Raw genomic sequence first — 285,305 nt, 5'->3', positions numbered from 1 at the left:
TGTGTGTCACAAGATACTTTACAAGCTATACTGAACAGATTTACCGTAGATTGTTTGTACGGCAAAGAAAGTGAGAAAAAAAATCATAAAGCAACAAAATTCAAATTTAGAGCAAAAAGTTATTACTTGATCAGGTAAGTCCTTGTTAAAGAACTGTTGTTTTAATCATGAAGAAAGTTGGAGGTACTTTTTCGAGTGTAGAATTGGTGTGCAGATTCTTACTTGGATGTTTCATCCCCACAGACTGACAGACAGGACAGTGGTAGAATTCCTGGGATGGCCATGGCTTCAATCATTTTGACCAGTTTCCCATGCTCAAAACTGAACCTCTTCATATGGAGAACTAGAACACTACACCCAGAAACAGACATGGTCGACAGAAGCCAGCACTGAATGAATGCAATCAATTACCAGTCACCATTACACCAATCAGTAAATAAATCATTTACACCTTGAGGTCTGGTTTTGGACTAAGTACGAATGCAATAGTGTTGTGCTGAGAGGATCTTACCGGGGAAGGGAGAGGAGTTTGCTGACCACGGACGCCTGCTCACCCAGACACAGCTGACATCTGCACTCAACATCTGCTGCCTAGAAGTACACACCACAGCGGGAACATTTTGGAGCCTTGTTATCTAGATGAAAACTAATAACTTAACCCAGTGCTAGATGTTCTAAGTTCAAAGTATGGGAATCATGGTGAGTTGATAGAACATGCATCATTAGATTCAAATTCCATCTGAGTAAACTATAAATACTCTTACCTTGAAGTACAGACGCAAACTTTTCTTAAGGCATGGAGTCAACTCCAGGGACAGGAAGTTGAAAGGTTCTTCTCTGTAAACCTTCTCTTCACACCTTAGGGAGGGGGGGGGGGATATGGAGAAGACCAATATCAATCCTAAACCACTTATTGTCTTCTACTCCTGATGCTTTGATATTTTGATGTCAACGTCAGCAGGGCCTCAGGGCCCCAGAGGAGTGAGCTGTTTACCTGCAGCAGGTGCGTTCGATCTGCATCTTAAACTCCAGGCTGGCCACTGGGCAGATGTATTGCCGCAGAGACTCCCCCTCAGCCTTAAGTTGGCACAGGACAAATATAAGGAGCTCGTGTGCGTCCTTGGAGCAAGAAAGAGAAGACAAAACAAACAACGGTACATGTAAATATGACGGTAACATTTTGAGGAACAACATCAAGTTTTCCTGCTAATGCAATAGCGATTTATTCTGCATTTGTTACCTGCTCGTAATTTCCGAGGTAACTGTCGTTGTATTGTGCTAGACAGCATTTGACCCTGTACAGAATCTTCTTTTTGATATTTTTGGAAGTTCTCCTGCCCGTGCTGGTGTAGTTTCTGGCTGCCTGGAGTTCATGGAAGCATCTGTGCACGGATAGAGCAGGTAGCATAGTATCAGTGCTAGGTTGGAGGTCTTAAAGGATACTAGTGTAGAGATAGAGAGATGGGTAGGGTAGCATGGTATCAGTGATGAAGTAGAGGTATCATATTAGTGCACAGAGAGCCTTTTTCCCAGTGTTTTTCCCTGTTCTCAATGCTTGTGGATGGATGAGCATGTGTCCGAAGCAGTGGCTAAAAACTGCTATCAATTTTGGGGGGGAACAATTATATGACATTTTCTCAAGAGCAATTCCTGAGGGGGACACCAAAATTACCGCTGTAACACATAGCCTACATTGTAATATGTTAAATGTATATTATTAATATTATTATAGAAATTTCCTTATGTTTACAGCGATTTATTGGGGGGGACAAATCATATTTTTCTCAGGGTGTCCCCCTTCGGACCACAGGCAGAAATCCCGGGGGGGGCTGCAGCTGTACCTCAGTAAAACTGAAGAAGAAGAAGGCCCCCAGATCTCTTCCTGCTTCGTGATGTTGGCGGAGAATTCCGGAAGTGCAAACAAGCACTGCAGGGTTGCATTAAGAAAGCATGTGTTTCCGATATTAGGCAACCTGTGTGAAAAGATATCCAGAGTTACTTACTGTAACAATTCCTATGTAACTACAGTACAATGTTGTTTCTATGGGTATTGCTGTGGGGGTTATGTAGTAGTTAATGTAACCTCAATGTAAACCATAGATTCAAGCAATTCACTCATTAGGGGTTACTTTGATTCTAGGACCACAAAATACATCAATCTAGGAAACACAATGTTTTCAAAGTTCAGTATTTAGAGTATTTCACCCCAGCAGCTTGATCCTGTCTTTTCCTTCTCCCTGGCCACTCTGAACCTCCAGAAAGCTGAGTAGACTCTTGAGGGTTGACATGAGATCTGCTTGTTGCTTTGTTGTGGCGGACAAGTCCTGGACAGCCACAGCGCTGAAGGAGCGGGAAAAGAGTAGAGACAGAGAGGTGGATGAGAGTTGAAAAAGAAAGAAGCGGTTAGGTCCATCGCAAACAATGTTTTGTTTCATTCTTCTGGGTTTTCTGATGAGAACGTGAACTACTTTGATTTGAGCCCACTGACATGCAGGAAGTTGTTGAACCTACCTGTCGAGAGACACAGAGGACTGTTGGAGGGTCATATTGCCTTCTGAGGAGAGACAGAGGAAATGACATGGTTATGAGGGGACCGTGTGGGTGAGGAGGAATACAGAAATGTGTGCCTTTGTAAGCCTCTCTTGTCACACACCTCCAGTCGCTGCCAAACTCTGGATCGGCCTGTCCTCCACCAGAGCGCTGAAAACAAACAGACTCGATGAGCTCAATACATTCCAATTACTAAATAATTCTTTAGGACTTTGTCAAAATGATAAAAAGGACGGGTATCCAGTGGCATGAGACTGAATGTCAGAATCTACCTCTCTGAACTTGCACTGCTGCTTTGGTCCTGGCTAACAGAGGACCAGGCGGAGCTGGGGGAGCTGCCGGCAGGTGTGGGGAGCTCCAGGAGGCTAGGAGCAGGGAGAGGGACCGGGGAGGGGCTGGGGGTAAGAAGGCAATGGATGGGAGACAGAGGCAGTGGTGAGGGCGTGAGAGGGGACGGGGAGGCTGGATGGGAGGGAATAGGAGACTCGGCTATCCCTGCCGTGAGGAAATGGACTGGAGATGGGGTGGGGTTAGGATGGGAGATGGGGGACTTGGGGAGGACATTAATCAGTTTAGGGGTTGGGATGGGAAAGGGGGTAGGACTGGAAGGTGGAGTGGGGCAGTCAGCTAAAAGACTGGCCTGAGAAGGGAAGAGAGAGGAGAGGTGGAGTGAGGTGAGGCTGGATGCCCCAGAGAACAAGGAAAGCGAGTCTGGCGCAAGGAAATCTAGGGAGTTCGAGGAAGAAAGGGAATGGAGAGAGGGGGGCGGGCTAGAGGAAGGAGAGAGGGAACTGCAGGATTGATGCTCCAGTCCCATCTTCTTCTCCTGCTTTGCCGAGGTGGAGCAAGTTGGCAGGAGGCTATCAGCGTTTGATGGAGCATGGTGGATGGAGATGGATGGAGGAGTTGAGCTCTGCACATCTACCTTGATCCTGTCTTCATCCACAGCTGATTGAGCTTTGTGCTTTTTTAGCTTTTTGTGCTTTTTGTGCTTTTTGGGCTGTTTGGAGAAACAGCAGAGTTTATTTTAACTGATGTATTTGTGAAAGAAACTTCTACCACAGTTGTACTGTCTTGAAAGAAAATAACTTTCAGGCCAAGTGTTCTGCTGGTGTGAAAATGTGTACACAGATCATTTTACCTAAACTCTTAGAAGACAGCAGTAGTGCAGTTTCAATGATTATGTAAATCAAACGTACTTAATCAAAAAAGCACCCATGGCTTTCTTCCATTTTAATCAGTGATCAGAAGTAGGTTTGTGTGATTTTACTATTTTGATCAAATAATTAATTGTGATTTAAGTTATTATAGTATAATATTCTTATTCCTATATACTTATATCTATCAAAATGAATTCAACACGATCTGATATTAGATTCTAAAATAAACATACCTTTAAACAAGAGAAGCATGATCCCATTTTGCATGTTAGTTGTACAATGACAAGTTTGACACAGAACACCTGGCTGTATCTACTTGGGCATTGTGATGTCATAATGTTTCCAACAACTAATAGGTGTGTTCGAATTCATGCAGCGCCGGCTGCAGCCGGCTGACTTGAAGCGGAGAATGCCATTGGCTGCTGAGAATGCCATTGGCTGCTGAGAATGCCATTGGCTGCTTCAAGTCAGCCGGGCTGCAGGCGGTTGCAGGCGACGCCGGCGCTGCATGAAGTCGAACGTACCTAATGATGATAAAAGTTGTCATGCACTACACACAAGCCACGTTGATCTCATGTTGCCCTATTCTTATTTTTATACATATATTATATTTTATATTTACATTAATTGGTTCTTGGAATTAGACTATTGTACATTTCTACTTTTTTTATTTAAGATCCGTATATGTTTATTGTATGCACCTTCCTGCCACAGTAAATTCATTAGTTTGTGTAAACTTACATGGCGAATAAACCTGATTCTGACTCTGTTTATTTACAGTTAAACAAGATGTATATTTCAATCCTATTACCTTGACCTATGAAAATAACACAATCACATGAAATATGAAATGTATTTACATTCAACTTTAACCGTGAAGACTCAGTCCTAAACAGCTAATCTAAACTGGAGAAAAGTTATTCCAGTGCCATAGGTGGCAGTAATGAACCAGTAGCGTTTATACCTACCGACGTTTCACAACACTGAACGAGAAAAAGAAAGACTTGTAGTTCTTGCTCTACTCGTGAAGAACAGATTCAGAACAGAGGACAAGCCATTCAAGTAGGTACGATACGATAAGTAGACTATTTAATCGTCATAAAGTGTAATAACACTACTACTTACCTTACAGTGTAAATCAACACATATAGCTGACGTTTACCACATATTCGAATCCAAATGTTTTGCAACTACGTACTGTCGTATTCGGCTGTTTGTTGTGCTATTTTGTAAATAATCAGTTGTAGCATTACTATTACTCTAGCTAGCAAGTTATCCGTTTGACAACCGGACTAGAATGGAAAACACACAGTCCACAAACATAATTAAGTCGTTATACTTGTTATCAAGATATATTATATCAAACATCTAGCTACATGTCTTACCAAGTACGTTTGATTTGCAGGATAGCAATGTCTGCTGCTGTTAGCTAGCTTGTTAACAAGCTAACCAATTCTCCTAACAAACTCCGCACATGACCCCCACATTGGCACACCACGTGCAATTCTGTTTATTTTTTTGTTTTTTAGGTTGAGAGGTTCATAGCATTGACCCCGATGCTGTCCACTGTTATCCGCAGTGCTCGTCAAATTTCGACCACCTCTACCTTTACGAGGACCTTAGCCCACTTCAAACCCCACATGGACGTAAACCCCAACCGGCCTGTCGAAGGGATCATACGGACCAAGCTCACCCAGGCTCTTGAGCCTGAACACTTAGAAGTTCACAATGAAAGCCACATGCACGCCGTGCCCTCTGGCTCCGAGTCCCATTTCAGAGTCCTTGTGGTCAGTCCACGCTTTGATGGCCTCTCCTTAATAAAGCGCCACCGCTTGGTCAACGAAGCTCTAAGTGAGGAGCTCCGAACCTGTGTCCATGCTCTGGCTATCCAAGCTAAGACCCCTCAGCAGTGGGGCAGCAACCCCAGTCTGGCCAAGAGCCCTCCCTGCATGGGAGGCTCAAGGGGGGATCACACAGTCGAGGAGAAACTCAAGGCTGGGCAGGAGTGAGCTCAATGGAAGTGTCAATTTTACATTTAATATATGGCTAATGTGATCAGTTAAATACCCTGTTGTTAAATAAACCTTTTTTTCTTATTGAAATCATAGTCTGACTAACCACAACCACACTTCTGCCTTTGAAAATGGGATGTTTGCAAAGATGGTTACCTATTAAAGTACAGTGGTTTCTGAGCTGACATAAGTTCTCCTTTGTCTAATTATAAATATTACATATTTTAAAAGTGTAACTAAACTCCAAAATCGTATTTTTTTTATTTTACCAGAACGCAGCTTTTGAAAATATGTAGTGTTAGCCTAAGGCTGAGGCAAGTTCTGTTACAAGACAGTTTGCAGAGAATTGGCGTCACTGCCAGTTCCTCAGTTTGCCCACTTGAGGGCAGCATAACGTAAAGCTACAGTTTGTTGAATATGATGGAGACAGGCCTTCGGTCATTATGTCTAGTTTGTTGTCTGAATAAAAAGAACAGTATGCGGAAAATCTAGATAAAAAATATTCGTTTATTTTCAGCAAACTCAGGTGGTGAAGTGGAATTAGGGCCGACTCGCTTAGGCGGAAAGAGAAGGGTTGATAACGGTGGTCTAACAGTGCCTTGAATTAACATTACTTAGAGCAGATCAGGTATCCTTGCTCGATTAGAGTTAAATACCGACTTAACGTGCCTAAGACTTTTCACTCTCGAGTGAGACAAGAGGTTGTCTCGTGTTTGATATATTCTTACATTTTCTGTGTGCATGTGTTGCTATTTCTGTCTCTAGAGGCTGCATGTGTGTCAGTGTGAAGGCCTTCTTGCCCTTCTCTCAATGCCGATGAGTAGCCTATAAGAACACTGTTATTACAAAAACATGGAAGAGTAATGGTAAAAAAGGAACATGACTGAAACCAAAACAATAAACAACCCATGATTTTCTTCATGTCCTTTATATAATTGAGAAATGACTTTGTAATATTTTGACAGTTTTGTTTTGCTGTAGGCTAAATCAACATACAACTAGAAATCAACACGTTGCGAAGACTATAACACATTTTTAATCGGATTGCTTTAAACAATGCAATAAATCTGTGGGGAATGCACCATTGCTACAATTCCGAAGTCCAAAGCTTTCAAAAGCTCATAAAGGTGCTTCGTCGGTGGAATGCAGAGTCAACTGAAGGTAAAGCTTGTTGACTTCTGCAGTTGTTCTCCGGCTGGAACAGACAACCTGTCAGGCCTCACAAAAGGGCCCTGTGAGGAGAAGGAACAACTGGTGTCACTGGTTTGTAAAAAGAAAACAGTAACCACAACCAGTTTATGACCCTCCCCTGTCCACTTGTGTCAGACCTTAAGGAAGACTTACTCACAGGGCAGACCTTCAACAGAGAGCAAAGGAATTGCAAAACAGGTCTTGTGTTTGGAGATGCACAGAATATATCAGTGTCACAATACCAGCTGCTCTTTTGATGGAGAGACATGTCAAGTACTCAAAAGTGATGAAGAAGAGTGCTTGGACTTGCCTTACAATTACATTTAAACTTTTTAAGACATTTAGGTAGTACATCACCCAGCTAGCCTTTACATATCTTCCACAGAGAAAATTACCAGGTTGGTTTGAATGTCTTAATAGGCTATGACTTGTTATGACATGTATACAGCTGTCTAGTGTAGTGAAATAGACTTAATGTAAAATTAAAAGGCATTCCTTGATTTAGAGAACTAAAGTAATAGTAAAGGTTCTAAGTAATTTGAGTTAAATTGATAACATTATGTATAAATACATAATATATTTTACAATATGGAAAATCAACATTTAAAATCAACACAGTTTACCATTGTGAATTGACTGTACCGAAGAAGAACTGAGCGCAACCCTGCTAGGTAGTCTGCCTCTGTTCTATCCCACGGCCATGATGGATCAGTAGGCCAGTAGGTCTCAAGGCTGCCTGAGTAGCCCGGTCTGGGTCCTCCATCAGTGGGAACCCACCTCGGCGGCAGGCAGGCTGGTCCTGCGTCAGAGCCCCAGGACGGATGGTGCCAGGACGGACCGGGGTCGGCTGGGACCCTGGGCAGGGCATGGTTCCCGCGATTGGATGCCCCCCCTGATTTACGCTCCGGCTCCGGACCAGAGGGCTGCCTCTGCACAGCTGACCCCTCCAGGTTGGGGGTCAGAGAGTGGGCTGGAGGGAGGGGGGGGGGGGTGATTGGGGTATTAGCCACCACCAAATGGGTGTCTGAGAAAGGCTGGTATGACCGTCTCAGGGGACTGGCCTCCTTCACGTCTCCGCTGGTCAGCTGCAGTGTCTGTGCAGCATGTGTGCGTGCAGGGGGAGAAGGCCTGTTAAACACGTTTAATTAAAGCCCACTAATAACAATAATCGTCAAACATTTATGTGTTTTGAATGATAAACCAGATATTGTTACTGGACAGAAAGGATTTATGGGAAAATGCCACTGATAATAAATATCAAAGGTTTATTCCTACAATCATAGTTTTTTTCAATCAATAGATACATAGATAAATAGATACATAGATAAAAACCTTTAACGTAAGACACTGATGACGAAAACAAAAACTATTAGTATGAGTTCGCAAAACAAATCTGATAAATACACATTGCTGGGTTTACTGATGAGAAAAAAAAACAAAGTTGGATTTAAGGTGCTGGTAATAGCCTATTAAGCCCTTTAATTGGAAAGTTTTCTCACTCTCGCACTACACTGCTCACTAATGAAATCAGTGAATAGGCGTCTTGAAAGAGAGGAACAAAAGGAGAGATAGGGGGAAGACAATATCCTTGTGTGGGAGAATTAGTTACACTCAGTAGTCTAAGTATTCAAAGCAGATAGAAAAAGGGGCTAGTGTGTGTGTGTGTGTGTGGGGGGGGGGGGGAGGGGGATTAAGAGAAAAGTCCACACAGGTGGGCTGCTGTGAGGAGGGGGTCACATGACAGGACGTTACCTCGTTTGATAAACAACAGCCGGGTCCACTGGAGGAAGGAAGGTAGTTATTTTATAGGGGGAATTAACCGGCCCTCCACATCAGGCATTTATTAGCGTAAATCTCCCAGGTGTGCCAAGTAAGTAAAACATCTAGGAGCTTCACGTTGATGTGGAACAGCCTGGATCAATACTTTTTCATGACAAACAGTAAATAGTCCCACTGCCCATATTTGTATTTGAACAGTAGTAATTCTAAACTATCCAAACAGATTGACAAGAACGAGGTTAACATATCTACAACTTCTTCGTAATTATATTTTGTGGAAATCTAATTACCCAGTATAATCGTTTCACTACTCCATGTAAAACTAGGTTTTTCTCCGACGGTTCGAAATGAGATGTCAAGTTAAGTGAACATCTGCATCTTCACAGATGTGTCTGCCTTTGTGTCAATGGTTTTTCCATGACAGCCGTAAGTCATGAGAGTTCAAGCGAGGCTGGTTAGGCGTGTTTTTGGGCCAGAGTGCACAGGCCAAGGCCTTATCCCTAAGCCCTACACACTCAGTCAATGACACGTATGCTTTTCCTTCTCACCCCTCGAGGGCACTAACCAGGGGAGTGTACATGTCAAGACAGATGGGACAGAGATAAGACTCCCTCTTTCAACCCCTCTCGCTGTCCTCCCTCTGCCCTCTCTCTCGGCTCCCTCTCAACTTTTGCGCAACCCTCTGTGATCTTCACTCTCACTTGCTATCTTTGAACCCTGTTCTCATTCCTCCCTCAACCTTCGCTCAACTCTGTCAATCAGCTTTCTTTTACTTTCCCCCCCCCCCCATCTCTCTATCGATCTTTGCGTTGCCTCCCACACCGAGCCTTGTTCAACTCTCCCTTCAACCTTTCTCCAGCGCCTTATCAACTTTCCCCTCAACTGTGTCTCATGTCAACCCCCCCAATCTACCCACACACATATCTACCCCCCATACACTGTACATCCTTTTTCAACATTTTCTAGACCTTTCCTCAGTCTTTTTTTTCCTAACTTCCATCTCCGAGTCACTTGGCTCACCTCTTAATTCCCCTGTGCTCACTGCTGATGCAGGAAGATTAGCATGGTTGAGCCCCTTGGAGAGCGGACAGGCTTTTTGATTATGTTTCTATTTAACGCGCAGCTTGAAACTATTATCATATCATCGTATTATGTTATTGCTCAGCCCCCCTGAGAATGACTAAACAATGATGTTTTTTTGCCAAGAGGTAGTATGTTATTCAAACAACAATGTTGAAAAAATATTTCTGGGTGTTTGAGTGACAGCCGTGCAGCGCACATGCATGGACGACGGGCTGTGTGGTGGAATGATGTTCAGCCACAAAAGCAGCCATGATCCATGATCAGCCATGAGCCATAATCTTTGAGTTTTATGGTTCTTGTGGAATGTGGAGGTTTATGGTTAGTAAGATGCATTCACAATGATGGCCACTCATAAAGCGTATCCTCAGTGTAAAATGTATCCCCTTTTAAAATACGGCAGAAAAACACTTAGTTGGGATTGAGCAGCTGAATACTTCAGACAAACACCAAATATGCGTAATCACTTGAGAAAGACTGGAGTAATGATGTTTCTCAACCTCAGCATGATCGTGTTTTGGTGACAAGGTTTATTTATGTGATGATACATTCATACCAAACCACAGCTATTCTTTCGCCTATTCACAAACGCAGACACCTGGCAAGAGTGATGTAGCCAACATCAACCTATGGAATAGATTGGTGGGCCCAATGTAGCAGGCACAAAGGTCCTTCATCTGTGAGGTCAGTGAATGGGGGGGGGTTAATCTCTGCTACTCCAGATGTACAGATGACTCAAAAGAACTGCGAACGCTTTGCCGTGAGACGAACGCCGACAAAACGTGATCTATTGTTCATGTGTCGGGCCGCCAGTGATATACTCTATCCTACTCTCTCGGACAAAACATACCCAGCGATTATACAAGCGGGGCTGTTTTGCCTGCAAAACGCCAGCTCGGGGACTTTGGCCACCAGGCTGCTTGACCCTGGGGTCTCACTCTCCTTTGTCTCCACTGACCCCTGTTTCTTTTACCCCCCCTCTGAACCTAAAACCCCTGACCCCCCCCCCCCCCTTCTCCCACACACCCTTCACACACAAATAAAGAAATGGGGCCCTGCAGTTTATTTTATTAGCACTTTGAAACCCCAGCCTTTAAACGGAGAGGAGAGAAAAAAAAATAGAAGTCTTTAATTTGTGGAGTTATTAGGGAGCACATAAAACAACAGGGCTGAGTGTGAAGGGCTGGGTCAACTCCAGGTTTGCTGTATGTGGAAAACAACATCTTTTAATCTTTAAGGGCCCATCTCAATTTCTTCTTTGAAATTAATGGTATTAGCGACTTAAGTGTGTATGTCGGCTCTAAGGGATGTGTATTTGTGCTTTGGGGACTGTATGTTGGAATGTGTGAAAACATGTGTGTGTTAGTGTGTGTGTGTGTTTTAGTAGAAGTCAGTGGAGACTGCACATTTACACGTCTTTCTCAGTCCACGAAGACAACGATTCTTCCAAATCAAGTTAATTCACTCACTCTGTGCCACTCCAAAAGATGATAACATAATTGAGTGACAAGCATTCGATATGGACTGAAGAGGAGGAGGGGGAAGCTAACTTTCGAATCGTGGATGATAATGGCTGGCCAGTCTGCTCAAGAGAACCCTCCAAATGAGGGTGTGAAAGGGAGGTCTAAGGGCATGACATCACTAACTCTACCCCTCATTCTGAACATTGGAATGACCCTGAGGGTACGGGTGTTGACTCTGGCCTCAATTTAGGGTTTGCCGGGGAAAAGAAACACCGGGAAGAGTGAACCGAGCAGACGTTTTCCAGAATTGCACTACTTCCAGTTCTGTATTGATCCTTCTCAGTGTGACTCTAGCTTGCGGAAGAGGATATGTGTTGGGAGGAAGCCCCTACAACTTCCTGTGTTTGCGTTACTGCACGGTAAACACATCCTCTGATTGGGCCACGCTCCAGCGCTTCTGAAGGGTCTCCTCCTGTCCCGGTCTCTCTTTCCTTTCTCCAGTTCCACTTCCCCTCTTCGTCTTCTTTCTCTGGATGGCTCTCGTCGGCTCTCCGACTGTTTAGTAAACACCCTGACAGACCCTCTCTCCCCAAACCTTTCCCCCTCTCTCCCACAAGCTTGCGTTTCTTTGTCTGTGTCCATCTAGGTAGAAAATGGTTGACATCCACTGGTAGGCCTCGGTGGTGTTAGGCTGTGTGCGAGATAGGAGATCCTAAGTGCTCGTTCTGGGAGAGGGGTTCAGTGTTGAGTGCTGGTATCTGGTAGCTGGTATACCTTGCCTGAGGGAGAGGGAGGCCATAAGGCACAACACTGGACAGTTTCCTTTTTCAGAAAGAAAGGTGGTTACTGTTGCTTGAGTCTAAACTCCACACTATTTCATAGAATACCAAAAGTTTAAGTAAAAAAGGAAGCAACTGCCAAATGTATTGTTTTATTTAAAAAAATTCTCATCAAAATACTAAACACAAAATCATGGTAGGGAGGTCGTTTAAAGCCCTGGAGCCGGGCTCAACCCAGACAATCGGACAGAAAGTCAACTTATTTCCAGGCAGACAGACAGACAGACAGACAGACAGACAGACAGACAGGCAGACCAACAGAGAGGCAAAAAAACAGACAGGCCGCCTGACAGATGTACGTCCGTGCTGTAGGCTAAGATTCGTGTATTATAAGTGGCTTGCTCCGGGATGACCAAGTAGGTCAAGAGAACCAGCGCAGGGGTAAAAGGGCTCACAAAGGCGTGAGGAGAAGGTCAACCGTGAAACAGCCCCCTCCTCTTGCCACTGTGACCCCCCAGGGAGGAGGCCATGCGAGGGGACTCCATGGCAAGGTGTGTGCGTGCAATTGTGTGCACATGCATGGATTTGTCAGCGCTGTCATGTGTATGTTCCATAGTGACTTTGTGTGTGTGTATTGTGCAAGTATGTATTAATGAGAGAGAGAGAGTGTGTGTGTGATGCGCATGCACGTGCTCTTTTATGTGTGTGTGAGTGTGTGTGTTGGTGGGTGAGTCCTTGTTATCCACCCTGTAGTCAAACTACCCATCCTTGTCGCACCCTGTCGCCCGCATGTCGCCGCGGTGAGTAGTTTTCTCGCCCTCTCTCCAGATCATCGCCCCGCTGCAACACCACCACTACTTCTGATCTACAATCACCCAAGATTACTTTTGGAGCAATTGAACTCTTTTCTATTTAATTTGATTCATAATTATTTATTATTACTATGAGAATATTGAAACATATTTTAAGGGGTTATTTAGAAAACGTTTTTGGAGAGTATCTATATATATTAAAATAAAATCATGGTATTTTTAAGCAGACAGTTCTGATTATTGGAGACTTCAAGCAGCAACAAGTCTCATCCCCATAAAGAATTACAGAAACATAAAATGGATTCATAACTTCACATGAAATAGGGGACACTTTTATGTCTTGCCTGTTCGGACAAACTTTTGATTCATTCCTCTTCTGTATACAAATGACTGTGATGACATGAGAAAAGGGATTCGCTTCGGTGATTCTAGCTTCCAAACTAGATAAATTGTTAAACTACTCAGAGTGTGTTGCCCTCTGGAACACAATCGATCATCCCTGAGATGGACGTTACATAAGAGCACAGAGGGTGATTTCCCCTGTGAGCTAATAGAAGGCGCCTCTTTCGGCAAATATCTGCATTATGAATGGAGTGACCATTTAACCTAGAGTGACCAGTGACAGCTTGCAAGTGACAATACAGGAATTTACAGTAAATGACTGTCAAAGAATGGGGTGGAGAGGCAGGGTGAGGGGTGGGGGTGGGGGTGAGGGGTGGGGGTGTTAGAATGTGAGATTTAAGAAACAGTGTGTGTGAGTGAATGTGGATGTGAATGGGGAATGTCTGCATTGGTATGTTCTAGGTATGGGAGTTTGTGTGTGTGTGTGAGTGTATGTGAGTCAGGTGGCTGAGTGGTTAGGGAATCGGGCTAGTAATCAGAAGGTTGCTGGTTCGATCCCCGGCTCTGCCAAATGACGTTGTGTCCTTGGGCAAGGCACTTCACCCTACTTGCCTCGGGGGAATGTCCCTGTACTTGCTGTAAGTCGCTCTGGATAAGAGTGTCTGCTAAATGACTAAATGTAAATGTACTGTATGTATGTGTGTGTTTGTGCAAACACAATCATGTTGTTGGAGTTCTGTACTTGAGTTTTACAACAGTTAGCGGCACTTTACAGTTTGTTCACAGTATTACGTGAGTGAGTTAGTAAGTGAGAAAGTGATGGATGGAGGAAGCAGCAAGCGAGGGAGAGAGCAACAGAGTGAGAAAGTGAGAGTGGCCGGGTGTTTGTGTGTGTGTATTAGAACTGGTAGGCGTACTAGCGGGCCAGCGGGTTAGCAGGGAGAAAGGTGGAGGGCCAGCCCAGGGACCTCCACCCCCTACCCCCACCCCCCTGGAGGTCAGGGAGTAGAGGATGAAACCTGTCATTAGGGAGGTGAGGGGAAGAAAGACCCTGGCAGGGGGGCCATTGTCCTGGGGGCGGGCGGGAGGGCCGGCCCTTTAGTGCCTCAAATAACACAGGCCCAGGCCGCCATTGTGCCAGGGTGAAAGGACCCAAAGGGCGGTGGGGGAGAGGTGGAGAGGGGGAGGGCGGTGGTCAGCAGGAGAAAGGACTCACTGGTGTTGGAGTTGGGGGGGTGTTGGGTATTTTTTGGAGATGTTCCTCTTTTTTGTTGGCTCATCACAAGAAAATATCTAGTATTTTCCCCCCAAAAAGAGAGACCAGAGTCCTGTTTTCTTTTTGTGTTATGCTTTTTTGTTTTTACCTTTCATATGCATCAGCGTATGTGTGTGTGTGAGAGAGAGAGTAGAGAGAGAGTGACTGTGTGTGTGTGCACATTGGCTGGGGAGGATTTTGCTTTATTGTCTTAGATTGTGTGTGCGTGTGTGTGTGTGTGTGTGGACATTGAAAGCCATAGTTGACATCTAAGCTGGGTCTCAATGCAGAGTCAGGACCTTTAAGTCATCCAACTGTTTTAAGAGGATGGGTCACACAGATAATGGGAGAGAAAGGCTAAAGACCAAAGCTTTCCTCTTTAGGGGGGCAGTGAAGAGATTCCTTGACGAGCTGTCAGTGCTCAGGACACCCCACAGCAAATAGAGCTGCCTTCAGGAAATATACTTAATTGACAAGTAGACTATAGTAGCTATTCCTACCAGAGAATACCCACATGGTCTGGCAATTTGCAGAAAAAAGAAAATAAATTACAGTGCATACAGAAGACGAAGACATCACTTTCGATGCAGATAATACACCCTAACACTTGATGACAGTACATTACAATTAATTTTTTATTGAACCATTTACCTGTTTATACATAACATACCACTGTTTAGCTAGTTGTGTATACTTTACTTAATACCTTAAAGCTGTTCCCCACCACCAGAACACCTAATAAACAGATTGGACCAATTACTGACTCCATTAGAAGACTTTCACCCAATCCCAAAGTACTGATGACTTTAGAGGGCCAATAAAACTGCTGGGCTGTAACCTTAATGTTAGGGGACCTTTAGACCAGGAGGAACACGCACAGGTCAACACCATCCCACACTTACAACTCCTTGATTAACAGTCAATTGGTTACATTTACATTTACATTTTTGTCATTTAGCAGACGCTCTTATCCAGAGCGACTTACAGTAAGTACAGGGACATTCCCCCGAGGCAAGTAGGGTGAAATGCCTTGCCCAAGGACACAACGTCATTTGGTTGGCATAGCCGGGAATCGAACTAGCAACCTTCTGATTACTAGCCCGCTTCCCTAACCACTCAGCCATCTGACTCCCTGTGGTTCAAACTCTTCTGGATTGAGGAACTCAACCAAATCCAATCTCACCTTAAAAAAACAAGTGAGTCAAAGTTTTGTAGCCTAGAGGAAGTATTCACCTCTTTATCCGTACCAAAGTGCAACACAATGGTCAAAATGAAAGTGCTGAGTCTTGGTTCACACTGGCTTGGTTTGCACTTCTAATCAATGGCCATCACTGATAGATGGAGAATCTGCCATTGATGGGTACCTGGAGTTTGTGAGGCAACTCATTCTTCTGAATAGTGAAACAAAAATAAATGCCATACCATCAAAATGTATCAGACAGCTAATACACCCAATGCCTCAGTTTGAGACAAAGGGAGAGAAAGACAGAGAGAAAGGGTGGGGGGGGGCTGACTAGAGACTTTTAAGCAAAAACTTCTGTACACATTGGCATGAGTTAGGATGTATATTGGAAGTTGCCTAACACAACTTGAATCCATTGAAATGCGAAGAAAATTACAACAAACTTCCATGAAAGGTGAGATCTGTCGCAACTTGTAATGAAGGGAGGAAAAGGAGGGAAGGAGGAGGAGAGACTGCTTGGCCTAATCACTTTCCCTGCTGACTTCACAGGAGGGAGGGAGCAAAAGATCACAGTCCCGCAAGCACCTCACTAGTAGTGGCCCCTGCCCCTCTCTCTACTATCTCCTCTCCACCTTTTCTCCTCCCTCTACCCTCCCAGCCCCATTGAGCCAACGCCTGGGGTGCCTGGTTCTCCACTTCTGCCTACTGAGCTATTGAGGAAGTGATGGATGGCTTCATAAAGAAGACTCCCTCTTTCTTTCTTTCTTTCTTTCTTTCTTTCCTTCTTTCTTTCTTTCTTTTTCTTTCTTTCTTTCTTTCTTTCCTTCCTTTTTTCTTTCTCTTTCTGTACCCCTCTATCTTATTTTTGAACCCCCCCCCGTCTCTCTATCTCACTTTTTTGGTCAATCTTCCCCCCCTCGATCCTCCAATTCCTCATCTTTCCTTGTGTTTTATCCCTTTCCTTGTCTTTCCATCTCTCCAGCTCTCTCTCTGTCTTTAGGGATGGGGGTGGGCGGGTGGGTGCCGGTGAAGGAATCTCTCTCTTTTCCCCCGAGGCTGAGGACAGATGCAGAGGCCTTCCTTTCCCAGCATTCCCAGGGGAGCAAGTAGGGACCGTTCTTAACACCCTATTGGAGAGAAGAGGGAGAGGGGGAAGCCTGGTTTGTTGTCCTGGGGGTCACGTATTAAGAGTCAAGTGATGCATAAGTAATTTTTTGTTTGGGGTGATTTGGGAAAGAGTTTCTTATCGGCTTTGCCTGTAATTGTGCGTCTTTCCTTTCGAGTACCCCATGACATGGGGATTTTCTTAAATGTCAAATTCCTTTCGTCACGCTGACCAACATCTGAATGAATAGAAGTTAAATACAGTTGTCAGTGTCAAAATATTTGGAGATTTTTGGGACCTTTTGACTCTTTCTCACGACAACTTTATCTTATTTTTGTTTGTGACTCTTATTTTGACATTTGTAATTCTCTTGTATGCACTGCATTTGTTGGCTGGCCTTAAAGCTCCAGAGGACATGTTCATACTGAGTGTGGACAGTCACCTCTTACCAGTCTGGTGGTTATTTGTTCCTTTATCCTCAGGCTATTGAATTGACAGCACACGATAGCTACTCTGTCAGGACCCCATTCAGGCCTCATGGCCTCCATAGCAAAGGCGTAAAAATCAGCTACATTTAATCGGACACGGCGGAGGGTTTAAAGAAAAAGATCAAGGGATCTTTCCGTTAATGGATTGGCTACAGTTTAGAGATCCACCACACTGAGTTACCTTAGTTGAAGGCACACCACTCACTAACAAACTAACTCAAACCACATGGCGTTTCCTGGAATTTCTCATCTCTCTTTTGAGCTTCAAACTCAACAAGTTTCCATTTCTACTTTCAAATGTTATTTTAATGTTTGACTCGGGGCCAGCAGGATTTGTTAGACGAACTCAAATGTGTTTTAAATGGATAATAAGTCAATTACTCCAAAATGATACAGAAAAAGAAAAGTCTACAAACGCGCCGTTTGAGAGACCACGTGCTGGTCCTCCAGTCTGTACGTTACAATTTCAAGCTTAAGGCCATGGCAATTCTTAGAAACACACAGAAAGAGACCATGTTCAGAAGGGTCCACCGCAGTCAAACAAAGCAGTAAATCAAGTCGTTTGACACATGTTCGCCAGACAGTTTGTCGTTTGTCGCCGGGCCTGAATGGAACTTTAAGCGAAGTGCGGACGCATCGGTCTGATCGGCATGGTTCGGACACAGCACAAGAGGCCTTTTGAGACAGCTGTAACACTGATTACATTGTGCGAGGGTCCAATCAAAGAGGAAAATGACGGGAGCAGTCACGCCGGACACACACAATGCACAAATGGCAGTGGTCAGATGGTGAGGGAAGAAGAGGTGGTGCTCCAGGGTTTTACAGACGCACTGGGGGCCCTCTGGGGCAGCCTTATGGGAACGGAGGACTCACACCCTCTGGAACACACACACACTTACACACTTTGATACACGTGTAGCTAGACACTGTGACCGACATACACTGACATAGACATGTCGAGACTGATGCACATGCAGATACTCAGATGCACACATGTGTACACGTATTACTGGGATATACGCGCACCCGAGCAAGCGTGCATGCAAGTGCTGCCTCTTATGTGACTGACACACACTTACGTTACACACTGTTACCCACGTATCAAGAGTCATTATGTCTGTGTGCCTCACGGGAACCAATGAGTGTTAGTTAGACTAGTGGTGTCCCAAATGGCAATCAGTATGTGTGTGTGTGTGTGTGTGTGTGTGTGTGGGAGGACTGCTAGAACAGGGGATTTTTTGTGTTAGGGGGAAAAGAGAGGCTTGGACACTTTATCTTCTCTTCTGTGTGCTGCCAAAAAGGTCAGAGGTCAAAAGTCAGGGCGATTGGAGAATTCCGTGCTGCATGCCGACAGATCGGGTTTCAAGGGTGGGGGAGGGTTGTGGACTGCCCTAAAGGGATAGGTGCCTCTATATGTTTGTGTGTGTATGTGTGTGTGTGTGTGTGCTTCTGTGTGTGTGTATGTATGTGATTGTGTTTATGTGTGAGCTTGTCTGGGCAGCTTTCTTTTAAAACGTCTCTCTACAGCTTTAGTGCTCATAGCTTTTGAAAACTTCCTCTTGATGTTTACTACTTTAAGGGAACCTTTTGGTAACGCAACGCAATTGAACCTTTTGGTAACGTAACACAAACAAACGCACACACACATACTCACACACTGAGTCCTAGCCATAGTTTTAACTGCCTCATCATTCTGCGTGTGTGAATAGCCTTGTCTTATGTGGCGTAAGCCTTCCCAGATAAGTTAGACCAGTGTAAAGAGGTAAAGAACCAATTCTGAGCCAAATTCTCATCTAAACACCAATGACTTAAGCGCAATTCAAAAGACTTAAGAACAGTGAGGGGATATACAGTGGGGTTTCCTAATCCCCAGGAAAACCCAAATAAATGTTTTAACCCATTCACTGACAAACATCATTGTGTTTGAAAAGGTCTTCATTTTCAATGAGAAAGTAAAATAATTGCTGAAACGTGACTATATAACATTTTCTCAATGTCTCAGACAAGAAAAAGTTAACCCCTCATCCTTAAAACGATTGACTCATCATGATCAATTAAGGCTTAGAACACATCTTAGGTTACTCATTCGGCAAAAGGTTTGGTCATTCAAATGATTTGAAAGCAAAAAGAAACACCTCGGTGACCAACTCTCCCATTGTGGCTTTTGTAATTGATCATTAACGAACACGTGCTCCTGGTCTCCAGTGGCTCCCTGAGACCCCGAATAGAACCAGGAATAGAACAGGACAGCTGTTTCTCTATTGTACTTACCCGCAGAGCCGCAAAATAACACAACATTCCGTGCCTTGGCTATGTGCTGGAATTTATAGTGTTTACTCTCTAAGCTGTGAAAAGGCGACACAAAAAAGACTTTGACTCGTAGGAAACGTTAGGAGTATGTGCGCTTTTATAAATCTGAAAAGAGTGAGTGATTTATGAATGTGAGGTGCAAAGTTACTCTCAGCACTGAGGGGAAAGTTTTGAGGGAAATTGAGGTCAAACCTTGAAGATAATAACTTGTAAGAATGTATTACAGAGGTAACGTAGTCCCAGATAATCAATGATTCAACTATGACCTCGTCTTAAGGCTATGTCTTTGTGGATGACACTGTGTGTGAATAAGGACATTTCATGGAAATGTAACCTAAATCATGTTTTAAGATGTAAGGAACATAAAAAAAATATGAGGAGAGGTATGAAATGGGGAAGAGGAGAGGATAAATGGCAGAGCAGTATTGGCCCACTTCACTAGTTTCTAGAAATAAACCAAGCTGTGTCTCGAAAAGGTTTTGTGAAATGTTGCCTATCTGCTGTTCTGGGGTCATTGTGGTTTGGTGGTTAGTTGGGGAAATGTCAGATTCAAGCCGTGGTCTCCTGAACAAGTGCTCCTCTCACTGTCCACTTCCCAGCTTTCACTGTACAACCCCAGGGCAGGAGAACAGCTAATACACAGTCAGGTCAAGGCCCCTCCCCAATATCCTCTTTCCATAATCAAAGAAACCCTCTGACACACACAACTGCACACACGCACACATACACACACGCAACACATATGCATGCAGACACACGCGCGCACACACACCCCTGTACCCTTTCCCACATACAGAGTCTACCATCCCAACACAGCCCATACACTGAAGCTCTTTTACAGTATTAGATCCTTTACTACCCTCTTTCACGCTCCACTTTTCTTCTTCTTTCCTTCTTTCTTTTCTTTTACACGGCCAGAGGATCATGAAATGGTCCAAACGAGTCATTGATGGATCGGACAGGGGGTCTAAACTCAGGAGGGCCAGAGGGCAATCTCTGAGCCCCCCTCCCATCCCGGTCCTTGGGCACTATGAAGGGTTGTGTTCGGATCAGGTCCACGTCTCAGTCCCTAATGGGGAGACTGGTTGGAGGGGGCTCTCTTCTTTGATGCTGGGGTCTTTAACAATGTATCCTTTCTATGATTGGGGTGAGAATTTGCCAGCAGGGTTCCAGAGAGAAGGGAAAATGTAAACGGGGGATTAATGGGACTAATGGCCCCTTGGCTTGTCGTTGACGTTAATTAGCGTTAATTAGGAGCCTCTTTCGTTTCACCGTGGCAAGGTGAGGCGGAATTTTGTACAATGGAGGTTTACGTCCGTACGTACACAGACACACCACCCGTGCAGGCACAAATAAAAATGTTCAGTTTCTTTCCGTCTCACACACGTGTGCACACACACACACACACACACACACACAGGCACACAAGCACACACATACAGGCACATGCGCACACACAAAGCGAAACCTCTCTAGTTTCAGATTCGCAGCTCAGTGGCATTGGTTCGCTGACGGCTTCCCTCTGTTTCCTCTACGCTGGTTGTCATAGGCCATTTGCTCTCACCACAGTGACTCCACTTCACTGGGGTTTGATGTTCACAGCCATTCAGGGATTTGTCTTCCATAGGGTTCCAAGGCACAAGATCCCCCTTCACCTTTGCACGCTTTTTACTATAACTACAACAGTACTCTGTTACTTCACACCTCATATCTACTTTGTGCTTGTGTCTCCACTGATCCAGTATAATGGCTGCCTGTTGGAGGATTTAGGATTCGGATCTCTCTTATCCATGGCACGTACACACACACTAACGCACGTACACACATGCACACACACGCACATATCCTCTCACACAGTCTCTCTCACACACACATACACACATCTCAGCAACTGCTTGCTACCTGAACAGTGTCTTTCTTTTGACATACACGGCCACCCTTCTAGACAAGCTGACTGTTCAGCTTGATCCCTCAGCAGGATTCAGCAGTGTTAAATGAGGGCCCCCAGTACGATGGGAGTTTTTAAATAAAAAAAGAAGGAGAAAAAAAACCCGTCTCTCTGGCCAACACCTGGCATCACTTTATTAACCCTCGGCTGTCGACCCCTGAGAGCCAGAGAACAGCGGGGCCAAAGGGGGCCACGGGAGGGGGGGGGGGTTATGGGTGAGGGAGGGTTGTGTGTCTGTGTGTGTGCATGTGTGTATGTGTGTGTGGGAGGGGAGAGGAGGCCTTGCAAAGTACGTCACCACCCTTCCTTTGAAGGGAGAAGCGGTGCCCCGCACCGTAGTCCCGGCGATGACTTTACCAGTACCATGACCCCCGGTGACCCCAACCCCCCCACACACACACCTTCCCTCCCTCCCTCATTCCCTCCCTCACTCCCTCCCTCCCCACAGCTGCTGCCTCTCATTGGCCCGTTGTGGTGCCACAAGTAACAGGGAAAGAGGGAGAGAAGAAGAGGAAGGGTATGGAGGCATGGAAGAGGGGAACGGGGGGGGGGGCAAACGTAAAAGGTCAACTGTTGGTCAGGGTTTTTTATTGGGAGTGAAGGGAGGGAGCTGGGGGGAGGGGGAGGGGGGCAGAATGCGTTAAAGACCACCGTCTAAGATTTTAACTGCAGGGAGGGGAATTCTGCTTTTTTTCCACCCCTGCACACGTTAAGCAGTTGGACGACGACCGCGTCTGGAATGACCTGGCCTGATGGCCCAATCAGACACTGTTCCAGGGTCTGTTTTCTATTTTCACCCCTCAATGATTAAGGAGGAGGTTTGAGGCAGGCTAGCTGATTCTAGGTCAGACTCCAAAATCACCTCAGAGTTAAGTATCAAGCACAAATGAGACCTTATGACAATGTTGTGTTCTTCTAGTGGCTATCCCAGCTTCTGCTGGTAATGGCCTGTGTGTGGAGGACTTGAGGAGCTTCCATCACAGGGAAATCACATGGAGAAGAAGGCTGATCGAATCAAAGATTACAGGTCTGGGGTCAATCCTAAACTTTTCCAAGGGTCTCTTGATTGTCCCTCAACCTGCTCAGCGATGACTACAAAATACATTTTACAGGAACTTTGATACCGAAGATCACAATCATAAGTATGATTACTGTGCTGAAGAAATTGCTTCTGTTAGCGTTGGTGATTCCCTATAGGAAACATGCCGCAAGGTAGAGGAGTGACCTCAAACCTCTTTCTCTTTCCATGATCCCAAAACGGGCTTGTGATGAGGCATGACGAGAGGCGCATTACATCGGTCGCCTGTCTACTTTAGGAGCAGACAGGACTCTATACAGTAACTAGCCATTCAGCCGTCATCTGCTGATAAATCACACAGGTATCTTCACTCACAATCTTAGCACATTGTCTGAAGATGCTGCCTCATTTCCTAGTGTCCTCCTTATCGCAGGCAGAACACAAAGATGACATTTGGCCAAACAGGCGCTCGTCTTTTCCGAGACGCACGCTCCAAACCCCATGTCAAGGTTCCAGTTCACAATGGATTAGAGGACCTTTCTGTAGAGCTTCTCTCAAACGGATGTGATTTGCGCCCGGAACAAAAAATCTGCAACGCAAGGTTATCTACTAAAACGCCCATGCCACGCATTGTCAATGCCGTCCTGCTTCCTAGACTGAAGCTCTTTGGCTAGCCAGTCACAAGGGCCGGGCCCTCAGTGGGGGCAGAGGGGTTAATTTATTGCCCGATCGCATGACCACAGTTTCGGGGGGTGAAAACGGCTGTAAACATTGCATTATGGAGGTGGAAAACAAGGAGGAGGCAGAGATAGCATAGGGGTTGGGGCGGAGGGGTGGGGGGTGGGGGGGCAAAATCCCTGATACACTGCCTTGTTAAGCTCATTGGTCACAGTCTCAGTACTTGATGATTTCTAATCGAGGATGTTGGGCCAAAAGGCTTTCACAAGGTTCTCTTACATAGTTTAATGTCTAAATTTGCACGGGGTTACATTGGGTTTCTTTAGGGATTTTTTGGGGGTGTAAAAACACACGCATCCTCATAACAAACATCCTCAGAAAAGCCATGATGAAAGGATCAATACAAATCTGGGAAATACTGGTAAGATCAGTGAAATGCATAAAGCACACAGTGGAGTAGCTCTCTCTCTCTCTCTCTCTCTCTCTCTCTCTCTCTCTCTCTCTCTCTCTCTCTCTCTCTTTCTCTCAGTAGGCATCTTTTTATGGAACTAACATTCCTGAAGTGGTCAAAACAGAAGCCCTTGTTTAGAGGTGAACCCTCCCACCCTGTCCCCTTTTTTCATCTTCCCAGTTTTGGAGCTGGGGGTCAAAGGTCAAGACCCCCTCCAGCTTCAGAGACATGTCAGGTCGTGCTAGCCACATAGCATTCCCTGTATAGCACCCCCTCTCCCTCCCTCCCTCCCTCCCTCCCTGAAAAGGCCCACTGAACCTAGGCTTCTACAAGCATCCTTACACAAGAGGTGTTACTGAGTGCATGTGGTTTGAGTAAGTGTGGAGAGATAGCTGCAATTGCTTTGAAACAGTGTGTGTTTTGACTTTGTAAAATGTGTCCAAATCCGTCTTTAATAATAGTTTGGTAAGAAACTACACACCAACAAACCAAAGTTTATTATGTATGTGTTTGTTTGTTTATTTGTTAGAGAGGTGTGGGTAAAGTTGTGTGTTGGCACCCATTGTCATGTTGATGAACCATTCAATGTTTATTCGGATGTGTCTGATTGGAGAGGGTGAGGTTTGTATTTCAACTTAAAATACAATTATTATACACATTGAATAATGTTGCATTAATATACGTGTGTTCAAGGGTTCTCTTCAAGTTCAGGTTAACAAAAACATACCACACTTTGGGAAAGAAAAATAGGAACAATAATATGAACAGTCTAAAAATAAAATATAGCCAAATCAGGACTGGGAGGCAACATTACAAAAACAGTACAATTCCTCCAAGGGCCAAAGTTGAACTGATAACAAAATAATGTGTTAAAGAAAAATACTTTTTTTGTGAGAATCTCATTGCTGAAGGTCATCGGACTTACTGAGACCTCTGTTGGTGTCATAGCTAAGTCAGCAAATGGCACCAACGTCATAATCCCACATGAGAAATTACATTTCAATGGACAAACAGGGAAAAATGGATAGGGGGAAATGAGTGACCCCTTCCAGCAGATAAACAAAAAACTGAATAAATCGTAGGGAACACTGGGGTGAGGGAAGCGACCCTCAAGGGGTCAAAGCAGGAACAGATAAATCTCCTTTAAGACGCCATGCTTCTCCCTGGTTAACCTCTTAATCAACCCCAATCGACCAGAGGAAACAGCAGCAGACTAGAAACCGTCATTTTGGAACCACTACATAAAGTGCAAACACTCCTATGTTTACTCTTGAACAACTGTCTCTCTTTCTATCTCTCTCTTACACACACTTTCTTTCTCTCTCTCTCTCTCTCTCTCTCTCTCTCTCTCTCTCTCTCTCTCTCTCTCTCTCTCTCTCTCTCTCTCTCTCTCTCTCTCTCTCTCTCTCTCTCTCTCTCTCTATTTCCCACGCTCACCTGATTCTAAGTGCTATCAAAAACCTGTGGGCTATTGTTCAAATGTTCTTTCCAGCAGTCCTTACGTGTTCAGTAAGCATTCACTGCAAATTACAACTTTTATCTTGATCTGAAAAATCTGCCACTTAGCAATTTTCTTTGACCGGCTTCATTTTTTCTGGGTCAGCATTGACATGAGCACTCATCAGATTGGTAAACGTTGCTCTAAAACCCTCAAGTTTATATGTGAGCCTAGACCTCCTACAACAACCATGTCATCAATTGCTCTGTCTATATCCGTTCCTCTCTCAGGTTACCTACCTGATTGCTTTATGGACACCTTTTCTCAAATGGGTCATATTTAGCCTGGAGAACAGAGAGCATTGCATTGTGGGCCTGGTGTTGTCAGAGTCTCCATAAATTACCCTGTAAACCAGTGGCCTCTGCATTTCCTAGGCCATCCACTGTGGTCATGTTTACCACTGCTTGCCCCCAACCCCGACACCCCCTGGGTCAAACATCACTGCACCAGTTGTTCAGGTCATCTATCACTTAGCATTTGTGTTCATTCATTCAGATGGCATATAACTAGATATTGTATGTCTGTGCGGAATGAAATAAATAATTACTTAACATTGTGAAATAACCCTTAAATTGTCATAGACCTGTCAAAGATACCCCGTGCTGACTAAATGTGTTTTAATAAATAACATATTAGGGGGGAAATTATATGCATTGTAATAATCCCAAAGTGGACCTCATTAAAAGTGCTTTGCTCAATGAAATGTACTGCAACTCATCCACATTTCCTCATAAGCCTTCTTTGTATAGAATTACACCCTAATTATTGGGCCTCCAACCCCGAAAATGCCCTTGGTCACTACCCTACAGCCGGTGGAATGCACTAATAGCAAGTCAAGGGGCTAATTGGAAGACAGGTAAGGTTACATGTGACAACAATTAAGTCGAGCGCGAGGCCAACTTATTCGCCTGCGGCAAGTCAAGCCCTGCACTCAAGATGGCTACAAGTCTTCGAGCTTTTTCTCCATCAGTGAAATTGTTCATTACGTTCTTGTCCCAGAATAATTTGGCACTACAGAGAATATGTGAAACTTGGTAAATATTTAATTGATTATGCATTACCTGTTTTTAATTAACAAGCACTTGCTTTACTCTTCTCTTAATAACCCATAGCCTTAGATAGGCTATATGTTGTGTCATTTCTGAAAACGCACACGGCTCATTCTAACCACACCTTGGTTTGTGCTGCAGTTGAAACAGCATGATAGCATACAAATATTATTTTCTTAATGGCACAGGTTTAAATTGAAAACACATGGTCAGAACTTTCTGCAACAATTTTTGGTCCATATGAGGGCGCACACTAAACAAAACCTTTGTGTGTTAGCATTGATGAAAATGTTTTCCAAATCTGTAGCCTAAAAGATTAAAATAGTCGGACAGACAGGCAGACAGCAGGTCGATGCTTGACAAAAATCTGAATAATCACCAGCAATATAGCCTATCATTCTAACAATTGTAATCACAATAGTTTGACAAGATTACAAGTCTGATTTAAAGTTTAACAATTAAAATTACGAACTCTCAATCGACTGCTGCCGTAGGACGAATCTTCCTTTCGTATAGTCTATAATCAGCAACTGTGGCATTCCCCAAAATTAGGTTTGATGATGCGCGTAAATTTAGTTTTGTAATATGGCCTACGGGCATGGATTCATATTCCTTGTATTCAAAGAATAACATGTTAAGGCAATGGTTAAACTCAATAGGATATCAATTGAGTTCGTCACATAGGATTGGGATACTATTTTCGGCCACGGTGATGTTGAATTTCCTTCACATGACAAATCAAGACTCATCTGGGAAAATAATGATGTTCCTGCTGTTTTTAGCGTAAAAAAACATTACAGAAAAACACTGTCACTGCTAATTACAACAAGGGCCTTTTGTGTAGACTACTGAAATCCAGCTGGTAAAGCTATACAAAACCTGACAAAATCAACACACCTAAAGTGGTAAACGATTTAGGAGAGTTTGTCTTTGGGTGAGAATTTGGTCACATTACGAGCAATTAGGCCAATCAATAGCCTGGAGTGTTTAATGTGGACTAGTGAAGACTTTAGATTAATCAATATATTATGACACTGGACTACAAAGAGGCTATTCGTATAAATCTTAAATGCCCTCCCCTAAAAATGACATGGATACATTATTGCGCTCTGAAGAAGTTCTGTCGCATTTCATGGACCTTCTATTTCTTATGCCAGGATAGCCTACATTTTCTCTGTAGGGTACATTCATTTTGAATTTGCAATTAGAAATAAAAGGAAGCATATAGCTAGCTACTTTAAGCGATGTATCTGTGATTCCCCGCGACATATCGTGCTCTCAGAACTGGATGTCTGTTAGAATTTACTTCACACACATTACAGTGCCAACAGCCACTCTGTCAATCAGAGGCAAGCTAATCGGCTTCAGGCCAATTGAGCGTCCTCTTGCTTCTCTGTAGTCCCCTGGCCAATTGAGATGGTCCATTCGTGTACAGCCTCTCTCAACGAGGGAGGGGGCCATGTCCAAATATGGTGGTTATGGCCATATATGGTGCGCGGCTGGAGGGCACCAGTACAAGCACGGCTGTTTGGTGTCACTTTCACCAAATTCTAACTATGATTCTCAGAGATGAGACCGACAGCCGACGGGTGAAGTACAGTTGATTGGCAAATCTATCTCCCTGTAAACATCCTGCATCTACCACAGAGTGCACCATTCGGGACGTTTCTATTCAAACCTTTTCGCGGCGCGTAAGAACAGAGCAACGAGAACAACTTTTCGGGATTGCGTTTAAACGTTCCGGATAGTTGGAACGAAAACTTAAATCCCAGAACAGCGTAAAGGGTCAGTGTTGTTTAGTATGACGGTCAATCGAGCCTCAAGTTTTTCAAGAGAACTTTTATTTGTATGCAGCAAAAAGTAGACCACATATCAGCAAGAGAAGAGCTCTTCATGCGCGACTGATAAGACAAATATCCTTGTTTCCAGAAAAAGACAAGGTCATTTGTGTATTTTGCGGGCGTATGGAAAGAGCCATGCAAACAACTTTCAAAGAGACCGTATTTCTTCTTCAGTCAGGACGCGGCACACTTTATTGATTGTCGACTCTAAGAGACATTAACTTTAAGAGAGCTTGTTTATGGATTTCTGTGTAGAGAGGTACACTACAAGGTTCCATTCTTACGTAATGGTCATGTTGTTGACATACTGTCTTAGTAAACTTTGTTAGGAGTTTACAGAAAAAAAGGCTACATCCACCACGGGTGACTTCATGTAAAGAGATTAGCCTATATATTAAAAAAATATACAACATAGTTTCATTTCTGGAGGAAGTGGGAAGCGCCTTTTCGCCCTGCCTTGTTTTCCCAAGACGTCAGAACGGATCTTTATCTCCTCCCCGCGTTACGGAGTCGGACTCTATCTGTGGGTTAACCAAAGTGTTTAGGATAGCATGGCAATGGTAGTAAACCAGTGGCAAGAGAACATTTCGGCGGATCCCGGATCCCAGCTCCAGATTTGCAGTCAGGAGCAAGGTGGGACACCGGGAACCCCCAATGGTTCCACCCCGGGAAACGATACTCTTTCCGGGGACAAGATCCCCAACGTGGACTGCATGGTGTGCGGAGATAAGTCCAGTGGCAAGCACTATGGCCAGTTCACTTGCGAGGGCTGCAAAAGCTTTTTCAAGCGATCTGTGAGAAGAAACCTCAGTTACACCTGCCGTGGAAACCGCGACTGCCCCATCGACCAACATCATCGGAACCAGTGCCAGTACTGCCGACTCAAGAAGTGCCTAAAAGTCGGCATGAGAAGAGAAGGTAAAAGGCATTGAGGCTCACTCTGTGTGTGTGAGTGCGTGTGCACGCTCGTGCATGTGTGTTGATTTTGTTCAGTAGACTGTCCAACAACATACTAATTTTATCAGACTGTACGTGGCTGATTATGGGCTATTTGATCGAATATCCAAAACACCATACATCTCATGTTGCGCCATAGGCCTACTGCTGTCCGTTTCGGATCGCTCACTTGCATGTCCTGTTCAGTCCATCAGAATGAGGTTATTTTGCCTCTCTGAAAAAGAGCCCTCTTTGTCTCCTCATTAATTATGGTGTTTGCTCCCCGACACCCTAGCCGCTGCAAGAGGGTCCTGCTATATTTATTGTATTGTGCATGATTAAGAACGGGTCAATTAGTGCAAAAGAGGAACAGTGACAACGTGTTCGCAGAGCAGAGCGTTTCACTTCTAATCAGTCAACTACAACCTCGCCGCGTCGCGTTCAATCAGACGAGTTGTGGTACAGTAATTATAACACGCGAACCAAAGGCATTCGAAATCTGCCAGTTTCAAAAGCAGTAGGCTTGTGTGTCAGCACTTTAAGTCGTTATTGCTTAAAATCAATTTTCAAGATTTTGTAGCATACCCAATTTTTCCTTGCAAAGTAACATGTAAGACAGATGCTTTATAAATACGGAGGATAATTATTCCTTATTGAATTACATAACCGCGATTTCAATAGTCCTTTTGTAGAGATGATACCAGTCATTAAACACCAGTAAATAAATAGGCTATTGCTTTCAAATGTTTTACTTGACACCAACTTTCAGCTCCACAGTTGTGTTCTGTCTTGAGTCAGTTAGTTAGTTAGTTAGTTAGTTAGTTAGTTAGTTAGATAGGCCTCCCATAAAGTTGTTTGTAGGAGTTAAGATAAGATGAAGGATATCTCGTCAGCGCACTGATGCACACAATGTGCTGTATAGCTACACTAGTACTCCTGTCAAAACACTGATGGGCAAATGTAGCCTACTCAGTCTTTCTGTCTAAATGAACCCGAGGGAATGCCCGGATGCACCGGTCTTTTAAAGTTTCATCTGACTACAATAACAAAAGGCTATATCCTCATTAGATATTAGTTATCAATACAAATTAAGAGTGGCCATTTCAAAAGTAATTGCTGGTGGTTCCTGTTAAGAAGGATGACGTAGATCGTTGTAGAAAAGCGTTGTGAACTGCACATAGGCCGACCCACTTAAACGTTTTGTTTTGGAAGTCAGAAAGTTATTTAAGTCGTCCTGCAGTAGCTACTTTGGGGAAAGTTGAGCAACTACATAGCACGATGAATAACCTCGTTTTCTATTCATTGAAGGTAGTTTTTTTGCTGATGCCTGGTCTGGTTTGATCATTGTTTTACCTTAGCTGCCTGAGACAGAACAAATATTTTGAAAAAAATGTTGTTTTGAGTATTAGGTTAGGACTACTTTAGCATATCTCAGGTGGACGATGCAGACCAACGTGAAATAAATGAATAGAAAAAGATCGATAGCCTACGCATCAAGAATAATGTGCATAGGCCTATTTTGCTTTGCATCCTAGCAAACTCGAAGCGACGGTGTCGAAAGCACGTGATGTAGTGGCAATTACTTAAATAGCCTATGAACCTAACATGGAATCCTTTTTTAAGAAGTCTAGACACATTTCAAATCCCCAAATAATACTTTAAAATATTTTCTTAATACAATGTAATTACCTATCTGGGTTGTAGCCGTTTCTAAATAAACTGACATTCTGTAATTTTTGTAAATTTCATATAGGCTAAATGAAGTTAGGCAATGGAACATTGTGACAGTAGCCTCGTCTCGAGTCTTAAGTTCGTAGTACGTGCAAATAGTAATGCATTGCACTGATAATAGGCTTACACACCTCAAAACTAAATGTAGTCATACCCAGAAATCATCATGTATCTTTTACATTATACACTGGGGTTGCCTGAGACTGACAGAAAGAAGTGCAATGTGCTTTCCATATAATCGCTCTGGATAAGAGCGTCTGCTAAATGACTAAATGTAATCCATTCAAAAGAAAGCATTAAAAGCTTTACTTTATACCAACATTTGTTTTTAAATAAAGAGATGTGAAATTAAAAGGCTTTAATTCATATATTTTGTGCATTCTAACGTAAGAATGATATTCAATTATCTTGAAGGCCATACAAATCCATTGTTAAAACTTCACTTATTCAGAACACGTTATGTGTGTAAAATGTGTCAAGGAATCACCTTTTCTGATGAAGTAAAAAAATCTTCTTGAAACACCAAGTATGCCTGATGTAAAAGCAAAAAAACAAACACCTGGATTGTTAAGCTTGTTGATGTTCCTTGTGCACCTATTCCTGTTTAGTCACTTCTTCTGTGGTGAAAATAAATCCATAAGACAAAACAAATTTCTATGCATATAGCATAAACAGATATACCACCCACATTCCTGCCTAACTACACAACATACGCATATGAGTATCTAACCAGAGAGGCTGCCTGTGAAATAGTCTTACAGTTCTTTAGGTTACACTCACTGGCAAAGTTTGTGTTCTAACATCACCATGATAGCTTTTTATAGTTTTAACACAAACTCGTTCACAGCCACGTATGTAATTTTCTGTGAATATGTTAAAAAAAAATCTGTGGTATGGTAACGCACAACACATACTCTGAGATCACTTCCATAAGACATAGTCTGTGATGGTGTCATAGTAAATTGTTGATGATCTTAATAAAAAATACCTTCTTCTGAGGTGTCCCCTGCCCTCTACTCTTATAGTGCCTTACCGATCACCCCTTTACAAAGCCTCCTAGATATTAAATGACAAATGCTGTCCACACAGAGTTATTAAACACAAACAGCAGAACTGTTGATATGTGGCCTTTCACACATTGACCCTTAGTTCACACCATCTAAGATAAGATAACACTTTATTAATCACCAGGTGGCGAAATTTGGGTGTTACAGCTGAAGAAAGAAAGATAGAGATTATAAAGTCATGAATGAAAGTAATGGGGAAAAAAGTCGAAACCTTAGAAGTGGAAAATATAGGTCAGTGGAAACACAAACACTAAGAAGAAAAAGGTTCAAGGCAAAGTCCAAACATGAGGGCTCTCTAGTGAGTAAATACTACAATGGGTTTCTGATACATTCATCTGATGTTGAGCTATGTAGTAGTATTACCAGGAAATCAGATTTTAACAGCTCTGCTTTTGCTAAAACCGTTGGTTGCTGAAACCTTCACCTATGTCACTATAAGGATGCTGGTGTATGGTGTAGCATAATGACATTTTCACATACTTAATCTTGATTTAAAGGATAGCTAACCTAGTGAACTAATTCACCTTCCAGATTTTCTCTCAAAAGAAAATGGCTTCCATTGACAAAGACCTTGCCATATTTCAATGTCCTTGCAGTCTGTTGAAGTAGTAGGCAATGAAGACACAATGGCAGCTAGTTGCTAGGTTCCCCCAATACAATATCCTCAAGGCTAGCTTTAATATTTATAAGGTGAGGGGAAATGTGTGGAAAAATGGAACTTGGTGTTCATAAATGTTCTTCATTGTCTCAAGGTGAAAATGATTTAGCAGAAGCAATGTTGCCTTCCAACATATTTACATATTGAACATTACATTCCTCACGCAACCAATGTCTTATTTTATGTGCCTTGTATTATTGTAAAAATGGAGCTTATCTAGGTACATTGTGTGAAGTCATTATTTAGTCAGTGGGCATTGATTGAAAACCATTCAGCAGATGAAATGTGTCTTAAGTGTGACATTTATTTTACATTTACATTTTACATTTATTCATTTAGCAGACGCTTTTATCCAAAGCGACTTCCAAGAGAGAGCTTTACAAAGTGCATAGGTCACTGATCATAACAACAAGATAGCCAAAAAACATCGCAAGTAGCCAAAACATGAAGCACACATTGTGAACAACCAAAGTAAGTGCCAAAGGGAAGAACCATAAGAGCATGTAGTTAAACAAGTTACAATTAAACAACATGAACCGCTATAACGCTTTTATTCTATTTTAACCACAAAGCCATGTTTATAAGAAACAGGTGACATCGCCTCCAGTTGGCTGTCCTTTCTTGCTTTGTCAAGATACATAGAGATGAGAGATGAAGAGAAGACTAGATGGATAGAACTCCAGCGCTACAGTGTAGGGTCATTTTTAGAAAATTAATTCAAGCAGTGTCCGCTTCATCGAAGACGGCGTGACAGCCGAGATATTAAAGGGGCTGTAGCCAGTGCTCTTCAACCTACTTCCACTGTACTCACTCAATTCTCAACAGCTTTTTTGGCTCAAGCGCTGTCATTTATCATTTAATTTTCGAACCTGACTATTCTGTCTCACACACGACATGGCTTCCATTTTCTGCTTTCACAAATCTCTCCCTAAACGGACCTCTGTCCTGCTAACTTATTATTTATCTTTCACAACAATCTTTCTCTGTCACTGCTAGCTCTTCTCTATGGGTTTATCTAACAACATTCTGAAACAAAAATGTGGGCCTTTGGCTCTTTGCTGTAGGCCTGGCGTGTAGCGTGTGAGAGCAGTGACCCCTAGGGGTCAGGAGTCCAGACCAAGCTTAATGAGTCACTTTGTGAAGCACAGAAATAACACCTGAATGTGACATCACACACAGCTCTGAAAGATCGGTTGCACACACACAAATGGACTGTTTTACGTTTGTGGGTGGAGTTTAAGAGTTGAGAAGTGCTTTATCCTACTTGGATAGGATAAAGCATGGGGGGTCAGATGGCCGAGCGGTTAGGGAATTGGGCTACCTATCAGAAGATTGCCGGTTCGATTCCCAGCTTTGCAAAATGACGTTGTGTCCTTGGGCAAGGCAATTCACCCTACTTGCCTCGGGGGGAATGTCCCTGCACTTACTGTAAGTCGCTCTGGATAAGAGCGTCTGCTAAATGACTAAATGTAAATGTACTTGCCAAACGTATCTGATTTGGCAATTAGATCCTCTCAAATCCTCTCTCTCTACTGAAGGCTGGGGACCTTTAAGACTGACCCTACACAGCCTCATGACCTGTAGATCAGCTTTCATTGCATTAAACAATTAAATAATTCTACTGGAGACCAAATAAGGACATAATTGCATGGAGCTGTCCAGTCTCTCACTCGATACAGATTACAACAGTGCGTTGAGAAGTCACTGCTAGAATCTGCTTTACTGCCTAACACCCTCATGTGCTAGGCGTGGATTGTTTCTCTATTTGAGGGTGTGACTTTGGTTCCGTTGTTGTTTTGTTTGTCCTATTAGTATGTATATACTAGTATGGAAATACAGATACAAAAAAAAACAACCAAAAAGGAAATAGACTACGGCAGTCGAGTATTCAGAAATATTTTCACACTTCTCCTACTTCAATAGTCGTTCACATTTACATTTAGTCATTTAGCAGACGCTCTTATCCAGAGCGACTTACAGTAAGTACAGGGACATTCCCCCTGAGGCAAGTAGGGTGAAGTGCCTTGCCCAAGGACACAACGTCAATTGACACGGCCAGAATCGAACTGGCAACCTTGAAATTACTAGCCCGATTCTCTAACCACTCAGCCACCTGACTCCCGTTCACTGTACTGTATTTCTCTATTGGGCCACATCATTTGATCTCATGTGACTATAGTTTAGCATGTCAATAGGTCATGCCATTAGGTTCAGAGTGGATGCTTGTTCTGTTTGTTTTGAGTATGAGCGACATAGAACATCCGATTGCGCAACACTGCCACTGCAAAGACATACTTTAGCGGAATGTCTTCATAGTTTTCTACCGTTGTGTTGTTTGCCAAAGGTGAGTACATTCTTTACCTGGGTCATGAGATGATAAAGTTGACAGGCAAATGTAATATTTTGAGGTCACATACTCTTGCGTACATGTCTACGCAGTCGACAATCCACGAGCAATGGTATCTTGACAATGTGCCTGAGTGATTTGACCTGCCACATTTCGAGGTGCCGTGGTGTGTTTGATTGACACAGCTGCTGTGTCCTAAGGACAGATGACGCTGAGTTTAAAGCATTTTCCAAATCTCAGCCCTCCACCCTCTTTCCCCTCTCATTCCCTCTCTCTCTTTCTTATGTTGCCCCTGCACCCCCACCCCCACTCCCCCTCCACCTGTCCTTCTTTGTAAACTAGTTCTCCCTCTAACTCCTTTAGAGATCTTACAGTGTCAAAGACGGGCCTATTCACCTCATCTACTCACTCTCTTCTTCTTCTTTCCCTCCCTCTTGCCTCACCCCCTCCTCCCAGCTCATTCCCTCCCTCATTCCCTCCCTCTCCATGTGTAACTGTAGATGGAGTTATTAGTCGGACAGTGGGGATGACTGAACAGGTGTTTTCTAAATGGGCCTTTGAGTCTTCCGACATCATAGCTGCTGCTGGATGTAGGAATGCGCAAGTGTGTGTGTGCGCGTGTGTTAGGGGGTTGCTTGGCCCCTGTGTGCCGTGTTTGCCTCCGGCTTAGCCATTTGGCAATTTTGAGGGGTGAGGGTGTAGGATGAGTTGAGTTAGAGTGGAGGTGTGAAAAAGCGTAAGGCCTTTACCGATTCCCGGTTGTCATTACTCATCGACGCACGTCACTTGGGGTCCACCGGCCGGTCAGGAGACGGGAAACGTTGACACATTTAGAGCCAAGGAAAATTCCCCTACAATTTCTCCACACTTCACACCCCCACGCTACTCCCTTTTTGGTCTCTTCACACCCCCGCCCCCCCTCACCCCTCCCCCTCACCACCACTACCCCCCCCCCCCCCCCCCCCCCCCCGTCTTCTCAGATATGACATGTCTTTTAGCTGCCAGTGCTGGAGATTTAGCCCTGGTGTATTTCCCGATGAGAAAGAGCAGAGTCCTTCCGAGTGCTCTAGATTCCGCTTTCACGGTCTGGTGTAATAGCACGCATACTAAATCAAGATGGTAAACGCTGGCCTGGGTAACAATCATGTGACGACAGAGAAGCTTCAGGTGACCGTGCTGCCGTGGCCCCAGCAGCCTCCATGGGAAGCCTCTTGGGAGATGAATAGAAAAGTGTATATTGAGTGAATGCATGAATAAATGAATGAATAAACACTGCTATATGAGCTCCCAGTGTGCCTTCCCCCCAGTCAAACCATTAGTCTCTAGCACTCTACGGTTTGAGCATACACACCCTGCAGCTTTTGAAAATGAAATGCTAACAGTGTCAGAGTGTGAATTTCCTTTCAACAGTTTATCTTTTTTGTTAACCGAGTGATAACGAGTTAAGTTATAGTGTGTGTTTATATAGTCTTCATATCTAAGGTTTTTTTCTGCACTTTTTTTTACTCTCTTAGCTGTCCAGAGAGGCCGCATGTCCAACTCTCAGTCCAGCCCGGGTCAGTATTTGACCAATGGCAGCGACCCATACAACAGCCAGCCCTACCTATCAGGTTTCATCTCTTTGCTCCTGCGTGCCGAGCCCTACCCTACGTCCCGTTATGGAGCCCAGTGCATGCAAGGAAACAACCTGATGGGCATTGAGAACATCTGTGAGCTGGCGGCCCGGTTGCTCTTCAGCGCGGTGGAGTGGGCCAAGAACATCCCCTTCTTCCCCGACCTTCAGCTCATGGACCAGGTGAGGAGCGCCGCTGGGATGCACGTAGAGAAATAACGCGTGGTTTAGCTTCATTGTTACCGTCCGCGTACGGAGCTAGCGAGTCTACCGTTGCGCCATGTCTCCTGAAACTGACCTTCCCGGCCCGTTCTCCCTCCCGCGTCGTAGGTGGCGCTGCTGCGCATGTCGTGGAGCGAGCTCTTTGTGCTGAACGCCGCGCAGTGCTCCATGCCCCTGCACGTGGCGCCCCTGCTGGCGGCGGCCGGCCTGCACGCCTCGCCCATGTCCGCGGAGCGCGTGGTCGCCTTCATGGACCACATCCGTGTGTTCCAGGAGCAGGTGGAGAAGCTCAAGGCCCTGCAGGTGGACACGGCCGAGTACTCCTGCCTCAAGTCCATTGTGCTCTTCACTTCCGGTGAGTTCCGTTTCTACATTAACTCCACATTTATGGAGACGTTAGGTATCTCACATGACTACGCATTTGTTTTAACCTGTCGTAATTCTCATGGACGTCCCAAAAGATGTTATTGTTGGTACGCTACAGCCTTATAAAAGATGGTACGATTCACAGTAGGACTGTCAGGTTTGGAGATTGTTCATGAAGTGTTTATTGTTCATGACCACGGGGAAGTGGGTGGGAATGCACCCGACCAGGAGGTGTCTCGCACCCTTGTTTTTGTTGCCGTCATCTGCATCTCCCTCGCACAGCTTGTCAGATCCACTTTACCCTGGCTACCTGGCTCTGGCCCCAGCCCCTTTCGGAGGGTGCGGATGGCTGGAGATCCACCTCTCCTTTCTCATTTCTTTCATCACCCACTTCTCTTCTGTGCTCCCATTTATTATTGAGACCAGTCAGGCGCCCCCCCACCCCACCCATTTTCCTCACCCCAACCACAACCCTCTCACCCCTGCCCCCACCACAGTGGGTGAATTATGCATGGTGGATTGGCTCGATGAGGAGGATTCTCTACAACCCTGGCCCTGACCTACATAACCCCTCTAGCCCTGAGCATCCCTGTGATACATGCATACACACAGAGTCTGAAACCGAGACGGACACACACACACTCATTCACATAGACAGACGGATAGACAGACCCCTGTGGACTGGACCCCCCCCGTCGAGTCCAGGCTCGCATGATCTAACAGGGACAGACAAACTCCCAATGCCCCTGCTCACCTCCGCCCCTGTGACCCTCCCCACAGACCCCAGTTCCATCACCACGAATCAGGCAGCGGGCATCTTACCACTTGCCCTCACCTCCCTTACCCCCAGCTTCCCACTGTGTGAGTGCCCGGGCAGTCAGACAAAGGGAGGTCGGGCCTTACGTGAAAGACCTGGAAGTGGAAGTGCCTGCGGAGGTGCCACTTCGGCACTCTGGCACGCGAGAGGAGTGCAGTTACTAGTCCCCCGACAGTCCTGCCATCTCAGCAACCTGCTTCTCGAGCGTACGGCACAAAATGGCCATCTCCAGAAAAGTACAAAAAATGGATGAGACGCCTTACAAAAGGGCAACTGAGAAAGACAGAAAAAGACATGCTGAAGTGCACAGTTTAGACCCCACCTAGGGGGGGAGAATGAAGGGGGTGGGGGTAATATAACCCCCTCCCTAAAAATATGAAGCATATTAATCCTTTGTTGCGTGTAACTGAAGCACAACGGGGCAGAGTTTGAGTTTGGGGGGAGGGGAGGGGCATAACGTGACAAAGGGGGACCTAGCGTGCAGGGTGGCGGTTTGAAACCCTGGCTCGATGCTTCCGCACACTACAGTAACTACAGTAAAGCACTTGGGATGACATTTGCCCGCGCTGAGCAAAGCCAGCCTCTAAATGAGGGTTCACCCAGGGGTCAGGAGAGGAGCAGCAGCCAGGCCGTGTGTCATCTAAAATGTGCCTTTGTTTTGAGTTCACACTTCCAGTTCCACCCAGACCTCCCCAGTCACTCTCTTCTGCGTAGGGAAAGAGAGAGAGCATAGAGGATGCATTGCCACTCAGCACACATGAACACACTCTCTGAGCGTTGAACACTGTTACTGTACACACACCCCTCGGCGGACCAGACTCACACCAGGGACTGGTGTACAGGGAGGTGTGAGGACAGGAGGGAAGTACTGAGGGTTGAGTGAGTGGTGTTCCAGTATGTGTGACAAAGTTAGGAAACAGGTTAGGTTAGATAGGTTAATCTCCAGCCCACTCCTTCTGCACTAGAACACTCAACATGAAAATACCAAACACAATTTAAAGCAGGTCTCATTTTGTTAGTGGACAAAATAATTCACAGTGTGCCCCCAATTATTTCCAAAACCCTGATCAAGACCCTCCTTCTCTCTGACCCTTGTCTGTCAAACGCAAAAGCTGTTTGCAACCGCTTGACTTCCAGCTCAGTTTTGGATGCAAAGTGAAACCGTGCCTACTCTAGGGACCTCATTAAAAAACCATAGGTAGCGGGATCAGTGCTGTATGTCGGTAACCTCACCTTAAACATGATGCTAATCTTTGCCCCCTCCCCCCCAGATGCCATGGGTCTGTCAGACGTGGCTCACGTGGAGAGCATCCAGGAGAAGTCCCAGTGTGCCCTGGAGGAGTATGTCCGGAACCAGTACCCCAGCCAGCCCAATCGCTTCGGCCGCCTCCTCCTCCGCCTGCCCTCGCTGCGCATCGTCTCGTCGCCTGTCATCGAGCAGCTCTTCTTCGTGCGCCTGGTGGGCAAGACCCCCATCGAGACGCTGCTGCGCGACATGCTGCTGTCCGGCTCCAGCTACAACTGGCCCTACATGCCCGCGGTGCAGCGCGACCGGCCCATCTCCCTCCACTACAACGAGAACGGTCCCTGAGAAGGGAAGAGGAAGGAGTAGTCGCGGGAATCAGGCCCAAACCGTGTTTTCGGTCATCCGTCTCTTGCTCCCTCTGGCCTCCTTGTCCGGCTCCTCAGTATTTCCCAATCCACTAACCTCACTTCCCCTTCTGAAACCTAGTCTTGACCAGCTGACCACCACCACGATACTCCTGGCCAGCCACAGTTAACCCATCCAGCCAATCACATGCCTCTTCTTGGAGGAGGGGGCCACGGCCTAATAGAGAAAGTGCCGGCGACACATGACATGAGACAGACTGAGTGGTGAACGGAAGTTATTGAGCTGTTTGCTAGTCGGTCTGTTGGACTCAAGATGGTTGTCACTAGATCTGAAATGTTGCTAGCTACTCTTTTGTCAATCTCGCATTTAAAGGGATTGTGTCCAAGAATCCTCCACAGTATGGCGAGACAGCAAGACCTTTGCCTGATTGAACTTCTCAACCCACCGTGTCAGGCCCAAGATTTGCTATTAACATTTTTTGGACGAAAACCAGAAGCCATTAAAAAAAAAACAGATGCCAAATTTCCTTGGACTTCTCCGAAGACATTATTGTGTGTGTATTAGCACTGTTTGTATTGAGAAAAAAACTCATGATTGTGTTCAAATGTATGTCATGGAATTATACAGTAGGCATCCACAGAGAAGGTGTTTGATGGGGAAAAGCTCAGGTTTGAGGGTTGGGGGATAGACGAACGTGCCAATATTAGTAGGACAAACAGACATGCCTCACCAGAGGCAGAACACACTTATAAGCAGCCCGTGCCAAAGCTGAAAAATCAACATTGTTTGGAATATTTTTTTGGTTGTGTTGGTGACAAAAGAAACTTTTGGTTTGTCTATGATTGACTTTTGACTTCTATTTAGATCTCTGAGGAAGTAAGAGTTTGTAAAAAAATAAAAATAAATAGGCACTTGCATTGTGAAATTAGCCCGACCTCACACTCCAGCCAAAACACAGCACTGGTAGATTGTCACTCAGATGCCATTTTGGAAGGATGGGAAACTTACAGGACCACAAGCATGTCGTTCCAGTGTTACCTTTGTCTGTTAATGTTTATAACCGAGAAGAGTAACACTCAGGGTACTAAAATGCCCACAAAGTGCTGTCATAGGAATGATATAACACATTTTTAGATTGTTTTCAGTCCTAATTGTCAGCCCACTGCAGCTGCCATTGTTACCAGTCCAATTCTGAGCATTTTAAAACTGAAAATTAGCTGGACTTGCCTTAGAACAAAGATTTTGTCACTGAGCATTTATTTTATGACTGTGCCATAATCTGTTGTTACCTGTTATAACAGGCATTAGGACCTCCTTATGACACTGTCATGGTAGGCCACCCACTGCAACTTCAGTGTCACTCGAGAAAGCAGGACACAGTACTATAGCAAAACGTATCATTAACCTCCAAACCTCTAGTAAAGTACACCCCCCCCCCCCCTCACCCCTCCGCAGTGGTGGATTTTTACTGTGACTTGTATCTTATTTTTTTATTTTTTTTTACAGTCAGGCTACAAGGCATATTTGATTGTTTGGAGTGTAATCTCAATCTTTGAACATGGCACTCTGGTAACAGCAACAATAGTTTTGGGATTTGAAAGCCATTTGGGACCTTAGAGAGCAGGACAGTCTGTTGATAAAGTTAGTTCACATAATATTTCTATGAGAGTATGTTGTTTTTTTTCTCTATTTTTGTTTGGAAAAATGGATACATTAATTGAAATAAAAAATCAGTTGTTCACAGTGGTTTCTCTGGTCTCACTTTACTTGATCACATTATTTGATCACATGATCATCTCAATTTTATTTTAATTACTAAAGCTAATCTTTTGTGAGGATGTATCTGTACTATATAAACTGAAGTACTACTCTCTGAAGATTGATTTATTAAAGGCCAGTCTAACTGGCACCTAAATTGAAACCAAAGTGTATTCTCTGACCCCTTGTCCATTGAACCACTGGCAGTCTGTGGCCAAGGCCTTGAATGTTGCTATTTTTGTGTACATTCTCTGCTATCCATTAAAGACTATTTGGGCAGTGTGTTTCTTTTAAGTGTAATTTGATGTGATGGCCTACAGAGGCATAAAATTCATCAATACAGTCTGTCAACGATGATAAATACAGTTGGGGATTCCCCAGTCGTCACGGCAGGGTAGCTGTTGCGTTAGTAGCCCAAATGTTGATTGTTGCCTGCTGTTAGGGAGTGTGAGAGTGTAAGCAAAGACTCTGACCCGTCACTACATGATGTGTATCGTGTGTGTGAGCGAGAGAGGTGAAGAAGAGAGAAAGCTCATGCTCTTCAATGTCAAAGTGTCTGTGTGTGTTTCCAGACTCGAAGTTGTGAGTGAGTGTATGCAAACTTGTTGGCCCTTCACTCGGAGTGACGTCTTCAGACAGACACCAAACAGGATAGAGTGAGAGCAAAGGTCCTCCGACTTTTCCCAGAAAGATACTTCATATTAACAGTCCTTACAACTCCCCCTACCCCGTCAAACACACAAACACGCACACACACCCCATAACCTTGTGCCCTTTTTCCGCCTTCCCCCAAGTGCTTTTCCTTACACTCCCCAACCCCCACCTCTCCACAGCCTTGTAACCCCCCTGCCTCCGCCCCACCACCAGTGGTGCATGTGGTGAGTAGGAGAGTGACTTATGCCTTCATTTCAGAGCTGTCACTCCTGACCAAACACCATGACCCCTCAACCCCTATTTTGGAAGCATGCATTTTTTACTCCCAGCTCTCTTCGTATGAATATAAAAAAACACATGTGGCCAAAAGGTGTGTGTGTGTGTGTGTGAGGGTACAAGTGTGTGTGTACGTGTTGATAAGTTAAGGTATATCATGGTGACATAGAAGCTTTAAATGGCAGTTGAATTATTTGCACATGCATTCTGCACACATGTTTTCCCAGTGAACATATACATGTTTCATCAACACAGGACCACATCTATTGGTGTACCAAAACCAACATCCAACATATAGCTGTAAAGCTACCCGACTATTCTTTTTTTGTCACTACAGGTGTAAAGCATTGTATTCACTAGTAATACACGGTATATGTACAATTTGGGCTATGCAGTGTGTTGGATGTCTCTATATCAATGTTAGTCTCCAAACCAATCAAGTCCAAGTCAGAGGTTGGAATGACAAACACAATAAGCCCGGAGATACATCACCCAGTGTCCTGACAGTAATTGTCCATGCTTCTCAAAGCCTCCCCCCCTCCCCCCCCCTCCCCCCCCCTCCTCCTCCTCCTCCTCCTCCTCTCCCCCATGGTGGCTTCAACAGGGATGACATGGGCGCCAGTCGGATGCATTTAAACCAGACACTCTCTGTATCTGTTATGACACACTTTCAATTTAGCATGGGGGGGGGGGGGGGGGGGTACCTGTAAAAGGAGACCTGGGAGGCCAAGTATTTTTCGCCAGAGAACGTAATTTATATTTCGTTGATGGGGATTGCGAGGGCGAGTCATGGTTTGGCTTGATAAACAGGCTAATTTTTTCTCTCCAAATGTTTCCCCCCCTTATCCGAACACTAACATCATCCGCACAAGGACGGGCCACTTGGTCTGTCTCTGTCTCTGGGGAATACTTCAGGGGGATGGGGGGGCGCCAGCGAAGGGGAGATCGATAGGTGAGACGTCAGATTGAATTGAGGTCACTATTTGTTCCTGCCTAAGAGGACCCACTTACCAGCTTGCCGTCCAAGCTAGTGTGGTCTGAAGCGAGGTACGGGGGAGGCGGGGGGAGGGGAGGCAGGGGTGGTAACTGGACAGCTGTATGGGTGATCGTTGTGGGAGGAGTTTAGCCTTTTTTCTGTCTGGGTTGCGTTGAGCCGGCGTTGTCCTGGGGTTTAAAAGGGACGTGGTTTCAATGTTGACGGGTTCTGATGGATCGATAAGTTAGGCCCACTATTGCTGCCTAAGCACCATCTATATGTAAAACATGTGACTTGAGACCCTTGTTGCTCCCTTGTTGCCTTGTGAGAAAAAGTGTGTACTTGATGAATACAGATTTATATCTGCTGCTACAAGTAACTTGAAACAAGTGACATACTTTATTAGAAACAGACGACTTTTTAAAGGAGTAAGTCTTTTTACTTCCTTTATTTTGCATAAAATGTACTTATGTGTTATTGGATGAAGCATCTGGGCTCACCTTGCTATAATTAGAAAGGCCTCATAAAGTCTCAGTTATAATTGGGTTGAAGTTAGGCTGACATTTCAGTTGATCTCAGATCAATTTCCACTGGGCTTTCCATCACAGAACAGCACAACAAACAACTGGCCCTAAAAACCATCAACCAGAGCCCATTTGATATTCAGAGCAATCCATCTCCAATGCTAATATTATAATGAAAGGATCACTCCATGTCTGTGTGTGGTTAAACAGTGGACTGTTTGTGAGGATGTCCCAAAAGCAATAGCCCCATTTCCAGAATCAACACACCCCATTTGGCATTCCCAGATCCTTTTGAAATGGAAACGCTTGTTTTTTCCATAACTATCATCCCCTGCCAGCATCGAAAAAGGAAATTGCGATCTGCCTTCACATCTCCCCCTTCGCTCTCTCCTCCGATCTCATCAAGGCATGGCTGAAGTCACCCCTCTTCTGTGGAAAATTGCTCCGGACCGACCGAAAGGGCTCCCATCACCCCCCACCATCATCATTGAGGAGCAGACCCAAACCATCATTGCCCCCTTCTTCCACCCTCGCACAGATCCTATCTCCAGTGTTCCTATTATAAATCGTTAAAGAGGGCCCCAACTCCAATATATCGCAACAGCATCAATATTGATGTGGGAGAAAGTTCTTCCCAAGCTTCTTCAGCCACTGAACATTAATATTGATGGTGTTGTGCCGCATCCCTGCTGCTGGGTTGAAACTCTAAAATGGTCGTAACAACCGGGTGTTGAGGGTTATAGGCCAAGCTTGCAGCTCAATACTTGGCATGGACATTTACCAGACGCAACGGAGGACCATGCCAATCATGGCTTCCTCGCTGACACCTTTACTTTATGAAAGGACAGTTCTTGGCCTTGACTTTCTGTTCCTTGTAAAGTCTTTTGTAGTGTGTGACTGCGACAAGCATATGAATGTATCGTTCTATTGTCTTTCATTGTAAAGGGTCAGAGACTGAAGTTGAATCATATAGGCTAATATACCTAATTACCCAGTGACACAGTGACTGTTTGCCAATGTTTACATGTCAACTCTTTCTCCACGGAAGTGACCATACATTTGATATTACAGTTATTTTCTGATGATCGGATCAAGACACACGTTCTTCACTTGCATAGCATTTGTTGTGTATTTTTCACCGCGAGACATGAACCACTGGCGTTTTATAATGGTTTCAATTCATCTCAATGAGATCATGGCTTTGCCATTGCTGTCTTCTCTGTTTGTAGAAATATATGATTACGCTAGGGCTGTTTCTGGGTCAGTAAGTTAAATATTTCAGAGGGTTTATTTTTAGTTCCGTCTGTTCCCACTTTCTGTAAGTCCTCCTCTCTCCTCCCCTCCCTTTCTCTCTCTCTCTCTCTCTCTCTCTCTCTCTCTGTCTCTCTCTCTCTCTCTCTCTGTCTGGGTACATCAGTAGACCCCCTCCCCCCTCTGTCAACCATGTCTGCTGCAGGCCCCGGTTGACCCACTAAGTCATCTTCATGTGGCTGCGAGGCATATCAATTGTGCATTGTGCTCAGAAGGGGTCTTCTGTAATTGGTTAGGAGCTGAACAAAAAAAGATCGACCCCAGACAGCAAGATTACACTCACTGGCAGTTCAATCTTAACCATCGTCATCAACAGCTATGAGCTACATTTCAGGAGTCTATTCTACACATAGTTGCAGTCAGTTACCGACTGTGAAACATCAGAATACAGATCAATATGCCACTAAGAGTGGTTGTAGAACCTGGGGGCATTTCATAACAAGGCTCCTCTGTATAAGATATTGTACACTTATATTCATGTATTCATTTTATTGCTTAATTAAGTCATATCTGTGCATTCACATTCCACCAGGTTATGTTTCCCTATTCAGTCCAGTTTGAGGATACAGTACTTTGCATCCTCTGGTTACAGTCAGCCCCTGGTGGTGCTGTATCTCTGGCCTTACAGTGTTCATCATCTTAACCCCTGACTGGGACTTGCTTGGTATAGAGACCAACATTGAGATGCAGTGCACTGGCGATAGATGGGGTGGAGTTGGATCCGGTCTATTAGATCACAGGCGCATCGCATCGAGCGAGCAGAATGTGACGAGGCAGGGGTAATTGTTGCAGAGACGAGCGAGCACTGAACTGAAAAAAGTGGAGCAAATTTTCCACAGCTTCTATAGAGACAGAATCACTGGAAACGGCCCTGGGGGCAAAGAGTCCCTGAGCGCTCTTTGACCCTGCCACATATGCAGGATCAATGGATCAAGTGTTGTTGCCCACAGATGCAGGGTGTGACCTCTGCTTTCCTGTCCATGACCCTGACCCTTTAGACAAATAGACTGAAGTACTGCATCTCAATTGAAAACGATACTAAAGATGAAATTAAAGTTGTAGGTGCACCAGTTGCACAACCTTAAGCAGGTATAGGCTCAGGACTTGGAAAGCCCATTTTCTGCCCTTGCAGTTGTCACTCAGCCTTATCTCATAGATAAATGTGAGCTAATATGTTTCTCTTCCGAGTTTCAGAAGATTTGATTTCAGACGACCCACAGCCATGACAACATGGGACAATGATCTCACCTGTAACATAAACGCCGCAAACAACCATTTCATGCATAGGCTATACAAAACAAAATATTCGAGCAAAAAATAAGAATACAACCTAATCCCTGCTTGCTTCAAAATGAGACCTTTCCTAGATTCGGTTTTCTCCAACAAGCAGAGAGGAGTCCCAGCCGATGTCACAGTGTCCCATTGTGCCCCTGCCAAGCCCCGACAGAAAGGCCCCATCCAACTTCTCACCTGCAGCATTGTCCTACAGGGGGAAACTCAGTGCAGAGTAATTAGGGACTGGGATTCCAGGACTAGCTTGCTTTTTGTCCTTGTTGTGGAAATCACTGACCCGGATGTGTGAGGTCACAGCCGTGGTAATTGGCGATGGGCGATGCAGCTGTGTGATTCTGAGTGTTTCATCGAGTGTGATTAGTGAATGGGAGTTTATGTGTGTGTGAGCATGCGAACGGGTCTGTGTGTGTATTCGGGCAAGGTCGTCGTGAGGCTGTGCTTGCTTTTGAGAGCAATGCTTTTTGAGTCTCTTGAAGCAATGTTGTGTTTGAAAACGTTTGGACAATGTGAGTTTTTAAGAAAGGTTTTGTGAGTGTGTTTGTGTGTGTGAGAGAGAGAGAGAGAGAGAGAGAGAGAGAGAGAGAGAGAGAGAGAGAGAGAGAGAGAGAGAGAGAATATCATGTTTGATAGGAAAAGCTATATCTATTACAATTACTTTGATAAGACGTGGATGTCTCTCCACAGGGGACAGAATGAAAACCATTATCATCAAAGCTGCAAATGACATGTTAGGAGCTTGAAAGCTGCCAATAAATTTCAGCCCATACACACATATAGCCCAACTCTGGGTTAATGAAAATCACCAAGTGACCACTCAAGTCACCTGTAAAAACCAGTGTTGTACCAGACCGAAAGGCAAGTATAGGAGAAAAATCTCTTTCCATCTCTCCCTCAACATGTACAAAATGTAAATATTTCTATATATAAATATATGTATAGAAATAGTACATATATACAGTATATACTGTATATATATGTGTCTGTATATATATATATAAATACAGAGAGAGAGGGAGAGAGAGAGAGATAACAGAGGACTACAGTATACTGTATATGTAACAAAAGAGCCTCTTGAGTAGCCTTGAAAGTGAAAGTGCCGCTGCTAGGGATGATGACAGTTCCTGCCTGTCCACAAGCTGACTGTCTCCGCTGGGTGTCCTCAGGAGTCCACGGCCTGCTCTCTGTGACAGCTGTCCCCACAGAAGTTTCACAGAGAAACCAACACCTTTCATGACCTTGCTGAGGCCTGGATCTCAGTTGCTGTTTCAGTCAATTACAAGATGGGCGGAATTCTGAAACTGTGCCACACAAGGGATAAAAGCTGGTTCATGGTTATGATCATTATATTTGTGTTTGTGTGTGGTATAATTTAAGTGGTCAAGAGAAGACTTGAAATTACATCATATCTTGTTACTTTTTGGACATCTTATCATCTTTAGACTGTTAAGATCTCCTTTTGTTTGTGCTTGGTGGGTATTTTATCCTACTTAAATGCACGCTGTACTGCATAACAGAAACAAGTTATACCCATAAAGTCTGGGTCTATTGTCCTGGAGTGAAAAGTAATTAAAAAAAGATGGTTTCCATTGAATACTGTTTTTAACTTCAAATGTAATCTGTCTAGAACAAAGCCCCTTTGATTTAAATCTAGTTGCTGTCACAATCCCAAACCACAAAACTACAGACTACAGACTAAACTACTGAAAGTAGTTCCGTGATCTGCTCATGAGAACCACAGATTGCAGCACAACGTCCAGACTGAAAAGCTCAGACCTCACTATTCCGGTAGAGGGGGAAGACACACTGACCTTTTCCACACACAGCGTGTGATATCACAAGTAAACCACAGTGTTGTGTTCCGTGAGGACTCCAAATGCGATGCCTCCTGCCCTAGAGATCAGACACACGCAGACACGCACGCACACAGCCTGTGTGGAATAATCTGTGATCTGCGGTTGACTTACTCACTGACCTTAGATGACCGCTCTGTTAATCTCAAATTGTGAAACAATAGAAATTCAACAATCCTCTCTCCAGCCCTCATGGCTGAATTGCAGCAATAACCCCAACCATTCGTCTTCAAACCTTTGCCATTCCTGATGTCATCACACAGGTCATTTCTTTAATCAAATAATTACCTTGAATTTGAGTGCTAGAATTGCACTATTGTGTTACCTTGTTGTCTCTGTCAGTTAATCCATTACTAGAAGTTCTTTATTCAACCCAAATCAAATATTTAGATATTCAAGTAGCTGCCACAGGGTAGTGAAAACACTTTATTGTGTAATTAAATCCATTTAGTTTACCAAGTGATGGTAATGGTTACAGTACAAAAGTTTGTAGTCTGTGTAAGCATATTTGTCAATGGAGTTGTAGTACGCCTTTGCATATTTATGTAATATTGGATTCAGTTTGGAATGTGTCGCATTTTAAAGCGACACACAAAAGGCATGAAAAATAAATATTTTACTAGTGTGTTCCTTATCATGATGCATACCACTTAATTTAGAATTAAGCAGATTGTACCTACATTGAATAATTTACTTTATTCAAATGTCATTGAAGGGCCTTCATGAGGAGTGGTCATCAGTATTTGGTGGCCATAATGCCTGTCAGAGTGTAGGTGTGTGTTTCAGGGGGAATTCAGTGTGTGTAAAGTCAATGTTTTTGTGTCTGACAGCCCACGTTGACCAGACAAGGGAGGGGGTTCAAATTCAGGGGGTATATAGATTTGTTTGGTCCCCACAAAAAAAAGGTAGGGTGTACCTAATAGGGTTTTATTTTTGACATTCAATTTCACAAAAATTTGACATAAAACGTATCGTCAACATGGAAACTTGTTTGAACTATCTATATCTCCCCCTGTCTCTCTCTCTCTCTCTCTTTCTCTCTCTCTCTCTCTCTCTCTCTCTCTCTCTCTCTCTCTGTCTCTCTCTCTCTCTCTTTCTCTCTCACTCTATCTCTCTCTCTCACTCACTCTCTCTCTCTCTCTGTCTCCCCCTTCTCACACACACACTTACTCCCTCTCTCTCTTGCTCCCTCATCCCCCCCTTCTCTCCTGCCCTCTCTCTGTCTGACATTTGGAGCTGAATGCCACAGGGACAGGGACATGGTTGGTATGCTTGGGCTGACCTGTCCGTGACCCCGCAGTGCATTCTGTCGTGTCCTCATGTGAGTCACGTGTCACAGTGGGGTGGTTAAAGGGCTACAGCCATATCTGATGTGTCTGGTAGAGTGTTAGCTGTTAGCGTAATTGTGTGTGTGTGTTTGTGTTTGTGTGTTTGTATGCGAGTTGTGGACATACAGTACAGTAGGTGTGTGTCGTGGTGTATCGCGTGCATCAATGGTACAAACCCACGCTTTGCGTGTTGTTCTTGTGCACGCACACCTCTGTAGACTATCAGAACATGTGCTTGTGAAAGGGCAGGCAGGGTCAACTTGCATGTCAGCGGATAATAGCGTTTGTGTGTTTGCCTGTGTGCGAGTACAGTATTACGTCGCTGTAAGTGTATGTGAGTGGATTTGGGCACAAAGTAGAGGATGTCTGCGTATTATGTGTGTATTATGGGCCAGTGTGTGTGTGTGTCTATGCCAACATGGAACTGTGTGCTTGTTCGCCTGAGTGGAGAGCAAGTGTGTGTTATGTTTGTGTGTGTGCGTGTGTGTGTCAGTCCCAGGGCTGGCTGCCCTTGCTTGTAGCTCCCAGGGAGATCTGTGACTGACGCTCCTCAAGTTGAGGGTTCATCCTCAGTTCAGCGAAAGGTTCAACTAGCGGTCAGCCCGCCACTACCAGGGCACTCTCTGTCTCTTATACTCTCGCACTTCTCTCTCTCTCTCTCTCTCTCTCTCTCTCTCTCTCTCTCTCTCTCTCTCTCTCTCCTCCATATTTCCAACTTGCTTCGTCCCTCTCCATCCTTCTCTCTTTTTCTAAAATGGTATTATTTGCTTCTGTATCCTCTCTCTCTTTCTTTCTCTCTCTCTCTCTTTCTTTCCCTTTTTCTCTCCATCTCTATCTTTGACAGAGGTTGTAAAGCAATCAGGCGGCACTAACCGGATGTATTATAAACCGAAGCTTCTGTTATTTTGACTGTGGTAGCCAACTCAATAGCCGTGTTGTTTGTTTTATTTATGTTCAATAGGGCGGGTCAAAGTAGTTCTGTTTTATTGCCTCCTGCATATGTCTATTAGTGCATGTTTTTCATATTTTACTGTACTTGTATCCTAATTAGTCGGGGACATTTGAAGCAGTTTGGATGCATTGCTCTTATAGATGCTTATGTATTCCTACGTTTTTCTAATCCTCAGTCTGATACGATTTACACAAATGAATCATATGGAAGCATCTGGAAGCTTTTTATTCAGTATACATGATTTTGTCCTCAACAGCGATACACTGTGTTTTTGTATGACTGGCTTGTGCTGTGATCCGCACAAATCTGAATGTCGGCGAACACATGGTCCCAAATTTAATCAGAGATCCTTTGTCTCTCACTTAAAAAAAGATGACCTATTTTTGCAGCCCACATTAAAAGCGTTGTGCGGTACACTAGTGGGGTTAATCCCACTGAGAGCTCAGGACCTATGGGACACATAGGTGAAGAATATGTGTACTTTTGCCATCTCTGCACGGTTGTTATACTGTTGTTACACTGTCATTACATTGTCATTACAGTGTCATTACACTGTTGTTACACTGTCATTGTGTTATTACACTGTGATTACACTGTTGTTACACTGTTGCAGAGACTGCAAGTTTGAAAAGGTTTAGTCAGTACTTCAACTTTGACCAGTGTATTTTTGAACATGAGTATCTGTACTTTTACTTGAATGAAGGATGTGTGTACTTTTGCCATCTCTGATAGACGAACATCATAACATTATAGTCCAATGTTAAGGTTAACGGAGCGATGTGGTCTAATGTGATGAAGGCATCTGGATTTCAGGCTTGCTGTCTCGACTGATTGCCCCGCTTGCCACCATGTCGTATTGCTGAGTCTCATTTTGCGTGAGAAATCGAAGAGCGTCCTTTCTTTATGGGGAGTGCCCCCGACCTTTGTCAACCTGGCGAATTAGCCTAGAAGCGTATCAGCTGCGCTGGCCCTTTTCTCCTGGCTGTCCTATTAACTGAGTGAATCCAAGGTGCGGGTCACACTTAAGTAACCTTATCTTGTAATTGGGTTCAAGGTTAAGTGACCCTGGAGCAGGGAGGTCCAGGGACGGGGGTTAAGGTCGTCGTGTCAGCCAGAAGGGGCTGCCTTTAATCACAGATGGGGGTTAGAAATCAAGGCCCAGGCTTGGGCTGTCTGGTTAGGCCAGGACCCCCCCCCCCCCCCTACCCCCCCCACCCCCATCACCCCCAACTCCCTTCTGTTGAAGCTGACAGTTTCGGGGGGGATGGGAGTGGGGACTGGGGTCTGAGGAGAGTGGTTGCCAGGCAACTCATATTCAAGCCAAGGTCTTTTAAGCTTTTAACCTTAGCACTAATCGATATGGACAGCAGTTGAGCTAATATTCATCTAGCAGATGGTAAAATTAAGCGGGAGAGGGAGATGTGGAGAAAGCATGTGGCTACAGTATGTTGCAATAGCATCGAGAACGCTCCCCTAATTGATATGTCTGTGGAGGGAAAGGAGGAAGGGAAGAATGAAGGAAAGATGAATAAAAAATGTTACACTTTCAGTGGAGACTCTTTCACTGGCTCTATTCCCTGGCGCTCTCTCTCTCTCTCTCTCTCTCTCACATCCTGTACCCTTCTTCCCTACACCCCCCCCCCAACCCCCCCGACCCCACCCCAACCCACACCCCCCTGTGCCTTTTTCTCCATGGGAGATGGATGACCAACAGTGAAAGAGTTCAGCTAGCGTGACCCATAGACCTGTCCATTGCCAAGGGCGAGGAAATAGCCCAGATTAAAGAGCTTGTAAATAATGGCCCATAAACATCTGCCTGTTAGCAGAGCCTATCCATCTTCGTCTTCCCATCTGGTGCACTCCCGCTTTTGATTTCCTCATTGTGCTATGGGGCAAATGTTTCACCATTCGAAAGTTAGTCATATTCCAAGACAAACAAGCGCTGGTTTGACCTTGCGGTCGTGCACAGTTCAGAGAATGACCCATCTCAGGCGCCGTCCAAAGACAACAATGAAGTGAATTAGCTTTGTTGACTTTGGACTTCCTCTCCTCTGACATTATAAATAGCATAGTTGAAATACTCTTAATAGATAGAGCAGTGAGTAAGCAACAGGTACACATGAATAGTTTCCCTATGATAACCCTGGGTTTTTTCTGTATGTACATTTGTTGTCCTTCCACTGTCTGGTGCTCCTCCCATAAATGGGTTCTGATTTGTATTCTTCTTCCACCGCTCTCAAATCAGTAATAAGGGCTTGTTACTGGTGAGCTTCTGACATCTGCTTCAGGTTCTGGTTACTTGCCCACTACAAAACCTCTCAGACGGCAATGAAATGTCCAGCAGTGTGACCCTATCAAACAGCCCGGCACGGGCGTGAGTCACCTCATTTGTGCCCAAACTGCAGGTGACAAATCACAGTGGGACAATAAAAGGCTAGTTGTCGGCAGAATGAATAAATGTTTGACAAACAGTTTCGTGTCCAGTTTATGGCTCTCTGTGTTGGGCATTAGGTTGAATTCAAGAATGTTATGGTTGGATTTGGCTGAATGTTTTGCGAAGATTCTGAAATGTGTCTGTCTGAAACGGTTGAACGGTAATGTAAATGACCTGGCTTTCCGGAACCAAAGCATTCATTATCAAAACAAAAAATCAACTTTAAAATTTTCCTCAATGATCAAAATGCCAGTCTGGCTGACAGATTTTATGATAAAAAACGTACTAACAATAACATCTCTGTTTATATATTTGCATGTGGTATGCTTACTTTGTCAACGCAGCTACCTGCCAGCTCAAAATGGGGGGGAAGGTGTACTTGTCACCTGCAACGCATGCAAAACAGTCAATAAAAGCTGATGCAATCTAAGCGGATCTCAAAACAATATTGATCTCATGGTAATTTCTAAACTGCAAGGAACAATCCCTTTCTTTATTAAATGACATGAGCTCAAGCATGTAAGATATGATGATCTTGTACATTTGTATTTTTTGTAATATTTGTATTTTTATATTGTAATTTACGGCAATTTATATTTTATTTTATTGCATATTTAATTCTATTCTAATCCCACTTAGTACTGTTAGTTTATGTACCCTTAGTATAGATAGTCCACATATTTAAATTGTAGGTATATGTTTATTGTATGCACCTTCCTGCCAAAGCAAATTCCTTGTCTGTGCAAACTTTCATGGCGAATAAATCCCATTCTGATTCTGATTCTGATCCTGTAAGTGTTGTGAGTACTGGTAAATGCCCTAGCGCTGGAATGCAAGGTTATACAAAGTACAATTATTTAATAACGGAAATGTAACTTTATGCACTTGTGCAAGTTTTGTCAAAGTCTTTAGAAGCAAAGTTATGTAATTTATGATGAAAATACCTCCATGCAGAAGGGCTTTCAGGCTAAATGTGAGGGAGGTGGGTTGTTTTGCAGACAGCAGGTGAGCTGTAACTAAATGCACCTAGAGTGCTTGAAGGGACACTGCCCTTCACTCCTTATATGAGCCCTCTAACCTCAAACTGTCAGAGTGAGTGATACGCCATCTTAACACCAAACCTCACTCAAGGTGAGGTCTCGCATGACGCAGGTTGAAATGTTTTAGCATTTTATGCTTCTATCAAGCACACCCATCTCCTGTTTGAATTTCCATTTTTCACCAAATTGTAAAGTGTTATCTTCTGGAGCCCTCCCCCCATTCTCCCGCCCCCTCCTCAGCCTCACCTTCAATTTATTAGCCGCCATCTTTGACCCGATGAGTGACCCCCACCTTAAACACATTTCAATGGAGCCGACAAATTTATTTTGGCAGATAAATCACCACTTACCAAATCCTTGTGGTGAGGGGAAGGTCAAAGGCGTGAATGGGGATAAAAATGAAATTACTGAAGCAGTGGGCTTAGATGAGAGGTCCAAACATCTATGTAGCATGTAATGCAAACACCTCCCCATCCTCATGGCCAGTGGTTGTGTTGTGACATGACCAGCACAGTTAAACAATTAAATATTAACCATTCAATGTGATTAAATGGTACGTAATTGAGGTAGATCTATCACATATCATTGTTGCAGTTCACAATCCACAAGCAATGCCAGATTAAACTCAGAAACTTGTGATGAGAAACAAACATGACTATCCCCATTGAAAATCATCCAGGTGAACTAAAAGGTGGCAATTCCAGTGGAGAAATGTTTCAAGCGTACATAAGCACATTCTGTCAATGCTTTTTACACCAAAAAAGGAAAGGTCTGTGGCATTTAAATAACTTGCCCTCAGCTGTACAATTATTACACAGTTTGAATACAAAGCATATTGAAGAATGAAGCTGCCTTACAAACCCAAAACTTTGCATTTCATTACCAGTTAAATCCCAGTAAGATAACTTTCTAATTAAACTTATCAATAAAAGCAGTCGGATGAATGAAATGACATGTGCAGATAGCTCATCTAATTCTTCATGGACAGTGATTTAAGAGGGGATGGTGGGGGGATGTTCATTTGATTTGTCTGACCAATCAGCCAATAGGGCTGCTTATCCATGACCTCTGAACCCTGGAGTTTTCCAGTTGGCTAGTTGGGGATGGCACCTTTATTTGACCCCTCGGCCTGTATGGTAATATCCTGTGGGGGGAGGTGCCCCACACCAGGAAGGACCTGGGACATGAAGCACAAGCTCAAGGCCAGTGTTCTACTCAGACTGCTATGTGTCCAGCTACGTATCCACTTTCTGTATATCTGTGCATGTATGTGTTTGTAATTCGTCTGTCTGTCTATCCATATAATTTGTCCGTATATTTGCCTGTCTGCCAGCATGGGCATCTGATCTCCGTATGCATGCATGTGCATCTATCTCTTGAGTTTTGTCATTTGCCCATCTGTATCAACTTTCCTAACTTCTTACAGCACCTTCACTGAGGGAATACTCATTATGATTCCAATGACATGCACCCTATGCCGATAACACCCATGATGGCGAGAGCAGTAAAAGGGATTTCCAGGCTGTGCGCTAAAGCCTGTGTGTCTTTATATGGAAGCACTGTGATCAGAGAGGGCTCAATTAGCTACTGTTGTGGGTGGGAGCCCTGGCTGAGGGAGAGCGAAATCCTCTCATCCTGGCTCTGCTGGGGGATTAAGAGGGTTTCCTGTCCCGTGGCTGACCCCTTCAGAGCTTGCACAGATGTCCTGAACCCCCTCTGAACTCCCTCTTGACCCTCTTCCAAGACAAAGCACTCAGGTGACACCTCTTATCTCAAGAGCGCCCTCGCCTCGGACTCTCTCTTTCTCTGATTCTCTGATTCTTTTTTTTGCCGTCTTTTTTTCACTTTGTGTCAGGGATTCGCTCTCTCTTTGTCCTCTCTCTTTTTTGTCTTTGTTTTTAGTTTTTATTCTTTCGCTTTTTTTCCATGTCTGCTCATCTTTTCCTCTCCCTCTTATTCTCTCCGTTGTACTCTGTCTCCTTCTCCTTCTCCTTCAGTAGCTATCTTTCTCTGCCCTCTGGTCTTGAGAGGTTGCCCTCAGAGTATCAGCTATCCCCTGGTTTTACTCAGTAGACACTCTGAATGACTGTAGGATGGAAATGAGTCTCCCAGTCTCAATTCTCCATTGCGCTTAGGTATCTATGTTTTTTTAAATAGAACTCCCAAGGTCAAGAGCCATTGACAAAGACATTGACCAAAAGTGCAGTTTGAAAACATTCCCTATCAGACCAAATCATGGTTTATGTTGAACAAATACAATATTCTCCCTTAACCCTGGTCCTGTACTGTATGTATTTTTGAAAAGGATATACAATACTTCTGTCTTATAGTTCTGTTCAGGAATGCATCCTTGGATTTCGGACCACCATATGTGAGGAGTCTATGGTGGTCATTATGAGAGTTAAGGGGGTCAAACTGTTCTAAGGAACACAAGACTGGGCAGGATTTTGGCCACCCAAACAGAACCCTATTGAAGGCTAAGAGGGCATGGAGAGATGGACGGATTAAGTCACTCCAGGTCACAATCAGGATTTATCTGCCTTTATGTCAAAAGGCTATCACTTGTTGCCAATACTGGAGAGGACCAAATAGAACATTTTGCATATCGCTGGGTAGGATATATGCCGCTCGTTTGGAGAGATAGCTCTCTAAGTTGTTTGAATGGGCAAAGTCTAGGTAGACTGTGGGTAACAACATCAATTATGCTCACTCATCTATTTCACTTATTCTCAAGGCTTTTTCATTTACCACTCACCTTCATGTTCACCATCGCTGTTCCTGCCCTCCTTCCTCCCACCTCCTCTCCCTCTCTCAGTGCAACGCTGTCAGAGTTTTTGGGACCCAGTGAGCTGTGAAATCGCACAAATTGCTGTTGCTTTACGTCTGGCCCAGTGACAGAGGGAGGGAAAGAGAAAGGGAGTGAGAGAAAAGAGGAGGGGGAAGGCAGGGAGAGCGATTTTCCGCTCCAACACTTCTGAACCTTCTCTGCCCTCCTTATTCACACACACAGACACACAAGCACACGCACAGCTGCATTACTACATACCCCTCAATTCCCACCCCTCCAACACCACCATCACCTCCTCTCAACATACAAGCCACCCTCTCCCCCTCACATTACCCCTACCGTGGTAAGACACCTCCACCACTTTGCTTTAGTATCCGGGTCACTTGACAGGGCAACTCAGTGAAGCAGCCCTCAAGTGATCAAAACCCCTGTAGGCCAGAGAGCTATTTCAGCCACAATCTAATGACAAATACACATCCCTCATAACACCCCAAAATGTGAAGCCAGTCACCAAGGGTCAAAATTGGACGTCCTGAGACAGTGTTTGCTCTTGTGATTTACTCATTTGTTCCCTCCGTAGTTCAGACAGACAGACTTACAAACTTACATGCAATGTCTGTGTTATATACAGTTTTGATATCACAAACTCACCTAACGCTTTCTCTCTCTCTCTGTCTCTCTCTCTCTTTCTCTCTATCTCGTTCTCTCTCTTTCTGTCTCTCTTTTTCTCTCGCTATTTCTTTCTATCAGTGGACATGCAATATGTTCAAAGCAATTACATTGAATTATACTCTACTTGATTCCGTCCACATGGCCTACGAATTTAGCATATTTATACAAAAATGTTGATCCTTTTTACATTAAAAACATGTATTACCGTTTTAAGGGGAACACTTGACAAGCAGGGCAACTCAACTTGTCATCTTTTTAACTGTATACTGCCCTCTAGTGGTGCGTTTCTTCATCTTCACCCACGGGCTTTGTTGCTGTTTCTCATGTACTTTTGAAAAACCAACTAGAAACATTGAGGTCACGAGGTTAAAGGGGAAACTAGTGTCCTACCAAATAATGTATTTTTCATGTTTACCGATCTGAAATGTAGTGAAAGATCAACAATAAAATCGTAGCTAATTTGAAATCAACGGCATTACACATTTTTATACTTAGCACTGACAACAAACCTCAACCTAGCAAAACATTAGCAATTGTATCAAACCCTGGACCTGGGAAAAAAGACTGAGTGTGTGTAATATGTCATTAGCATGTGAAATTACATTCCACACCACTAGGCGGTGATGTAGGCCTTCTGATGAAAACCAGAAAAAATGATATTCGAGGAACAGGAAATGAAACTCAAGCATAAAGAAGAGGAAGGAAAACAACTAAAGGGAGAATTTGTTAGCATCCCAGCCATTATACAGTGAGTTTACATCTTTACGAGTTAAATTTCTAAAATATTTACCATGCAGTTTGTTAAATATTGGAAATTAAGAGTGAATGCCCGTTAAAGATAATTAATATGTGCTTTTTTTCTCAGGTTTTACACTTACAACGCTGCTAATGCTAAACAGCTTACATCATCTGCTGGTCTTTAACTAGTCAGTTAGCCTAGTTCAACACATTTTAAATAAAACTATGACTTCTCTGGCCTTAAACCAGAAGGACTCTCATGCAATTGAATCAGCTGTCAGAAGTGCCATTGAAATGGTAGTGAATGTGCTATATAGAGTGAATAGTGAAAAAATGCAAGAATATCACAAACATATGACAGAGAAGCACAAAGAAAACCAAAAACTCCGGAATGAGGTGAAAGTAGCGGAAAAGGAGTTGGAAATAATACGAAGACATGCCAAGAATCTAGAAGACTTATTTAGACATTCTGATCGTCCTTATGACAATCAAAACCCCAGTGGAAGTTCGAGAAGTACAAGTACTCCTCAGAGGCTTGTAGTTGATGGCAATGAGTCAACCAGCATGGCTAACTGGCAATCGCAAGGGTTCAACGGTGAGTGACAAGCTTGATTACTACTTTTTAAACAATATTGCATATATTTAGTACCATCACTAAATCAAAATGACATCAGCTAAGTACTTGAGACACATTCTGTGCACATTTAGACAGGATTAGACTGTGCAGTACATCAAGATTAGAATCTATTGTCTTAACATAAACCCAGACATGACACCCATTGCATCAATAACAGAGCTCCAGGGAGGTTCCAGCGATTACCAGAACCCTTCCACCAATGTCACAGAGGCCCCAGGCTTTTCAAAGAGTGTCCGAGGTTCCCTGTCCCCATCATCTGTCCCTCTCCCTACCGTGGTGGTAAAAGAAGAACCGTCTGACATGGATGCCGTTTACATCAAATGGGAGATGAGTGAGCAGAGTCTTGAGAGCCAACATGAGGACCTAGCACTCATTGAGGACTCTCTTGAAGGAGAGTGTGGCCACAGCAAGGAGAATGGCTCTTTATCACAGCTCAGTGTGGCGTCTGTGGACATGGGGAACCCTAGGAGATACTACTGGAACTCTTCTACACGGCAGATACAGGATGAGATGTCTCCTGCGATAAAAAAACAGATTATGGATCAGAGAAGTAAGTGTCTCCTTTACATTCCCTTACATTCCACAAGGAGGTCTGGATCCTTTAATTAGCATCTGTATTTTATATTTATATCATTGTATACGTGTAACGAATGGTGACCGTTGTGTTGTGTTACAAATGATGACAGGTCCAAACCACTGTTCTTACAGTACCGTATTAGCTAAATATGATGTCTCAAATGTGTCCTTGTTGTAGAGAAAAAGGTACGACAACAGTATAGTAAAAGGATGAAAGAGAAAATCTACACAGACCCCGAGAGACTGCAGGCCTACAGGGAGAGAGAGAGACGCAGGTACAGATCACTGCACTGAGGGTTGTCACCTACTCTTTGAATTTCTGATACTCACCTTGACATCCATTATCTCAAACTTGCCTTTTTTTAATAATAAATAATAAACTCTCAGTATAACCTTGCTGTTGTTCTCAGGTATCATCAGCGCAAGAAGCTGATAGCAGATTTACCTGAGGAGACTCAGAGACTGAGGAGGGAGGCTTGGAGGGCGGCTGCCTCTCGCTACCGTGCCCGGAAAACATCTCATGGTTTCCAGACAGACCCCACTCATCCTTGCAACCTCCCCCAGAATACAGAGCCCCCTGAGGGGACCTGGGGAGGCGGCAGGGCGGGGCCACCGGAGGAGCAGTGGAGGACGGCGTATGTCGATCATTTGCAAGATCATGAAACACACTGCAGTTGACCGTGTGTTATGTACTGAACATATTGACCTGTGAATGCTTGTTGTTTGTCAAGCTGTGTAAACAATCGCTGCCAACCGTTGACTAATCGGGGACATGTATAATTGTTGAAACAAATAGTTGTTACTTTTAACCTCAGAAACTTCAGTACACACTGGAAGCAGATAATACAGTAGTACCATTAAGCACAAGTACATATAGCATGTTTTTAATGTTTAAATAATAGTGTAAATACCTTTGATATTCCTGCACATCCAACTGTCATAAAGTCTCATCTAGAGCTATCCATAATGATTAAATAATGTTTATGAAAGTGTATGAAGTTTATGTACTGAAGTTCATGGAAAACCTATTACCAGATGCACACATCATATTCTACCATACCCTGAAACATACTGTACCACAACATTAGGTATTGTGATATAATATAATTTTTTTGTGACTTATTATTTATTAATTTAGGATTGCTGTTACCAATAAAGCATTTTCTATACTCTTAAGTGCATGATGTTTGCCACACAAAATCTGTGTTTCAGTTTCAGCAACAATGAGAATGTGTATGCAATGAGCAATAACCCATTCACTGCTATAGAAAAGCTTTACTTGAACTCACTTGAAGTGAAAATGTTTTTGGCCTGGGGCATAACAGATCATCTCTGAATCAATGTGACTTACTCAATTGGGGCATTTCAACAATAGTTTGTCTTGTGTTAGCAAAAAATATTAATTTACCTCAATATCTAGAACTACAACAAAGACAAGCAGTACAGTACATAGTATGCAATTCATTTTTAAATAGAAACAATCGTGTGCTACAAAAACATTTGACATGAATTTATTAGACAATAAGTACATTTGCACACAGTTGATTGGACATGGACCTGGTCAAATTGTGCTGTGTGGGGTGGTATTTACAGTAGGCCTATGCGCACATTTATGCGCATAATGCAAGACACTGTTCTGGATATGTATAGGCGTTACTTCTGTCTGCGTATTCTACAATACGATATCATTGAAAAGCATTTTGGTAGTATTGCGTCTCAAGCTCCATTTACAATTTAGCTTGAGCCCGCATGCAGTGTGTAGCCTAAACACGCAGCAAAATGTTGATTTTTATTGTGGGCGTCTAAAAAAATACGCAATACAACCACGGAATTGAAACGATATGACTGCTGTGGACGCTTATTGGCACAAATAACAATTTCATTTATTTGGATCAGATTCCAGTTTGAAATGTGATATGTGTGACAGCTGATGCCGTTTGAACAATAGCGACTGCAGCAGGCGCGCGCCAGCAGCTGCCATCTCCACACAAGTGCTGTGCGTTGTAGGTCATGCTATCTCTCAGTCCTTGAAACAGTTTGCCTTTATCTTTGTTATCAACATATTCTAAGGACTCAAGGTGGATTTTTTGTTTGTGATGACCAACTGACCACCCCGTGGCGACATAGAAGAAGGTGTGACGACCTAAAACGCTGGACGCCGTCAGTTTCTGGTTTGTTGTTAGGGTTTACCATGTATGATGCCTTTAAAACATTCTTGTTGTACATTGTTGTTGACATGGCTGTTACTGGGAGCTGGTCGTCGAGTGGACGGATTCGGGGTCTTGCCACAGCCCCAGGCACAGCCATGGATGGTTCAAGCCTGGACACGCAGAAGAGCAAACACATGACCTGTTCTTGAGTAGCCTATACCATCCAAACAAAGTAAAACAAGACCTTTTTGTGTCCTTTTTCTGGACGTGCGCTGTGTGAAAACACTGGACTCTTCTATGGGATAAATAGACAGTGATGCTTTGAAAGATGTTACAGGAGGAGCTAGAAAAGGCCTGTTCGCAGTGCTGACATTTGGTTGCATTCAAATTGCTTGGTCGACTTAATCATTTATCACTAGTCATTTATCACCTATATTAGTTACATTGGTTACTTATCACTTATGTCGACGACAAATATATTTTACATGGATTATTCGAATATTTCTAAGTAGCTATCGAGTTAGTTTCAACTTCAGGACTGCAATCTGGTGGTCAGCTATTTAAATGGGATGCATGATAAGTAAACTGATATTGGGAGCTAAATACTGTAAGTTAGTGTAAAGTCAATGTGCATATGTTTAGTTTAACATTGTAAATATAAATTAAAACATATATAAAATGTAAATTTAAAGAATTATTGTTAAAGAAATACAGACATTGAACAGAGCAATTGACTTACCCAAAGCACTGCAGTGAGTCTTGACACCCTTGAGCCTAAGTCAGCACATTTTCAGCCAAATTTAAAGTGATAGTTGTATGAATAAAATACAAAGACAAACATAGTTAGAGATACATTTATAAACATTCAGAAGCCTTTTTACCCAGTCCTGGTAATGCTGGAGAGCCTTTGGTTTAAATGGATACACCTGAGCACTTTTGGAGAGGACACTTGGAGACGTTGCACGTACTGTGTCTGTTCCTGTCATATTACAAATATATAATTTTCCTCCAAGTTTCAGTGGTCTATTCCAATCAAAAAGAGTATCTGTTTGTCCAGAATGCATATTGAATCATTTTGGACCTCTCCAATAGGCTCCAGGGCTTGCACATAACCCTGTGGAAACTCTTTTGAGTGCTCAGCTGCGCACTGAGCAACAATTGCTCTACAGTATAGGCAGTATGACTACTGGGTGGACCATAATATGTTGAAAGCCTTGGGGGTGTCCAGTATGTTTTTGAAGAGGGGGTTTAGTGTCTATGGCCACTGACACACCATTTGAAAAGAGCATGTTGGAGCTTGTCTGCGTATATGGTCAAATAGGTTCATTTGGAGAGTTTGGTGGGCTCACTGCTAGAAAGTAATGGTTTAGTCCAATATGAGCACCCCTACACATTCAAATTACATGGAAGTGTCCTTTAGCAGGGATTGCTGGGAAGAAGAAGGAGGCAATCGAGATTGGAACTTTGGAGAGGGAGATAGAGGAAAAAGACCTCTGTAAAGGTAAGAAAATCTCTATTACCTTATGGCCAATGGTGTCCAAGTATGGATAGGGGATACATAGGGACTCTAAATGTTAAGATTAGCCTGATAAATAGATGTTTCCAGTGACTAGGTGGTGTCTGTGTAGTCTGATAGAGAAGGGAGGGACAGGACATTATACTGTGCATGAACAAGGAAATATGGCGACGGCTAGGGGGAGCCATAGCTGGGTAGAGAATGGAGATTGCTGGCTCTGTACTGTTGGAGAGGGGAAGAAGTCTTTATATGGTACTCACACACAAAGTAGACCTCCGGAAGAGAGTGCATTGTTGTGCGTTTGTGTGGATTTGTTAGTTTTGTTCTATATTTGTCTCAAAGCTGTGCTGTAAAGGAAGTGCCCAAATGAAACTGTAAAGAAAGAGAGGAAATTGTCATTGTACACAGAAGGGAAAACACACAATCATTCAAATGACAAGTAAACATGCAAACCATTTACTTAGTGGATATTTTAATGACTTTTGTATGGAATTTGATCAAGCTTTCCCAATGCTATGAGCAAAGTAGAACTTTTAAGATGGCCGCTCCCCTACAAGCAGAGCATTGAAAGCAACTGCCCACTTCCTGATTGAAGCTGTCGCAGCTGTATTGTTTACAGTCCTAGCCATGTACAGAATGTCAATTTTATAAATGAAGCAAAAAAAAAACATATCATTAAGGTAGAATGTACAGTAGAGTGTCATTACAAGGGCCTAGAGTAACTGATATAATGTATATCAGTGGGTATCATGGCCTAGCTGTGGCCCAGCTGCAGCAGAGTGCTAGCCAGTTAACTTACAGACGTTAGTATAATAATAGTCTGGGCCTGATTCCTCCGTAATGACAATTCAATACCATTAATAGTTGCATGCCATCATTTATGCACAAGTTTTTTTGCTCCCACTGGACTTTTATTTTAACCTTATTTTATATGGGATTGATAGACTTAAATTTGTTGTATTAATCCAACATAACTGTTAATGGGAGTCAGGTGGCTGAGCGGTTAGAGAATCGGGCTAGTAATCAGAAGGTTGCTGGTTCGTCTCCCGGCCGTGCATAATGACGTTGTGTCCTTGGGCACGGCACTTCACCCTACTTGCCTCGGGGCAAGTAGACTTACAGTAAGTACAGGGAATGTCCCTGTACTTACTGTAAGTCGCTCTGGATAAGAGCGTCTGCTAAATGACTAAATGTAAATGTTAATGTCAGAATGTGTATGTAGAAAAGTAAAGTTGCATCTAACTTCAGTGTTATGTTCTGTACTGTGGAAGGTGTGTTGACGTGTGTTTGATTGGGAAATATACTTTTGATCGGTCAGTGTGTATTTCCATCATTCCAGTCTTTGTCATGTTATGAAATATCATTTTCATAAAGTGGAAAATAGTTATTAACCCTTTCATTACCTGCTCTTAAACACTGCATTCCAGAACCACAGTGACCAGTGATGCAAGTTTCTGTTTCAGTTGTGATCTGTGAGGAGGTGAACATATAAAAGAGAAAGAACTTGTTAAATATCATCAAACATGTATCAATCCTGCTGGTTATCAAGAACACAAATGAGCAAAACCCTTCATAGAACATTCCAGAAGTTACAATAGTACATGTGTTATGTGAATAACTTACGAATGTACATGTAGACTTTGATATATAAATCCATATTATAATCAAAACGTTATTCATACAGTCCTCTGTCTCAGGAGCCAAACATGAAAAGTGTTATGTCTGCGGATGTTATCTACGCTGTAAATAACCAGCATCCAAACCCACAAACTAATATTAACCTGAAGTTAAAGGGTTAAACCAGTGTCTATGAGCGACAATAGCTCGGTCCATGTTGTGGTGCTGAAATCTGTCATTTAATTACTGCTGGCGTATTTACTGCCCCCTCTGGTAGACTTGGGGATCATAGACTGAACGCAGACTGAAGACAACCCGGGTGTTCCACACACTGAGTGTTGGCATCTAACCTCTGAGAAACCTTTGCTGAACCTTGTATGTGGGTCATCTTCTATCGAGGCTACAGCTGTTTAAATCCTCACAACCCCAGAGCTGTTGGTGTTCGTAGTGACTGTGATCACAGACAGACTTGTCTGTTCTGATATTAGCAGTCACTGAGGTGTGTGAGACATGAAGAGGCACTGTGAGAGATTAGAAGCAGTTATACTTCACATCCTCTATGCACTCTGATTGCCCTCTGTCTATTCTCTGTCAAGTTCTGCTTTTCTGATCATATAAACTTCTGTATTTGGAAAAAAAACTAACTTAACTAAAACAGTAGTCATTCATGCTAACACTAGATCAAGCTCAGAACACAAGTTCTGTGTAAAACATCCATTCTAGTGAGTTTCACTCAGAGGTCATACTCAAAAACCAAACCAGTTATTTTCAGCACCACAATCAAGCTATCAGTTCCCCTCCTTGAATCACCTTCAAACTAGCCTGGTGCTGAAGTGCCGAATGAATGTGGCTGTGGAGGCAGCGACAGACTTAACGTTAACTCATTCAGTCCTAAATGTTCCAGCAAGTCAGCTGCACAAACTTCTGCTCACATCCTGTGATTCTCATCAGACAGCCACCCTATACAAACTTTCAAGCTGATTTCAGTTTCAGGAATAACATGCTCGTAATATAAATATATATTTTTTATCTTTTCTGACAGAACAGAACAAGAACTACAATCCAAGAGCTTGTCAACATTGAAAAGCCTCAAGCACCTGGCCATCCATTAAGACGAGAAGTCAATGTAAGTGATTCAAATAGTCACCAGTATAAATACGCTAAATGGCACCTTGTAGAGCCACTGAATAATGTATTAACAATTTTACACCTAATGAAGACCATTGTAGACAAACAAAACATCTACTTACAGTATATTACAGTGCAGGCACACGCCAATAAGTAATTATGTAAAATATTAATTTCTTATTCCATCGATTCCATTTAGCGTTGCAAGTGCAAGTTTGAAGCCTTCCAGGCAGTTGTGTTCATACATCTTATTTTATAGTTTGGTTGACCTTTTATTGTTTGCATCACTTAGTTCTTGGCAGAGATCAAGTTTGGCATCGCATCACTTACAACAGGAAGTAAAAGCATGGTTTTGATAGTTGTGAACATCGTTTGCCAGATCATAACCTTTGTTCTTTCATTGTACTTCCCTCCTAGAGCATCAAATCCCATTTAACCAGCCTGACCGTTTTCATAGTTGCAGCCAGAAACATCAGTGCCACAGCTGTCCCTTGTTGTCCTTCCAGAAGTCCTGATCCTAGGACAATAAAACATCTCTCTCTGTTCCTCAAAGACCATTAGGTTGTGACGCCTGCCCCTTCGCCCCTGACTGCCATCATGTCCGAGGAGATAGTCGAGGACCGGGCCAAGCTGAAGCAGGGTCTGATAAAGGTGCTGGAGTGCGTGGCCACCATCTCGTCTGCGGCAGCCGTGGTGAACCCTATCTTCGGCGTGGCCGGCTCGCTCATCCGGGTGGTGCTGCACCACGTGGACGATGAGGACATCCGCACGCTGAAGCGAGAGTTCGGCTCGGTCAACCGCTCCCTGGACGAGCTGTCTCAGCAGAACCGCAACACTCTGATGCAGATCAAGAAGGAGACCCTGGACGGCCAGTACTGCCACGTCGAGGAGAACCTGCGCCACCAGTTCCGCAAGTTCATGGAGATGGTGGAGGCGCGGCCGGGGAATTCCGAACGCAAGAAGGAAGACTTCGAGGAGAGCTACGCCAACGACCTGGGCGACCAGAACCTGCACACGCTCTATGAAGGCGTGGTGGGCAAGCCCAAGCTCTTCAGCCGCCCCATCCTGGAGGTGTACCTGAAGCACTCGCAGGGTGACCGGCGCACCATGGAGCGCCTGTGCACGCGCCTCACGTACCTCTTCTGCATCGGCCTCATCGCCCTGATGGGCTACTCTGCCATCATTGGCGACGACGAGGAGGGCCTGACCGAGGAGTGGAGCGAGAAGATGGAGCACGTGCAGGAGAAGATGCAAGAGGCGCTGCTCAGGTGCAAGTGAATGGAAAAGGAGGTGCAGAGGATCACCCCTCTGGGTCTTAGCCCTCCATATATAGGACTCGGGCCACATTCCCCCGACAACCTCTGATTCTCCCTACTTCCTTTCACGTTTCTGTTACTCTCCAGTCAGTGAATTCTAAAATCGAAAAAACCTGCAACGTTTATTTCCTTGAGGTGATGGTTGGTATGTTTAGGATTGATTATGTTAAATCAGTGATTTAACTTTGTATGGAGCTGTGTGTAAACAGTAGTTCACGAGGACCAACACTAGGTGAGACAATTGGGTTGAATTGAGGCATACTTGCATGCTATTGTAAAAGTATAAAGTTGCCTTTGGAATGAGCACTTTTGATGAATGTCTCCAAGGATGTCACACGGTTCAGTTTAGGGAGTGCATTATTGCATTACAAAGAATGGCCTATAATCTTATGTTTTATTTGTATTATTCTGCTGGAGTGTATGGAAGTGATAACAGGCTAGGCTGTTGCAAATGTAAACCACCACTAGAAATGTTGAGAGTATAATTTCTCCTTTTAAACATCTCTCTACTTTTTTGTAGATTTCAGGTTTCAGAAAAGTGACTGAAGGATAATACCGATTTATAGTGGATTAATTAGAATCAAATACTGTGTAGGTCACTGATACAGTAAGCAGTAGTAATTACACTAATGATAAATGATCTACTGTAAGCAAAAAGAAGACTAGAAACTTGAATGTAGGCCTAATGTAGGCATGAAATCCATAGCTGATGCTACACACTACACCTCCATTGTCACCCCTCTATACACTGTACAGGACCACACTGTACTACTTAACTAGCTTTATAAGATACATTTACTGAGCTTATAATATTATCAGCTTATAATATTGCTCCTTAACACAGAAACCATTTGACCCAATTAGGGTGAAATATGATGTGTGTTTGTGAGGCCCGAGACTAACAAAAAACTTGTATCATCAAAATAGTTCTTTACCAAACATGTCTACTTCCTGACAGCTTGAAAACACTAAACGTATAAAAACACTATGTTACTCTATGCATTCATACTCTGTATGTTGTGTCAGTTTGATTAAAAGTCAACCAGACTAATTTGATTAAAAGTCAACCAAATTGCTGCAACCAGTGCAGACATAGTACACATAAAGCTGGAGCATATGTAAACAATACAGAAGGTCAAAGTCTACCGTTGCAGTCAGTCAGTTTCCTCTTGTGCATCCATTTGAATTAATTGATATGACAATTTGTTTTGTATGAAATTGTATGACTATCTGGATGAAGTCACTATATTTGTTATCTGTATTTGCATGATGAAATTATCACAATCAAAAGTCAAGTGAAGCGCTCTAGCCATGGGTTATATGCACATATGTAACTGACAATGCTCTTATTATATTTGTTTTTTTATTAGCATTATTATTATATTTGTTTACGCCTCATATTTGTTGGAAGAGCCCAAGATGTAAAGAAGGTTTTCAGTGCATCCAGCTGTATGTCATCTAACCAACAGTGCCTCTCCCTATATAGTACGGTGCCCCATGTTTTGTGCTTTGATCAAATAAAATTACATTACGTCTTTGAACTTGTTCATTTGATTGTTTCCAAATCATAACTGTCTGTAAACCTGGTCTATATTGCTCATCAATGAAAAGACCTACTATCCATGTTGATAATATATAACTAGAACTAACGCAATGGGGATTCTCTGGTCTCAGTCTTCATCTCTTATTGTATAGAGGTGGTTTATACAGGACGACCTGTAACTAGATGGTCTATGGTTGACTAGACGTTCTGCTGCTTGATTGTACTATACAGCTCGATCAATAAAGATGTATCAGATGAATATGATGTCGGCATTTTATCATTTATCAAGTCAAAACAAGACATATGACTGTTCAAAGTGGCCAACTGCATGGAATAACACTATTTTCTCGTACATATGCTCACAACAGGGATTTTTTCTAAAACATGCTCTTTAAAACATGCTTGTGGAGGTGATGTCCATGTTGATAAAATAGCATTCACTGAGGTGGGAAATACAAGACAAGTTATGATTTGCTGATTGATCACATTATATGCTACACCAATCCTCAGCTTTTGAATAAAAAAAAACACACCCAGGTTTACAGTGACAGGCGTGTCTGTGGCAGGACAGCTGTGAGACTGTTGTTACCGGCTGTCTCAAAACAGCAACCAAAGAAACTCAGGGCATAGTGGCTCTTTGTATATCCCTCATTTGGCTTTGCATTGTCACTTTCTAGACAATTTCTTCAACCAATTTTATGAATGCCATTGACAACAACCTAGCAGATAACGTTCATTTAATATTTTTTTCCATCAATATATTAATCGGATTACACCCGTATGTTAAAAGGTTGTATATCAAAAGTATATACAAAAAAGCAATATACCACCTCTAATCCAATCAGAATTGTTATGCATGACTCACACCAGTGCCTTGGCCTTATATGGCACAGAAAACTGGTCAGTGTCCAGATGGGAAGTTCTGTTCAGTTTTCAGACAACTGCGCCAGAAGAAGGGAACAAGCTAGCGACTTCATTCAGGTAAGACATGACATATTTTGTAATAAAAACAATTTGGCCATGGTTCGACTGGATAAAACAAGTTCTATTTGGAGAGTATCATTGTTCCAGAAACAAAGACTTACTGTATCTCATGGACTTTGTCACATCTGAACTTGTATTTTCCTTTCTATGAACCAAAGTAAATAACTCAGTTGTCAGTATATCCACATTGATAAATCATATTGTAAGATACAAAACACAAACATTAAGATCTGTTGATCAAACTGCCAACACCAAAGCCAGGCTAAGATCATTTATTTAAAGAGTTTCAGAGATCTTACTGAGACATTACAATGAATCAACTTTTACATACTTTTTTCAGGAGTAGTGATCAACTGAGGTCAAATTGTAGCAACAACCATTGAAGACAAGGACCATCTGAAAGAGACAGCAGTCAGCCTGCTCAGGGGGAATTGTCAAGGTCACATCTTTTGCCTCCACCATCAACCCACCAACATCGTCGCCTCCATGTTGAAGGTGGCAAAAAATTGCTTGGTCACTGAGGATGCTGAAAAGCTGGACAAAGACTTTTGTGCAATCCAAACCAAGCTGAACAGCATCTACCAGGTCAATCAGCAGACCCTGAAGCAAATACACCTTGACGAAGACAATGAGACCTGCAGCAAGTATGCCAAACACATAAACCACCAATACAACGCTCTCAACACTATGATGGAACAGGTAAAGAAGGATCCGGAATGTTCCCAGGACTACATGAAGGAGTTCCAAATAGTCTACGAGGGGGACAAGAGTGAAATTAGTCTGAACGTCTTCTACTCTGGCGTTTTAGGGAAAAACACTTTTGCGTCAAGGCCACTGCTCGAGGTTTACTTTGAGCACTGCAATGGAAACCGAAGCATCATGAAATCAAAATGCTTCTTCCTGGCCAATCTCTTTCATACTGGAATGATAACTCTGATGGCATACACAATCATAACTGAGGATGATGAGGATCATGTTATGGAGAGATGGTTGCCTAGAGTAGCAGAGATCCAGGCAAAGATGGAGGAAGTTCTGGAACGATGTGATGGGAACTGATTATTACCTTGCACCACCAAACCTTTGTGAATGCAGGGTTTTAAAGCCTTTAATAAAGCAAACATTTTGAGGTTACAATATGACAAAAACAAATGTCACAACCATCTTTATTTACATCCATGTATCCCAGTGTAGCCTATATCCACAAATTCTTTGGAAGGATTCAGTTGAGATAAATTGTCACAATTAGAAATTGTTATTAGTATAGTTTCAAAGCCTCAAAATTGTTGCCATATTCTATTGTTTCCATTGTGCTTCCAGGTACAATCACTTAATTAACTTAATCTAAACTAATCAATGAACACTGAATGCATCATGTCTCTCTGGAGGTAAACCTTGTGAAAATTCCCTGGCCCTTATTGTATTGCTCCAAGACTGGGAATTCAGTGGCCAACTGTGAGAAGACGTCATTAATACTCTACGCATGACCACAAGGGGGCGCAATTGTCCTATATCTACATCAAACACACAAACCAGGAAAATCACGTTCCGAATGATTTACCACTAACTATGGAAAAACTGCCACTGTAACAATAGCTTCCATATAAAATCCTTTCTGGATCAAAAATAACAATGTATGTCATAAATCATTTGCTTACGACAAGGAGTTCTAGGATGTGTGTTCATATTTGTGGGGTAATTTCTTTTAATGATTCCATAAAGTAGGCTACCGTTTTGTGTAGACCTAGGCTACTGACATGTCACTGTCACATGTGAATTAACTGACAAGGCTAATCATACTACAACGTTATAACATGCAACATTAAACAACGTTTGTGAACCTAATTTAAAAAAAGATCAAAAGAGAACTATTCCATGAGTCAGAAAGAAATCTCATTCAACTGGGCCGCTAATACACTTCAAATGCGGTCAAGGAAGACAAACGTTAGCCAGACACAAGCCTCTGTGGTATGCCCCCACAAGATCAAGAAAAACTGGTTTTAAACCAAGTCTTCTACGAGTGGACCAAAACTTGAAATAATGTTGCTTGAAACTTTAGTAGCCTAAGTATGTTAATAGGTGCGTCATACCAGGTTATTTGTTGTCTGGTTCCTTTTTTCGGTAGCCCGCCATGGCAACATCAATGTTGGTACAGGATGGCAATTCATGGCACTCAGCTGAATCAGAGACAATAATAAAAAAAATAATATAGGCCTACTCTTATAATATGTAAGTTGTCAGGGTATGGCTGTACTAGATCCATTTGTCAGATCATTTTGGCGCAATGACGATGAGATATGCCTTGCGCACGCAGAGGGTGAGAAATGGACAGAGACAGACAAACAGACACACAACAAACTAATAGACAGGCACACAAACACACACACACACACATTCACAAATGATATATGTGAGAAGGTGAGATGGTGGGTTATTAGTATGGAAGGGGATTTGGAGTTAAGGAAACACAATTAATTTGGTTACATTCAGAAAATATTAAATTCATAGCTAAAAGGGTTTGCAGAGGATGTTTTTTTTTTAGGTCACGACTGAAAAGCATAAAAAGCAAAGCGTAGCCTACATAAAAAATTCGAATAACAAATCCAGGTGATCCTCAGAATTACGCGTTTAGGCTGAACGACCTAATCTACCTAAATATATTAAAAAAATATTATGGAGTCAATTACACGAAGCTTTCCATACAGCCCTGACATGCGCTCCATGAATATAAATCTTAAATATATGATGACTCACCTTCCAACGTTTTGTAGATATTTAAGTCCGCAATGGAAGCGCATACCAGGAGGCAACGTTTTGGCGTTTAGTCACAATATGTCCTTTTGAAATAATCTGATAATAATATCTAATACTACAAACAAAAGTCGACCAACTGTACTTAAGTATTTCTTTCCGAAAAGAATGTGAATCTTTTCAATGAATGTCGAAGGAAGAGGGAAAGAAACTGGTCCACCGCATACAGTGCGCTCTCTCTCTCTCTCTCTCTCTCTCTCTCTCTCTCTCTCCCTCTCTCTCTCTATGTTTCTCTCTCGTTGTTCTGTGCCCTTTTCCCATGCCCACATAGCAAATACTGAGTGCGTATCTCCTATCCATCAGTGAGACCAATCTGGACTCTTCAGCACACTGTGAAAGGAGAACCGTGGGAATTGGTGAAATCTTTCCTGCAGCTGTTGGAGCTGAATAGGCGTGAAGGACACGTCTAGCTACTGCATACAGGTAAAATTAACTAGTTATTATTGTAGACATTAGGGGAATACATTTACGAACAATCAAGATGCGTATATGGCAGCAAGGTGTGTCCAGTGCCACTAAAGGAATTAGAGAGTGTGCGTGCGTAAATGTAGCCGCCAAGCGGCCCTTGTCCCAATGAACAATCGTTAGCAACTACATTTGATGAGAAAAACATTATAAATGGTCTCTAAAGCCTTTATAGTCCACATTCTCCTGGCTAAAAATACATGGATGATAAACTGAAATTCGTTTATATGGTCCATTAGTCGGTTGCGCACATCAGAGATGACGCAGTGTCCTCCACACGCAACATCTCGCCAGTGAGGATTTGTGGCATGTTTAGACAGACTTTAGACAGAACGGTATTTGTAAACATATTCCCTTGGTCTGTTCTCATCAGAAATGATGTAGGGCATTTATTCTTCACAAGTGACAGATGTTTAATTTCTTTCAGAAATGTGTTAGGAAATCTTTTTATCAGCATTTCTTGTGAAACATAGTATGTACTCTATACACAGGCATCCCCTTTTGCTTTAAGTAAGGGTTAGAGATAGGATCAAATGTAACAATAGAAAGTGAATTAATAATATATAAACATATAAACAGTTTGTCCAAATAGAAATCTGTGCCTGGTCTCCCTCAGAACATGGCTAGTGCTCTGGAGAAGGTGGTGGCCCAGAAGAAAGAGGTAATCGAGAATGTGATGGAGCTGTTCGAGAAGGGGGCAGAGGTGTTGGCCAGCGCTGTGGGGGAACTCTTTCCTCTCTGTGAGGTTGCTGCACCCGTCTTACGACTAGCCCTAAACAATGTCCAGAGCAAAGAGGTCTACTATGTCAAAGAGCAGTTCTTGACAGTAAAGAATAAGCTGGACCTTGTGTCTTCCCAACTAGAAGACATCGACTGTGAGATTAAGAAGGGGCAAGTAGACATTCGGTACTTCTCTGTTGAGGAGAACATAAGGAATCAGTTCCGGAAGTACATGAACGTTTTAGAGGCCAAGCCACAGTTTCAAGACGTCAAAATTAAACTCTTTCAGGAGCACTTTGCAAAGACTGGGGGAGACAAAAATATTTTTGTCCTGTATGATGCTGTAATGGGGACAAACAACTTTGGGGATTCCATCTTGGAGGTTGTAGAAAGGTAACGTATTGTTAAATTACATTTTTAAGTTATAATTTAAGAAAACTAGGATGTTTACGTTTAATCTTAAAACACATAGCAACAGGGTTAAAACATAGCATCTCATTCTTACAATGTTGTGCCATAGCTTGCAGGCAAATTGAGTTTTTAGTGGAAGGTTTGATTTGTTGCAGGTATGAAGCAAAGAACCGACGCCTTTTGGAGGATTATTGTGTACGGATGAAAGAGCTCTTCTGCCTCGGTCTTATTGCCCTGCTGGGCCACTGTGCCCTGAACCAAGATACCGATGAGGAACAGGAACAAATCCAAGTCTGGAGTGCAAAAATAGAAGAAGTGGAGTCCAAGATGAAGACCACCATTGAGGCCTGCGTAGCATCTTTTGCGGATCAAGCCCATCAAGATGTTAAACGTCTGGTTCAAGAGAAGGGAGACCAGAATCTCCAAGATACAGCCCAGGAACTACTGCAATTCCTGGCCAAGAAGTATGACTGGGTGAGATGGTCCGTCCGAGTGGTGAAGCACTCAGGAAGCAACTACCGAAACTGGCGTGCAGGAGAGCACTTCCAGCATGTGACTGGTCAGAGCTACTTTGAGGTTCCACAGGTGAATGACACTGACCTGGTTGTTTCGTACAGCTCCAGAGCTCAGCCCGTGCCCTGTGATAGCATTCAGCAGCTGCTTGAAGGCCTAGGGAAGAAGGGCAATGCTCAGTTTGTGGTAGAAGTCCTGGAGGAGCAGTTGGATGGCTTTGTGGTGCACGCCGTTAGTCGCCATAAGGAGAGTGCGGCAGCGTGGAACTTTCCAGAAGACTGCCACTACTGGAAGAGGCACAAAAATGTGGCACTGTGTGTGCACTCTGGTTAGGCTAATGGCCATTAAAAAAAAGAAGTATTGCACTGTTTAAAACCAAATACTATACCACTGTTTTTTTTTGTGCACATTTTAAACTGAGTTGTGAGGGAGGATTGGACAGGTTAGCCTGATACTGTAAGATGCATTAACTTTATTGTTATACACCCTTATGAATATATATATATATATGTACAATACAAAAGAAAGACATAATATATTGAATCATGATGCTATGCTTAGTACTATGCTAAATGTAGACAAATCGTTTAATATGAATAGGTAGCTACAGCTAGATTAAAAATGGATGTGCAGAAACTGTGTATAGTCTAACCCTAACCCTAACCACTGTGTATAGTCTACTACTATAGCCTGCTCCTCATTGCCAACAAATAGCAGTTTCTCAGTGCAGTAACCTTGCTACCCAAGGTTCTAAAGAGATAATGTTGCTGACGACGCTACTGCTGAGCTGTGCGCCCATTTTGTCTCCCCAAGACAGGCTGACCTACATAATGATGAAAGAGGCCATGGACGCTGCTTTTTCAACCATAAAGTAGAACTTGGAACTTGGCAAACAACATAGTGCTTTGTATTCTAACGCAAACCCTTGCCATTGAACCAAAAACAAGTCATTTACAAACTTATGAACATACATTTTTTTACAGCTTTACTGAAAAGTGATGTGAAGCCATCAGAGCAGATTCGTAGTAATACAGCTATACTCAGACATTGAATGTAAAATATTTGACACTTGCACGTTATGAAACAATTAACAACCACCCCTGTGTGTTATTGGATGGTTCAACAAATTTAATTATGTGTTCCTCAAGTGTTGATGTATGTTGCCATTAAAACAAGCTTGTGCACATGTACTCACCAGGGCTCCTGCTAAGTGAATTGAAATTTGCACATAAGTCAGCACTTCCTGACCATGGCTTTAGTCTGATAGACTATGAATAACACTAATATCCTCAGGACGAGCTCCGCAGTGCTTGGCTCAGCATTATGGAATCACTCATTACTACACTGGAATTGGCGAGCATCGGAGATAGCCATCATTTCTGGGCGGGCTGGAGCAGCGTTTGAGCACAGTCAGGGCTTTAGCCTCGGTGCTACACTATCGTGAATCAAGCCTGTCAACGTTACTTGTGAGGCATCCCTGATCCACAGCACAGGGGGAAATTTACTTGGTTGAGTTATTCCATTGTCTTTCCTGTCTTCTACTGGAAATATGTGTAGGGTGTGAATATATACAATAAGGAGTTGGGATTTTGGGATTATTTGTTTTGGAGAATAGGATGATGAAGTGTTGTTATCCTCTTTGTTTAGCTATTCGTATATTAGGAAAGATGAAGTTACAAATCACAGTTGAAAAATATGGTTAAGTAAACATGAGTGCTGAAAATTAGTGTTAGATAATTATTGTATATTTTTACTTTCCAAAAAGTGACCACAAGCTAACCAATTTTCTCAATTTATACAGACAGACCTACATGTATAGTTGAAGGGTATGTATCTTCCCATTTAACAAATGCAGAATGCAGGTACACAGACTTGGGTGTGTCAAACTGTAGAAAAGAAAAAGGTAATCTTGTCACACCACCGAACCTGTCCCACAGACCACTGTGATGTTGTGACACACAAGCAAAACCACTCTGAAAACCAGAAATCTAATACTTGAGATTTTCTGAGGAAAAAGAATTAGCCCAATAGGTGGCGCTTAAACAAAGATGATGTAGTCCGATCAATTAAAAGTAATTTAACTCTAACCTTTGTCGAACAGTAATTAGGAATAAATTAGTTTGTACTGTTATATGTTATATTGTATTATGTAGAACACTCAATGTAAGAGTATATCATTTATAATTACCATAATATGCTATATTAAATTGTCACTAATTTGGCTTTACTGTGGGATGCTTAGCTCCTGTAACAATGGCCTGCCCTGTAGTAAACTGGGGGGAACTCTTGAATTCATTAGTGGTTCTGTGGGCTTTGCCTTGGTAACGTCTATTGATCCAGCAAGCTCTTCCCCTGTTTAAAAGGCTTTGCCTGTGGTAGCGCATCAATCAACAGTCTCTGTGGAAGTACTGAAGCATCTGGTTTCTAGCAGGTCAGGATCCACCTAGAGCATTGAAATCGTGGTTTAGGTGACCATTTTTGTGGTGAAAGATATTATGGGGGTTTCCTTTTCAGATGACACAGAGCTGAAGCTACTTAGCAGACAGGGGGCGCTAACAACAAACAGAAGAAGAGTCACGCACAGTTTTTCTTGGGACTCCCTCACAATGACGTATCTGACATGGCCATTTTCAAAAAGTCATCTCTGGCTGTGTATAACATCACATTTTAGAGCATTTGCCTAGCTATTTGACCATTTGTGATATACGTGTATCTATGTTGCTTGTTATAAGACATTCATTAAGACTTTGCAAAAATTCCAACAAAAGCTTTTTATATTTCAGTGCTACATATCCTTTTCAACTTTATAATTCACTTTCTCATTGAGGACATTTTCAGAAACCAACTGCCACTTGCATTAAGTGCAAAAGCGGAGGCCCATCTTAACATCCTAATGTCCGAGTATTGATTGTCTCTATTCCTAGTCTACACCATCACACCTTTTGAAAAGGGGAGACAAAGCAATATTTTACCATGGATTGTAAGCTGGGAATTATATTAAAACATGCATGAAAACAGGGACCATTTGGGATTGTTTACCCTCCAAATGATTTAAAACTATTCCCATCCATCTTGAAGTTAAGACAAGGACATGTATTACTCCCCTCCAAGCCAATCTCTCTATCTCCAGGAAGAGATGCAGCAGCCAATATCAATATTTCATAAACAAATGAGAGATTTGATGGAGGGGAGCATCAGAGTGCCTCTGGAGAGCGTCGATCAATGGGAGCATCTCTCTGTCCGCCAGGCTTTGCCAATCCCAGCCCAGGATAATGCTATTACCCATCAGTCAGAGTGGACCATCGACCAGGCCTCTGCTCTTTAAGTGGGCTAATCCAATAAAAAGCATTAAAACATTTGTTCTGTGACACAGAGAGGTAGGTCTAGCCCTGAAGTCAGAATCCACACTTAAGAAAGATTCCCGACTGGTTGTAGGATTTGGCCGTTTAAGGTGGGGACTTTGGTCATTTGTTTGCTCACCTCTGGATGGTTAGTGGTGTTCGGGGATGTGTGCAGAAGTGCGTCTGCGTGGTAGCCAAGGAATAACAGTGTTTACTGGCACCAGAGAACAGTTTTGCCATCTGTAGTGCCTTAAAACTTGCCCTTGTGTTTCCCAACACTGCTTGTCTCCTCTGTTGCTCCTGGTGCCCTCCCCCTCATGACCCCATGAAGTCATGGTTTGTGTCTTTTCCTCCCTTCAGATTCTCTCTCTCCCTCTCCCTCTCCCTCTCCCTCTCTGTCTTTCTCTATCTCTCTCTCTCGCTCTCTTTTTTCTCTCTCCCCATAACAGCAGGTCATACACAGACTACGTCAGCACCCAGGAATTTCAGTACATTTATCAGTGTCATTGCTTGCTGCACCATCTCTCTTTCTTTCGACCTCAATCTGTTTTGAGCCAGAACCCATATGTTCTCTGATCCCCTAAATTTACCTACTTCCCCTCTCCCATCAGGGGGGAGGGGGGAGGGGGTGAGAGCTGTAATTTGTATCAGGGTACTACAGGGGCCTCGTCTCATGGGATAGCACATTTAAGCGTGAGAACAGGATATCTCCAAGTAAACAGTCCATGTCATAACTAGCACTGTGGCTTTCTCATTTGGCAGAAAAATAAAATTTGATGCAGTAGCAGCCTTAAGCTTCATTTCTCAATGCAGTCTGAGGGTTCCTTTTGTAAGACTATAAATAGTCCCCCAGGGCTTGCTCTTATTTGTCTGTCCACAAAACCATTAGCGAATCAAAGTTGTAATCGGCATATTGATCTCAGCTCTGGCTCATCCTGTAAAACGTGCTGTGTCCCCTCCCTCCTTTCCCCATCCCCCTTATTGCCTTTTATTTCCTACAAATACACGAATACTAACCATTCCCACAGATGTACACAATGGCAAAATACAAAATCTGCGATTTATCTAACTGATTATTTGAATGACTTACCCATGTCTTTGGATTCTGAGCGTATAGTTTACAATAAGAGAAGTATTTCTTCTAAGATGACATACAGTGGGCATAGAAATTAAATAAGTTTCAACTAAAAAGTTGTCAGTCCTGTATGCCATTGTTCCTTTTAGCACTGTGGAACTACACTCTTAGTGAAAGGCAGGGTTGTTGGGCCAGACTAGAGTGGGCCTCTACGTGGGAGACTGGGGTCCACAATAGGGGATCATGGTGAGAACAATAAAGACTGAAGTCACATGACACAGAGCAAGCCACACACACTTCCCTAAACCTGCAGCATCGACTTGGTTGTGCTGATCTCAGTGATCTAAGAACACTGTGATTTATAAGAAGAACAAGGGCTGTATGATGCTAACTCAAATATGTAATTGAAATATAAATGCAGATCTATAGCCTAACCGCAAACAAATCACAACGATTGAGGCACTTTGCTAAGAACCAACAGTAAAATCCCATTCTTGAAATTTGGAGTAAACCAATAAGCTTAAACAAGATACACGACAGTCAGAGTAATTTCATTTGCAATTTGCATGAAATCTGAAAGGTTGTTGGCTTGATTTCACAAGGGCAAAGTTGGAGTCTGACAGGAATGTTTCTGCAATCAATAAGTTGACCTATTCCAGCCTCTGAACCTTTATCTGTTTCCTCTGATCTAGCCAGAGTTTGTATTGATCTGTTGGAGTGACAGATGGGTCTGTATCTGGGCTTGTATCTGCAGCGTCTCTCATTACCAAAGAGATTGTTGTGCATACAGACCAGGGCCATGTGACTCAGACACGTCAACATGTAAGTTTGGTTTCTCGAGATTAGCAGACAACTGAACAGTACATAGCAACATAATTCAAAGACAGGGGTAGATGGTACTATAATCAAATATTTACTCTGATAAGCAAATGCATTGTGGATTTCCATGGAAACAATTCAAATGAACCTTCCTCCTTCCCTCCTGCTCATTGTGGTATGGTAAACAGTAGAGATAAAAAAGACTGGAATTTTGTCACTCAACTTTATTTTCCTGTGGGACCTCCCTTCTTCACCATAGGAAGTCATTCGGTTTGTTAGTTGGTGGTCCTTATTTTGGTTTATCCGCCTGAAATGTCTTAAATCAACATAGTGGTGTTAAATCTCCAGAACTGTCGTCTGACCTATTTGTCACGTTGACTGTGGCCTGGAAACATCTGCAGAGGGAAAGGAAGTCGGTCCTATGTTACGAAAGTGCCATTTATTTTTACTTCCAGCGTAGACACTAACATGACCTGAACATTGAATCAATCAGCTTTCCAACCAGAACATGTATTTTGTACAGTCCTTTTTACAAGTAATGTCACAGAGGGCTTCACATAAACCTACCTAAACCCTCAACCCCCTTCTTTGTGACTGCAAAAATTCCCTCTACAAACATTTTCATGGCAAGAAACAGCTATCTCTGAGCATATTTTTACCATTACAGAAAATTATGCAAAGTTGTGACGGTTTCATGATAGTAGTGTGGCACTCCTTAATTTATAGTGGAGGGATACACCTGATCTGGCTCTGACTCAATTATTTGCCTGCTGTTGAGAGCCTTAAGCGGTATCCCACGTCTCATAGCACCTATTATTTCTGACAATTTAATTTTTGCGGCTCAGCCCCCTTTACAAATAACTGTCGTTCCGATCCACATTTATTATCTCATGGGAGTTGGGAGTAAATCCAGGCCGAAGGGAGCTATGTCTTCCCTTTACCAGTAACTACTTTCTATTTGTGTAGCAATCCCTCACTCCAAGTGACTCAATGTTCAACTGTAGTCATGCAAAGTAGAGGTTGTTTCTGTCAAAACTGTACATAGTTTGTATACAGTGTACAGGCAGTTGTCATTCATGACTGTTTTAGGATTATCACATATTTGTTCAAGGAAAGATTTCAATTTTATGAGGCCTTTGAACCATCTGTTTACCGACTTAACTGTATCCTGCTTACCCACAGTGAAAGCCATAGATAGGTGGAAAATAATTCATCAGCAATGTTACAAATGGGAAAATGGATTACTCACATAATTCTCCCACAGGTTCTAAAATCCCCAGTCATTCACTTCAACACTTTCCCACAGTCAATATAGGGGGTTATGCTTCTCTCCATTTAGTATACCTCACCAAGTATAGGCCCAAATCAACTGAACACCCCTTTAGAAAGAGTGGTATGTTCTGCCTGGGATGAGACACTGGGGGCCTTTCTTGTGAACTAAAGTGACATCTTGTGGCAAAAAGGAAACACGATAACCTGGGGCCAAGGTCACAAAGATCCAACATGGTCAATAGCTTGGCTGGACAGTGAAGTGATTTATCCTTTCAACAGTCCTAGGCAACACACAAAAACGAGACAAGTCCTTTCTGATAACCTTTAATTTCATGATGTAACCAGTCATGAATTACAATGTCTCACATTGGCCCACTTGCTACACATGTAGAATACAAAGCATGTCTTTGTCTGTGCACCATTCAGGATCATCAATTAAATGGTCCAAGGAGGACAATGTCAAATGAATGTGTGACATTGTGTTAATGTCATATGAGTTAATGGCATATGATTTTAATGAATGAATCTCTCGTAGGGATACAATGTGTACCACCTCGCAAACTAGACATCTTCCTGGATGTTAGTCAGGTCAAAATGTCTTTGCAAACATTATGCAGTTATATATAGAGAAATGTGTTTTTGTACTTACTTGCTGACACAAGGTGGAGTGGAAAATGTGTTGTGTTTATGGAACATACTGATGTGTAGGGCAGACTTTACTCACCTGGAAATAATTAGCCAAATAACTTACCTTTTTGTTCCACTGAGTAAAACTGAAAGCACCACACAACAAAGACTAATTTTTACAATGGAGAATTCCTTTTCATGGATGCCATTATCTAAAATGTCTTTGAAGTCGATTGCATGGAACTGTTTGTGCTTTTACCTAACCCTTACCAAACAACAAAAGCAGGTCTTTGGATGGTGGCAATGAGAAGGCAAAACCGCTCATTGACATTGATAGAAAGGGAACTGAAATTCACATTCAAACAGTGCTCTAGCTGACAGGAAGCAGGGCTGCTGCAGCTCAGCTCCACCGCAATCTCGATCAGTGTGTTTACCAGCTGCTGCCAATCCCACCACCCCATCACGCCACATACCGTTGAGTCCCTGCGATACGTATTCGCCTCTTTCTGATGCTAATGAGTTAGCATAGTGCAAGATCTGACAGCAGGACGACACAGGACGACCTTGCAGACGCGTGGGAGGGATGAGGCGTGCTCGCCAACTCCTCTCCTCAGACCAGCTGACCATCAGGAATTTCCTGCAAGCGTACCCCTCCTCTTCCTCTTTCTGTTTCTCCTCCTCTGTGTGGTCTCCATGATGCAGGGTTGATTCGTCATATCAGGCCGTGTGTGCCACAGTCACAGCTGAAACACTGGGGCAGGGAGGGAGTGCTGTCTGCCATGGCGTGGATGTAATCAGAGACACAGAGTCCCTTTCACTTCTCTCCTCAGCCCTGTGAATGAGTGGCTCTGAAAGCACAGAAGCCCAAAGGGCTGATTTCATCCCTTGTTACTATGCTTGATGTCCAGTATCCATTGGATAGGGTCTAGGTTAAAGCAGTTTATAATGCTACATAGTAGCTCATGAGTCAATGTCTGTGAGTCAATGTCTATGTCCATGAGTCAAAGTACTCACGGCAGATTAAAAATGGCTTATGTTGGAAATATTAAGAAGGTGGTATCTGTTATAAATGATGCAAATTTTGGAGACTGGACTACGGAGGGCAAATTGAAAGATGCATTATCTTTTCAAGCCCACACTGCTCCACGAATCAACTCCCAGTGGCCATAGCAACGCTATTGGAGACACAACAAGCGGGGTTTTGTGCAGTGGTGAAGGACTGCTTGTCTTCCCCAACTGTGTCTGCCTTTGGTTTAACCTCCCTTCCTTTCACCCTGTCTGCATCTATCTATCTCTCCCTCTCTCTGTTTCTTTCACTTTGTATCTATCTCTCTCTCCCTCTCCGTTTCTCTCACTGTGTATCTTTTTTTTCTCTTTTTTTCTGTCAGGGTGTCCTTGCATGGGGAGTGTTGACAGGATGTTATCTGTCCCAGCGCCTGCCCCTCATCCCTCCGAGTGGGTTCCCGTGGAATGCACAGAGGGGATGGAGGAGTTCCAAAGGGGGAGTGACAAGACAGACAAGAGAGAGAGAGAGAGAGAGAGAGAGAGAGAGAGAGAGAGAGAGAGAGAGAGACAGACAGACAGACAGACAGACAGACAGACAGACAGACAGACAGAGAAAAAAGAGAAAGAGAGAGAGACAGAGAGAGCGAGAGAGGCAGAGAGACAGAGAGAGAGAGAGAGAGAGAGAGAGAGAGAGAGAGAGAGAGAGAGAGAGAGAGAGAGAGAGAGAGAGAGAGAGAGAGAGAGAGAGAGAGACTGAGAGACTGACAGAGAAAGAGAGAGACAGAGAGAGAGAGGCAGAGAGAGAGAGGCAGAGAGAGAGAGAGAGAGAGAGAGAGAGAGAGAGAGAGAGAGAGAGAGAGAGAGAGAGAGAGAGAGAGAGAGAGAGAGAGAGAGAGAGAGAGAGTCTATATACATCTAAACCCTGGGAGCCTGGTGCTCACAGACACAGCTGGACTAGTGGGTAACTGGACTACACCCTCCACTCTATACTTTTGTACATTAGAGGTAAGTTCATTCCTTTGGTTCCTTCCACTTGGTTTTGACTACTTATACTTAAATATAATAACTTTTGGCAGTTTCAAACGTGTTCCATTTTCTTATGATAATGGACCTTGAGATAAAAATAAGGGACTTCTTAGAAAAAAAATTCTAAACATGGCTTTGGAAAACTGAGGAACGGGTTTTAAATTAGATCACTATCTGATCTTTCCATGTTGGAGCACTTGAGAGTAAATAACTGGTGAAAATCAAATGTTATTTGAAGTTTCAGGTGCTTTTCTGTTATTTTAACGGATGTGATCTTGTTGATGTCGTAAGAATCAAGGATGTGGTCTCTAAATTAGCTCTATGAGACTGTTTTTGTGGAATCTGAAACATGGGTGGCAATATGTTTTATCTTGTACAGTATGTTAAAAACATGACGTTGATGTACAGTAAAGAGACACATTTTTCCTCTTGATGGGATTTGCAGCATGTTTGATGCTCTGCTTAATACCCTCCCAAATGTAACTTTGGAGAGCAAATTTAAAAGACAACCTTTTTCAGTGAGGCAAGGGAATATTTTACATATCTAAATATAAGCCAGGACATTAAATTTGATAGTATTGTTCCTTCACTCCTTTTGAAATGTCTTCTTTAATGAACTGCAAATTAAATATACAGAAGAATGACAAATTCCAGTACATTTTACTTTAATCACAGTCAACAGCATCTCCTGACATACATTTTGCTGCAAAAATGTATGAAAACATTTCACTGGTTATGTTAACAGGATTTAACAGAGCTAACTAACCTAATTAATAAAGTAGTCCTTCGGAAAACATGTAAAATGACACCATTGATCTTAACACTGCAGCAATTACTGGTAAGCACATGGTCTATATGTGTGTATATAATATGCAATAATAATGTGTGATTCATAAACATACAAAAACAATATGGATGTATTGTAATGTGCAGGCCCAGCTGGCTCTCACTCAGGGCCATTTCAGTCAGAGGTGAAAAAAAAACTGTTTTCCAGTGCAGAACAAGTGCAGTGGTGACGATTGCTTTTCTCAGATCTGGGTGTGCCTTTTTATGTAGTGGATATGGGGAGAAGGGAATGAGATATGTGTGTGAGCTCATCTCCCTTGTGTAGTTTTCATAGAAAACCATAATGTGTTAATGAAAAAAACAAGAAAAAAAAAAATACTTTTCCCAGGTTGTTAACATCTGTGTTTGCTTTAGGTCTTGGCTAATGTTAGAGCAGTAAATTACATCCCTGAAGACCAACTCATAATGTTGCGCAAACGTCCAGGTCACAATGCAAAAGCACACACTATGTTTGATGTTTACTTTTCTGTAATTGTTTAGTATATTTATTTTCATCCATGGTTTGACGTGTGTCGATGCCAAAGAGTCCTGGATAGAGTCCTGTCACACAATCAAGATTCCCAGGGTGTGGTGTGAAACTAGACTCCTGCATGTTCAGACACGACCTGCAGTTTGTCTTATGGTGTTTCGGTTCCATTTTACAAGATCAGTCCTGTGTAACTCATGTTGAATACTGTTTGTTCATCTCTTTTGGGAATGTCCTATTGTAGTTACACAGCTTCAAACTCATCCAGCAAACACCTCATCAGAAAAATACAAAGAAAACAAAACAGACATTTGTACAAAAAATCTTTCAAAATAATTTACAAGGTTATTATGTTTCTTCCCCTGTTTCAGACATCAGCATAGTCTCTGGCACTGGTAAGACTCACTTTGGACCTGTTAGTCTGTGACATAACCTCCAACGATGACCAGTGTGGCAGAATGGCTCTTGCAGAACCGGGGCAAGATCGAAAAAGGTGTGGAGATCATGGGGCAAGCCTCGGAGGTTCTAGCAGCCACTGTGGGCCAGATCCACCCAATCCTGGAGGCCGTGTTTGTGGCCTCTGCTGAGATCCTCAGCAACCCAGATGGTAAAGAGGCACGTTACTTAACCGAGCAGTTTGACTTGGTCAACAAGAAATTGGAGGGCATTCAGGATGACATTGATAAAATCGCCCTGGAGCTCCAGAGAACCTCAATGAACAAGCAAAATTTTGATCGTGAGGCCCAGATGATCAGCCAGTACGAGAAGTTCCAAGATTTTGTCAATGCCAAGCCTAAGTTCAAGGAGAAAAAGATGGAGAAGTTCCTAATACAGTTTGAGAACACAGACGGGGACCTGAACCTGGACGCCCTCTACAACGCTGTCACTGGAGAGAACACCGCAGGTGATCCAATGCTGGAGACGGTGGTAGCAACAGACCAGAGAAGCAGGAGAGCCGTGGAGGATTTCTGTGCCAGGCTGAAAAAGCTCTTTGTCGTGGGCATTATTGCTGTCATGGGTTATGCTGCCCTCAAGGAAGGGGAAGTTGGAAATGACATGGTTAAGAAGTGGCAAGACCGAATGGAAGATGTGGAGAAACGCATGAAAGCTGCCGTGGACGACTGCACTGAAAACTTCGCAGACCAAGCCAAACTAGACATGGAGCACCAGGTTAAGGAGACACCTGCCAGTGTTGACTTTGACTTCACCAAATCTCTTTTAGAGTCCCTTGTCAAGAAATATGACTGGGTGCGATGGTCCATAAGAGTGTTCAATGACAAAGAGCGCATTTTCTTCTTCAATTGGCTGGCTGGAAAGAAGTACCATGGCAGTGGAGGCGGCGCCAACTACTTTGACATTCTGACCAATAACAAAATCAAAGTTATGGTTTCTTTTTGTGTTGATCCCAAGCCCATTAACAAGAGTCAGATTCAGGAGCTTATTGAGACCCAAAAGCTAAAGGGGAATATGATGAATGTGGCACAGTGCCTCAGCAAAAGCTTCCCCAACTGCCTGGTGCATGCTGTCAGCCACTACAAGGAAGTGGTGGAGACCAACAATTTCCATGAGGATTGTTATTACTATGGAAAACACAAAAGGGCCTACCTATGCATTCATTCTGAGTAGATTAATGTGACAAGGTATGATAGAGATAAGAGGGAAGTTAGGGGAGAAAATACATTTCAAATGCAATCATACATTGATCTACGAGTTTGAGACATGTCTAAATCTATATCTTATATAACTACTGAGCGAATGTCAGAAATGTGTGCTTTTATTGTGACTTGGCCTGCCAATCATTTCTTTACTGGCTATCTGTATCTTGTGACTTTTCATTGTTGATAATATACTGCACAACAGCACTCAACTATGAGACTTGTCTACTTCCTTTCAGCAGTGGTTGGTAAAATTACCTTTTTTCACCTTGATCCTGTATTCACAAATCTAGTCATACATGTCAGAAAGCAGTAAACTGTTTAGCACTAGGCAATATATTTGACACATTGCACTGATGTGTTCTCTTCAGTTTTGAGAAAATAACATGGGGTAATGACTAGGTGTAAGGCTACTCCAGAAATCCATTGCAGTTGTTTAGCTCACCAAAGTATCAAACATAATACAGACTTTTATAAAGGTGTATCTTATAATCAATATTCTTTTCATACTAAAGCTAGGCCATCAATATTTTATTTTATTTCTTGGATATGTTGTCTTTGTTCAAAATAAATCACAAAATAAAGGAATTTGTCTTTCTTGGTCATACTTACACAGAAGAATCTAACTTTCTGTAGAAACTGTAATTTGTCCGCTGAAAAGTAACACTCAAGTTGAGAAAGCAGTAGGTATACCTTCTCCAAAGACTTATATTCTGATAAATAATAGCCTAGTTATCTATGTAAGGGGCGTTAGTTTTCATTTTGTTCAAGATAGGCCTATCATTTTCTCAAGTTGTCTAACTACCACCCTAGTTGAGCTGTCTGTAATGGGTGTGTCTTCTGTAATTTGAGAACCATATGACCAATAGGAAGGGAAAAACAGACGACGGTACTTTTCTTCCGTCAATTTTTGCTTATTAAAAGGTGAGTTAACTGTTCTAAAAGTAATGTAGGCCCTATAATTTATAATGTACCAAAGTGTTACTTGACAATTACGATTCGCATATTTGCCTCTTAGGCTAGGCTACTTCAGTCAACAGGTTGCGTTGCATTTATTGTTTGTGTTCTTTATGTAGTTCCCACAACTTACTGCTACATGTATGTACCTATATTGAACAATGATCTTTCTTATGTTCAATAATGTGGTACATTTTATGGCGATCCGCTCACCTTGTGGGGACTTGAAACAGTGTTAGATGGGCGTTGGTTAACAACGCAGCAGACCCTTTACTTCAGGAAGTGCACGCAATTGTATTATTCGTACTCTGATGAGACGTGCCGAAGCTCTTTCGTAGGCCTACATTAGAACTTCTCAAAGTGTAACCAGATACGATCATGTTAACTCTCGACACGTTATTGTGGGGAATCAATGATATGCTGAAATGATGCAATTAGAGCCCTTGTTGAACTAACTAATCAATACATTTTCCATTTAGAGGCCACATTATCTCCACAGTGCTTTGACATGACGCAGTTACAAGCAGGAGTTTAGTCGAACGGGTTATTACATAGTTGTCAGTCACAGGTCACCTTTTTCAGAGTAATACTGTATCCCCACAGTCTTATGAAGTTGTTGATACTATGACACAACTCATACCAAAGTCCATGTTGTTTGTTTACATGTGAAATACTTCTGGGTTAGATGGTCTTTACTGTCTTCATCTAAATGTAGTCCTATTCTTGATATGCAATCATCTGCAAAGCCTAACTCGAGTCTGGATCCTTTGTGTCCTGAAATGAGAGATCAGTTTAAAGTGGATTTGTTGTAATAGTATCTCTGGGTTTTATTATAGTCAGCCTTATATGCCTGACTACACCAGGCCGCCCTGGAAGGATAGGAATACAGGAGAGAGCTGAAATCCTTCATTTTTAGCATTAGTAAATGAAATTAGATGGATGCTTTTGTACAATAATGTGTGCCATTCCCTGTACCGGCTCCTGATGCATTTCAGACTTAGTGAGAGTGAATTTTCTGGTTTTATATCATCAATACTTTGGCCTCGACGTCTGTGCATGTTGCACATGAATATGTTGTTGTTGACAAATCAGATAAAATGCAGCACGGGTTTCTTCTGTGTTTGTAGTCTCTGGCGTCTGCCTTCTCTGACAGCTGTAGAAGTAAGTGATGTATCAAGTTGAGCAACGAAGGCTATCTTTCCGATCTTCAGCAGTTTGAATCCTCCTGGGAAAGAGCTGGGCAGTGAGAAGGAGCTGACAGAATAGTTTCCTTTTGTCTCGTTGCCTAGGTTACGTGCTGAGTTGCAATGGAAAATGCACCCTTGCCCAGCAAGTTTAACCTCCGACAGTTAATCTCTCCCCACGCCTGCAGTGGCATTAACTGGTGCAGTTGTACAACTGAAGTAGGCTAGAATTGACTGGAAATCTATGAATATTGCATGGTTATGAGATATGTATGCCCTTAACTCAAAGAAAAAAAGCCTAATGTATGCCTTGATCTCTTATGCTGATTTTGAAATAAATGTAGTACCAAAGGTCTTCTCATACTTCTCAGTGCAACATTTTTACTTGAGTACAGGTTTGAAACTCCTCTGTGGAATTCTTGTCTTCCCTCACTGGTGAATTCCCTTTGCATTGTTGCCTCATTGCTCAATGGGTGTGTCCAGCTGTAGAGTGTGTAATGCTTGTAAGCTGAAACTCACCCAGTCTGTCTTTCTCTATCAGGTCACGGTGTAAACAGAGCAACCCTCACAATCCAACCATCAGGCCGAAGTTCAACAGATCATAAACAACACTAGGTAAGTTTAAAGCTCATACTGTATGACATGAAAAAAGCTAGTCAGCCATATGGGTCTAACTCTAATTGCCGTTGTTTTTTCTGACCATTTGAATTTGAATATCTCTGTAATTTATCAGGCTGCTCTAATACTCTCTTAATCATGTTCTCTTCTCAGATCTTTTACCTATATTTTGTGAGACACATCAGCAAAGATGGCTGAGCAGTTACAGAAGCTTGTAGCAGACAAGAAGAATGTGGTTGAGACGGTGATGGAGGTGTTTGAACACGGTGCTGAGGTCGTAGCCAGCATAGCAGGTGACCTTTTCCCTGTTTTTGCCATCGCAGCACCACTTGTGAAGTTGGCCCTGGACAATGTGGAGAGCAAAGAGGCTGAGTTCATGAAACAGCAATTCCAGAAAGTTCGTGAACGTCTGGAGGTGATGTCTGAGGAGATCCAGCGAATCAACGAGGAGATCAAGAAAAGTGGTGCAGATGCTGCCTACTTCTCAGTAGAGGAGAACATCTCCAACCAGTTCCGTAAGTACATGGACATCCTTAATGCCAAACCCAAGTTTCGCGAGGTCAAGAAGAAGACTTTCCTGGAGCATTTCGTCAAGACAGGAGGTGACAAAAACTTGCATACGCTTTACAGTGCTGTTACCGGTGACAACTTCTCTGGGGAGTCGGTGCTGGAAATCACTCTGAACTATGAGAACAAAAGTCGAAGAGCAATGGAAGACTTCTGTGCCCGGCTGAAAAAGCTTTTCTGTATTGGCCTTATTGCTCTAATGGGCTACACTGCTCTCAAGGGAGGCGATGATGAGCAGGAACTTCTTCTTGACTGGGGCGAGAGGATGAAGACAGTTCAGACGAAAATGAACTCTGTCATTGAGGATTGTATCGTCAGTTACCCGAAGCAGGCCGAAATTGATTCCCGCCGGCTGGTTAGGGACAAATCTGACCTCACCAACCAGCAACTGGCAGATGCCATTGTGGACATGCTAAAGACAAAGTATGACTGGGTGCGCTGGTCAGTTCGCATATTCAACACCCCCACAGGTCTGTTCGCAAACAAGAAGGATTTCCATTGCCCAACAGGGAAGAGCCGTTTTCAAGTGCCTACGTCGGACGAGAAGCTTATCGTCATGGTGTCCTACAGTGCTTCCCCAGAGCCTCTGGACAAAGCCTGCATTCAAAAGCTGATCGAGAGTCAGAAGAAACCCACTGTAGTGGGTATAGCAGAGCTCCTGTTTGAGCAGTTGCCAGGTCAGTGTGTCGTCCACACTGTAAAGACCTCGAAAGACTTGGCCTATGCTTGGAGCTTTGATGAGGAGCTGCACTACTGGGAGGAACTCAAAAACTTTTATGTTTGTGCTCACTCAGCTTGAGGTTCTCAAAACATAACCCATAGCCAAGGTTATTCTCAGTAGACATTACAAAAATTTCCTCTTTCTTTGAGTTCTATTCTTCAATATGTAACTTGATGGTTGGTAGTTTTAATGATTTATCAGATGTTATTGTGGATGCTTTGACAATTTATGTACAATGAAAACGTAAATGAATGAAAATGATTGTATTATCAGTTAAATCAAAAAGGTTTGTCAACACCAACTCACTACCCAAAATAATGTAACTGCTATTCCCATGATAGAAGAATAGTCTTTCATAAAGCAGTAGCATAGGTAAGAAAACATCAGAATGAATATAATAAAAATATTTTAATCGCGGCCCAGGGACACAAAATCTACAATAGAAATAAAATCAGGCAGTGCCTGGTTATTTCCATTTTCCATTTTATTCATTTATGAGACACTTCTATTCAAAGTGACATGCAAATCGTTTTTTCCTTGTCGTTTTCTCAAATTCTTGCTCTGAACCTGCGCCTGTCCTACAACTTGTCATCTATCGACCACACAGGCAAGTTGAGACACATGCACAGTGTCAGGGTAGCAGAAGGGCTTGTTTACTTTTGAACTCCTTACATAGACACTACCCTGTCACACCTTGTCTTTAGAAATTGATGCATCCCAGAGGTGCCTAATACAAAATGTCGGATATATCACCACTTCTTTTTACAAAGAAGAATTTTAGAATGTCAATACTATTGTTATAAGGTGTCTTTTAACGGTGTCTTTAATAACAAACAATGGATATTATGTCTTTGCAATATTGCACAGCTCAAGGATACAAACCAAGGATAACGTTGGAAAAAAGTTAATACCAGCTCATGTTATACTAATATTGGTGTCAACTTTGCTCATCATCTTACTTTGATGTATTTGTTACTCAAGATCAACACTTTTATACACTATCTCTTTGGGGATTTCTTTCTAAAAATATTTAAGGTGTCTCATAGGTGCTGTAACCTGTGATTATTAGATTTTATAACAAAATATCTTGGTTGTTTGATTTCAAATTAATCAATTAATAAGCATTGTTTGAATAAAAGCATTTTGAAACTCAGTTGCACCACATTGGCTATCATTTTCTCTTTGTTTAGTAGTAAAGTAAAAAGTACATTTATAAAACATGTGGATGGGAATCTTTGTCACCAAAGGCTTTATCAGTTGATACATGATGTTTTCTTTTTTTGTGTACGTAATCAGGAGAATGACTCTTTTTTTTTTTTTTATGAATTTGAGTCCTGGCCAAGACAGGATTAGAAAAAAAAGAATATTTCTTCCACCCAATTGCTAACATGTTAGCCATATAAAAGTTAATAATTTTGCTACCGGTATATAATCTAAAAAAATGTACCTGTATATATAACCTGCTGATGTGTAGGGCACATCTCTCAACCCCATGGTCTTGCATAAATCTCACTTATGGTCCAAACATAGCTCAAAGCCAGCCCCGGGAAACACCCACTGTGGTCTGTAATTTTGTGGCTGTAGATTTTCTATATTTGTCTTAAAAGTTCCACAGATTCTCTTTGGTCACAACAGAATCAAGAATCAACAAAGACTTAAATCTCAGATGACTTCAGACTTCACTTGGCCGACAATAATTTACTTTATTTACACGCAGGGTGCGAATTACGGTGGCGCTTGGGGAGTTTGACCCCCCTAATTAAGACTTGGACCCCCCCCCCCCCCCCGATTGTCATTGTATAATTCGCACTCTGTTTACACGTACATGTTTACACATTTGTATTCATTTAGCAGAAACGCTTATCCAAAACTGTACAAAATGTGCATGTAGAAAGTTCTTCAGAAGATCAAGGATCAGAAGGGTTCAGCATTTCGGTGGTCAGTATTTTGGTGAACATTATTTCACTCTTGATTTAGACATCAACACCTTTGACCCTAGGCTTAACATCACTTAAGCATAGTGACTCCATAGATATTTCTTCAGATTAGTGGCGTAATCTAGAATGATGTACATATAGTGCAAATACTGTCAATTGAATAAACTCCCCCCTACCTCCTCTTGTACTATAATATACTTGAATCCCATTAGCTAAAGTTCAATAATGACTCACAGTCTTCAGGTCTCTGTCAAGGGTAAATGTGGGCAGGATTATGTTTACTAAATTAACTGAAGCATTTCGTCCCCCTATTTTCTTGACAGATGACTCAGGTTTTGTATACAGTACACATGTAAAAATGTGTTGCCCAACACTAAAGTTAGCCCTTAAAATATTTGTTTTTCATCTCAATGACAAAAAGGTGGTAGTTAATGAAAGGGTAACATTTGTGATAAACATGTGTTTCCCAGAAGAGAAAGTAGATAACACGAGGGTCATTCAAGACATTCCAACCTTATGTTGTCTGGACTGAAAAGCATCACATTACTTGTGTCCCTTCTCCAATATATTTCACGCTCTAGCCAAGGTCAAAGCATGGTTCACAGCTTTCAGACATCCTTCAAAGTTAAATATTTACACAATCATTGTTATGGAATAATTTTTACTATTTCAAACCCCCTCTTACATTGTCCGCCTCCTAGAGGCCAATCAAGGTCATGACATTAACTGTGATTCCCTGCCAGATTCTTATTGCTGTACTCTACTCCTGAGCTCTAGACCTGCCCTGTCATCAATGGGGAACTAGCACAAATTCAACAGTCTCAAAGTACAATTACATTTTTAGTACAGAAGTGTGGTCACTATCATTTGAATATACTATATGTGAAAGTCATCCAATATGGATGTGACTAAGTAGATTTCACAGGAATGGACTGATAGGAATCATGAAAATATCAGTGATTTTGTCCTGATCCATTTTTCCCATTTTATTTTCACAGATTTCACAACTCAGGGTTTTCTACCCCAAAAATCTCATTTCTGGATGAGAAATTAACTGACTTCATCTGGTCAATACAACATGTGGATTTACTTTCCTCAATTGACTAATAACGATGCATGCTACATACAATAGATAAATCACCTTACAAATAATCTTACTTTAAAGATGTTCAAATGAATTCCACATTATAGTGGCTAATTCTCTGACTCAACAAAGTGTCCTTCATTTGCTTGGCTTGGTTGCTCCAATGGAAGCCATATGGGGCTGATACTGTCTGAGGGAGCTGGCCATGCAGGACTAGTGAATAGGTGAAGAGATGCTTTTAATCAGACCAAACTTAGTCTTCCATAAATATGATTTGGCCACACAGTCCTGCATTGAGGCCGGCCCATCAGGTGACCTCAGGAACGCAGGAAAAACATCACGAGGCCACGAAAAGATGCATCCGACATGGAGGGTTACAATGTCTTACCAGTTATCGCCTAAACGTAACCCTGTCTCTTTCTTAATTCTATCTCAATGGAAATAAATTGTCCTTAAAAAAATTACCCATGAATGTTGATCAGATGGTGGACCCAAGCCATTCTCTGGCAGAATCACAAGACTATCACACAGAGTCAATGCTAAAATGCAATGGGATTGTATGTTTTTTTGTTTGTTTTCATGTATCATGTACTGAAGACACAGAAAGTGGCAAGGGTTAAACTCTGCCAGAGAATATATTGAGTTTCCACTATGGGGAACATGACAGAATCCATTACTGTTAGGGGATCCTGATAACCCAATATTGGAGAAGCTTCAAAGAGCATTACAGCTAACAAGTGTGTACCACTACTCCCCCACTGTCCTTTGAACATAAAACATTCATGAAAATGATGTTGTAGTAATTTTAATTAAAGCCTTCCCTGTATAGCTCTCTTGTTGGGTTAGGGTTAGGGTTAGAGAATTCCCCCATAGCCTACATGACTCGTAGTCTGGCGGAATCTTACACAATTTCACTCCGTTACACAAGAAGGCAGAAAAATAAGTGGTTACAATCTTGGTCGACTTGTTTGACAGGTTTATTGTTGCAATCGAACGTTGTTCTCTCCCTGTCTTACATGGAAACCATTATTTACACCTTAGAAATTCAAGTGTAACACTAACAATGCCTAACCATTTGAATGTCAATTTAAATACAGCCACAGGTCTGTCTATGTTTCCATTAGATTTCCCAATAAATGGCTAGTCATCATCTGTCTTGAAACTATTAAGTGCAGGGATTACCTTCATCAGACATTGTAAAACAGTTGTCTCTATAACATTTCTGTTTATGTTACACGTGTTGTTCAAAGCAAGAGTATGGGAAAATAAATTGTTTTGAACACGTATGTTTACCTTGACAAAAACACTGTGTTGTTAGTAACTTTTATACATGCCATATTTCTTTAGTGGGGATTTCTTTGACGTGCAGTCAGATAGCATTTTGGGCAAATCAACATGTTGGGTCTTGTAGGCTCTACTGTAGGCCTAGTTCTTTAAAAGTTGGTATGCAAGTAGGGTGCACATCTTGAGTTGTGTAAGTTCTAGGCGACTTCATCCGACAGGCAAAGCAGCTGTCCTTTCCTTTCCCAAAAAAACAGAAAAAAACATTCATCAAGTTAAAAAATGTTTTATAAATATGTGTTTTTAATATTTTGCTCCTGTTTCTGTAAAATTGCTGAACTACTGAACTGACTTCCGTATATACTGAAATCCCTACCGAATATACTGAACTGACTTCCGGATATACTGAAATTCCTTCCGAATATACTGAACTGACTTCCGGATATACTGAAAGGCCTTCCGGATATAGTGAAAATGTTCTCATACTCTTACATTCTCAAAGCTTCTTACTCATCCTTATAAGACTTAAGTGTTTCATACATGAGTCTGTGCGAGCATTTCACTTATGTGGATTATATTTTTCAGTAGTATGAATGTGTGTGAACGTTTCATATGTGAATGTGTTTCATATGTGTTTGTGTAAGGACAGTCTGAATTATTTCCTAAACGGCCCCTCATAGATTTCTGTTCAACACCAGGTAAGGGTTAGAGTAAGGGTTAGGGCTCGAACATTTGCTGAACAGTATGGCAAGCCATTAGCACAGCGGCCTCTGGTCACAGTTTTCGATAGGTTACTGATTTCCTTACCTGTTCCTCACCTGTTGCACCGGTGCCGTGCGATGTGCAACAGATAACAGGTGATTTGGAGGTTTGTCAAATGATATCTAGAAGTCCCTGGTCTGAGTTTACGTGTGCTTGACTGCCACCTGATGGCAAGATTTTACAAAGATGGCGACCTAAATGAAACATAAAAAACTATAGGCAACTAAACCTCAGACGGCAGATGGCAAGTTGATCCAAATTATTTTTGTATTTGCTTGAATTACGAACACAAATAGAACAGCATGCAGGATTAAAAAAATGTTGTGTCAAATTTGTAATCCAAATGGTGGTAAGTGTTGTCTGGTTCTCATCCCCCTTGATTGTGTGTTAGTTTGTGTCACCAACATGTCTGAGGGTATGGACTCCATCAGCTGGGACTGCCTGGATCTACTGAAGGATCTGATGACTGCTTTCTGTGGACACCACTATTGTGTGGGCTTTAGTAAAGATTACTGGGATCAGGATGATCAGAAGGGAATACACCCCTGCCTCATTTAATCAAAGCTATATCCAAAAGCCAGATCTTAAGAAAGACACTTTTGGGGGGACAGAATTGGTCTGTCCCCCCAAAAGAACACTCTGATGCCTCTTGCCTTTTCATCCTTCCTTCGTGATTTATATGTAATTTATTACTAATTATAATATGGTTAGTGCACTATAGGTGTTGTGTAAAATAAAACAAATATTTAACTGTTCTGTCCTTTAGTCTAATTCTCATTCCACAACCTTTTATTTATTTAACATTAGTTAATGACAAAAGACAGATACATATACAATAGATAGTGTTTTCTTTAATCATGTAAACTGGAAATGTGAAGTAGAAAAGTAATTCTCAGTATATTTAAGCAGCACATTCACAACCCGTTTTGCAGATACATACTTTTTAAATGGCCTCAAAAGTGTTGATTTGCAACCGACTCACATTCAACCATAAAGACCCCTGTGCTACACAAAAGGAAAAAAACAGTCATAGAAGTTAAACATTTAAATCTATGTGTCTACAATAAGGTATTGCGTGAGATTTGGTTAGGATAAGCAATATATTGTGTCAAACTGAAGGCTTTGTTTAGGCGGTCACATCCTCCAGCAGTGGACTGTATTTCTCTGGGTCTTCGGTCTGGCTCTAGAAAAATGAAGTTTAAAAGTTAAAAATTACTGTAAAAATAGGGAATGTTGAGCAAAACCCTCGCAACCACTTTGACGTTACCTTGTGCTGCTCCTTTCTGTTCTTGTGCAAGGCCTTCATACCCAGCACTGCAGAGCTGATGGTGACACATAACTGAAGGACAGCAAGGACGATCATCACGATTTCCAAGGAATTCGTAAGCACCTAACGGCAGAAAGGAAAATCACATGGAGGATGTTAAAACATTGGTGATGTTAGGAAAAAAGACTTGTAGTCAATAACTCTTTCAACCGACAGTTTTTTTGGTGTTTCCCGCACTGTAACACTGTTATACAGTTCTAATCCTAGATTTCTTGCTGCACTTCTATGCACCTTTGTACGTCGCTTTGGATAATAGCATCTGCTATATCTTAAATATACAGTAAATGCAATGATATAAACATGAGATGATACGTAATCATATGCAGTATTACTGTTTTTAATATATTTGTTGATACATATATGTTTTTCTGATGGATATGGATATGTATCTACAAAATGACTGGTTCTGAAAGAAGTAGCAAACAGGTATATATGTTAGATGCAACTGCCTTCATTGACTTATAATTCAAAGTAAATTGTACTTGAAAGTATTCTCACCACTGCAATATGTTTGGCATCCAAGCATCTCTCCAAGTATTGATCTTTTGTCTCAGTGGATGGACGCGCGGTGCTATACCAGTCGTCATTGCCAAAGTAGCACATCCAGTTCAGTTTACCAGATCCCAGGTCTATGGCGTACAACACAATGCCAGTAATAGCAAGTGCAGCACCACCCAGATTTATCATCACATTGATGCCCACCTATAAGACATGTGCAGTCAGATTACAGATTCAACAACTTTCATAAACATTTAATAATGTGTTTTATGTATAAGTAGTATCTCACCAAACATGGACTCGGAAACTTTTCAGCTAGAACACACATTAGGCCAACTGCAATGAACTGGAACAAGGAGAAATCATCATAAAACACTGGGCGTTAACATGATATTAGATTAAGATAGAGAAATTACACAGGCCTAATTGTGCTTTAGAATTGTTATACAAGTGTGCCATGCAATAATTGTGCCATGCAAACATGATTTCAATAGAAGTTTAGACTTACCACACCGCCAAGCCAATAAGGAACTCCCTTAAACAACAGCGGCCCATCAGTTGCATTTAAAAGGATTGGTCCAAGGCCTAGGTTGAGAATCCCTACCAGGATTTGTATAGCCTGTGAAATACAAATGTAAGGGAACATGACATCTTTTGTCATGTTCAAGTACCCAAATGTATTATGAAATATATGAAATAATATTTCAAAGAAATGTAAAAGCCACACACATTGTTATTCCAAAACTCTTAGATGTTAGCTGTCTTGGAAATAAGAGAATGTATGCATCCATTAGGATTTGGCTTGACTTTTCTATCATCAGCTGTTCTACATTTACATTTAGTCATTTAGCAGACGCTCTTATCCAGAGCGACTTACAGTAAGTACAGGGACATTCCCCCGAGGCAAGTAGGGTGAAGTGCCTTGCCCAAGGACACAACGTCAGTTGGCATGACCGGGAATCGAACTGGCAACCTTCGGATTACTAGCCCGATTCCCTCACCGCTCAGCCACCTGACTCCCAAAATAATTTTAAATTATTTCGATTTTGTTAATAATTTCAACAAAAAAGCAGGTGCATTTTTTGTTGTTTCCCAATTGTAGGTTTAATAAAGTAGGCCTATACATTTTATCACAAAATCACAATTCCTGCTGTTTGAAACATACATATCTTTCTTCTGGACATCAATTTGCACTAGGCCTACCTGTAAAACATAACATAAAGATGAATAACATACCCCCAGAGCTGACAGAGAACTGCCTTGGAGCTTTCTCAGTCTTTGAGACAATGCGCATATTGGACTGCAGCACAGGGTCCCGAATATCTGGAACACCATTGGCCAATCGCTTTTGGGGTTAGAGGCCAAAGTGAACACGGTCACCCCCTCACCTTTGGTCATGGTCACTGACATCCTGACGACTCTAAACTGAAAGTAAAGGGGAACATTATAGCAAGAAACTATAAATAATTAAATGACACAGTCGGTTTGTGTAAACAGTCTATGACAATGAGGCAACAATTGTGATATCCTGGCTGCACACCATTTTGATTCTGTACCTTGATTCTTTGGATATCGCCTATTTGAGAGCAAAAGGCTTGGTCATACAGTACAAAAGGAAAACACGCAGTAGAAATAGGGAACAAATCCTTGAGGTAATGTATACAAAAACCTCTACAAACCGTGTAGGCATCTAATTGTTGATCAATGCGGTTGTTGTAGGCGATATTGAATTAGACTATAAGCGCACATAATTCTGAAATATAGGCCTAAAATAGTTTTTCTTGACATGTTCGACAAAGCGTTTTAGGCTTTTCAGGACGCTACAGCTCAGTTTAAAATTATCCCTTGTACCAAAGTTACTTCTGATACCTTAAGTAAAGGACAGATTATTGTTTTAGTCTCACCTGACTATTAGATAGGAACTTCTTGAAATCGTGTAGTAGTCTCAATGTTGGGACAAGGAAGTATCCTGAAAAGATTATTGGGAAGGGCTCGGTATTTATTTCCCAGCAGTACCTCCCACTGCTTACATAAAATGGCAGTTTAACTATTTCATAAATTCAACGGATGATAATAAATATTCAGTTTCTGGAAATGTTTCTATTGTTTTGCTGTCTTTGTAGATAACATGGTGACACTTACTTGGTTCAATGTTGATAATCAGTCACCTTTGTATTACACGTCAAACAACCGTGTGGTATTAAATGATAAATGTGCTGCAACCTGCCACTCTGAGTACAAGTATAACAGGTATTGTCTGATGACGTTGACTTTTTGTTTATCAAGGTATTTACTGTACATTTGTAAGTGTTTCTTCTGCAATCCCTTGGATAATTGTAAAATAATCAGTCATAGAATAGGTATTTTCCTTTATTTTTATGATTATGCTGTAGCCATACTCTGTATTGCACTTTAAGCTAAGAAATATTACTTGAAGCAATCAGAGAAATCAGACTAGATTCCATCACTTATTAAACTTTATGACTTCTTGAATGAGGTCTATACCAGGGAAGTCCATTGCAATAACACCTAAACATGACCCTGGGTGGTCGTTAAAGAACCTCCTCAGGTACTGATACAACCAGGGGTCAATCTTTTCAGACACCTTTTTGGGAGTTAGAAACATGCCCAAGAATGTACCAACACCAGTGCCACTTGAGTAGGTGAGAACAATCTTATCCCGTCCAGTGTCTTCAGCTGCTTGGGTCAAACACTTATCAATTGTATTTTCTTTGTCTGCAATATGAGTGACTTCATAATCACCCTTTGTGTCAGTTTCCAGGAGAGGAACACCCAGTTTAAAGCTGGACTTCTGCACAAAGACTATCTTTCCTCGAGCCATACCCATGGTTGGCATTACAGACCTCACCCAAACATCTTTGTCATTACTAACCATTTTTTCTACCATCTTCTCAACGTTGTCTTTATCAAACAAATCAGGCTTCACTCTAACGAGAACCATCTCACTGGGGAACTCTGACAGAAATGCTCTGATTGTGTCAAAAACATCAAGGAAAGAAGTGTGCTGGTAGACAACGCCATGCATAACATAGAGATTGTTTTCTAGTGCAAAAATGCGGAGGTCCAGGTAGCGTATGCCGGCTCTCAGCTGGTCATTCAGATTCCATGTCTGACACTCAGCCAACGGACCACCGTAGAGAGCCATGGTGTCATGGGTACCAGGGATGGTGATGTTGGATACGAATGTATCATCCTCAATGGCCCCCATCCAGCCTATGTTGTAGGAGTCTGGGAGTTGTAAATTTCCATTATCGTTGAAGAGATCCTTTCCATGGCTAAAAGCCCTGCAAGTAAACCATAAAAGCTGTAACGGAGAAGCAATGATTTCATGTGGATGTGGAAATTATGTGCTGCACTCTTTCGGTGTGATTGGACTGTCATTTTGTTATTCTTTCAAAATATTTTTTTACATTTGTATCTACATTGAGAATTCGGGCTATCTATTATTGAAAGATGTTCGAACATCAAAATTACAACCACTTTAGTAGCCTATATATTGAGAGTACAGAGTGGGACACAACAACTTATTTCAACACATCTGAGTATGATGTTGCCATACTTACATGAAAAGTAGCAATGCATAGAAACGATAAAGCACACTTTTTGCAGTGGTCTTCATGGATACAGCAACCTACTGAAAAGATAAATAGTGTTCAGCTAATCAAATTCATTAACAGGTCAGCGCCCAGTGAGAAACTGGGTAAAAATCTTGACGTAACAATTACATTTGTAATATAGGCCAATTAGGCTACCAAAATGAAAAATACTTACGTTGCCCAGTTTTCACATCCATATGGTCTGACTTCAGCTAATTTGGCAGTTAATATAACCTGCCACTGTTTAAAATAGGTGTGGTCTGATCATATATAGGCTACGGTAGCCTACCTTTATTTGTCCTTTGTTCTTAAGAAAGGTCACATTCACATTTGAGATTGTGGAGTTCAACGCATCTGAGTAACATGTTGGCATGCTTAGCCTGTAGACATTAAAAGTAGGTACTGGCAATGTATAAAAACGGCAAAGCACACTTTTTCAGGGGTCCTCATGGTCACGGATACCAATAATCTACTGAAAAGAATGTAGGGTAGGGTAGGCCAATTGAACAAGACTTTGTTCAGGTCCTCAAATTCATTCTCACTCAGGTCAGCGTCCACTTGGCGCAAAAAAATATATAAAATACAGGGAACTAATTTAGGCTACCAAAATGCGTCTGTAAATGCCTTTGTTACTTAAAAAGTAGAGTACCATTGGCAGTTTTTCACAAAAGTGTGGTCTGACCTCAGCTAATTTGGCAGCCTGCCACATCAATGAAAATGTTAGGTGTGGCTTGATCATATTTACCTTTAATTTGTACTTTGTTCTTAAGGAATGTTATCACATTTGAGATTGTGGTGTGAGACAGGAAGGGTGAAAGCCCTCAATGTAATTCTTGATTAACCATACATGCTTTCAACAATTTCTCTCTTGAAACCCTTTTTAGGATTGGGCCTAAATGTAGTAGGACCCCCACACCACTAGGTATCGTCGTCACTGCTGTATTCAGGTAATGTTTCTTATCTCACGTTTGAGAATGTTGTCAGTTGGGGATGTTGAGGAGGAGTAAAGATGGCGGAGAATAGCGGCACAGACCCCACGGTGGATTCTATCGTTGATAAAAATGATACCACTGAAGGGACCATGATTGTGGTCACGGTAAAAACCCCTAAAGATAAAGAGGAAATAGCAATCTCGGAGGATTCGTCTGTCGCACAGGTACACACACTTATTGTACAGTTATGCAAGTCATGCTCTGTGGCTATAGCTAGCAATGTTAGCTACCACTTAATAGCTAACCGCTAGCTAAACTGGCACCATCCAGTTGTCATGGTATGAGTTGCAACGCGACCACACTGTGCTAACTCGGTTAATCCAGCTAGCTAAATGGCTAACGTTTTGAGTGAACTGTGCAACGGTAGCTCGCTAGCCATCTTAAATAACCTGTGCACCGTAGCACGTGAGTTTACTACTAGCTGACTTCATAGCTAGTGTGAGTCACTGAGTTGTCTAGTTGTTTTCTAGTTAGCACTAGTCTAGGTTGATTTGTTTTGAACTGTCAGCAGTTACAGTAACATTAGAGATAGATCTAACTGGCTATCTAGCTAGGCTACTACACTGCCAGCCAAGTAGCCAACCAATCTTTGGCTCTCCCTCGTCGAACGACATCAAACCAACTGGTCTATCTAGCTTAGCTATGTTTGGACATTTGCTGTCCCTTCACAAGTCAGCCACAGTAGGTACTAGAAAGGATGAGGTAACATGAGTGTATTATAGCTAGCGATTAAACAAATGCCCAAACTACACGATGGTGATGGTATAGGGACTGGGCGGGGTATCTTCAAGGCCATTGCAATGATTATGATTGGACCGTCATCAATCCCAGTTTAAACACTCACTCTTTCTCATTCAACCAGTTCAAAGAAGAAATATCAAAGAGGTTTAAGGCCAAGCAGGATCAACTAGTGCTGATATTTGCTGGTAAAATCCTTAAGGATGGAGATACATTGAACCAACATGGCATCAAAGATGGACTCACTGTTCATCTGGTCATCAAGACCCCTCCAAAGTAAGACATGTTTTCCACAGTGTCATTTGCTTGTCGGATTTTCCTTTCAATAAAACTTTCCATCTGTGGTGTTTTCTTGATGATGACCCCCATGTCCCTGCAGGTCCACAGGTGGTGGCACCTCCCAACCGTCTGGTTCCAGCTCTGGGACTCCTCAGACAAACAACAGCAATGCCTCCCTCCCCAATCCTGGACCAACATCCAATGCCAGTACGACGACAGGCACTGGACCTGCCCCAGCCCCAGCACAGCCTGCCAATTTGCTCAGTAAGTAGCAACCACAGTTCCTTACAAAACTAATCTCACAAAGAAGAACACTGACGAAATCTGCTCTTGTGTGTACATTTGACTATTTGTGATGTATTTACACGCTGGATCTTTATTAACTCGTCAACCAGTTCCCGTTATTGGTTTTAACCTGCAAATAATTCTCCCCCCCCCCCTTTTAATGTGTCCCTTGAGGTGGGTTTGGTGACCTGTCCAGTCTTGGAGGCCTGGGCATGGGTTCAGCCAATTTCATGGAGCTACAGCAGCAGATGCAGACACAACTGATGTCGAACCCGGAAATGCTGTCCCAGATCATGGAGAACCCTCTGGTACAGAACATGATGTCCAACCCTGACCTGATGAGGCAAATGATTGTCACCAACCCCCAGATGCAGCAGCTGATGGAACGCAATCCAGAGATCTCCCACATGCTCAACAACCCAGAGCTCATGAGACAGGTGAGACCGGAAAGGTCCAGTTGTAGAGGTGTTGTGGGAGAAAGAAAATACTTTGTCGCTTGATTAAAAAGGTGTGCCACCCCCTTGAGTTGATACTCGTGTCTCTATAATCGAAATCCCCCTTCTCCCGACAGACCATGGAGTTGGCAAGGAACCCGGCCATGATGCAAGAAATGATGCGTAACCAAGACAGGGCGCTTAGCAACCTAGAAAGCATCCCAGGAGGTTACAACGCCCTCCGGAGGATGTACACAGACATCCAGGAGCCCATGTTCAGCGCTGCTAGGGAGCAGGTAGCTATTACTATTGGCTGGATGTTAATGTATATTAAATATATACATATATCTATATAAAGATATTATAGAAAAAAAATATATATATTTTTGGCTGTGCTTGTGTCTTTTACATAGTTTGGAAACAATCCCTTTTCGGCTTTGGGGGGTAACTTGGAGAACTCAGGGGTGCAGCCCTCCAGAACAGAAAATAGGGAGCCTTTACCTAACCCCTGGGGGCCCCCTGGAACAGGCTCATCTGAGAGAGGGGGGACAGGAACTTCCACCACCTCCACTGGGGGTACTGCCCCCAGCGTCTCCAACCCCCTGGGCATCAATGCTGCAGGCCTGGGCAACGGTATGAGCTCCTGTCCATCAACAACATAAAGGAGTGCACAGCATTATGACTGAATTCACAGTCTGCACTGTATTTATCCATGTGTTTTTTTTTTTCAGGTGTGTTTAGTAGCCCTGGTATGCAGAGTGTGATGCAGCAGATCTCTGAGAACCCCCAGCTGATGCAGAACATGCTCTCTGCACCCTACATGCGCAGTATGATGCAGTCACTGGCCCAGAACCCAGACCTCGCGTCACAGGTCTGTAAACAAGCTAGAGAGGGGTCAAAACAAGACAAGGCCATTTTTATTTTCTTCAATCGGTTAAGTATTTTAACATATTGATTATTAAGTTCGTAAGATGATGCCTTGGTCTAAACAGTTGCGTCATTTCAAATTAAGCTGAGAAAAAAGAATATATACACAATGTTTGTGTATTTTCCCCAGGCACTGATGAACAACCCTCTATTTGCTGGAAATCCCCAGTTACAGGAGCAGATGAGACATCAGCTGCCTGTGTTTCTCCAGCAGGTCAGATTGCTGTTCTATGGTGTTACAAACACTGTGTGTTAGTAAATATCAATGTACGTGTCTGATACCTTAAGTTGGGTGTAGGTGCTTGACATAATATGCTGTTGTTGACTTGTCACACAGATGCAGAATCCTGAGGCAATGTCAGTTATGACCAATCCTCGAGCCATGCAAGCTCTCATGCAGATCCAGCAAGGCTTACAGACCCTACAGACGGAAGCACCCGGACTCATGCCAAGGTCTGTGTCTCAACTAGATTCTGTAGAATTCTAAATTCTGGCAATTTTTATGTTTTTTATTTTTTTATTTTGCTTTTTGTGTTTGTTTTTAGCATAATTCCTGGAGGGATCCCAGTCATTCCTCCAACCACAGGAGGAAGTGTGGCCCCAGAGAATCCCCCTCCTGCCCCAGAACCTGCCCCTGCCCCAGTACCAGGCCCAAACCCCACTGCTGCCACCAACCCCAACCAACAACAGCAGCAACTCATGCAGCAGATGTTACAAATGTTTGCTGGTGGAGGCACAGCGGTATGTGTAAAAGATCTTGGCTAGTTAAACTCTTAGCTAGTCTGTCCACATGTTCTTTAGGTATTTGCACACTCAAGAACTCAACCCAATGTATTGCTGATGAGAAATGTATTATTAGCTTTACTTGCTGCTACTACTGTTCTTTCCCCCTACCTATAGGCTAATGTAATGCTAATCCGGGTTACCCTCTTTCAGACCCAGAGCCCAGAGGTACGGTTTCAGCAGCAGCTGGACCAACTCAGTGCAATGGGTTTTATCAACCGAGAGGCCAATCTCCAGGCCCTCATCGCAACAGGGGGAGACATCAACGCTGCCATTGAGAGACTGCTGGGTTCTCAGCCCTCCTAACTCCCCTAGCCCCCCTGAGCAAACCCAGTGGGTGGCAGACCATGTCATTTGGGGGAGTTGGGGAGGGGGTGGGGGTGGGTTGGGAGGTAGGGGAGCAAAGGCTGGTAGGGGTTGAGGGCTGGAAAGGGAGATTCCAAATGAACACAGTCCATCACACCGTCTGCCAAGCCCTTCAGACAATGGAGTTCAAATTGCTATTCATCTCTGGCTGATCTGTGAATCATAAGAAAGATGAATTGGATGTGAGCTGGGGGTGGTGGGGGTGGGGGTGGGGGTGGGGGGGGGGGGGGTCATATTGTAGAGTGAGTGCTGGTTTCAGTTGCTAGTGAAAATGTCCCCACCCCAGCGCCTGTGGAATGATGACAGCTCAGTGAAAAGACGCCACATCTAACACCACAACCGCTGCCACTTCCGTTACTGATATACCCGGAGATTCTTTCTGAAATGACAGTTGCTCATTCACTGGACATGCATGAGGTTACCCAAATAGCCCTTAATGGATTGTGTGTAGTTGGTAATGTGGGACTTGGAAGTGTGGGAGCTTGTCAGTCATACAACCAATCACTATTCTTTGTTCTGTCATAAGACCCTGCTTGTTTTGACTTCATTTCTCTCTATCCTTAATTATGCCTGATCATCTACTATTTATTGCAAGACCTGTAGAAATTACTCTCCTTCCTTGCCGCTCTCCATCAACTAAATTTTCCCCTGTTGATGTTTTCAAAAACCTGACTGAGTGTACACAAGGCTGCTGGAACCTGAACACCATAGTGGCACTGCCTCGGATATTTGCTTACATATTCAGTATGTTTTTGATAAAGGAGGGGTTTCAGAATACAACAATATCCAGTCTACTGATGGCAATTCTATATCAAATTGATGTTATATTGAGTTTAGTCTAAATGTTCCTATTGTTTAAGCTCTGATTATGGGTTATGAGATGTCATAAAATGTTTTAAAGCTCATAAATGATAAGCAGACACCTTTTACATTAACCATATTGTGTATTTTCATACAAGCAGTGGTGTAGTGCCTAAGAAATAACTTATGTATTGGGTTCAGCAATATATATATATATATAAAAAAACGTGTGAAATATATAGCAATGATAAGTGTACTAATGACATTAATTGTTTTTGTTCAACCCATGGATTATTCGTAGTATCTAAAGTTAAATGAAAATTTGTTCAGCTCTGCCTTTCTCCTGGACTCCATCCAATCTGCAATCTTCTAATAATACATTTCGATAAACTTTATCAAGTCTGTTTCGGTGGTTTATTTAAATATGACTAGTTGGACCCTACAGTTGGGATTGGCAGGTCTACACAGGTTGATAGAGGTGGATTTGCTTACACAGTCGTTATACATTTTCATGATATGAACCTGATATAATTGATTTGTTTGACAGAGGACAGAAGTGTATTCTCGGAGGAGGTTGCCTGTATGAGTTGAATTTGTATTTTTTAATTATATTATTAACGCTAAATGTAAACTGGACAAGGTTCCATCAAACTTCCCACCCCCACTGATTTGTGGTCTAACGTGTTCGTACAGCCATCAGTCATTGCGTGACTGTAAATAAAGTAATACAAACATGCCATTCGTATCCACAAACCCTAGGTATTTAAAAAGATTTGTCTGGATTCTACAGAGCCTTCACACCACTCGGCTCGGCACTGTGGTATTTGACTACTTCCGGCTTACGGTACGTTTTTCCCAGGATACATTGCGGCGTTTATAAGGAAGTCCCAAAGAGTCAGCTGATTTTGAACGTGGATTTGGAGAAGGTGGATGTTTGTTGAAAATACCCTTAATTTACTACAATAGTTAGATTTCCAAGCCAATTTTGAGATATAGCAGTTATGTTGAGACCAAAAGCGTTAACGCAAGTTCTCAGCCAGGCGAACACGGGCGGAGTACAAAGCACACTGTAAGTAAAGTAGTATTTTCAACATGGATACATCAGACAATAACAAATCTAAAGCTAAAGTTTGTTAAAGTTTACAAGGCAAATGTTGTCGTGTTGCAAGTGTTACGTAATGTTAGGACAATGTTCGCAGCACTAACGTACGTAGTCATAGTTCTGTGTTTCATGTAACCAAATAAATCTATTAGATTTACCTGCATTTTTAAAAGGCGTACAGATGCACACCTAAAACATGGCCACAGTGTTTTGTGGTGACCTAAAGGCCTCTCTCGACTAATCTTGCTGTTGACTCCCCAGATTACTAAATAATGAAGGGTCCCTGCTGGCTTACTCCGGTTATGGGGACACAGACGCTCGAGTGACAGCCGCCATTGCAAACAGCATATGGGCAGCCTATGACAAGAATGGACATCAAGCCTTCAATGAAGACAAACTCAAATTCATTCTGATGGATTGTATGGTTAGATGACTTTGTAAACGCAATGGGATTACTGTCTCACATTATGAACTGCATTAATTGTTTATGCATTAATTGTCTATTAACTGTATATTATCTTTCGTATAAACTGAAATCTTTGTCTACCTGGTCTGGTTCTACAGTTCGGACAAGACGGCATTACATGAATTAACCACAATCTATTAAAATTCCATATTTCAAATAAATCTATGCTGACTTTTAATGTTCTATCTTTCTAGGAAGGAAGAGTGGCCATAACACGAGTAGCCAACTTGCTGCTCTGCATGTATGCCAAAGAGACTGTGGGGTTCGGCATGCTGAAAGCCAAGGTAAAATAAATCTTACATTTTGGAAAACTACACAGTTGTATTTGTGTTGACCCACTGGTGACATGAGTCTCAGACTGATTAGTAAAAAAGAATGTACCCACTTACCTTTTAGTTTGAGTGGGACAATGCAAATATACCAAACAAGCATATTGATGTCTTTACACATGTTTTATTTTGTGTATGTTTTTGTTTTAGGCTGAGGCCCTTGTGCTTTACCTGGAGGAACCATTAACCCAAGTTGCAGCATCCTAGGGGAGAATTTGTTTGCGACACCACTGGTAGATTTATTTTGAAAAAACTATTTGATCCAGCTAAGAGAATTTTGGAGCTATTGTTGCATAATATTTGTACACTTTGCCTGTTCTCCTTGAACCATCAGTGTGAATATGTGTTGGGGAACTGTTTGTTTATATGCTGAATATTGTATTTTTGACTCAATGCTCCAATAGGCCTAAATGCAAGCTTCATACACATGTATGAAATATTTTGGCTGTGACTGCTTTCATAAGCATGGTTGTGTGCCAGGAAACACTGCTCTACTGTTGATACATTAACTTTGGTAGATATATCTTAACTTTGTATGCTAGCTAAAATCGTAATTTTGGTGTCCATTATCCCTAATGCATGTCCTATTGAAAGAGGGTTACAGTATTGGTAATGATTAGTTATGTGATAAAGGATTGTGTATATTTAAATTTCATCTCAAAACTATCAAATTATATCATGAATATTGTATGCATTTTGGTTTTGCTGTTGAGTAAAAACAAAAACAAGTGTGCAGTTGTGGTACTGTCTGCAGTGATTTCAACTGTCCAGTAGATGGCACTGTCTCTCACTGGGCTACACCTGCCATAACATTTACCTGTTTAACCTGCCCCCACCTGCCCAAACCCAACCCCCATCTGAACTACTTTGCTACACAGAGCAAGCTCAGTTCCTTGTTCAAATAAGCTAACTTTCTATTCAAGGGAGCGAGGGAGAGTGACAACCTAGCAACTGGCACTGGCGTGTGAAATTTATTTTAGTCATTTATTTACTTTTAAACCTAAATATTTGGATTAGGTGTGCGCCGCTTTTGTCGTGCATCCTGTTCCCCTCCCTAAACTTTGAATGCTTGAGTTGGACACGAGACTCAACGTTGTGTGGTGGCACCATTGATGGGCCATAGAATGAAGTCAAACGAGGCTTACAACTTTGTATTTAAAGGTAAGCTTTTAGTTTTTTATTCCAATATCACATTACAAATATATCTCCTGTAAAAAATATTTCAGTGTTGCATTGTATTCTAATTGATCCTAGATAGTTTTATTGGGAATTTTAAGTAGCGTATGTGCAACTTGTGAATGTTTGCTCCCCGTGTCAATAGTGCCACCAACACCATAGGCTGCTAATGGTTTGCAAGTACCTTGAACGGCTTATATATATTTATCCACACACAAAAACAGTATACTTGATTATATCACTCATTCATTCTATAACTGGAGAGGCATGTGGAATATAACACTACACCACTGACACACTACAGGCTCAGCTATAGCTCCAAAAGGAATGAAGGTAAAGGAATGTGATGAAAGGAGTTTAAATGACAGATGACCGTATGAAGGGTTTTCCATTTATTGTTTCCAGGTACCACCTGCAACCAGATGTGCATTAGAATGCATAAGCTTACAAATACATATTACAAATAATATACAGTCAATCCCATTAGCTATGATTGGCTGATATTGAGAGGAGAAACCTAGTAGCTGTAAGCACTCTGCTTAAGGTCACAAAGAAAGAAAAAATAGATGTAACTTCTCTCAGTTTACTAATCAGGCCACAGGAGTGCTGGAAGTTTCCTCTCCCCTTTGTCATGGAAACCAAGGGAAATGTTTGAATAAGAAGTTACTGAGTAAAGGCGAAGAGGAAAAATAAGGATTCCTTTAGCCAATCTGGTAAAACTAAACAGCAGAACAATGATCTGCCAGTGGAGTAAACAATTACCCTAAACAAACCAGCTTAACAGCTTGTCAACTTTACTTTCAGCTGCCAGTTGCTGCCTCAGGAATGTAACCTTGTGCTTCAACATGTAATAGTTGAAAGATGACCATTGTGCAAATGTAGGGCTAAAATGCCGCATATCTTGTAGTCCGTATGTCTGGTCTTTAACGCCATTGTGACATGATCTCCATTGAGACAATAGCATGTTCAGTAAATACAGTATTATAAATTATTTGGGCTCTGTATTATGACAGCCAATTGCATTATGACAATCAGTCCTAATGGTGCCTTGCCGTGCTGTACGTTGAAGGTGTGGTACAATTGAGGTCACATTTTCTTATTCTTGTGTATTTTCAGTCAGTCATGTGTTAAATCTTGAAACACAAACATGAGTCACTAAATAAATGCAGGAGATCTGCTCAGTTCCTTTGTACTCCTGTTTGAAAGGTACACTGGTTAATCAAAGATAACAGGAAGTAATTGCATAACCTGCACCACCTGATTTATAAGGCCTTCCTATTTTGGGGGAATGTAACTGATTACAGGAGGGCACATAAGTTTACTTGTCAAAGTTAACAGTATGAAGTTGGACAAGAATGGTTAGTATTACTGGGCCATTGGACTGAGTCTCAAACCACCTGAAATTACACAAACTTACATTTATAATGAATTGCATGAGTATTTAAAGGATGTCTCTCAAAACTTAAATTACTCTCCATTATTTGAACATAACGTATTCTAAAACCATTTATTTGGATGTGATGGTGTCTAAATACAGAACCACATTGTCGGGGACATCTAATAGTGGTAATTGAAATAATGAGTCACAGCAACAGACAGCTAAGACTAAAAGGTTTATGTGAAGGTTGGTGAAATAGAGTGGGTGTCTAAGGACACACCTAGACTAACTTTAGGCAATACTAATACTAAGCAACACTGAAGGTGGGGAGACATTCAGGGTGTGCCAAATTTTAGAAGTTGCTTTGTCCATAGCAAGACAAGGGTGTGGAATTGTAATGTTAAATACATGGTAATGTCAATAGTAGGTACAAGTTTCAATGGATTTATTGTAAATTCCATGTATTCTGAAATGTACCTTAATATAATTCTTGAACTATTACATTCTAGCTGATAATAAAAAAGCTAAGTGCTGTATATTTGGGATGAACCACACCTGGGAAACAGTTTATATAAATCACACTTAAAGGAATGAGTGTGTGAAAAATGATTATCACACAAGGTTATTATCTACAGTTAAACAATGACAGTGATGCATGTTATGGCAATGACGTTTTTGAGGTACTCATGTTTTCTTCTTCCTATCTATCCTCTCAAGTGGTTCTGATTGGAGAGTCTGGCGTAGGCAAGAGTAACCTGCTTTCCCGTTTCGCCAAGAACGAGTTTAACCATGACAGTCGTACCACAATTGGGGTAGAGTTCAGTACACGTACAGTCCAGCTGAACGGTCTCACCATCAAGGCCCAGATATGGGATACAGCAGGCCTGGAGCGTTACAGAGCCATCACTTCTGCGTGAGTATATCCACCACTGGCTTACGAAGTTCCCGATATATATTTTTTAAAGCCACCATAAGATAGGATCACACTTTAAGTACAAGGGAGCTCTGCTCTACAGTAAATATTAGATTATTGTAACTCCCTCCTTTATGGCCTCCGTCACAAATCCCTCCATAAACTTCAACTGGTCCAGAATTCAGCTGGCCGCATCATAAATCGCACCCCCTCTATCCACCACATCACTCCTGTCCTTCAACAGCTCCACTGGCTCCGGGTCCAGTTTTGCATACAATTCAAGATCCTCCTGTTTACATTCAAGGCCATCCACAACCTCACCCCCCCATATTTGTCTGATCTCCTCCAGGGTCCCACTACCTCCCGCTCCCTCAGATCCTCTTCCTCCATTCACCTGTCTGTCCCCTCTGCCCGTCTCACCACCATGGGGAATAGAGCATTCAGCCGCTCTGCTCCCCGTCTCTGGAACTCATTACCACCCCAAATTAGAAATATCGATTCATTCATCACAACTCAAAACATATCTCTTTAATACTGCTTATTCCACTTAATGGCATTTGCACTGCTTCTTTCTGTTGTTTTTAATGTTGTTGTATTCTTTATTTTTCTTCTGCTTTTAATGTTTTTTTGTACCTCTGTACAGTGTCCTTGAGTGTCGAGAAAGGCGCCTTGGAAAATAAAATGTATTATTATTTTATTTTTTATTGGTAACAGGGATTATTGAAAATAGTTTCAGAGCAGTAGAGCCTTATTCTTACCAATTTGTTTTCATTCTGCAGTAAATTATATAAATACTGGACTAAATACTAAAAATATGCCTCCCCTCCCATGCTTTTCCTACCAGCTATTACAGAGGTGCAGTTGGGGCACTTTTGGTCTATGACGTTACCAAGCACCTGACCTATGAGAGCGTGGAGCGCTGGCTAAAGGAGCTGTACGACCATGCGGACCCCCACATTGTAGTCATGCTAGTTGGCAACAAGTCTGACCTGGTGTCAGAGCGTTCAGTGCCCACAGAGGAAGCCAAGGACTTTGCAGGTACTAATCATCATGTCATATGATAAACAATGCATGTCACTGCAGTAAACAAAACACACCAATCATAGATTAATGATTTAAAGATTATTTCCTTTTGAAATAGATTTTCCAGTGGCTTTCACAATTTTATTTTGGATTAACAACTAATGGGAGACCTTATACACCGTAACATTTTCTATGTATTGGAACTAGTATTAACACATTTCTAACTCTATAGAGAAGAAAGGCCTGCTATTCCTCGAGACTTCAGCCTTGGAGTCTACAAATGTTGAGGCCGCTTTCAATGACGTTCTTTCAGGTAATTTATTACATATTCACTAACTTCTTTTCAAATGCTTCAAAATAGTATACTTTTAGTAGTACTAACAAGTAACATGCCAATTACAGTAAACCTATCCCAGGGGGTTCATATTGCATGATGAGTAAAATAATTATGGTCCCGGATGATGGAGCAAATGTGCAGAGGTAAGAAGATAGGTCTTATAGTAACTGCTATCCGTGGTGTACAAGCACAACAATTATAAATTCAGTCAAATTTACTCACAATAAATACATGTGGCCCAATATCATGGTAGTTGACAATTTAGCAATAATCTGCAAGCTGAAATGAGAAGAAACGTGTTCTGACATGAATTTACATTGCCAAACACTGGTTGTGTCACTAGTTCAGTTGTGTCAGTAGCTTTTTGTGCTGCAACCATTTTGATTACATGTCTGAGAAGTTTGTAGAGTAATCACTAATCAGTTTATCTTTTCCCCTTCCCTCAGAAATCCACAGGAAAGTAAGCAGTAAAAAGGTCATTCAGGGGTCCATCAGTGCTGTGTCTTTGGCCGGCCATGTTCCTTCCAACCCAGAAGAGAATAAACCATGCTGTAAAAACATCTAACAGATTAAACACCCAATAAGGGGGCCAGTTATAGCTGAAAAGTTATCTTCTCTTTAGGTTACAGGAAACTGTTTCACCCTGTTCTACAGTGCTAAGACAGTATTTGACTGTTATTATCACTCTGATGATTGATGTATTATGTGCTCTTAAAAGATGGTTGGTATTTGAGAAATAAAGAAATAAAATATGTATCTACCTGGAATCCTGGATGGATGTCCATACTTTTGGGTAACACTGGTTGTCTTATTTAATAAACTTTTAAGTGTTATAAGGTAAAGTTGGTGGGTCAAGTGATATATCATTGGCAAACTTGAAATGATTGTGAAAGTCACCTGTTAAATAAAGAAAATGTTCCCATGAGTATGAATTTGTTTTCTGAGTGTTCTAAATCTTGAGACTGTAACAACACCTGCTTATACAGTCAAATTATAGGCCTACCAAAATGAGTGTAAAATAGGTTATTTTATAAGACCACTCATTTAAAACACAATTTAACCTTCGTTTGAAGCCATCTCTTCTTTTTGTCAAACACATAAGCGAAAGAAAACCGGGCCAATAGGCCTCCATTATGTTGTTGCGCCGCACCTGCTTCGATAAGGTCATTTTACTGTTCCATGGATTCAGTAAACCTGAGGCTCAACAAACTACCTGCTGCAAAGAGACTAAAGACGTCACCAAGAAGCGATGAACAGGCTCGATGGAAGGAAATCATGACTGACAGCAAAGTAGACGAATCACACATGAGTTAGTGACAGGTGTCTTGCGTCCATTGACCAGTCTAAGCAGAGCAAGAGGCGGTCCTAGGCACTCGACGTTACGTCGTTCGGAAATGGCAAATGCCAGAACGTAGTCAGAAAGAGACGAAACTTTTCGGAAGATAGTTTAGTTTTCCTTGATAAATTATGATTCATAAAGAAGGACTGATGTTAGAAATATCTATGATTTAAGCTATATTGTCACATCAGTTGCCGAATATAATAGGCTTCCTGTTTCTCAGTTGTAGCCTAATTGGTTGTTCGTTTCAGGGAAGCAGCGATCTGTCGCAAGATAAATGACCAAGAAGTTGTTTGTTGAACAGAGAAACGAGATCGGGAGGAATTTGAACATTTGCGTTGATAGAAACAAACTGAAAAGATGACGAACAGAGAAGACGAATATGACTATCTTTTCAAAGGTAAGCTACGTAGACTATGAACTAACATAGCATTACCATTTTTGACCATGTAATCGTGTTGACCTTACTATGTCGACTTAATTTCGTGTTGTTGCTACGTACAGCTCAAAGTCAGTTGAACAATTTTACGACGAGAATGTCGCAAACGCTTAATGTTGTTCAACGAAGTAATTTATTTTTGTTACTGACATTAACGACATCCGACAAATATTTGACGGCATATACCTTGTATAAATTTCATTGGAGGATTGGCGGCATTAATTTGTGCGGATGATATTGATCTAAATTATTATAGCCTACAATAGGCCTACTGATTTGTACGTTGCGACAGTTCTAACATCCGAGTACACGACGAATGGCATTAAGTGGCATCTGTTGTGCAGGCATCATCTTACAGGCCAATGATGCAATCATCGAGGGAGGCAGTTGGACTATTGGCCAACAAAGTGTCATATACTGTAGACTACAAGGATAATGACACATCAAAATACTTAAAGTTGCTTCATCACATAGGCTACTTGATAGATAATGAACCAAAATACAATCCCCTCTGTGTGGTCACTCACTTGTAGCCTTGTAGTAACCTAAACTTTTACTGTTGGATACAAAAACCAGTGCCCATTTTGAAACCTTATGTTATTTGAGGAAATGGGTTAGGCCTCCATCAAACAGCGGAACTCTGACACTGTCATGATGAGCCACATTTAGGAGACAAGTAACCGTCAAATAATATTTGAGAGAAATCATCCTGTCTGTCTTCTCTCGCGTTCTGTCCTGAACAATGGTAAATGATTTGCACAGGGTCTTTTGTTCACACTAAACAAGCATGTGTCGTCAAACTGGAAAGACCTGCATGAAGAGACAGACTGTGACGTGTCGGTCACCGATGCAGAGAAAAGATTTACCGTGTCACATTGAGATAAAATGCCATGGCTTGGGCGTAATGGCAAAAGTTGATCTGAAATTAGTGCAACATGTCAAGAACATGCTCGGCCAAAGGGACAAAAATAAAGAGCTATACTTCTTATCTGCCACATTACCAGAGACATCTGGAGTCTCTGACTTGCTGTTTTCTTGTTCTGTGAATCGTTTTAATTGCTAATTTACTGCACCCCTCACGGTTAGAATGAGTCAGTCAGGTGAGTGGTTGAATCACTATCGACTGCTCCCAAACAGACTGCTAGGGTAAGTGTTGCATGGCCAGTTGACCAAGTTCCTCATTGAAGTCCTACCCATCCCATTCATGTGCCCCAAACTGCTCTGGAACTTAGCCTCCTCTTGATGTGTCAGCTACAAGTATGATTTTATCTTGACACATGCATGTGTTTTACCTGGACTTGATTTGTACATGGGTTGTAGTTTGTCTTGCAGCCTAAATAGGACCTTGAGCATTGGGTGTGTAATCAGTGGTTATCATGTTTATCGTTATGGTGATTTAAATGCATCTGATGATGTTTTTTTAATGCTATTGTTCCACAGCAAACAAGTACAGAAAGGAAGAACTTCTTGGTTATCTTTTGTTATAAGATCCAATCTGTGGGAAATGTAGTTCCTGGTTTACTTTTTGTTTTTCCACTTCCAAAAAACTCTTTCTAGTATTTCAAATTTAAACAGACGCTGCTAGTGTCCAATACTTCCTTATACAGATTCTCTCATGTTGAGTCAGCCCAGTCATTTGGTTGACATCAACATTACTTGACAAGTTTCTACCTGCCTGTCTTGCACAAGTGTATTCCTTCATGTTGGTGTGTCACTGGATAAACACTGTTTGGTCAAGTAGAGTGGATGATTAGTCAACAACCTTCAACAATTAACAACCAACTCTTATTTCCTCAAATTGTGTGGTTGTGAGCTGGGGCATAAGCTTTATATACTGAGGATGCGGCCGTTAATGACTTTCTAAATAAAAAGTATGTGGAATGTATTCCTATGCCCCAGGCTCAGTTTTTTTTGCGGTGGTGTACAATGAAGAATTGAATATATGAAAGCCTAAGTTACGACCATAAAGTAAATCGGAAAGGTTGGGACCAACATTTTGAATAAAGTTCCACTATTATCGTTGCATAGAATATCATCTTCTTCTTTGTGACTCGACTTATGCTTACTTTGTGTCTCTGTTCTCCAGTGGTGCTCATCGGTGACTCAGGTGTAGGGAAGAGTAACCTGCTGTCCCGATTCACCCGGAACGAGTTCAACCTGGAGAGCAAGAGCACCATCGGGGTGGAGTTTGCCACGCGCAGCATCCAGGTGGAGAGCAAGACCGTCAAGGCCCAGATCTGGGACACGGCCGGCCAGGAGCGCTACAGAGCCATCACCTCCGCGTGAGCACACTCGCATAGATTAAACCCAATGACCGACAAAGGGTTATAGAAGCTGGATTTTAATATCCAAAACGACCTCTAATGACCTGACTGGAGGTCTAAGCCTCCTGTCCCCACAGGGTACTCTCTCATGTCCGTACTTCCTCTCTGTTTTGATCCTGTTTGTCATGTAGATACTACCGTGGGGCAGTCGGGGCTCTTCTGGTCTATGACATTGCCAAGCACCTGACGTATGAAAATGCTGAGCGCTGGCTGAAGGAGCTGCAGGACCACGCAGACAGCAACATTGTCATCATGTTAGTGGGGAACAAGAGCGACCTCCGCCACCTTCGGGCCGTACCGACGGATGAGGCCAAGGCATTTGCAGGTATGCGCTACTGGAGCACTCTGTGGCTTTTGTGTTCTGTCGATGACCCAGCCCTTGCTTGGTATTTTGGCGGACAATGTTTGGGGTTTTTAAACCATAAATGATCAAATTCATTGAATAAGAAGTTATTGGAATATGTTTTACACTGCTCTTTTCCGTTCTCATTTTCTCACCATGCTAGACGATTATGCCTAAACCGTAGCCTAGTAGTTTTGCATTTAGAAATTTACATTTACATTTATTTACATTTATTCATTTAGCAGACGCTTTTATCCAAAGCGACTTCCAAGAGAGAGCTTTACAAAGTGCATAGGTCACTGATCATAACAACAAGATAGCCAAAAAACATCGCGAGTAGCCAAAACATGAAGCACACATTGTGAACAACCAAAGTAAGTGCCAAAGGGAAGAACCATAAGAGCATGTAGTTAAACAAGTCACAACCAAACAACATGAACAGCTATAAGTGCAAGTGTACCTGTGGGAAAAAGCAAGCAACAGTAATAAAACAATATATCACAGCGAGAACCAAAAATTTTAATCAGTTACCACTAACCACAAGAGCAACAAGTCTCTAAGCAAGAGTCATTGTGATCCTTGAGGAAACTAACATCGGGTCAAGCGAACCGTTCCTAAGTACCGTTGTACTCCCGGAACAAGTGCGTCTTGAGCCTTTTCTTGAAGGTGGAGAGACAGTCAGTGTCTCTGATGGAGGTGGGGAGTTGATTCCACCACTGGGGGGCCAGACAGGAGAAGAGCTTGTGTTGGGACCGGGCGGTCTTGAGCGGTGGGACCACCAGGCGGTTGTCTGAAGAAGACCGTAGGTGGCGGGTGGGGGTGTAAGGCTGCAGGAGAGACTTGATGTAGACGGGTGCAGTCCCGTTCACTGCTCGGAAGGTCAATACCAGGGTCTTGAATCTGATACGGGCCATGATAGGTAGCCAGTGGAGAGAGATGAGGAGCGGGGTAACATGGGAGCGTCTGGGTAGATTGTAGACCAGGCGGGCCGCCGCGTTCTGAATCCTCTGAAGAGGGCGGGTTGCACATGCTGGGAGACCAGCGAGCAGAGAGTTGCAATAGTCCAACTTGGAGAGGACGAGTGCTTGGACTAGCAGCTGGGTGGAGTGCTCAGACAGGTATCTCCTGATCTTCCGGATGTGGCTTATGCTGAGTAGCAAACTTGGAAGTGTAGTGTAGATTTAGTTTTAGGACTAGTTGGACCACAACACCAATACAGCATGATCATAATCGTATTTAAAATCGTTTTTTCTCCTGACTCCTGTGTTTCAGAGAGAATCTAGTCTTGTGGATGTAAGACTAGGCCCTTGTTCTCAGCACAGAACCAAGCAACATGTATATACTTTGTTATAACCTTGGGGGGGGGTCTTTGATATATCTTTTATATAAGGCTTCTATCTCAGTCACTGACTGACATGACGTGGTTGTGAAAGCCATAGCAACCCCCTCGACACCACTGTAGATCAGCTGTCTCAACTGCTACAGAAGTAATCACAGCCACAACGCTGGCTTATCGGTTGGGATGGGATCAGTGTGCAGACTTCACATCAGTCCTAAAATCTTACTCTGTGTTAGTGAGTTAAAACTGTTGTAACAGTTACAACTGTTCTTGTTGATAGTTTCGAATGAAGTAAATTTGCGTGAGATGGTTAATTGTAAAAGGGCTGATGCTTGTATGTCCAGCATTGACAAGTGTCTTGGCTCATTTTTACATACTGGCAATAGCTTTGCTTAACACGTTTGCTTTTGATATTGAGCCCCACATGACCCTTGTTTTTCTGATCGTTTTAATTGGTTGAATTAACGTCCCGCTGAGACATGACTGTCGTCCCATATAACAAGCCAGCAAACTGTGGTTCAGTGTACAGTGCACTCTATGTAAACAGGCATTATCTTACGAATAAATCATAGTGATTAGTTACAGTCAGGAGGAGACAATGACATTGTGGCGTGCAACAGCCACCAGAGTAAGGTACTCAAGTATAGTCACCTATTTGTTATGAAGTGGTTAGAAATGACACACAACAGTCATAATACGGCAAAATAATCGGACATATTCTAACACTTGTGTGCATTTCACAGAGAAACATGGGCTGTCGTTCCTAGAAACCTCAGCGCTAGACTCTTCTAATGTGGAACTGGCTTTTCAGACCATCCTCACAGGTATAGTGTGCACCCTCATTACAACCATGCCACAACACTTTTGTTGCAGTGCAGTGCACAAACCAAACCAACAAACTGCATGTTGGTGCCTATATCAGTTCATTTTGTGTTATTTAATGATTTCAGTTTAAAAGAGAATCAATGCTCCCAGAGAGGAAACTGTCTGTTCCTTTGAACACCAGTAATCCCTCAACCACCAGTAGATGGCGGCAAAATCCATTTTATCAGCCAGAAGCTATAATTACTGTTCAATAAAAAAAAAGAAGAAAAAAAATAAACCTAATAACTGGTCAATCTGGCATGGACAGAGCTTCCATCAAGTTGTGTATTGGCATTGGCATTTTCCATGCACTCAAAAATGTGCCCTGGATAGTTAATCTGTACTGGTGTAAATTACATAAGAATAACCTAGTAGCCTATAGCTCATTATCTGAGAAGGCGACATGCATTGGATGGACATTTCCTTAAGAGTTGTTAAATAGAGTCTTCTTCCAGACCATAGATTAACTTTTCAATTCATAGAAGTTGCCTGCCAGAGCCGTATCTCATTTAATCCAGTCCTGGGCTTGGCCAAATATCCTCAACTATCATTTGTACAATTATCTAATAAGCCCACGCCTTGTTTTTGGTGTTAATTTTAAATTCACTAAAAAGTCAAACCAGCCTAGCCCACTGAGTCAACGATACTGCTAATTTCTAATTAAGGGAATAGAACAGGGCAGGCGCTCAGACATCTAGGAATTGTGTTTGAGACCCTGTGACCTGCTAGACATGGTGAGTGCAGACAATGGTCCCAGTGGATGACCCAAAGTCAGTTCTGGTATGGTTATGTTGAAGGACTACAGGTAAGCTCACCATGTATTTCTAATTTGGGATCAGGAGGAGGGAGTGAGTATTGTTCTCTCTCTCTACACCTAGTCAGCAACCTGCATGAGTCAGTCCGTTGTCTGAGCTGTTGTTCCATTTCCAAACCGCATACCCATTCACAATACAGCTCATTTCCCCATGTTTATTTGTAAATGTATAAACAGAAAGAGGACTTGTAGGACTGGAGGCATTACAGTTCCATCAGCATACAGGTAGACAGTTCAGGTTCTTCCAGACTGGAGCTTTGCCAGAACTCCGTATCACATCTCTCACTCTCTCCTCCACAGCCATCTACAACATTGTGTCACAGAGGCAGATGTCAGGGCGCAGCGATGCAGATTTCTCACCCAGCTCCAACGTGGTGCCCATCACTGTGCAACCCACACAGAACGCCTCGAAACAGGGTGCGTGCTGCCAGAACAACTGAGGCCCTGCCACCACAGAAACAACACGGACAACACAGGCTAGGGACAAAGAGGTAGACAGGGGGAGCAGTAAGGTAGAGGAGGAGGGAGAAGATAGAACATTTGAAACCGGTATGGATGTTGTATTTACCCTCCAAAAGAACCAGAGACAAAGAAAGCAGGCAGAGGAAATGACCTGGAAGGCACAGACAGATAGACATAGAGGCTATAAAAGACGGCCGACTCAGACATGGACTACCAAGACTCTCCGACTTCTAGTTGTATTGTTTTAATGACCATAGAATGTTTTAGCCTCTTTAGCCTCTAATGGCTCTGCCTTTACTTGATCAGCTTTAAAAAAAGAAGAAAAAAAAAGAAAAAGGGATGGAGTTTAAGGTATCTTTTATTGGCGAGAGAGGGGAAGACAATTGACCCGAGATGGAATCGAACCCGGGCCGATGGTAAGCACTCTACATTGGGGCGCCCCTTGATCAGCTTTAAAGCTGAAGGACATGAACTGAATAGAATAAAATAAGAAAGTTTGCATATTACAAGAATCATCCCACCAAGAGTCATTTTTCCACATTTGTATGCTTAAGGCATAGTCAACTGATCTCTTATTAAGGTATAATTTCATAAGCGCAGTCCCATTGCACAGACGAAAGCATTAACTTTCAGCAGTACAAGAAAGGACCAACTTCGCAGAATTGCGACCGCCCTTTTTCCATGATCAGTCTCCTTTTCTTGAATGTATTAGGGTCAATGTACCAATGATATTTATTTAACACTATGTTTGATCTGAGGGTTTGTGCAAAAGTGCAACACTGTCTTGCTCTAATCAGATGCTGCTTACTCAATATGAAGGGTGTTTTCCTGTCTTTTTGGTTCTCTTGTTTTCACTGGTAATTCAATCATTTTAAGATCAAGTTATTAGATGTAACTACCCTTGGCTAGTGGTGGAATAAAGCCATGTTATCCTCTGTACCTGGTAAAATATGTTAGTCCAATTAAATTTACAGGACAATCTTGTCAGATTTGCAATCAGATAAATTTTTCTTTCACACAACTCTGCTCACCACTGAGAAAGAAAAACCTGTGCTTGTGTTTCAAACCCATCCGTACGGTCCAGACCGGAATTGCCTTTACCATTTTATTGTTTCTTTTCTTTCAATGTAGTCTGATGGGGCATCTAGATTTCAATTGCATCTAGCCATTTCAACAGCCCACACCCCTCCCCCCTACTGTGGCTAGGAAGACATTAAGGGTTAGGGTTAGCGTGGGTGGCAGTAGCCTATACCATAGTTTCTGAATGGAGCCTGTTGCGCTGGCCCCTGCTTGGCAAGACGGATGGGCCAATCATGTTACAGAGGTCACAGGTCGTAGGGCCACTCAGTCCAGTAGTCTCTGATGATCCGAGGACTCCTTGTTTTACTGTAAAGGAAATCATCCACTGGCCACCTGCCCTATCTATTGTATGTAACTGGAACAGGATCATGCCTTTTGGGATCATCTCTCATCAGTGGTCCAGGTCTTTTTATATGTGGTTCTTTTTTTCTGGGCCAGTGTAGTTTTGTTAGTGGCTATAGGTTTGCAAGGGTATGGCAGTGGGTAGTATCTATAGGTCTACATGTTTTGGAGAAGGGCTAGGCATTCAGAGATGGGTTTTTCACAGTAAAGGGGAAACGTGTAGACTGACATTCTGCGTAAGTTTTCCACAATGTTGTGTTTTCTGGTCACTTCCTCAATGCTTAATTGAATGGTTTGAAGGTATGTTTTTAAATAGTAATTCTTATATCTGTATATTTGGATCACAATGGTATAAATAAATTACATTTATGAAGTCTGGATGTTTTCTTATTGTAAATATTAGTTATTGAAATGATTGTCCAAGCTGTATTTTGTCACCACACAAATACAAAAATAATGTCTGTTTAAGATGATTTCATTTTGTTTTATTAGAAACATTTACAATACATCTTGAATTTTGAAGAAAAAAAAAATATCAAAGAAAAAAACGAATATGGCGCATATACACTAATAAAATATTTAAAAAAATGTCATTCACAAAAGTCATGTTCTAAGAAATAAACCTGTGGTATCACATGCCACTTGTGGGCATGGTGCACTGTAACAGAGTTCAAAGAAGACATTTTTTTTTTCTTTTTTCTTTTTCTTCAAAGTGATGGCCAGCCATAGATGGCCTTATGGCAAACCCTCTTTTTACTGATCACAGAGAAACCAGGAACTAAAGCCAGGGGACGCTGGCCCAAAACTAATGCACTAAGACCACTATAAGACCGGTATGAAACACATCTACTGTGCTGGAAGAATCTGAAACACTATCAAAGACGAATTGTTTTGACATGACTGTATTGGCCCCTTTGGATGACGTCAGAGTTTGAACCCAAAGGTCATTTCAGCTCCCTTCTCTATTACAGAGAACAGTAAATCAGCCAATTTAACATAAATATGAATCAATTGAGATTTATTTTATTGTTGCTTTGAGAATTGTAGGTAGTGTTATCAATTAGTGAAATGAACTGCCAGGTCTTCCTCATGTTGAAGAATCTGACATGCCCAAAAAATAAAAATAAGGGAATGTCCGGGGACTGAAATGTTCTCTTTGCTTTAACTCAAATCCCTATCGTCATTTCTGATTGCAAAGGGGCTTCAACTATGAAAATCTACATGGGGAAAACAGTCCATGAACTCTTATGTTAAATCCATAACACAAAAGATCTGTGCTGCTCAGCCAATCTACTGTATGTGACCATACACAATACATGCAAACTATTACGGATATGAATGTGTCAGAGTGTGCTGGTGTGTGTGTACGTGACCATTAACCATAGATCAACTATGCAGTATGCCTATGTGCCCAACTGTTGATGTCTTATTCCATTCATTCATTAAGGCTTTGATTCTTCTCTCTTCAATCTAATTAGTTTCTGTTCCTACTCATCACAAAGGGTCCCAAGTTGTTTACATGTGACTCTATACTATGAATGTGTTACATGTGGCCCTCTGTTAAGGAAAATAACTGACCATTCATTCTTCATGTAGCAATCTAAACAAACGCAGTAATAGCAGAAAAAATCTTGAGATTGATGGAAGCGAGTTAAGAGGAAACGTGTAATGGGTTCAGTCAGTTAAATGGGTTTAGTCTAAGGGCAATGGTTAGCTATTAGCACATGACAGTGCCAACTCAAAACAGAAGTTGAGGCACAAAATTGACGCTGTGAGTAAAATACCTCCAATCTGAAAAATATTATATTACTTTGTCATAATCCTGCTGGTAAATGCACTGCTGTTTGAAATTGTGCATATTTGAAGTTAAAATATAAATTATGGGGAATTTGCATCACCTTTAATTTCATTTACACTGAAATATATGGTGGTGATTTTTTTCCATACCTTTTATAAATAAAACTTCTTAACTCCTTAATTTTTTTATTCTTAGTAGAAACTGACTTGTGTTTAGAAATATATTAAGTTCTTGTACTTTTAATTAAAAAACAAAACAAACTGTATTGAGGTTACTCATAAATATGTTGTTTCATTTTACAATTTTCATAAATAACATCCAGATACTGACTTTTCCTCCTTTCTCTATGAAATAATAACCCATGTTAGCAAAATAGATTTTCAAGAAACTGTAATACGATTTTTTTTATTCGTTTTAAGTTACTTTCTATAAATGTGGAAGAACTTAAATATACTTGTGAAAACTTCTTGCCAAGCTCTTGCCAAAACAAACTAAAACTTAAAGCTCACTTAGAAACTGATGAAACACAATAGGCAAAAGGAGTGCATTAGTTTAGTGGTCATCATATACATTCAAATGCATTACTCACTCATCTTGTGAATTTGATAGGTTGGAAGAATTGCTTAAGTGCATTGATTTAAGTAAGGATTTCCTATCACCACTTAAAAAGGGGCACAACAGTTTTTTTGCTTTACATGAATGCATAAGGATTTTTATAGTTTGTTTTTATAGAAGGAAGGTGATACGGGTTTCTATAGTTAATATAATAGGCTTAAAAAATATTTCGCATAAGTATGTGAATACTTTAAGAACTTAGTTTTGAAGTAGGTATCACCTTAAGAGTCATACTATTTCTTTGTTTACTTACTGAATGAAAGAGTATACTATATTGGTGGAGTTGGTGAGAATATGCATCACAAGCCATGATTTTGAATCAATCTGTTACACAACAAGGTAGATGTAATCAATCTTAATTATTTAAAGCTTTTTATACACCTTGTTCAATGTTGATGCAATATTCTTATCAAATGAATATTACTTTTTACATCTTATGTACTGTTCTACACTAATACCATGCACTGAAACTCAACACGGTGATCACATTTCCTCCAGAAACTATAATGTTAACAATACATGAAACCAATGGTTTTACGTTCATTAAACTTAACAAGGATAGGGCTTTTATTACACACTGGCAACTTATCACACATATTAGATACTGTTTACAGTGGCATCTTTGAAATCAGGCAAGTACATGAATGGAAATTAACGTTGGACTATCAAACATCTGTTACTTTGGCTGCTTGTATTAAAGGAACATACATTTCCTTAGACAGTCAAGATTTTTCACATTAAGTACTGGGATTATAAAAGTTCCATGGTGGACACGTTTATTCTTTCTTGGCAATAAAACCAACTGAGATTGAGTAATTACACCTCATAAGGTCTAAATGCAATGATTGTTGATTTTTGGACAGTGATTGATTAATTGGCTACTGATGCCTCTAATACTGTAAAATAAATATTATTGAGAACAAATATGAAATGCCTATAATCACAGCTATTGATTGACTGAAGCTCGTGAGACTTTTTGACCTACTATGATTTAAGTAAATCGGAATATTATTTTGTTGGACTGGACTATGCTGAACGAAACATATTCACTCTATTACAAGGAGAGTATGTTTACATGTTATATTTTAAGCATAAGAATGGTTATGAACCTATAAGTCTGTTCTTTGGCTTTTTTGGAACTTAGAACTTTCTCTTTAAGTTGCTAACATGTTTATGATGAGTACTTCAAAATGATTGGGTTGTGCCATCAAGTCAGCCACTATACATTTATCAACAACTTAAACACTAAAATATATTTTTCATGATATGCTTATGTTAAGTATAGATGTTTCTCCCTAAACTTAAGTACATACAAAGTAATAATATTAGATAAATGCTACTTAAAAAAAAAAGAAAAAATGTGCATTGTTCATGAGCACCAAAATCATTACAGTAATAAAAACTTTGTTGGATACAGTCCACTTATGGACGCAGTTCAACCATGTCTTTATCTCACAAACCGTCACAACAGGGGTTACCAACTCTGCCTTTTTTCAAAAAGGAAATGCCTCAAGAGTTCATATTATGCTTTTGAGCACTGCAAGTTAAGATTAAAATGCTTACTTACACAGTGTACTGGGTTTTCTTCTAAATAATAGATATTGTATTCAAACAAATGTTGCTTCCTAGAACTGAAGTTTGTGTTTGCACAGCCTGTATACCGATAATTTAATTCAAGACATATGTTGAGTTTAAAGTGGGAAAAGCTGTAAGAAATGACTGAAAGGAAGAAGTTATTTTCTTATCCTTTACAAACATTAACATTTTAAGAGATAGGAGACAGAAATTGGCTAATATTCTTGTGAATCAATGTCTTGTTCTGGATGGCATAAAATAGTTTGAAATTACTTTATTGTATTTTGTGAAAATGGTTTCAGTACTATAGTAGTATTATTGCTTTTTGTAGTATTATTTATTTTCTTAATAAACATAAAACCTGATTAATAAAAAAATCTGAACAATTTAGAACTCAGACCATCAGTCCCTGCATAATTAAGGGAGGGATTCATATATATAGATTCACATATGCAAGACACAACTGTATAATTACAGTATATATTATTGTGTAGGTCATTTCCTTTTTGAATTTTGACTTGATGAAATACTTAAGTTAATTAATTTACTTACAATCTTATGTATGGCTCAAGCTAATATACATCTTTAAAGGATGATGAAGATTTATATAAATCCTTGCTCCTAAAACCTTAATATTTTTTTTTTCGAATTCTATACCATAAGATAGTCAAAAGGACACAACCTTGTAAAAAAAAGACCCCACTTACAGTGGGTATTAAACTGGATGTATTGATATACGTATATACATAGATGCTCAGAATTCTATCTCATAAAGTACAATGCTTCATTCTTCATTCTTCTACCAGCCTCCAACGCAGGGAGACACTCAAAGCCGTCTTTTACTGTAACCAGTGCAAACTCAAACACATTGTCAGAATTGACTTTATGGATGAGACATCTCCCATACATCACCACTACTAGGAATAGCAATAATCAATAATGTCATAATAGGGAAACCTTATGTGCATGTCTGTCAAACTCTATGGACAAAAATTAACCATCAGCGGTCGGTTTGGTATTGTTTTTTTTGTATTAAGGTGCTTTACTTTATAATAAGTAAAGTGTTACAACGCCTAATTTGTCATAACCTTTTAATCCTACTCACTCACACTGAACTGGTTTATTCACATTCTTTCTCTGAACAAAAACTTTCTCTAATGTTTGTTTTCAAGGGGCAATACTATTAAAGGCCTTTGTTGCTACATTTTTAGCGAAAGTGTAGGCATTATTTATATAAGTCTCAACACAAAACAATATAAAACAAAAATATTTATTCAAATAATAGCATTACTCTGCCTTAAAATTGTCATGAAAAGTTTAGGCCAAAATGCTGTGCAATGTTCCTATTTATAAATAGTGAACTTTGATTCATCACTAAACAAAACGTAATACAATGTAGGTACTCTTCTTGGGAGTACAGTGCTATTTCATCACAGTCCACAGACAAATCTGTTATGGGTTTGGAGGGGTTCTCTTGCCATCTTGCATTAGAAGCAATCATCTACTGTAACTATTTAGATGAACAGAAGCTTAGCAAAAGTATCCCAAAAAAGCAATGGATCAATCTGGTGCATTGACTTCTAGGCAGATCGGCCACACCTTCAACATGTGTTTTGTTACCACAAGCATGTTTAGAAGCAGTTCTCCAAAAATCTAATAAATGACCGCAATGCGACTTCTCTTTTTGTCGAAATGGCTCTCCTCCCCCACCCTCCAAAAAGCCCTCTCTTATCCCTCAACAGCTTTAATCCCCCCCACCACCCTCTAAAATCCCAGAGTTGGGGCTAAGGCAGAGACAGAGGGTGTGTAATTTGATTCGGCATGAGTGGTGGCTAAATGGGGCGTTTCCTCTGCTTTCCTGTCAATTACGATCATCTGATTTCATTCTGAAGGCCTGGAGCTGGCCCATCATTGGCTGTGGCCCATGTCAGACGTGAGGGGGCAGCTGCAGGATGTCCCATACAGTAAGGTAGAGCGAGAAAGGGGGTGGGGGAGGGGGTTGAAGAAGAGCAAGGGTCTCTGGAAACTATGATCTTCCCTAGCACTCTGTCACACAAACAGGTATTCCCGCAGAAGTATTTGATTTGGTGCATTGGGTAATGCTAATCAGACTGTTACAGTTACTTGAACAGGCATTTTCAGTTTTTTTCATTTTTGACAAGGGGCAATTACTATATTTACTGATATGGCTGATGATATTTCTTGGTCTGAAGTCCACTTGCTCCAGTAAGCTGGCAACCTGTTCAGTTGGTCTCTTTAAGATGCTGCTTTTTTTGTGGTAGGACAAAGGAGGCCCCTCTACCCAGTAGGGGTAGCTTAGAGAAGCAGAGAAGGAAAGGAAAGAGGGAGGGTGGGCAGGGCGGAGGGAGGGATCCAATAAGGAGGGGTCCCCTTCGCCCAGCTGCACCCAAACTAGCCCCTTCTTTGCTTGAAACAGTGGGGTGGGGCGGTCAGCAGCCTGTCCCGGCACCCCCACACACTGCACCAGGGTCCCCACACGGTCCGCACCTGGACCAGCCCATTTGCCTAATTATGAATGTGTCGCTCCAGGCCGTGTCCGAGCACTCTGGGGCCTACACCACTGCTGGGTCCAGACAATACGGCCCACTCTGGGAGGCAATGCTTTGTGGGTCGGCTGCGGTCGTTACCACCCTCAACAGCTCGCGATTGAACAGTAAGCAGAGGAGGGAAAAAGCCACTCCCATGGAAAGACAGGAGGAGAAGGGTCCCAAAATGATGTTCACCTTCACATCCCCACTGCACTATTAAACACCTGCTCCTCTGGTAATTAATTGGAGTGTAACAGCCCGTTCTGAGTTCATAGACACCATACTTTTGTATTAGAGGTACGCTATTGATACTTTTCATACTATACCAAAGGTTTTCTTCAGCTTCTGTCCACATTAATACCTAATTTTGTCTTGTTTACTCTGAATATAAAATAAATGCCAGTCAAATGTTGCATTATGTATCCTTCAGTGACAATAGCCAACTTAATTAGTGTGGGAATGGTGGTTTCTCAGGAAGACAGATCTCCTGTACTATCCAAATTGATTATTTCCATAACTTTTGGCATAAAAAATTAAGTCAGTGCTTTACACTAACTAGAAACCACATGCTTGCCCAAGTGCCACACAGAGCAAAGTTACAGAAACTTTGCATCAAACTCCAGATATGAACTTCAAAATATAACTGCAATGAAAAATAAATCATATCCTAACTGTCCACATGTATTATTAACATATTGGAGGTGACAGCTAGTAGGAATATGGTTGTCAAAGATGCAGTATTGTAACCAAAATAGGCTTTTGTTCAATAAAATAACGACAGTTTGTTCAATTAGTTTCATGCCATATTTTCCATGAAAAGAATAGGGTGAAATAACCTTTTCTTTAGCAACCAAATTTTTTGTAGATTACTGACAATCATATTTCTGAATCTAAGACATATGTAAGGTGCGCTGAAAGATTTAATCTTTTTCCTTCTTCTGTTTTGACATCCCAGATCCTTCTGGCACATATTGAGTACTAGGAAGCAAATTTGAACCTAGCAGAACCACTTAATGGTAAAATAAATGTTTGAATAAAATGTTCACATTACTATTTACGTCTGACCACTGTAATTCATACATGAAAAGAATGAAAAAAATAACTGCAGCAGTAAAAAACAAAACTGGAAAATGCTAGGTACTATACTTCTCTTATAAACAAAACTTTTATAAAATATATATGCATATATATATATAAAAGAAAATTAAAAATATTTCTTATAGTTTTTAGTAAAGCAAGCAGTGCCTTCTAAAATATCTGCTTGTTGTTTTTAGATTTTTTGAGAAAGAAGTACATAGAATAATAATAATAATAATCATATTAATAACAGTAAATAATTCTTGAACACTGTGACAAAACGAATGATAAAAACTGATGTTTTCTCCTTAAGAGAATATTCGGATGGCCTGCGTAACCAAGGTGTGGCAAACAGGGCACTCCGGGTGGTTGAGCTCACAAATGCGGATGGCACACTCCATGCAGAAGAGGTTGTGGCCACAGGGCACCAGGGCAGCCGTTACTTTACTTTCAAAGCAGGTCATGCAGTCCCGCATGGTGGCCGGTGGAGAGTCCGGCACAGGGAGGCGCCCAGGGAAGCCAACACTTGCCGAGGTGGGCTCGCTGTGGGCCCGCCGGGCCTGGGCATGGGGCGAGCCGGCCACAGCGGCGATGCTGGTAACTGAAGAGTTGGCTGTGCTTCCTCCACCGCAGGGCTCGGGCAGGCCAGGGGAGAGTCTGGTCAGGGGAAGGGGAAGACCGCCGAAGCTCTTGGACCGCTGCTGGGCATAGAAAGCCACCTGTTTGGGGTAGTCAGGGTCACCCCAGCTCTGGGTACCCTCCGAACCAAAGTAAGAGCATGGTTTCTCTCCAGAGCTGGAGAAGTTGCCCTTACTGTAGATTCCCCCTACTTCCCCTCCCCCTCCGACCATGGCATCTGAGAAGTTCTGGCGGTAGCTGCTGGTGAGCGGCTTGCGCTGGCCCCCCTGCAGCCCCCACACCTGCTGCAGGCGGCTCTCCAGACCCCCGGAGCCTGCTGGCCCAGTGCTGCCGTCCGGCCCTAGGCAGTCGTTCTCGTTGTTGTGGTCGTGCAGGCCTCCCGTTCGGAAGGCGATGTGCGCCTCGATCTCCTCGCGGGCCCTTTCAGCGTTGCCTGGTGACCCTGTGATCTCAAAGACGGGGTCACGGTCTCGGCTCGGGGTGACGATGTAGGTGCATGTCTGCTGCTGGATGCGTTTGATGGTGGAACCTTTAGGTCCTACAACCAGACCCACAACTCGATATGGCACTCTTACTTGAATGGTCGTCTGCCCTGGGAGAGGTGTGGGCGGCGAGCCACTGAAGGATACACCCAGCTTGTTGCGGGACGCCCGTAGCATGGAGAAGTGCTCGGCAGCAGATATGATCTCGCGTCGTGCCAGGGCCACGTCCTCCTTCCGGCCCGTGATCAGGAACACAGGCTCCTCACCTCTAACAGGAGTTTTGATGTAGGTATTGGTTTTGGCCCGCAAAGCTTTGATCTTGCAACCTGAAAACACAGCGGCGTTAGTTTGAATGAAGTCAAATAAAAATGTACAACTATTTTATATTTCTTATAACAGCATACCAAGTAAGAGGACATTTGAACTGAGACTACTCACACATACATACGTAACACATACGTATGTATGTGTTAAAATTGTTTTAATGGCAACTAATACAGAGCAAGCACTGACAGAATTGCTGTTCTTAGCCCCAGTCCCTTGTATATTTATCCAGATTAATTTACATGTTTTCCTATGGCACAAACACCTAGGTCGATTTTAGAGAGTATAATCTACACCAATGCACTAGTTTACAAATAAGTCAAAGAACAAACAATATTTTCATAAATAAATCTTGTTTTGGACCGGTTTCCAATGGTCATCTGAGAGATAATTGTTTGGCGCACGATTGAATTCTTTCTATAACTTAGATTATACATAATTAATCTGGTGAACAACACTTTTAGGATTTACAAGCCTAACATCCAGCACTGATCTATAAATATATGATTACTGTTTACATCCGTTTGTGCCTATTGATGATGGTGTAAAGGCATACTATAGTCAGTTCTTCTAGAAGAGAGCATTGTGGGAAAGAATGCAGGATAATGCTATTTCATGTCAAATTACCTTAAGCAGAAACACTAAAGGTCTTCATAAGTATAAATCATAGAATACAACATAAGTGAGTCATTTTGGAGAGGACTATGCAGTAGGTAAGGACCTAGGCATGCTGTGTGTACATTACACCCAATAGTTAAAACATACAACCCACTCCACTAAAGAGCTCATCAACAGATCTGGTGTGTGGAGCCTTTTAATTCAGAATTTCATGTTTATATTACCTCACAAAACAAACACCGTTGTTAGAAAGCAGATTCCGCCTTTACCACATCGGCAGGCTCTATATCTGGCCTCTTAACAATCCCCAACCATTAATTCAATATGATGATCTCACTAAACGTCACCGCTATACTACAACCGGTCACAAAGCATCATTACATCAGAAGCATAAAATAAAATATGTGAGCAGTGTGGAGTAATGGATAAAACACCAGTCAGCTAGCCTTTAACTGAATATCATGTGACTTCCTAATGCTCCTAAAAAGCCACACTTACTACCAACTTCACAAACATGGATAGTACTGACCAGGGGACAGAGCGCTCTAAAGCAGAATCTGTTCAAATGTAAGATATCCCCTGTAAAGTAGTATTTAAGAGCATTGCATACAATAATTTATCGCACATTCTTTCCACATAAACAAATATAAAAATAGAGATGAAAGTCTTAATTTATTAATTAAGTGAGACAAGTGGTTGAGGAGAATTGTTCAAAGAAATTTGCTTGAACCCACATCTACTGCCACTATATAAAAAATGCTAAAACACTTCTAGATTATTCCTCAATGTTATGCCATGTCTGTCGTTTGAAGAGCATGCAGTGGTGCATGTCTTGAACTGTGTAAAAAGGACCTACACTGGAGTAGTAACGTTGTATCTCCGGACACAAACACTACACCCGTAATCAATTCCAATGACTTTGATAGAGGAGAAAACGATCATTTTGCCACTCGACAATGGGATGCTCCATTAGCCAGATTTACCAGGTAGGCAGTAGTCAACCCTGTGAATCGGAGGTGTTCAACATGAGCTAACTAACGAGAATCAAAAGCCCTGAATCAAAAGAAGCTCATCTCAAATCCATCCAAATCAGCATTTATTCTCAGTCAAGGCAAAAGCCCCTTTGCTGCACTTGTGCTCACTGAGTCCACCCTGCGGCTGCAGCCAGTTACCCTATTACAATTCAAAGCTTACATTCCGAGTGACAAACATGAGCCACACAGGGAGGGGAGGGGCACTTAGTGGCATAACAAAATCCTCATTGCCACATCTGGGGGTGTGTGTGTGTGTGTGTGGGGGGGGGGGGTTGATTGCTTTCGACCAATTTGAGACAGTGGGGGCATGTTCATCTGTGTATCCCCACAAAAAAAAAAAAAAAAAGGTTTACTGTTGACTAAAGGGGGTGGATGGCCAGCAGTAAGGTCTCCTGCCCATCCACATACTTCACCTTTCACAATTCCTTGCCTGTGCTTCTATCCATCCCTGCTCATTGCCCCCTCTTCTTTTCAGACTCATCACAACAGCCTGTCAACAATGGGTGCAGTCCAACCACTATTCAGATACAGAGTATGCTAATGTTCTTTTGAGAAGCTGTAAACGTATTTCCCCCGTTGTGGGATGGTCACTTAAATTGACTGTGTGAAGAAAATGGATTAGTTGATCATAACTGTAAGAGTATTAAAGTGCATGGCTGAGGAGAAGCACTTACACCTTGAAACAAAGAACAAAAGAAAAACCAACAAAGAACTGGATATGTTGGTCCAACTTCTCGCTGAGTCACGCCTCAATTCCTTGGATCATCCCGTATGGCAACTGGTAACACTGCCTAATAAGGTACCCCCTACCCCCCTACCCCACCACTTTCACACCTTTGTTTGATAACTGCTGTCATTCAAGTCCAGGTCTACAAAAGTCACTCAAATTACACAGCAACAACCGACCGACATTTTTTATACAACTTTTGAATTTGAGAATTAAATTAGAATAATTTAGGACATATTGGCATTGTCCAATTAACTGGGTCAGTTCGCAATAAACATGACTAAATACGGCAAAAGGCATGCAAGGAAAGAAAATAGAAAATGCTTTTTTTTTTTTACATTATATCTATGCTATACACATTTTGCAATACATTATTTCAAAACATTTCGGGGAGAACAACATTCCCCTACTCGTAGACTAGCACGTTGCGTTTTTGAACTGTCTCGCGCGTTTCAGACGACAAAGGAAGCAAGTGCTATCCCTGCCTGAAGTGTGCGTCTGTGAGCTGACATTGATGGCGTGGATGTATAATAATGCGCCCATGAGGTAACGGTTACTCTCAGGCTTTGTGTCTCCCCATGTTCAAAATTCGCTTAATAGACAATAAGAGAGAACCCGATGGCAACATTGTTAGAGTTCTTGTTACAGTATGGAAACTTAACATTTGTTACAAAGGCCAGTGAGGGAGTCTGCATGGTGTCTCGGTGGAATACAACAAAAAAGAACACCACTCCCTTTTCTTTGACAATAACAGCAGGTAACAGTTATAGGACATTACCAAAACAACATGGTAGCCACAGGGATACACATTTAGTATCAAATTCATAACTTCTGACTGAAACATTTTGGTCGTAGTCTTTACCTTGTCTCCCGACTATTTCGGCCACATGTTCAGAACTGGGCACGGGGACGCATTCTGTTATGTTGCAGCCTCGTCCCTTCGTCTCAGCTGAAGAGCCTTCATACAGGGCACATAACTTGCTTTTTCCTTGCAAAAGTACCGAGTCTCCCCCTCCAACGTTATTAGTGTGGTTATGATGGTTATTGTTATTGTTACTCCTGTCCTGTACTCCCGTTGTAGGAGCCCCGCCGCCGTCCTCGCCTTCCCCGAGCCCCAACAGAGACAACTGGCCCAACGCGACCCTGAGGGCACGGGAGTCGTCTTCTTCCTCGTCGGGTGGCACAAGGAGACCTTCGCTTCCGAATCCGGAGCCGGCTAGATCCCCGCCGTAGCCCCCATTTTTCTCCATGATCCCTGCTAGAACCAGCAGGCTAGGCATGGCTAACAAAAGAGTGTGAGACAAAGACTGGGGAAAGAGACTGGAGAAACAGCACCCGTGCCGCCTCCCCGCCCCCTCCTCCTCCTTCCAATTCCCCCTTTGCGCTAGTCCCTCCCATAGACCAGCCCCCTCTCTCCTGTCCGCTAGCCTATACTTTCAATACAGTCCTCTCCCAGCTCAAGGCAAACGGGACACAAGGCCGTCTGCACGGAGAGACTATATCGCTCCACCCCGTCTGGTCTTGCAGTCCCCTCCTTGGCTGAACGAACTGCCTTCCCGTTTACCATTCCATCTCACATTCCCAAGCCTGTGGCATCTCAGAATCTTACCCCCGCGATTTCTTTCACCTTTGGAAAGGAGGGAAACATTTCCTCCACCTTTTCCTTTGTCTCTATCCCCATGCGTGTTGATCAATACGACTCATTCTGTTTTTCAAAAGACCGCAGCATTCTTAAATAGGCTACTTAGATACCATTCTGGGAAGACAATAATCATCAATCGATTTTTACAGACAGCCGAGGCACATTTTCAAAACTCAAAATCAGACCTTGTTAGCAAAGTGAATTTGGTTATCAATGCTGGCCACTTGCCAACTTCAAATATCCAATGGAAGGATTATATAGGAAAAGTAAAAACAAATAGACTCTGGAATAGAATCGTAGTTTTATATATATATATATAAGGGGTAGTCTCTGCGCAAATACTACTTATAAGTGCACATTTGGGTTAATTCTCTCATCTGAGGACGAAGGAGTTAATAGCGACATATTTTGGGGGTCCGCCCACCCCTCTTGCCGTGGGTTGCGGCAGGTCATCGCGTTGTTGTCTCGGGCGTCGTTGCGCAGGGGTTGTTATGTAGGAGGGGGTCTATAAGAGGAGAAGAGAAAGGGAATTGTCAGACAGGCGTTGCAGACACTATGCAGCGGGGATCTTCATAAAATCCCTCACATTTTATTTCCCGTGAGCAAGGCTGCTGCTCCTAACCGCGAACAAAGAACCGCGCCATGCGTTCTGTACAACAGACTTGCCAAAATGTCCTCGAGAGAAGCCACGCCTGGCGGCATGGTTGTATAATAACACAAAGACATGTGCATGATAATAATAATAATAATAATAATGAAAATAATAACGATGATAATAATGACAATGCAAATATAACGACTATACACAAAATATGTAGAATAATATTAATAATAATAATAAAGCATCGTAAACAAAACAAAAGTTCTCAATACAAAAGAAAATTCACATTTATTAATAATCGCAATAATAATTGTGATACCATTATTTTTGTATGTCAGCATCTAGACACATTTTTATGCCACAACAGTACAGTAGCTTATCCCTACTGTAACCTATGTGGGTGGCATGGGGCGCATGCCATATTGGTCTGTCAAGCATGTGAATATCACCCTGCTTGTACTCATAGATGAATCACCTCATTTAAGCAGTAATTATCCGTTTGTAACAGCCTACTTTTACATGTTTCCAGATGCCACATCCTTTCTTACTTTATATTTATTTCAGACAGGATCGATAATTTTTTAAATTAATTAATATCTAGTTATATCATCTATTGGCGGACTTTAGCACTGGATACAGTTTCATCTTTATTATTATTTTCCTCAGATAATTTGTAAGTAACCTATTTTGCATATGTTTTCAAAAGATATGTTTGAGCTTGCTGTTTAGGCATTGCCAGATTAGAGGGCTTGAACGTTGCTGAGCAAATTCTGATTAGTTGTACATGTGTCCATATCAGGCAGCATAATTGGGTTGTACTCATAATAGCAACAATAACTACAACAGATAAAGTATGTGTGTCAGTTACGAGAATTGCATTTGAGAAACCATGGGGATGTACACTATCATTGGTGCTGTAATGTCCTTTTGGTACAGGTGCTTGGTACATGGTTATAGTTGGTGTGTTGTATGCCCTTAAATCCCACAAAGGGTAAATTTATGGTGGCCACAAGGAGACCATGATTGAAAAAGTTGTTTCATCCAAACATAAAGGCATCAACTAACAATCTAATGATTGTTGTTGTTGTGGGGGGCGGGGATGTGTGTGTTTATGGGGGGGTGGGGGATCTGCTCCCAGTTGGAGGTGGGGTGGGGCGGGATGGAGTCTATCCCTTGCTCGCTACTCAGCGGGCAGGCCTGCGGACTGGGGAGACTGTGGGGCTCCGGGGGAGATGCTGGAGAGGGGCCAGCTTCTCATTGACACACAGAGGCACTGTGTCCAAGAGGTCATCTGCTTCCATTAATGGGGTATGCTTGGAGCCCAAGGCCCCAATCAATAAAGAGGATGGATCAGGGATTATGTTTCTCCTACACACCCTAGTCTGTCTGGTTGAGTTGGGTTGTTGTAGGCTTGTTTGTGATGATACCGTATTAGTAACTTTTTCTCTCTTCTGAGCATAACCTTTATAACCTCTGAATCTACTTTGGTACAAGTTTCACTCCCAGTCCCTCTGACTCACTGATTGCGATGCCATACTGTACGCTAGCTTTGACCTTTTTTTTATATTTTTTTAGGTCTTTGTGTGTATTTCAGAGAGATAGAAGGGTGGTGTGTGTGTGTGTGGAAAGGTGGGGGAGGGTTATGTGACAGAGAAAGAGACACACTTCAGGACACTTGTAAAATGTAGAGTGCTGAGGTCATGTTACTTGCACATCAGAAAAAAACTCAGTGATCTTCGCCATCTGGTTGCTTGACTGCTCGTTCCGTCTGCCTCCTGCACCCTCTGAATGGGTGGCTGGATCTCTGGGGACATGCTTTGGTTTACTATGCCACTTAGACAAGACCGATCTCTTTGTCCAGCTAGCCATGCAAACACCACACACACCTATATAGACAGTATCTAAGTCAGAAAAAGGACTGTCTGTCTAAGAAAAAGGACGTAATAGCCTCTAAAAAACAACAACCCTGAAAGAGCATCCCTTTGACGTGCATGGCCAGATGTCCTTTTCATTACATTTTAGGGGCCTTGCTGTCATGTGAAAGCAGATATGAGCACATGTTGGCAGAGTGCCAGGTTCTGGTGTCACCGTCAACCTGGATTTGTGTATGATGTAAGAATTCATGTGTATGATGTCATGCTTATAATGTTAAATCCTACACTAATACCTTACTCTAATGATGTAGCTTGCAGCAGCATAGACAAGAGGACAACACAATCCCTCAGTAAGAGGATCAGTAATTGCAGATCATTTCAAATAATCCATAATCAGATCATTTGACTCGCACAGCAATGACAATTATCAACATATTTCACAGAGAAATTTGACCAGTAAAGTTTTGTATTACTTTGTGTATTAGGTTTGCTTTGTGTCAACGCTTGTTTAACTCAACAAATTGTCAATGGGATGCTATGAGTTTCTGAAAGAAAAGCAATCTACAAATACAGACCCATAACATTCCCCATTGAGTTAAACCAGTAATGGATATTTAATGCATTACTTAATTTTGGTGCATTATGTGAATGAGTGTGTGGCTGAGAATTGTCACAAACATGTCCACATCTTGATTTAACATTCTTCTCCATTGTCAAGGAAAAAAACGACATACAACTCCCTTAGCAGACACACTTCCTCTTACCCTCTGTCCTTTCTCTTTTTTCTCACTCTCATTCACACACACAGACACTAACACACACACACACACACAGACACTAACACACACACACACAGGGGTATTGTGATTGGGGGATCTGATCTCAACTGGGAATATGAGTCAGGTGGTTATGACTTCATCGCTTTTCTCGGGTATTAGGTCATCTCTCTCTCTCTTGTCTCTATTCCACTGTGATCCACCTTTTACGGTGATGCTTAGTGAGTAGGGACACACCTAGTGATGAGTAAGGTTATCCTCACCTCATGTTTCCCCAGTCTACAATGATTTCACACCTACTGTTGAAAAAGCCTCAGAATATGATTGATCATCCCCGTTTAATTTTAAGGTGTTGTCATATTTTGCTAAATACCTCCCAAAAATGTCTGATGGATTATGGCTACAATATGCTAGTATTGTATTAGCTCATTCTGTCAAATCTATTATAAAATATTTTATGGGCATCACATTTGACAAATATTCAGGATTCCACAGTGACAATTGACCATCCAATTCTGCACAACGCCATTTTCTTAGATCTCCCACTTACAGCATGACCGTAAAAGTCAGAGGTTCATGAAAAGCAATGACACTTGTCATCAACGAAGTTAATGTAGGATAAGTAATATAATTTTTGATGACTGAAAATAATGCGTAGTGGTGCTTGCTTGTTTTGGACAGAAAAATTGGCCTACATCTGAATATGCGTAATGTGGAATCTGACTGTAGTGGTTTGTTCACCAATAAATAATCGTGTAACCCAGTTGCCGGTACGACCTTACCTTTTCATGACAAATTACGCCCATCTACTGGAGTAAAAAAAAAGGTAGACTATAAGCAGCCAAGCATTTTATGTTATGATCGACAGGTGGCGTCCGCCACAGTGTAATCAGGCATGTTAATTTCAGGTGGTTGCAACTAACAAAAACGATAGGTTACTTTCGCATGTCATAAACAAAAAACATTACGAAATGAGGATGAGGCATGCGTGAGGTTTGATATCTCTAACTGTTGTTCACTTGCGATTTCTTAAATCGAAGCCAATTCCGGTAAGTTTGACAATAAGAAAACAAACAGTTAAGATTCTGGCACTGTCATGAGTTGTTTATTTCAATAAAATGATTGTCAATAACATACAGTTAAGTTAGGTTACATATTATGTGCGTTCACTAGGGATACTTTATTTACTTTATCTTTTCAAACTATAATGATTTCGCTTACATTCTTTAAAATATTCGGTGAAGATCTACGCCATTATTGGCCAGGGGGTGGCGTATAGGCCTCTACCTTTGTTTCAGCTTGTCATTTACTGAAGGAGCAGAGAGGGGCTTGGAAGGAGCCTAGCAGTCCTCAAGTGCGTCCCTGGGGCGCCAAGAGTGACATGAAATTAATCTGTAGCTGAGCTTTCTAGAATATGGGAAGATTTAAGTAAACATTTATATATTTATTGATATTATCGTACAAATTAAGCCTTATCGACCTTTCAAAATACCAAAATATACAGTGTTTAGTAAAAACATTTGGCTTTTTTCCTCTGATAATTAGTAATCTCACCATGTCCCTAATTGTCCTAAGTAGGAAATCCCTGATCTTTTATCCCTTGTGGTTCTAAATAGTTTGGACCCACCCAAAGGGAGAATGTACACTAAACAAAGTTTGTATATACTGACACTGCTCTCATCACTACAGCCGTACTGGATAAGAGCGTCTGCTAAATGATTAAATGTACTGTTCTGTAAGTAAGGATCAGGAAATATTAGACCATTAAAGAGCTTACTTTTGTTACACATCCTGAATAATGAATCCTAAACTATTTAAGATGAGTAGTGTAGAGTTTAAAGAAAGCTTAATGTTGCAGCTATATTGTTGTTATAGTTACAGCATTACTTGTATAGTGTTATTGGTAAATTTGTATTTGCTGTTTTTACCCCGTGTTGACAATTGGGAGGAATGGTTTTGATTCTGTTCGAAAGCTTGATATGCCTAATTTGCATTTCCTATGCAGGAATACCTGTTACTGAGCAACCATTTACTCACAAAGGTATGAGGTGTGACACCGAGGCAAATACCTCTCAGAAGAAACCTGCTCAACTTTCTATCAATTCCTGTTTGTGTCTGTACTTTAGTCAAGTTGGAAACACTTAGGATATAGGTCATGAAATGTGATTATGAAATAGAGAGAAAACTATACAAAGAAACCAGGAACATTGAGTATGCAGGTGTTTTTTGTTAACATTCATGAAACATTACGAAAGCCGGAACAAGGGTCTTGTTATATCCTAGAAGATGTTTGAACAATGTTTGATGTATTTCTTGAATTTATTCTGTGACGTGTGTGACAAAGTCCTTGAATAGTCTCAGGACAAGGCAAGGTGTAAGTCTGTACACCCCCAGAACCTAGTCACAGTGATGGGAAAAAGCACTTAAGTCTTACTCAGATTTGTATCTCTTACAATGTTGATCAAAATCTGTCATTGTCGATCTCCAGTGTTGGAGGAAGGAAATAAGGAAATTAGATTAAATTATAAATAATAGCCTGTATGTGCTGTTCCTTCTAATAATGGCTTTCAAAGGTCTTATATGAAGTGTTGGATACTAAATTCTTACCTGACACTTTGACTGTCGGCACTAAGAAAGCATGTAGTCCGCTCGACTTTTTTGCTGCCTTTGTGGAATGTTACAGTAGTGTCAGGCAGAAAATCTGCCCGACTAACCTGAGATCTGTCTTGTTTGTTGCTTCACAAGCAGTCATGCACTTGTCGTGGGACACTGTGGTGAGTTGCTTTCATAAGAATACGTTCTGCCACCTTTGTTTTCTGGGCAGATATATTAGACTTTTATGGAGTAATTTCCATAACCCTCACCGGGGTTTTTTTCTTGTACATGTCTCTGTCTCAAGTAGTGGTTAAAGCATGCGAAGGTAGCAATAAATGGTTAGTTTGGACTATTTGGACAATAGTTTGTTGCACATGTACTGTATATTTTGGTTGCCAGGGCAAGACATATTTTTTGTTAGCAAGAGTTTATGGAAACAGAGAGGAAGGGAGACTGAGGGAGAGAGGAAAGCTAAAACAAGAGAGCTTTTAGTACTGGGACGTATGAATCATAAAGAGAAAAAAACACAGATTGACTGTTCCTTTCCACTTCTTGGTCCTTGCCAGAGTACTCCCATAACTACTTCTTCTGGGCTTTAGGGCAACAATGCCCAAATGTGTGCAACCACGCCCCCCCCCCTCCCCACCACCCTCACCACACACACACACACACACACACACACACACACACACACACACACACATAAGAACTGTCTTTAACCAACTTTGGACTTCATTAACTCCACCCCGGGGCGATAAATACATGCAGATCCATCTTCACGCTGCCTGAGATTTTTGAGGATGGCCCACGGGACTGGCTGTGTCCTTCCATGGTATTGGATTTACAGTTTTCGTGGAATTGTCCCTATTCTGACTCAGACTGTTGTTCTTCAGATACGATTTTGTTTCTTTGGGAATTATTTCCCTGATGTTTTTGGTGATTATAGATGATTTTAATCTTAACTCTAGACTGACACATCTATCCTAATCTCGGCTGTTCAGTAAAAGTGTGAATCAAGGCAGACTTTTACTTTGCTTCTTGTTGTTACTACGTTGCACTTAATGTCGAAGCCTTCACTGATACACCAATGTGAAAGCTACTGGAAACTCAGCGAAGCAACTGTCAGAAGAAAAGAGCTAAGGAAAGGGGAGAGAAATGGTGCAGAGGGAGATCCAACAACTGCTGCGCCTGTGAACATGTCCAGCCCCGGCTTCTCCCAGCCCCACCTCCTCCCGTTCGCACACCCTGTCACCCCTCCCTGCTCTGTCCTTCATTCTCCCCCGCCCCCTTCAGCAGTACATGTGCAGGGAGAGACTGCAAGGCAACCAGTCTCAGGCACGATCCAAAGGCACACGCAGACGACCAAGCGGCCAGGCAGCACTGAACCGATCTCCTTCACCACGCTCACCGCTAGAGAGGACCATATACCCTACCTACAGCTCTCACGTACACCACCAGAAACTTCTAGACAGCTGTATTTGTTCACTCTTAAACTCAATCGCACACACCCACTTTTCCAGAAGGATTTACCTTACAACTTCCCTCTCCACGCTGAGGTAAGGCCTGGAGTTTTTTGCTCTAACTTCTGTATTTGCACTGAATGTTGTCATGCGTGCTAAAGAAGGTGTGTGCTGTGTGGTGGTAGAGTTCTGTAACTTGTATCTAATCTTTCAGACATACTTACAAGAAAGGTCCTCTTACTTAATTTGACTTTCAGTGACTTGCAGTGACTCATGTCACTTTTGAAAAAAAGTGGTGTGCTATGATATTGTAATGCTTGACTCTTGAATATGCAAAGAAGGCTGGTTTGGACACAGGTTTGGAGTGGGCAAGTAGAGCTAGTAAGTCCTACTTGAAAGCTTATCTGTTCAGTTTTCAGTCATGATCTTTGAGTACTGTGTGTATCTTCATTGTGATATGACATGAATGAATAAGATAAGCGGTCCGTTTCATTTTAAGATGGGTAAGGATGACCTATTTTCGAGACTTTATTGCAGAACGGTTCTGCCATGTACTCCCATGTGGTAATTCTCTTACATCTAGACGAAAGGGAAAGTGGATGTCCAAATCTGGTCATGCGGCTGTGTTTGTTTTATGGCGAAGTCTAGTCAAGACTGTGGTGTCATGAAGAGGCTTTGAACAAGCGGGTGTGGGCGGAGGCAACCAAAGACCAAATATATCCAAGTTTATGACCGTTATACTTTTCCAGCAAGTAGTTTATGGCTGAAGGGGATGATGTTCAAATGTGCCTTTAGGGCCTTTAGTTAACAGCATTGTGCTTTTGTAGTTTCCTGGGTCCAGTTATGAAGATTGTAATACTTTTGAATCCTACTTAAGTGAGTCCTAGGTATGGTGTTAAACTGTCTGAGAGGATAAATAAGTGTCTCCAACACAATTTAATGAGTACTTGAAAGTTACACAAGGCTAACTTGTGATGGGATATTGTGAGCAAACTTGCACATGACGCCTACAACTCATTTCATCCTCCACCTGCAGAGAACATATTATACACGCTATTAGAAGTTACCCATGTCTGCAACAGACAATTAAGACAAAGCATTAGGAGATGGGAAGCATCATTCCTTATCCAACATCTGACCACCAGCTCTCCTCTTTCCCCCCCTCTTGACCCTCTTCAGCTAGCCCCCCCCCCCTCTTCCTAAGCCTCTCTTTGAGCCTCCAGAGCTACCATGGAAACCCCAGGTCAGAAGCGTAGCGGCCGTCCGGGGGCCGTCTCCCCAGCCCGCATCACGCGGCTGCAGGAAAAGGAGGACCTGTGCAACCTCAACGACCGCCTGGCCATCTACATCGACAAGGTGCGCTCGCTGGAGGCGGAGAACGCCGGGCTGCGGCTACGCATCACCGAGTCTGAGACGGAGATCAGCCGTGAGCTCACGGGCGTCAAGTCGGTCTATGAGACCGAACTGGCTGACGCCCGCAAGACCCTGGACTCGGTGGCCAAGGAGCGGGCGCGCCTGCAGTTGGAGCTGAGCAAAGTCAGAGAGGAGTACAAGGAGCTCAAAGCCAGGTAGGACCACACATGGATGCCAGGGGCTGTATTTAAGGTATCTTTACCTCAAGAATCCATGCTATCGATTTAATTTTAACTTATCAAGATCACATTATTTAGATGGAGTATGCTGAACAGGAGTAGGTGCTGAGATGTGGCATGATTTGTTCTTGTCCAAAGATTTACCAGCCACTACTCTAGCTTTGGCTAGATTATTGGTCAATAGAAAATAACTTTTCTGTATGATTAAATACTTACGTCTATTTATCGTAATACGTGTTTACAGCCGCATATCATTGATGTGAGGCTGTGGGGAACAAAGAAAGGAGTCAGATGGCTGAGCGGTGAGGGAGTCGGGCTAGTAATCTGAAGGTTGCCAGTTCGATTCCCAGCCGTGCCAAATGACGTTGTGTCCTTGGGCAAGGCACTTCACCCTACTTGCTTCGGGGGGAATGTCCCTGTACTTACTGTAAGTCGCTCTGGATAAGAGCGTCTGCTAAATGACTAAATGTAAATGTAAGAGATAATGGTGAAAACAAGGAACTATCATGTGGGAAGTGTGGCACTTCTGTAAACTGATGAGGGCTGGCTTCGTACAACAACCTGCATTTAGAAGTACACGTTCAGGTATTCCCATGTTGCATTATGTTCCACTCCCCTTCCATTTCAACATGGCTGACTCAACAGTTAGCGGCCATTTGCTGCAGAGCATATTGATATGAGTGACAGATCAAAATTACATTTATTAATGTGTCCCATATCTTTCACAGTGAGTAAAAACAACCTGTATAATGCTACACCTCCACTTTTACCATATTTCCTAAATCCCATAATTCAAGGCTTTACATACTTTGGTGTTGGTTAAGAAATGGGTATGAAGACCAACAAAACTTAAGGACCTGGAGACCACATTCCAGGTGATTGAATAGGCCCTCAAGCTAGTTGTGAAATACAGCTTCATGGCTTCAGGCCCCTTTAGGACCTTAACCTTGTGGGCACAGCCATAGGGGCCACACCTCTGACAAACACATCACTCTGTTTCCTTTGAATAACAAGTCTGAGTCATTCAACAACCCAAGCATCCCAGGCATCCCGAGAGAATCATTATCCAACTCCAAAGATGCTATTCAATCAATCCCAGAGACCAGGTTTACCAGTTTTTACCTTCAACCTTTCTGATATGCTAGGCAATACCACGCAGGTATCCAAATCATTATTCTAATGTTCACCTGCATCCCATTTATAAGCGACTCTATTTGATGTCAAGCTTGGGTTTGAAGTTTAGGTTACTCCAGGATAATTCTCACCATAGTAAAGTACCCCCTGCACTCTCTCCCTGCAACATGCTGATGCCTGCAATAACTTCCCAGGAATGTGTTGCAGTCTTGGTGAAGTCAAACTGGGGTTAGAGTGTGTCTGAGAGAATGAAATCGACTAGCAAATAAGACCTGGCCTTTGCGCGGATCCTGCCCATACAAAAGGCTTTATGCTTCATCTTTTATGCATCAGGTTTTTGTTCTTGGGAAACCAAACAGGGAAAATATTGCCAACCCAGTGGAAGCTTACTCAACTGAACATACCTTTTCACATACCTATGACTGCAGTTCGTTAATGTTCATTAGAAATGTAGAAATGATGTTGTCTGAACATGAAAATGCATGGTAGGCAAGAGCTACAGAGTACTGTAGCTTTTAAAGAATGTAGTGAATCCTTGTGTAGTGCTGCAAATGTACCCAGGTTTGGGTGGGGCCTGACCAGGAAACGCCTTTGTCTTTACATGTATTTTTGGGCGTCGGCCTTCATGAGGGTGTGGACTCCTACTGTTGACATAAGTGAATTGGAGCATTTGGAGATCATTGTTAGTGATGCGTGTGGTAAAGTAGATGAGCATGGGTCTATTAGGGCATTGAAACATCAAAGTGAGGTGGGGTGGGTTGTTTGTAAAGGACCCATTCAGCCTCACATTCTGTTTTCTGAGGCGTCCTTTACAGCTCCCTAGTTACACCAGTAGATATAAAACAATTTCTAAAACAAATTGTTATCATATCATTAGTTTTAATTTACAATGTAAAACAAATCTTTTGATGCATAGGCGGCGGAAATGTGTTAGTCGTTCTGACTCACGCTCTACGCAGAAGCCAACCTGTTTGCCAGTGTTTGGTTGCCATGGCCCCCGGGAGTCCTGGCATGGGCGTGTGACAGGGTGGTGACTCAGAGTTTTTTTTCTATCCTTTTTCCTTTTTTTTTTTTTTTTTCTTCCCTTCTTCTCAGGGCCCCAGAGACTCTGGGAATGGGCTGACTGGAACCCTTAGTCCAGGAAGCGGGTTATATGTAGACTTCCACACTAGAGTAGTGAGTCATATGTTTATTAATACTAACAGATTGATACTGGCTCCCCTATTGGGTTAGAAAGACATGGCAAACTCAACAAACAAATGGAACATCTATTCTCATTTTGATATGCAACTGTTTTGCTGCACGGTTAATGGAAATACAAAGACTTGTTTTGTCTTCCTTTCAGCTGTTTCTTAGTGTTATTAAAATGTGAAACTCTAACTGTACCAAAGTGCTGCACATTCCCTTGGCCTTTAGATTGACTCTACACTGTGTAGTGCAACAGTCAAAGCTGTCACTTATCATGGCTAGTATTTGGTCACACCTGTTCATACATTTGTGTGGGCCCTCTACAAGCGTCTTTGTGTTTGTGTCACACATTTCCCCCTCAGGGTACTGGCCTAGAATGCTAACTACTATGTACTAAAACATGCATTGCCCTGTAAACGATTCACTATTTGTAAAGAAGTTATATTTTACAAAAACAGGTGCTTGTGGAATGCAAGACACTAACCGAGAGCCTTATGGGCAAAAGCAGATGTCTTTTGATGAAAGCAGAAAGCTGATAATGAAAAGTTCAGACACAAGGCGCTACATGACGTTAAGCTAAAACAAGGAGCTACAGACCATAGCCCCATGTGGCCACATTTGTCAAGGTTTAGTTTAGTCATCCAGTCAGCATACTCATCTTGTGCACTGTAGAAGTTTGGGTCTCGTGCCCACCAAGCACCTGAGCTGTGCCAATGACTGTGAAATATGAACATGTGTGGGGAAGCCCCCCTGAAACCCACCACGCGCTCCTAATACACATTAGCCTTTGTGTGGAAATGGTTCCTGTAAAACTTTCCTGTCTGTATCCACTGCCATTTTGTTTTTTAAATGTATTTGATCAGCAGACTTATATATCCAAAATAACATATATACTATGTACAAAAACTGCATATAGTAAGTGCAGCAGAAAATCAAGGACTGGAAGGGCACAGTTGTAGCGTTATTACAGTGGTTAGCTGTATTTTACAAGACAGTGAAATAGCATAGCATAATCTCTATTACAATTTACAATATTGCATAATTATACAAATGGGCCAGTGCTAACAACATAAGCAACATTATCATTTATCAAGTACGACATTGAAACATCTTAATGCAGGCAATTGCTGCTGAGTAATTGCACAGTAATGTATGAACAATATTCTAAATTAATGTGGATTTCCCCTAAGCATTGATCCACCCCTGCCCTTTTCTGTACACCTGGATATATAGACACTAACAATCACATGTGGTTCCTAGGTGATCAAGTCAATTTTACTTTTAAAATGTCCATGCTTTGGAGCTGTATATATTTTTGGTATAAAAGAAGTGTGAATGTCTTTTCAAGCATCTGGTGTCAGGGACTATCAGGGCGCACACCAGGAAATGTATGTATCACACAGCGTAAACCCATTTCCTTGAGTGTGAATTTATTTCATTTCAGTTTCCTCTTAGTACTTATCCCGGTCCTATCGAGCCCACACAGCAATAGTCATATGAACTCTGTAGCATACACATGTCACCAAAATGTTATACAGTCCACTTACTCTTCATTCACTTCATTGACTTCTTGGAATGGGCAAAGTCTTTCCCTCCCTGTAATCATCCATAAAGATTCCTAAAGAGTCACATTCTTATCCTGGATCATATGTAAAAAGAGGAGGGAATAAAGACAGACTTTCAGAGGTGAAGAGAAGGTTCCAGTCACAGATGGAGGCTAGTCATCGTTTTAATGAGTGAGCAATTATTTATAGCCCAAAGAAGTTCTGATGTCATACTATTGCAGTCACTGATGTTAATGCTCCCTACCTTCCTTTGATCACACAGCAAGCCATGCTTAGATTTCACCGTACGACAGGAGAAATCCATTCAATCTCTTTGTCGAGCTGTTATCACTGATATTTTTGAACTGGACATTTTAAGCTGCTTTTTCCTTTAATGGACAAGAGCACACATGCACTCAGTCAATGATGATGCAGCTGTGAAAGCTGTTTAAATGCTTTGCAGTTTTTACACCAAACCCTCCATTGAATGCATGCTTTAGGCCCTCAAATACTGCAGGGTATGAATATCTTGCAAAAGGTCAAGTATGTGAGATGAGTGAGGCGTCACACCCTTGTCTGCATTCTTGTGGATTTAGAGAAGATGGAAAACAAAGCTTTTCATTAGCACCTTTGTATTGAAAACGTTTTGAATGAAACGTGTTCAGCAAAGGGGATTCAGGGTTTGCTTTAGCCAACTGTCAGCTCTTCATACAACAGAATGAACAGTCAAGAACGATATGTTTTGCATCCTCAGGAAAATAAATGCCTACTATGACAACTTATTGTTCTATGTCTTCTCCCAGGAGGCTTGAGTTCAGTGAGACTCATGAGATGCTTGTCTCTGCTCCCTGTAATGTCTTCCCCCAGGGCAGCCCCATGCTCTTCCACAATGACCTCAGCCTGTATCATGTGACGCGAGACCTACCCTTCCCGTGTCTTATTGTGCAAAGGGCCATCTAGACTCAAGGCTCCCTGGGTTTTTTTTTTTCTTCTTTTTTTTTATGATGGTGCCAGGACTTCAGTATAACCTTTTGATGCTAAGTGGTAGCTATTAGAAAATGCAGTATCCCTATGGAACTGTCAGTCTGTGTAAGAGAAAGTATTGTACAGTACAGTCTCGTGGCTTCTTGCTCTACTTGCCTTAGCTCAGTACACTGCAGCGGAAAACATATGCACTGTGTCTGTAGATGTGTTGGATGGGGTTGGGTTGAGTTCTGTTTAGATAATGAAAGAGTAGAGTTTATGCTTCACTGGACCCAGGACTGGGTTCTGAGAAGGGCAATGGTGGTTTGGAAAGACTGTGTGTGTGTGTGTGTGTGGAGAGAGTGGAGTTTGTGGATCAGAGTTTCCATGGTGCTCTGTTCTCTTCAGGATCTTGCCAAGCTGCATGAGTCACTTGATGACTGACGGGCTAAATCACTTTAAGATGCTGAAACACACAAACACACTCACACGGGACCACACACACATACATTCTACTGATTGGGGAGTTCCCGTTTGCTAGTAGGTAAGTTGGGTGTGCCAACACTAACTTGCACAACTTCAATTCCTTACAATTCCTCTCAGTGGTTCTTTACGCTAATGTACATTTGTAACCAACCTTTCCATATAATTCGACTAGACATGATGTTTGAATATGGCGAGATGCCTCCAGATGCGTTGCATTTAGTGTCACTCAGAATTTCCTTTGTTTGGCTGAGCTTATGAAATCTTAGCTTGAAAATGGTTTATCATCAATCTTCTAAATGGTTTATATTCAACATTTTTTGAGGTTCTTTTGAAAATGGGGTATTTAGCTGTGGAGATGCTAACTGTCCTCCCATGTTGGGATACATCATGTACCAATTGTATCCAGGCCCAATACTCTGTTTGTAACCCAGTTCTTCTTTCTTACTATTTGTGAAGACTATTTCCACTAAATGTCAACTTCATTTGATATGTTTCTCTCTCTCTGGATACTGTGTTTGATTGTGTCCCACGTTACCTCACAGCTGTTAGTTTAGTTGTTACAGTTTGGTAGCTTCCCAGTGCTAACACCGATGCTAAACTACCTACACACAGCACACTTTTTTGTTGCTGTTAGCTCCATGCTAATGTCAGCGCCGCACGCTTTACTCCACCTACATGGCCCCAGCTCAGAAAGACTTTGTAGTAACCAAATGCAGCTGGGTGGAGCAGCAACCAAGGTCTCTCTGGAGAGCACTGAGTGGAAGACATATCTGACTGTTTACTCAACGGCAGAGCTAGCCACACCACAGTTTGTTGTTACTGTATACTGTTCAGGGTTTACCAAAGTTGGCTGCATGGAAACAATTAGATTCAGCCCATGTTATTTCCTTACAGTATAGTAACTATAGTGGATTAAATTCTCTCAAAATCTTGTTTTGTTTTTTGTTAATGTTAATAGTCTAGAGTATTTTCTGTATTGCAAGGGCACTATTGAAGGACGGCAGACAAAGGGTACCTATACACTGAACATTTCCTTATCTTGCAAAGATAATCTGATTAAACAAAGGTGATGGCTAGCCTTTTACACAAACCAGCCAAAGTGTCAAAAGACAGGCACCAGGTGTTTGACTAGCCGTAGAATAATTATTAAAAGCCCACACACAGTCAGACCTGCATAAAAGGCTTTATCAGTGATTGACAGACTTTCCTTTCCTTGTTGAAAACTGTGTTTGATATGGGGGACAGAATGGGATGGACTTAGGAAGGCACATTCAGTTGTCATGACTCAAGGCTTTTTGCGGATGTCAGTGTTTACATTGTGTTTGCTGACTGAGTGTATGATGTTTGAGCAACAGTAACTGCTCTTTGGTGGTGTTATCGGATGTGGATGTTTTTCATATCTTACTCGCTTGTTGCAAAAACCCACCTCCACCTCATGCCATGTCATAGGCCTAGAGGTCCATTGCGCCAATCTCAAATTTTATGGTTGCTATAGTTACATGTAAAACATGCATTTGTAGCTCCAGTGACACATTGTATAGGGCTGTTGTTTGTGGAAAGTACCATTGCTATATCTGGACTCTGTTTACTTAAATAGAGTCAGGTGGCAGAGCGGTGAGGGAATCGGGCTAGTAATCCGAAGGTTGCCAGTTCGATTCTTGGTCATGCCAACTGACGTTGTGTCCTTGGGCAAGGCACTTCACCCTACTTGCCTCGGGGGAATGTCCCTGTACTTACTGTAAGTCGCTCTGGATAAGAGTGTCTGCTAAATGTAAATGTAAATACTGTTATTCGTCCGCCTTTGGCTTCCTTACTCACTTCTTGTTCTTATAGTCTCAATCTTTCATAGAATCGCTCCACTGCATGCTTAACGTCCTGGCAGGAAATTTATTTTGGGGGTGGGAACTTTTTTCTGGCGGGAAAAATGAGGGGGAACCCTGGTGTATTCCCTAAATGTTGAAAGAATGACTCATCGTGCGACCCCACCCCTTTCTAGTTTACACATGTCGACCAGACGGCCCGTGAATAAACACAGTGCCATAGTAGCACACCGTGCAGATCAATCAGCACTTCCAACTCCCCACAGAGGAATTTCGTTTGTAGTAGCACAGGAAGCGAATGAGGCGGTGAAGTGCTTCTTAGCCCCCGTGGCCTCACTGATGGCACATAGAGCTTTTTGCACCCCCTGACTGAGGGCAACGCTACAGAAATGTAACATCGGTGCTATGCTGCTGTTGGGTAAGGGTTGTGGTTTCCAGGTAGAGAGAAACATGATGGAGTCGGTTACTCCGACCTTTAACCCAGTAATAGTCCAAGGTTTGCAATCTTAAATGACCCTGAATTGCATACTTAAACATATCCACAGGGAATTTTCTGCCAAACATGACAAACAATTTGGTGAATGCAAAAGGTGTTGCTGAAAATATACCAATTTGTAATCATAAAGAAAGTGGTTCCATTTAGTCATTTTTAATGTGGCTGAAACTGCAAAGTATCTCATTAGCAATTCATATTTTCTCAAAGCCTCTTTGCTATTTCAGTGATTTAGTGCAACATTATCTGTTTCATCTCAATGACAGGAGAAGTTTCCATCCTCAAATGTAGACATTTACACAGTCTGTTCAGAGCATACCTACCCTGTATTTAGGTATTACTTTTGAATTACTGTACCCTTTTCATAATGATGCATCGGCCGTGTCCTAGAAATTATAGGCTAGACTTTCCACTGTGGGCTTACAAGGCTTTTCCACGCTGTTCAGTTCTGGAATATCCTGAAAATAAACATTCACAATGGAAGGTCCACCTCCTTTTTCCTTTCCTTCCAATCCCCAAAAAACGTGGAGGGAAATGCCATACTGAAGGCCTGACAACTAGGCCCTGGTTGTCATAGTAACGACACAGCAAAACAGGGAGGACTGTGGGTTTCTTCTTTTTTTTTTTTTTTGGTGCGGGGCGTGTAAGGCGCTCTCCATGCTCGTCATTGAGGTGGACAAAGATAGCAGTGAGTCACCCGAAGGCTGGGGGCTGAGCCGACACATTCCTCCTTTTATTATTTCTCCTCTCTTACTCTCTTTCACAAACACAAGCATCCACCCTCTGTCTTTATCCATGTTTCCCTTTTACTAGCTCGTTTCTTTTCCTAATACAAACGTTTTCTCCATTTCTTCTTCGTTCCAGTGTGTCCCTTGCTCACAGTACTCTATATTCCGGTAAAATGTTTTTAGCCTTACCTGTTTAAAAACACAAATTCTTTTGACCTAATATAAAACAAAGAACAGCCTATTATCGAGGAATGGTGTTTGTGAGTATTTGTGAAAAGGCTTAACCAACACACCATAAACTGGGCAAAAACGTATGTCTTTTGTGTCAGAGAGCAGAATTATTTCATCAAGATGAAACGGCTTACTATACATGTACTCTCACAGTGTACACTTTCAACATGTTCTGTAAATATTTGATTTAAAGATGGTCTTAATGCCATTAGTAAAGCAGCACATATGTATACAGATGGTTCTAATTCTGTAAATTAGCGGTGTTTAGACTGACTTCGATTCTTCTGGTACAGTATAGTATAAACTACAGATCATTCATAACTGGAATCTGTTTGATGAACAAAATTAAACATAAATCCATGAACATCTGTCTGTTCCAAGATTTAATGGAAACAAGGTTGAGCTTTATTTAAAATAGAAGTCAGTGCGGTCAATTCATGCAAAAGTCGAATGGGATAATGCAAATGGACAAACACAGTCACTCATGAAATAACAAACACATACTTACACACCCACACACATTTATTCATACGCACAGCATACAAACACACACAAGTGCATTGTACATTGTTGTTGATTTCCTCACACCCTTCCCCCATTGTTGTAGTTGTGAGGTTATTCTGGAACAGAAACCTGGAGATGAATGCATTTACAATGCAAAATACATTTTTATTTTTATTTTTTTATATTTTATTGTTGAATTACATGTTTGTTTGTTTTTTACAATAATTGGTCATTTTTATGACATAAGGTATGCACACACACCCATGCACCTTCAGCCTGTTTGGGACAATAGCTTTACAATTGAGTGCACATATTCATTTCTTCATGTTTAGGAATGCACACAAACAACACATTCACACCTCATAACAACCAATAAGTAACAACCCTCTCGTCTCTTTCCTCCATGTTCCCCAATCGCTATAATGTTAATTACCCATTTTATGGCAACAATAAAAATGTTCCACCATAACAAAAAAATATCTAGTGTCTGGAAGAGTAACCACTTTATTGGGACCCAAGTTATTAACCAGAGGGAACCCATCCGAGCCCAATGTACTCAAACCCCAATATGGTTGAACTTTACAATTAGTACAATTTCTATTTACAGGAGCTGTTTCATTTTCCCCTAGTTGACCATCTAGGTAGTTGTGCTGTAATTTGCAGTAGGGTTTTGTGAGTTGATAGGCAGTTAACGCTGCCATGTATGTTCTGTGTGTGTGTGTGTGTGTGTGTGTGTGTGTGTGTGTGTGTGTGTGTGTGTGTGTGTGTGTGTGTGTGTGCTCTAAGCAAGCACGAGCATCTCTGAATGCTGGTCCATGTACTGACACTATTGTAGCATCAAGACGGTGAGTTACTTTGCTGGAACTTACCAGAAATAGTGCTTTTCCCAGGAACCCCCTATCTCTCTCGGCCAGTGACGAACATATGCATATGCTGAGGTGCGGGGTGTGTAGGTGTCACAAGAGTCTGCATTTATGGAGAAGCAAGGGAAGCCAGAACACATCCATGGGTGGACAGATTTATCAATCGGCAATGATAACAAAAATCAAAAAAAACGTTTTCAAGAGTCTCTTGAAAGAATGTGTGGGTGATTTTTAGAAATGCTCATGTTAATAGTGCTGGATGCTACCTCCAGATTTGTAAAACCCACAACCCCTGTTGCACACCAGGGCCTACACAGCCTCTTTTGAAATCGCAGAGGAACAGACTGATCTTCAGGATGATAAGCGAGAGCAAATGTGTTACAACACATTGTATCCATGTACAGTATGTCACCATGCATACATGTTAAGTATGGGCCTTTTCATTTGAATGGGAGCCGCTTTGGGTTGGCAGCGTACGGGGAACCACGAGGCCCGCCTGGGTAAGTGGTCTGGAAGTCATCTCCCTAGCAGATGGCCATCATTAGTGACAATGAATACTCCAAATGTAATAACGGGGGGGGGGGGGGCTGGTTTCCTTCCTGGACCACCAAACTAATACACACGTTTTCTTTATCTTCTGTGCTTGGCCGTATAGCGGTTTTTCCTTGTACTCTTCCAAGTAGTTTGGTTGTTTTTCTCTCTGTACCCACACTGCTGATTTATTCCTTGGGAGCATTTACGGGATGTTTAACAGAACGCACGCACATGCAAACAAGCCTGAATGTTTTTAATTTAACCAAGATTTCCCAGAGAGCATTGCATGTTTCACTTCTGTTCGAAGCCCAGAAGCAAATGGGCTTTTGTCCTTTTTAGGACGGGGCTTTTTATTTCTTAATGGCCCTTTCAAATATCCGTGTCACCACAGTACTGCTGCTGATAGAGATGAGTCAAACAGAGATCCTCTAATTAATTTGTGATGAGTAGTTATTGTTGTCCTAGGGAGGATTGTTATCATATGCTCATTATAGGATTATGAAAGGGACTCATTTTTCACGATCTCAACCTGGCCGGGTAGAATCAATAGGCTCAGGTTATGTAACCAACTTGGGTTAATATGCTACCTGACATTATAAAGCCTCGATAATGGAAACAGATGTTCTTTGTTACGGTATTTTACCACTTAAACTCCATGTACATCTCCTTCCTCGTTCTCCTCAGGAATGGTAAGAAGGAGTCTGAGCTGGAAGCAGCTCTGGCCCGACTGAGGGACCTGGAGGCTCTGCTGAACTCCAAAGACGCTTCTCTGTCCACAGCCCTGGGGGAGAAGCGCTCTCTAGAAGTCGAAGTGAGGGACCTGAAGGCCCAGCTGGCCAAGGTAACATACCGTCAGACTTTTATACACGCACGCACATACACACGCAGTACATACAGACACATTTTCACATTGTTTCCTACGAGGGCTTTATACCCACACACAATGTTTCACAGCCACAATAGGCTATTGTCCTAGCCCAAGCCGCAGTTGTAGGCCTCGTTTTCTCAATGAAACTTGCCATGTGGTGAATGTTGACTGAATGGCTTCCATGTGCCACCTACTGTTCACAGGAGGGAAGTACATCTTTGCAGCCGATTATTCTATGCCCTCGCCATTTCTCGGCTTTTCAACTTCTCTCTCTTTCTCACCCACTCTCGCTGTGAAGTTGGAGAGCAGCCTGACCGATGCCAAGAAGCAGCTGCAGGATGAGATGCTCAGGAGAGTGGACGCGGAGAACCGCATGCAGACCCTCAAGGAGGAACTGGAGTTCCAGAAGAACATTTCCAATGAGGTGAGACAAACGTCGGCTTTCCCCCTTTTTAATGCCCGTTTTGCTTTGTTCATTTTTGCTTCTCTTTGTGTCTCGTCTACCTTCGTGTAATCTCTCCCCACCTCTCTACGTACCTCTCACTCATCCCGGTCATCGCACACTTCTCTATCTTCGCCAAAATGGCTCACCATGTCCTCACCGCCCGTCTCCTCTCCCTCTGACCATTTAAGGGTCAGCGTGAGATGCGGCGTAGGCACGAGTCTCGCCTGATGGAAATAGACAGCGGGCGCCAGCAAGAGTTTGACATGAAGCTGTCTGAGGCCCTGACTGACCTGAGAGCACAGCACGAGGAGCAGGTCAGCATCTACAAGCAAGAGATCGAGAAGACCTACAACTCCAAGGTAGGGCAGCAGCCCCACACATGCACACGTACGCCTGTAAGACGGCCCACACCATGGGAATTTGTGTTCGCGTGTGGCCCAATGAATAACTCATGGCTTAATTGGTAAGGGTCTATGTCTTTCCCCTCCCCCTGTTTCTGCCAGCTGGAGAATGCTCGCCAGTCTGCGGACAGGAACAGCAGCATGGTGGGCGCCGCCCACGAGGAGATGCAACAGTTCCGTGTGCGAATGGAGGGCATGTCGTCCCAGCTCAGCCAGTTGCAGAAGCAGGTACGAAAAAACGCCCAAACGCAAAACTTGGATTTTCCTACGCTCATTCATCTTCCATCTGGACTTCCTCGTCACGGACTTGCGCTTTCTCTTGCATCGTTTTTGCCATTTCCGCTTGCTCACGTGCCTTCTCCCTGTTTCACCAGCTGGCGGCACGGGAGGCCAAGGTACGCGAGCTGGAGGAGTCGCTGATGCGAGAGCGGGACGGGATGCGCCGGCGCCTGGAGGACAAGGACCGGGAGATGGCCGACATGCGCATGAGGATGCAGCAGCAGCTGGACGAGTACCAGGAGCTGCTGGACATCAAGCTGGCTCTGGACATGGAGATCAGCGCCTACAGGAAGCTGCTGGAAGGGGAGGAGGAGAGGTGAGGAAGGAACATGGACCCGACATCCGAAGCTCACACACACACACACTCCTATTTGCATGCATTGAGAGGGACATGGATAAACCCAGGGTCTCGACTGTAGGAAGTAAGTTTTCTAGATGATCGACTGTGATGTAGTCTGTCCTCATGCCCACTCCCCCCCCCCCCCCCCCCCCGTTCGTTCTCCGCCTGCTCCAGGCTGCGCCTCTCCCCCAGCCCTCCTCCCACCCGTGTCACGGTCACCCGCACCTCGGGCTCGGGTACGCACACCCGCGTGCTCAAGGCCGCCACCACGGCCAGCAGCAGCCGCAACTCCTCCGGGAGCGTCAGTGCCAAGAAGCGCCGCCTCAACGACAACGACAGCGAGACGTCCAGCCTGGCAGGGGCAGGGGCCGTGACACGCACGCGCATCGCCCAGCAGGCCTCCGCCAGCGGCCGCGTCACAGTGGACGAGGTGGACCTGGAGGGGAAATTCATCCGCCTCAGCAACAAGGCCGACGAGGTAAAAAAAAAAACACACACAAAATTGTTTTCGTTTTTCAGAGAGAAGGAGGTTCCTTGATTTGCAGCTTTGGAGTCTCATACTAAACTCATAAGGCCATTGGTAGCTGGTTAATGTGAACCCCAACTTTTCTGGCCGTTCTATCACGCAGGACCAGCTTCTGGGTCACTGGCAGGTGAAGAGACAGGTGGGCACCAGCAGCCCCATTGTGTACAAGTTCCCTCCCAAGTTCACCCTCAAGGCCGGCCAAACCGTCACTGTGAGTCCAAAGCGATCCGCGCCATCGATGCGATCTCAAACCGCATGAACAACATGTTTTAGAAAGTTGTGTATCTTTTGTCTCACCTTCGTCTCCCTCTCTCCCCCCCCCCTCCCTTCCCCCTCCCGTATAGATCTGGTCAGCTACAGGTGGCGGGACCCATAACCCCCCCTCAGACCTGGTGTGGAAGACCCAGAACACCTGGGGCAGTGGAGACCTGTTCCAGACCACCCTGATCAGCGCCAATGGAGAGGTGACACACACACACACACTACTTCCACAGCTTCAGCTCATGAGTTGCCAAGCTCAATAACCAAGGCACAACTGACTGCTTTTGAGCTTTTAATGATGTGATCCTGAATCACTCAAATGTTGTTTTTCTGTGTTTTCTAGGAGATGGCCATGAGAAAAGTAACACGCACCCTATTCCAGGAAGAAGACGATGACATGGTGAGTCTCACATCACATGCCCAAAAGCATACTCCATAGAGCCTGTTCCCTACAGGTCTGATGGGGGGAAATTGATGGCCTACTGTCTCTCTCTCTCTGCAGGCGGCCCACAGCACGTGCGGTGTGGACAGCGAGTACAACCTGCGGAGTCGCACGGTGATCTGCGACTCGTGCGGCCAAACGTCGGATCGCGGTACCTCATCGGGCGTGTCCAGTGGCTCCATCTGCAGCAGTGGAGGAGGTCTGCCAGAGGGCCTCATTGGACAATCTTTTATTGTTGGCAACAACCAACGCAGAAAGGTACATGTGGAAGAAAATGTGTGAATCTGCCATCTCATCAACATGAATTAAACCACCAATAAGCAGGAAATAACTATTTGCTTGAGGCATTTGGTCAAATATGTAATTATAAAAACATGCTTCTTCAGGCTATACATTTATAATTTCATAATTAATACGTGATGGATTTGTTGGCTTTTTACTACATTACTTACTATAACCGTACTCAGTTTAGATTATGTATTTTTTTATATCAGAATCAGAAAGGGATTTATTCGCCATGAAAGTTTGCACAGACAAGGAATTTGCTTTGGCAGGAAGGTGCATACAATAAACATATACCTAAAATTTAAATATGTGGACTAACTATACTAAGGGTACATAAACTAGCAGTACTAAGTGGGATAAATATAAGTTGCCGTAAATTACAATATAAAAATACAAAAATACAAATATTACAAAAAATACAAATGTACAAGATACCATGTTGTGGTGCAGTGCAAAAGCAGTGTGTTTTAAGCAATAAGTCATATATCTTATTTACATTTACATTTAGTCATTTAGCAGACGCTCTTATCCAGAGCGACTTACAGTAAGTACAGGGACATTCCCCCCGAGGCAAGTAGGGTGAAGTGGCCCAAGGACACAACGTCATTTGGCACGGCCGGGAATCGAACTGGCAACCTTCTGATTACTAGCCCGCTTCCCTAACCGCTCAGCCACCTGACTCCCTGTATTATTTATATATTATTTGCATTCTATTTACTCTCACATTACACTAACATATTTTCTCACTCAAGAAAGCATTTTTTTTCGTGTCCCACTACACTGTCCTAATTCCTGAGCTCTTACAACTGTATCCCCTTCCTGTCCACTCACTTCCTCTGACATATTTTTTCTCTTCCTGTCTTCTGTAGGGAGGTCGCCAACCGGAGAACTGCTCCATAATGTAGAACCAAACAGCAGCAGCACCTCACCTGAAGAAGAACTTCTCAGTCCACTTATAGAAGACACAGCATTGTTTTGTACTTCTTACCTTTGTTTTCCTTTCAATTTGCATTTGTGTTCTATATAATATGATCAACTATATATCATATGCGACAATTTGCAGTTAGTTTAGCTTCCGTACTTGTTTTGTGGAGCTGCATGTATCCAATAAGACTTTTATATATATTATAGCTTTTTTTGCATGAGGACCAGGCAATTGCTTGTTGTGTATAAGAGCCCAGTGTATGCTAAGGAAAAGAGGCATAGACAGCTCTTCTTCCTCTAGTAGACTTGGATACGTGTCAAGGTTTTAAGTCTTGAAGGCTAAGCTGTCAACACATGACACGCACATAAACCCTGCCATGACGTACGTTGTGATTTAATATCAAACCAGTTGAAACCTAGGGTCATATCCCTGGTGTGCCCACATTCATGACCATGAATGTTCCGAATGTCTTTTCCTTTTCAATCTGAAGAATTAGGGAGGGAGGCAATAATTTATGCAACTGGGGAGGGAAACACGTCTGGTCATTCTAGAGCTTTAGCCAATGGAGCCATTTAAAACAAATCTATATAATTTTTTTGGGGGGGGGCTGTGGTAAGGATCATTAAGCCATATTTTCATTGCAACATAGATACCAATATTATTTTTTTTGTACTTTATGCTTGCTTTAAAGAAAGTTTACTTTTGCATTTGCCAAAAAATACATATGTAGTTGATACTAGTTTCTATACAGTATCATTTCTAGAGGAATGATTTAATTACGTATACATTTGGATTAATATTACTACAAAGATAGAACATCTGTTGATTTGGGTGAAATTAGAATGGCCACGTCGTTTATGCACCAGTTTTATGGATGATAAAAAATTACATTGGTGCTTTTTCTTTCAAGAAAATTGTACTTGTTCAAATGTCCAAAAGATGTATTTTGCTAGTCCGAAATTCACCATGATGTATTTTGCTAGTCCGAAATTCACCATGATTCACCATCATTTGTCAATTACAAATGATGGTGAATCATGGTGAATTTCGTTTTGTTTTTTGATTTGCTTTGTTTCATAGCAAATGTACTCTATTCACTTTATAGATTTTGGTTAAGTGCATGGATCTTCTATCAGACCACATCAGTGTCACAGAAGTTGAATTATTTTTTTATGGTGGGAAATGTGTATACAATTCTTATTCATTTTACAGATGAATCCTGGACAATGCTGTAGTATTGCAATAGTTTATTTAGGTTTTAACTTGCTTGATTTAGCTGACACTTTTTGGGGGTTTTGGTGGGGGGGTATGAGGGATACATATTTCTTTGGACTTTGTGTATATGCTGCAATTTTCCACAGATTTACCTGTTATGCTCACTACTGTAGGTAAATATTTAGCAGCTTGACATTGTTTGTACTCCAAAGTGACGCATATTGAAACTGAGAATACTTGACAGACCTGTTACTTTATTTAGGATTTGTTTTGTAAATCATACAAGTTAAAACCAAATAGCCTGTCTACATCACTATATTTAACTGATTGCAGGGCCAAAATGATAATGTACTTGGATGCAAAGTGAATATTGGAAATGCTATTTTTCTGGTATTATTAGTGGTGCCAAAAAAACACGTTTTGTATTTGTCTTCTAAGGAATGAGATTTATACTTTTCTAGATTATTTGCATATTTGTACTAATGTCTGCCAAAACATGTTAAGAGTTATTCACATTGTCTGCAGAAGATTTATGCAAATGTTGTGCCTTATAAAGGATGGCAATATGCCTCTTTTCAACATCAGATATTGTAAAACATCAAATATTGTAAAGATGGTCAATGCCTGTGTAACTGCCTTAATACATTGCCAGTTTGTACATTTGAGCATAATCAGTATGCAGGCCTTATGGCAGATAATTATTATTAATAATAATTAATTAATAATTAATTAGTTTGAAGTAGGATTCTATCAAGAAATTGGATTTGAAGTTTGATGTTTGACATGGAATTGCTTTGCAATCGATCAACTGTACCATTTTGTCATTTCTGTTTACGGTCATGCTAAGTAAATGTATTCTCCCAATGACAGTTGTACATGATTGTCTATGTACATGGTGATATCCTATTCTGTGTGTGTTACTTTGTAAATGACACATGTTAATTCAAATCAGTTCATATTTTATTTACATTATATACACACTTTTTTTTTTCTTCAATAATGAACATTCTTACAATGATTAACATTATGTACGTTTGTACAAAATGTGCTTTTATCTTTTCTGCATTGAGAATTTGTTAAAATTGTTTACATATAATACGGACTATGAAGTAGGAGCTAAAAGGCATTTGAATTGACTGAAGCTGATTTGAATATAAAAAAGGTCTAGGTTACACAATTGCTGACAATGCCTAGAAATGTGCCAAATCTAAAGTTTTTAGAATTCTTTGAGCAGTACGAGACAATGACATTAGAAAGAAACTGACATAAGAACTCAAATGTTTTGAGTTTCTTCAAACTGCCACATCAGCATCTTGGCAATCCGTTTAAACTTTTCCTGGCTCTGAAGTCTGGATCCCAAGTCTGTCATCAACTTGAAGTTTGACCATTGATCCACAGGAGGGCAGTGTTACAATGTCACAATGTTCTTGCTAGTACAAGAAACCTCCCCACACGTCCTGCTTCTGAGGCGCCCCTCCCTCTCCTGCATGTCCAGTAAGTGCTGCCGGAAGAAATATTGTGTCATTGAGGCGGTCTCCTGCGTGTGGGCGATGGCGGTCTGCGTACAGGTGGCAGGTCGTAGTGTCCTGGGATGTGGCTGTTGACCGGCAGGTCGTAATGATTCTGAGGCTCCACCTCTGGGACGTTGCCAAGGGAACTGCGTTCTGAAAAACAAAGTTAACCACAGAACTTGACTTAAAACATAACTACCAAAATGGCAATGCATCAGATTCTGCTTAAATTAGGTAAATACTAAATGAAGAGCTCTTCATTTCATCAACAGTTAGGGCTCTGTTTGGGTATCCTATGATATGACTACATCATATTATAAAATAAATATAAAAATGTACTGAATTTGCAGATACATTAACAAATAGCCATCATAGGACATACTTTTAATCTTCAATCACACTGATTCAGATTTTTCCAAGAAGTCGTTATGATATAGGTCTAAAGAGACACCGTTCTCTGGCCCTCCTTTTGTCGGCCATCTTGATTTCCTTCCTGTCCTTCCCCCACATGACCTCACTTCCATGCAAACAGTCCATTCAGCCATAAATCTTGGAAACTCATCCCTGTCCAATCCACAAACTGTAGTCTCTCTTCCAGTAAGGACATTCTAGAAGCAAGGTTCACGTGAATTTAATTTAAATGAGTGTGGAATTTGAAGTGGAAATGTAACGTAAGGACTTTTTCAGCTATTTATATTTACATTTAGCAGACGCTCTTATCCAGAGCGACTTACAGTAAGTACAGGGACATTCCCCCAAGGCAAGTAGGGTGAAGTGCCTTGCCCAAGGACACAACGTCATTTGGCATGACCGGGAATCGAACTGGCAACCTTCGGATTACTAGCCCTATTCCCTATTCCCTCACCGCTCAGCCACCTGACTCCCTCCTATTTGAGTTGATTGTTTATTTTGTATTTATCCTCAAGGGGAAAGAAAAGAAATCACAGGCTGTCCTGACATCAGCCATTTGAGTATGTACTAGAAACTCCAGAAACGTGGAGGCCCTCCTCACCTCTGCGCAGAGTGGCCGTGTGGAACGGCGGCGGGCTGATCTCAGTATAGGACCGCTCACGAGGCATGGCTGACTTCATCTCCATGTAGCTGCTCTCATGCGAGCAGAAGGGCGGCCCCGGCAGGTCTTTGATGGTGGCGTACGGGTTCTCACTGTTCAGCGAGCTGCTGCTCGCCGCCACTGTGTCCTTCAGCTCTGTGACCGGCGGAACAACGTTTGTGAATACTAAACATTGGCTTTCGTATGCTAGGTCATGTTTGACCTGACTTGACATGAGCTTATAATATGTGGCCACTCAGTAAGATTATGAGCAGTGGATAGTTTATAACAACGTACCATAAATGTGACCCAAAATCAAAACAGTCAAAAAAATGGTTTAGGGAGATGGGGAAATATAAGCATAAAATGCTGAAAGAATTGCACAATGGTTTAAACCATGCAGACCTTTGTTGTAGTATTTCCCAAGGCTGGCGCTGTAGCTGTAACTACGATCAATTCCAAAAGCTCCTGTAAATATCAAACACAGATTTTTACCATTTATAACAAACTAATAAAAGCGAAAGGCTTGTCCCGGAGACATACTGAATCAATACCAGGTGAAGCTAGGGCAATAAACAAAGGTTGGCAATGAGCATGCAGAGTTTGAGAGGGGCAATTAGACGGGCAGACCTGGGTCTTTACGGGTCTCATGGTGCTTCCAGTCTGCAGGCAGAGTTGCATTGCTCTCTGCCCCAAACAAGCCCCGCCTCTCCCTCTCCATGTTCTTCACGCTACAGAACAGTTGGTTGTTGGTGTTCTGTTTAAAGGACACAAATATCGACCGATGAGACTTGGCCTGTAAGTTGCTCCTCTCCAAAAATGGAAACACTTTTTTACACAAAATATATATGAGGAAGTTAATGGAAGTCTGTGACATGGATGACTCATAACCACAGAAGATCTAAGACGAAGGGCATTGGGGGGTTCTCACTCGCCTTGATGGCACGGCCATGGTTGTTAGGGAAGTGTGGTAGAGGAGGTCTGCTCTGGGACAGCGTGTGGTAGCTGGGGTTGGAGTAATAGTGGTGGTAACTGTGAGGAACATCTGAAATGAAGAAAAAACACATGATATTTCCGAACCGACAAGAACAGTAGCATCCCTAAATATCAAACTATGGATTCTTCTCTTACCTGGCACGGCGTATTCAGAGTTTGAGGTGCGTGTGGTGGAGAAGGACACGTCGGGAGTGTTGGTCTGCTTCTCCTTCTGCCTGCGGCGGTATAGCAGCAGAAGAACCAGGAGCAGCACCACCAGGATGACCAGCACCACGATCCCAGCAATGGCCCCCCATGAGTCTCTTTCACCCGGGGACATGGGCACCATCACGCTGACAAAGCGCTCTGAGGGGGGGATGAGAAGAAGAATTTTACGTTTGTTCACGTAATTTAACAGCTTTATTGCATTTTGTGGTATTATTGGACAGACTAGATGGGGGTGGTTTTAACACTGGTATAACACTGTTTGGTCAACAGCACTATAATCTTGACTATAATAAATAATAATAATACTATACTATAATAAAAAATATCAGGTGTGTACAATTTGGTGGTATTTTCTCATACATTTCCATTGACCAGTATACCTTGTTTGCAGTCGACACCTGGTCCTGTCTCACAGACACATTCTCCCGTCTGTGGGTCACAGAAGAAGTTGGGAGGGCAAGAGCACGTCTGGGCACAGTTCGCACCAAACTTCCCGGGTTGGCACTCTAGAAATACAAGAAAGAACCAGAAAAAAAGATATGATAAATGGAATTGTGAGTTTCTCCAAATTATGCACGTTTCTTAAACACGATAAATCACCATAAAAGTTATAGTATACATTGATCGCTCCCCCAATTTTTTCTTTTATTATAATCATGATATTATTTCTCTACCCTCTATTTTTAAGGGATTGTAATGTAATTTTCCTTTGGTAGATCTAGACTCACGTGAGGAGCAGTCAGGGCTGGTCCAACCAGATGGACAGTGGCAGGAACCGTCTTGGTGGTGACATGTTGAGTTATGGGCGCATCTACACGTTCCTGTACACTGCTTGCCATAGAGACCCACTGGACATTCTGGGAATCACACAAATACACAAAACTGTCTTAACTCCCAAATTGCTTCAATTCAAAAACATCCTTGTTATTGTATTTAATGTTTTTTTAAATTGTATTTATGAATTTTATTTATTTAAATATGTACAGGAATACATTTTTAATGAATCATTTTCGAAATACAGGTGGAGAACTCATACATGAACTACACTGACCATGTTCACAGAGAGCACCGGTGTAGCCGGGCGCACACACACACTGGCCCGTCACATGGTGGCATGAGGAGGAGTGGACGCAGGACGGGCACGTGTTACCACACTGGTCACCATACCTGCCCGCGCTGCAGACTGACAGAGAGACATGGGGAACATGGGTCAGAGGGGAATGTACATACAGTGTCATCATTGCGATGGTTCAAATTGATGAATAGATTCCTGCCAACTCACTCTGTTGACAGAGAGGTCCCCAGTAGCCTGGCCGGCAAACGCACGCGCCACTATGAGGCAGACAGGTGGCGCTATTCTGACAGGAACAGGTTTGTTCACAGTTGCGGCCCCACATACCCTCCGGGCATGGAAGGGTACAGCGGGAACCTGATAAAAAACATGTAGACAAAATGTTTCAAAAGGTACTGAACAGGTACAGTATACTGAGAGGCAAACAGTCAGCTGGGATGAGGGATTAGAAAAACCTGTAGCTCAAATTGAATCAAACGATTCTCTTGGTCCAGATCCAAGCTGGCACGGTCACAGGGAGAGAGTCCGCACTTACCCATCCACCCTGGCAGACACTGGCACTGCCCGCTGGCACCTTGGCACCCATCGGCATGGCGACAGTCACACCTCTTCAGGCAGCCTGGCCCAAACGTGCCCATCTGTGCACCCGAACACATGCCAATGGAGAAAGCATCGTCAAGGGATTCCCTGGACCCCTTTGGCCAACATAATCAGTCAAGCAAACACTTTTTTGGCAAGAGCCACAGTGAATGTGGCTGGCATGTACTCCTCAATGAAGATACAGAACCAACATGCTGCATTCAACAACACAGAATGAGGTTCAACAAAAAAGGTTGGTTTAACCACTGCCAATCCATATTGTATACAGTCCGCCTATTTGTTATGGGCAGACGAAACAAAGCATTTTTCTTTTATGAAACCAGGATGAGACGACATATGAGTATATCGCGATGGATAAAAGTGATTGAACCACACTATACTTCGGCCCCCCTTAAAGGCTGAATTACATACAGTACGTTATGAAATCTGATGTTAGTGTACTTTCGTTACACTGACACTAACCGGACATGACTGGTCGCACAGGGCCCCCTGCCAGCCTGCCATGCAGGTGCAGGATCCATCTGCAGGGTTACATGACGCCCCGTTGGCGCACTGGCAGGTGGCATTACAGCCCGGGCCCCAGGTGCCCTCTGAGCAGGGGATGGAGCAGTCACGCCCTCGCCACCCTGGTGACACACGAGACAGAAGCCGTTTTGTCGAGACAGAATATGACAGGTGGGTGCGACGTGTTCATACAGAATCTTTTGCCTATTCCGGGCCATGAAACAATCACTTTTGTCTTTGTTTTTTTGGGGGCTTTGTTTTTCACCTGCCTGCCTGACAGCCCGCCCTGTGTGTCTGTCTTTTTGCTCACCCTCTTTACAGAAGCATGTCCCGTCGATAGGCGAACAGTCCACTGCGTTGGCACAGGAGCACTCCAGTGAGCAGTTCTTCCCGTACGTTTCACTCTTACAGGCACTCTCGCAGTGATCGCCCTGGGGAAACGGACACAAGCAGGTAAGAACAGTTTGAGCTGCAAACAGACACGAGACTCAAGTGTAGGCAGTAAGCCAGTATGCAACGCTTGACCCTTGTCTCTCTCCACGCTACAGCATGACCCCTTACCGTATACCCAGCCACACACTGGCAACGCCCGCTCACGGTGTCACACACGCCTCCGTTCACACACAGGCAGGGCCCAAGGCAACCGTGGCCATAGAAACCACGAGCACACGTTTCGTTGCAGTGGAGCCCTGCCCAGCCTGGCTGGCACGTGCACTCGCCTTTCATAGGGTGACAGCTGGCGAATGGAGAAAGAAAACCACACCGAATCATCACAGGAAATCTAAGTATAAAAAGGACATTTGTGGCTGAATGCATGGCATTGATCCCCCATCTGTTTGAACGTGGGAGTGGTCCATACCTGAGCGTGTTCTTGTCATTGCAGAGGCAGCTGTGTTCACAGGAAAGGCCGTAGGTGCCGTGAGGACACATCTTCTCCCTGCAGTGCGGACCTCTGAAGCCCGGCTCACACAGACAGCCCCCGTCTATGTTGTAGCAGCGCGCTCCGTTGGCGCAGTCACACACGCCCTTACAGTCCTGCCCATAGCTGCCCACCGAACACTCCTCACTGCACCTGTAGTGTAACAAACACCCAGAGAAAATGTACCGGACATTTCCATCCTTTGGGTCTACTTTTACAGTCTTAAAAGTCAAAAAACTAATACTTTTTACTAATAGTCACACAAATACATGTAAAATACATTTACCTTGTTCCGGTAAAGCCATCAGCACATTGGCATTGGCCAGTCTCAGGATCACAGTAGCCCCCGTTGTGACACACACACTCATGGACGCAGTTTGGCCCAAACCTTGCCTCTGCACAACGCTCGGTGCACACTGCACCCTAAAGAGGAAGAGAGAACGAAAGAAATCAGAGGATGACATACGGAGGATGTCTGACACCAGAGGTGAAGCAGAAGTGAGGATCTTACCGTCCACCCATGGGGACAAGCGCAGACCCCCTTCCCCTGGCAGATGCCCCCGTTCTGACATGGGCATCGGAGTTGGCATCGGCTCCTTGGGCACGCCTCCTCACAACTAGGCAACAGAGAGAAAACAACTTAGAAGAATAAAACACAACAACAGAAGCTAAGGATTAACAGGACTCCATGTCAAATACACAAAGTACTAGACACAAAACTAGAGACAAAAAAATGCTTTATTCGTGAGTTACATTTGCCGAACACATTTTATTAGTACTTGGAGTGCTGCTCTGCATTTTTTAATTGGCAGTTACTTCCTATAAAGAGTTTCCCACTATTACCTTGTAGTGAGGTCCATTCTTTCTCTACTCATCCTTTGGGGCATCTAAAACAGTGGGTGTAACTAATGACGCATGCACATAGCTAGTGTGTTTGAATGGGGTCTTTTTCCACTATATACGTGTACTGGAAGAATGAAATAAGGCCACAGTCCATGTTGAGAGTGAATATGATATGTCGAGTATTTATCTGTTACAGTATAACAGCACACTTTAGACCTCCACCCACGTAAAGTAAATGAGAAAACCCAATATCTGGGGCATCTACTCACAGTGTCCCTGTGAATCCACTTCGACAGATGCACTCTCCGGTCATTTTATCGCAGGACCCCCCAGTTCCACACTGGCACTTCTGTAGACAGCCCTTGCCGAACGTGCCTGTGGGGCAGGGGTCTTTGCAGCTGCGCCCTATGAATCCAGCGGGACACTGGCAGGTACCAGTAGCAGGATCACACAGGCCGCCGTTCTCACACTTGCACAGCTGACCGCAGTCTGAACCCCATTGATTACTGTCACAGGCTACAAGACAAACGCAAGGATGAGCATCAAACACAGGCAAAAAGAAAACGTTTCATCGCAGTGTGAGAAACAATGAGCTGAATGGCAGACGTACACACACACACACACACACACACACACAATGCTCTGATGATGCCACAGAGTCATTTCATATCTATACATATTATACCACAACAAAGATACAAACAAACAATAACGTACACTAATTAATAGACCAGTTTACTTTTAACATGGCACATGGTGATGGTACTTAATGAGAGTATGACAAATGTATATCCAAATTTAAAAAACAGTCATATTCACACCACTGGAACTCCAATATCAACCCAACAACAACAAAACAGGAATATGTGTAGAGGGCAACACTAGTGATCCCTCCCCCAAGGAAACATGTCTTCTCCATGTATAGCCATGGCCCTCAAACCGACAGACATCCCCATCTATATCCAAGTCTGCCTTTAGCTCCAGAGTATCAAATTACAGGCATGTGATACGCAATTGACAGGGCAATTTGCATGGATCCAAGAAGACGAACGACGTTCAAATCCAGTGTCTTTCAGCTGTCCTGTGGGACGTTTCAGGGGGTTGTCAAGCAACAGTGAGTCGCAGAGTTTGGATTTCAATCACCCCAGAGGACATAAGGGAGATGGTTACAGACATGAAAACCAGGACCAGTCATGCACTCATCCCTCTTTTATTTCTCATCAATAACTATTGACTTGGGCCTGGGCTTTCTCAAAGTGAAAAATAGACATCCAACACAGGACGATTAAACACACGCTTGACCTCATAAGCTTACATCACAATCATTTCAAGCATGACTACCTTGTAAACCTTTTCGGTTTTAGGCTGTGACAGATTTAGGAATGCACTCGGGTTTACTTAGCACCAAACTATAATGTCTTAGAATATGTTCTGCACTTGATCTTCTAACCTTCTTTGCCTTATACAGACATTAAGTGCAGGTGTGGTGGCCAAATTTGGTTTGAGGCTAAAACATGGGGCGCTTTGTTTATTACAGTAACTTTTCTATTTTGTTTGAGTGAATCAAGTGGTCACTAGTTTCTCCAGTGTGGGCATGTGAGCGAGCTGAGGGTTTTCAGCCTGACTGTGTGTCAGAGTGAGTTATGGGAAGTTTAGCTGGAGCAGCAATAATGTTTACACAGGCGTTCTACAGGACCGCTATGTAGATTTACTGAGGGACCCACAGGGTCCTCAATTTCACGTGTCCAAAACTGACGTCAGCCATGCACATGTGAGTGAGTGAGCAAGTGAGGGGGTGAGTGAGGGAGTGAGTGAGGGAGGGAGGGTGGGAGGGATTTGGTGGATCAGTGATTGGCTGGCTGGCTGGGTGGGTGAGTGGGTTGGTAAGTACATGTGTGGATGGTTGACTTTGAATTAAAGTGCTGGATTACGTAAAAGGGTGATCTGCGTGCAGAGCACTATATCGAATTCATAACTGGTCACAGACCTTTTCTCACAGACACTTAAGTTTGTTTATTTATTTGTTGTTTTTGTATCTCGCATTTTCTCTGAAAGTCTTGTCGATGTGCACTTTAAAATGTCAGATCCCCATTGTGCAGTAAGTGGGAATGTATTAAGATATGGTGGGAAAATTCCTGCCTTTTCCCAAGTGTATTGTCCAACTGGTTGTAGAGGCCTAGCCTGTATCCAAACCCTACATCCCCCAGAAAAGTTACTGAACCCCATCTAATCTTTCCTTCTGGCTACTTTTCCATAATTAAAGCTTATGTTATACATATAATGATAATCTAAGACATTTATCTTGTATCCACCACTGTCCACTGACATCCCTTTTAGCTTTCACAGTGAACATGATCATAGTCACCAACCGTATGATCCCGACTCTCTCTTTCTCGATTTTATCATTCTCTTTCAACCTCTTTCTCCCCCTTCTCTTACTCTGACTCTGTTGAGCATATTCAACACGGAAACATCAACGTATTTCTCATTTCCCCCAGCAAGCTAGCTCAACACTCAGGCATCCAGGAAGCGTCAACTCTCATTCTGCCAGTGGGCTCTATTATAGGTCTGTACAGTTGGGGCCAAGGCTAGGGCTCTTCAGCCCAGAAAGAGAAAGAGGTAGAAAAGAGAGGGGGGGAGGAGAGAAGCAGAGAGAGAGTGCAGTAACATTTTCCATTTCCCCTTCCCATCATTCCCTCTTCAAGAACAAACCACCACCAATTTCAGTGAAGCCTGTTCATGTGAAAGTCCAAGCACTGTAATTGGTTGAGTTCAGAGAGACAGGTTGGTCGAATTTGGCAACACAGATTTCCTTCTAAAGGATTTGAATAAAAGTAAAGATGTGTTTAGTGCTAAACAAACATTTAACAGTTTTTAAAGATATGTGGTTGAACATGTACTGCCATGCAAGCCTAATACGAAACTGCATGTTGAGTTCCAGTGTTGTTATAGTGGTTTCAGAGATAAGATTCAGATTTAGAAACAATTGGCCAGAAGGAGTGGATGAAGTGAATGTTAAGGCAATCATCCTGGGAGATGTGGTTGTAATTAATCACGTATTGCTGTGTGTTTGGTAATGGTCCATTTCCATTGCAAAGGCTGTTTCTTTTGGAAGGGTAGTGTTAGAATGGTCACTTGTGTTTGTGCACGTGTTGACTTGCGAGATGTCGATTTTCGAACTCACCACTAGAGCAGTCATTGCCTCGCCAACCTCCCTCACAGTGGCAGCGGTCTGGAGCAACACAACGTCCATGGACACACTCTCTGGTACAACGAGCTAGAAAAATCACACACTGAATTTAGTTTACCTTGGAGAAGAAAAAACGATTTCAAATGTGGTTTCATAAACTACCAATACCGGTATGTATTTAGCTTTGATGTTACTTACGGACACATTTTTCACTGCTTTCGTAGTAACCAGGACAGCATTGATACCTCTTACGATAGTCCATCTTCACGGCCTGCCGGTATGCTGTTTTATAGGTAATCCTTGACAACAAACGATGCAATTTCACGTTTCCCTCAATCCTTCTGAAAACAGGAACTGGAAATACGCCAAACCAGGAAGTGAGTGCAAAATAACTCTACCTGTGGCGGGAGCATCTGTAGAAGCTTCGGGGGTCAGAGCAGGGCTCCTCGGTTACCTGGTCATAAGGGTGTGAGAACGACTCCTTCACAGAAGTTGTGAAACTGAATTGGAAAACCGTGAGCAGAAGAAGAGAGGCATTGTCAACATGGTAAGACAAGGGGCTTCCCACTGAGAACTGACATACAGTACATGTCGGTAATGTATGTAAGGAAACTTGTGCTTTGGTGATAATTTTTTCAGCTTCATCAGGACTGACCTCTCCCACAGGCTGCAGACATTGGGATCCCTCGGGCTCAGAGACCTCGACGAGTCAACAAGGACCATGAGGATGATACAGCTCTGCAGGGACTGCATTGTCCTAAAGAGGAAAGAGGAGGAATTACTCAGAGGCTATAATTTACATGTTGTTTTAACATCAAGGAAGAACTCGAGAAAAAGAACACACTCAATTTCGCACATTTTCCATGAAAAAAACATGCAAATGTTTTGGCCGAGACAGCCTTTATCAGAGCATGAATTTGGTAGCAGTCAAGTGATCGAAACAGGACTTCAGAGTCTCTATCCATAGTACCAATGAAGTAGGGGTAAGTATTATCCCTGAATAAAAGACTTCATTAAACACTGGGAAGAGGTAAGGCACCCCGTCGCCCTGCATGTGGGACTAAAAACAAAGGAATTCTAAACCGACAGAGAGAAGGAAGGAGAGACAGAGCACACGTGAGTGTGTGTAAATGAGAGACATACAGTGAGGGGTCGGGGTTTAGAAACGTGAGTCTCCTCCAATCCTACGCTATTATCAATCAGAGGTTGAGCGAACAGGACACTCCATCCCCCCAACCCCCCCCACCCCCTTCGCAGAGTCCTTCCACACATCATCTGGATCTAATCAGATCCCAGGCCCGGGGGAACGCCTTGGGATGGGGACCGGCGAAGGCTCTCAGGGAGCAGCAGGGAGGCCGTTCCCAAAGAAAGTGGCCTTTTTCTGAAGAACTCTTTAATGAAACGTCAGAAGCTGCGAGAACACAGTGGCATGGGTCGTCTGAAGGGGCCATTCTCTGTATCGTGGGAAAATGACAGTATTTGGAGCAAGGGGACTGCATGTTGACATAAGATTCAAGCCTAATTCCCTTGTGTTTTCCTAACACTTCCCCTCTGAGAGTTAGTGTACCACAGCTTTTCCAGTCCTCCACATAAAGTAAGGAAGGATTGGTCCGCAGACAGTTATTGGACAAATCCTTTAAGGGTCTGAATACCAACCTCTGACCTCGAACCTAAAACGCACCAGGCCTGACTGGAAACAACAGGGGTTTGAAAGATGCCGTTGCTTGTTTCAACTGACACCTTGAAGTGGTACCTTGAAGTACCCTACATATTGAAGCATATGTAATAAATGTAGATTTGGCGAATGCAGTCCGATTTATGTGTACTTTGAATCAGTTCGAGTGGTGGTCCTAACTTAAGATAAACAGCGAAATGTGTCAACTAGTTTTTAAAACTCATGGAGAGAAAAGTTAGAATTGCCGAAATAATGAGACAAGACAAAAATAAGACAAAAACGGAAGACTTACGACATTTCAAACTACTTGAGCGATTCCTCACTTGTCTCCTCAAAATTAAAGGTTTACTTTCCCTGCCAATGTCACCATGATCTCCCTTGGAAAAAACACTCCAGACACCATCCAAACCATTCAGTAACAGAACACTGTCCGTAACAGTGCATGAACTGAATTCAGCTATTTCACTTTAGCCAGAACAGCAGCTACATTACAGTACTAAGGTCATATTTTGGCATGGTGGCATTAATATAAATAATTCTTCTGCTACTCTTGAGATAACCATTCCTGATCATTTTAGTCTCCGTCAGGAGTTAATTCCTTTTTCTGGCAACACACTGACACAAAACCCTTAACCACAAAAACAGAGTTTTAAAAGAACTGGCATATGGGTTTTGTTAAGAGTAGCTATCAATTTTACCATCCACTTCATTGGATGGGGGTAAATATTTTTCATTACCTTTTTTTTTTTCATTTTAATTGTGCTTCATTAGAAGTCTTCAACCCACATGGGAATTCTTAAGTGCTGAGAAATAGTGTGTCTGTGTTTAATGAGTTTAGGAGTGCAAAGAAACAGACTTGTTTTGAAGTTAAGCTTAGCAGACTTTCACATTTCATGTCTGGGTTACCTTCAATTAAAACGGTAGGTAAACGTCTGGTAGGGGGTATGGATCAAACTCAGGAGTCTGAATATTCAGTTAAGTAGTGGTCTGGAGCTGGGTTTAATTATTGGCTTCACCCATGATGTGGGCTGATTATTGATTCCTGTTGTTCTGGCTTCTGTGTCTCAAAAATAGATTCTTATTCCACTTAATGCTCAATCCTTATTTGAACCCTTTGCTAAACTTCTTTTAACTTGTATTTTCTCCAGGTTGGTATTATGGGTATTAATGCAATTTTGGACTGAACAGTGGGAGAATTCACATACTATACGCATGTGTCAAGAATGACAGAAATACTTTACAACATATTTAATACTTCATACACCTCAACATACAAGATGATTCAAGTAACCAGTCTGGCAGAGTAAGGTCCTTAAGCAAGAGCTCCTGTACTCTGCTCTGCTGTGCTGTTAGGTTGATTTCAATGAGCAAAGCAGCCAATCTCATTGAACTCTCAAGTGGCCCAATAAAACAATAGAGAAATAGCAACACACACGCGCAGGCTATTTTTCATGTCTCTTTGTCTCTCTCTCTCTGCCTCTCTCTCTCTCTCTGCCTCTCTCTCTCTCTCTCTCTGCCTCTCTCTCTCTGTCTCTCTCACACACACACATGCACAGGCAAACACACACTTCTTTATTCAAACCTAACAGGTTTGTTTTCATGTTCTTGATCCATTCCCCATGCAAAATGAGTCCCATATTTTGAAACAAGTACAGAGAGACTATTTATAGTATGTGAAGACATTTGCTAATTCATTGGGCTCTTCTTGGAGTCCATTGTCAGGAGCCAAACTGTGGCCCATGTGTGTGTGTGTGTGTATTGTGTTAAATGAAGACTGTTCTGCTGCTTTATAGGGCCTCACAATACTCTTGCCAGAACCACATGAGGACTTCAATGGAAACAAGAATCAAATAAAAACAGATGCACTGATTTCTTCTTAATCTCTGAAGACACTTGTAAACGTGTCATTACTATTTGATTCCAATCCTAGTTGTATGATTGGAAATAACATGTAACATGAAATGGCAACAAAATAGTAATTATGATTTCATTTCATACATTAAATCTCCCTCTGACAGGACTATCTTTATATTGACACTTTCTAATCATCTTACAAATCTGTACCCTAAACAGGAAGCCTTCATTTGAAAAAGGTAAATAAATAAATAATCATAAAAGCTATAGTACATTCATTTATACATAACAACCGTTATGATTTAACATAATCATAACTGACATTCAACAATTAAAATTGTAAACATCCATAATGTTTTCCCCTTGGAAAAAATACCATCAATTTCAGAGAAGGGCGTAGTCTTTATTGTCTATATTGGATAACAAGCAAGTTTTCATATTGTCAGTAAATGCAGATGCAGATGCAGCACATGGGACTGATCAAAATGTTACTTTCTCCCCCCACAAACACACACATGACACCCCCCCTCTCTCTCTCTCTCTCTCTCTCCCTCTCTCCCTTTCTCTCTCCCTCTCTCTCTCTCCCTCTCTCCAGGATTACGATGTTAATTGAGGGAGAAAATATTAGTCACCATTTGGAAAGGAGCGTCGCAGAGGATAGGAAAATAAAATAAAGACAAAAAAACACATTGGCTGTAGACTGGTGACAGGCAGAAAGTGAGAGAGACTGTGTGCCATGCCAAGCACAACTACTTTTTACTTCGAGGGGCTCCAATAGCTAAGCCAGACAAAAACTACACAATGAAAGTCTTAAAATTGTTACTGCACTTCTCAAAGCTACCATTGTACCACGAATGGCAGAATGGCAGCATACCCGTACAGAATAACCTAAATGAATTTCCTGTATGAATGCTTTGCTCACACAGTTATAAAGCTCAACAAAGTTGTAGGATGGCTCTGTATCAGTGCTTGTTGATTACATCAGAACAGTTTTTGTTCTGTGACAGCAAGCCATTCATCTGCAAATCTTTAATACACATGCATTTTTCTCTTGTGGGACGGATATGAAGATTCAGCTATATGCAACGTTGACTGACTCAGGCTGATAGCAGTTATTGTTCTCAATAGATCAGGCTTAGGTTTGTATCATCAATTTACAGTTCAACTGTAAGAATAACAAATCTCTAACACCCCTCCAAAGCTGTGAGCGACAGCCAGTTGGATAGAATTAGATGGAGAGCTCCATGTGACACACCAACCAACCCCCCCCCCCCCCTGCCGTCTCCCCTCCCCCATTAAAACAGAGTTACTGTAAACTGGATATAAAACCCATAATCCTTTGCATCTGGCATTTCGTCTTGGCGCACACAATGGCCACGGTTCCTCTACCACAGCTAGGCTGGCACACACTCCCCAGTCCCTGTAATGCCACATGGTGGGTGGGTGGGTGGAAGGGTTAGAGGGTGGAAGGAGCAGACAGCCTCAAACAGCTCTCTGGTGGAATGGGTGCAGAATCACAACACGCCAAACCCAATCCCTTCAGTCTAAAACTATTAAAACGGACTTTTGCAAAAATATGAAATATAATGTCTCCTGTTGATTCAGATGATTTCTCACGTTGATCTATTAGAGTGTTTACAGTAAGGCAGACAAACAGTATGGGTGGTACCGAACAACAAGGCTCATTCCCCTTTCTGGAATATTGGGAATGGAAACTCTTGGCAAGTCATGTGCTGTTGACTGTTCTCGTGGGAGTTGCATGACAAAAGGATGATCTAGGAGAGAAGGTGGAGGCGGGGTCTTCTGGGGAGGTGTTAGAGGTCTGTGTTTTGCTGAGTGAGCTTGGAGACTGCAGGCTGGGCTCTCTGCTGGAAGATTAATGTGAGTGAACTTTGAGTTCTTTGAACTTTAACACCACATTTCCAACGTTTTTTGTATAATATAATCTGTCTGATATTTTGCTGAATTGTGCTGAGTGTAGATTCGACGCAGATCTTTTGGATTGTCCTCATTAGGGTACAGTAGCAAAAGGATCGAAAGTTACGGTTAAATTCATGCAAGTTGTAATCAAACCAACTCTCCATTGAATATCCTTGGGATTTTGCAACTCTGCACTTCACGATAACTTTGCTGCAAAAGTCTGTTTAAATAAAACGACATGTGCTCACTGGCGTCTTCCAATCTATCCTGAGGTTTGAGACACAGAACATTACTGTTATGGTCCATTAATCAAGACGCTAGCTGCGAAAAACAAAACAAATCTGCCCTGCAGTAGGGCCTTAGTCAAATCCAAGTCACGATGTCAAGCCAATGTCAGCTTTTGTGGCTCTAGAATCCAAAATAACAGGATGCCCCAACCAGCCCACCCCTTCCACTCCCCATGACTCTACAGCCATCCAAGTTTGGGTTCCAGTGGGAACCAAGACCCTCACTAACTAGACATTACAGGTCACAGATTCATGGTAACGTTTGCTTTGAACATCAAAGTGAATAGGAGAGAAGCAGCATAACAAGAAGGTTTCCCACTTTTGGGATGGTCAAATGTGTTCCTCTGTTGACCTCCAGAGCCAACAGCCTGATAAACTGGAGCTGGGGTGTTTGTATTGGAAACTCTGGCTGTGATGTCAGTCATGTGGCACGGGTGTAGAGAGCTTATGTCATGGCCAGTGTCACTACAGTGACAGTAAACAGAGACTATTGTGGATAATGGAGGTAAGGAGTGATAAGGTTACCATGACAATGCTGTTGTTTTGGGCGATGTGAGGACACCAACATGTGAGGACATTAACAGGGAATATGAGCTGAATGGTTTCAGCTGAATCTATATCACACATGGTACCTTCAACCACATAAATATGATTGATAAGGTACATTTGAGGTCCTAGTCTGGTCAAATGTGTCTAGCGCTGATGCTCTGGAAACATATTCTCCCTTTGTTGAATTGGGCTTGTGGCCAGTGCGAGGCCTCTGCCTTGCACCACGCAGGAGGACTCGTGCGCTCGTGTGCCGGCCCACAGCACCCACTGCCCCCACACTCAGACCAGAACCACATGCCGAATGACTGTGGCTTCATCGGTCAGGGAAAGTGTAGCGGTCCTTACAAGCAAACAGAGAAACTCAGAAGCACTCAAGCAGCGGCCACCAGACAGACACGTCCATGCAGATACATCTGTGCATAGGTATACCAGAACACCCACTCCGTAGGTTAAAAGGCACTTTTAATCCACTGTATAGTTGTTTTTACAATCTTACGCAAATGAAACCCAAAATGGAGGCCTTGCCTGAGGTTTTGAAGGAACATGACCATACAAGTGCAGTAATTATATGTACTGTAATGTTATGTGGATGATAATGTGTGCACAGACACATGGGATTCTTGTAAAAGAAACTTTCCACAAACCATGACCAGAACACAATCTTTCATTGTAAACGTACACAGCAAGAACACGATTGAAAAAACCACCTGGTTAACATTATTACAAACCCCTGCTTAGGCGTCTCCAATCACAATACAGTATTTACCGGACGTGTAATTATCCTATAATCAAGTGGTTTTGTGTTTGAGAAACACAAGGATTCATAGTTTGAATATGAATATGAAGACTCATCACATTGTGTCCTTGAACTCCGTAACCTGAGTGTTCTATTACTCTATATTCTCTTCCCTCACATCGTGATGCGAGAAGTTTGTTTTTCTAGCTAAATGTAGCCGTATTTACAACAATTCCTTACATTATTATATGTGAGTTCATATTATAAGTAAAGTTGTATGCACAGTTGAAGCTGAAAACTAGTCAAATTAATTAAATTGCATACTATGTTTAAAAGACCCGATGTTAGTTTCCTCAAGGATCACAATGACTCTTGCTTAGAGACTTGTTGCTCTTGTGGTTAGTGGTGACTGATTTAAATTTTTGGTTCTCGCTGTGATATATTGTTTTATTACTGTTGCTTGCTTTTTTCCACAGGTACACTTGCGCTTATAGCTGTTCATGTTGTTTGGTTGTGACTTGTTTAACTACATGCTCTTATGGTTCTTCCCTTTGGCACTTACTTTGGTTGTTCACAATGTGTGCTTCATGTTTTGGCTACTCGCGATGTTTTTTGGCTATCTTGTTGTTATGATCAGTGACCTATGCACTTTGTAAAGCTCTCTCTTGGAAGTCGCTTTGGATAAAAGCGTCTGCTAAATGAATAAATGTAATGTAAATGTAAAAGATTAAATGCTGGTGCTAAATGTGTCCCATGTAACTTAAACCCTAACGTAGCCTTTTCTGTACCAGCGACAGTAAAGAACAAGGACTGTGTGTGACAACTCCATGGCCAAATCTCTTGGGACTAGAACTCAGTCTGCTGTTTGACATGAAAGCAAGCTCTGCCTAAAAATAACACACAAATAAAGTTTGTGAATTCATGAATTCAATGAATTTATCAGAATTCAAAATCACTTCAACGGTAAAATTGAGAAATGAATTGAACTGAACAGCCTGACTAAGCAGTCTAACATATTCAAAAACAAGTCAACATGGATGGAATGTTTGAAACCTTCTAAACTCTGACAAGTGTCCTCATTCTTCTTTTTTAGATCAACCACTTTTGATGAATCCTGTCTTGTCTGAATGGCTGCAAGAGCCGTGTGCATTTCTGGTGTAACTGCAGCGGAGGTCACAAATATCAGTACTGTTTTGACAGTCTAACCCTCACCCTAAATTTGAGAGACTATCCATCACCATGCTATCAATCACTGGTCGTCCCATTTACAGTGACAGTACTTCATTTGTTTCCCGTGTTATTTCTTATTGAGGGAAACAGGCAAGCAAAAAGTAGTCGAACAAAAGGAAATGCTGAAATGATGTGGACGGTGAAACTTGCAATGTCATCAAAAATAACACATCACAATAAACACAGATGTGCACATGCAGACCTCATTTGAGGGGGATCTGGCGTGCGCTTTCCTCGACACGTGTACAAACACACACACACACACACAAGCACACAGCCAATTTCTCCATCCCTAGCCACTATTATCTTTCCTTTGGCTCCGGCTCATGCTGAAAGTATTGGTCCTGGTCGGAGCTCAATCCCCTCTCAAGTGGTCGGGCGTGGAATACGATGACCCCATTGGGCTCGGCTAACACTAGTACCAACATTACTGTAACATAGACCAGCAGACTCGGCTAGGCCTTATATCACTTACAGTACGTAGATGGATTTACATGGTTTCCATATCAAATACAGCCATGGTAATCCATAACTTAAACAGTTGGATCTTTTCTCATTTCGGCGGATCTTTCCATTTAACAACACGACCACTCAGATCCAGTTTTGCCTGTCTGTATGTGGTAGGGCATCAAACTCCCATGGAGTCAGCAGTGTCGTTTACACTGAACCATTGAACAAGATTCATTCCATGCTATTGACAGAGCACATATGCACCGGCTTTCATAGGATTTTGAACTTCACGGTTCCATGAAACTGGGAGAAATTTATGATTACAGACTACAACCACACCACATCTGGTTATGATTAAGACAACACTTCTAATGTGACTGGCTGGCAAGTTTATTTGAAACCAGTGAGATGGGTAATATCTTGAACCCATTTTGGTGTTGATGTCTTATTTTACAGTTGTTGTTGTTGTTGTTGTGGATGACTCTGCAGGCATCAGTTCCTGTTTGGGTTTTAATAATGGTCCCCCCCACCTGGGCACTTACCTCATGGGACCCTAAATGTGAAAGTAAAAAAAGCCTTTAGGGTTTGTGCTTGATCGTGCAAAATACATCACTAGGAGACAGTGAGTTATGCACACGGACGCAGTGGTCCATGTGACCTAGTGTCTAGCCATAAGTAAAGTACAGCTGCTGACAACCACACTGACTAATAGGGACTCGGTGAGGTAGAAACACAAGTGGAAGCTGAAGTAGAGGTAGGTACCTGCTCGCTCGCTATCTCTATTTCCAGGAAGTCCAGTTGGGGCCAGTAAATTCCTCACAGTTAAACCCCATTGATTTACTGGCTTGCCTCTGTCCCACAGTATGATGCCTTTCTGGAGTGCCAGGAGGAAAGCTGCTCCTCATTAATGTGATCATTTTATCCCAGATTTTCTTCATAGAACCCAAATCTCTCTCTCTGTTATTCTCTCTCACCCTTACTCTTTTCTCTCTCTCTCTCTCTCTCTCTCTCTCTCTCTCTCTCTCTCTCTCTCTCTCTCTCTCTCTCTCTCTCTCTCTCTCTCTCTCTCTCTCTCTCTCTCTCTCTCTCTCTCTCTCTCTCTCTCTCTCTCTCTCTCTCTCTCTCTCTCTCTCTCTCTCTCTCTCTCTCTCTCTCTCTCTCTCTCTCTCCAGATGGACCTCATCTTCCACATCTGGAAGTTAAAGAACTTTTTAAAGAAAAAACTTCAGGCCACGTGTTCTACCCCGTAGGTGAACCCTTGAAAACGTTCCTATACTTTGGCAGCTTGATTATGCTTTTCACAGCAGTGGCATTGCACTGACCTAGATTAAAACCTATAGGTACTGTAGTGGCAGCATTAATTTTCATGCCATATCAGCTTAATAAGAAGTACGGTAAATGATGAATTGCGTATGATTCGAATGGCCAATGATTTTTTTGGGTTGCTATGACACCTGCAGGCCTACCACACACAACAGGAAGTCAGAAAGAGACAGGTCGTATGTCACCTAACAGGACATCCTGGGCAAACAAGGGGGACAGGGGACACAAGGAGGAAGGAGAGGAGGTTGGGGGCATCCCGTTTTGTGTAGGTATGGTCTCTTTCACTCAAAGGAAGCACAAGTGATAGGGAAAATGTCAATGCAAAGAAACACTAGAACTAGTAAAGCTTGGACTAAAACCTGTCAATGGTTATTTACAATGTGGTCTAAAATGTACAATGTACATAATAGGTGATGTATCTACAATCTATCCACAAACGTTATTGTATTATTATTGTATTCTCGACAGTAATATAGAATGTTAAAATGGTTAAGGTACTATAAAGCGCTTCATCTACCAATTGTTTTGTCATCGTTAGCGCATACAGTAGTACTATCTTTCACACAGATATCTTTTTTAAGATCTCTCAAATCATATACATCTGGAGAAGTGACAATTATCTTTGGATTCTGGAACTCGGCTTAGTAACCCTTGGTCCTGACTCTTAACTCAAGCTAAACTCCAAAAAAGCAGAGGGATGAGCTGTCTGCTGACCTAAATACTTCGTCTGCCATGGTGCAGCAAGAAAAAAACAACTTCTGCCTTTGACTCTGAGGAAAACAGCCCAGTCTCCCAAACTTCCACAGTCCCACAAGTCCACGCTCTCTCCTTTGCCTCATCCGTCATAACGAAAAGCCATGGGGACAGAGCTAGGAAAAACAATAGGAAGCTGAGAGGAAACATCTTGCATGTAAACCTAGGTCTGCATCCCAAATGACTCTTCCTATGACAAGCACACGCGACTGAGGTGGGAATACTACCATGCAAAAGGAAACTCTCATGAGCAACACTATCTTTACCCTTCTGGCATCAATATTTTCCGAGAGCAAACCCTGTGGATTTGCTACCTATTATTTTCACTTTCTATAATTTTTCCGACACTATACATTGCAGTGAATAATGAGAGGGTGGTCTATCATTCCGTATGTCCCCACACTCTGTGACTAAAGATCTTTTTTACTACTTGACCTGAGTGATGGAAACACTTGAACCTAGAGGAAGGACTCTCATAAAATACATGATGAGGGGGCATGGAGTCATAGCTCCTCACAGCTGGAAGAGTAACTCTGGGTTTGAAATCAAGAAGAGCATCCAATGTTTACCAGAGAGAGTCAAGAGTGCCAAGCATGTTTCACTTCATTTGCACATGCAGATTTCATATTGTGCCCTGTGAATATAGGACACTTCGCCCAACAGTTGTTCAAATGAATTTCCCTCTCAAGCTTTCCTTTGCGTACATGACCTCACTTAAGTTGCTAAAAGACATTTGGGCAATAATTTCACATAGCCAGCAGCAAGGGCACACTAATTATACTACATTTCCTCGAATCAGATCTCAGGTTTCAGTTTTCTTCAGACAGCGCACACAACTGGAGACACCAGAGCAGGCCCCCGTTTTCTTAATTAAGTATGTCTCCAGCAGTCCCCCACCCTCCCTCTGAAACACCAACCAACCCAAACCATCCAACAACACAAGCAACTCCAGAAACGACCCTCACCACAGTACAAGTACTCTGTGGTGGCTCCGTCACCCCTCCCAGCCTCTGCTTCGTTTCTTTTTCCAAAACCCCCCAACCTCTGTTCTTTATATGAAGGCTTACTGGAGCCAAACCCCTATAGCAACTGTCCGTACTCCACAGCAGGAGAGAAGAAACCGAGGAGAAACCGACCCAAAACCACGAGTGGCATGGCTGCAGTCATATCTGCTCCAAATTATCTACACGGCTGCAGAACACATGGGCTTGAAAGGCTTATATAAGCATGTGGAAGGGATATTTAGTCTCTGTCACCTAGTTTAGAGCGTGCTGTGCTTTTTTGTCAATGATTCATTGGTATTAAATGCTCTGAAAATTGGAGACTGGTCAATTGAATGGTATGGATTTCTCATTTACTTGAAAAATGTAAGCTCACAAAAGTGAGCTTTCAAAATTCAGAAACAGAAACATATCTAGAATACAGACTGTCAAAAATGTATCATATACACTTACAATACACTATAATGTAGACTTACTATATTAAATACTGTATATAACTCTGCATAATGTAATAGTGCTGCTAAATGACTAAATGTAATTAGTCTAAACAGTTATACCTGATTCAATAAAGAACTGTGATCTCAACTCCAAAACACACAAATGGTGTGTGGCCTTGGAGCATAAATATCAGGAAAACGGCTTTTCCAGTGAAAACCTGCAGGAACTGTGCTCTGTCTGTGGCGTCACTATTAACATCTGCAAAAGAAAAGTTCTGGCATTAAATCTACATTGTTTTATATAACTACACTTACCTCATTGCTTCAGTCTATTTGTACCTCTACTCTGGTGTCTCTGGCCAGTGTCATCCCAACATAAACATATCCAATGGCTTTTCAGACCTCAAACTCAATATCTTTCTGGACAAACACATAGTGAGAAGGCCAGACATATAAGGAAGGAACTTAGAATCCCCAGATATTTGATATAAAAGAGGAGCTTGTTGTGACACCAGACAGAAAATAGATCACTATAGACCACTGATAGCTGTAACAGTCTGTAGGAGGACAGACAATATTTTGAAGGTGGAATATGTCAATGTCCACTTATGCAGATTATCAGACTGAATCAGCTAAAATACAAAATTCTGCCAATATTTTAGGTATGTTCTTGAAATAGAGGGATCCAAAAACTACAGAAACATCAAATGTGTTTTCCTAAAGCATCTGGATAGTGTAGGAAAGAGGTTTGGAGTTGGCGGAATCAGGTAGGAGGGATTTACTGGATATTAATCATGACTTCTCCCTTCAGGCTCCCTTCAGGTGTTGAGTAATGTGTAACAGTGCCAGGTTCACTTGTATCCATAGTAGAAGCCTTCATAACAACTTCTGGAATCTGGATTTCGTTTTTTATACAATATCATACATTATGCAGTTATCTTTGTTCTAAAGATACACTCTGAGTATACATAAAATAACAAAGATGTTTGTATCCTACCAACTATAAACAGTAGGCTATGCTGTTTACATGATACCATGCGTCACACATGATAAAGCTATGTTTTGTCCTTAGAGATACAGAGATACAACTGATGGATGCTGGATTATCATGTTGGGTTAAGGAAGTTGACTAACATGTCACAATGTGTCACTGGTATGAGTCAGTCTGGCACAGCCACAACAAAGACAATTAAACTCTTGGAAAACCATCCCAGCTCCTAATGTAAGCAAGGAAACAACCAGGGACCTACTCCCATAGACTTCCTCCATAGTGTCTAATATGGAAAGTAGCCAAAGGATCATTGAAACCACAGAGGCACACATAGTGGAACATTAAGGCATTGGACAAAAGGTGTTTGACTAGTTAATATCTATTGTAATGACTTTTCTGTTCAACATGGTTCATAAAGTAGATCGTTTCTGATGACAAGTAGGCTACAACCAGACCATAGATGAACCATTGAAACTATAGTTCAGTTAAGACAGTGTAAAACATCACTTGATTGATTAACAGGGACGCATTTGACAGTTAAGGACATCTACACAATACATTGTGCGAAAAACATAACTATTTGCAGCACACTGGAGCACATCATGTTCATTGTACTAAGGGAAAAGTCATATGGATAGCCTACTGTATGTCTGCCTATACCTAATTATTTTCTTGCAAGACATTGGTCACGACAATGCAGCAGAAATGTTATATCTGCTACTATATTTCCTCTAGGTTGTCCAGAGTTTACATTCAGTCACATAACAATTGCCAAAGGTCTGCTGGTGTTATATTTCTGGCGACTCACTCACCTCACTCAACGGAATCCACAGTTGTCGACTGTTCGTCCCAATATTGTCCGACCCTTAACGCAAATATATATTTCTTTTAAACAAATCTTTCTCCAAAAATGTGACGATTCTTAAACGGAACAAAACAATTACAACGTAACTTAAGCAGCACTTTGCCTTTCGTCCTCAAGTTTGTGTCGCATCATACCATCCTTCTGGGGAGGGTCCTTTGGTCACAGTGAGAGGGTGTTTTGGGGAGGCGCGCGCGCACACACAAGAGAGCGTATATTTCACTGTGTATAAGACAGAATAATGTGGTAGGCTGTCGAAAAAGCTTGACCACCAGATATCTTAAACTCTGTTATTACCTCACAGGCAAATTACCTTTTATCTATTACAATTTATGAGGAGAACACAACCTTTTGAATTCAGATAAGAAAACAGTAAAGTACAGTAAAGTTAAGAAGGTTGGTGGACAATTAAATAACTAAAAGGGCCACAGAAGGGACACATTCAAATACAAACAGTATTCGAAAAAGGGAATAAACTTCACTTCACTACTGCTCACTACAACTAAGGATGGGGATTAATAAAAGAAATTAGGAAAATAAAAACGTGCAGTGTCGTCTTCTTGTTGTAAATTTACTTATAATGCAGGTCTGAAGCACTTCCACCCTGCCTCTTTCTGTAGTACATGTTCAATTTGCTCCTTTGGGATTTTCCTGTCTTTAGAGGGTCAAGAGGAGGAAAAGAAGTGTAACATTTGACCAGACAGTGATCACAAACCTTTTATTGACGTTGGGTAGGCTATTTCTGTCTCACAATGGTGTAATAACCTCAACACTGCTGAGATAACTGTTGGAGGCTAGTTTGTAGGGGGATTATGCAGCAAGAGAAGGGCTTCCTGGTCAACAGTTGGCTAGCTATGATAACTTGGGTCTTCAGGACGTTTGTTTTTCCTGCCACAGTGTTTTCACACTGATAAACAGCCTGTGCATGGTGAGTTAATGGAGCACACATCCTTGTTGCAAGGAAACCGAGAACCTTACGACAAAATAAAATGGTTTCCTGTTGCCCAAAAGGTGGCATGACACAAAGCTCATGAGTTTAAATTACACTTAACTCAGGTGTGATTTTGTCCAATAGGCCACTTTGCAGACTACGAGTTGAAGTGGTTTGAAATTAAACTAACTAGTGAGTCAAGCAAAACACATTTTAAGACGGTACGTTGAGTGTTAATAATGTGGAAGCAAATAACAGCTGCGTGGAATGTGAAAATTACTGAAAGCAAACAAACTAATGGGCCAGTCCTTACCATGACACCACGTCTCATTTACGCCCCCTATCCTTTAAGCCAAAACTACACCCCTGCATAAATGGCTATGATTACTTTACAAGACCTCCTGTGCACTCGATGACCCCTGCTGGATAAAGAAAACGCTCGGTCAGTGTCAGCGTTACAAAAAAGGAAATATTTTACTGAAGCCACTTCTCTCATAGCCCTCAAGAAGAACATTCCCAATTGTGATAACACGAAGCATTGTATTAAACCTGCCAATAATACACTTATTATGGGATATTACAACTAGTAGTCAAATGGACCACAGTAAAGTGTCCGATCATGAGTTGATTTCGGGCTTTGTGGGGCACATTCAACACGGCCACGTTTAGTCGTGTGTTTGAACGGTCTATTTTCTGCGCTAGATTCTATCAACAAGCAAACACTCCTCGAATTTGTGCTGAATGTAAATGTACAACGCGCCTAGATTGAATGTAGTAAGATTGCTAGATTTCTCTTGAGCGATTATAAGCTATCCAATTGAAGCCCAATCAAGTGAAGTCCGGACTTGCTTTGAATGTTACCCAAATGACGTATTTTGACGTCGACGTTGTACTTCCGGTGTCATGTCAACTTTCTAATTGTACCGCATGGCTTGTCTACAACTAGTTTTGCGAGGTAAATCACAATGAACTATTCTACTATCCTAAAAACTATCACCGTATACCGTTTTTGCATGTTCTCTAACTAGACGAATCAAAGAAACCAACCTGCTCATTAAACAAGCTAGATAGGCTACAGTCCAGTCATCAAACGTTTGAGCTCAAAAATGATTCTGAATTTGTAATTCACAGATAAACATGGCTGATACTGTACAGGAGAAAAGCCGTGGAATGAAATTTGCTGAACAACAGCTACTGCGTCATGGCTGGGAACAAGGTAACGTAGTCAGCTGTTTTAGCTAAGAAAACAGTCTATTACAGAGAATAGTGTTCGTTCAGCCCCCTGGCTAGTTAGCGTGCTTATAGTCAGCCTGGGCAGCTACTGTCTATCCATGTTTATACGAGTCTAACCATGGCACAAAAAAAAACTGTCTCCAGGTAAAGGTCTAGGTCGAGAGGAGAATGGTATATCAGAAGCAATCAACGTCAAAGTGAAATGTGATAAGAGTGGGGTGGGACATTGCCACAGCGAGCAGTTCACCTTCCACTGGTGGGACCATGTATTCAACAAAGCCTCGTCCAGTCTGGAGGTGGAGTCGGACCAGGTACGAACCTGTTGTACAGAATGTGTATCTGTCCAATTACCGTAAGTGCGTTCACAAGTTATTCTAAGACATGGTTGTCTGTTTTAGAATGGTGTGAAGATGAAGAAGATCGTGGAGGAAGATGAGGAAGGTTTGATCTCCAACAAAAAGCCAAGAAAAGCATTGCTGGCCAAAGCCAAATTATATGGACGCTTTGTCAAGGTACAATACTTAACTTTCCTTTAAATAGCAATGGAAAATTAAAAGAACATATTTTGCTATAGCCTTATACAGTTCATAGTGCAGATGACTCAAGTTCAGTTGAATTGGAAAATGTAACATAACGTATTACTTTGGCCCAGGAGATGATAAACAATGTTTCCAAAAGCTAACAATGTAACCCTAACCCTATCATATTGACCATTGCACTATCCGTGTCACCCTGTTAGTCGGCCACTCTACTATCAGGACAAGAACACTCAGAGAATAAGTCCTCCAGTTCAGATGACAGCAGCAGCTCTGACGATGAAGACCAGAGACTAGACCTCTCCAGCACCACCAAGTAAGACCCCCATCACTGATTGAATCAGAAACTGTACATTAGCCTGTACACCGCTTTGGATAAAAGCGTGCTAAGTTTTAGGAGTTATTTATGGAAAGATTGGATTTAGGCTACATTGTTGTGCAGTGATCATTTTCCAATTCCCATGTAATTTATTTGCAAAGGTTATCGGACGCTGATCTCTTGAAGGCTTGTGGTGGGCTCACCGCTCACAAGTAAGTTGATTGTTAGCAGTCTATGCTATTTGTTGTTCCTCTCTGGTGAACTTAAAGACTTATTCTTTATTGATTTATTTTACATTTCCTGAACCACCTACTGGTGACTAGTAAGACTGCATTTAAACTTGGTCCTCCCTCTGTTTCCCAACAGAGGAGCCAGACATGGCCTAACCATGAGTGCCAAGCTAGCAAGACTGGAACAGCAGGAGCAAGAGTTCATGTTAAAATACGGCAAGAAGAACCAACCAACACCCACCGCTACAGAACCTGTAACCCCAGATGTGGTGGAGGAACCAGCTAAGGAGCCCCATTGTAAAAAGGCTAAAAGAAAGGAGGAGAAGGACAATAAAGATCAAATAACGACTGATGATATTGTCACTGAAAGTACTAATCTTGAAATGAGGTTGAAAAAGAACAAAAAGAAAAGTTTGAACAGTGACAGTGAAGGGTTGATGGACATTAGCACGTCAATTCAATCAAAGCCTACTCCCATAGAAAATGAAATTGAAGCTCAGACAACTAAGAAGAAACGTTCAAAGAAAAGAAAGGTTACAGAGGGGAATAGGGACACTTTGAACAAATTAGGAAACGACACCTCTGTCACCCCTCAAGTGACCAATACTGCAGAAGAGGCCGAAGAGGCTTCTTTCCAGAAAATAGAAGACAGTCTCACCCAGCACCAGACGGATGCAGAGACTAACACCAAACAGAAGAAGAAGAAGAAAAAAAAGTCCTCCAAGAGCACAGGGGAGATTGCAGTGGTTGAGGAGAGTAATGACTGGGAAGCCTCCCGAACCAGAACTGTTGAGGTTTTACCAAAAAAAAAAAAAAGGAAGAGGGACACTGTAATAGAAGTGGATAGTTCTAATAACCCTGAACCAATAGAGGATGAGATTAAGAGGAAAAAGAAAAGATGCAAGGAAGAGAAAATCATTGAGGACACAGAGCTTGTGCAAACACCTCTTAAAGGGAAGAAAAAGAGAAAATAACTGAAAATGGAACTAAATTGATTAAGTTAACAATGATCCTGGAAATGACCTGAAACCACATAGAAAGACTTAGTTCCCTCTTGTGTGCAGACCATTGGCCCGTTAGGTCACAACAAAGAAACAACTAGCAGATTATGTCATGTCTCACCTGAGCAGTATCCTGTAAATGTAATTTATTTTTACAGATAAAGTTTTACCATCATATTTATTGTAATGCACTTGTTAGCAGACAAAGATGGGCAAAAGTTTGTAAACATTTTTAACATTTTAAACATGAGCTTGTTAAATTTGTGTTTGGTTTATGTACCTATACAGCTTCTAGTGCATTATCCAGTAATATCATAAATGTCCATTGCATTATAAATTGTTTGCCTTCTCTTTTTTATTTAAGTATTAATGTATTTCAATTCATGATAATTATCAGTTTACTTGAAGCTGTGTCCCTGAAGTTGATACACATTTTTTCCCATTTAAATGTGTCAATGAGGGTATTAGACAGCATACACCTTAAAATGAGACTTGTTATATGTATGGATCACTTAAGTAGTTTTCTTTTCTGGTGACAAATATTCCAGGACATTTGTAGTCATTATTTACAAAAGGATTATGTTTGACCCCTCCACTCCACTATAAATATCCGACAGTGATACAACATCCCAATGATAGATTTAGATACTTTAATTGAAAGAGAAGGGTTTAAATACTTATTAAACAGTTAACTGTACAATTCTCTGGAACATAGCCTGAATGAATAAATGTAACCTGTGTTAAATTGACTTGTGTACATGTAGGTGTAAGTCTCCACATAATTCCATACAAACTTAACATTTTCTAGTAGTGCAGGATTGTGGTTCTGTGTGCCTCATGCGTTTTAATTTACTCTTTTTATTTAATCTTTATTAACCAGGAAGATCCAATTGAGATTAAAAAATCTATTTTTAAAGGGAGACCTGGGCCCCGTTCGTCGTAAGGGTTGAAGCTAAGTTAATCAATTGTCCCTTTAGCCCGTTAACATTAGCGAGATGAGTGAGAACAGCAAATATCGGTTCGTCAATGGCTGATCCGCATCAAAATCATGAGGTAAATTTCAATCAGGCTAAACTTATCAGGGAAATTGCACGTGCACGTCCTACTTCAAAATGCAGGAAAGGTCGATCACCAAAACTCTGATTTTCTAACGGTATGATGGCGGGAAAGACGAAAGAGAGAGCGGTGATAGGCTATTCTCGCCATCCGAGCAAACTATTATAATGAGTATCTAAGAAGACAATAAGCATATTATCGTGGCTAAGTCAAACACCGCTGCCAGAGTAAGACAAGCAGCTTGGCAAAAAATTGCCGATAAGCTAAATGCGAATGTTTTGGGGAAATGTATAGGCTCATCTTAAGTGCCTCGTTACCCCAAAAAATCTGATCACATTTCTTTAAATGTGCCTGCTGGTATAGGCTTAATGGAAATTCATAATCGAATGAGATCTTGCTAGCGAAAATAATGATCTAGACTTGATTTCATTGACTGGGACATGGCCAGGGAATATGATTAATTGATTCATCAGCTGGTTAAGCGCCAAGTACACTTTTCTTACAGCAACGCATGCTGCGGCTTTGCCAATGTTTTCTGCATCGCCTATACTGTATAAAAATGTAGCCTATAGCCTACCTGACGCAAAAAAAACTCAAGGCTTAGAGTCTGAAGCACAGTTAAAGTTTCAAGTAGCTTTATTGTCAATTTCTTCACATGTCAAGACATAAAAAGGAATCGATATGACGTTTCCCACTCTCCCACAGTGAAACATATAAAAAGCACAGGCACAACAGATAAGACAAGACATTTCGTAAAACATAGCGTTACATATTCACATACAGCAGCATAAGCTCATAATAAAGCATAAAGCTTGCTGCGGCGTGTGATATTTGCAATTTACGGCCGAGAAGGTCTTGCAAATAAATGAGTCCTTGTCGGCTGAATCGATATCGCTCAAACAATAACTCATCCGTGTGAAATAAAGGATCTTGGCAATCGCGAAGAACTCTATTGGTATGGAAAGCTAATCGAACTAAAATATAGCTCCTTGGTCAACTGGGTCTCTCAAAAAGGGAGCTGCCATGTTATTTTCCGTAGGTGTGGCAAGCTTATCCAGCTACACTTAAGTTAGCCTGCTCTGGAGCAGGTTAGTGCTAAATGATGTTACTATGGTGATTTATCGAAAGTTGCTTCCACGAACCAAAAAGAGGGGCGTTTTTTATCTTAGCCTGAAAATTAGCTCGCTAAACCGCTTAGCGAGCTACGACGAATACCCCCCTGGCCAAGACAGGCAGCAACATAAGAACACATAGTTACAGACAGAAGAACACAGAATGAGACAAGTAAAACAAAAATAATAAAAAAGTTTGAGTCAGTTACATAACCTGAATAATTTAAAAACATTGATTTTGAGATATTTTGGGGAACCTGCCTCCATTTCTTTCATTTTAGATTTAAAAGCAGTAAGAGGTATCAGTTCTCTGAGTTTTAAATCATTCTGCAACACATTCCATGATAAGGGTGCACAATACATAAAAGCCCTTTTTCCCATTTCCATTCTGGCATTTGGGACAGCGAGCATAAAAAAGTCCTGAGAACGCAAGGAGTGTTGCCTGGCATTTTTCTGCATAATGAAAACACACAGGTAGTTTGGTAGCAGACCAAGAATTGCCTTATAAATGAAGGTGTACCAATGACAGAGCCTACGGGTGGCCAAAGCAGGCCATCCTACCCGAGAGTATAACAGTGGTGAGTCAGAGCTTTACAATTTGTAATGAATCGCAGTGAAGCATGGTGTATCCACCATACGAAGACAGTTAGCAGAGGCATGCATATATAAAAGATCACCATAGTCCAACACAGGTTAAAAAAAAACTACTCTTCAGTACAATAGCAGCAATACTAAAAATAAAAAGCCTATTTTATTAATGCCTTAGTCTTGCAGATCCATCTGTTATTCATTTGGCAAGATGCTGTATCCCAGTTAGTCAAAGGTGTAATTTCGGGAAATCTGGAGCTTTGTGGCATAGCCAACACACAGTCACCGCTAGAACCAATGGGTCTCGGTGTCACATAGCTGTGCAAAAATAAATCTGAGTTATCTTCTAGGCTACTGCAAAGTAGGTGTATTTTATTAAGTTGGTCAATGAATACAGGTCAGGTCAGTATTAATGCAGCAGTATATTCAATTACAAATGTACATTAATTTTGTGTGTCAGAAAGTAGGTCCATACCTTGTTGTCAGGTTGCTGCCATCAACCCATTTCCATCTCTGATTTGGCATCTCTGTTTTACTCAAACCAATCCAGTACCCATGGTATGCATCATAATAGAAGCTGGTGTAGTTACTGATGAATTCCTACAGACAAGAAGTAATCATTGAGTATAACAAGTTTGATAAAAAATAAACACAGGTATGTGAATATATCCCACCTGTTCATCCATACTTTCTATGACAATCAAATTGGCATTCTTAGATTTGCAGTCCTCTTGACTCCAATACCATGACTTCCACCCTTCCATGAACTGATAACAACTAGACTGAAAAACAATCCAGTTATCGCGACAGGGTTTGCATTCTCTCTCTGTGCAACACAAAGCATAAAAAGGACTTCATGAAGTGAACAATAGATGTTTAAGGCTATTTCTTGATTATTTTGATTATTTTGAAAGAAGGGAGACTTACCTTTGGGATTTCCTTGTTTCTGTGGACAGTAATCATGAACTGGAAAATTGTCAAACTGAAGTATGACCTCAAGAGTCCAGTTGAGTCTATCCCTGTCTTTTGACAACTCTTGTTTCTGCAATTAGTTTAATTAGTTATTGGCTAAAAAGACCTGGTTGGCCACAAGCAGAAAATACTTATATTAGCCATTTTAGTTCACTCACCAATTTTGTGTTGATCTCAGCAGTCCAGTTGAGTCTATCCCTGTCTTTTGACAACTCTTGTTTCTGTCTTTCTAAGTTGACCAGCTCTACATTTAAAAGATAGTTCTCTGAGGTGATGTTGCTGTAATCACTCTGCAAAACACAATTAGTTTAATTAATTATTGGTTGGCCACAACAGGAAATGACTTATATTAGCCATTTTAGTTCACTCACCAATTTTGTGTTGATCTCAGCAATGACAGCTCTGACTATTGAGAAATAAAATAATGTATTTCATTATATATGGTGTCGGGGGTGTGGGGTGTGGAATTGTGATAAAATATATACATATTGAGTTATACTTACAGTAGACACTGAGGGCAATATTGGCTATTACCAACAAAAAACAAAGAATACCCAGACACAATCCCATTATTCTGACCGGCTGACAATGGGAATTGGGTTTCTCATTCCCTGAGGGAGATATAAATGATTACAGGATTTCATACTGTTCATGCTCAACGAACAGTACTGTTGTTTTTTGTGACTACACTTATGGTTTTAGTTGATAAACTACTGTATGATTATAGATGAGATGGTTATCTCTGATATCTATCACTAAGTTATCCAATGAAAACTTACCTTCTGGAGTAGCTGTCTGATCAAGTACACTTTCCTTCACCTTTATATCTGAATATATAGTTTCCTTTTCTTTGTCATCTGATATACAGCAAACAGAACCGTAATGTAAGCAGTATTTCAGTGTATTGCTTCAGTTTGTAAGGTAGGATTGGTGAGACATTGATAGTTAAATCCTGTCAAATATTTAGATGTTTTCTTGTACATGTTCAATCTCTTGAATGTATCCAGTATTGCTCATAAACAAAACATTTAGCTATGAATACTAGAAATATAGGCAAGACTCACGTTTTTGAATATGAATATTTGGAGATTTGAAATGTATGGTGGCATAATTCAACTCTTCGTCCATTGTAGAAACAGTCCTGTCTCCCATATACCAGCAGGCTTTGCCTAAAGTTTAATATAAGTTTGTCAAATTGTTGTAGGAGATTGAAAATCACACCTACTTTGCTGATGGTTAATTGATGATTCCAGCTACGTTTGTTTGCGCCATATTTGTACCACTGCTCTACTTCTGCTTTTTAGTTACATGTGACCAACCACAGTTGTTCAAAGTACTCCTCAGAGTTGATGCAACAGTAGGATAGATAAATATGGTTGGTTTGTGTAATATGTGTTGGTTGCCGGTAATTAATGTATATTTGACGACAAAATTGGCACTTGTTTCATACTTTCATTTGACCTTTTACTCAAACTCCCGAATTTTTGTGATAGGTACAGTACACACTTGTGATCACTATAGATCTGTGAATCAGTCTAATCTGTTATGAATCACCTTGCCACAGGAAACATATATTGCGTCAACATTTGCTTCATCTTGTCTTTCCCCAGAATGACAAACAATCTGACGACACTGTATTTACACATTGAGAAAATGCCAAAATATAAAGGATTCCAAATCTTGCAATCCTATTATGGCTTAATTCCTATGACATACATACGGTATCCTGGCTGGAAGTTCTCTTGTTGCAAATATGCAAGATGGCCACTGGAGAGAGGTAGTGAGTTCAAAATGGAACCGTTGCTGTAACATGAAGCACCCCTATCAAGGCACGTAGAAGCCTGTAGAATGGTACCTGCTTTTTTGCAATAATGTTCAACCACTTACATTTATACATTAAACTTTTCTGTACACATAAATCTTCGATATCAGTGTAAAGCAAGAGGTATGAAACAGAAATACTTAGTACAAGCAAGTCAGTTAGGTGAGTTCCTTTATTAGATATTAGACATATGTAAAGTCTATATTTTAACAAATAGGACATTTTGTGTTTAATCCACACCGCGAAGGCAGACAAAATAAACAGAAGAAGAAGACGTTATAGAAGTGCGAGGGTTAAACCTGAAACGACATCACAGCCCTCCCTTGGTCTCCTCCCCCTATCCTCGTCCTTCCTTCCCTTTATCGGCCCTCCCCCTGCATTACATCCAGTGTGTGAGGAGTGTCTCTCACTAGTGCTCAGGAGACAGAGCCTCTCACGGTAGCAACACACACACACACACATCTACAAAGACTCAAGCTTGGAGAGAGGGAAGAATTAACCCCTCACCATCTTCCTCTTTCTCTTTTATTGCACCTGTATTGTTGTTTTAGGACATGGAGCGTCACACCACCCGTTGTTCCCACCACACCCCACTGGATGAGGAGAGGCACCAGATGCTCAACCTCAACAGCCGCCTGGGGACCTACCTGGGCCGAGTCCGGTTGCTGGAGGAGGAGAACGAGGTGCTCCGCCAGGAGGTCCAGCACCTGAGGCACAATGGGAAGGGGGATGCCTCACGCAGGGAGGAATTGGAGAACGAGCTGTATGGAGCGAGACTGGAGGTGGAGGTGGCCTGGAGGAAAAAGGTCCAAGTGGAGATGGAGATAGCGAGCCTGGGCTCCGAGCTCCGAGGCCTGAGCCTGCAGAGGCAGAAGGTCGCAGGCGCCCACGGGGAGGCTAGGAAGAGGCTGGTGGAGAGCGAAAAAGAGATGGAGGAAGAGAGAAGGGCTCAGATCTGGCTGAAGGAGAAGGTCAGACAATTTGAAATGGAGCTCAATTCCCAGACACAAACCCACGAAGAGAACGTGGCGTACTTGCACGCGACGCTAGCACATGCCAGACCCACAGCGTCGCCCATGCCAGCTCAAGCGGACTCCCAGCTGCTAGGCCTCCTGGACCTGAGGGACGGCTACTCCCAGACGGCTGCTCGAGCGTGGCAGGAAGCCACCGAGGCGTATGAGGGTCAGGTGGCACGTCTGGAGGAGTCGCTGAGTCAAGCTTCGACCCGATTGGCACAGGTGGGCCAGGAGAAGAATGACAGCCAGATGAAACTTCAGGCCCTGGAGATAGAACTAGCCTCATCCCAGGATTTAAAGCAGTACCTGGAGAAGAGAGTGGTCCAACAAAGATACCAGCAGACCCAAGAGTTCCAACCACTTCAGGTATGAGCAGTAAAACTTACGGGTTACTTGAAGGTACAAAGTTGAAGTGTAATTGTTTTTGTCAACTCATTGGTCAGATGTGGGATTTCTGGCTACTTGCTGACTGACTTCTGGTCAGGACGTAACTTAATTTAGCTTAGGGAAAGATTTCTGGTTGCAACTTGAATGACAGGATCTCAAACAAGAATACTGATTTAGCCACTAGTGCTTTAATCTTAAGTGTCAGGGGGGGATGACAACCGACCAAAAATAATACCTCATAGCCAAAGGTAACTCGGGTAAATGGGCATGACCCAAATTAACATGACCTAATGTGTAGGCCTATTTTTTCAGGACTTTCAATTATGTCCTGTGTCTGAGTGTGGCTTGTGTCTATGTGGTGGGAATGTTAAAATGCAACATGTCTGTTATGTACATGTGTGGCCTTGTCCTTTTATTACGAATCGTCTTAAAACCCTGCGGAAACTTTCTGGAATGAAGGGTACTCTTGTAGATATTCTACTAGGGTGAATGGTATTCTTATTTCAAATGTTAATAGAATAAAAAGCCAAAGTCTGGAAAGGCATACAGGACTCTATATTCATAGGTCAGGGCAATGGTAATTACGTCTGGATCACAGGGATATCAGAAAGGTCAAATAACCCTTCTAAACTAGCCTGGTTTGGGAGACACCTCTTGTCCAAGAGGTCGAAACCAATACAAAATGGAATGCTTCCATTTCAAATATGTCACTTCCTGTGTTGTGTGTGCTACTAATCTCCGATGATTTGTTGCCTCACTTCCTCCTTACGTTTCTGTTCTGCAGGCCCACCTGGAAGCATTGGAAGTGGAGAAGGTGGAGCTGGGACAACAGATCGATGAGTTGCTGATGAACAGCAGAGGCCTGCTGCAGATGAAGATGTCACTAGGGCTGGAGGTGGTCACGTACAGGTATAGTAAATCATGTTGTTTAACATCACCTAGTAAACATCACTTAATCAAGTAGATGTGATTTCCTCCCATAGCCACTATGGGTTTAGGTTCATAGAAAAAGACATATGCATCAATACCCAAGGTTTTTTTTTATGTTCTCAGGTTTTGAGGTTTTAATCATTTAAGAATCTTTTGGATGTCTGTCCATGCTCACATTTTCATCTTGTTTCCAGTGAGACTAACTAAATTGTCCAGAATCCCTTTTTAGACAATTCTTTTGAACCTTTCATTCCTGACATTTAAAAACAGATTTAAATGTCCAACTACATTCAGACATAGCTTTTAACTTGCAAACCAAACGTTACATCCTGCCCCTCCCCCAGTGAGAACATGGGATGTCCATGGTCTCTTGTCCAAGTGGTCGCAGTAGTCTGGATGAAAGGTCGGCCTTTTGAAAAGGGTAATCTCAGCTGCTGTCTTAAGCAGGGTAATTTTATATGGATGTCGATCGTGGCGCCTCCTTTCTGTCTCTATCTTTCTGTCTGTCTTTCTTTCTCTATCTCCCTCTCTCTGCACACAGACACACAAACACAAACATTGTCTCCATTTCAATCTCCCTCCTTCTTCCTCCCCCTTCATCCTCTCCTCACAGTATTGACCCCAAGACACACAAGAAGAAATAATTTAGGAGCTATGGGACTCTAGAGTAACAGGAATGGGGGAAGGAATGAGTGTGAGAAACTAAATATTAGTTTCGCTATATTCATCAAGTTCATATTTCAGCACACAATTTTACAAACTTTTTCTTTTGCATATTGATAATATTGGATGTGACAACATGTCAAAAAGGGAAGCTGTTACACAATTCAACTACCAACAAAGTACATCTTTGGAATTAACAATCATGTGTGCATTTTCTGATGGGAGTTGTTTCAATAGAGGTACTAATTCAAATGTGTGTTGGAATGGGCACAGTCCACATCAATGAGTTACAATAGTGCTATTTGAGCTGCTTGACCTGCCCCAATGTTTGGGGTTGTCAGAGGTTGTGTGTGTCCTTGTGTGCAGACAGTGTGTGTTTGTCTGTGTGTATGTGTGTGTGTGGAGGGTATTGATGGTATAGGATCGTGTGCTGCAGATGGTATGACAATGACAATGTCACTCATTTCCATAACAAGAGATTTGAGCTTACTCTGGTTGTTCAATTACAACAAAAGCCCTTCTTCACTCCCCTCACACCAAGTCAGCTCTACATCATTGCAGAATAGTTCCTGCTAAATTAAATCATTTAGTGTCACAATAAACCTGCAGGCGTTACAATGTATTAATCTTTTCATGATAATAATGTCTGCAATATTGCCTGCTTTTTATGTTTTTCTCCCCTCTATTCTCATCAGAGCTTTACTGGACAGTGAAAGCCTTAAAGTAGAAGTCGCAAAACATCAACCAAGGAGTGTTTGCAACACAGGTAAATAATATTCATTGCATACTGTAAATCAGAGAGACACATCCATATTAATGCTCTTGTCCTAGCCGTAATATTGAAGTGTGATTTACTGTACAACCCCTTTAGACAGTCCTCCCATTTGCTGCTTCATCACATGTAGTATATCCTTAAAGGAGTCATTATCATAATAGAGGACACTCGTTCTTCTACAGTACTAGACAGAATCACATTAGACCACAAAGACTATGGGGGATGGTCTGAGTAGAGGGCTGAGCTAGGCACTTTGGCTGGCTATGTAATGAAAGCCAACTAAGAGGGTCCCCAAAGGTCATTGAGCCATATGGCAATGCTTTCCGGTAACTCAGACTTCAGGAGATAGAAGTCATGATCAATATCTCTCCATTACTCATTTCCTAATACTGCCTTGGAGACACCGTTTTTTGAATTGGGCATGAGATTTACAGTGTAAACTGAAATTAATGCATTGTTGTATGTCTTCTGGCACCTTAAAAAAGACTGTCAATGTCTATTCTTGAAGTATACCTTTTTACATTGTGTAATTGTCACTCAAGCCTACTAAGTCTGTCATATAAACTAACTAGTTTTGCCTTTATTATCTGCAGATCCTCGACCCAGTCCTCGAGGGGTTAAGCAAACCTCACAGATTCAGACATTATCTAGTCACAGAAACGGGGCTTTATCATCAATTCCGGCAGCACCCCTTAGATCCAAGACTAATATCATTTCTATAACATCAATCTCAACTCCAAAAAGTGTGACGTGCAGTGAAACGCACGAGAGTTCTCTGAAGGCAAAAGAAGAGCAGGTTGATGTTAGCAGACCAGCCTATGGGAGGTCAGCTTACCCAAAAGTGTTACAAGGCTCTGTCCAATTCAGGCCCCAAACAGTCAGTAAAGAAGTCAGCTACAATGAACCGCTGTCTTCACTCAATGAGCAAGAGATAGAGGTGGATGTCAAATCGGCCAGATCTGACCGGAACGAACCCCTTCCACAGGACAGAGAGGAGGGGGAAAACAGGAACAGTGATGGGCTGTCCGCAGTACAACCAGTTGTGTCTATAAGTCACCTGGTTCACCTAACTGGGAAACCAATCTTTAGTGATGATGCTGAAGAATGTACTAACCCCAGGGAAATCCTTGAAACAGAGTGTCCTGTTACAAAGCCAAAGGGGCCTTTTTCCTTTCCAGAGGACAACTTGAATGAGGTAACTCCCAAGGTGCCTGGTGAAAAAGAAGGACCTCAACTTGACCTTCCAGTTTCTCCCATACATGCATGGCACGAAGGTCCTGGAACGGAGAGCGAAGAAGCGGCATGGATGAACGATGGAAGCTCAGGATCTGAAACTGAAGCAGTGATGGAACCGACACTTGAGACCGGCACAAGCAGTCCAGCCTCTGAGAGTCAGACAGAGGAAACCATGTTCAACCAGCCAACAGAACTGCATGAGGAGTTCCATTATCAGGAGACTGGACCAATGGGCCTAACAGAGGCCAGTAAAGAATGTAAAGGGTCTTGGAAACACAAGGAACATTTGGAAGACAAAGTTTATTCGGATGGGGATGAAATGGATACATGGGATCAAGTAATGGAAAGAAACGTCCCAGGGAAGAAAGAAAACATGAATGTTGAAAATGATGAAAGGGAAACCCAACGTATCGCTCTGGGAGAGTACGTGTCGGCACCAGAGCAGGAGGAACTAGACATTAAGAATGTGGTTGACTCATTAATACACCAAGACTCTCATATGACCCTGGAACTCACGGACACCGATCAAGACGAGGAAAAAGACCCAGAGAAAGCAAATGACGACGACTCTCCAAATGCCTCTAGTTCATGGAGGACTGAGCTGGAATGTGACAGCTATGCACAGGATAACACACTGGCTGACACGCGGCCTCTGATTCGCTACAAGAGTGACGAGACAGATGCCAACACCCAGGCCTCACACATTGAAGAGAGCGAGTCCAGTGACTGTGATGAAGGCCGGAAGGTCGGGGAGGCAGGGACTGATGCCTGGGGCGAAAGTCAATCCAAACGATTTGGAACCATGGAGGACTTGTGTGAAGAGGCCGTAGGGGAAACCTTGGATGAAGAGTATAACAGGGACAACCCTCAGACAGAGTGTATGATCTCTGGCCAAGCTGGGGAGTATGTCACACCAGGGATCGGTGAGCATGCAGATCAGATCTTGAGAGATGCCGAAGACCAATCGGACGATGAAACAGAGGAACTCACAGAACGTGGCGAGTCTACATCACGTTCTTTGGAGCACTATTATGAAGAAGGCATCGACAAAATGGTTGAGAAGGAACTGGAGGTCCTGTCCATATCCACTTACAGTGCTCGATTTCAACAGCATACTGCTGAAGGAGCGGAACAGACTGAACGCATCAAGGCAAACACAACTGACATGTTAAAAATTGAGGGTTTACAGCTAATCGATCCGGAGACTGCACCTTCGACTCACTCCATGCATCTAAATGAGTCATATGAATACGATTCTGTCCAAGAAAGTTCTGCTGACAGGACACAAGTTCCGGATCAAGGCAATGTGTTTAATGAGCAATGGAAAATGGATGGAGATGAACAAAACCTATCTATTCAAACCCCTGTGGACCTCATTGAAGAGGATTCAATCACCAGCAAACTCAATAACTTGCCTGAAAGACAGGACAACCTTAACAACTCAAATAGTTCAGATGGTGATGAAGAGTCATCCAACGCTAGCCAATGCTCTCAGCCAATTGCAAGAGTAAAATATCCACATCCAGAAAACTTGGTAGACGTGGTAGTACCTCACCAAAACCTGGAGCTTCCTACAGAGGAACCCTTCAGTGGTCTGCAAGACCATCCCATGGAATGTTCTGATTGGACCACAGATCAAGGACATCCTCAAACAGAAGCATGGGAATTCCTCGAGAGTCCAAACAAACGTCTGCAATCTAGGGATCGATTTGTAGAACAATCTCAAAGCCATACACGAGATACAAAAAACATTATTCCAGAGTGTGAGGCAGGAGGAGAAGTGGAGGACATTTGTGTTGTTCAGTCTGAATCACCTGATAAAATGACAGATGAATGTGACATCTTCCAAGTTCAGAAATCTGAGGAACAACCTACAACTAAGCGTGAAGGTACTCGCAGCTTTTTTAGCTCGAGTGTGCAGAATGAGCTCTGGAGTTCCTCCCAGGATACAGGGGCCACCCATCAACCGGATATCTTAAATGACAGAGAAGCGGAGCAATCTAATCAGAACCTAACCTTTGGTGACAGCGAAGCCTGGGAAACTCTGGAAAACCTCAAGGTAGCAAATGGTAACACTGACATGGAACCCGATGAACCAAAACCTCCTGTTTTTTATAAAGAAGAGGAACAAAGGCTTCCACTGGCAAAGCAGAAGCTGTGTAGAGATGTGGTTGAAGGGGAGGACTCTGAGGAGGAAGGGGTGGACTCTTGGTCATCTGGAGAAGAATAAGAATTGAAACAATTGGAAACTTTGGTAATGAAAAGAAGGAACACTTTAGTTAATTGTGTAGTTAGAAGAATTATTTAGAACTGAAAATAAAATAAAAAATGTTACATGTTAGTATTGGACTGTCAATTTCCGATGGGGATCAAATGTGCCATTTGTGTCATTCAGCTGTTTCAAAAACCAAAACAATGCCTTGGTGCACACCCAGAGTGCCTACTACTCAATTTTTTAAATCCTGTGAGGTTTTTGATGTAGGTAATGTTTTCACCACTTTGTGTACCCTTCCCTTTCCCACTGTATTGCATTGATCAAAGATAAAATTCAGAACAATTCAGTGCATGCTTGGGGTAAGATTTCTTTGGTCGATCCCAAATGAAGGAACGTATAAAGCTTCTAAAAAGTAAAATAATCTAAATAATCTGCTGTCCAATTTCTGCATGATTATACAAATAGATGCAAATCAGTCAAAGCTCAAGAACAGAACATCTGGCAGGACGTTTGTTGATCTAGCAACATTTTTGAATCCATTTCAGCAGGATTACATATTACATACTCTTTTGTTGAGTGTCTAAATGTAGGGCTGTTATTTATGATAACATGTTTTTACATTAATAAAGACATTGTGAAAATCTATATTCCTGTTTTATTTAGCATTGTTTGAAATCACTGAAATCAAATATCCCGATAACATTCATCTATATTTCCGCGGGATGGTTGTTTGATCTTTACCGAAGGAGTCAATTTTAAATAAATATGTATAAATAAATATATAAATAAAATAAATACAACATAACATTCCAATAGACTTAAAACTAAAAACTGTCGTCATCTCTTTAAACTTCCCTCGGGGCACTAGTGTGTTTATTTTCAAATAGGAAAATCTGACTTCAAGAGGCATCAATCCCTAAAAACCGATGTGGTCATTTGCCTCACTTTCCTCACTGTCCTCACAATGTCTAAAATGTATAAGTGAGGAAAACTATAAAGCGAGGAAGGCTCTGTGGCTGTGAGGGGGGAGTCTGACATGCCTAGGTTTGGCAAAGCTTCACTGCCGTCAGAGCACACAAGCTAACAAAGCACATCCTGACCAACAAATAAGCATCCCATGGGAAGGCGAGAGGAAAAATACCCAAACAAGGCACAATGGATGACCTCATCTACCCCTGCTTCTCTGCCCGCTTCACGGACCTCTTTCCCCATTCATTTGATCATTCATTAGTCAGTTTTCAGAACAATGACAGCTATTTTAGCTCCCTCTGCCTGCTCACTCCTCAAATCTACCCAGTAAGAGACTGAATAAGTAAAACCACAGTTCTATTCTTCTAGAGGAGAGCAGGGTGCTGGAATCTCAAGATGACTGCTGTCTCCCATGCTCTTGTTCTCTACCTTCTCTGACTACGATTTCAGATTTCAGATTGTTCAGTCAGTGGTACTGACTGTGTGAACCACCTATTGAATTGCATCAATATAGGTTTGGGGAAGGACAGTAGGGAGGTGCCAAGAGATGTTATAAACAACTCCACCAATAACAAGTAGCATAGAACAGTTTTAGTATTAGCATGAATGGTCATACACAAATGGTTTGTTCCCATACATTTTCAAAAAGAAACATTTTGTTAAGTGTTTCACTTTAACAAACGATGCAAACAGTATACAGTGATGTATAAGTATTACACAAGACAGTGAATGGACTTGAGGACATGACAGAAGGTTAAACCAGGGAACACGTACTCCTTATTGTATGTCCAACACAGTCTCATGATGAAAAGGCCAATCTGAAGCAAGAGGCCTAATTGTTCAGCATTGCCAAGTAGCTGTGTTCCAGCTGGGGCACTCCCAGCACTCTGTCTGTGTTAAGTAATGGGGAGGATTCACAACTGTCCCGGCAGTATGCACTTGTGGGTGTGCTCTCCTCGGCCATCTGCCATCCATTATCTCTTCTTCATTGATTTACTCCACCTGTCATGTATGTGATGGAGTACCTGGACAACTCAACTGACGAAGGGATGATTCCATGTAACGCAAAGACAAGTGTATATTTTAGGATCGGTACCTCACTATGTATTATTTGAGAATAAAATAAAACACTGTCGCTATAGAGTAGGAAAATGTGTATAAAAGCGATCTAGCAGACTGTGGTTCCATCACATCAGCTGAGAATGTATGACTCATTCTCCCATACACGATTGTTAGAATTGTTTCTGACCACAAGTTGAATAGATATAACTGTTGTCACCAGTCACCAGCGATGCTGCCTGGGTAAATATGCAGCACCCTTGTCCATCCATCTGAGGCCCACACCCACGAAACCAAACACATTTCCACACAGATAAATATACTGTGGTGGTTATTTGGGGGAAATTATCAAACTGTGATTGATCCATTTCCAACTATGAAGACTATCAGGGTTCATTGTACTGACCCAATACCAGTCACACATCACCTTGTTGCCGACATGTACAGTTTTGTCTTCATAGGAAGTTTCCTGCGACAGACAGTTGTCAGAGACTAGTCAGTTTTGATCAGGTGGCCTTTGTCACTTGAGACAGAAGTGTGTGGGCCTGTCTGAAACATAAGCTCAAAGGCTGCACAGGAACAAAACAGCTGACCCACCCAGCTGACTGAGGTCAAATGGCCTGGAGGAGAATGAGTAACACCACATTAACTCTAACCATGTTGCCCCTACTCAAATGTCTCTCTATTTCTCTACATCTAGAACATATAGCTTGCTTTTAAAGCAGGCCTGACAGAGGGATTCACTGGAAATCTCCCAACTAAAATGTAAAGAAAGACCAGGTTCATGTTTTAAGAATATGCTCGGCAATGAATAGACAAACATAATTTATAACTCACCCTCTTTCTCTCAAGAGAAAGTCCATGCCATTTTAGAAACATCATCCAAATTGGTTATGTCATGAATAAACTGTCAGGAGTCTGTTAAAACATATTGGGGAAAAAATATTCACTATTGGATGATGTGTGAATACGATAAGGATATATATTGTAGGATATTGGAATAATATCCCAAAAATCTGGGCATCAGAGCCCAATCCATTATTTAGCCGTTATGGTGACATCTTATGGTGAAAACATAACACTGCATTTCACTTCAATGTTTAATCAATCCATTGTACATATTTATAGCTGTAAAACATATATAGCTGATGAGAAATTGATAATAGGCACATAAATACTCAAACCTTTTTGTAGGTCAACTTGTCTATTTAATATATAAAATACGGTAAAACATACGCAAAAGGGGTTGGGTAAGAAGGGACAAATGGATACTTTGGTACAATAACAAACACTTTTTTGTAAAAGCAGTATAGAATTTGTAATAACATATCAGTGCATACTTTATTTATGAAAATATACACAAATTGTATATCATTCTCAAAAAAACAAAACAAAAAAAACTTTTTACAACAAAAAGCAGACTAGCCGAACACAATATATTAGCTATAATTTATTTTAAACATTTTTCCTCAATTTCTATTTTATGTCTGTGTGATGTATATTCTTATTGATATTACACTTCGTATGTATTTCCTATATGATTCATTCTTTGCTTGTTTTACGCCCATGCATTGACATCTATGTGTCTGGTCAGAAATAAATTAAATGTGACTTAAATGTCACTTTACCACGTGTACGCAAATGTTTGTACATATAACTAAAAATTGCAGCATCAAACTGGTTGTTATACTCAACTTGTTTCTGTCTCCTTCTGTCACCCTATCATTACTATGGTTGTTTTGTTTTATGTCACAAAATCGTGCAATATTAGTAACACCCTTTGAAGAAAAAACAAAACAAATTTTAATCAAATATAAATATATTGATATAATATTTATATATAATAAAATAAAATTCAAATAAAACCAGATGTCTAACCTACACAAAAACCGCAGAAAGTAAAATTGCCATTTCTATATCATCATTAAAAAGACCATTGATAATGGCCAGGATAGTGATGATAATACAAATTATAGTAATAATAGCAATCTTTACAGAACAGTTATAATAAAAACAGACAATAGAACTGTCACCAGCACAAATTAACACTGGAAAGTGAGAGAAACTTTCTAAACATTGTTATACATGGGAAATATGTGGGCGCAGGTTTACTATTATCATAAAGATTGTCTTTCCGTTTTGATTACAGCTACCCCTAGTGCTGATCTGAGACACGTTAGGGTTTTTTACACCTCGCTTGATCAAACAGCTAACGTCCTAACTCCCTACCTAACAAACCCCCTTTCCTATCAGTTTTCTTCCACCATATTATTTAACTTAATGTAACACATTGTCGTGGCTTGTGTAGCCCTATTCAAGACCTTGGCTATAACATTTTTTTTTTTTTCAAACAATTTTGTTCAAAGCTCAGGACACAACAGTCTTATAGTCTGAACCTGTGTGAGTATACACACTGAAATACCTTTTTATGCTCTTTCTCCCTCTGTCAAACTACCTAGATTCCCATGAGTAGAAGAGTTGGGCTGAGCAAGCCCAACAACAACAATAAAAAAAGAACATTCAAAAGAATACACAGATTATGTTTGTATGTGTACTGTATATTTGTGTGGCACTGAAATAGAAAATATAGTATGATCAAGGGGGAAACTGAAGAAGAAATCAGACAGCAAATGACCTCATGTTGTGAAATTTCTGATAATATGTTATGTAGCAACGTAGACCTTCAGTAAGGACGGATGATGTATGGGGTCATGAGGGCCAAAATTATGCAAGATTGGCTTTAAACTTACAGACTAGATATGTTGTCAGTACCTCAAACCGTTGACGAAATTGAATTTTCGTAATACTTTAAGAGCTAATGGATTGTGTATATTTGTGATTTCTACAACGGACTTAACCGCTATTCCAAATTCACATCATTCCTACATTATGGACTACAAAACATTCAGACCATTTCTGAGAATTACTCATCCATCTTCAATCACAATATCCACATAACACACAGCAAACCATTTCATATTATACCCTTATGATTATATAAAACTTTTGATAAATGTGAGCTATTAAGTCTAGTCTATTCAATACAAATACATGGCTTGAGTTCTACAGAGGCTCCCCTATGAAAGAAATGTCATTTGAGCAGGGACTCACAGAGGGATTCTTGGCTGGCTCCTTTGAATGAGTGTGTGTGTGTGTGTGTGTGTGTGTGTGTGTGTGTGTGTGTGTGTGTGTGTGTGTGTGTGTGTGTGTGTGTGTGTGTGACATCTGGACATTACTATCCCCTTCTCGAGGACTCCCTGGCTTTTAAAGGGGGCATAGGAGGTGTTTCAGGGGGATTAAAGTGCGCTCCTTCAGAGTACTAGTCATACTCACACAACCGTCAGACTCAACATGACTTCCCTTTCTGCCTCTCCAACACCCTCTCTTGGCTTTGTAACATATTACAACTATATACACATAAATAGAAAGACAGATCCACTGAGAATCACCACATCAACAGCTGCAGGGACATCCTGCCGAATATATGTGAACATATATTTCTATGTACAATCCCTGTCTATCTTTTTCTCTGCGTCTGATGCAGGTTTACGTTTACTCGCTACTGTCTGAAGCTGTTTAAATATATATATCTGTATATGTTTTACGTGTTTGCCTTTAAATAATGCTTTCCCTGCTATATAAAAGCCATATAGAAGGGTTTACAAACTGAAAACAAACTGCTTATATACATGGTTCCCCCCTGTCCCCTTCTTTATATCACCCGAATGTTAGCCTTCCAAAACAGAGGCATTGTTTAACAAAAATACAATTTCAGTCTGTTTGTCTGTAGGTGGGTTTCAATGTATGAGTTAGTGATAGAATGTAATCTGAAATAGCAAAGTCGAGAGGGTACAAACACACACAAACATTCTGAATAAATATTTAAAACACTCCACACACCAAATACACTCAGCATCTGAGTTGTCAAGTTGACATGGCAGATAGGTTGTAGTATATGCTATCGAGCTCTTACAGCCCTTCCCTGATTGAAGTTTTATTATGTTTATAAATTTTTTACCTCAGTAAGGTACTATAGGATGTTGTATAATGTACTGGTATATGCATGGTTCCGATTGAATTGCTGGTATAAAAACAAAACAAGAATACCTTACACCACCCCTGTCTTTTTAAACGGACTCTTGTTCACCTAGCATGAAAGAATGTTTTAAAAATGAAATGGACATAAAAAATCCAAATTTCCAAAGGTAATGACTAATGGACAGTGAACAGTCAGACAGGACAAAAAGAAATTGAGAAAATAGTTCCAAAGAGAGAAAAAAAAAAAACACCCAAGTCTTGTACTCTTACAAAAACATAAAAAAGCTGGATCTATCTATACAATACAGCCATCGTCGGGCAGGTACAAAGAAGTGGATTCATTTTGGTTGTCATACTGTTTCACAACAGAGCAGTGCAGCTGTACTAGGAAGAGACCTATGGTAGACGCCAAACAAGTGTCTGACAAAACAGTCAGGAGTGAGTTAATATGTTTTGGAGTTTGAAGAGAGAAGACACAGCAAAAACCAACGTCAGATATCAAGACTCACTCTCTAAAAATGTAGAGTACAATGAGAATCAACTCAGAAATAACCAGATATCCCACTTTGAGTCCATTATTGTCCCTTCCAGCAAACTATTTAATATAATCCCTGGTTCGGTGGCTCGCCACTTGGGTGTCCTGGTGTTGGGGTGTGTACGATAGAGCACAATTATATGCACATTTTCTTTTATAGTGCAAATTGGTGTCAACGTATACACGTGAGAGAACTAGTGTGTTTGTGAGCATGCTTATGTGTACGTGTGTCTGTGCATGAGGTGGAGTGAGGTCAGCATTGACTCAACTAAATGGACGGTAACTAGGTAGATGACAGAAGTGTGTGTGTGTGTGTGTTTAGAGATAGACAGTAGGGAGGAGGGGGGCATGTACACAAGCCATGAGCATGACTCTGTCCTCCACTTTCGACGCCGGAGCCTCTTTATGTGACCCAGGCGTCCAGCCTCATCCTCTTGACGTTGGCCCCCTCCTGCTCCTGCTGCTGCTCTGTTGACGAGGGCCTCAGGAGCCCCATGGCGGCGGCCGCACCTGCCTGGTGGTGGAAGTCCTGTGGTGGGCCCCTGGCCTGGTTCTGAGCCTGCCCCTGCTGGGTCCCGTCGTCGCGGTCGCTCCCTTCGTACGAGCTCCCGTTGCTGCTCAGGCTGTCGACCGGTGAGCGGCCCTGGGCGCCGGGCTCCAGGCGGAGGGAGCCTGGATAGGACGCCAGGCCCTGCCCTCCTCCGCCCGCTCCGCCGGCCGTGGAGGACGGAGTGCTCCGGTCGCGGTTGGGTGAGACGGGTTCCGACTTGATGCTGATGTTAGGGTTGGTGTTGACGGTCAGTGTGGCGCCCTGAGGTATGTGGCCCACCGGCCTAGAGGAAGGAAGAGAGAGAGAGAGAAGGAGAGAGGGAGAGAGATAGACCGGGAGGGAGGGAGAGAGAAACAGGGAGGGAGGGAAAGACAGAAAGAAGAAAGAAATAGGGCGGGTGACTACTGGTATTGGGTCGAACTACAATGCACCTTGTGAATGGTAGCAACATCACTGTTAACATCACCACAATGTACATTTCAATGATTCAACAGCGTACAGCGTGAACGGTAAGCGCTGGTGAGACATACATAGTCAAGACCTGTGGGGTCGGAGAATAAGGAAAAGAAAAGGACAAATGTAAAGCGGATTCAGGGGATTATTGCTGCTTTAAAAAATGTTTTCTGTTAAGTTTGCAGCTTCTCCATTCTGTCTATCAAATGTGTCTTTGTGGCACTTAGAATTCACATTACATTTAGTCATTTAGACATTAAGACATACTAAGCTTGTCTCACAGCAAAAATATGAAATAATTTGATTTACAGTGTAGCCTAAGCGACAGTAATTAAAATTCTACGCACGTTTGCTCAAGTAAATTTGTGAAGATAGTAGCAATGCAGCAACATGTAATTTACAGCCACTGTAAAAACAGAGCAATGGACTGGTACATAAATGATCTTAGGTCAGCTGTACATGTACATGTTGGACGTACAAAGACACATGTCAGATGAGAGGCCACCAGGATAACGCACCACCCGACAAGCCATGCAGCCAACATTTGAATCCCGCATCACGATCACTATCAAAGTAATGTAGCTTATTTTTCAGACAACCTGTTAGAATCTGCAAAGTTTCCTGAAAGGACACCCTACACTTCTTTGCTGAATCGGAATGCACATTTTCTCAATGTTCCTCACCCCTTGGCAGGTCGACATGAGAAGGGAATTCGTTTTGAACTTGGATTTTCCCACTGCCTTCTAATTTATGTGGGCCTCATGAGCAATTCATATTCTTCTACATTTCCTCAGGAAAAGAAATTGTTCCACATCTAATTTTTCTTTCCTTCCTTGTTTCTCATCTTTCTCCTTCTCTCTCAACACACATACACGCACCCCAAAATCCCTCGACAGTGAAATTCCTGCCTCCCTGGATGCCACTTTATCAAACCTGAGCCTCCACATTATAGACTGGTACAGGTAGATGGATTATGGTGTCACAGGGTCTCGTTGCTATGGCGAATAAAAAGGGCCTACTCAGCGCCCTGGTGACAGTGATGAAGGCATGGTCGGCAGGCAAGTCCCGAGCACTAACACAGCTAGCACAGCCAGAAGCAGACAGTTACAGAACAGTACAGCAGCGTTTCACCAAACCTGGTCTAGAAAGAACAGTCTAGTTTTCATAGCCATCCTGTATCAAAATGGACAACTTACAACTGAGCTGTCCTGGTCCCAGGACTCTGTGAATGGAGCGTCTAACCTGGTTTAAAATGAACCAGGCAAGCATGCGCGGGTGTCTCGATAAATCAGGTTTGAGAAACAGTGCGACACAGATCAGTATGGCTACAGCTATACACTGAGGAGATATACAGTACCAGCAGAGGCCCTCTTCTCTGCCAAAGAGCAAGTTTGACTGAGAGGCCATGCTGTAGAGGGAGGGGAAAAAACAAGCATGTTTGAGAACCACAATCAAGGGGGAGTGGCAATACAGACAACTTCTAGCCATTAGTGTACATTACAGACAACCAATCAACGAGGCTGAAAGTGAAACTATGAACAAAAACAAAAAGTTAAATACAGGGAATTTAGAAATGCATACAGTATATTGTATGCTAGACTCTTATAATAAGAGTCAATAAGAAAGAGAGAACCAAACATACTGTAAAAAAAAACAAAAACATAGCACACAACCTACAGTACACCCTCAAGTCGCAAGGATAATTGATCTTGAAGAAAACTACACTAAAATCTAAATGTAAACAAGGACACACTGACAGCAAAGACAGACAGCATCTCTAAAGCGTCATCCACTATTTACATTTAGTCATTTAGCAGACGCTCTTATCCAGAGCGACTTACAGTAAGTACAGGGACATTCCCCCCGAGGCAAGTAGGGTGAAGTGCCTTGCCCAAGGACACAACGTCATTTGGCATGGCTGGGAATCGAACCAGCAACCTTCGGATTACTAGCCCAATTCCCTAACCGCTCAGCCACCTGACTCCCACCTTAAAATCTAAATGTAAACAAGGACACACTGACAGCAAAGACAGACAGCATCTCTAAAGCGTCATCCACCATTTCCTGTCTAAAGCGTCATCCACTATTTCCAGTGCAAGCCCTTCAGTTCAAGCCCTCTCCGCTAAAAACCTCAGCTGGATACCAAATCAGGCCGAGACCTAACATCCTTCAAAGCTCCATGCAAGCACCAATTGGCATCCGGGGATAGCTATTCAATAAACAAGTAAACAAGTCAAAGCTGTGAGGTGATTGTGGGGGGAGCCCTGGCCACATTAACATTTAGATTGGGGGAGCTCGACTCAACAGGTGCATGAGAGTCAAAACCAGTCTTAACAGGAAGCTGGAGATGATTGGCCGCAGCACAAGACAGGGAGGAAGCAAGGCCAAAAAATATATAACTAAAAACACAGACAGAAATCATTTTCTCGTCGCGTCCCACAGCATGTTAACCGGGGCTGACAGTGAACGCGAGGCTCGCAGCGAAGCCGTCAATCACGTCTGATTGGAAGTGTCTGCTCACTGTGGCTACCGTGCAATGAAATCAAAAACAAAACAGTGGGCTGCACGCAGCCCGTGTAATCAAACGCCAGCGCAAGAGAACAAACGGAGGGAGGAGTGCGTCCAAGGGCCTTATTTTCAGAAGGCAGGTTTACTGATCCGTGTGATGCATGCATGTGTCATCTCACTATTGACGCTGGGTCATCCAGCGATATGAAGATGAATGGTGGGGCTGTGCCGCAGTCGGTAGTCCCAGACGGGGGGGACGGGGGGGGGACTGAGGGGAAAACTTGAGCCGAGCAGAACACAGGCTACACGGCCCACCGCTGTAGGTTTGTTCAAACATTGGTGGGGACAAACACTCTAAACACTACCCTTGCTCAACCGCTAATTATTGATAGTGACGTTTCAATGGTCTCTTGACATCGGTAGGAACATGTCCCAACTGTCCGCCCCTAAGCCTGTATTAACTGTAGTATTGCTAATGTAACTGGGTGCTAGTTAAATCTCGTCAATCAACCAATTAAAAGCTGGGTTTAGGTTTTTTTATTCCATCTGACTGTTCAACACATCCAGTCATTTCAAAAGATGACTTGTGTGTGATCTCGTGTTTGCAGTTGCATCGTGAGCCCCGTGTCCAGCCCCGTGTCCAGCCCCGTGTCCAGCCCCGCGTCCAGCCCCGTGTCCAGCCCCGCGTACAGCCCCGCGTACAGCCCCGCGTGCAGCCCCGCGTGCAGCCCTGTCTACAGCCCTGTCTACAGCCCTGTGTACAGCCCCGTGTACAGCCCCGTGTACAGCCCCGTGTACAGCCCCGTGTACAGCCCCGTGTACAGCCCCGTGTACAGCCCTGTGTGCAAAGATCACACAGAGGCTGTGCGCATGTGTATCTGCATGGTGATTATGACTCAGGACTGCTCTGCGAGACTGAGAAATAAAACCACACAGCAGGGGGGGCTGCTGTCATATTCCTGTACACGTTCCACTTTGTTCGCTGCATTCAGAGACCGCGGCAGACACAAGCTTTGAAGAACCTTTTGACAAGACCTTGACAACAACACTGGTTTCCTCAATCCGTGAATCTATCTGAAGGGCCTAAAGAAACATCTTCAAACAACTTTAACAACCAAAAACAACCAGGAGCTTCTAAAACATTTGAAGATGACAAGCACAAAAAAAGTACATACACTGTTTGAATCATATCAAATTCAACCTGACATACAGTAATATGCTCTCCTTTTTTTTTGATAAGGATTCATAATGGAATCAACTTGAGAGTCACATAGACTATGCTTGACAGACATGAGCATAGGAACCACACAGCGCTATGTGCTAATGAATTCACCTCAGGTTAGCAGCAAAATTGGAGATGCAGTTAGCCATCTCCCCGTTCTGTTTCTCTGCGCCCCACATGCTGTAGACAAGAGGGGGAGAACAAACAGGCGGTCACATATCACAGCTCCTGCACGGTTAGCCTAGCTCCCCGCAACAATCACAGAATACTTCAATTCGGAGCTTGCTACCTTGCTAGTACGAGGAGCCTTTACTCCGCCAACAATGTGTGTGTGGAAATGTTGAAGCTAGGTGTTGTCAATCGACCTTAAAGCTCAGAGTATATGGGCACAAGGCAAAGGGATAGGATTCCTTCTTTTTCGGGGACATGATGACACATGACACGACCCTACGCACGTCCACTCAGGATGTCGATAAACTGGAAAACTCCTCCATTGAGATATTAACACCAACACGGGTGTCAGGTGAGAACTGCACATGTTGGGGCAAGTTCAACAGACCAAATGAAGTGTACTTACACCAAGTTACTAAGGGACGCCAAACTGAGCTGTTGCGACTGTTGTTGCTGCTGCTGCTGTTGCTGGGATACTGCTGGTTGCTGTTGCTGTTGCCAGGTGGTCATGTTGCCAGGCAGCAGCCCTGACGGTGTGAAGTTCTGGAGAGCTGTGAGATCTGCGGTCAGCTGGTACTCTGAGATGGAGGCAGAGAAAGCGAGAGATGGAGAGAGGGAAGAGGTGGGAGTGTTTACATTTTAGTGACTAAGTAACTTAAGATGGTTAACTGTCCAAAATGTTAACACATAAAAATACAGTTTTCTTTCCCCTGGTAAAATAGTATGAGAAATTTGAATCTAAGTTGCACTGACCTCCATCGTATTTAGGAAACACTCGCTGTCTATGCTTCAAAAAAAAATTTAAACAAAGAGCAAAGATGGTATTGGGTAGAAAGGCATGTGCCTGTAATATGCCAGCCTGGCTCTTGGGCACTACTGCCCTGTTGGCTCACCAGTGTTGTAGGCTGTCTGCATGGCAGAGAAGGGTGCTAGGAGACTGGGCGTTGCCACGGAAACCACTGGTGTGGTGAGAGACTGGGACACTTGAGAGACACCTAATCGTTGAGCATTCTGCAAAGACAAGAGATGCGAGAAGGAATGGTCAACAAAAAAAGTTGTCTGTCGGTAAGTTTGTTATCATTCAGCATGAGAAACTTGCCTTTGAAAAAAGTGTATATACCTATGTAAATAGATATATACACTCAGTATAAAATACAGCTGAATGGTAAGCAGTTACCTCAGTTCATTTGAGATTAAATAAACGGGAATTCTACTGGTCTGTGAAGTTCATGGCTTTCTATGACACATGAACGAACAAACAGATTTTTCATCTCAAGGTAGCGTTGGCAAGGCAACACTATTGCCAGGCCGCATGCTTGTGTAAGACCAGTCAGGGGAAGTGTTATGCAGTGCACAGCTCACTGGAGAATCATGCTGACAGAGAAGCATGCATCAACCAAGTTCACAGTCTGAGAGAGGAAAGTGTGAGTGTGTGCGTGCGCATGTTTGTGTCTAGGTCTATGTGTAAGCATATACAAGTGCATATGTGTTTACAGATAAAACAAAAAAGGAAGTCTGTGCATAGTGACTTCAAGGGCTGAAGGTGCACGTGCCATGGTGGCAGTGTCACGTCATGTTGTGTCCCCCCCCCCCCCCTACGTCCTGACCACAGATACGCACTCCTCACACCCGTCTTTAACAAAAGATGAAACGATCACCACAAACACAATCATACACTCATGGAATCGACCCATGCACATGCCAAGGTGCCCACCACTTTTCATTTTGCGTCGTGATCAGCATCTATATACTAAACCAAAGGTAGCGTACTGTACTGGGGAAGTACACACACTAAACATCACCACACGTCTGCATTGTAGGCAGCACGCGGTGGGGCATCTATTCTTGTGATGCAAATTCGTCTTTTGGGGGGGGGGGGGGGGGGGGACAGGACCACACTCATGCCTTGTAGACCACACATGGTGTCACACCACATCTAGAGGCAAGTCTAGGAGCTTCCATTCCCCTCACTCACCAACTCCAGCTCCTCCTCTGTCTGCAGGGGGGGGGGGGGGGGGCACCGGGACAGAGAACAGGAGGGGTTATTATCTCTATACTGTATATACCTACCCACAAGGCTTAGCATGACCTGGGATGGCAGGCTCCTTTTCTCAATCTTCATGATGGACTTTGATCATCAGCTTTTTACGAGATAACGATACATGCCGTGTCCCCCACACCAAAAAGGGGAAAATGTAGGATAGCGCTGACCTGTACACGGGGACTTTCAGCGTACGTAATAATATCATATGGAGGCATATCCATGACCAGGGCCTGAACTATGCAGGGCCACAGGTATGCAAGACCAATTTTGGCCCGATGGGGCTCTGGTAGTTCTACCCATGCTCACCAGCTGCATCAGACTCTTGCCGCCCTGGGAGGTGATGACCCGAAGGTCGGGCTTGCGGCTGTTCACCATCTGAGGGCTGGGCGGAGGGGGAGACTTGGCCGGGACTACTTTCCCCAGGCTGTTGCCGTTGGAGACAGAGAGGAGGCCGGGGGAGGCCCTGGCGCTGATGTAGCCGTTGCCTGAGTGAAGGAGAGACGGAGAGAAAGAGAGAAAGATGTGTTACAGTAACAGGGAATGATGATGTGCCTGTTAGTTTGTGTGTGACGTTTATTTCATGTGTGTTTATCTGTACCCTTCTCTGGTCCACCATAAAAGACAATGAATACAGCTCAGACAATGACATTCACTGTTGAATGTCATTGTGTTGACATTCAACACTGTTGGCTGAAGAAGGGACACTATAAAATGATCTAAATTACAATATAAACTTTTTTATAGCTAATCATAAATTGATGGTACATAATGGTGCAGGCTGGCTCACTTTTTACCTGTTAACCACAATGTGCAACAAACAATGTACACTCAATCTTTTTTGACTGCAAGTGTTTCTAAAGGACAGTTTGATCCAAAAACACACCAACAGACCACACCAGGTCCCGTACTGTAAACATGCATTCACACCTCTTAAAATAACAAACACCGTCACCCATTGCATACCAACCTCCCACGTACAAGCACGGGTTTCATCAGACATCATAAACAGCACAACAATTCCTCAAATACTTTGTGCATTTTCATATCAAACAGAATGCGTTTTGTTTTTGTTTGGTTTTGACTCCCAACTGTTAATCTCAGTCAGACAATCGTTTTCTTTCTTTCCATTGACAGCTCCGCTATCTGTGACACTATCTCCTGTCTGAGAATTCATACATACATTCCTAGTCAGGGGATGGTCTAACTGCCTTCCCTGCTGTTAAATGTAGCAGTTGACTCAAAGACAAGACCCACTGTGTGGCTGAAAGAACAGGGACTTTCCCACCACTGACAGCACACAGAAACACACACACACACACACACACACACACACACACACACACACACACAGACGGCTCCCTAGGGCTGGGCAGAGAGAGGGACTGTTCTGTGGCAACAGATAAAAGTGCTCCATGACGTTGCCCAGACAGTACAAGCATGTGACGCTGTTTCATCTGCTCACGAACACACTTCTTTTCACACAGATAGACACTCCAACACACAAAAAAAGACACAAAGAAAACAAAATGCATACATACAGCAGGCCCTAATTGTGTCTGACAGCCTTTGGAGTTTGTCCTAGACCAATTTGTGTCTGGAGTACTAATAACATTGACTCAATCTCATTTCAACCAAACCTTCTCATAACTTCTCTTGCAACATTTACAAACGCATCCAGAGCGCTGGGAAAACACTAAGACTCCACAACTTTGTATTGAGAGGTTGTGGTGTATGTGTGTCATACACATTGAGCAAATTCGTCGAAGCTTTTGGATGGTAGTCTACGCTTGTGTGTGTTCATTTCTGTGAATGGCTCTTTCCATGTGTATGTGTGTGTAATCGGCAACGCAGAGTAGGAGGATGACTTTTTATCACGTCTTGGGCCTTACCAGGCACAAACAAATGCAAGCACACATTTGTTTCTATATCCTTCTTTGAGGCTGAAAAAAACACGATAGTCCTTCATCTCCCTTAGCAACAGAAAGAGAAGGAGGAGGAGGAGAAAGAAGTGAAAGAGGAGGAGGAAGAGGAGGGGGAGTGAGGGAAGGAGTGATGAACACGTGTGTTCGTCTGCTGTTGGCCCTGCGCCCAAATCCAATTCCATGTCCCGTAGCTGGTCTTAAGTGTACAGGAATTAGCTGCTGTCTGTTTGTGCTTGTGTGTACATTCACACAATTGCTCTTTGGCAATATTTTCTTCGTGTGCTGGTCAACGTGTACACCAAAGACTGTCCGTGCTTGTTTCTGTCAGTTCGAAAAAGTGTGCTTATTTGTTTGTTTGTGTAAATGTGTATGTGTGTATGTGTGTGTGTGGGAGTGTGTGTATATACATGTATTACTCTGCTCCTCTCCTGGGCGGAGCGGGGGCTCCTATTACCCAGTGCCGGGCGTGGGAATGTCAGGAATGCCGTGTGACGTCAATGGTGACATTCCCTGAGCCTGGAGCCCAGTCCGGAACACAACAGCTGAGAACGACAGTGCCAGGGAGGGAGGGATGGAGGGAGGGATGGAGGGAGGGAGAAGTGGAAGGTGAGGGAGGGCAAGCAAGTGCAGTCACTTGAGCTGCGTCTTGGGACAGACGCTTGCTGTGGGCTCATGTTTCAGGGATTGGAGGAGCAGCAGCCTCACTTCAGTAAGAGGAAAGGATCTCGAAAAGAAGTGGAAAATACTGTAAAAAACAACATCTCCTGTTCCGAGGAGGCAAGAATGTGCCGTATTAATGATTCATGTTTTTCTTTAAAAGGTACTCTTTCACCACAGTAGACAGTAACCCAACTATTTCCCCATTTACACGAACAGGAACACTTGAAAGTTAGAATTAAATACAATGCCAGACCCCATCATGGATTCATGGCTTGCTGAGATGCAGAGGTAGACTGAAAAAACATTCAAAAGGCCACAGCTTCAGAAAAGTGCCAAAGTCACCTCAGAGAAGTGGCCTGTGCCAAGACAAGGGACAGCTGGAAGCTGGAGAGGAATTGGAGTGGGGGAGTTGGGGGTGGGGAATGGGGAGGGCGATTGGGACATGGGGGAACAGCTGAGATGGACAGGTGGAGGGATGGACAGAGAGAGAAAGAGAGAGAAAGAGAGAGAGAGAGAGCCAATAGGACACAATATGCCGGTGTGAGGTCAAGTCATTCATGTACTCCCAATCTCTTTCTCAATCTTTAATTCTCTCTGTACTTTGTTGCCTCTCTCCCCTGCTCAACAACAGCCCCCCCCCCCCACCCCTCACCCCCCACCGCCCTCCCCCGCCCACCCGGATTGTTTACAAGCAGCTGTCCTATGACCCTCGGCTGTTACTAACCAACAGGTGTGTGTGTGTGTGTGCGTATGTTTTAGTATCTGTTTCTCTTGCCATTTAGAAGGTATTCTGTCGTCTTCTGCTGGTCCAAAACTAAAACGTTTGTCCAGTCTAGTCCCACCACAAGAGATTCAAGCGAGATCAAGGCCAAAGCTTGAACACCCAAGCTCTTAATGTGTCACAGTTTTTACTGTCTGAACAGCGCATGTTAGCTGCTCACATAACGCTTACCGTTTGTTGATAGAAGTCAAAAGGAGCCACGCTACTCACCTACAGGGCTTGGGCATCCTCCATTTGAGTTGCCCAAGTCTCCTCCCAGGAGTGCACCTGATGAACAGAGACAAAGTACATGTTTTCATTCACTATCTATTTCTATGTTTCTGACAGAGGTCATAATGCCTTAATGTCTGTCTGGTAGTTACGCTGCACCATGTCATGGGACTGCGGTCAGGCTCTCTGGAAGCACCGCAAGGTTGCGACCATTACAGGTTGGCTGCTGCCTTCACCAAGTTCAATCACTACACAATTCAGTTTGTCTCACCGGCGCTTGCGGGTCGCTGCGGTAACCCTGGAGACACGGTGTTCCTTTGGAGGGCTGGTTGCTGTGGTGACAGGAGGCGTGGGTCTGTGAGAGTGGAGGTGACGAAGGAGGTGGTAACCAGGGCGCCGGGGTTGTTGCTGAACTGCAGAGTGTTCTGATTGGACACGGGCACTGTGACTGGCATGGAGAAGGTGGGCTGTGGGACAGCTGACTGGAGAAAAGAGGATAGGAAGAGGGGAGGGGCTTAGCGGGGGTCACCATGGCACCAAAAATGCACAGAACCATTCAGACACGACACACGCACAAGCACTCCCAACATACATATCCAACTTTTAGGAATCAACCACCACACACATAATCTGACACGATTCTGCACACAAGCTAAAAGGTTTGTTAGCATGCAAAGTGAATTGTGGAAACTCAACAAGAGGCTGGGCGTTTGCTTTAAGATCTCATGCCTGGTTATTTCTGCAGCAGATTTACATAGATGGTTATTGTATTGGTTATTGATGACATTTAAAACTGTATATTTTATTCATATTGATCTACATCCCACCCCATAGTATGAATCATCTTTATAGTAGAAAAAAAAGAGAAAAATTAAAATGTTTCATGTGCATGTGACATCTGTATAACATGAACGCTTCCATCCAAAGTGCTCCATTCACTTACAACCCCTGTCTTAACCAGTCTTAACAGGAAACGGTTTGAACTGTCCAATGATGTCCGTTTCCTCCACGGGTTCAACATCCTCTATAAAAGAAAGGAACTTCTAATAGGACCTGAATCAGCTGAAAATGTTTGCAGTGACTGTCAACGCGACACAGGTGTAATGAGCTAAGAGGAAAGGACCCCGTGGTTGTCCAGCATTCTGCCTGTAACCCATTTCACCCTGTTCTCCCATCAGAAAGCAGGGCCTCTAAATATAGAATATGGGCCAGGCACCGCGACCTGGTACTGTGTGTGCTGACTGAGACCCACTTTTAAGGAGAGGAGAAGACACTCCATTCTGTCCTTCACCGGGTCGTCCTTTCTTCTTTGTTTTTATGTCGTAACTTTTTTTCCGAATTGGAGCCCAGGAGGAAAGTAAGGAATAAAGAGATTGAGGGAGAAGGAAAGAGAGACAGAAAATACATAGTGGGGAGAGAGAGAGAGAGAGAGAGAGAGAGAGAAAGAACAGAATGAGAGAGAGAGAGAGAGAGAGAGAGAGAGAGAGAGAGAGAGAGAGAGAGAGAGAGAGAGAGAGAGAGAGAGAGAGAGAGAGAGAGAGAGAGAGAGAGAGACTGGTAGCCAGTTATGTGGAGATACAGGTTACAGCACAGCAGCACTGCACACTGGCCAGGCAGAGAGGATGGTGGGAGGGATGGACAGATGGAGGGACGGGGGGTGGGGGTTAGTGTGAGTGGAGGTGTGGAAACTGTAGAGCATACAGCACTGGGACAGCCCCTCTTACTGGTGTACTGACTGATAAGAGTGGGAAGATAAACTGTTCTACTGTTCACTGTGTCCAATAGCAAGCCTCTGTTGAGGTTCTTAAAGGAGTGATGCTGGATAAATTATTGTCTTTTATCTCTTTCTCAAGCTAAACAGGGTAATTCAAGACAAGGTCTTTTTCAAAACAGCAGAACCCCCCCCCCCCAAAAAAAGTACAACAAAGAAAAGAAATTACCTCTTTTTCTGCAGGGAAACTTTACATTGGTGTATTTCCTAGATGCGAGGGTATCAGAATGAATTAAACTCATGCCCTACTTTCTTCCCTCCCTCTTGTCCTAGAAGCCTTGGAAAGTTTCCCTTTCAACTTTCAGAACGTCTCATCCTATTTGTTAGCGACGGTAAATCAAAACACATCGCCAACAACAGTTTCGCAACATTCCTATGACCTTTAAAAGCCTTGACATTGCCCTTACTGGTGTGTACAGTGCAAAAAAGTATCCAGCTAAACACATTTGCATTGTTGGCATGGCTACATAAGGTGTTTGTTGATTTAAAATTAAACTTCAGACAGGGAGGCTATTGTCTAACCAATCAGATAGTATAAATGAATAGTTTACATAAATCCTAAATCTATCAAACTTTTTTTTTGTCAAAAATTGCACAGGAAACCTCTCAAATCAAAACATCCCAAATGCTATAAAAGAGAAAGGAAAATAAACAGATCCACTAGCCATCTCCCCATGCTCCCTTGCCACTCTCCCTACCTCAGGGGATTGGAGTACGAGTCGGATTAAGCTTGTCTATCCCAGCCCCTAGCTGTAATGTCAGGGATTATGAGGCTGTGGGGGGAGATTGGTGCTGTATGCTCCCGTTTGCTAGCGCCCTGTGAAAGGTGTGCTGAGCAAGACTGGCTGGGAGGCGGGGAACAAGAGCTAACAGCGGGCTAGCTTCCAATCGACTAGGGCTAGCTCTCCAGGGGTGGTAGATTGAATTTTATTCTTCTTCTGCCTTAGCTTTTCCTCCGAAAAAGGATTTTAAAAGCCACTTCAGCTCAACAGATAAACACTGAAGGCTGAACCTATAAAACAGTTTACAGTATATACCGGGTAAGCGATTTTCAGTAAGTGGAATTGATTGCGACATTAAGCCTTTTTTCTTTGAATTGTTTCCTACATAAAGATGCAGTCCATGGGCATTGTGTGCTAATAACACTGACAGAAAGACTAACAGGTCTTTGGCACAGTGGTTCTTTTATACTGATGATATTGAGCAGAGCAACAAATCTGGAGGTTCCTCTGGTCGTTTTATCTCTCTACTATTGCATTCACACACTGGCCCAATATCAAATGAATCAACTATGCCTTCTCCCCAATGAGCAATCAGACAGCATTAGATGGGAGGGCCTGGTTGTCAATTGAGTACTGGTTGTTAAAATGACATTAATGGTGTTACTGGGTAGCGGTGAAATAAATTGATTCTGTGGTTATTGGCAGAGAAGAGGGAGTAAAATCGTCTGAATGTTGAATTCAGACTGAAAGTCTGAACGTTGGCCAATTTGTTACACTGTGGAGGATGCCAAGTACAAATTTCCTTTAAAGAGCTACAATATACGAACACGTGTTGTTAGTTTATTGGTATTTTGCAGCATCATCATTATCATTTATGAAGAATAGCTAACATGACCCTAAATGCAGCTCATTGTTCATTGGATTCTAAGTGGTTTGACTAATCCGTGGTCTTTTCTTCAAATCGTAAACAACCTCCAATCAAAAGACTTGACTCCGCGCTCCAGCCCTCCTTGCCTACGCACACAACATCAGAGGGGATTGTGGGTACAGCGGTGAGGTGAGAGATGGAGAGGGGATTGTGGGTGAAAGGGAAGGTGCTCTGTGAGTATTTGGGTCACTGTCAGCAACCGGCATCCGGCCCCCGTGTCCAGTCCGGGTGCCCGATGTACAGCAGTATAGCACAGGTTACGGTACTCACTGACAGCCTATAGTTCTGCATCATTTTATCAAACTCCTCGTCAATTTTTTTGTATTTCTCCTCTGTGCGGGGGGTGAGGGAGAAGGGCTCCTCAGGGTCTGGGCTCTCAGAGTCCCGGTGCTCTTTCTTGTTCAGAGCCTTCATTCCCACAAGGGAGGACGAAAAGGAGAGAGAGAGAGACAGAGAGACGGAGAGAGAGAGAGAGGAGAGAGGGAAGTTAGATCAAATGAAAAAGGGGAACGGTACTCACGCCATAGCGCTTGAAGAGGATGTCCAGTTCCTCGTTCTTCCTGTATTTGTCTTCGTTTAGCGGGCTTTGGTCGATGGAATCGTCCCCGTCCGGCTCAGGGCTGTTGCAGCCGTTAAAGCCTTTCTTTCGCAATGTCTACAGCGGTTAAGAGGAGGGGGGAGGAAGAGGAACATTTTCATATACTTTTATTTTTTATTTTTACTTTCAGGCACATCTGTCATAATCAATGACACCTTCACCGTTTAGCAGACAAAATCACAATTCACTTTTGTACAACGATGCAGCATCACAAACTCGGTGACCAAAGACAAATAACCTGAATTCTGAGCCACTTATATCTGATTGATTTCTGCTACCAGAAAGAGAAAGTTTCTATTCACTACATCTCTGGCTACTTCAAACACAGTATGTGCACCTGCACTCTAACACTCTCAGTAAAGGCACTCTCAGTAGAAAGGTGTTGGTAGGGAGAAGAAACGTATTGACTAACACAAAACGAAAGCTAAATCTATAAATAAACGCTTGAAGAAACCGTGTACCGTGCGCGGTTACAACACACTCGGGCATTCCATCTCGCCATTCGCTAATCAACAGCCCTGGAAATTGGTGCGAAGCTTCACACCACCAGGAACTGTGCGAGGTAAAGGGTAAAGGGTGAAAGAGAAGCCACGCGGAGGAGACGCAGCCCAGAAGCTTCACTCAGGCCAGTTCAGGCTTTAGGTAGCTGTAAGACAGGCTCTTATTTTGAGAGGATTCTGGCAAACGAGATTTAACGCTAAGTAGCTTTACTGGTGGAAGCTCGACCAAACGGCAAACTGGATCACCGCGGCAAAATGGATCTTAACCTTGAGAACGGCGTCATTACGCGAACAAAACGCACAGATGGCAGACTAAGAAAGGATCTGTTTAACCTAAATAAATTGTGCTCTTATTAGGTAGCAGTCAAAAGATAACGTTTAGGAAATGCACATTTACTGCACAAGAAGCAAACATGAAAAGCCCATTGTGAATACGTTAGAAAAATAATTGCAGTTCTTCATAAATTAACCAGTCTACTGTGCAGCAATCTTTCCAGTTGCTTCAGTCTAATGTAGGTTTGATTAATAGATAAGTACATGTTCTAGGACACCCATTGGGATCCATCACTGGTAAGAGATGATGACTCAATACTGTGCAATCCAACACCAAGTTCATAATCAGTTGGAAGAAATACCTGCAAAACGCTGTAATCTGCTAGCCAATGATTTCCTAAAAAAGAGGATAAGGTAATGGTAAAAAACAGTTTTTGATCAATGTTGTTAACTCTGATTGGGTTAGTATCAGGACTTTATAGGGAAGGTCATATTTGCCTCAATAAAATAAGTATTAGTTGAGCATGAGCATTTTAAGATAATAAAAGTTCAGCCATGCTTCAATTCATAGCAACATGGTAGGCATACCCAATGTTGTACTAATCTGCACTGCTGCTTGTGTGAGGCACAGGAAGATTTATTTATTTCCCACAGTTCATGGAAATCAAGTTCCAAGTGAGTGTTGACCTAAAACGCTAAAAACGTACTAACTGACACAGACAAGATGTGACAGAGGTCTGGGCTAAGAATGTGTTTGAGGCATGGACACCCCCTTAACTGTCGACACCAAAAAGAAAATCCCAGACTAAAAACATTGCCCTCACAAAAAGACCTGGCAGTGATATTCACACTTTCTGTCACACGCAAACACACACTCCAACTCCCCCATGCACAGCAATGCTAATTGCATGGTGGGGGGAAAAAAAACAACGTGCAAAAGCCTTTCACACGCGGACACGCACGCATACACACACAGATAAGATACACACAAGCAGACGCACACACACGTCAGCTGATGAGCTTGTCTCTCAGTCAGCTCCATCTGTTCACCTGTCCCTCCGCACCCCTTCCCCCTGCTGGCACACAGTCTCTTTCAAGTGCGGCCCTCTATTGTGTTGCCAGGGTAAGATTCCCCCGCAGAGGACCACGCAGGGCTGTGACTGGCTGGGCTGCCTGCTCCCTTTCCGGCCCCTCCCTCTCGGGCTCTCCCGCCCAACCTGCCGCTCTCGCACATTCCTCATCGCTCGCCGCCGTTCCTCCGCCGCTCTCCTTCTTCCTCAGCCCCCCCCCCCCCCCCCCTCTACCTTTCTCCACGCTTCTCCTCATCCAATCGTTTTATCCGTTGAAATCTCCCTCGTCAGGAGCCTCCCACCCCCCCCGCACATTTCTCGGCTACACGGCGTCCCCTCGGTATCCCCCTCGCTCGAGCTCACCTCTGCCCTCCCTCGCCTCTCTTCACCCTTCCCTTATCGTCCAAGCCCTCCATCACTCACTTTATCTCCCCCCCCTGCACACACCGGGGCTCCTTTGCCCCGTTCCGTCTTCTTAACCTATATTCCCAAAGCTTCCCCCCCCCCCCCCTTTCATGCGCCAATCCATCTCTCCCTTTTCCTCCTCCTCCTCATCTTCACTCACTCTCTCTCTCTCGATCCGTCCCTCTCTCTCTCTCTCTCTCCTGTCGCTCCCTCTCTGCCCTCTTGTCCGCAGAGGCAGAATGTATTGTCACGTCTCATTTGCAGCTCCCCGCATCCAGGACCATGGAAGCCCCGGGGCGATCCTGAGAGACCCCCCGCCCCCCCTCCTCCTCCTCTCCCTCCCTCCCTCCCCTCTCTCCATCCCCGACTCCAGCCTCAGCTCACCAGCCTGCTGGCTGGCACATCCCAGACTCTCCCGACGTAGCAGCGTTCGCCCCAGCACGGGACGTGTCATGGTCAGATTAGCTCTCCCGCCGCCCCAGACCCCCCTCGACAACTGTGCAGCCGACCAAAGACGTTTCTAGGCTGCCACATTCAAAAAGGTCTCCCTGGGTGGAGGGCTCTGATTGGAGAACTTCAGTTCCTCCTCATCCCTATTCTATAATACATCATCCGTTAGAAGGTCTCCTGCTGTTACCGGACCAGTGGTGGTGGTGTTATTTATGCATGAGATTAATGGGGCCTCCCTGTAATGGGGTCTCAGGAGGGTGGGATAGCATGGGTAGTTTCAGAGCTAGCCGCCGCTAGCCTCCTTGGTTCTGGTTGGCCTGGAACCTGTTGAGGTGTCAGATAATGGCTTGTTTCACGCTCAGCTTTGCGGCACGATGAATCTCGCATTAAGGCTCGCTAAGCTTTCAGGAGACAGAGTGATCCTGTTTGTTCATGCCGTCTCGGCAATAACACAAACAAAGGGTGTCAAATGTTGCGGAATATTTCAAACGCTGTTTTCTATCAGGCATAAAATCATGATGTGTTCTCCATGCTTCATTATTAGTATAGTAATGTATTTTGTCAAATAAAAATGAAAGGCAAAAAAACAAGCCTGAAGACACACTTGTTGACCAAATAAGACAGCCGGCCTTTCGCAGTACCTGGACCAACTGTCTCCATGGCAACCAAGGGAGTGGTCAGTGGTCATGTGATTCTTGAGGGACCAATAAAGTGACCTCAAGGGTGGTCCCCCAACAGTGATCCTGATCGGTAGGGATTAGGACATTGGGCTATGACAGGCCTTAGAGGAAGCCAGAGGAATTTTGTTTGGATGTGGTAAAGCAGGATTAGCCCTGAGGGAGCATCGTCAGGGCAACAGGGGGGGCTCCTCCCCCCTGGAGTGCAGTATCTGCAACTCCCTTTGGTAGTGTTTGTGGTGGCGAAAAGGCCTCCATATTTCAGAGCGTTTGGACCAATTAGGGGCTTTAATTGGAATCAATTACTCAAGGCGAATCTTGTCAAGTGCTGTTTTGTCATGCGTGACATGAAGAGCTCCCCAAGCCTGGACCTGGAACCGGGGCAGTGACAAAGTATTTAAGCCCCTACAGAGGAACTGCATGGGGAGATATTCCTTGAGCCGCTTAAGAAAAGGGCATCCCCCTCTTCTTCATCTTCCCTTCTCACCCCTCTTCTCTTCCTCGCTCGGGCTCTTCATCTCCCTCCTTCAGCGCTCTCTCTCTCCCTCTCTCCCTCTCTCCCCCTCTCCCTCTCTCCCTCTCCCTCTCTCCCTCTCCCTCTCCCCCTCTCTACCTCTCTACCTCTCTCCCTCTCTCCCTCTCTCTCTCTCTCTCTCTCTCTCTCTCTCCCCCTCTCCCTCCCTCTCTCTCTCTCTCTTTCCCTTTCCTCCTCTCCCCTGATTGGGATCTGCAGTCAAGCGGATTAACACGTTCTGGCAGGAGAGGCAAGCTGCCCACACACACACACACACACACACACACACACACACACACACACACACACACAGCACGTGCAGCTCAAAGAGAGGCTGTGTGTGTGCATATGCATCGCCACACAGCCGAAACACTGGAGCGAAGGAATGTTTAACTGTGTACGGAATATTATCTTCAGATACACACACACACAAACATTAATTTGGTGTGGATTAAAGAGTTTTTGAATGCGCAGATCAAAAAATGTATGTTTGAATGTGTCGGGTACCAAATAGTGTGCGACCCATTTGTAACATAAAGCATAGAGAGAGTGCGTGCGTGCGTTCATGCTTGCATCTTCACTCCATAATTCATACACAAAAGCCCTTGCTTGAAGAAACGCAGGGAGGCAGAGCGGCAAATGGACACATTTTGTGCCTATCCGATTATCCCCCCCCCCCCCTCGATTTATCTCTCTCGCGCGCGCTTTTTGCCCACTAGTGCCAAACAACACACTGCAGCTCTTCCTCTGTTTTTGTCATAGAAGACGGACAACAACAGCAAGCCCGGTGCCAATGTGTCTTGTGCGGAGGTGTCCTGGAGAGGATCCCACCGTCTCCTATAGGCTGTATCTGGGCCTGGATGCCTCGTGGAAGAGATGGGGGAAATAGTCCTGGAGTTGTACAGAGGAACTGTACGGAGGAAGTGGAACACGTCTGCACACACACACACACACACACACACACACACACGAGGAGAGGCTCTCACCCAGCTTTGAATATTGTATGAGGCATTCTCACGGGCCACTGCGGAGAGGATGGCACACACGGGCAGTGAGACACACACACACACACATCGTATTCACACAGAGACAAGCATACACACGTCACACACACACAGTTCAGAAACACGGCCAGTGGAGCTTGCACTGATGTGGCCCTGAGCGGCCCAACGCCCCGCAACAGCACACTAGTATACACACTTAGGAGCCATCTGCAGCTGGAGCTGCAGCCCAGAGACTGCCCTCACCCCTGCCCCCCCCCCCCCCCACACACACACACACACACACACACAGAGACTAAGAGTCGGCGCTAGATGGAAAGAAGAAGAAGAAAAAAGAGTGAGAGAGAAAGACAGAAACAAAAACGGGTGGAGGAAGAGCAAGAGAGACCAAAGAGGAAGAAGAGAGTGTGATAAATGGTTGGTGTGAGACACAGAGAAGTGGCAGACATTTGAGTGAGAATGAGGAAGGAGATACAGAGAGATGGAGAGAGCAAGGGAGAGAGAGAGAGAGAGAGAGAGAGAGAGAGAGAGAGAGAGAGAGAGAGAGAGAGAGAGAGAGAGAGAGAGAGAGAGATAGTATAACCACACATACCGTCAGTTATTCCTCTGCTGACTGACAGATTTCTAGTATATAAGTTAAATGTTTCAACAAATAAGTTTACGTTTATGCTGCATCCACGTTAAAGTAAAGACAAACCAAACTCTAGGAGCTCAGTACTGCTCAGGGCCCCTTGCTCTGTGAGTAGAGGCATGTTTTGTTTTTGGAAGGCTAGGGCCAGGGCCAGGGCTAAGGCCAGGGCCAGAGGGGCGGTGACAGCAGGGCCAGCTGTCCCTACCTCTGCCCTCTCTCCATGGTAACAGGCACCAGGCCAGACCAGGCCAGGCCAAGGACCAATACAGGACTGAATCAGCTTTATGAGAGCCAGTGGCACAGCCATCCCACCACGGTGAAATATTGTAGCACCTTGCCTATGCCATGGGCAGCCATATTGGCGTCTTTCTTCTGAGACGGTGTAGCAACTGTTGATCCCCCCGGTGATCCCAACCTCCGTCTTATTCACCGCCGCCCCCACCCTCCCAGCAGACCAATATTATTCACTACCCTGTGGTGGAAAATCAGATAATCACCTCCCACTCTCACGTTATCCTTTGGGGAGACTGTGACCCCCCCCCCCCCCCCTCCTCACCCTCCTTTTTTCGCCAGCTTCCCCCCCCCCCCCCCATGCCCACCCTCTTCTACCCGTCCATCCCTTGTTCCCCACCTCCCCCCTCCCTCCCCCCTGCCCCATACCTCGATGATGTCAGCGTTGGTCCTGCTCTCGTGGGGCTCGTTGTACTCGGTGTACTTGAGCAGCACCTTGTCCATGTCGGTGCTGGCGTACTGGAACAGCTTGTTGGAGTGGTTGAAGATGATGAGGGCGATCTCGCAGTCACACAGCACGCTCAGCTCGTACGCCTTCTTCATCAGGCCGAACTTCCGCTTGGTGAACGTCACCTGGGAAGGAGGAAAGGGGGGGGAGAGTGTGAGCCAGAGGAAAATGAGATAATAAGAAATGAAGAGGTTTAAAAAAAAGTTTGACATGAGGACCAAAAGCGTTTTGAATAAGCTCTGACCTTTTGGCAAACCCCAAAAAACAGCACGAAAAGGGAGAATAACACATGAGAAGTAATGAAAAGCCAGAGACAAAAACGAACACACTTTCACATCTTTTCTAAATCCACATGTGTGAACAAACAAACAAAACACTGTTGGCTTTGTGGGAAAGCTTCATTTAATTAAAGGCGTCAACAGGGATGATCCCCGGTGTGTATTAGGTTGTTTTTATTGGAAGTCCCTGGGTATGGTGTGGCATTTACAGAACTGAGGGGTTTTATCTTGTTTGTTTTTTGCACAGACGGAATCGGAGAGGAAGCCCAAGGAGGGAGATAGAACCACACAGGCCAACTCCATCACTGCCATTCTCAAACCTCTCTCTCTCTCCCCCTCTCTGTCTGTTTCTTCCTCCCTCTCTAATTACTTGAGCGCCCGCCATGTAACACTGTAGTCTCTCAGTGGGGAACGAGCCAGCTTGCGTTCTCTTTTTCTCCTCCTCCTCCACCCCCCCACCCCCTCCTCCCATCGCTCCTCCAACTCTCATTTTCTCGCCCTCGTTTTCTTTTCCACTCGCTTTCTCTCTGCCTCCATCCCTCTCTTTCTCTCTTTCCTCCCTCCCTCGTTTCCCTTCACTCTTAGCTTCCCGCTGCCACAAATCAAATTATATTGGGGTCGTATCCATGGGCAACTGCCTACCAACCCCTATTCCTTCCCCTATCTTTTCCCCGCCTCACCTCATCACACCCTCATCTCCTCCTGCCCCCCCCCCCACCCTTCCCCTTTCCCCTCCCCCCGCCTCTCTCAATCTCACACAATCAAACCCACGTGCACATACGCACGCGCTCACAGAGACGAAAGCTAAAGTGTGACGTGGAAGCACAGCGTACGGCCAATTATGGGGAGAGATGAGAAGACAGCTGAGCCAAGACAATGGAAGAATCACCATCATATAGAGATGTTGGCATGCAATGCTAACATCATATAGAAATGTTAGCATGCAATGCTAACGTCCTATCCTTCTCATCAACAATTATAACAGTTTAACACCATGAAGCACGATTTTTCCGAATGCACGAGGTGAACAGCAAGTCTTCTGAGTCTAATGAGCCAAGATCCTCGTTTCGACACGAATGCCAGGATAAATAAGCAGAACATATCCAACATTAAGAATAGAAAGCGCGAGTTACCAATGGCAACGCTGCGTAATGAGACAACCTGGTTTAGAGGGCTGAGCGGTTTCATCTGGTGTAGCCCTGCCATGGATGTGGCACTGCGACCATGAGAGCAGCAAGCCACAGTTCCGCCCCGAATGTCAAAATGTTTGTATAATTCAAATTAAAGACAGTGCATAAAGCACAGTGTATGGATTCTAAATCTACCAAACGTACTGAGGTTGTTCTTTCTGCTGTACTGCACACCTGATAGGGCAGCAACCTGACACAAGCTGTTTTGTTTAATCTTAGAAATTGCATGTCTGGTTGCGCAGTCTTGAAAACACAGTTACCCAGAATGCTTCAAGGCAGATTTCCCCCTTCAATGTAAATGGTGCCCTTCATGATTCATGAGTATACACTCAAGATGATTTTTGTAGCCTCGGGTCACCTGGTGCCTAACTCACTCAGGTCTAACTCAAGCAGGGACTTTCTGTATTAGAAATGGCAGGCGCATCAAATGCATTACTCAACATGCTTAATGGAGTGAAGCCCATTTACCAGTTGACTCATTTTACATCATTTAGCCTTTCGTCCCCCCCCAGAAATACTCGCCGGTGTCACTGCAGAGGAGTGTTCACGATTGTATTGATACCGAATACCCACAATGATGGTGAGTCATGTGACGTCTGTGTTAAGATTAGGTGTCTTACTACTACAGCTCACTGGTCTACCCATGAAGCTGGGTACGACACACCCACAGTCATGTAAAGGCATCCTGATAACATGTCAACAAACACACACACACACATACACAGGTCTCACCTGTCGGTTCCGTTCATCCGTGATCCTTTGGATCTGGATCTTTTTCCTCCCCATGGTTCTGGAGTGGTGTTGGGGGGGGCAGGGAGCGTGGCGGGGCAGGGGGCGGAGGTCACGGCTGTCCCGAGGAGGGAAGGTGGCTGTTCGCGACAAGGAGCCGGGTCGTCACTTTCTCTCTCGCTCTCTCTGTTACGGTCTTTCTTTTCTTTTGTTTCTCCACCTGTCCAAGGCAGCTGGACTCGGAGCTCGAACCCCCCGCGCAAGAAAAGGAGGAAGAAGAAAGAGAGGATTCTCGTGGCTGTCGTCCTCAGATCATGGTCTGTGCCGTGGTCTCGTCCACTCGTCTGCTGAAACTGCTTTTTCGATTCCCGCTCTTCTGGTGTGTTACTCCTGGAAAACAGGGGAAAGGGATTTCATCAGTCTGCGGTTCGAAGCTTAGGCAGTTAGGCAGTACTGTGACCCACATTTGTTGGTATCAACAACAGTCTGGAGCCTTCGTCCCTACACAGCACTACAAGGGGGAAAATACAGAGAGTCAATTAATGCAGGGTTCCTTTCGGTCAAATAGGAGACGCGCTTCCAAAGAACAGCCGTGGCAGGGGGGAGTCGGGGATGGGGAACACTTCTCATGGGGTTAGCGTTTCCCGTGGGGGTACGAGGGAGAGCAGCGCTCACTGTCGAGCAGGAGCGCCCCCCCCCCCCACATTCTCCCTTCCCCCCCCCCCCCCTCGGGGGCGGTGAGGAGGGAGCCTGTGCTGTGTCAGCTTCATTAGAGGCATCACCGCCACATCACTGATCCGCCGGTCGCCAGCGGCAACCGCGCTGGCCTGCCCGACCTGACGCACCGCATGCGAGTCCCAAATCGAAGGCAGAGCCGGCCCCGTCGAGGCTCCTCGCTCGGCCGCGCGGCGAGGGGGGGGGCGGGGCCCTCACGAACCCCTGGAGCTGCTGGGAGCTCTCGGATCCTCTGTCACCAGCCCCGTAATATCATTCTCATTACGAATGGTTATCTAAACCATGCTACGCTGGCGTTGTCCACGTGGTGTGATTAAAGACAAAGCCTAGGTAGCGAAAAAGAGAGCTTTTATCATTCAACTGACCCCCTCGCGATTGGTTTTAATACACCGTGATGAAGATTGAGACAGATTATTAATGATGAGAATTTTTAAAAAGCAGGCGGGGGGGGGGGGGGGGGGAATAGCCCACGTGCAGATGAATTCATGAATGAAAGAGCAGGCCATGACCTGGCAATGGCAACAGAGGCCAGGACCATTTTAAGCTTCGCTAAGACTATTTGCAGTTCGGCCCTTAAAAATAGCACGCTATATATATACATCCAGACTGTGTACACGCACACACCCTCACAACAGCGGGAGCCAAGTCGTCGCGTTTGTGCACCGGGAGCGCCGTGAGAGCAGTCTTCGCACTCGCTCACCCACATTGTTTGCATTCTCCCTACCTGGGAGACCAGTAAGACACCACTCCTCCCCAGTTGTTTACATTCATTCTATTGAAAGCACAAAGTCAATAGCAGGGATTCTGGGCTGCCACTATTGCTGTTGTCTGCAAAGGACCGCACAGTGTGCCTTTCTGCGGGTGCAACTGCTTTAGCTTTGGCAATGAGATCTCCATGACTTACGTATTTAGCTTGGAGGCAGGACAAAGAGAAAGGTCTGTGTGAAAAGGGTATTACGTGTGCCATAATTGATTGTAAAAAAAAAAAAGGAAAAGCTTTGACAACAGAACTAACTTGAGGCGGCCTAGCGCTCATCTTACATGGAAAGTCGGGGCTGACCATGGAAAGAATTGTACACAGACTAGCCTTAGACTACGGAAGAGATACGGTGAGGTGAGAACTGAAGAGGGAGAGGACACTGTGGCGCTTTCCACCACACATCCAATAGCACGAGGGCTCGTTAGCTCGGAGTATGAGGAGTCTTGCCATGGAGGTATGGGTCTGGAGTTGAAAGGCGGCTCTCAGTGGGATTTGTTTTGGGCTCAGGGCCCGCTGCACATGAAAAGGCCGCTTTATCTGCCCGGGGTGGTCAAGCCGCAACCTTTTACCCTTCATGCTGTGGGAGCATGCTTCCCATGTCTGATGTCAGGCAGAATCTCTTCTCTCGCATGGACGTCGGAGGTGCCTGGAGTGTGTCTACAGCCCAGCTGAACAGAGAGGAAGGTTGAACGAGAAAGCAGACTAACACTGATAAGAGCTATTGTTTTCTAAATCACCAAAGAGTGAGCCATATTGCACCATGTGTGGGAGTGTTGAGCCTTAAGCGCCCCTTCCAAGAAATATAACAAAAAAACAAAAAAGACAAGATCAATAAATATTTTTTACCTTAACAAGCAGCTTAAACCAAACACGTTAGTCCATTAAATACCGAACAGAGAAAGGTATGATGTACCATTTAGCAGAACATCCATTTCTAGCCTTTCAAACCTTCGAGAGAGCCGTGTTTCTCTTCGGCAGGATGGTTGAAGGTGATGCATGGGCACTGACCCACAAGAGCTGCCACTGACGTCTCCACAACGCGGCATGTGTCATAGCCTACAGTGAAGGGGCATAAGGGTCATGACTGAGTCATGACATATAGCGCTTCAAACACTCACATTCGGAAGGTGCAGGTCCTATGGACAGCGGTGTGTGTGTGTTTATGCTAGAGGGGATATGAGCATGTGAGTGTGTCTGGAAGTCTAATCTTGTCAGTTAAAGGTACGTGTAACTAAGTGGATGTTATTTGTTGTTTGTTAGAATGAGTGGACGTCTGAGTGGATTTGTGTGCATCCAGTATGTCTATGTATGCATGTGTGTGTGCATGTGTGCGTATACATCTTTGTCCATCTCCGTTGTCCCTGTGTGTAAGTGACAGCAGACAGAGAAGCCTGGGGCAGGGAGATAACAGTCTGCGGGGGTGGAGGTGGGGGCTGCTGGGAGCTGGAGTTCAGCCAGAGCACTGCTGAGAAATCCATCACCTTTCCCATTCAGCACCACTGTCTGCCAGAACCCTGTCCTCACAACAACCACTCCACAACCCCTCCACACGCACCGGCATCGACTAAACGAACCGCGCCGAATTTCGGCACTCGTTATTGCCGAACTAATTAAACAAATCCTGCGGTGTTAGCCAAAGGTGTTGTTTATGTCTGTACCTATACTTGGATCTCTTACTAAGAGCCATTGGTTGTATTTCTTGAACTGGCAAGGCAGACCTTCCTGGCAGACATTGCCAATATTCTAGGAGTCACCCAGAGCTTTGCTGTGTCCTCAGGTTTCATGGGGAGCAACTGGAAGCCGACACTGCAGCCCCCGCTGTGAGCGACCCACAGAGCGGCCTATCAAAGAGACCAATCTGTCTCGTGGTTTGCAGTCTTGGCCAATCGATACTTCGATGCTATTCACCGTCTCCAGGGTCACCCTCGGCATCATAAAGGAGGATCGCTCTGCAGCCTCAAATGGCCAGTAGGATGGTGGATGACAAACGATAGCGTGAAACGCTCCATACAAACGAAATTGCCACCCGAAAATCTAATCAAATCAACGCCCCCGCCAGGGATATTGCATACATAACAATCGCCACCTGGGGCTTCCAACCAGCTGAGAAGGAGAAAGGATTAAAGTCTAGAGTCTGGAGCAGAGATGAGAGGCATGGTCTGATTAGTTAGCCTTTTGTTAAGGAAGCCTGACCCACAAACAAGGGCACTAAGTGGGCCACTGATCTCTCTCATCCGACGCAATGGGACAGGTTTCTCAGCCCAAACCTTGGCAGTGCACTGTCGGCACCAGCTGTTGGATATTTACAGCCTGTTGCTGCGTGTTCCCAGACAGCCCTTTCACCGCTAGGTTTGCCCTGCCTGCTGACCGGCTGTTTCTTCAGCCAGAAAGGGTTGAGGGGAAATAGAGGGACTGTAATTGTGGCTTATTATCGATTCATATCCGAGGCTAGATTGAATCTGTGTGAGTGACAGGTGCAGGGGCCAGTGTATTGCACGATTGGATTTCTTCTGGAATGGGAGAGGGTGGGGGGTGTAGGGGGATAAATCTTTGTCTGCTGTTTGGCTTGTGACTGTGACAGTGCCTGGTTCTCTGATGCCAACTCTGGCAGAGGAATACGATCCCCTCCTCTCCATCCCGTCACCAATGGGTGGGTCTTTGGGGGAGGGGGGGGGGGGGGTGGTGGTGTTGTGGTGGTGGGGGCTGATGCAGTGCAAGAGCAGCACTTCTAAGCAGAGGGGGGGGGGGGGTGGGGGTGTTGGAGATGGCTGGCAGAGAGGGGTTGGGGCGGGGAGGTAAAAGAGATCTGAGCTGCCCAGCTTGTGAATCACGCCCCCGCTGCCAGCCCCTGTCAATACTGCAGTCTGAGTCAACCCGAGCACGCTGGGTGGCGGCCTCGAGCACACGCATGCACGCACGCACACACACACACACGCACACAAACAAACACACAAACACAGGGCACCCCGACCCCAAGGTGTATATAATCAAACAAACCCAGAAACACAAGCAGGAACTCACAGGAGGACTACACTACGCCGTAGAACACAAATATGTGCATGTTTTCGTCGTCCACACAGCCTGAAGCATGAGGAGGTGCCTTAAAAAGGTCTCGGCAGTTCCTACAATGCTTCGGTTTGTTATTCAGTCAATGGATCATCAATGTGGTTGAACCTGTCTGGTGACATCACTAACTACAATAAGCACAGGCTTAGCCACATATCCCTAGATGATTGGCTGAAGACACAAATGGCATGGAACCTTCCTGAGGCCGGTGGATGGATGACAAAAGAAACATGGCAGAAGGTGTTCTATGGCAGATCCTATTGAATGTTCTCACGAGTGTGTAACTGGAAGACTCAATTTATCACTTTTACCCTTTTTGTACAGACACTCAGTATAGAGACCGGTAACACTATACTATGAGAGTGCATTAATGACTCTGTAACTTAATAGCACATAGTAATACCACAGTAACTGGTGTTCCGGTTCAATGGTACATCCTAGGTGGAACACGAATATCGGGGTGGTGGGGGGGTTAACCTAGGGGGTTATTAGAGGACGTGTACAGTGAGCCTGGCTCTGGAGGCTGGCAGGGAGAGGGCGTGTACAGTGAGCCTGGCTCTGGAGGCTGGCAGGGAGAGGGCGTGTACAGTGAGCCTGGCTCTGGAGGCTGGCAGGGAGAGGGCGTGTACAGTGAGCCTGGCTCTGGAGGCTGGCAGGGAGAGGGCGTGTACAGTGAGCCTGGCTCTGGAGGCTGGCAGGGAGAGGGCGTGTACAGTGAGCCTGGCTCTGGAGGCTGGCAGGAAGAGGGCGTGTACAGTGAGCCTGGCTCTGGAGGCTGGCAGGTAGAGGGCGTGTACAGTGAGCCTGGCTCTGGAGGCTGGCAGGGAGAGGGCGTGTACAGTGAGCCTGGCTCTGGAGGCTGGCAGGGAGAGGGCGTGTACAGTGAGCCTGGCTCTGGAGGCTGGCAGGGAGAGGGCGTGTACAGTGAGCCTGGCTCTGGAGGCTGGCAGGGAGAGGGCGTGTACAGTGAGCCTGGCTCTGGAGGCTGGCAGGGAGAGGGCGTGTACAGTGAGCCTGGCTCTGGAGGCTTGCGCTCACTCATCACCAGTCAAACATGTTTAGTCACAGAGGCCTGACAAAGCAGGTGGGTCCCAAACAACGAGGATCAATCAGCAGGAAGAATCGTGTGGTGTTTATTCGAATGTTTTACAAGTACGCAGAATGTGTCTGTACTGAAACTCGGATCATATTCATACCTCATTTCACGAATGGCTGCCAGAAGTTGACGCTGTTCTCAGACATGGGCTTGCAGTGAAGGTTACGGGAGATGACAAGCCCCTTTTACATCATCAAAGCAAAATGCTAACATGTAAAAATCGATCAGACCTCTTGACATCGAGGAATGCCTCCAGGGCACTGTATGCAAATGTACACATTTTCACCACACTAACCCTTTTGGGGCCATCTGGGCTTTCAACAGCATTTAGAATTGAGATAAATTCAGAGTCATATGTTAACATGGAAAATCAATGAAAACACAGTCAACGGACCGACACGTATTATAGGCTACAACAAACAAATTCCGTTCTATTCTAGTTGAGGGTTATCTGACTGTGATTCTCTGTGGAGCACAGGCCACACAGTGAGTCACCTCGCACTTGCTGCTATCTACCTCGTAAAGCCCTCAGAGGCGCCATAAGTACCCCTCCACCCCCCCAACACACACACACACTCTTACTCCACCCATCGTAGCCTCCTATACCAATTAGACAACCACAAAGAATCAAAACCTGTCTTTTCATGCTGTGAGAGAATGCACTGGAAGAGCAACGTTACTTAATAAAAACATGACGTGTTCCTATAGAGACGCCCGACATGACAGTGGAAGAGTCCCAACTCTCAGGGTGGTCTCGAGGGGCTCTCTGACTCGTCTTCTTAAGGCATTGCTATGCCACACTCCAGTCAATACAAAAGCCCAATCAAAAGGAACTAAGAATGTCCGGAAAGTAACATGAAAGTTGTCAAACTTCAACTACCAATCAGTTTCCCTTACCTTTTGCCAGTCGGCTGACAAAAAAATAAAAAATAACTTTCAGAAGCGCAACTTCAGAATCAAGATGCAAAAAAAAAAAAAAAAAAAGCGTCTGTGAACCATGAACTGATCCCGAATGACTTTCTCTCGCAGAACAGAGTATTCCAGTCAAAGATAAGGCATGTAGTTCCAAAGAGAGAAGTCACAACAGCACTCCGTGTACCGCCTGTTTACCGCCTGGGGAAAATGACGACTGTGGATTGCGCCCCTCATCCCAGACAACCCTTCACTATACAGCACTCCCCCCCCACCCCCCACCCCTCGTCACCCCACCTTGTCAATCCCTCCCGTTCATACCCCTCCCAGATCACCCTTTGCCCTAATATGCCTTCAGCAACTGGTTCCTATTCATCAGTGTCTGTAGAGGCAACTGAGATGGTTGTTGGTTGGGTAAAGGAGGGGGGGGGGGTGTCAGTTAGGCACTGTCGTGCTGCAAGTCAGATCTTCATCCACCCCAGTGGGCTATCCCCCTGTACACATGTGTCTGTACATTCTCCCTTTGGATTTCCTAGCTATAGCTGTTAAGGAGGTGGCAGCTGCCTACCCACACACAATTTGCACGAATACAGCCCCCTTGCATCCTACTCCCTCTCTCTCTCTCACCCCCTCTCTACCTCCTCCCCCCACCCCCCTCTCTCTCACACACACACACAAACTCAATCAGCTGCTATAGGGTCTGTCCCAACTCAGGTTCTTTATCGTCTTAAACTCCTCCTCTTTTGCTATCAATCTTTCATTTTTTCCATTCCATCGTAGAACAACACTAAGTATAATGCTGGATGGAGAAGTGTCAAGGTCAAATCCACACAGACTGACGTTCTCATAGCCGGCTTCCAACAAGGCTAAATCTGGAAAACATCAGAAATCCAAACGTGAGAAAATAAAATACAGTGCTCTGGCTGACTAAGTGTTTGTCATTTAGGTCCCTTTTTCAACAGAAACGCTGCTTCCCAAGAAGGGAACCTCAGGCTGTGCCCTTTCCTGACCTTGGAAATCTCTAAGGGGGTTGGGAGGGTGTGGGAAAGGAGAGGCCAGGAGTCAACCCCACGGTTGTGTCACTGAGTTTTCACAAAATGCATCAAATATCTGTATGGGTGAAAGGCACAGTATTTCCCAGAAAACAAGGGGTTAACACAAGAGCAATCTTGCCTTGGAGCAGTAACTTATAGGGACAAATGTGAAGGGAGAGGTTTGGGGGGGAAAAAAAGAAAAGAAAAGTAATCTTGCGCTGAGTATTGGAGGGGATATCTGCCCATGGATGGGAAAAATATTCAAATGCCTCTAAACACAACAAGAACGTTGCCAGGATTTGAAGGACACAATTACTTCCATTATAAACACAACTGATTTGCAATGACCACATCTCACTGACCAACCCACCACCACCACCTAACTCGTCGACTGTGTGCTAGGCAGCCTGGATAGGCAGCCTGGAGGTCTCCATGTACAACACATTGTGTTGGCTTAATGCCTAATAAGGGGATCTATGTGACTGCCTCCTCTCTTCCTGCGACAAATGTGAGGGCCAAGACCGTGTGGTGCTGGCGACATGTGGTCGAAGCATGGCTATCAAAAAAAAAGGAGAAGGGATGTGGGGTGTATGCGGCAGTATTAAGAAAATAGGAGATTGAGGGGGATTATCATCACATTTGTTGTGAGAGAGATTAAAGAAGACCAAAGTACCAATGCCCTTTTTTGGAGGTTTATTTGACTGTAAAAAGGATTTCAAGCAAACAAACATACACGTATACCCAAGTCAGTGGGCACTGGGAGTCCTAGTTTTCCTTTGCCTTTCATCCAAGTATACAAAAGTGCACAAAACTGTGGATGCACTGGAGTAATTGGGAAGTCTACTCTTCGTGCTCCATGGTGGCCAACAGACATAACATCAGAATTCACAGGCTGTTTGTTCAAAAGAACCCCCCCATTAGGTGCCCTCCCTGTGGATGTCACTATTAGTGAACAAACATAATATGTTTTCGACTGTTGAATGGCATTTGAATACCCTGTTTATGCTAATCAGCTCCTCTCTCAAGGAGTAAAGAAATACATTTACATTTCTCTTCAGCATACAACCTAGATCATGGACCTATTGTCTGCAGTTGTGTACATGATTAACCAATTTGGAAGAACAATTACTTTAATACCTGACCAATTATAAAGGGTCTACCACTTAATTGTGCTTTGCACTTTGTTTAAGTAGTATTGCTAAAAACAGAGCTGTTCCAAAGAATGCCATCTAATACTAGTCATGGTGGATCAACAGTCAATCTATTCTGTCATACTAATCAGTCATCTCACACAACCAGTCCTTCCTACATGTCGAGAACCTGAAACTCTAACCTTGGCTCTGACATAAGTCTCAACAGAAGCTCATTCACAGTTTGCCCATTCAGCGAATGTTGAAATCCTTGGTGACAACAGTTGCAAAAAAAGATCGTCATGGCTTTTCAAAAGTAAGACACACCTCCATGTTCTCCCGCTCTAACCCCTAATGTGACCCACAGGATATTGTGTGCCGTAACCTGAACATACCCACTAAAGTAGAAGCATTCTGAAAAAATACAAACAAAATATTGCAGACATTGAAGTACAACCATATAATATCATTAGGGAATGATAACCAGCTGAAATGAGATTGAACAGATTCATAGAGAGCATCTCTAGACTGCCAGAGGAAAAAAAGTCTATGACCCCAATTTCTTTTTTCCTCCAAAAACACGATCCCAACAGCACGCATCTTTGTCTCTTTGCGTCCCAGCTATCCCCAGTCTTGCTCTTTCTAATCCAGAGAAATGTGGCCTCTCCCTGCTCGAGGGAGCTGTCACTGATAAAGGGCAAGGGTCAAGAGAAGCGAGACGAGTTCTAACAGACGACACAACCTGTTCCCTTCAGCCGCGCCTCGCTCAGCTGCCACCACAAAGGCCGTCATACCCGTCCCACCCCAGCCCCCACCCCAGCCCCCAGCCCCATCTTCACACGTGGCTGTTCTACGGCCATGGGGCCTCTGGTGTCGTCACACAAGCAGCAAACCACCCGGGAGGTTGCCAGCGTTTATGTGCATGTAGGAAGGTGACGAGACTGTCAAGCACGTTGTGGCCCATTTCCTATTTGAAATGTAGGTGACGCGACGACGTTTGCGATTTCTCTAGGTGTGTTTCTCTAGGTGCGTTCCTCTAGGTGTGTTTCTAAGGTATTTGGAGGCGTCAGGCTGGAAGACGTTCCGGAAAAAGGCATGAATCTGTGTTCAATGGAAGAGGACCGTGGTTTATGTAGACTTTGGTATTTAAGATGGAGGCAGCTGACCCTAAGTGGGACGCAAACCTGGGGGGTTTATGAGCTGTTCGGCATGGGAGGTGTGGCGTGCCCAACTGTCATGGCGCACAATGCAGACAGGGCGCTGGGTTGTGCACAAACAAAACCCCACAGGCGACAAGCCGTTTGATGTTCAGTGGGGCGGCAAGGCTCCCACAAATGCAAACCCAGGCACCCCCTCCAATCCTTACCTCCCCCCCCCCTCTCATCCTTCTGACACACACACACACACACACACTCACTCCTCAGAAACAGCTGACGTTTTAACAGGCTTCCAACAGCTGACAGGCTACAGGTGGGCCAGAGGGGACCCTCCATAACCCCTCCTGCCTCCACATTCTATCGCCATCTTCCAATTCACCTTGACACATACCCAAGGCCGCACTTTCTGTGACTCGACAGGAATTGTTCTCTTCGTAAAATGCAGCAGTAATTCCACATCCAACACCGGGAGACACCTCCCCTCTTTGCCCAACCTCACCTCATTCTGTCCTTTACACGAAGGGTTTATGACCCAGCAGCTGTGTCTGTAGACCTTGTGGTTCCATAGAGAGCGTGTGTGTATGGTGTAGGACGAGCGACAACAGACGCTACTATAGAGCGGCTATCGTTGCTCTATAACATAATTGCTCCCCTTGCTGGTGTCATCTGCAATATTATCTGATTGAGGGGAAAAAAAGCTAAATGGATGCATGCGATCGACAACAATCCACCAGCATACCTCGGCATTTTAATGTATTCTCCAGAAATACAGCTGCATAAATAAATATATTTTACTCTCTCAATCATGATGGATCATGGAATGATCCAGAATTGGTATGGAGTTTAAATGAACTGTGTAAGCAAATCTACACAAGGATTAAGAGGCTTCACCCGAGCATCCAAACAACAGCACCCATATCAAAAACTGTCACCAGAAGGAAAAGATTGTTTGAGTCAAATTGTGACGGCGCACTGTCCTAATATTTAGGACGAGTAACTATTTGTAAAGGAGGTGAAGCTCCGAAAGAGAAGGGATTCGAAAACACAGCATTTCTTTGGATCGGTGTGGAAAACCGTAGAGTAAAAATAAAGAGACTTGGATTTAAGTATTCTTGCTGTGTGTGCGAAACGGAGCAGAACACTTTTCCTCAATCTTGTTACACATTTTACACTCAAACGTTTCAACCCCTTTCTTTGCCCGGCTCCACGAATACACCATTCTGTTTTATCCACCTTTTTTCTTTAATCTCTCCCTCTTCTATTCCCAATTGTTTTGGGAGAAGTGCTCACGGAGACTTGTGTTTCGGGCTGTAATGTGATAGCTGTTTCAATAACATAAACAGCAGTTGGAATCCTCTAGAGGAAGGAAGGAGTGGTTGAGATTCACCCAGGCTGCCGAGGCCAAAGCACACATGGAAACTAACTTGTAACACAGTGTGAGTGTAAGTATGTGTAATGTGTAGTGTGTAGTGTGTGCGTGTGTGTATACCAGTGGGTGGATGTCTGCACACATTTGTTCTCACATACAGTATGAGTGTGTGGGGGATGAAGAGGATGAGAGGCCGGGGAGAGGTGAGGACAAGTCAGTCAGCCTGCTCCATGAAATAAATGTTATCTAATATGGAGAGAATCGGTGGAAAAGTCCTTGTTCAGTTTTTTTTTGTTGGTTTCGCTTTTTATACAATACTTTTGAAACACATACAAGCCTCCATGGACCCCCTGTGATGCTGTTGCTTTGAATTCTTGACCACAACAAGGAGAGAAAAGACTGTGTTCAGGTGAATTTATATTGAGGTGACGAAGGTTTAGATGTAGTCACGTAGACTTGTGTTCCTGTGGGATGCATAGTTCAAAAAGCTGCATTAGAACACGCAGGGTTCTACCATTTCAACACTTGTTCCGTGGTGACATCTGACTGGCCTTCCTAGTTGTTGTCCACGCTACTCACATTCCTCCTGGGGATCAGTACCAGACCTGGGCCGACACGCACACACACACACAGAAAAACCTGTGTTTGCACACACTCTCCCTCTCTCTTGCTCTGTCTCTCACTCTCACACGCACACACACACACAAGCGCTCAAGCATAAATGCATGTACACATGCCTGAGGTCACGCACACACACACACACACACATGTACATGCACTTGCACACGCTCACGTACACACTCGGGGAAGTGTGTCACTTTGGAAGGGTGGAGAGGGGATTTTTCCCTCCCTCCCACCCTCCCTTCCCCCTTCGCTCACTGGAACCATTCCCAGCTCTGGGTAATGGCTGCTTCACAACAGAAGAGGAATAAGCCAGCCATCTTCCCTCTCAACGCGAATACACAGCTCAGAGAGCGCACGCGGATAACTCAATGAGCCCTGTGCAGATGGTCCCATTACTGAACCACAGCTGTACAACCATAAAGCTATACCACGCCCCGGTGACAAGAAGAAAAAAAAGGTTGACGTACGATACATTCAAACGAGGGCCATAGTGTAGCCCACCTGTTGGCCCACGGTACGGTACAGTACGCCGTGCCGCAACACTGCCCGACCTCGGGACCACCAAGGCGTGGGAGTTAGAAGACTGAGGTGGGGTTAGGAGAGGAGGGTTCGATGAGGGGGAGTGAGAAATGGCAGGCTCTTAGATCAAAGGAAGGGGAGAGAGAGAGAGGGGGGGGTTAGTGTGAGAGTCCAGGGTGTCATGTTTCAGCTTCTGGCCCTGGCGCTTGCTGTTTCAGCTGTGCTGAACTCATGGCCAGAACCCTGATCTCACGCCATGGTTACCCTGACTATGGTGGCAAAATCTGGGACTAAAAACTCTTTATCTTCTTTCTGAAATTCTCTTCCAGTCTCATAATCCATTTGCCCCATTTCCAGATTTTTTTATCCTCCATACTTCTAAACCTCGACTTTTTTAACCTTCGCAACACCAGATTTCTCAATGCTACCAAAGGTACAGTATACAGTTCAATGTCGATCTCACAATTTTCGGAGAACATTACACAAGTTACAGTTTATGTTCCTAAAGGTGTCATTTCCCCACACCTTTTAGGCACACAACATGAAAACAGTTCCATTATTAACTGAGTTAGAGTCAAATGTAGAAGTAATAAGACCATCACCAGGGAGGATCATCACTGCTTCCTGGTCCTCATAACAAACATCCCAGCAGTACTTCATTCTGTACTTCTTCAGGGCTTTGAGTCTTTCAAGAAAAGATTCGGGCTGGAAAATGTGTAATAGTAGCAAGGGCTTAACTAAATGGATTCAAAGTGAATTTAACAGGATTTTGTCCTGTCAAGCCAACCATAGCTGGTGGTATAATAAAACACGAATGTGTGACTCTCCACCCGGCTCTATCTCCTTTGCATTGGTTAATTAAAATGTGGACAGCTATGGCTAAGTTGCCTTTAATGTAACCAGGTTGCGATGCCTTTATTGACTACTCCTTAGTCCCATTCTGTACCTGCTGAACAGTCATTTTTCTAGGTTTACCACACTATTCTTTCTGTAGTAAAGGGTGTTCTAAGTCAAATGAAGACAAAACCTAATCTGGATAAAGCACATGGCCAAACAAACGGACACAAATGAGCATAAAAGAGCGTAGGCCACAGACGTCGAGCATGAAACGCAATACGAGGGGAGTTTTAATATACTCCCACAAATTCTGTAATCCCAGATCAAAATACATGTTACGTGCTTTCACTGTTTTCATTTATCTATCTGTTTCTACCTCCTAGCCAAAATGAGGTCAACACAGCTTTCATTTTCTGCGCCAAAGCTGGGTATTTCAAGCAATTTCTTTGGCGGTGGATTGGATAAATTTAGTGCGCCGAGCAGAATATTTTTAGCGGACTAAAATTACAACAACTTGGTGTAAATGTTTCTCATTCATTTTTCTCTTGTAAATGTATGGATTAAGTTAATGGATCTACCCAGAAGTACTGCTGTGAACGACATCTAAGAATACAATGGTGTGGAAAACAAACAATGGCCTTTGTTGCTGTGAATTAACCACTCTTAATAGACCTGACAGACAGTCCAGTCCACACATATCTCTGTTGTGACATGCAAGGTCACTGCCTAACTAAGATGCCTATTTAAGGTTTGAGTAGGACTGTTTATTCATTCTTTTAGATTATTACATTATTTGTAGGGAAAATAAGTAAAACATTTATTTTAAGAGACAAGCATCTGCAAATTCTGCTAAGATGATACCAGGGGTCACAACCTAAAGTAGTACAAGTCACTTAAAACCATACAATACCATTCTCTTTTGTTTTTTGGTTCACAATTGATAGTTGTAGATTTAAACCTAAGCTAGTCCTTCATAACAACCAACCTCGACAAAAACTACACTAACCCCATTATTGATGCTCTACAACTGGCCCCTCCCTCCGGTAACGTAGCTTACCTCTTGAAGCTCCTATGCCTTCTGAACCAAAGCCTTTCTAGTGACTCTGCTCATTACCTTAATTGATGTTTAACCCCTGGATCAGCTGCTGATGATGGCTCAATTAAAATCTTGCTGGGGGAAGAGATTAGTCCTGAGTGAGTGAGGAGGGTTTGCTGCTCTGTGGCCACGAGCTTCACTTGGACCCTAATCCTCCACTGAGGCTGAGAAAGCCTTGGGACACCATATTGGAGGACGGCAACGAAGGTAAAGACACTGAGCAAAATGGCTTGCCGGATCTACTTTCTACCCCGCAGGATAACTCCTTAGTGTTCCCAGGGCAGAGAATCACTCGCTCCAGCATCACGTTGAAGCATATGGACGAAGGAGAGGGGATCAAGAGGCAAAGCTTGCCAATGGTACTTCCCACATTAAGCGTGTGTTGGTCTTTGCCCCTGAGTAAAAGCACCTTTAGCTAGAGGCTCCATTAGACGAGCAGAGAGGGTGACATTTCTTTCCCATACAATGCGCTTGGGCAAAAGTGAGGCACTGTGATGATTGAATCATGGCCATAATAGCAGAAGGCAGGACCCTGCTGTGCGGCTGAGTTCTTCCTGTTCTCCCCTCTCAGCATGGGAAAAGCAGTAGGTAAAATCTGCCCTGGAATAAGCACACAAAAGAAGCCACGAACCAAACCACGACCAGTGCATGGGCTAGACCCTACACCACTTAGACGCATCTTTGGTTTACTTGGAAGCAGTACGAAGCTACACTGATGTTATCCATGTTGACTGACCCCAGTGTTTTGGTACGATCGATTTCAACTCGTCTGCGGTTTAATGCGAGCGAGTTTGTAAAACCCTGTTTTTTCATTTGGATGGAGTTCAAGATAATACCGTGGGGGCAGTGAGCAAGTGAATAAGCAACTTAGGCATCTAACATCACACAACTTTAAGGTTAGGGAGTGATTACATGTTGGCCAGTCTTGTCCAGGCCAACAAGGTTTCAGTTTGCAATTCACTGTTGTAGATTAAAGGCTGATGAAAATAAGATTTTAAAAAAACTCGAGAGGAAACTAAAGGCCTAGATTTTCCAGTTGAGAGGAGGCAAGGCCTTGATCAGTAGCCTGCTGCTGATACATCTCAGAACTTGTGCTGCTTCCTCTGGCTCGTTTGTCTAACAAACCCATAGCTCGCTAGGTCTTCTATATTTCTTTTCACCTTTCCCTACCCACACAAGCCTACAATGTACTATACCCAACACCCATAAGATGGTGATCACATTTTTGGGCCATTTTAAAAGAAAATACATTCCATACAAACTCACACACAATAGGTTGTCTGGGACACACAATAGTCAAGGATATGTGTTTGCAATTACAAAGGAAACTGCAGCAAGACAGGATGATTGTTCTTCCTCTGACTAATGTTAACAAGAGGAATCTATGTCTTGTTTTGACTGTAGCAAAGGTGGTGCATTCCAAATCCAGACCTTGTCTTCAGACGGCCGATATAACTGTGCTCTGCACCCTGAGCATAAATGAAATTCTCGTAAATGTAACATAATGTAAAATAACAATAACTACACACAAAAACTACACTTACAACTGAAAAATGTTTTCGGTTACTAACTAGAAGCAAGCTTCTCTATGAAGGAATTGTCTTTGCTTGTAGTCACATCGGGCTAACAAAAGCTATACTTGAAGCGCCTTTTGACTTATCTGGAACTAAAACCTTTTTACTGTACACAAGTTATATTCAATAAGTTAATTTATAGTGCATGTTTGTATGTGAGAAAGAGGGAGAGAGATACAGGGACAGAGATGTGAGAAACATTGTCGTCCAATTCTCCACAGCAATTCTTGAAATTGCACTTTAAACCCAGGAGCCTCCTGTGTTCTCACACCAGTGAAGCTGATGGTGACGATGATGATGTGGGCTCTAATGATGTCAAAATCGAGGCCAGAATCAGAGACTCAGGAGGGCCAGTGTCTCAGAGAGACGAGATTAGATAAGGTGGAAGGAGTTCTGAGGGGGAGGGGTGTAAAGCTCCCATTAGCTTTGACATCTTGACAATGTCAGAGACAGACAGACAGCAGAGAATTCCTTCTCACTGATTGGTCCTGCCTGTTCATTCTTTCGGAAAACAGGTCTCGACCATCTCTTACTGTGACAAACCTGTTTCTAAAATATCTAATTTATCATCTTTGCTCTAAGATGCAACATTGTATTTTGTAATAGGATAGTTTCAGTTTGACTATGCACTCCTGTCATCACTCTCATAAACATCAATGTATTGTCCTTATGTCCTGTAACCTCCTCTACTGAGGCTTCCCAGGGCTGGTAAGCGCTGTTATCTGGAATGCATCCCCGAAGACCCTGTCTCTGCCATGTGACACGACACCCTGCTGGGAATAAAGACTTGCACTACCTGCGTGCATGGTTGAGTGAGACATCAGTTCATGTCCCGTGTTGACATGGAGAATAGAATACATGATCTTGAAATTGCCAACATAACATGTAGGTCGGAAAAGTAGATGCACGCTAGATTTTCACACCAAGTCAGGCAATCTGAAGTAATATGCATGGGTAATTTAAAAAAGGACTAAATATCAGTACAAGATGCTCTCTCTGAAATGCTAACTTGATTACCCTGCATGCTGCTTCTTTACCGGTTGGAGAGATGTCACATTTTAAGTCTACTCTAGCTAGTTGCTCGCGTCAAGTTTGCAACAACCCGGTCATTCAATTAATGAATTTGAAAACCATTTAGCTAAATAGAGAGAAATCGCACGAACACCTCAGTAAGACAACATAAATCGTTGTGACAGCTCCTAATGAACTGTCACGACTGTTGCGCACATGAAAGGACGCGGCAGCGCGCAATTCCTGCATCTGGTAACTGTAGTTAAGAAAACTTACAATTGGCACAAAATATTATCCTTCCGTTTGTTGTTAAATGTCAAAAAGAATCTGACACTCATTACATTTTGTACACAATACAGACTACAACAACCAAAGAGCTTCGAGCTGCACTTACTGTAGTCTACCACGACATTATGTCAACTATTTAAAGCAATTAGATGGCATTTAACAGCAAACGTTTTTAGGGTATTATGTTAGACTGAACTGCCGAACGTTGCCTAATTGATAAAACATGTTCATAACCTATTAGGTAGCTCACTACTGTGAACATCGCAAGCGAGTGAAGAGTCTTACCTTGTAGTATAGTATCCACATCTGTTTGGTTGAACTGGAGGTTAGAAAAAGATTCGTCTCTGTATATAAAATAAAGATGTTGAAAAATGGTTTAGACTTGCTGTCTACCAACGTTGGTATCAATTGACAAATCTTTCCTCTAGATGTACAAGGTAACTATTTAGTTATGTCTAATGATAAAATGTAAATGGTGCCCAATCTATCTTGATTGGAACTGGGTTATGATTGACAGAAATCAGACCAATAGATAAGAGGTATTACTTTCCGTCAACCAATCATTGGATATATCAGAGGATTTCGTCTCGTCAAAGCGGAGTTGGTAGAACGTGAACGGAGAAATAGGAAGGACTAATCGCGAGATCATGTGTGGTTGTATCCATCCGCCTCGAATGTTTCGAAAGTAATAGTACTTACTGACAACAAAATGTAGCCTTTTCACTTCCTCGACCATGAACTATGTAAATTACGTAAACCCATAGTGTCAAACACTTGAGTGGCAACATATTTTCCCAATGTTGATGAATTTGCTTAGGCTATTAAAGCAAGGATACAGGCTGTAGGCTATGTTGTGTTTGCTGTATGGGCTTACTTATTTGTGATGTAGGCCTGACCCCTGGACATTTCTCAGACATAATGCAATTGTAGCCTCCTCATTCATCTGTTGTCATGTATTAGTCTCAAAAGCAGGGTATACTGCTGTATGTCATTGGATTGTTTTAGCGTTCTTCTTTAGTAGGCTATTTTGGCCCAACAAATACGCATTTTATTCGGATAAATAATACCGTTTGTGAAATCCATTCTATGCATACGGCGTATAGCCTAGATATTAGAGATAATTATAGGTTATTCTGATTTGATACAATACACTAGACGTTGATTTCTTTATTTACGGGACATCTCCATTAGCAAATGGAAGACTAATAATTATTACTTGTGATAATTATTACTTGGGAATCCATCTATAGAAAGATGGCACAATAGTAGGGCGCTAATGCTGAGAGAGCATTCTTGCGATCTACTTTGTCTTGTCCCTGCGGAAGAATATGATGTTTACAGCAAGGAAAGAGGTGATTACAAGAAAAATATTGTTCAGCGTATGACAACGCAAGGTCTTTCTATTTTCGTTTTTATCTAATCGAGAGTTTACCCTTTATACGGCAAAATACACTACATAACCAGCTACAAATTATTCCTGTGTTTTAAAACTATATTACAAATGTGGCAGTAGCACATACGTCACATGTTGTCATTGCAGAATAAGCCCTGGGAAATTTAAAGTAACAGGAGTAAACGACGTTGTCTGGTAGGCTGGTAGGTGGATTCTATCTAGGGCTTTAATCTACTGAATTCATATCATTTATAGAGGAATTAACGATTGGGTATTATAGACATTACCATCTAAAAACGTCTATAAATCTTAGTTTTACAGTATTTACTTATCTTTTTCAACTGCTGTAAACTCATGAAACTAGGTGATAGCTGTTAGTACTTCAACCCTAAAGTCTACTTGATATTCTCTTGAACTTTCTCTTCATATCCCTCTTTGTCTTATTCTTTCAAACATGCACACACAGATGAACATTCATCCTACTGTGTCACGTTTGATGCAGCACAGCATATGAAAACCAAGGTACAGTGAAGGGAACTTGTCTTAACAATCTTTGTCCCCCTAAATAATTATACACTGGAGTAATTATGATCCTTCAATTAAAAGGACTGATAACGAGTGAGGGAATTGGGGGCAATTAAGTAGCCTAACCACAGTTGTATTGGAGGAGAGCTGAAGAGAGAGGAGAGAGGGATAGCAAGAGAGAGATTGCACAGTGTTTTATGCTTTATGTAAGGAGCTTATGTTGTGGGGTTTTGTGGAGGAGAGTTAATGCAAACAGATGGGCACCCTGTTGCCCTCCCTCACATATTCTTTCTTCTAGAGTTGGACAGCACAGCGGTCAACCTGCTGCCCCAGAGCCAGGGAAACGCCATGGGAAATGATGGAAAACAAACAAAAAAATTATGTCTGATTTCAAATATGTCCCCTAAGACACATATTCATCAATTTGACTGATAAAGTGTCCCTTTCATTGTACTTGACTGATAGGGGTATGGAATTCAGTACCATTGAGGGAGCATTGTGCAATCGAACTCAGTTTTCTAAATTATTGGCCAAGTGTTCCGTTTCAGATGTTTTTTTGATCAGCAGTCTGGTAGGTCATATTAACTTTGCATAATTGCAGATTCTGTTTCAAAGACTGGTATGACTTCAGAATCAGAACTTAACTAGAACTGAATAATTCAGTAAATTGTGCGTCTGATGTTTTGTACGTCTTTTAGCTATAGCTGTTGGTGTCTACACTGTATAGTATGTTTTCACCATAAATATCTGAATGAGATCATCCTTCATATATAAACACATGGATGTTGTCTACAGATCTAGCAATTTGTCGTCTCAGCAGGTTTGGCATTCAAGCTGCCGTAAATCCGGTAACCCTATTGACCTGTCTCTCTTGTCTCGGCAGCCCACAGGCATCGGACCCTCACACTAACAAGTGGTCTCTGAAGAGAATGATGCTGGCTCTTAGTGATGTAACCACATTGCTCTTTGTCAGGGCCATTGTGTGAAGAAGACCATTGTAAAGCTTTGTGTGTATCCACTCATGTCTGTATGTTCATGCACATGTGTAAATGTTTGTGTGTTTGTGGACTTCAAAACGCACTTGTCACCAGGCTTCCGCGAACATGTCTGCCTCTGATGAGCACACACTGTTTCATGACTTTTCTGTTCTGTTGTCATTTGGTTGATAAAGCTTGTGTGTACATATGCTTGTCGTCTAGTAGTGTTGTGTTTTTAGTGCACAGTGGTTTGAAATGTGTCCCAGGGCTCTTTTAACTGACCCTTTTTTCTGCCACCCTTTACCTTCCTTTCATGCCATCTAAACAAACAATGAGATTGTTTTTTGCATCTATTTATCTCCATGTCATACAGTTTTAGAGAACTGATTAATACTCATTATCGGCCTTTTGCTTTTGTTTGTTCTTCCCTGTAGAATTTCTGGAACTCTGAATGTCTCCATCTTTGTTCCTTTCCATTTATCACTTTCTCCTACTCTCTCAGTCTGTGAATATCTTCACCCTCTTCTATCAGTTTATTCATTTTTTCTGTTCTTCTCTCCCTCACTCTTCATCTCTCTTTCAGCTTGAGAGCGTGTTAGTCCACGTGAAAGGTGTGTGGGTGCAGCTACTCTCTCTGCAATGACCCGCTGTTCCGTCGCACTCAGCTTCCAAAGCATCCTGTCTGCTGCTTAGCAACACTCAGTGTCCATGGCAACCGTGCCAACAAAATGCTTCCACTTCTGTCAGTCCGTACCCCCACAATCAGGGCTTAAGTGTGTGGCAATCAGGAGCACAGGGTATACTGGGGTACTCGGCAGGTGGAGCCCAATATTAAAGTAATCAGCATCAGTCAATGCTGGTGGTCAAGATTAGCGCGCACCCATTTGGAACCAAGACCATTTAATTGCTTACGGTTAAAAAAGTGTTTCATACTGGTTCTTTCTATAGCGAGAAGCATAAAATGTAGGGCACATAGCAAAATAGTGCATAAAAATGATGACTAGACTATATTTGCTCGTATAAACAGTAGCACTTGACAGTAAACGATTCTAAATATTTTTTTCCATCTTTATGATAGAAGATATATAGGTGAGAATAAGGGTGATTATACACTTCTCAGGATTAAATCAAATTGCAGTCTCTGTAAATTCTAAACCTACAGAGTAACAAAGTAAATAAGTTATGGATGGCTGGTCTAGAGACATGAGAAAAGCATTGGGTCAGTGAATTCATGATTATGGTGATAGTCAGATGTCTTATTAGAAAGTAAATTGACTGACAGTGTAATGGGATTCAGGTGTATGCAAATGGTCTTTAATCAAGCTTTTTCATGCTGAAGTTAAACACTTGAGATTAGAGATGGTTTTGGGCGCCCTCTAGTGGATATGCAGCATACCTACAGCAAGAAGGGTTAGCCTAGCCTGAAACCGGAAAAATGCTTATGACAATACATGATTTTCCAATCCATTATACTATACATAATCATTATCATGTCTGCATGGTGTACATTGTTGAAGAAAAAAAAAGACAGATAGTCAGACATCGATCTGCAGAATGAAAATGAAGCAAGATAAAGACTTGCCATTCATTAAAGTTTGAATGGAATCATGCCATGGTGACTTCAAAAGGGCTTAAACTTCGACAACAAGCTCAAAAATGTATGAAAAGTATATGTGTTATCAACATATGAGTAAACGTGTCGTAAGCATGAAGTTAGTTTTGAATGTAAACTATGAGATAGTGTTGAGTGGTGAAAAAATATGTCCCATCTGAGATTTAGGGGGGAGTCAGGTGGCTGAGCGGTGGGGGAATCGGGCTTGTAATCCGAAGGTTGCCAGTTCGATTCCCGGTCATGCCAACTGACGTTGTGTCCTTGGGCAAGGCACTTCACCCTACTTGCCTCAGGGGAATGTCCCTGTACTGTGGATAAGAGCGTCTGCTAAATTACTAAAAAATGTAAAATGTAAATGTAGGGGTACACAGGGTTTGTTTTTATGTATTCCTATGTAGCCTGTTGTGTCTTCTATGTTATTATGTTATAATCTATGTTATTTCTAGTCTCTTTTTTTGTGATGTAATTATTTAAAGCATTTGTCTTGCAGGTTTTATTAGGCATTTATGCATTGTTTTTCCTATCATTATGCAGGATGATAGCTTTATTTTCGTATTTTATGGGAAAATATCATGCATAAATACAGTATATATTGGCCCTATTCCATCCGGATTAGCCTACAGGACGATGTGGACGATGTGGAGGTAATACCTTATGTGTATTTCGAATTTTTGACACACGATGGCGACATCAACAAAGAAGTGGACAAGACTGCGTCTTTAGAATATCATCAACTGGGGGCACTGTTAAACACTTTTTGATCGTTCGTGGCCTTCAAGCAGTATGCCTATGCTTATAGGTTCATTATTGGTGGCCTGCGTTTACAAAGGTCCTATTGACGACCTACTTCAGACTTAATTATGCCTCAAAATTTACACTAGGCTACTGCATTAACTAATTCTATCAAATTATAGTGTACAAACAATAGGTCAATATTTGTCATTTATACAATTTAGAAGATTAAAAAGCTTGGCTATAGTGTACAAACCCTGTAAATGCAGATATGTACAAATGAATGGCTGGGACTTGACCAAAAGATGGCAAACAGAAAATGATTCAAGCCCAACGATTTCTGCATCCCATACCCAAACAATTATGGCATTCAATAAGCTTGACTTCACATTCAATGCTTAGATATCTAGGTAACATTTTAGTCGTAAAATATTTATCATTTTGGGTGACAGGTATGGTCATATTAATTCATTCTAAAGGGTAAATTGGGGTGTGGGGGTAGTGATAACTCTCTGCAACCCCCTCATTTAGTGTGTGAACAGTCAGCGTGTTTCTCCGCCAACGGAGGCCTTTCTCCTACTCTATGGATGCCCGCTTGTGCTTGGAATTTAAAACCATCACTTTTAATTTATGTGCATATTAATTGCACGCCATTGTAATTTCCACCGTGGGATACAACATGCAAATACACAGTGTGTTTATGTACGATTTTCCCCCTCTTAGGCCTAATCCAGCACAGACGCAAAAAAAATAGAAAATTAAAACCCACATGCTCATTACGATGAAACATATAACCAAACCCACGTTCGCTGTCGATTAACATCAATGGCATTAGTATATCTATGCAAAATTATTTTCAGATCATCACTGTAAAAAATGTAGGTATATAGTTCTTTCTTTGAAGACGTGATGTTGGAATGTTCGTCATTGAAATGTCATTTCTTTCTAAGTTTGTTGGTTAGATAAGCCTATATTGACTCTCAGACTCAAAATTAGAAAAGACAAAGATGAATAGCTTATACACATGCCTGGAATGAAACACAAGGCAGGACCCAGAAGTGTATGAGTCTACCCATGTATTCTTTAAGCCTTGTTGAAATTTGAACTTTTTATCATCCTTAACGTGGCTTACATTTCTGACATTTCTAATGTTTTATCATAAATGCCCATGGGCTACACCTAAATGAAAATCAAGGATTACATTATTTGTAAAACTGCATAACCCCTAAAGTTCATATAATTAGGCCTGTACCGCTCGGGCTATAATACACTTTCCAGCTGATTTTATTAAAACCTGCTGGTGATATTTCGAAGATACATGTGAAGTTTAATTCCCATAGGAGGGACCAGGTCGAATTGATCAATTCACCTTTGATTAAAGGGGTGGCAGATGATACATGCACATCATATTAATCAGATGATCTAAACTAAACTGCCCAAATCCAAGCATTCGTGTTTGCCTGATTCATGTGTGTAAACTGTTTGTATAACTACTTGAGAACCTTATGTGGAACGTCTTTCACATGAGGATACAATAGCCAATGTTTGCGTGTCTGATTGATGTTTTTTCTAAAACAATACGGGCAGAACAATTTTATCAACTGACCCCTAATTTGCATCTGTCTGGGGTAGAGTGTGGGAAAATAGTGTTTTTAATCGTATTTGTGTTTTGTTTGTTTTTTCGTATTTTTTTACAATGTATAATAACTTATCGTAACAATGTATAGCAAAAACAGGTTCCCGCAAGCCGTTTTGTAGTTGTAGGAAACTCAATGTAACTTTGCTCTTTTACGTGTTTTTCACTGAAAATTGCCAAGGCCAGTTTGCCAAATCCCAACACATTATAATAGGCCTATCATTTGAACTGTTTGTAGTTCAAAACGAATATGTTGATCATCCAACTATTTATCTACATGGTCATAGCATACCCTCAGATATGAAAATAGTCTGTTTTGGAGAACTATCGGCCAACCCAAAATGTAGAGCTGAAGATCGAGATCCACTTCAGCACCTGTAAGAGTGGACAGCGCCTGCTGGGATAGGCTGCAGATGTATACATGACACAAAGCAAGATATCTAGGCATGACGAATATAAAAACTGTATGGGCTTATTGTAAGTATATGGCCTTTACTTAGGTTTAGTAAACATTTAGTAAAAATGACACGAGTTGCAACCCTTCAAGGAACAATGTATATGCCTACTCAAAATGTAATTTATTTCTGGTTACTGTGTTTGCAACATTATAGCCGGAAGTTCTCATGAGTTAGAGAATTCATTTAGGCCTATATATAGGCTAATTGTGGTTATTAAGAATGTCGACAACGGCTTTCGTAAAGTACTCACATTAAATGAAAATGACACTAGCCTAATCAACAAGCAACCAATAGAAACGGTTACATTCTAAATGTGATGCCAGATATACCATTCATCACATTATTTTAGGAATTAAATAAATAATTTGTGAAAGGTTGGCAGAAACTCTACCCGAAATCCTAGATATAGGGGATGCATAGCCTGAGTTGGACGTTATTTATTCAACAGAGGCTCCCAAGAACTCCGATTTTCATTAAATAACGTAAATCACATCCACCTGAAGGAGCTCACTTTCTTGACCCAGTTTTTTTATTTTTTATTAATCACATTGGCCTCCTGCTTTTGGTACCTAATCAATGTGTTTAGTAGACCGGCTGACCATTGTGACACTTCTTACCTCTCCGCCCATATTTCGCAGCCTAAATTCATTTTATTGAGTCATATTATTTGAATATCACCAAGAATGTGTTCATATTACTGCACATACACCTGGAGAATTTGGGGCAGGTGAACAATAAGGATTTGAGCTAAAACCATGTATGAGTGATTCAACCTTAGCATCATTGGTAAATAAAAGTATGCCACTCAAGTTACAACCCAAAAAATGGTGAAGCCATTTAATGTGAAAGACGATACACAGGCCATACATATCAATACAAAAACAATTGTTCATAAATTAATCAAATACTTTCATTTCACAGGCCCACTCATCTTCAGTCTCTTTGATTTAACCATGAATTGAGTCTACGTTGGACATTAACATGTTACTCTAAATGAACAATAGTTTGCTTAGCCTACAGTAAGTCACTTATCCTTTCACCTATGGTGCATGGAGACAGGCTTAATTCTGTACTTGAAACATCTCAAGAACGTGATCTTAGCAATTAACCACAGAACAATCAAAAATAGCATGTATAGTCCTTGTATTTGTATACTATAAATTATTTGACCAAGGAAGGAAAATAATGTGTTTGTCGAGTATAGGTCCATGATTCAAAGATCAAAAGATTTGAAATATGTGAAATCATCACTAGTCTTTCTGCATGCTGAGTTGAATAAAATACATGCATTAACCTATGGCACAATGCATGCTAAAGCTGTTTCTCCACAAATATTTACATAATATGCCTATATTCAATCGATCCAGAACCAGAAAATAATTTTTAAATGAAAAATTCATTCACAAACAATTCGAACATAATTTTCTACATGACATTTAGCTTACCTTATTGGACAGACAGTCAAGTTACACGATTTGGTTACTTGAAATACTTTTCTTAGACCGTATATAGAAAATGATTAAGTAATATAAAAAAGATAAAGCTTTAATTGTAGCTTGAACATAAACATTAGGAATCCATTCCTAAAGTATGACCAATGACAAGGGGGGACAATTCTGAAACCTTTTGAACCTTGTTCCTGAAGCTACGAATTTGTTGATTATTCGTTTCGATGTAATGCAATTCTTTATAATTGACCTATAACTAGAAGAGAAATAAGTTATCGAATATTTTTATTTGAAAAGGTCCGTGTTTTCAACAAATTCCATACAGTATGTTGAAGGCTTGATGAAACACTAGGACATGCAGGGTGAGGAACTGTTCTAAAACGAATTACAATTTCATTATGACAATATAGAACGCCAGGCCACTCTCACTCATACTCACACACAGACTCACACACAGACTCGCTCTCTCTCTCTCTCTCTCTCTCTCTCTCTCTCTCTCTCTCTCTCTCTCTCTCTCTCTCTCTCTCTCTCTCTCTCTCTCTCTCTCTCTCTCTCTCTCTCTCTCTCTCTTTCTCTCTCTCATGCACACACGCACACACACACACACACACACAAACACTCACACTTCCTTCCTCATCCTCAATGTCATCAGCCTTTCATGCAGACGTTTCCAATTCATAACGAAACTTTCTTTACTGTATTGATTGAATGTTACCATTATGGTACCATGGCAGGCGCTTACATATAAGCCAGTACACACATGTCGCCAATTAGGCCTCTTTGCTTTCACATTTAAGAATGCATTAATTACGCAATTAATTTTGCATTACGCATCACTTCATCATTTCCACTTCTACTTTGATGAGAGAAAACCCAACCCAAGTCCCACATTCCCTGATCTACAGGCTACTGTAGCTTCCACCACCGGTGGCAACAAACGCTGCATGTCATCATCAGTTGACCTACTAACTTTACACCGAGTCTTATAGTGAAGTACTGTGTAATACAAAAGTTAGTGTCGGTATATATACCTGACGCACTGGTATAGGCCGACACGTCTTCTACTCATGAAGTGTTCATTGTCACTTTTAGTATGGATTAAAATAACAAAGAATGTTTTCCCCCAGATTGATAAACTGATGTGCCGGTTTTTGGTTTCAGATTGAGTACATGAGAGGTGTGTGTGCCTGCGTGTTGGGACTGACATTAATTATCGTACCCTTTCCAAACCCCGCAGTACTCTGAAAATTCTCAAATGTATTTGCTCCTCGCAGGAACACAACTTTATGAACAACACTATGGTTAACTGTAAAATCTTGACTTAAATATCACTGCATGTACTTGATGATTTTTTAAAGCTCATCTCGACAGACTGCTGTTTTGCTTTTAGTCCACAACGTCTGCATCTCTCCAACATGACAATGTTATCTAATTAGCATATATGCAAATGAACTTTTAATTGCAAGCGTAATGACTCCATGCAAAGGATATTTCTCCACGCGCCATTTTTTTCTGGTGTATAGGATACATTCTGAATAAACAACCTTGGATCATATTAATCAGTAAGATATTCCGACACCTTACATCAAAAATATTGTTAGCTAAAGGAACATTAAGTGAACTAATAGGCCAACGCAAGTTTCTGTTACAACAGATAGTGTAAAACTTATTTGACCAAAATATTATAGTCACACAATTTTACTTGTACGACGTTGCCCACTTTTTCAAATTTTTAATCTTTGTAAGGTTGAGGATGCGTTGAGGTGCTAAGGTAGGTAAAATATTAAATTAATCAAGCTGTCCTTTGACTGCATGTCTATCTCGACAGTTATTCTCCAACTGAGATATTTTTTATTGAGGATGAAAAATGTGTTTTCCACATTTTTTATTCTGTTTTGTCGAAAAGGGATTCTTACTATACTTATTCTTACTCTACCCTGGTCCTTAAACGTCTTTTGGTTGATGAAGGATAGGGGGAAGGGATTGTCTTGTGTTGCTCGAGAAGGGTGTGTGCCAGCAACGAGCTCCCATAGTCCTGAAAATATGGGTAGATTTAGAGAGACAAAAGATCGTGAGCTTTGAGTTGCAGAGCACGTCTCACACTATGCTGCCAAGGCAAGGGTGGCAATTTATTGAAGGCTGTTTAAAGAGAGAGCTGTAAACGGTTAAAACAACGTTAATGTTTTGGGAAGAGCTTACGGTACAGACAAATTACGATTATACAGCATAGAGTAATGTTCAAAAATACATCATAGATGGGATTTTCATTTCAAGGCAGCTAGTCAGAAAATCAAGCTCAAGATCATCACGGACGCACATACACACACACACACAATATCTATCTATCTATCTATATATATATATATATATATATATATATATATATATATATATATATATATATATATATCACACACACACTATCTAATCTCAAGGCTAATTATTTTAACCAACTTGTTCAACACGTTTTCACTAAGATTTTGGCAATACTGCAGATGGTGCAGAGGTGTCATCTCCTGCCGACATACCTGCTTACATAAATGTAAAAAAAAAAAAAGGCTCATATATATTTCGACATTTCTGTAATGGCTTAAAAGGCTGTCAGGGAACATAAAACATGTTTGACCTGATGCACATTTAGACAATAACTTACAATTACACTATTTATTTAATATTTAACATTGTACGTGGAACGTTTCCCTGTATACATAAAATAGTATGTCTAATAATCCAATACTAATATGTAAATGTCAAATCCAGAAATGTTACCTGTAAAGCGCACTTTACAAGGTAGACCAACCTGTTGTCCGACAAGAGACGTGGCGCGCACGCACGCACGCACGCACTCTCTCTCTCTCTCTCTCTCACACACACACACACACACACACACACACACACACGCACACACACACACACACACACACGCACCCTATTTCGAAGGACATAATCAAAAGAGCAAAACGTACCAACACGGTCACATATAGCCAGACTTGTAAGAAGTGTAAAATGTCATTGGTTTGGGATTTAGCGTTGGTTTGTAATATGTGTATAAAATGATATGATTCGTTTTAAAATACGGTTGTAAGCGGGGAGGGGGGGGGGGGTCAACGATTAGGACAAGATTCTGCAACTACACAACTCTGATTATAAATGGTTTAATGGTGACGTGGTGGTTTAAGATTCCTGCCACAGGAGGCTGGGAGACATGCTATAGTCGCCTGATCCGTGGTAGTGAACTTAGACATACCATCACAATACTAAACAGTCCCATGTCCACCTCGGTGTCCGGATTCCCATGCGGTCGATATGGGAAGGGGGGCGAACTCATTGTGTCCAGCCCTTAGCCCATTAGGCGCGACCACGTCTGCTTCCAAAGAACGGTTTGAGGCCTGCCCTTGGTAACCAGGCATAGTTGTGCTCTGGAGAGAGAGATAGAGCATACCAAGTTAAGCCCGGGAAAGAAACAGTCGCTGTATTTATACTTTAGTTTGATCTCTTGGAAAGCATACATAATTTGGAGAGAAAGAAAGGGGGACCCCTGAACATTGCCAGAGGGAAACCAACAACTTCTAGGGCTGACAAAGTTGTCTCTTTGGCTGTCGTGCCTCCTATTGAACGGGTAATTTATTCAAAGGAGAATTTTATCCCCACGATCTGATTATTATGATAATCAAGCGACCTAGACCCCTTTCTTAGCTCTTGTCTTGGGGTCTGGACTCGGTGGTGACAGTAAAAGCTGATTTGCACGGTCTCACCCTGCGATCTAGTGGTCACATTCCACGGCTCCTGTGTATAAAAGGGCCAGACAAAAGAAAAAGTGAATGCAAGCACTTGATTCAGTCGTACAGTTAGCCCACATATGCTGAGGCCTTCATGTCAAACAAATACTGGTAATTTGACGAGATTACACAAAATTCGTGTAATACCACAGGTACGAGTTCCAGTTTGGAACAGACAGTTACATTTGTAGACAACAGCTTCCTGTGTTATGTGGAATATTATATTTTTTGATGTATTATATCAAATGAACGCAAATAAATGTAGGCTATGCCTAGTCTGATTTTTTCAAGTCTTTTTGATGACCAACATAAGAAAGTAAATGAACACGGATGTCATGCTTGAACAAACAGAACATGGTAAAGGTTTTGGATAATTTATCGATGTCCGTTTTCCTAATTTCAGAGGGTGGGGACAAAGTAAAACTGCATTATGTCATAAGGGGAGGGTCTTAGTGATGGGAGCCTATATGTTTTTGGCAGGCACGTTTAAATCCATACGCATCTTGTAGCTACAGGGAGCAGCAAGTGCGGGGGGCGGCGAGCAGCTCACTTTGCTCTCCGCGGGGGGAAGCGAACGCCAACTCTATGGGAAATAATCGCAATGACAAACAACAGGGGAACCCGGCCGCGAAAAGCTGAATGGATGTGGCCAGCCCGACGTCACGATGAGCCGCAGCCATGAAGCTCAAGACTAAGCGCGAGCCAAGCTACAAGCGCTCAGTTGTTCTATGTCTCTTGATTCGTTCGGTTGATTCTTGTGGAGAGCGTACACCACCGTGGCTTGCAGACAACGGGGTGAGTATGCAAACATATGAAAATGTATTGGCTTGTTGCGTAATGATCTGATCTTTAACCGTATTTGCGATGGATGCCGAGGACATTTCTTACAAAATAGAATACGCTTGCGAATGTTATCATACTGGGTTCGGCAATGAGTATGCCTCATGTAAAGCCAGGCACGATAACTAACAGGCATGCTGGTTAACTGAGTATTCGTGCTGTCCAAAGTAGAACCAAGGGTTATCGACTCACTGTCAAATCATTAGCCTACCATTCTGGAGTAGCGTATATGTCAATGAACTATTTTTATACATTTCACAGACTATAATGGCAATAACATTACTGGAAGGTCAGACATTAAATCAAGGATCATATTCCATCTTGCTTTCTTTCACAACATTGTGCTCTTAAGGCATCATCGATTTAAATTTGATGTTGTGTAAACAGAAACTGAGATTGAGATGTAATTTAATCTGAATTATGGTTGTTTAACCTCCATGGTGCATCGTGAAGTGGACTAAGATTAGTACCAGGTCCGTCAACTGGGAATGTTGCACTTATGCGTCACTCACAGAGACCCACAGTTGTAGTCTGTACCTGACAAACATAGGGTCATACGAATATTCATCTTTAAATGAATTACAAACTAGTAGAATATGTTTACAGTAACCTAAGTAAGAGCCAGTTTCCCTGTATTTCAGATACATGGCCTATTATGCTACTGAAGCACAATTGAGGCCAAAAGTATCCACGTAGGGCCTATTCTACATAGCCAAGATCCACATGAGATATGATTTAAACGCACACGTAATAACGTAAGTAGACTGCAACAGTTGAAAAATGTACATTGTGTAGTGAAATAAAGAAGGCAAAATACCCGCTCTGCACGTGCGCACCAATAACAGAGGCCTTCAAGCACACGTGCTCGCATTCTATATAGACTGTTTTAGACTTACGTCTCCTTGTGGCATAGATGATTCAAACATTAATGTTGACAATTTACTTACAAAAATGTAAGTAACGTTGCAATATCAATGCAGCCTCTTTCATAAAGACGAGTAATGTATCTGTTTGAATTTCACTGAAAGCTTGAAAGATGCTGCGACAACAAAAGGGGTTAGAAGTCCTTATAACATGTGTTTTATATTACCCAAATAATTACCAGTATGAAATATAACAATGTTTTGTATTTTGCTGTCTGAAACTGAAAATGGTCAGGAGCTTTGTTAATGATAATCATGTAGATTAACGATATTTTGTACAAAGCCATTTTAAGTGGGTTTTTGGTGGGAAATAATTGCTTAATAATTACACACACACACACACACACACACACACACACACACACACACACACACACACACACACACACACACACACACACACGTTCCTGGAAATGAAAACAGTGTTGCCACAATTTATTGATAGGTATTATCATACATATGTAGAATATTAGAGGCTATGCCATTCAAGTAATGACAAGTTAGGCTCTGCCTCTGTGCCACAGTAAACTGCTTTGCCATTATTTTTCTAGAGGGGTCTCTAGTGATTATTGAGGTATACTCAGATGAAATAATGCAATAGTGTAATCTATAATTGCATTCTACAGAGGACTGGACTTTAAAATGTCCAGTTTTAGAGAGGATGAGGCGCTGGCTAAATGCTATTGAATCATGGTGTGTGGCATGTCATCATGGAAGGACAGCTGCAGATTTTTAGCTGCACTACTGCACATGCAATATTCTACATGGGTATACAGACAAGACTATAGAGTTTAGATAACAAAAACTGTCCGCTTAACAAAGACTGACTGTTTGCCAATGTGCAGCAAATGATCCATGTTTGAAAAACAAATATTGTTGTCTTTTTCAGCATTCCCCAGAGACATTCAGAAGAATCAGACTTGGCATAGGTAATGTGAATTTCAATGCTATCCCTAGGCTATTTAAAATATTTCGAATGATTCAAACTGAAAGTCATAAACGAACTAGAAAACATGTTAGCTTTGGACAGTATTCTTTTGGTCAGTTTGGCAACAGTACCATAGCTGTAAAACAGTGTATACACTTTGATAGCCTAATATGTGTCAATGGACGTTTGGAAATCTGTTTTTCTATTCAGAGTAGAACATTTAAACATTAGTTATGTTAGCGATTAAATACTTCAATCAATCGATCCATAGGGCTAAACTCCACAGTGGTCTAGCCTAATGGTTATTGCAGGTGCCCGTTTACCAGTGCGTGAGTGATGCAGTGAACCCATTACGACCAGTCGCATACAATATTAACAGCAGCTTCGCCAATTACATTTGGTCAATTTAGAAGTACAAACTAAGAGATAATTTGTTCATATTGTTGCTGGTGCGTTAATCCAGGCAAGCCTGACAAAGGGGTTCTACCTTGTATTCCAAAGGCACCAACAGACAAGTGGACGCAAACTCTCATCCAATCTCATCACAACGACTCAAAAAACTATAAACGCAACGTATTGGCCATATAGGCTCTATCAATTGGCCGATATTTTATTTCCCCTGTTCCGCAATTATTACCAATTAGAGGCGCCAATTTTAAGGACGTCATCTATGTCTCATCCAAAACCATGATTAGCCTTTTTTTGAGTGAAGGAAGCCTTTTTTTAGGCATACCCTTTGACGATTACTTGGCCGGCACGATGCAGAGAAGATCGTAATTGAATTAGGTCTGTCATTGTTGCTGCAACACTTTGTTGCTGCGTCTGCATTTAGACTGGGATGGGAATGGTACCTTTACGTTCTACGTAACGTTGCAACAATTGAAAGTATTCCTCAAACAGCTGATAACTTAAAAGTTGATAGTTATTTGTTGATAGCTAACATGAATGATTCAGATTTTTTCAAACTAAACAATCAGTTTTTTTTTCGTTTTAATAAGCTAAATATAAAATCAAAAGTGAATACATGTGGTTTACTGTATTATATTTCTTACAATAAGGCTTACCAATTGAACATGGATATGTGTTTTCTAGACTTGTTTTTAAATAATCAAAGTTGGGTGTTGTATATCAAAAGTACAGCCACAAATCACAGTTTCCATAGAAATAATACAAATAATAATAATTATTTGTATTTAATATATTTATATGTGTCTCGGACACACAAATAATACATGAATACACATGTAATACATTCACAAATATATAATAGAATATTATTAAATGCAGTTTGATTAAAATGTGTAATAAATTGAAGCTGAAGTATTGAAATCAAAATAATGGTGTCTGCAAACTGTATTCAATCACACCATTTTTATAAAATAAAAATAAGGAATCGTAAATGAGAAGATTTCAAATGATTAAATCACACAAGTGATTAAGCATGCAATTAATGGCTGGATTCTCTGAAATAGAGCAGTATCAATAGAAATAAATAGTACAAAATGGAAACGTATACATATCCAGGCCATATTTATCTTCCCGTTACTTTTTCACATAATTTAGTGTTTTTGTTTTGCTCAAAATATAAACTATTTGCTTCTATGGCATACTGTCATTCTTATGGTGTGTGAGTGAGTAAACAAGTGAGTGAATGAGTGTTTGTGCATGCCTCTGAAGGGGCCCTGTTTTGTCTTTATACAGTGGTAAGAGATAAAGCGGTCAGTAAGAACGTGAAAAGAAAGATAATTATCAGGTCTATACAAATACATTTCCTGAGAGCCAAAGCCAGCCAAAATGTACATATCCGTTCTGACACATCAGGAGTTATTACAATGCCATTTTATTGGGATTTTGTGTATGCTAACAGATGCAGCCGTTCTTGCTAATTCAAGCATTTGTGTAACACCACACTATAAATGAGAGGGCACGTGGTGAAGGGTGAGGATGTTCCCCCCCTTTCTCTCTCAATATCCTAAAAGGAAATAAAACACTAGGGTCTGAGAATTTTCATGCTGGGCACACAAAAAGGCTTTTAATTATTCCATGTGCCATGTACCATTTTGTGCTATAAGTGTGTGAATGCATATATGTGAGTGTCTGTCTGTACATATACAGTATGTATGTAATTATGTTAGTCTATAGTGTGTGTGTGTGTGTGCGCAGAACTGTTGTGCCCTACTCTGCCCACAACATTGACCATATTACTTTATCTTAGAACCTCTGGTCTAACATAAAATAGGAAAACATAATCGAAGACAAATTCCTATTTGTAGTGACATAGTAGAACAGTCAGGGTCTTTAATTTGAAAATACATTTTGGTCATAGCAGGGGGTCAGTGTTTGAAGCCATCACCCTCCTATGTGGCAAGTCCTCACAGGAGACGGGCTCACCATAGGGGCAGGAGCAGAGGCAAAGAGGGGTGGTCTGGGAAGGTCGTTCTTGTTGTAACCAGTTTGGACTAGTTTGGCAGCTTGTGGAACCAGCTTCTGTGTTTTGATCAAGCCTCATGCTGATTATTTTACTTTGAGGAATCAAGGCTTTGGTTTAACACATTACTGGCTAGGTGCCTAATCAAAGCTCTTTATAGATGGACAGCAACAAAAGATTGCTTGTGAAATGATAGTCAGGAGATAATTGGTAACAGTACTGTTTCCAGACTAAAACTCAATTTAATTTGAGCAACACATGAAGTGGGTGAAACACAGTATGTTATTGATTAGCACGTTCAGTATTAGACAAACAATTCATGGCATTGATAAGACCTGATCTTCACAGAAACAGTTTAATGTGAACTCCCATGCATGTTAAACACCATAGAAGCACTTTAGGAACCATAATAACATATAGAGAAAGCAGAATGGTGTTTTCCTACATTTAAACAAAGTTCTCTTTGATTATTAGGTCATAATCTCACCAGAATGTGTCACCTGCGACTTGAGAGGATGGGTAGCCTTAGGGGTTGGTTGTTATCTTTGGTTATCTAGCTGTATGAGTGATGTACATTCTTCATAAAGCTAGATAACCGAAAGTAACAAGAATCCCATTACACTCCTGAAAGGCATGAAGACCCCCAGACACACCTCACCCCCACCCCCACTATATCCTACAATTGACAGCCATGCCAGAGAATGGCAGAATCACCAATAGGACATGGAGGAGAAGGATAGAGTAAGGTAAGTCAATACAACCTCATCTGATTGCGTGTGTGTGTGTCTGTGCGTACGCTCCAAAGACACCATACTTTTCATTGGCCTGGAATGTCTCTGCACAGTCACTCTGTATTGCAACACCATTGGGGGTTTTTTCCAAAGGATTGTGCATGGTTTAAATACACAGAAAAAAGATGTGTTATATTCCTCATACCTGCATCGCCAGTGGTGTTGGTCCATAGCAGTCTGGTTGGTCCAACAGCATCACTTCTAATCTAGTAAACCACTGATCCTACTGTGAGGGGCTGCATGCAGGGGCTTAGCCTCATATGACCCGGAGCTGAGGGCGTACCTAAAGAAGGCCTGCAAGTTGTTCAGCAAGTTAGCTTGTCGGTCGCTAACAAGTGAGCGGGTGTTGTACACATCCCACAATAGTGTTCAGCTTAATTCAAGCTTAGGCTAAGCGTCCTAGGAATCTAGGGAAGTATGCACCGCGAACGGAATGTGTGACTGTTCCATCATCAAAGCTACATATGGCGCAATGAATTATACATATGTTCAGACTTGGATGGGATTGGGAAATTAACAATGCACTTTCCAAGATAATCCCAGGCCTCAACTTCCCTGCTGGCACTTAAGCGAAGGGACAAGATTTGTTTAAGGCCAGTTTTGTTAAGTTAGCCGTGTTTGATTTATTGCCCCTCTCTCTGTTGCTTGGGGAGGTCTTTGATTCAGGTTTTTTTGGGCAGTGTTTGATTTGACTTGACAGTTTGGGTTTGGCGGTGAATGGGCCATGGTGAAGCCTCCATTGCGTGAGGTGTTACCATGTGGAAAGGCCTGATGGGATCTCGCTCAATGCCACTGTGTGCGACTCTGTGGGGGAGTGGTCTGAGGGCAATCAACCAAAAACTGCCCTCGTTGACAAGAGGCATGAGAGAGTAACGGAACAATCTCTGGGGGTAAAGGCCCTGAGCCCATAGTGTGGAATAATTGGTCAATCATATCTTCACACCTCCAATCAGTCATCAGTGGCCATGATGGTGATTTCTTTTCTCCTTCTGTGAATGCAAGGAGGAGAATCATGTTGAGTAAGGCTTCTGTGGATATTTCTGTCTTAGGAAAAACACATGGGCTCTGCTTCACCATGTGAAGTGGAAATATAAGACCAGAAGCTACCACTACACTGCTGAATTTCAAACAGTGGGCATAGGATTGGGGGGTTCAATTCCAATGCCATACCTGATCAAACTTCTTAAAATGTAAATCTGACTACGATGTGGAAAACATTACTCTGGACATGTCATGGCTGCAGGACTGAACCAATCACAGTGGCAGCCCCAGTGAGTCCTGCTCCTGCCCCTACATGGTGCATTGCAGGTGCTGAATGTGACATTTGAGCTTGGGGGCTCGCAAGCGACTGAGAGAAGTGAGGACCTTGAAAGGAAGAGGCAAGTGAAGATGTCACCTCCTCCAGTGGCACACTGGCACCTGCTCTTTTGTCTGGGTCCATTGCTTGTCCCGTGGCAATTGCCACTGGTAAGGTGATTTTCTGGGGTGGCCTGTACCAGTACAGAAAGAAAGAACTAGGGAAAGGAGATGGGCACTTTTAGAGGAGGACACGTTTGAAATGTAAAGGTGAGAAATTAGCTTCAATGAGTAAAGTAAAGTCTAAATGAAGGCCAGGACAGATGGTGCTTATATTCTGAGCAGCGCCCAGGGAGCCAATGATGATGATGCAACAGTTTTTTTTTTCTGACACTGTATGTGTGTGTGTGGCATAGTTATATCACTAACACCCCACACTGGGAACCCTGGGAAAAAGACTGAAAATGGCACAGAAAGTGTAGTTCCACACCACCTCTGGCTCTCTCCCTTCACCCTTAGTTTCATCTAGAATTGAGAGAGACAGCCGGAAGGCAGGAGGGTGATGGAGAAAAGAGAAGAGTTTAAGGATGCCACTGGAAAGGAAGGAAGGGATGAAGGGGTGGGTTTTCCTTGACTTTCATGCATTAGGCAAACCGATTTAGATTCCAAGTGTCAAGTAGAAAAGCAGACCCCTCCCAAACCAGTAGACTTTACAGTCAATAGAGCTAGTCCACTTGTCAGAAAGGGACAATGGGTTCCTCTACCACCCTTTCAACACCACCGCAGCCAGACGGCTTTTTGAAAAAAGGCACAGTGATTCTTTCCCCCCCTTTCTCTTGATGGAACACACCAAAAGAGCTCAGAAAATGGTATCCCTGTTAGGCTGAGACAGAAGAACATGTCCTGTGTTCCCTTACCTCCCCTCTCGCTCTCAAAGCCATGAATGCAGATGCAGAAGTCAATGGGCCCACACCCAGAAAGGAATACATTAAGTTGGGTGACTTAGCAGCAACAGGTGTACTTTGAATTTGTTCAGACCACGTCCTTGGTCGCTGGTGCTGGATGCACTACTTCACTAGCGGTTTGGAGGATTATGTTGTAATTAAGAAGGAATCTGTTTGCAAGTAAAGAACACTTAAGGTATTCTTCCAGGAAGTTGGAGTGGGGGACTAGTTTGGACTATTAGTTTCAATAGATTTCCAGATAAAAAAAATTAACACAGCAAACTTTCATGGCATCTGTATGTTAACTCCAAAGGGTGTCTGTAGAAATGTCCTTCTAGACTCACCCAAGGGAGCTCTAAACCATACAGACATAAAATAATGCCATATAAAAATCATTGCAGCATTAGAATGTTATTTAAACATTTGTTGGCCCATTGCTTGAAGTGAAGTCTAGCCAACATGCTTCATAACCATTAGGAAATCATTCAAGCGGCAAAATAAAAACGGGAACATTTGCAAATGTTGCGGAAGTATTTAGCACAATTGTTCCTGTGGTAAACTTTAAAACACCAAAGAAAAGCCCATTTGGGTGAAATGACTTGGCAGAGCATCGAGTGAAGGGTTGTCCAGACTGAAACTGGTCGGTCCGTCCTTGTGTTCCTCTCTCACACACACCTACTAGTCCACAGTAAGCACACCATTTCATTGTTGGCTGTACTGTTAATATCAGAGGCTTTACAATGTACCCCTTTCACTATATTTGCATAAGGCACTTTTCCAACAAGGACCTAGAGAGGGCTTGAAAGCCTTCCCAGTTTAGTGCCAATGGCCAAAAAAATGTCAAGTGCCAATTAGGAGAGGTAGGAGAGGCAAGCCCACTATTCAACAGAGGCACCCCATTCTGTCTAGTCCTGCCCCTGCCTTCCTCACACCCAACTCTCTCACACTCCAAGACCTCTTGCCTTCACCCCTGTTCTTTCTCCCATATTCCAGACTCCAAAATAGGCCTTCCACTTCTGGCACCCTGAGACAAAAGCTGTCTCGCTCTTCTGCCGCCTAATGGTGGATCTGTTCTTCTGGTCAGAGTATTAGCGAAATCAGACTGCATGGCCTCATTCCCCTTTTGGTCAGCTTTCTTTGTTGGTTTGGTTCTTTGAATAGCAGTGTTCACTAATTGTTCTACTGAATGTGTTTGAGAGATACAGGCTAAGGACATCTGGTAGTTCACCCTATAGTTAGCATTAAGACTAGCTACATTCAGCAGCTCCTTCGACTTTATAGCTCCCTGTTAGGCTGTGTGTCTGTGCTGAGAAGTGTGGGAGACGTTAAACAATAAGATTGGCCTTTTTTGGTGAAGATGAGATAAGCAATTCCAACTTTTCCTTTCAACGGATAGCAAAAAGACAGGAAAAAATGAAAATAGCACAATGCTATGCCGATAGCATAGTTCCTCCCGGCCAAAAAATATTTGATTACTCTAAACAGACGCTTAACTGTATATTGTTGCTTATGATACATTGACTGTACGTCAGATCCATTTGAAACTACAAAAATGAAGTATGCTGCAAAAATGGTCCAAAAATACGATTACAAAATAATAAAAAGGTTATCGTGTTTGTTCAATCAGGGCCATGGTTGTTGCTCCACACAACATTTACCTTACTTACTGCCTCCTGCCACTCAAAAGGATTTCTCCCTCGTTTCTTTTTCTCTTTCATTCTTCATTCAATCTCTGTGTCGAGTTTTTTTTTCCCAGCCTTGATTCTCAGATGGTTGGATCTGATTTGCATGCATTTGCATAATGAAAGTCATTTGCATGCTCAGGGGCAGACTGTACCATGAGAACAGACATGAAAATTGTGTGTGTGTGTGTGTGTGTGGTGGTGGTGGGGGGGGGGGGGGGCGGAGCTTTTGTATATCAGTGCACAGATCCTTGTATGAACTGTGTTCATGCGCTGGTTAAAACATTAACTAAAATGCGTCCTTTATTTCCCCCCCAACTCTTATTTTCTACGCAGGCTACCTCCAACCCACAACTAAGAAAGACAGCGCAAAACGAGACTGAAAAACAGAGAGGAGGAGGGGTGGCTGTTGATTCTGCCCTCCCTCTCTTCGCCCTCCTCTGCGTCGCTCTCTCCCCTCCTCCTCCCTTCCCTTCCTCCCCCTGCTCCATCTTCAGCTGCCTGCCCCCTACTCCTGTATTGTGAGATGCAGCCCGCGCCACCATCTTAGAAAAACGACGCTGGCATGAAATGGAAGTAGAGACCAAAAGCAGGTAACAACAACACTGCTCCCGACCACCATGCCACGTTGTGCCTCGATAACACCACCACAACCAACGCCAACCCATCCTCCATCCCCCTCACTAGCCCCCCCCCCCCCCCCCACTCTCTGCTAGCCTCACATTTAATCACTTCAGATGTGTTTGTTAATTGCGGAAATCACGAGACACACTGATAAGGAGGCGGGGGGATGGGGGAGGTGTTTTGTTTGCGTGTGTGTGTGTGTATGTGCTTGCATTAAATCACTCCCTGTTCTCAATGCCGCTCTCAGGAGGCATTCAGTGGGCATCTGCTCTCCGAAGCTCCTTCCCCTTTGGGAATTCCTGTGCCATCCTCACACACATGGCCTGACATGGCGGCGGCTGCCATTTTGGGGAAGCTACACACTCCATATTTCCACGTTTAGGGAAATATAGTATCGGACAGTACATTTCATTAAACCCAAACACGTTGTTAAATGATGTTCAATCCTTTTAGAATAGCAATCATGTCACTATCAATATGTTACTACACCTTTTAAATAGATTTATTAAAATCTTGTTTTACTGTATTTGTTTACTATACTTTACTGTACTCCCTGACATGTAAAACACAACTCAAAATGCTTCAAGGGGTGTGGACTGGGGTGAGAGAGAGAGAGGTGGCAAGGGAGAAACAGAGAGAGCAATGAAGAGTATGATCTTAGCAAGGTTTCAATAGTGAGAGAGGACTCTTTGTTTCGTTTTTTTCTTGCGGGTGAGTTTTTAAGAGAGCCGGTGCCGAGACAGGTCGAGGATTGTTCTCTCTAAGCAAGCTTGTTGTAGTGCTCCATTATTCCAACCAGGGAGCTCCAAGTTTGAAAACCGCTTAACCAAAACACCAATTAGTATCGGCTGGGCCCGATTAACTTAGGCAGCCGGTAAACAATGCGTGCTATTGTCCTCACCACACGGAGAGCCCTCCCTTTGTTTGTGTCTACATACTGGGGGTCGAAGACAATGCTTCTGCTAACTAACTGCAGGGTGCCAGTGCGTGGCTAATGGGTAGGCTAGTGAGTTCCCCCCCCCCTCAATTAAGCCATAGAGAAGACTGGAGTGCGTCAGTCTTACTACCAAGAAAAGCAAGGTGCATTGCCACATGAGGTCACAAGGTCACATGAACATAAAATGGGAAGTAAAGATAAACTCTGGCGACTAAATGAGACAACACTACCAGTTGGGCCACAACCATCATCATTTATTGATAACATTGCAACAATTAAGTGTTAACACCTATGGATCTAACCATTTTTAAGTTAGTTTAAATGGATCACATTTGCAGAGTTGCAATCTTAAGACACAGCCTTCACATTCAAAAAGGATAATTTCCTCTCATTATAATTACCGTGGCAACAGTGTCAAACACGAAAACCCACTAATCACGGCCAGCCTCTGTAAACAGGTGGTAGACTGAGGCAGGGGCCATTCTCAATTTACTGTGTTAATTATGCAGAGCCCAAAACAATACAAACAGTAGACAGTGGAGTGGCTGGCGTTGGGTAATGAGATGATGAGGTGCCTAGGAGGCCTGGGAGCCAGTCAAGGCTCCAGCCCAGGCAAGGGGGTGGGAGGTAGGGCACAGCCAACAGCTTGTGTCTGGGTGTGTGTGTATGTGTGTGTCTGTGTGTGGGGGTCTAGGGCTTGGGCAGGAGAAGGGAGGGGGCAGACACTGTCCCGTCTGTACAGCCCCCCCCCCCCCCCTCCCTCCCCCTGCCTAGACTGGGTGGGATGGGGAGGCAGCTGGGGCACCCTCCCCCATAGCTCTGGTGAGAGCACCAGTCTTGGGAACCTCTATGGCAGGGGTCCCCACAAACACTGGCACGTAGGGGCCCCCTTAAAGTCTGGCTGTGTCTGTGGCTACCCCCTTCAACATCCCACCCCTCCCTTCTGTCTCTCCACACACACCAGCTCCACCCCCTCCCTCCCCAATGTGATGCTGAGGGCCTGGGAAGAACTTCAAGTTCACGGCCAGACCTCCTATTGAGCTGACAGGCTGACTGTTTGCTCAGTTTGGCTCCCTATTCAGAGCGGAGCTGGAGAGGGAGTTTTAGAGAGGAGGGGGTGTTGGTTCAGGACACCATAGCACTGGGATGACTATTCATTCAGAGCAAAAGACAAGTGAAGAGAGGGAGGGAGAGAGAGAGAGACAGAATGAGGCAACGCTAAAGAGGTGTGTGTGTGTGTGTGTGTGTGGTGGTGGGGGTGAAGAGGGGTGCATAAATAAAAGTTGAGTAATCCAGGGACAAAGTTTGCTCTAAGCAGTGTGTGCCCCCTCTCACACTCTCTTAGACTCTTAATTACCAGCATGCTCCACTCCTCTCTCTCCATCTTCTCTTCCTCTTTCACCCTCATCCACACCACACACACACTGCACGCACACACACTACGCGCACACACCTCACAATCACTCTCATCATGCTTTGGATCCTAGTTTTATTACGCCACATGCTGAGGCTGTAAATTCACCATTTACAAGCTCATTCACTGTTAGCCACTTAACAAAAAACAAGGCTGTGATGCCCCAATAACTCAAATCAACATAAACGCTGTAAACCACTTTTGTGCCACAACATTCCGTCTCATTTTACATGAGTTAACCACCACCCACAGTCTTGCGGCACTGTTATTGTTAGCCATTTTGCCATTGACGCGAGCACATCCCATTATGTTAGCCAGGCAGGTTAGCGTGAAGTTAGAAACCCAGACAGCGGTACAACATCAGGGCTTGGTTCACTGTGTACTCCATGACCCGAGGTAATATTTTAAGTTGCTTGTCTGAGCTGATGGAAAAGAAAAAGGCTTCCCTAGCTCTCTGATGTGGCTCTCAACTCCCCCAGCTTAGGGCGTGTCACATGCTTCCTCTTTGCATTAGGAGCTGTGGCGTACCAGGCTCTTGGTTGGACCTTTCAACTAAGCCCCCCAATCCCCTTGGCTGGCACCTTGAGCCCACCACATCGGGCCTAGGCTCACCTCTGCTATACCCTGATCAGACACACCTGAACCATAGGCCTTTAAGGCTGATCAGTTTATTTGTCTTGGCTACTACATTTGTATTGTATTTTTTATATATATATATATATATATATACTATACTGTAACCAGACCTTCTATGACAAAAAATATCTGAATCTTTGCAAGTGTGTTCTAAAAGAATATTTCTTCCTTGTTTCCCCTTCAGGCAAGTGATAGTGCTAAACATCAGAAGCAGACCTTACAACAAGGGAGAGGCCACTGATGCTCTGAGATCGGAGAGGTCCTCACACCACAAACTTGTGTACTGTTCACCATGGAGGAGAAGCGCAACTGTTGCCCCATTATTTGAGCATCAGATCGCTTCCTGTTTAATCCTTGACATCTGGTGTGTGGTTTGATCTTTGACCCGGGTCGTGGCATTTCTTCGAGGGCCAGTGTGGACCCGTCTTGGTGGGGCTGTCTGATATTGGCAGGAAGATTTCCAGAAACAGGATAAGCAGTGAAACTGCAGAAATGTCTTGGGGGGGGTCAGATGGCTGAGTGGTGAGGGAGTCGGGCTATCAATCAGAAGGTTGTTGGTTCGATTCCCCGGCCGTGCAAAAATGACGTTGTGTCCTTGGGCAAGGCACTTCACCCTACTTGCCTCGGGGGAATGTCCCTGTACTTACTGTAAGTCGCTCTGGATAAGAGCGTCTGCTAAATGACTAAATGTAAATCTTCAAAAAGAGAAAGAAATAACAAGAAGTATGTGCTCTGTGCCAATCAACCAGCAGTCTTGTGGACCAATTTTACATTGCTCTGTCTCGAACGATTATTATAAGAAGCACTACTTCATTAACATAAATCATTATTGTAAATACGTCAAATGTACAGTTCATACATGTTGTTCTTAGAATCCAGTTGTCCAAACAGCTATTAAAGTATCTCAAATAACATAGGCCAACATATGACATGCAATAATGAGATACTGTAAGCTGTGCATCCCAGATTTGTGTTTTGTTTGTTTACCTTTTTTTGATACCTACGTAGTTGCTAGGACCAATAGACTTTGAATGTGAGACCCACGGCAGCAGTGAAGAATACTGCACTGTGATTGGATGGCTCTGTGTGTCCGCTGACACACTGGTGAAGGAGTGAGCTGTCGTCTTTATACTCTATGCAACTCTTTTTGGCCCGCAACATGATTGTTTTGGTTTAACCCTTCCTTGGTTGATGTTTTAGGCTACTGTTTCATTTTTATAATTACGGTTTGTTTACTCAGTTTGGCTCCCCCCATCTGTTTTGGGTCAACACATGACTTATGGGTTTGATGACCTGACATATGTTTGCCAAACTCACCCCAGAAACTACAGTATAGGATGTGTGTGCACGTGTGTGTGTGAGAGAGAGACAGACAGACAGAGAGAGAGAGAGAGAGAGAGAGCATCTTCTGCATGAATTGCACTTAGATTTAATTCAGTTTTGCTTGAAAACCAGCATACTAGTCTAATCAGGGTGGTAGGAATTTAACATCCAGTATTTTGGAAGTTAGAACTGTGCCTGATTGGCTGAGAGGGTTGGGACTAAGCTTAGTCCAGGACTTCATAGATAAAGCACCCTGTACCACTAAAACCTCCCATGAAGGCTTTGAACAGAGAAGCCTGGGCTCACGAGCCAACATAATACCAGATACTTAAGAGTAAGACATGATAAATACAGGAAATTCAGACTCTTTAATTTCCCATCCAACACACACTCACACACACACACACACACATACACACATAAATGCAATCATGCAAACCCTATCGCAGCCTAATTCATTCTATATTAATTTTGGGAAGTGGCAATTTTTTTATTACAATTGATAATCTATGCAAATCTTTTACATATTAGTTTGAATAGTCTTATATAGAGCTTGTGCAATTGATTGAAATGAGATCGCAACCTAATTTTGAAAATGTATTCTTTTGATAATCATGCACATCCTAGTGTTCTAATGAATTACCTATTTGCCTGGATAAACTTGAAATTGTGTGTTTTAATCTCTAATAAAATGTCAATGTTCTGAAGAAGTAGAAATCAGTCCAGTGGCATAAAAATCACAAATTGTGGTCTCCTAAAAATGGGACTCTTAAGAATGGTTGCACTAATTGTATTGTAATTGTAATTTTTGTTTTATTAAGTTTGCTCTGTTTGTTGTTTGTTTTTGTTTAATAAACTCATGTTGTTTTGTGTTATACAATCATATGTTTATATAATGGTAGATTGCACTGTATAAATGTTCACCACTTGTGCCTTCGTATAAAAAAAGTGTCCTGCCATGGATTATTAATAAAGGTTTACATTGAAAACAATGAAAAACACAGTTTTATCCATTTCTGTTCAATTACTCAGATAACAGATGATAGGAAACAGTCAACTTGTGTGGTTGAACAACAGAGACTTGAAAGTATAGGCCAATACCTTTTATCCACATAGCATACAGTCTATTCAAATAGTATATAAGGACAAAGGCCTAGTTTTTCATTTCCATGAGCACTTTCTTTGCGAGCTATTGTTTCTTGGGGGACATTTTACAGAATTAGTTGATTGCACACTCAGGAACCAAAGAAGATGTCTTACCATCCACACGCCACACATGCAGAACATACAAATTAGTACTGTATGAAAACTCACAACAAAGTGCACAAAAGCATTTCCATAATGGATTAATATTATCTCTGTAAAATATTCAATTGAGTGTTGTGGAGGACAGTTCCTCTGTCTGATTTGATGTCTGAGACCACATATGACAAACGTGCCAACACTAACACCATATGGGCCCTCACAATTCACTTGCATTGTCATGTAAAAAAGGGAAACCCCACTGTAAAGCAAATTAAATGTAACCCTTACAGTATGGATTGGTCACATCAACGTAGAGGTAACATGCTTCAATAGCACAAAAACTAGGCTTTTGATCACGCTGCATCGTGTTTGCGATTTACAACCTGCTCGATTGTTGTTTATAGCTAAGGCCCGCGCAAAATTGCTGTGGTTCAAATAAACACCCGCTTTGTGCTAATATTATGGTGGCCTTATTAACTGAGCCAGGTTGTAATGACATTATGTTCAGAGTGTTAACATTCAGAGTGCACTTGCTAGTCTTTTGTGACATCGCCCCTCGTTCTCCCAGTTTCTTGGCCACATTATGGTCCTCATAATCTGATTCACAGTTCTTGTCATGCTGCCAGGAGACAAGTGGTATTAGCCTAGCGCCACGGCGTAATGGACTGAGCGTTGATGTGAGGCACATTGGAGCCATGCTCTACAGGGCTTCTCTTGTCAAAGGCATTTAGGGCTACAGTCTGAGGTTGTAGCATGGAGTCAAGGGATTGTTGGTCTTTGAGGTGTCCTTTCGTTCTTAAATACGATTCCTCAGGAGTATGCCACTTTCCTGGCAGCCCTAAAGATTGCTTTGTCTTTGAGCTTGGGAGAGGAATGACGCAAAATGGGTACGTGACTACTTCCGCGATGCCATTTCGGATAAGGGGTTGTTCTCAGACATTTATAGGCAGTGGACATCTTCGGAATAAGCACACAGTAATCGATCTAATAAGTGTGAGGTTGAACAACATAAATTCATATCAAACAAGATGGCACCACAATTCGAACAACATGCAGTGCTTACAATCGACGGTTCACATTTTGAGGCCATAGCGTTTGATAGACAAGGGCACATGTGTTAGTGGCCGGGAGGTCTGGGTCCAATGGAAAATGGCGGGTTTTGGTGGTTGTCCAAGGGCCAAGAACTCAGTTGCTGCTCCTTTCACAGGTTCCTCGGCATCATCATTAGCATGCAGGAATGTGCCCCTAGGAGTCCATTATGTATGATTTTGGAGCGAAACACGTTCTCGGCCAGTTGCTAGGACAGAGGATGTGTGTCTTTAGTTCTAACTGTGACCACCGCCAAGAATAAGCAGCCTTTTGTTCAAATCATACACCTTTGTTTACTATTCTTGTGTCCGTTGCAATCGCTCACAACGTTGCTATTCCATGCACTAGGCAAAAAAAAATGGCTGCATATGCTTTGACATACCCTTGCGTTTTTGTAAAACAAAGACTTAAACCAAGTAACGCGGAGGAATACAAAATTCCTAAATAGCGGGATAGAAAAATATGCTACGGTAAGCTATGCTGCCCTAAGCGGAAGGTAAGTGAAAGTTAAGATGTTTTGAGACTTTACACTTCACCACATCTCTATCACAGATAGCATCAAGAAATGCTTATAAAATCTTACAGGTGAATTATACCACTTCAACAACAAATACCACTTTAACTTTGCTAAAACTATAAAATGGTAGATAAAATAAAATGTCTTCAACAGAAACTTTTTCAGCTCTTGAATGTGTAATATTGATGTAATACATCCGTGCTGGTACCTGATGCTTAGAGTTCTATAACACATTGTAGTTCTTGAAATGTAAAAGAGCTAAAGTAACCCAATTTTAGAAGTACTCTGCGCTGAAATAATTAAACCAAGGCATCAATAATGCTTTTTCTGTATCTTCCTGCATACTATCATGGAATGTCAAGCAGTCTGGCCTCGGCAATCGACTGAAGTGTTAAGCAATGTGAGTAACGTCTTCCTTTTCATACCCCCACCAACACCCCTGCTTCCTCCTCAACCGCCAAAACGTCCCCAAAAACTTATATGGTGATGTCATTTATATGCAAACGAGGCATGCTTTCATTTGGTGAGTGAGTATGTCTGTGTTTGTGTGTGTGGGCGTGTGTGTACGCGTGGGTGAGTATATGTGCGCATGCATATGTTACTCAAGTGGTTGATTCCATTACTTAAAGGACCATTACACTTGCCTGTCACCAACCCAAAAGACTTTGGAAAAATTACCTGGTTAAATCATCCACTGCCTATCCTTTTTGTAAACTCCTGACTCAACTTCCCTGCTTCCTCTCCATTAACTTCTGTGGCAAAACAATAACTTGCTTGGTCACATCCTTTCAGCATTAACAGATGTGATTCAATGACAAAGACGAAAGCTTAAACATTGACAAAATGTTATCACATCAATTCCCACATCAGTTCACTTATTCTCAGGACAGACAGCTGACACAGTGTGAGATGTGTTGTGGAACAAAACACATTAGACAAACAAACAACATGACCGTGGTGATGTTAAATGTGATTGAACCACCTTGTAAAAGAGAAGACTTCCAGGCATGTTTAAAGAACCCAATTTAATGATGTAGTTGACGCAAGATTCAAGTGTCAACCAAGGTTTGCCAAACAAAAGAGATTACTGCTGGTGAGATCCAGGTTTCTTTTGCCTTAATGATTGATAGTGATATATCATTACCTCTCATTGTGTGTAGTTTCCCCATACTATTTAGTTAACAGTCACCCAATCTGATCCCCTATCAAAATCACTGGAAATTCAAAAACAAGGATGCAAGTAAAATTCTGCATGCATTCCACACAAATGCATTTGGAATTTTACTTTATATAAATCCAAATTGATCACAATGACGGAAGCATATTAGAACCTTTAGATAGACTCTGGACCTTTGAGAAGTGTGTCTGGTGTCGCTTATCTAGAGAAGGCAGAAAGCTATCGGAGTCTCTTCTATAACATAACAAAGAAATAAATCTGGGATCCAGTGTGTGGGAATGAAACCGCTAGGTTCAGATTAGCATTCTGGGAAAACAAAATTCCCTACAGGGGTGTTTCGTCTGGGACCAGACGGGTGCACCCTGGAATCAGAAGAGGAGGGGAACGACTAAAGCCGGTCTCACTCATGGGGAGACAAGGACGGAAGAGAGAGAGGCTCGGTGAAGAGGTGGGGGTGTGTGAGAGAGGGGCGCGAAGAGTTAATGCCGACAGCTCAACAAAGGCTGCCACCCTCATCGGGGCACGGAGGAGCACGGGAAAAGAGCTAAGGTCAAGGGGACCTTAGGGGGTTCAAGTTCAAGGCGACAGTCACTGTCTCTATTTTAACAACCGCACCACACCCTTTCAGAGCCTGCATTTCCATATGCAACCCCCCCCCCCCCCACTCCATTATTACTGTTCCCAACATTAATTCTGTGAAAAAACACAAACTTTCCGTTGTGTTACTTCTGCTCCATTGGCAAAATAAACCCAAAGGTGAAATAATTGAGTGGTTTGAGATTCATATGGCTGATACTTGGTTGAAAAATGGGTGAGATTTGGAATTCGTTGTCTCTTCCCTGGGAAAATGGAACTTTGGTTATAATATGATTTGAGTTATTGTGATTATCACTTGGCAAGAATGTCAATGTAATGCAATATACACATTTTTGAATAAAATGCTTTCATACCTTAACACTCTAATTGTATGATGCATAACCTGGTCCTGCTGGCAAACAATATTATTTTAGTCAGAAAATGTACTTTTGAAAAAGTTATGGAAACAAGTATCAGTAAATCAATCAACACATTGTATGCAACTTTATATCAGTTCATAACATTGAATTGTCAATATATACACAGTACGACTGTATGAGGCTGATGTAAAAATGGAAACACCAACTCAGGCAAAAAGTGTCTCAGAAACATTCCCTCCGTATTTGTTAGTGTATCACTAGAGAGCATATTTACTGATATTTACAGACTTAAAAAATATAATAATTATAAAAAAAATAACCATCTGTGACATTTGGCTCCTGCAACATCAACATGAGCTTAGTTATACCTCAAGAAAGAGAGAGTAGTATTTTTAATGGCCCTCGAGGAGGATCAATGAACGCGGTACAACGTTATATTAATACTGATGTTGACCACCGTGTGGAGGTTCAATTCCCTTGAATGGACCGTGACCCCACAAGTGCTTTCATACAGGGTCACTTCCATTGAGGAAGGGCATATGTTTGTTTGCTGGTGACCAGACAGAGGTTAGGGGGCTTGTAGCCCTTTACTACTTCATAAAAACAGAACATCATCACTGTCCCTCTCGTCACCTCTCCAACCACACCACAATGGAAGGTCAACGGAGTGGAACTCATCTTGCCCTCTTCTTTGTGCGCCCTAAACGGCCTATTCAAGCCGCAAGGTGTCCGCAAGCTAATGCCCTGACACTGGCCACATAGTAACCAATCACTGCTTGCTGGATATGACCAGTTGCCCCTGCATCATTGATGAGTTCTGATCGGTCTCAAGGGAACAAAATAAGCGGGGTGAATTTGGAGATAATGTGACAATATGAGCTGACAACAACACACAATGCTCAGACATGTAACGTTGTGGGTGCTATGCATTTAAATGGTATTATGTGCTAGCCATATAGATTATGACAAAAGTGTAAGAAGACACAGTATTGAGGGGGGGTGTTAATGTTGAGTGGATGTTGTAAAGGGCCAGTTGAATGTGGTTACCACATGTGTTACCAAAACAAGAGCAATGTTAACATTCACTTACCCCTGGTAAACCAAACCTCCCTCATTTCAAGTTTCACTTGTGTGATAGTTAAACCGTTATAAAGTGTGACTATGTAGCAGTTCCTTTGTAGCTACAATCTTGTGTATTGCAATGTACAATGTTGGTAATCTGAAGTAGTTACTGTTTGTGGTAGTTAACACAATCTTAATGTAAAGTGTTGCCACAAAAATGTGTCTTCTAAATACATGTGTAATGTGTCATACTACACATGAGTGGTTAGTGGACATAGCGTATTTGTGGTTTAAAACCCCACTCTTATTATGGGTTGCCAGTGAAAAATGTAAAAAAAAAAAATAGCTGAAAGTGGGTAAACACACACGCACACACATACTCTTACACACACACGCATATTCACAAATTTTTATTTTGGCCTCCATGGATGTCAGAATACACACATTTACACAAACACGTACACATCCAAAGGACAGAGAGGAATCCACTGTGTGCATTAAGGAATGACTGACAGACACAGTCCATTACTCTTTATTTTCTCCTCTGAAGACACTTATAATTCCCTGTCAGTCAGTGAACATTGGATCTATTTTATTTACTTGCGCACAAACACAAATCTGTCACACAGTGTATGCAGTTAAGGTCTTTGGCCACAATTACATCCTCCTATGCCTCTTGTGTGCCTTGGTTTTGATAGAGTAGCTTGTGGTCTGTTCTGCAAGCCAATGGAGTGGATGTGTATTGCTGCTTCTCCCATAACGGTAATCCAGCAGTTCTCACATCTCCCCGCAAATTAATTTAGTGAATGTGTGCATGTGCACGTGTTTTAGTGTGTATCCGCATTGCACTGCAACCTCTCTGTGTGTCCTGCCCGATGCTGTACCATCTCGCACACATGTGCACCGAGCCAGTTGCCAAGGCAACCAGGAGCTAGCACGAAAGCTGTTAGGAGAGGTGGAGCATGGCACCAGTCCTACAAGCAACTGCCAGTGTGTGGGGGTGTACGTGTACACGATACATGCTACGTGTGCATGCAAAACCACAGTGTGTATGGCATTACATAAGTGTGCACTCTCCACCACTGTATAAGCACAGAAGTCCTGTGTCTCTGAGATTGTGGCCATGTTGGTTTTCATTTTTTGAGTGTGTGTGTGTATGAGGGTGGGGGTAGTTGAGTAGTTTTGATCCCCTTAGGTAACTTGTCTTTTGTCTTTTAATGCGGACACACACTTGCCCCTACCTTGCCCATTCAGGTCCCTCCACACGGGCTCTCGCTCCAGTGATGGGGGGGTGATGGGACGACACACAGCTGAGTCCGTTCACGACCAACCCAAAGGGAGACAGAAATAACGAGAGGAGAATGTGTGGATGTGCTCCACTCAAGGAGAGAGGTCATGAAGTACCGGGGGGGGGGGGGGGGGGGGGGGGGGGGGGGGGTCTACCTGCATGCACCTCAAAACATTTCTCCCTTTCTCCATCTAATTTTTCCTTACCTGTTTAAAAGGCAATAGCTGCTCTCTCACTGAGGTCAGCATTTTACACTATTTTAGTTTCACTACGTATGGGATCATAGAGAGGCTAAGAACATTATTTTAATGTCTTGAAAGTTGTATGTTCTGACTCCTTCCTAAATCTTTAGGAAGAATGCTTTGTATGCACCGTGTTTGTGACATAAGAAGATACTGTAGATGACACACCTATCTAAGGTACCAGCTCACAGGTTCACATTGACAGGAACAATGTGGCACTTCATGCAGTGAAGTCACCTCTGGTGTGAACCAAGAATTAAGCAGATCCAAATGGTGTCTCTGCTATGTACAGCTTTAAAAAGATAAGGGAACAGGATGGGATTGAGTTGTGTCTCATTGAGGACAACTATTACACGTTTTTTAGGAAAAGACAATAAACAAACTGATCTTTTATCATCCTGCAAGTCATGAAATATCAAGTGAGTTTTGTTCCTCTACTAAAACATTGCTGACATGACAGGTC

At 42.7% G+C, this 285,305-nt stretch overlaps 21 protein-coding genes and 2 long non-coding RNA genes across 33 annotated transcripts; 16 read left to right on the top strand and 7 right to left on the bottom strand.

Annotated features, from left to right (window-relative positions):
• Positions 1–4,713: 4,713 nt before the first annotated feature.
• bola1 (bolA family member 1) lies at positions 4,714–5,812 on the top strand. 2 transcript variants are annotated; one of them, XM_067238563.1, is made up of 2 exons: positions 4,714–4,776; positions 5,240–5,812. In XM_067238563.1, exon 2 carries the CDS (start codon positions 5,267–5,269, stop codon positions 5,717–5,719), a length of 453 nt encoding a protein of 150 aa, XP_067094664.1. In that variant the 5' UTR covers positions 4,714–4,776; positions 5,240–5,266; the 3' UTR covers positions 5,720–5,812. The 2 variants fall into 2 exon arrangements, with proteins under 2 accessions (XP_067094664.1, XP_067094666.1); XM_067238565.1 differs by having other exon boundaries at positions 4,730–4,772.
• Positions 5,813–27,745: 21,933 nt separating this feature from the next.
• nr2f5 (nuclear receptor subfamily 2, group F, member 5) lies at positions 27,746–41,098 on the top strand. The gene is made up of 4 exons (XM_067238542.1): positions 27,746–28,910; positions 36,246–36,526; positions 36,674–36,920; positions 39,020–41,098. The coding sequence occupies exons 1-4, from the start codon at positions 28,544–28,546 to the stop codon at positions 39,337–39,339; spliced, it is 1,215 nt and encodes a 404-aa protein (XP_067094643.1). The 5' UTR covers positions 27,746–28,543; the 3' UTR covers positions 39,340–41,098.
• Positions 41,099–57,911: 16,813 nt separating this feature from the next.
• LOC136944665 (uncharacterized) lies at positions 57,912–60,337 on the top strand. The gene is made up of 5 exons (XM_067238516.1): positions 57,912–57,964; positions 58,082–58,549; positions 58,749–59,141; positions 59,346–59,442; positions 59,578–60,337. The coding sequence occupies exons 2-5, from the start codon at positions 58,180–58,182 to the stop codon at positions 59,843–59,845; spliced, it is 1,128 nt and encodes a 375-aa protein (XP_067094617.1). The 5' UTR covers positions 57,912–57,964; positions 58,082–58,179; the 3' UTR covers positions 59,846–60,337.
• A 325-nt stretch (positions 60,338–60,662) lies between these two features.
• Positions 60,663–72,447, bottom strand: LOC136944760 (uncharacterized). 3 transcript variants are annotated; one of them, XR_010876783.1, is made up of 6 exons: positions 72,173–72,367; positions 71,509–71,595; positions 64,237–64,303; positions 63,094–63,205; positions 62,057–62,091; positions 60,678–61,531 (listed from the first exon to the last, which is right to left on the bottom strand). It is a non-coding gene; the product is annotated as an uncharacterized lncRNA (long non-coding RNA). The 3 variants fall into 3 exon arrangements; XR_010876784.1 differs by having other exon boundaries at positions 63,094–63,180; XR_010876785.1 differs by lacking the exon at positions 71,509–71,595 and having other exon boundaries at positions 60,663–61,487; positions 72,173–72,447.
• LOC136944759 (protein rapunzel-like) lies at positions 61,271–68,696 on the top strand. 2 transcript variants are annotated; one of them, XM_067238652.1, is made up of 4 exons: positions 61,271–61,338; positions 62,741–62,818; positions 65,498–65,576; positions 66,132–68,696. In XM_067238652.1, the coding sequence occupies exon 4, from the start codon at positions 66,176–66,178 to the stop codon at positions 66,854–66,856; it is 681 nt and encodes a 226-aa protein (XP_067094753.1). In that variant the 5' UTR covers positions 61,271–61,338; positions 62,741–62,818; positions 65,498–65,576; positions 66,132–66,175; the 3' UTR covers positions 66,857–68,696. The 2 variants fall into 2 exon arrangements, with proteins under 2 accessions (XP_067094753.1, XP_067094752.1); XM_067238651.1 differs by having other exon boundaries at positions 65,493–65,576.
• rpz2 (rapunzel 2) lies at positions 69,350–70,490 on the top strand. Its single transcript, XM_067237273.1, is given in 3 exon segments — positions 69,350–69,418; positions 69,825–69,888; positions 69,891–70,490. Coding segments are annotated over 3 exon segments (720 nt in total). The 3' UTR covers positions 70,478–70,490.
• Positions 72,448–72,513: 66 nt separating the features above from the next.
• LOC136944664 (protein rapunzel-like) lies at positions 72,514–75,532 on the top strand. Its single transcript, XM_067238515.1, has 3 exons — positions 72,514–72,652; positions 73,311–73,807; positions 73,981–75,532. The coding sequence occupies exons 2-3, from the start codon at positions 73,314–73,316 to the stop codon at positions 74,669–74,671; spliced, it is 1,185 nt and encodes a 394-aa protein (XP_067094616.1). The 5' UTR covers positions 72,514–72,652; positions 73,311–73,313; the 3' UTR covers positions 74,672–75,532.
• A 7,804-nt stretch (positions 75,533–83,336) lies between these two features.
• On the top strand, positions 83,337–87,058 carry rpz5 (rapunzel 5). The gene is made up of 2 exons (XM_067237127.1): positions 83,337–83,482; positions 85,187–87,058. The coding sequence occupies exon 2, from the start codon at positions 85,257–85,259 to the stop codon at positions 86,439–86,441; it is 1,185 nt and encodes a 394-aa protein (XP_067093228.1). The 5' UTR covers positions 83,337–83,482; positions 85,187–85,256; the 3' UTR covers positions 86,442–87,058.
• A 219-nt stretch (positions 87,059–87,277) lies between these two features.
• Positions 87,278–91,380, top strand: rpz4 (rapunzel 4). Its single transcript, XM_067237955.1, has 3 exons — positions 87,278–87,394; positions 89,153–89,226; positions 89,383–91,380. Exon 3 carries the CDS (start codon positions 89,420–89,422, stop codon positions 90,593–90,595), a length of 1,176 nt encoding a protein of 391 aa, XP_067094056.1. The 5' UTR covers positions 87,278–87,394; positions 89,153–89,226; positions 89,383–89,419; the 3' UTR covers positions 90,596–91,380.
• A 5,034-nt stretch (positions 91,381–96,414) lies between these two features.
• Positions 96,415–99,396, bottom strand: LOC136944592 (membrane-spanning 4-domains subfamily A member 6C-like). Of its 2 annotated transcripts, none has more exons than XM_067238413.1 (7): positions 99,311–99,396; positions 98,643–98,831; positions 97,915–98,025; positions 97,696–97,752; positions 97,407–97,610; positions 96,849–96,971; positions 96,415–96,764 (listed from the first exon to the last, which is right to left on the bottom strand). In XM_067238413.1, the coding sequence occupies exons 2-7, from the start codon at positions 98,814–98,816 to the stop codon at positions 96,708–96,710; spliced, it is 726 nt and encodes a 241-aa protein (XP_067094514.1). In that variant the 5' UTR covers positions 98,817–98,831; positions 99,311–99,396; the 3' UTR covers positions 96,415–96,707. The 2 variants fall into 2 exon arrangements, with proteins under 2 accessions (XP_067094514.1, XP_067094515.1); XM_067238414.1 differs by having other exon boundaries at positions 98,643–98,826; positions 99,311–99,371.
• Positions 99,397–99,870: 474 nt separating this feature from the next.
• On the bottom strand, positions 99,871–101,046 carry LOC136944249 (1-phosphatidylinositol phosphodiesterase-like). The gene is made up of 2 exons (XM_067237932.1): positions 100,991–101,046; positions 99,871–100,711 (listed from the first exon to the last, which is right to left on the bottom strand). Exons 1-2 carry the CDS (start codon positions 101,044–101,046, stop codon positions 99,871–99,873), a joined length of 897 nt encoding a protein of 298 aa, XP_067094033.1.
• A 975-nt stretch (positions 101,047–102,021) lies between these two features.
• Positions 102,022–107,023, top strand: ubqln4 (ubiquilin 4). The gene is made up of 11 exons (XM_067237931.1): positions 102,022–102,179; positions 102,878–103,029; positions 103,133–103,296; positions 103,492–103,754; positions 103,889–104,047; positions 104,165–104,384; positions 104,483–104,622; positions 104,809–104,892; positions 105,016–105,131; positions 105,224–105,419; positions 105,615–107,023. The coding sequence occupies exons 1-11, from the start codon at positions 102,033–102,035 to the stop codon at positions 105,765–105,767; spliced, it is 1,794 nt and encodes a 597-aa protein (XP_067094032.1). The 5' UTR covers positions 102,022–102,032; the 3' UTR covers positions 105,768–107,023.
• A 489-nt stretch (positions 107,024–107,512) lies between these two features.
• Positions 107,513–109,257, top strand: lamtor2 (late endosomal/lysosomal adaptor, MAPK and MTOR activator 2). Its single transcript, XM_067237933.1, has 4 exons — positions 107,513–107,697; positions 107,992–108,154; positions 108,391–108,480; positions 108,676–109,257. The coding sequence occupies exons 1-4, from the start codon at positions 107,630–107,632 to the stop codon at positions 108,730–108,732; spliced, it is 378 nt and encodes a 125-aa protein (XP_067094034.1). The 5' UTR covers positions 107,513–107,629; the 3' UTR covers positions 108,733–109,257.
• Positions 109,258–109,416: 159 nt separating this feature from the next.
• On the top strand, positions 109,417–114,149 carry LOC136943810 (ras-related protein Rab-25-like). The gene is made up of 5 exons (XM_067237272.1): positions 109,417–109,686; positions 111,797–111,992; positions 112,837–113,030; positions 113,248–113,328; positions 113,799–114,149. The coding sequence occupies exons 1-5, from the start codon at positions 109,638–109,640 to the stop codon at positions 113,915–113,917; spliced, it is 639 nt and encodes a 212-aa protein (XP_067093373.1). The 5' UTR covers positions 109,417–109,637; the 3' UTR covers positions 113,918–114,149.
• Positions 114,150–114,736: 587 nt separating this feature from the next.
• Positions 114,737–121,586, top strand: rab11al (RAB11a, member RAS oncogene family, like). Its single transcript, XM_067237156.1, has 5 exons — positions 114,737–115,091; positions 117,217–117,412; positions 117,586–117,779; positions 119,880–119,960; positions 121,115–121,586. Exons 1-5 carry the CDS (start codon positions 115,052–115,054, stop codon positions 121,252–121,254), a joined length of 651 nt encoding a protein of 216 aa, XP_067093257.1. The 5' UTR covers positions 114,737–115,051; the 3' UTR covers positions 121,255–121,586.
• An 8,977-nt stretch (positions 121,587–130,563) lies between these two features.
• mex3a (mex-3 RNA binding family member A) lies at positions 130,564–135,416 on the bottom strand. Its single transcript, XM_067238620.1, has 2 exons — positions 134,999–135,416; positions 130,564–131,759 (listed from the first exon to the last, which is right to left on the bottom strand). Exons 1-2 carry the CDS (start codon positions 135,414–135,416, stop codon positions 130,621–130,623), a joined length of 1,557 nt encoding a protein of 518 aa, XP_067094721.1. The 3' UTR covers positions 130,564–130,620.
• A 7,521-nt stretch (positions 135,417–142,937) lies between these two features.
• On the top strand, positions 142,938–160,963 carry lmna (lamin A). Its single transcript, XM_067238249.1, has 13 exons — positions 142,938–143,180; positions 144,264–144,652; positions 155,849–156,005; positions 156,331–156,456; positions 156,666–156,836; positions 156,981–157,106; positions 157,253–157,473; positions 157,672–157,975; positions 158,127–158,234; positions 158,368–158,487; positions 158,628–158,684; positions 158,787–158,984; positions 159,881–160,963. Exons 2-13 carry the CDS (start codon positions 144,315–144,317, stop codon positions 159,914–159,916), a joined length of 1,962 nt encoding a protein of 653 aa, XP_067094350.1. The 5' UTR covers positions 142,938–143,180; positions 144,264–144,314; the 3' UTR covers positions 159,917–160,963.
• A 1,007-nt stretch (positions 160,964–161,970) lies between these two features.
• On the bottom strand, positions 161,971–186,243 carry pear1 (platelet endothelial aggregation receptor 1). The gene is made up of 23 exons (XM_067237916.1): positions 186,063–186,243; positions 172,700–172,801; positions 172,443–172,544; positions 172,243–172,343; positions 172,039–172,131; positions 169,124–169,370; positions 168,523–168,628; positions 168,298–168,434; positions 167,952–168,164; positions 167,654–167,828; positions 167,403–167,523; positions 167,051–167,214; positions 166,524–166,626; positions 166,199–166,345; positions 165,968–166,099; positions 165,645–165,773; positions 165,297–165,422; positions 164,845–165,054; positions 164,649–164,758; positions 164,344–164,470; positions 164,119–164,181; positions 163,675–163,869; positions 161,971–162,815 (listed from the first exon to the last, which is right to left on the bottom strand). The coding sequence occupies exons 2-23, from the start codon at positions 172,795–172,797 to the stop codon at positions 162,673–162,675; spliced, it is 3,042 nt and encodes a 1,013-aa protein (XP_067094017.1). The 5' UTR covers positions 172,798–172,801; positions 186,063–186,243; the 3' UTR covers positions 161,971–162,672.
• A 1,704-nt stretch (positions 186,244–187,947) lies between these two features.
• On the top strand, positions 187,948–192,938 carry gpatch4 (G patch domain containing 4). The gene is made up of 8 exons (XM_067237896.1): positions 187,948–187,998; positions 188,175–188,259; positions 188,421–188,587; positions 188,675–188,788; positions 189,016–189,128; positions 189,293–189,343; positions 189,498–191,294; positions 192,647–192,938. The coding sequence occupies exons 2-7, from the start codon at positions 188,181–188,183 to the stop codon at positions 190,333–190,335; spliced, it is 1,362 nt and encodes a 453-aa protein (XP_067093997.1). The 5' UTR covers positions 187,948–187,998; positions 188,175–188,180; the 3' UTR covers positions 190,336–191,294; positions 192,647–192,938.
• A 183-nt stretch (positions 192,939–193,121) lies between these two features.
• Positions 193,122–195,226, bottom strand: LOC136944221 (asialoglycoprotein receptor 1). The gene is made up of 9 exons (XM_067237897.1): positions 195,155–195,226; positions 194,870–194,947; positions 194,594–194,701; positions 194,462–194,496; positions 194,249–194,380; positions 194,046–194,160; positions 193,793–193,944; positions 193,594–193,718; positions 193,122–193,436 (listed from the first exon to the last, which is right to left on the bottom strand). The coding sequence occupies exons 1-9, from the start codon at positions 195,216–195,218 to the stop codon at positions 193,277–193,279; spliced, it is 969 nt and encodes a 322-aa protein (XP_067093998.1). The 5' UTR covers positions 195,219–195,226; the 3' UTR covers positions 193,122–193,276.
• Positions 195,227–196,466: 1,240 nt separating this feature from the next.
• nes (nestin) lies at positions 196,467–203,719 on the top strand. Its single transcript, XM_067238389.1, has 4 exons — positions 196,467–197,294; positions 198,100–198,224; positions 199,604–199,674; positions 200,277–203,719. Exons 1-4 carry the CDS (start codon positions 196,467–196,469, stop codon positions 203,147–203,149), a joined length of 3,897 nt encoding a protein of 1,298 aa, XP_067094490.1. The 3' UTR covers positions 203,150–203,719.
• Positions 203,720–208,365: 4,646 nt separating this feature from the next.
• mef2d (myocyte enhancer factor 2d) lies at positions 208,366–250,381 on the bottom strand. 6 transcript variants are annotated; one of them, XM_067237183.1, is made up of 13 exons: positions 250,226–250,381; positions 232,736–233,122; positions 230,457–230,660; positions 224,198–224,332; positions 220,528–220,738; positions 220,257–220,313; positions 216,990–217,168; positions 216,615–216,635; positions 215,533–215,650; positions 215,046–215,217; positions 214,580–214,648; positions 212,096–212,146; positions 208,366–210,568 (listed from the first exon to the last, which is right to left on the bottom strand). In XM_067237183.1, the coding sequence occupies exons 2-13, from the start codon at positions 232,787–232,789 to the stop codon at positions 210,139–210,141; spliced, it is 1,701 nt and encodes a 566-aa protein (XP_067093284.1). In that variant the 5' UTR covers positions 232,790–233,122; positions 250,226–250,381; the 3' UTR covers positions 208,366–210,138. The 6 variants fall into 6 exon arrangements, with proteins under 6 accessions (XP_067093284.1, XP_067093282.1, XP_067093283.1 ...); XM_067237181.1 differs by lacking the exon at positions 224,198–224,332 and adding an exon at positions 223,948–224,085 and having other exon boundaries at positions 250,226–250,357; XM_067237182.1 differs by lacking the exons at positions 224,198–224,332; positions 250,226–250,381 and adding exons at positions 223,948–224,085; positions 239,287–239,450.
• A 1,045-nt stretch (positions 250,382–251,426) lies between these two features.
• Positions 251,427–253,044, top strand: LOC136943746 (uncharacterized). The gene is made up of 5 exons (XR_010876722.1): positions 251,427–251,536; positions 251,800–251,855; positions 252,157–252,294; positions 252,407–252,429; positions 252,742–253,044. It is a non-coding gene; the product is annotated as an uncharacterized lncRNA (long non-coding RNA).
• Positions 253,045–285,305: the final 32,261 nt, after the last annotated feature.

The sequence above is a fragment of the Osmerus mordax genome, chromosome 6 (genome assembly GCF_038355195.1).
Source record: "Osmerus mordax isolate fOsmMor3 chromosome 6, fOsmMor3.pri, whole genome shotgun sequence".
Classification (NCBI taxonomy): Eukaryota; Metazoa; Chordata; class Actinopteri; order Osmeriformes; family Osmeridae; genus Osmerus; species Osmerus mordax.
This window is presented reverse-complemented; position numbering and strand designations above follow the sequence as displayed.

Bases quoted from the DNA above. Each gene is read 5' to 3' on its own strand.
- mex3a (XM_067238620.1), bottom strand. From the start codon at position 135,416: ATGCCTAGCCTGCTGGTTCTAGCAGGGATCATGGAGAAAAATGGGGGC. The intron at 131,760-134,998 runs GTAAAGACTACG...CTGTGTTTTCAG, and splicing joins CGAAATAGTCGGGAGACAAG to GTTGCAAGATCAAAGCTTTG.
- LOC136944221 (XM_067237897.1), bottom strand. From the start codon at position 195,218: ATGGACGAAGAGTTGAATTATGCCACCATACATTTCAAATCTCCAAAT. The intron at 193,945-194,045 runs GTAAGTCTCCCT...TGTGTTGCACAG, and splicing joins GAAACAAGGAAATCCCAAAG to AGAGAGAATGCAAACCCTGT. The intron at 193,437-193,593 runs GTATGGACCTAC...ATTTTTGCACAG, and splicing joins GGCAGCAACCTGACAACAAG to CTATGTGACACCGAGACCCA.
- LOC136944664 (XM_067238515.1), top strand. From the start codon at position 73,314: ATGGCTAGTGCTCTGGAGAAGGTGGTGGCCCAGAAGAAAGAGGTAATC. The intron at 73,808-73,980 runs GTAACGTATTGT...GATTTGTTGCAG, and splicing joins ATCTTGGAGGTTGTAGAAAG to GTATGAAGCAAAGAACCGAC.
- nes (XM_067238389.1), top strand. From the start codon at position 196,467: ATGGAGCGTCACACCACCCGTTGTTCCCACCACACCCCACTGGATGAG. The intron at 197,295-198,099 runs GTATGAGCAGTA...TCTGTTCTGCAG, and splicing joins AAGAGTTCCAACCACTTCAG to GCCCACCTGGAAGCATTGGA. The intron at 199,675-200,276 runs GTAAATAATATT...TATTATCTGCAG, and splicing joins AAGGAGTGTTTGCAACACAG to ATCCTCGACCCAGTCCTCGA.
- mef2d (XM_067237181.1), bottom strand. From the start codon at position 232,789: ATGGGGAGGAAAAAGATCCAGATCCAAAGGATCACGGATGAACGGAAC. The intron at 216,636-216,989 runs GTGAGCATGGGT...CCCCCCCTGCAG, and splicing joins GCAAGAGTCTGATGCAGCTG to ACAGAGGAGGAGCTGGAGTT. The intron at 215,651-216,614 runs GTGAGTGAGGGG...TTGTCTTTGCAG, and splicing joins CAGAGGAGGAGCTGGAGTTG to AATGCTCAACGATTAGGTGT.
- rpz4 (XM_067237955.1), top strand. From the start codon at position 89,420: ATGGCTGAGCAGTTACAGAAGCTTGTAGCAGACAAGAAGAATGTGGTT.
- LOC136944592 (XM_067238413.1), bottom strand. From the start codon at position 98,816: ATGTCAGTGACCATGACCAAAGGTGAGGGGGTGACCGTGTTCACTTTG. The intron at 97,753-97,914 runs GTAAGTCTAAAC...TCCTTGTTCCAG, and splicing joins CTTATTGGCTTGGCGGTGTG to TTCATTGCAGTTGGCCTAAT. The intron at 96,972-97,406 runs GTGAGAATACTT...TTCTGCCGTTAG, and splicing joins ATGCCAAACATATTGCAGTG to GTGCTTACGAATTCCTTGGA.
- nr2f5 (XM_067238542.1), top strand. From the start codon at position 28,544: ATGGCAATGGTAGTAAACCAGTGGCAAGAGAACATTTCGGCGGATCCC. The intron at 28,911-36,245 runs GTAAAAGGCATT...TTACTCTCTTAG, and splicing joins AGTCGGCATGAGAAGAGAAG to CTGTCCAGAGAGGCCGCATG. The intron at 36,527-36,673 runs GTGAGGAGCGCC...CCCGCGTCGTAG, and splicing joins ACCTTCAGCTCATGGACCAG to GTGGCGCTGCTGCGCATGTC.
- bola1 (XM_067238563.1), top strand. From the start codon at position 5,267: ATGCTGTCCACTGTTATCCGCAGTGCTCGTCAAATTTCGACCACCTCT.
- lamtor2 (XM_067237933.1), top strand. From the start codon at position 107,630: ATGTTGAGACCAAAAGCGTTAACGCAAGTTCTCAGCCAGGCGAACACG. The intron at 107,698-107,991 runs GTAAGTAAAGTA...TTGACTCCCCAG, and splicing joins GGCGGAGTACAAAGCACACT to ATTACTAAATAATGAAGGGT. The intron at 108,155-108,390 runs GTTAGATGACTT...CTATCTTTCTAG, and splicing joins TCATTCTGATGGATTGTATG to GAAGGAAGAGTGGCCATAAC.
- gpatch4 (XM_067237896.1), top strand. From the start codon at position 188,181: ATGGCTGATACTGTACAGGAGAAAAGCCGTGGAATGAAATTTGCTGAA. The intron at 188,260-188,420 runs GTAACGTAGTCA...AACTGTCTCCAG, and splicing joins GCGTCATGGCTGGGAACAAG to GTAAAGGTCTAGGTCGAGAG. The intron at 189,129-189,292 runs GTAAGACCCCCA...TTATTTGCAAAG, and splicing joins GACCTCTCCAGCACCACCAA to GTTATCGGACGCTGATCTCT.
- LOC136944665 (XM_067238516.1), top strand. From the start codon at position 58,180: ATGACTTCTCTGGCCTTAAACCAGAAGGACTCTCATGCAATTGAATCA. The intron at 58,550-58,748 runs GTGAGTGACAAG...CATCAATAACAG, and splicing joins GCAATCGCAAGGGTTCAACG to AGCTCCAGGGAGGTTCCAGC. The intron at 59,142-59,345 runs GTAAGTGTCTCC...TCCTTGTTGTAG, and splicing joins ACAGATTATGGATCAGAGAA to AGAAAAAGGTACGACAACAG.
- LOC136944249 (XM_067237932.1), bottom strand. From the start codon at position 101,046: ATGAAGACCACTGCAAAAAGTGTGCTTTATCGTTTCTATGCATTGCTA. The intron at 100,712-100,990 runs GTAAGTATGGCA...GTTTACTTGCAG, and splicing joins TATGCATTGCTACTTTTCAT to GGCTTTTAGCCATGGAAAGG.
- rpz5 (XM_067237127.1), top strand. From the start codon at position 85,257: ATGACCAGTGTGGCAGAATGGCTCTTGCAGAACCGGGGCAAGATCGAA.
- LOC136943810 (XM_067237272.1), top strand. From the start codon at position 109,638: ATGGGCCATAGAATGAAGTCAAACGAGGCTTACAACTTTGTATTTAAA. The intron at 111,993-112,836 runs GTGAGTATATCC...TTTTCCTACCAG, and splicing joins TACAGAGCCATCACTTCTGC to CTATTACAGAGGTGCAGTTG. The intron at 113,329-113,798 runs GTAATTTATTAC...CCCTTCCCTCAG, and splicing joins TTTCAATGACGTTCTTTCAG to AAATCCACAGGAAAGTAAGC.
- LOC136944759 (XM_067238652.1), top strand. From the start codon at position 66,176: ATGTCCGAGGAGATAGTCGAGGACCGGGCCAAGCTGAAGCAGGGTCTG.
- lmna (XM_067238249.1), top strand. From the start codon at position 144,315: ATGGAAACCCCAGGTCAGAAGCGTAGCGGCCGTCCGGGGGCCGTCTCC. The intron at 158,685-158,786 runs GTGAGTCTCACA...CTCTCTCTGCAG, and splicing joins AGGAAGAAGACGATGACATG to GCGGCCCACAGCACGTGCGG. The intron at 158,985-159,880 runs GTACATGTGGAA...TGTCTTCTGTAG, and splicing joins GCAACAACCAACGCAGAAAG to GGAGGTCGCCAACCGGAGAA.
- pear1 (XM_067237916.1), bottom strand. From the start codon at position 172,797: ATGCAGTCCCTGCAGAGCTGTATCATCCTCATGGTCCTTGTTGACTCG. The intron at 169,371-172,038 runs GTGAGTTCGAAA...TTTGTCTTGTAG, and splicing joins AGGCAATGACTGCTCTAGTG to CCTGTGACAGTAATCAATGG. The intron at 168,165-168,297 runs GTAAATGTATTT...GTTACACTACAG, and splicing joins GATGGCTTTACCGGAACAAG to GTGCAGTGAGGAGTGTTCGG.
- rab11al (XM_067237156.1), top strand. From the start codon at position 115,052: ATGACGAACAGAGAAGACGAATATGACTATCTTTTCAAAG. The intron at 115,092-117,216 runs GTAAGCTACGTA...TCTGTTCTCCAG, and splicing joins ATATGACTATCTTTTCAAAG to TGGTGCTCATCGGTGACTCA. The intron at 119,961-121,114 runs GTATAGTGTGCA...TCTCCTCCACAG, and splicing joins TTTTCAGACCATCCTCACAG to CCATCTACAACATTGTGTCA.
- ubqln4 (XM_067237931.1), top strand. From the start codon at position 102,033: ATGGCGGAGAATAGCGGCACAGACCCCACGGTGGATTCTATCGTTGAT. The intron at 103,755-103,888 runs GTGAGACCGGAA...TTCTCCCGACAG, and splicing joins ACCCAGAGCTCATGAGACAG to ACCATGGAGTTGGCAAGGAA. The intron at 105,132-105,223 runs GTCTGTGTCTCA...GTTTGTTTTTAG, and splicing joins GCACCCGGACTCATGCCAAG to CATAATTCCTGGAGGGATCC.